General features: G+C 42.1%; 4 protein-coding genes and 1 long non-coding RNA gene across 9 annotated transcripts; 2 read left to right on the top strand and 3 right to left on the bottom strand.

The window, feature by feature from the left end:
- Positions 1-3,387: 3,387 nt before the first annotated feature.
- SSBP2 (single stranded DNA binding protein 2) lies at positions 3,388-126,376 on the bottom strand. Of its 4 annotated transcripts, none has more exons than XM_033086411.2 (17): positions 126,215-126,376; positions 95,470-95,542; positions 91,404-91,465; positions 89,713-89,797; positions 38,949-39,038; positions 27,168-27,227; positions 25,621-25,687; positions 25,382-25,452; positions 23,478-23,569; positions 19,431-19,479; positions 18,414-18,449; positions 16,570-16,624; positions 14,972-15,042; positions 14,177-14,255; positions 13,018-13,046; positions 10,741-10,839; positions 3,388-8,517 (listed from the first exon to the last, which is right to left on the bottom strand). In XM_033086411.2, exons 1-17 carry the CDS (start codon positions 126,271-126,273, stop codon positions 8,488-8,490), a joined length of 1,107 nt encoding a protein of 368 aa, XP_032942302.1. In that variant the 5' UTR covers positions 126,274-126,376; the 3' UTR covers positions 3,388-8,487. The 4 variants fall into 4 exon arrangements, with proteins under 4 accessions (XP_032942302.1, XP_032942303.1, XP_032942304.1 ...); XM_033086412.2 differs by having other exon boundaries at positions 23,478-23,545; positions 126,215-126,375; XM_033086413.2 differs by lacking the exon at positions 38,949-39,038.
- Positions 126,377-175,351: 48,975 nt separating this feature from the next.
- LOC117011167 lies at positions 175,352-179,631 on the bottom strand. Of its 2 annotated transcripts, XR_004420883.1 has the most exons (6): positions 179,582-179,631; positions 176,912-177,465; positions 176,634-176,793; positions 175,895-175,960; positions 175,654-175,772; positions 175,352-175,482 (listed from the first exon to the last, which is right to left on the bottom strand). It is a non-coding gene; the product is annotated as an uncharacterized LOC117011167 (long non-coding RNA). The 2 variants fall into 2 exon arrangements; XR_004420882.1 differs by having other exon boundaries at positions 176,634-177,465.
- A 1,310-nt stretch (positions 179,632-180,941) lies between these two features.
- ATG10 (autophagy related 10) lies at positions 180,942-241,088 on the top strand. The gene is made up of 8 exons (XM_033086464.1): positions 180,942-180,976; positions 182,892-183,017; positions 187,124-187,243; positions 218,038-218,164; positions 224,450-224,547; positions 238,442-238,539; positions 238,809-238,928; positions 239,287-241,088. The coding sequence occupies exons 2-8, from the start codon at positions 182,904-182,906 to the stop codon at positions 239,297-239,299; spliced, it is 690 nt and encodes a 229-aa protein (XP_032942355.1). The 5' UTR covers positions 180,942-180,976; positions 182,892-182,903; the 3' UTR covers positions 239,300-241,088.
- Positions 241,089-243,723: 2,635 nt separating this feature from the next.
- RPS23 (ribosomal protein S23) lies at positions 243,724-245,497 on the bottom strand. Its single transcript, XM_033086465.1, has 4 exons — positions 245,409-245,497; positions 244,986-245,145; positions 244,057-244,177; positions 243,724-243,919 (listed from the first exon to the last, which is right to left on the bottom strand). Exons 1-4 carry the CDS (start codon positions 245,410-245,412, stop codon positions 243,773-243,775), a joined length of 432 nt encoding a protein of 143 aa, XP_032942356.1. The 5' UTR covers positions 245,413-245,497; the 3' UTR covers positions 243,724-243,772.
- An 8,004-nt stretch (positions 245,498-253,501) lies between these two features.
- LOC117011184 (V-type proton ATPase subunit S1-like protein) lies at positions 253,502-266,266 on the top strand. The gene is made up of 7 exons (XM_033086496.1): positions 253,502-253,646; positions 257,845-257,885; positions 258,359-258,420; positions 260,012-260,220; positions 263,093-263,143; positions 263,990-264,233; positions 265,679-266,266. The coding sequence occupies exons 1-7, from the start codon at positions 253,561-253,563 to the stop codon at positions 265,979-265,981; spliced, it is 996 nt and encodes a 331-aa protein (XP_032942387.1). The 5' UTR covers positions 253,502-253,560; the 3' UTR covers positions 265,982-266,266.
- Positions 266,267-288,358: the final 22,092 nt, after the last annotated feature.

Consider the following 288,358-nt stretch of genomic DNA (forward strand, 5'->3'; position numbering starts at 1 on the left):
GGGCACGGGGCCTGCAGCCCTCCCAGCCGTCCCAGAGGCTGCCCTGGGGTTACACACCAGCTCTGGAGGGGTTTGCAGCCGGGGTGGGTGCTCATCCTAACACAACACGCACGCATGTCCCCGTATCCATGGTGCTGTGGGAGTTGTGCATCCCCACGCCTTGGCTACGGCATGGGCTGGCTCTTTGCAGGAGCTGTCGGTAATGAGGATGAAGCACACACTGAGGAGAAATACAGCGTTCTGAAACACACATTTGTGAGATCCCCAATAGTATCAATAGTAACGATTAAGGTCAGAGGCAGTATCAAGTTTTGCATGCACTTTCTACATTAGTATTTATATAGACAAGTTTCATTCTTGCTGGTTTGCAAAATTACTGAGGTTTCCTTTACTTCCAGAGACTGGAACATTGAACATTAAGTTTCATTAATGTTGTTGAAAGTAATTTCTTTGTCTAAAATACACCTACAAATAACTGGGATTATGGGACTGGGATTGCCCTGTTGTTCTCTGTAAAGGGCTGAAGTAACTGTAGAAATAGTTTTTGATCTTAGAAATACAGGGAATTTATCTACAAATCGGACTGTAAGCATGAGGAACACTTATTGCAAGTTCTCAAAGTCTTACATGAAAGGGTGAAGGTGCAAAGTCATTAAGACTGCCTTGATGCTAAAGATTAGCCTACTCATTTAATTAAACTATCAATAGAAACACAGAATTTAAAATAATCCAAATAAGAATCCCCTTCAACTTTCCAAGCTTCTTCACTTTTCCCATCACTGCCTTTCAGACTAGACAGGACTTGATATTCTGATGTCAGAAACCAGCAAAGAACACAGACATTTCCAGGTCTTTGTTGTATATCATAAAATATTGTAAAAAAGAATGCAGAGTCCCAGAATTCAGGTTATTTTTCTCTCTGGGTAACCAGACAGAGAGTTCAAATCTCCTTCAAACACCACCTCAGGTAAAGCCTGCGGTGGGTGGGGGTGAGAACACAGTGCAGAGGCAGTGCTGTGCCTCCTGTACGCCCTCAGAGATGGGCTTCTGTCTCGGCACTGCTGCAGCTTTTGGGGAATAAAAAAGACACCAGCTCCCACATCTCTGTAAGGCAGCAGCCTGCCCAGGTGCTGTGCCTGGGGCATCCCTTTGCCAGGGGACACTGCACAGGTGTGACACCTCTCAGGTGTGCGGGCACAGGCACCTGGGATGCCACAAAACCTGCAGCTGCCTGCTCAAATCCAACCCCAAGCTCTCAGAAAAGGATATGAACTGGGTTGAATTCTTTTATGTTACATTTAATATTCCTGCAAATGGCTTATAGATCTGCTGTTTGAAATAAATTCTGAAATCACTAAGCGTGCTTAACGGAGCTTCAACTCTATGTGGACAGCAAGTTCAGAGGACAGAACAAGAACTGTTGCAGTATATAATACACATGGCTGTACAGTCAAATGCCACCTCTTGCTTCAAAACAAGAATTTACAGTAGCAAGCAGTGGTGGCAGGATTTCTTACACAAAACCTACAGGAATTTACAGGATATGCATGGATCACCGAGGTTGTAACACCAGCAACAGACAACACAGAGTATCTTGTGCAATGTGAACAAAGTTGACAGTAGTTTACCAATGCTGTAAGTAATTCACATAAATATGCTAACCCACCAGCTAACAAATCTTCCTCCTCTTCCCACCAGAACCAGATGCGTGTACAGCAATCCATATAAAAGAAGTGGTTTGTTTTTGTGGTTTTAGCCAAACATGCAGAAAGGAGATGCACTCCAAGGGGATACTTAAAAAAAAAAAAAAAAATTCCTCAAAACTGGTGTCCAAGCACACACAGCAATTGGATTCACACTCCTCAAACAGCCATGACAGAGCCAAAGTTTATTGTATGGATGCTTTTTGTCCTGGAAAAATAGTAATATAAAAATTCACTTGATTTTTAACTAACAGAAAACTCCAGCTTTATCCACACCCCCTTTCCATGTCTCTAATTCCAGCCCTAATTCATTCCAGCCCTACTTTAGGAACTTGTGTTCTCTTCCTTATCCATTAATGTAAATGCAAATCAAATTAAAACTACAACATAATCAGAAGAAATAAAAGAGACTAGAAAAATGAAAATGAAAATAGCTTATGCCTGCTTTTGGATGTGATGTATTGACAACAATTTAATAACACCACTTTGTTTTCCCACTAAACCACTGGATGTGCTCATGCCTCTGTTACAGAGAGCTTTAGTAACTTTCTACCTCAATTAAATATATCTTGTATCTGGTATTTTATTTTCCTCCAATCTGCATGACAAGAATCATCTTTTCTTTTAAGCTATTTTCTATCATTGTTTGGAACCACCTTGTCTAATTTGTGAGTATGTGGGATGCTAACTTTCCTGATCTCAAGCAGTGAGGATGCTGCACTGCCACTCCTTATCTGCTGTTATACTCAGTTTCTTCTAATGAAATAAATTCTCTCCAGCAGGGCTCTAGATAGAGATGTGAACAACTTCCTGCATGTTTGTTGGGCAAAATGCTCTTATTTTTGTGAAAGATCTGGCACAGCACATTTAATGGGGAAGTCCAAGAGAGAAAGGTAAAACATGAAGATTAAAAGGATAGAAATAAAGCCTAAAACATCCAGTTCGTCCAGCTGACAATTTGACTTCTCAGGGATCAGAGCAATAATTCTTCCCATCAAAAGCAATTACTGATGATTTAGTATCTCTGTAATAGCCCAAACTCCTAGACTGTACAGTCCATTTCCTAGTTGACCCAGGCCACTGAGAACACATCACCTTTCAAAATCCCCACGTTTTGTGCTGTTTCCCTATGAAAACTGGTGCCAAAACTGCCAGAATTTTCTCTTAGCAAAATCCAGCCTGTTGTCTCAGCACTGTAAAATCTTGAAAGGATCCCCAGAACCTAACGGCAAGAAGAGTTGTGCAAGTTCTGAAGAGAACAGCGAGGTAGCGAACAAACACCTTGTTTCTGTGGATAACTGCCCCGTCCTGAGCCACCTGAGCCTGGGAACAAGCCTGCTCGAGCACTCGGTCCCTCTGCTGAGACCACAAACCCTGAATCACCCATAGGACACGCTGAAAGCACTGGCCAGGCAAAGCAAACCACTGTTTGTGAATTAGGGCTCCTGCAAGGTCACACAACTCAGGTGTCAGGCACTACAATTTTGGGGATGTGGAAGGAGCTTTCAGTGTGAAGTCCGGCTGTATTATTTATAGCAACTAGGCAGCAATTTCCCCAAAATCAAGGTCTTTCAGCAAATATTTACAATGCTGAATTAAAATAAAGACAAAAAAGGTGATTTTCTCTCTCCGTTTCCTTTTGCACACAAAACTGAAATAGTGGCTACAAAGTGACCATTTCAAATTATAACCGAAAACTGCATTTATTAAATTTGAAAACATGTACCCAAGAAAACCTTTATACATTTTTATGGCAAGTTTTCCTATTACATGAGAGGCTTTCTTACACATTTCAAGCTTAAATGAAGAACAGCAACCAAACAGAAGTTTGGACTGAAACTGCAAAGCTGTTGGCTGTGTTGAGGGAAACTATGGCTGCACAACTGAAAACAAGATGGCAGAACAAATTCACAGGAATAACTCATGTAATAGTGAACAAGGCTCTAATAAAGGAAGAAACAGAAGAAAGCCAAATCTGCTCTGCATATCAGATACATAAACATGCTCCTGCACTGGTAAAATCTGTAAAATAATGTTTGCTTAGGAAAGACTTAATTGGAGCTCTCGAGCATGGGTTTAGATTACTACAGTCCTAGTTTTTTAATTTCCTGAAGGATACTAGCTGTGTTCCTAGATCTGTTTAAAATTAACCATGTGCAGGCTCAATTTCAAATCAAGGTGAAGCTGTTGGCAGGATCAGAATTTTCATGTGCTGAGTAGATGATCCATTTATTTTTTTTCTAGATCTGGTACTGCAATTTGTTTCCAATATGTAGACAGTACATAGGAGTGCAGTCAAAGCAGTATTTTAAATTCTTTTTTTATCATTTCTCAGGTTTATCATTTCTTTGGTAATTTCAACAGACCCTCTGTATTTTGCTCTATGTAATCAGTTTTTAGCTCTGCCAAATACGGTTACACCACAGGTAAGTTATATATTTGACCCAGAGTAGGGTGAAATCCTACAAAAAATGACCTGATGTGAACAGTTTCATCAAAGTTTCAGCAGAACTGGCACAAGCAACAGTGTATAGAACTGTGCCAATAATATCTGAGAAGTAGAGAGAGCTGTGTACAGCAAAATTTAAACCTAGTTAACTTATTTCTGAATTTTTTCAGTTGTTTTGAATCACTAAATCATAAATTGGATCCTCAGTGTGAGATAACAGTGTTGAAATAGTTTACAGGGGTTTATTTGAAAGATGTGCTTTGTCAGGATTCCCATTCTTAAGGCCTGTGACAGCACCCACTGTTGTATCACCACTTATAGTGAGTTACAGGAAAATAAATTTACCTGTACTTTCTACATCATTGAGGTGTATTTTACATTCTCGAAATGCAAATGTGTAGGGTCAAATACTGAAGAATCCAGTCCATACTTCTCATGACAGCAACAGCAATGGATCAGAGCTGACTGGGAACAGGGGAAAACACTTAATAATTAACTGACACAGAAATAGAAACCTGTGCAACATGTATCAGTTGAAAAGTCATTCTGAATAAAGTGATCAACACTAAATATTGTAACGGCTGGGCCCTCATTAAATCTAATTCCAAATCATTTGCACATGCAGCATTGCACTAGCTAGCCACAGAACAGAGGAAAATTCAATTGGTTTTAGGCAGTTCAAGAAGCTGTCCTTTGATGCATCCTTAAGGAAGCAAGCTTCTGTTCACTTCTTCCCAAGTGGAATTATTTAAAATAAATGATTAGCCTATATATTTCTCACTGAGTTGGAAGGGAAAGGAATAGCTGAATGTCCTGGGATGTGAAATATTTAATCCTAAATTATGGGGAGCAGGCTGCAAGCCTGAAAGTTGTCACTGTCTCTGAACATGTGACACATTGGGTGGCCAGGGCTCTGCAACCAGAGGGCTTCCAAATAAAAAACAGAATTTCTGGGGAGTAGGAAGTGCAACTGCAGTTTTTCCTCATTCTCAGGTAGTTAAGAGAATAATTTAATCCCTTCGTGAAATATCCAGGTATTTTCTAAAGCACGCCAGGCCACATGCTCTGTGATTCAGACAGCTTCTTCCTCGCCTCAAACCCTGTTCTCAGACATGGCAATAAAATCTGGGTAGGTGGAGAAACATCTGATCTGGACACTCCTTTCCAGAGGTTTAAGCAGCAGGCAAGACCCTGGTTTCACTGTGAAGTTCACAAGTGAATCCAGTTTCAGCTGATTTCTACAAAGCTGGACTATTTGCAAGAGTTCTCACAGCCTACAGAGATCCCTTACTCTCCATTTCTGCTGCTCTAAGATTTAATCACTTCTGTTTTTAAAAAGGCTTACTTCAACTTCGCCTGAAAGACCCATTTACAGAATCACCTTTTATTTATTTCTATACTAAAGAGCAGGATCTATCCAGAAACTTAGTGTGAGAAGATTTGCACCATTTAAAAAAAATTCCCACAAGAGCTGGACAAGTTCTGATATTATCAACAGTGCTGTTGCATAAGGACAGAACCAAACAGCAGTTACATTGTTCCTGGCATCTGGAGCATAAAAAATGTAAGTGGGAGCAAAAACTGAATGCTTGGGAATAGTCTTTCCTCCCATATCGATACTCTAGATACCATGAAGATCTTACAAGGATTTCTAAGCAAAAGAAAGAAAAATGAACAAGGAAAAAGCCCTGTCCACGCTCAGAGAAAAACAACTCTACAGTGTAATTTTGAAGGTGAGTAATTAGCACATAAGATTGTGTTCTGACAGTTCAGCTGCAGAACCTCTCCAGGAGCCTGGCTGAGGCTGGGGTGAAGCCTTGGACAAAGCATCAGTGACATCAGCTGCTGCCTGGGTATGAGAAAGGCAGCACAGAGTGACTGAAGCATGTGCTGAGAGGACATTATGCTCTTAAATCAAAGTGAGGATAACATGTTTGAACAGTGATATCCAGTCTGTGCCAGCAGTTCCATGCACAGCTCCAATGCTCACACTTCCATCCTCCCAAGGTGCCTGACAGCTCGCTGACCTGGGAATGGGCTTTGGCCCTCGATGCACAGTTCCCATCTACCTTGGTCCATCAGCAGTGACATCATTGACTGAAACTGGGCCAGAAAGACTCCTCAGGTCCTGCAAGGCTACCACAGATAACAATACAGGTGGGAAACAAAGGCTGCAAGGACACCTGGACTCTGGGTGTGATGGGGACACACCAGTGGTGTTAGTGACAACAGCAAAGGGTCTGAGGAAATTACACCTGATTTTGTGTTTGTGACTCAAGCCAATAGCAGGGTCTTCCATGGAGACAGCAACAAAGTGCTTTCCAAAGAGAAGCAAATGAATGTGACCTTCATAATCAATAAGAATACAGTCTACAAAACCATATAATGACTATCTAGGTCACGTTTGCATCTAATCAAGCAGTTCCTACTAAAAAGTAATGCTACCAAAACCTTTGATACTCAACATAATTTTGATCCTCTGAGACTTTCATCTTTGAAAAGCCCTACCAGGAAAGTGAAGCGTAAAATATTTTTATTTCCATATATTATACACATATAATATATGGAAGTAAAAATGAGTTAGGAGATTGTAGTATTCCTTACACATCCCATTCAGCTACCACATATGAGTGATATTCCTTTATCATAAGTTCATGAAAGAAAATGCCCTTGCACATGGATAAACCCCATCCCAGAACGGCTCCTCCTCTGCAAGTGGCTCCTCTGGATTTAAGCTCCAGGAGAGGAATCTGCTGTTTGTCTGTGGCATGAATTTCTGCTGAGCCACTTTGTGCCTGCATTGCTGCTGATCATCAGCTTTTGTATCACTACAAACTGAAACCCTTTGTTTTCCTGGGGGAGCTGAAAATCATCAGGCACTAAGCAAAAGTACCATAATCTTGTTTCAGAGCTCTGCCTGAAGAGAAATGGGAATGCTTCCAGAACTGTTTCCTTTAGGTCTTTTTCTGCACTCTGTCCCCAGCTTTCATACCTAACTGTCTGTCCTCCTTATAAAAGGGCCCAGACCTTTGTTCCTCTTCTGTTCATGGCAAAAGGTAACACCCTCACAGCAAGGCTAGTAGTCATACAAAGTTTACTGTGGCATTTTGGCTCAAAAAAAAAAAAAAAAAAGAAAAAAAAAAAGGCTGCTGACTGGGAAGTTTTGTGGGAATTAATTCTGGCAGATATGGTAGAAAACACACACCCAAGCAGCAGGGTGACCTGATTTTGTAAATGTGCCTGGGAAATACTGTTTATAATTAGGAACACGGATTGCTCATATTTCTTTGAGAATCACTGAAAATGGGAAACGTAATTATAAGTTGTTAGAAAATGTTTTGGTGATAAGGAGTCTATTGTATTTCCACTAACTACCACCCCTACAGAAGACCATGCTAAATAGAAAACTCAATTCCAAGGGCAGGAGAAGCCCTGACACTTTATTGCTAGATTCTATAGCAATTGGAGCTCACTTACAGTAACCTTATAGTACTCTATATAAACTGAGAAGCTTGTATCAAATTCAGGCTTCCATTTAAAATAGATATTGCAGATATTAGGCTTCAATTAAAGAAGAAAAATAACCTTCAGTGCTTTTTTTTTTTTCTCTTAAAGGCAAAGTATCAAAAAAAATCCCCAAACTAGGTGGAAGTTATTAAATTTCTCCAAAAAATTAAGATGAGCTTTCTTCTATTTCTTGAGACAGTACAATTTGTGATTCACAGGGTAGCTGGTATCAAACACAAGGTAATGAAAGCTCGTATAAGCAATTTTATTCCTATCCATCATGGCAGACACTAACAAAATCAAAAGAATTTATCCTTTGAGTTCAACTTAAAAAATAACTTATAAAGCAGTGATATATGCAACATAAAACAGTTCAGGAGGGGAGAGGGAAAGCAAATTTTAATAATTAAAATGTAAACGTGAAAAAAAAAAAAAAGAAATGGAGTAAAAGTCCCTACTTCTGATTTCTATGCAAGATGTCATGTGATCCTATTTTACAGTGTCCTGGGGTCTGTGTGTGTGTGTTTGGTGTGTCACACACACACAGCCCACGCTGACCCACACATGTACACACACAGACAGGCGCTGGCAGCTCCACCTCGGGCACTTCTCGCACGCCACTCCTTACAGGTGTCTCAAGCATGTTTGGGACCCACTTTCTTGACAAAACAGGGGAGATGGTAGGGAAACAAAAACAAAACGGGTGGGTCTGATTGTGTCTGAGATCCTTTAGTTAAACTGTACACTGGGACGAATAATTTTCTTCTGCAGTAGCACTCTGGAGAGGGCCAACTCACTGTGGTCTTCATGGCGACACTTGTGAACGGGTCACACACTCATTGTCATGCTAGGGGAGTACTGGAAAAGAGGAATCCACATTTTAACAAACATTCACCCCCCACACCTGGCCTGCAGCACCGGGCTCAGGGCTCCTCGAGCTCCCTCCTGAATTTGTGCTGCAGCCTCTGCTGGGGCTGTAGCTCAGTTTGTGTCCCCAGAACTTCTGTTGTGCTTCTCTCAAGCAAAAATACAGCCACTGTTGATAAAGGCAAGTCCCCTGAGGGCTGCTTTGGTGTAACCTGGGTGCTGTGATGAACCAGTACCTCACTCAGGCTTTCCACACCCCTTCCTGCTGCTGGGGAATTTACCCAGTCTAAAATAGGCTGGCTGCATTCATGGGTAGCTGAACCACACAAGATTTGGAGGAGTTTTTGATTACTTTATGGGAAGAAAGGAACAAAGATATGTATGACTGTGATTAAATTAGGCTTTTGGTCTGCATTATTTTGCGTTAGCAATTTTAGGGGAATGAATCAATGACAAATGGTCATTCTCCTTTATGTGAACCAAATCCAATCAGCACATTGCATTATCACAGTGACACAAACTGAACTGCAGCCCTTACCCAAGCTACAGCTACCCTCAGGTTAGCAGTGCTTCATTAAAGTAATCAATGGCACACCACAGTGCACATCTATACACCTAATTTGCTTTTAAATTGAAAACTGTGGACTGCAAAAAGACTTAATTTGATCTAACATCCTCTAAGTAGAGGAAAATGTTCAAACGCAAGAAGATCAGCATTTTGAAAATTGACAGAAGAAAAAGGAAATAGAAATTTGCCTGTGCAAAAACCACACGTGCCCTAAATATCCTGTCAAGTCTTGAGTTCCAAGGTGGTCATTTCCAAGTGTCCAAGCATATAGGAAGTGTAATTTACATAGGTTTCCCCCTGTAAATTACACAGATCTGACTCAGTTCCAAGGCTTAAAGCAAATCACCTGCTCAAGTAATTTCCTGTACCTGAGCCAAGGCACCTGGGGAATCACTTTGGGAAAGGAATCAAAGCATGGTCTCAAGGTGTTTAGGATTTTCAGCTTGCTATTAAGCCCTGCATTGCTACCTACCCCTAACCAAAATTCCAGGTGAACTGAACAGCAAATCTCCCTGAGAAAGGACTCCATGATCACACCTATTCTGAGCAAAACATGGATCAGACAGCAAAGCAGCTCCCTAGGGTGACAGAGCCACCCATGCTCCAGAGACAGCAGTCCCTGGGAGCACACAGGAACACCCCTGGCATGTCACTCCTGCCTTGCAGGCACACATCTCTGCAAAACCTCGAGAAATCTGGGTCCCTGGCTCTTCCTGGCAGCACAGCACCACCCAGAACCCAGGAAGTGTCTGAGAACACGGATTTTGTGCAGAGCACCACTGATGTCCCCTTGTTCCCACGGCCCTGTTTCAGTGACCCTGCCTGCTCTCAGCAGAGTGTGCCAAGGAACAGGGACCACATTTCGTGGATGTTCTGTGCTTACTGCCATTTTGGCAGACCATAAACATTGCTCTTTTAGGTTGTGGATGACAGTTTTCTTCAACACTCCACACAACCTGAATGCATGCCCATCAACAGCTAACTGGCAGAGACTCCTCCTTTTCACTAGCTAAAAAAGAAACCCTCCCAAAACCCCACAAAATGTGATTCCCAGGAAATTTTCCATGGAACTCAACCATGCTGTGATCTAACAGAAGCTGTTTACTGAGCTGCAGGTCACCACTGGCACAGGTAATGAGGTCAAACTCCTATTTAGAGGCTTAAATGTGAGTTTAGAAACCCAGCTTCAGGCACATGAGTGTAACAATTGCTCTGTAAAACGTGTACACCACGTTTTGCTGTTCTGAGCATTCAGTATTTTTTTTTTTTAGAAAAGTATAATTTGCCCAGAATGAATGCTACTGGGAACCTCTGCCTTTTATGGGTGTAACAGCACACTGCATCTTTACAACATGAAATCTACTGGTGCTCTCGTCACACCCTTCAGTGTAAACCCTGCTCTTCCACTGACCTCCTGGTGCAGAGAGTTTCTGCAGTAAATCTGTGCCAGTTTCAGCTTTTTTTCACACCATTTTTTATTCAAATCAATCCTGTGCTTTCAGAAACTACTAAAAAACATGCAAGGCACAGTGCTGCACTGCAAGCACACTACAAAACTTGTAGATTTTTCTTTTTCTAAACAAAAGGCCAGAGATGCATACAGGTTCACCTTTGCAATCCAACAACCCAGGTAGTGAAATACTTACACTCTCACTCTGGAAGGGGTTTAGGAAGTTTCCACCCATCTCACTGTCATCTCTGGGAGTGCCAGGCTGGTTGCTCATGCTCATATTACTGGGAGAGTTCTGTTAAATAAGATTGCAAAACACAGATTCAGTGCTGAAGGTTTTCTGTTCATTTCCCAGCCTCACCAGGTGTGCCCAGGGCATGCTCCACACAGAACTTGGTGCACTCAGGTGCACTGGGCCTCTCAAGGATGAAAAATCAGCCCCAGCAGGGTTCTGCATGATTCAGTCACTAATTTTAGTCTGTTAAGTAATGTTCTCTTCCCTGAAGCAAGGATTATTTACCTGTGCCTCATTTTCAGGCTATAGGCAGCATCTGCTTCTGCTGAAGTCAAGAAAAGCTATAAAAGGCTGCAGCAGGGATATGAGGAAGTTCTGTCACCACATTAAATCATGTGGTTGAATGCAGCCAGGTCTGTGAGCCCTGACATATGTGAGTTATGAGTATGTACTTAAAGAGAGACAAAAGATGTACTTAAAGGCAGGATGGATCAGGTCTGCACAGACCTTTGCACAGGCTGCTCATCCTGGTCACAATTTACTGAAACACTAACAACCTAAAGCCTTCCAAAAATCGTGCACAGCGACCTCTGCAACTGGAGAAGGAGAATGGGTGAAACAAGGTGATTGCCACAGAAATTACCGTGCATCAGCAGCTCACACGTGGTTATTGCACACACTGCCATTACTCGTGTGCTCCTACAAAGCTGCTCTGCAGCACCCTGCCATTCCTGTGCCACTGGCAATCCTCTTTACATCACTGTTACACTGCCCACTCAGGACACTCATGATGGAAAAAGGGTAGTCATGGAGAGGGAGGAGTGAAACCATGGACCTCACAATGAAATCCTTACATCTATCACAGGTATTTCCTTGGCTTTTTTTTTTTAAAAACCCAGAAAAATTGAATGCAATATAAATACTAAACTAATTACATACATGACATGCAAGCAGAAATTCTTTACCAGCACCTGAAATGCAGCTCAGAGTTGGGTCACAAGCCCTGCCTTGGCCTTTCTGTGTTCTTCAGTCTAACTCACTACTTCCAGAACTGAGATCCTCAGGGCACTGGACAACACAGCCAGTGTTGTCACACCAAAGCCTAACGAGGTTACTGACACCAGTTATTCAAGTTTGCTCTCCAGTGATGCCAGAACTCCAGATCTTCAGGGACCCAGAGCTCAGAGAAGGTTGGACCCACTGCCTTGGCTCTGCCACTGCTGCTGTACCTTCAGCAGGCATTAATTCAGGGCCTGTGTTACACAGGAGGTCAGGCTACACAATCACATCACTCCCCATGGCCTTCATGTCCAGGAATATAAAGACCTTCTCACATCTATTTTATATTTTATTTTGTATTTTAAACCTGCCCCTTTGCTCGTTCCTGGAGGATTTCCCCCTATTTTACATTGTTCTGTACACTAAGCTCTTACTTTCTGCCATTGATGCAGCATGCCAGCCCCAAAGGGCCAAAATCCCAGAAAATTCCTATTTTAGTGACTCCCCCAGGCTGCTTTTGTGGCCACTTGGGGTCCAGCACTACAGCTCCAACTGGGATTTTCCAAAGCAAGAGCGCCCTGATGTCTGCACAAATTCCATGGGCATTGCACACAACTTAACATGCTAATTTCAATTCATTTACAGCCCTCATAAAAAAACTTCATGTTCTGCCATTCAGCCAATTTGGTCAAAATCTTCTCTAGAAAGTTATGAATTCTGTGAGCTGTACTGATTCTGCCAGGACTGGATCCATTTTCTATGGACAACTGTCTCACAGGCAAAATTAACAGTATTTTTCTTTTGGTTATATAAAAAACACATAGATCAAATGTAATTTCCATGATTATTCATGCAGGTTAACATATTATGAGACTTCCAGGTAAATTGTTTAGGAGCACAGTTTTCAGAGCTGCTGATACCTGTACCAGCACACACTGAACAGCTCTAAGTGGAATACTGGCTTTAATTATTCCATGGAAATGTTTTGGATTTTTTCCTTTAAAAAGTGCTGCAGTTTGCAGTAAAATACTGAAGAAAAACCACTGATTATTAGAACTGATTGTATTTATTTTAAGAGTATCAAAGACTACAACATGATCAATCAGATTATGAACTGCAGGTACTTATATGTAATATAGATATGATATAATAAAGGTGCATAACGAAAAGATGGAGACAAAAGAAAGGAGTTTAGAGTGAAACACTCTAAAAATTCCAAATATTTGATTAGATACTCACTTTGGAAATACTGTCCATGTCTCCTGAGCCTGAAATTAAAACAGACAATTGCTCAGTTACTTTTGAGCTGAAGCTAATCCAGTAATTTTTTTTCATAGAAAATACAAAGTGTAACATCAACATTTTAAAAAATAACCAACTTAGTAAAAGTTTGCAGCTGGTACAGAATAATCCAATCACTCAATCTGAGGCTCCATCAGCTTTGGCTGCACTACATGTACTGAGTATCTCTTAGAAGAAAACAGATGATCCTGATCCTGACCAGAATTATGGAAACCAAATACAATTAAACATAATGAGTGCAAGACTATTAAAAACCAATTGAGGGTTTTTTTCACATGTTGTAGCTCTCACCTCAGGTAAAGCAGAGCATAAAGGAAATGCAATTTTAGGATGGATGAACGAAGAAAATATTTTTTTTAGCAGCAAAAGTCACGTATTTTCAGGAAAGAAATTTTGGAAGAGTACTGAGTACAGAACTAGAAGAGGATCACAGCAAAACAGTCAGAAATGTGGGAGCTGTGGGAGAATACTGAAACAGCTATTTCACACAGCCAGGCAAATTAGGGCTGAGAAGGAATATGGTTTCTCTCTCTAAAAACGTCAGATACATGGATGTGATCAGAAGTTATTTTACCCAAAAGGATAAATTATGTGCTAGGTACATGTAAAATCCTCCTGTAGCTGTTGCAATTTAATTTTTCATTTTAGCTAAGGAGAAAATATTCTCAGGCTGTAGAAAGTGACAGGAAAAGGTGTGGTTGCCTCTCACACAGATTTTCATTGATTTGAATGCAATGTGCATCATTAGCAGTTAAACCAACTACCCATTTTAGGATTGTAACAGGTAGAGAAAGGCTGCAAAAAATCCCTAAAATTTCAGGGATTTGCTTTCCTGAAAAGAAAGCAATTCTCTTCAGGAGACAGATGCCTATGCTGAATTGTCATTGTTCACAATGAAGCTCACTGAGCTTCAGTGATTTTTTTTTTTCCATTTCCACAGCCTCTTCAAATCATTCCCTTCACCTTACTGATGTATACACAACTCTCCCCATACATTTTAACAAACTGTCTTCCACAGAACTCCAAGAAGGAGCCACAGAAAGCAGCACTGGCACTGAGAATCCACCAGGCTGGCAATATTTACAGTTGCTGTTACCTAATGATCCATTCATATGATGTGAGTCCATTCCACCCAGTCCACTCATGGGTCCGTCTGAGCCTGGCCCCAGTGGAAACTACAAAAGGAGCAGCCATTAAAAACTGTACAATTCTTTTTCACACAAGCTAATAAAGAGAAAATATTCCTCAGGAGAAGGGAAAAATAAAAAAGTAAGGACAAATCCTCAGCTCTGAATGCAAAGAGACTCTCAAGTCCCATTCAGACCTCTTGTGAGGACTGAAAACCAGCATTTTTTTGGGTCAATATCATGATTTTTGGAGACTGTTGTCTCTGTAGGCTGGAATCCAACACAGCAATAATTTATTATTTACTTCAATGCTTTTTGTTTGACTTTTCAGACTCCTGCTGGCAACTCAGCCCTATCCCCACTGAAGTTACAGGGAACTTTTATAACTCTCTTAAATCCATCAGTGATTAATTAACAGATTTCAAACCCCACCTGACCTACCCTAAGGTGGAAAGCTCCTCATCACCTCCACAAGCTGAGCAGTTGCTGTCCAATTACATAATTAACCTTAAATTTAGCTCTTCACACATTTAAAAGACATTACCATTACAGCCAAACAATCTGCAGTTTACTGCATAAACGACTTGGCAAATCTGCATTTATTTATTTCTAAGTTCTACTGGTGGTTTTTTTTCCCAGAGGCCCAAAACTGAAGAGCCACCCATAAAAATGGAAAGCTTAGCAATAATGATAGCTGCTGGAAACACAGTGTTTGGATAAACAAAAGGCTGCTCAAAGAAAGATGTAAGTAGATTCATATTTACATTAGGTCTGTTGGGCCCAGGTGGCACAGCGTTCATTAAAGTGTACATGTTGTCTCCAGAGTTGGTTGAATCTGTAATAAGAGATTATTTTAAGTGCTAAAATACATTTTTCAATAAAACTACTCACCTCATACATTTCCTGTCATTTTGTTCTTATTATTACTGTGCCTCAGTCCCATACACAGAGACAATACAATGGCAGATTTTATTCCCTTTCTACCTCCTTGCTGCCACACAACAGGGCTATGAAAAGAAATAATTGCCAAGGTCCCCAGGTGACTACCTCTGGGCTCTAGTTTTATGCATGACTGTTAAAAGGTTTATAAATCACCAAGAATCTGTAACTATTTAATTCCTAACACCCTGTTTCCTGGAGTTCTAAATTTCTTTGTTCATCTTCAATATTATCCATAGAACAGGAGTTTGCTTCTTATCAGTAATTCCTGTAATTTGTTTCCCATCTGTAATAAGTGATGAAAAGCTTCTCCTTACACAGACTGAGAGTTTCAGATTTTCACTGTCATCCCTGTCAAGTCCATATGATTTTGAATAGATCCATGTGGAATACTGATCCTTCCCTCCTGGGAGGCTTTAGCTGATGCATCTTCATGGCACAGCCTGGTGCAATGCTTGCAAAAAAACCCAAAAATGGCAAAAACCCACAGGAGGATGATCTGACAAAAGTCTGTATACACCCCTAAGGGGACAGTGTGATTTAAAAAAAAATATTGGCAATTTTGTAAAATCAGTATCTGCACAGAAAAGAAGAGCTCAGCACTCAGCACCCTCCACAAGCCCATTCCACACCCAAGGGTCTTCTGAGTACAACAGGAAGATAAATCCACTGTTTTGTCTACTAATTAATACCTCCAAGATGATTTTATAAGGATTAATCCAAGCAAACAATTCCATTATATACAGAGCCCTACGTATCAGGAGAACATTCAAAGATGCTGTCTGAGGAAAAGGGGGAACAGAAAAACTTTTAGCTTAAAGCAGGATTGGCCTATAATGTTATTTTTAATATTCAGTGAGGCAGGCAAGAAGTTCTTCACCCACTAGATTCTGCAACACACACACCTGGCTGTCCCCAAGCTCTGCTGGTTCATGTCAGAACACTCAGGGGATGGTTGGGCTGTGGAATCTTTGAGCTGTTGGCTTCACAGGTGAATAAACACCCTAACAAAACTCACAGGTGGCCAATTTCTAAGTGTTGTCATGCTTTGGAAAACAGAACCTAAAATACCTTTACCTTAGGTTGCCTTTTTTAATTTGTTCATTTTTAAGGGGTTTTGTTTGGTTTTCATTTTTATTTGTATTTATTTAAATCCCTCGAATTGCATTCAATGAAGTTATTATAGTTGTCATGGCAGTAAGTTTTTTTGGCCATGAGTACCATGGTAGGAAAATTCCCTACCCTCCTGTGCTTGACTTACACAAGCAGGGAAAAAAAAATCTGATATAGAAAATACAGATAATTTAAAATAATATAAAAGAATATAAAAATAATTCAGTTATCTGATTCTTTACTAAAAAAACAACTAGCGTACTTCCTAAAATCTGTAATAATTTTGTTATTTCCAAGTATATTTCAGTACCTGCAGGACTAGGCATGATGGGTGTTCCTGGTGGCCCTCCACCTCCTGGAGGACCCTGGGGAGAGTAAAAATTGTCAGTTAGCATGAATTAAAAGGTTAGAAAAAACCTAAAGCAGACACACACAAAAAAACCCCACATCAAGGATTTCGGTATTTCCATGTCACAAGTCTGAGCAAGACTAAAAATCACAAAATGCTCTGGTTGTTAAACAAGAGTTTAAGATTCCTGAAGATTTCTCCAGGAATTTTATTCTAATCACCCTAATCATTTTCTAAGAACAGAACCATAACATCTTACTTTCTACATTTGTTGAACCCCCTCAGGTAACATGAAAAACTACCAACTTCCACTTTGGTAAAAACGCCCACATCAATTAAAGTCAATAAATACTGAATTTCCATAACAAAACACACACAGACTCCTAGTAGTAATTATTATTTTCATTTCCATATGACTGTTACTGCCCTGTATCTCTTTTGTTATCATTTAAAGCAGCAGATACACTATTTCAGACAGGGATATATTGTCAGAGGCAGTGATTACAAGGGTCTGGTTGTTCTGACAGGATATCTTTCCATACACTTTTTACCTATAAACTGTTATCCATAAATTTATATCCACATTTTATCCACACCCATATGACTCCCTAGGCATCACAGGCTCTCCATACACATTTTATCCATATATCTGTGTACCAAGCTCACTCACTTCATCTTTTTAAGGGCTCTCAGCACATTTTTCAACATCACATAAAGACAGGTAGGAATAGCTAACTTATAATTTATGAGAAAAGTCACTTGTCTTGATTTGCTTTTGCATCTCATTTTATATTTTCTTTTACTCTAATTGTTTGTGTTTTTTCTTCTCTTAGAGAGTTTCTTAGTAGTGACTATTTTCACTCAGAGAATACAATTGTATTTATGTATAATGAGCATATACCTGTGAATTTATACATATTATATATATTTATATATTAGTAAATAATTTTATATATTAGTATATATTAATATAATATATATACATTATTCTTATTAAGTTCTTAAAGTGAATAACTCCAGATTACAAATCTTCTAACAAAAAACTTTTTTTAGGAGCTCTCCAGCCCAACCCTCATCCTCAATACTTGCTCTCTATGAAATCAAATATTCCCAAAATGTCTTTAAATTTTTCAACAATAGAATGTGGCAAACCCACAAAACCCCTCCAGAGTTCTGAGAAGTTCTGCTTGAAAGATCTGAATTGGAGACAGCAAATCTGGTTTGTTTCTGTTTGTTGTAGTTACAGGCAACAATCATAACCTTTTCCACAGCTAATTGTCCAAATAAAGGACAAAGTAAATTTATTTTAATGCTATAATCCTCCCTTATCACCCTGTGACACCAGCCCTGAGCATGTCATAAAAGCAGACCAAACAATCTGCCTTAGGAGAGCTCCTCAGCCATACAAATAACCTGAGTGCAACAGCAACAACAACAACGAGGAGTCTGAAATAATAAACAAGGTTAATCTCTAGTGACAGACACGTAATCCAGCACTACACATAAACACTTTTTTTCTGCAGAAGTTCAGAAACTCTCGCACAACTCTCTCAGTTGTTTCTCTGAGGAAGCCAAGGTGCTTTTTGTCCTTCATTTTTGTGGACAACACACTGTATTAGGAATATAAATGTTTTCTGAGGGCAGTGTGGAGCAGGCTGACAGGGATCCACATCTGCACCAGGGATGGCTGGGAAACCTTGGAGTAGGCCAGATGTGCAGCTCCCAGCCAGCACACAACATCTGGGCTGCTGTTCCTCTGCCTGAATGAGATGAGCTGTGCCATGAACACACACAAAGGCACTCACCACGTAGTTCCCAGGAGAGGCTGAGGAGTAAGGTATCTGTAACACCAACAGAAAAAAACAGTGATTTCCTCTGTGCTGGGATGGGCTCCAGGCAGCTGCAGGTCAGTGCTCATTAATTAGGGGAACTAAAGGTACAGCTAAAATCATGGGGGGAAACGCCTCTGCTGCCAAAACAAACACCTCCTTTCAGCAATTTTTAAAATATCGACTATAAAAATAACAAAGTATAAAAAATGGTAAGGTATAACGTTATTAAGGCGATGTAGTTTATAAGGTGTATGAGCTCAGGCAGGGCACACTTGCATTTCAGTCAGCGGGACTTCAGAGTCAGCCAAGCATGAACTGAATTTGTGTGTTCTTAGAGAAAACTTACTTTGATTGCAATCTTCACCATGAAAGGAAAAGAAGCTACCACATCTTTCACCTGGTAAGACACTGGTATTTATTTCCATTTTTTATTTAATGGAGAAATCCTGTGAATATTCTGTTTTCCTTCCCTGTCACTGCCTTTGCTGTTATTCTCTCCAAAGGAACACAGGCCAGTGCTGTTGTGGGAGCAGCAATTCTACTGACAAACCTCTCTACAGACAACCTGTCAGCCAAATGACTGTTACAAATAAATCTGTTGTTGACCTTGCCAACTGATTTCAGGGACTGAAAAGACTCTAACTATCAGTTTAAAAATATCCATTTTAATCCAGTACATGCAAAAGAAAATTGAAGAATTTCACTAACAGATTTAAAAATTCAAAAGTGAAAAAACCAGGAAGAACTCTTTAGCAGGGCAAGCCAGACCCACCTTATCCATCTGCAAGTGCCAAAAATGGACATTTCAGAACTAATGATATATGATCCCTGAATGGAAATGAAGATTTTCTGCCTTCTAGAGAAACACCAGACACTGCTGCTCATGCAGGATGCCAGGACAGCCTTTATGTTACAGCAGTGCTGGGCCTGGCATGAAGATACCTCCCTAAATACAGGAAGATGTCAAATATATTTGTAACATTTACTTACAGAATTGGCATTGGTTGGGTTTGGCCAAGGTCTACCACCCCCAGGACCCCTGAAACAGAAGAAGAATGGTGAGGCACAGAACCATCCCCATCCTCTGACCAGCTCTGATGAAAAAAATCTGAATAACCTGTTTCCAGAGGAAGGAAATGGCTTTTTTCAAACTAAAGTGTGTTTACAAGCCATAACTAAACCAAGTTAAAATGCAAGAGCAGAATTGTTGTTGTTGCACAGCTATTCAATCATTTGTTGAGCTGATTAATGTATTTACTACTCAGAAAATAAATTTAAGTCATAAAATAAATAAATGTTCAGCCATGGAACCAGTAATCTTGCTCACATAATTAAGCACATGCCTGAAGTACTGAGGATGCATTCATTTACTGTGGATCTAGAACACTGCAGTATAGTTAGGTTTCATTAGTAAAACTTGTGCAATTAGCTAATAAATGTTGTGAGAACACCCAATTTATAGAAGAACAAGCCATACAAAATATGTTGCCATGATCCTTGTAGGGTGATGAGGATGATGATGATGGTGATCATGACAGTAACATCCTCAGCCATGACAATAAATTTGATGTATTAAACCCAGAAAACCCTCAGAGGGTTTTTCCCACAACTTCTGCTGTTATTTTAAGTTTCCCACTCTCAGCTAAACCCAGAAAAATAGTTTGAGGGTGAGGCTTCATCTCTTAACAATCCAGAGGGGACTCAAATGTAAAATCAACATGTTTACAGTCACAATGTCTCAAGCCTGTAATTATTTCTAATTATTAACTTCTATTAATTTCCAACAGCACCAAGAGATCCTGCTTGTTTATAAACAAGAACTGAATCTCTTTATGAAGCCCTGACAGTGGAGAGGCAGAGCAGATGACAAAACTTCCACATTTGCAATGGCATTTTGGCCTCATTAGCTGAAGAAAAGCAACATTAACCACTGCAGCTCACCAGGCATGGAAGAAAGACTTAAACAGAGAGAAAGAATCACCCTTTATTAATGAGTTCTGAAAGTTTTTTGAGTATTGCAGAAATAAAAACTATTAAGTGCATACAACGCCTGAGGGATTTAATATTGAATCTTATTTTTTTTATTACACTGTTGATGAAACTATAAAGGAACTGTCTCAAAAGAAAAAAATAAACCGAAAATTTATTTGTTTCGACTGCCTGTATTGTTGCAATGCTGGAAATAAAGAATGTTGGTATGGTCCTTTGTGCTTCATTCAATGAAAGACTGAGCAAGGAAATGCTCCTCAGGTCAAATATTCTGCAGTTTCTCCTCTGCTGATGATCACATGGTGATCTTTTTTTTTTCCCTTGTTATTTTTTTTTTAATTTTTCATTGGTTTATTGCATCCTCTCTTTCAGAAAAATCTGGAATATTTGTAACAACACTTAAAAGTCTGTTTTCACCCCAAACCCTTGCAGTCATTTCTGTGACACGTACTAATTCAGAGACACAACTGGGTTAAGCCAGAGGAATATGGAAAGTCAGAAATTTACACTGAGACACGGGAACTCACCTTTCATCTAAAAAGCTGTTGGAATTTTCAGATTTATTGGACTGTTTTCAGTATAGACTTAGAAATCACTGCAGCAGATTCTGCTGGAAAGCCACATGGATTTTGTGGAGCCAAATGCTTATAAAACACACAGGAAACCCCCCAAATGGCTTTTTTTTTTTTTTTTTTTCTCCATTCCATGCAAGAAGCTCTTTTGTCTTTTATTAAATGTTTATTTTGGAAGCACCAAAAAGGCCATAAAACATAACCATGCAAGTACTGATTCCAAAACACTTCACAAAGTATCTGCTGCTATGACCAGCTTTTTTAGCTGCAATTCTTTTAGAGTTTGTCCTGTAAGTGTCAATCCTGGCTCGAAAAATCAAAAGTCTGAAATTTTAGTTTTCCAAGAGGTAAATATATTCCATCAGGAAATGAAACATCTAGACTCAAGTTTGTGAATTTAAGTTAAAAGACAAAATCACACCTTTTCCCTTTTTTTTTTCAAACATGAGGCATGACTGAGATATTCTTAGTGCTTGAGACAGCACTGCAGGTCACACAGGGTGTTAAAAATCACCAGTGAAATGAAACACTGCTCCCTGAAATCTGCCTTTTTGTTCCAGAAACTGGCAGAGACATGAGATCTTCCTAAAATTGGCTGTGTCGAGTTCCAAGTGAAACACTTGCAGCTAAAATGAAGTTATTCTGTGGAAGAGCATGGGCTGGGCATCAGCTGTGTCCAGCAGAAATCTGCAGGTGGTGTTGATGACAAAGCAAGGAATTACCCAGCATTTGTGGATTGTATGGACTGAGGTGCTGCCTTATGAGCTGCCGTTTCTGACCACAAAGAACACTTTCTCACCCAGAAAAATGGCAACATTTCACTTGGCAGATAGTCTGCTCCTAACCAAAGCAGCTTCCCTTCGCACCTTCCGAGGAGAAGCTGGATTTTAAACGGCAGCTGTTTCTGTGGAGCACACATTTCTGTACTTGGCACTGCCAAAAATCCAAGGAAAAGAAGAGCAGAACGCTGGAAATTGTCATGTAAAGAAAGCTCTCATGTATGAAGGGGCAGCCTGATGCAGGTGACCCACACTGGGATAAAGGGTCAGGGGGACAAATTTGGGTCCATCCTCTGCCAGGGCCCCCAGCCCTGATCTCAGCCCTCACTGCAATTTCAGAGACAGCAGGAAAAGCACAGCAGGAGAACACCCTCATCTCCTGAAAATACAATTCACAGAATCCAGACTCAGAGCAACCCTTTGACAATATGTGCTTACAAAAAGCAGCAATATCACTACTTCAATCCATCTCCTCTCTTTCTGGTAGGACAGGAAATCTTTTTGATAACCAGGAAACTCTTTTCTGATTTTTTCCTGTGCAAACTCTCATTTATGCAAATAAATAGTTTCAAAATATCTTATCTATCCTTCAATTTTACTTCTGCAAAACTAATTTCCTTTTTTTTTATAATTCAGCCTTCTGCTGAATTATAAGCACTCTACAGTGCTCATACTTGACTCACATGGAATTTCAAATGTCTAATTATTTTTCCACATCAATTTAATTGAAAAACATGCATGCTGACCATCCTAGAATTGTCTTCAATCCCCATATGTGATCTCTATGACAGAGCAACACATAACTTCAGATTTTAATTTATTTCCTTTAAGAATTCAATGTATGTCTGGAAATCTAAACCAATTAGAGGTATGGTAGATTTTTGAAATTACATTATCTATTTCTGTACCTCTTTGACTTCCTCAGGGTGATAACATTTTTGCTTGAAATGAAAATTATAATTTCTTATTTACATTTTCTATAAAAACTAGAGTAAAAATGGGTATCTATGATACAATGAGAAAAGCATATGGAAATCTTTACTGTTTTCTTAATGTCATATCTGAAGTATTTCTACACACTTAAAAGAGGGTTTGTTTTCAGGGATACAAGGTGAAACACGGCTAAATCCATGTCTGGAATAAATCTGAACTCATAGATTATACCCATTTTTACCATATGCTTTTCCAGACCCAGAAATACACAGAAACACTGACAAAAATACTCTCGTATCTGTAAAGCTCCTCTATCTGTTTAGACTGGAAATAAATGTAGTTAAGTAATAAGAACTGCAGTTTAGGAAGACTTTCACACCAATTGTGTGTTTCTTTTTCTCATAAATTGCTCTAGACAAAGGCTATGTTGCTACAATTAAGTACTGATTTATTTTGCAGAGATAAAACATTCCTCACAAGATATTTAGTAAGTAGAAATATAAATATGTCAGTATTTAAAATATATACAAGGATATATCAGTGATTATATTGACAAAATACTCCCAGTATTTTAATCTGATCTGTGAAAGAAACTGAGCATTTGCACAGACTTGTTAGGACAGCAGAGGACTGTGGGTTCACATCTTAAAATTGCCTTTACAGGTCATCAGAGCACGCTCTCCTTGCCTCATCTGTCCCAACTGCTCCTTCTGCAATGCAATAATGGCATTTTCTAGGTACAGTAGGATTTATGTTGTGCTTACATGTTCATCCCAGGCATCCCCGGGCCACCTAAAGCGTTCAGAGGGGGTCTCATGGCACCTCCATAGTTCTGCAACGACAACCAAGGGTCAGACTACCACAAAACAAAAAAACAAAACCAAAGAGGAGGGGGAAAGAAAGGACAGCCGGTTAATGACATCCCTGTGCAACTGCTGCCAGGACAGGCCATGCCATTCATGCTTTCAGGATTCCCTGACTGTTGACTAAAAAAATGGGAGCATTAACCCCAAGGAGAAACAATACAGACAACAGAAATTGGCCAAGAATGATAAACATGTTTTCAGGGGGGATTTTATTATTTACACATATTGAGCTCAAGTTAATGGCCAGCAAAGGTCAGGTTTTATAATGAATTTGACTGCTAAACCAAGGCAATTCAAAATCAGAACCCCCTACAAAGGATTCTGAGATATCAAATGGTATTATTTCTACCTAGATTTCATGATGTTTGTATAAAATTAAACCACATGATATAACTTCTCTAATGTACCATTACATTTCTATTTTCATTGTTCAATCCTAATAATTCAGAGAATCCCAAAACGGGACCTTAAGCCCATCCAGTGCCACTCCTGCCCTGGGCAGGGACACCTTCCACTATCTCAGGTCTGTGATAATCAAAATGAACAGCATTTATCATGGTCATCAATGTCCTAGCCATGCTAACAAATTAAATTCCCAACGCCCATACAATCTGAGTATCATGACCAAAGTTTGACTGCACTACTTACACAAAAAAAATAAATTACACCTATTTTTTTATTCAGTTGAATAGAAGCAGAACAATCTGTCTCACCTCACAATCTAACTTCCATCAGTAATTACTGCTAATCCTTTGCCCTAAATAACAGCACTGCCATTAGGGCCACCCATACAGATGTCCTTTCAGAGCAGGGATGCTCTCTGCAGAGCTTGGTGGCCCAGGTATTTGGGGATCCAATTATGGATCCAATTTGTGGTCTTAAATTTTGTGGACTTAAATTTTGTGTAGGTTAGGATGTTGAGCACAAGAAAAAAGAAGCTTGCAAAAACACTGGATCTTAAACGACAGCAAAAATGGAAAAATTATCCTCATAAAAAGTGGCATGAGGTTTGCCTGCTGTGTGACTAATGGTGCTGCATAAAGGATCAGCTCAATGTCATATGGCAGCACAGCAGAGCTTCTCCTTCCACCTCCAAAAATCGAAAATATATTTCAGGGCCATGTAAGTAAAATAGAATATGTATTTAATAATGTTTTGTTGGTAACTCAGCAGAGGTTGTGAAGAGCTGCACAACAGGTTTTCAGCAAGGAGACCCAAAATTGCACAGACAGTTGTGAACAGACTTGGAAGGCAAAGCCATTGAGAATGTAGTTGTTATTAAAATGAGAAGCCACCAGAGAGATTATCTGAAATGGGGAAGCAAAAATGCACAGTGTGGGCACAACCAGCACACTGTGGAACAAAACACTGGCAGCATGCCCCAAAATTTAGGTCAGCAGTGGATGAGAGAAGAACTTTAGAGAATTTGGAGAGGTATTTTTGGCGAAGTTAGAGGGTATTAATGTTTTCCTCCTAAACAGCATAATCAGTGAGGAGGAGGAGGAGGAAACACCTACTCCACTTCTGGTCTCCCTTGTGTCAGTCTTTGATTACAACATTCACTTTCCTAAAGAAAGCAAGTGGAGGGATTCCTCTTTTAATTCCAAATATTAATGAAAATGACAGATTTTCCATTTTGATTTTGTACAGCTGCAACTCATATTGATTTTTTTTTGTAAAACGGGAGCTTTGTTTTAAAAAGAGATCATGAAAACAAATCCTGGGTGTCTTCAAGCTACACAAAAGAGAATATAGACTAAGTATATGCCTGCCACTAAGGATAAGCCATCTGCAGAAAATACCTGTGGTCCTAATGGCACCATTCCCCTTGGAGGAGTCATCCTCTGCATTGGCCCACCCATGTTTGGATGACCTGCAAACACAATATAAAATACATTATATTCATACACAAAACACAGAAGTAATTTAATTTTACAGGATGCAAGCACCTTCATCTCTCTCTAACGAGCAGAAAAGGCTAAGGATCTGCAGGAAGGTGCCAGCTGGTGAGGACAGAGGTGTGGAGAGGTGCCACACTCACCCTGCTGCCGTGTGGGGTCCATCCCGCTGGGCAGGAGGGGCTGACTCCCCGGGACACCTCCGAGGGCCTGGGGCAGGGAAAACACAGCATGAAAACACACAATGCCTTCACATTCATGTTAAAAACACAACACACACGTTTCACTCCTAACTCCTCCATGTTTCCTCTGAGTCAAGAGTTAATGTGCTTTTAAATCCCCACATTAATCTGCCCTCTGGGTTTACTGAATTAGGATTAAAGCTCGTTTTTACAGGATTTTACCTGTAGCTGGGTCAAGTAGAAAAACACTTTTATGAATGGATCTTTGTAGCTGATCCATGAGGTGCTATTTAGCATTTCAAAGCACCATCACATTTTCTGTAAAAATGTATCCAGGATGGTTTGGGCTGGAAGGGACCTTTAAGCCCATCTCCTTCCAACCCCTCTGCCATGGGCAGGCACTCCTTCCACAATTCCAGTACTAAACAACCACCTAATCAAAATCTGGGGCTTAAAGCTGCACCACAATCGTTTATTGTTTCCACACCCTGTCCATCAGTGCTGCTATTTGTGAGCTTGGTGTAATGTGAATGCAGCAATTCTGTGATTATCTTCCACTCTGGACTGAGAATACAGGCAAAAACACTCCTGAAACCAAACCTGCAGGCTGGCAGTGCTTCCAGCCACCACATCCCACCTGCCAGGATTCACTGAGCTTGGGCACAGAGGGTGTGAAACCCAAACACTTGGCTCAGGGGCTCAGACACCTCTGCCTAAGATAGCATTGGGAAATGCAAAAATCGGGATTACACTGAATTACAGCATCACTTCATCAAGGTTAATTAAGCCCCCCTCTGCCCTGGTGAGAAAGCAGCCCTGGCACAGGTAACTTAACCTGATCCCAAACATTACCAGGTAGAGCAACACCTGGAGAAGTCTTGCCAAATTACATATCCAGCTCACTGAAATTTAGATTTCATACCTTCTGGTGATAATGTGTCAAAAGTAATGACAAATTTGTTGAAACTGTGCTACATAAATATAAAAAACAGGCAGAAATGAGGCTGGAGTATAGTGTGCCAATAGAAAGGCAGCGCTGGAAGCCAAAGCTGAACCAGTCTACCTAATCCATTTATCCTTTCCACTTCTCCCAATATTGTAAATGACCTAGTTTTCCTCTCAGAGCTCCAATGATGGATTTTTTTGGTCTGCTTGTCTTTAACTTTTCATCTACTGACAACTCTTTCTCCTCCTTTATCTGCACTATGGAGAACCTGAAAACACAAATGTTCTCAACTTCCAGAACCCTCTTCTCACAGATGGGCCAGAAAAGGTCCCTGCTGACGAACAGCAGCTCATTACTCATCCTTGTCTCCTGGCATTGCACATCCTTTGATGGAGAGGAGAGAAAATTGGGAATTCAGTGCTTTTAAAAGTCGTCAGAGTGTCTGTGGGGGCCAATATTTGCTGTGAAATAAATATAATTTGTATATCCAACAGAGATATACAGGATATGCAGGGACAGAACCCTCACCTGGGCCAGCAGAGCATCAGGGACCAAGCCTTACCTGGTTGGGTATTCTGAGAGGTGGCCTTGGACCTCCAGGGTACCGGGGGGACATGAAGGGCTGCAGGGAAAAAAAACAAACACTGCTGAATTATCCCACTGTAAATGCCACCCTGTGCCACTGCCACCCTCAGACCCAGCCAGCCTGAGCACTGCTCCACAGTTCAGAGCTTCTCCAATAAACTGTTTAACATTTTGTTTCAGTGCTTGCAAACGCAGATTATAAAAAACTTAATGCATTAATAGAGAGGAATAAACCACGATCAGACATCTGTACTTTGCAATGGAAAAGGGGGAAAGATGGGAGCCTTGCAATAGAAAACAAAAGTTTTCTTGGGAGAGTTCAGAGGAATTCACAAATACCTTTCATTCACTGTAAAAAGCAACACAAAACCCAACCTGCAGGGGCACAGATTCCCAGTTTATGATGCAAATATTTAGAATTCAGCTGTTTTCAGTCATCATGTCAGTTCAGGGCTGCCCTGCTGCCACCCCTCCCTGCTCACACTCTGGATCTCCTCTCTCACACCTCAATTTATACCCAAATCTGGCACACCATCCACGCCTTGTGAGGTTCTGGTGGCTCCTGGCTGCTCCTGAGCTACCTCAAAAATAAGGCCAGGCCCCCAGGTAATTGCCAGCCGCACAAAGTAGTGGCAGCAAAAACATTTAACTGTTCTGTTCATCCCACCCCAAAGTGTGGCAATAGCCTAGAAATCTAGGAAGATGAGTGGCAAATCCACGGGAAAAAGGCACAAATATCTGACTAAACAGAAGATGAAGAGGATGGCTTTGGCAAGCAGGAGTACCTACAGCTCCAGGAGAAAATGAAGAGATAAAAGTATGCTGTGACTGAGCACAGGGACAGAAAGACTGGTTTAGACCAGCAATAGCTAGCAGAGAAACTGCAATTATTTTACCAATAAGTACTACTGGAATTTTTCCTATGATCTTACTTCAATAAATTAATGAAACCTTTCACATCCTGGCATCAGATGAAAGCTGAAGTAATGTAACCTACATAAACACACACTCAAAGCAGTGCTAGAAAGCAATTTAATGTACAGAGGGTTTACAAACTGGAGAAGGGAGTTCAATAACAATTGTGAATAGATTAATAAGATACTTGAAGTGATGTGCTGTAGAAGAGGGAGGCTCCTTTGTGCACTGTGATGGTGAGAACCTCTGATAACAAAGAGAAAGGGCTGTGCATGTGGCCAGGCCCTAGTGAAACAGTAGAAGTGTCAGGAAATTAGAATTTCAGCCATTTCCACAAAGGTGAACTGACTGCAGCCACTCCAGTGAGGACCCTGGGTTTGACTTGTCTCCCCCAGCAAACTAAAATCAAGTTTATTTACAGCTGTGCAGCTCAAACAAAAGGGAAATCTGAACTGTCTCTCAATTCAGCCATGTCTTAAGAGCAGAACCAGCCTACTAATACTATGTAATAGTAATAAAAAATAGTAATAAAACCCCTGCTCCTTCCAAGCTGACGAGGCTTATATACTGTAAATATTAATGTATCTGTGTTCCCCTTACACCCAGGTGTAACTGCAATCCTGTGGTTTGGTTTACCACAAAAATTTACCAATTTAAATATTCTCATTTCTGTGTCAGTGATTGAACTTTTCCCTCTCCACTACCAATATATTGTTTGTCCTCAAAAAGGTTTCACCAAGATGCTTCAGGACAACAAAGAAATTCTGTCCAACATTTTAATGAATATATATTAAATACTCTCAGGTTTTCAGGACAGTGGGAGTAGTTTTAAAATCCTCACACACATTTTTGAGCACCAGATTCTGAAAGACACAAACTCAAGCAGTAGATATGTTCATTCACCCCTTTCCTGTCATTTCCATTTAGTCTTTGAACTAGTTTTACTTTAATTTTATAATTTTTTTTATTTCTTGAATTAGGAATTGCTGGAATGTTCATTGGGAAGGAACCACTGTGGGCTTCCATTTCTACAGCAGGCATCCCTCTCTGCTCAACTTTTTGGCAGCTGCTTCTTCCCCTTGTCCTGTAGCACAAACACCCCTGAACTTTCTGGGCTCAGAATACCTGTACTAAATTAAAACCAGTGCCCACAGACCCTGAACTGGCCACTCACACCTTCTTTCTGAAGGGGAAAATGAAATGTTTGCATGCTGAAGACTTGGACATTTCTGCCTGTTGCCTCAAAACTCGGCATTTTAAATGCATCCTAAATGGATGCTCACACTGCTCCTTATTTGTCTGGAGTTAAATTAAGCTGGAAAAATACTCAATAATGCAACAGGCAACTTTAACTGTGGGGCAGGAAGAAGACAGAGGGGCTAAAATCAACTTCTCCAATGGAGTTCAAGAACTGGCAGACACGATAAAGTGTTTGCAAAAACAGAAAAACATTTCAAAACAAGCAAACTAACATACCAAAAAACAACCCCCAAAAACTACAACCCCTCCCAAAACCCCAAATGAAAATCCCAAATAAAAAATCCCAACCAAAGAAAAAGAAATAGCAAAACTCCAGCAACCAACAACACAAAACTAACAAACAAACAAACAAAAAAACAAATCAAAGAACACATAAAAGATCCAACCCAGTTAAAAAAAAACACCCCATCAAACAAAACCAGGCCTCCTCTAAAATCTCTCAAAACTAAAACCAAAAAAATGAGACCAAACCAAACAAGCAGCCACAAAAAAATGAGAAAAACCCTAACCTCAAAACAAATCCCAACCAAACAACCAATCAAAACAAACCCAAAAAACTCCAAAAACTAATAAAACAAAATAACAGGCAAGGAAGCCAGATCTCAGCCACTGCTGAGATAAAGATGCCACCAACATCTGCTGTCAGCAATACACTGCAGTTCCTGTCCTCAGGTATAAATTTCACTAATTTGGCATCACAAAAAGTATCCTGAAGGCTGAGAAAGGAAGAGGAACCTTCTGCTAAACTGGGTGAAAAAGAAGCCAAAAAGGAAAAACCTTTTGTGTAGTCATTGCAGAATATTTGCATTTACTAGCTAACAGTGAAAGTTAAAAAAAAAAAGAGCCCAGAAATCTAAAAGGAGTAAAGTCATAGAATAGAGAATAATAGAGATGACACAAAATAAAATCAAGATGTGAAATGTTAAATTTAATAAGCTTCCTGCTCTTACAGCAACACTTTGTGCTGAATTGTTGAAAGTGCTTTAAAGAAAGGCAAGTTCAGGAACTGGAATGATGGTGGCAGAAGTCGTAGCACTTTTTTGCTTTCTCCCTGCTCAACAATAATCCAGTACAGGGAGAGCAAAGGGCATCTCATAACCTGAGTATTTAATGCTGGTCTGAGAGATGTGTGGGCTGTGCAACATCAAAATCTGGTAAAATCCTGGTTTTCCCAGTTCTCAGCACAAGAGAAAATAAGTTTTTCAGTGGGGAAGTCTTTGAGAGAGCAAAGTGGAAGGACAGCAGCCTCCCTTCCCACATTCTGGTGCTACAAAATGTGATTTTTACAGAAAGTGTGCACCAGGAAGCTGATGTTAATCAGGCACAGAGGCTGGATGTTTCTCTGACAGTCAAACAGTTCTTACTCTCTTTTCCAGTTGTTCAGGAGACTCTAAAATATGATGTCGGTTATTTTTCACTTCCACCTAATTGTGGTGAAATAAGGAGTTCAGAGGGTGGTGTTCTACCAAGCATTACATACTTCCATAAATCTGTTGTTTTTTAAAATTTACTTCCCTTCCAAAAGCTGGGAGTGTAATTTACTTCTTTCCACATACAGGTTTCTTGCACTGACACTTTTATCCTGTTTCTCCTCACACCTTTACATTTATCAATCACATTTTGTCTCACATGAATTTGCAAAATTTACAATAATCCACAGCCCAGAGGAGTAATCCCAAATATTTCAATTGTTACAGAGACGGGATTCACTGTAAATACATTGACCACAAATTAAAAATCACATGGTGAGACACAGCCTCACACTTGGTGCGGAGAAGGACCGAAATGGCAATAATTGATTTTTATAACTCAGCCACCTACAGCACAAACACAAACACCACTTACCCCAGCAGCTGAAAATGGAACCACAGACCTTATTTGTGCACACTACAAGTGATCTTAAATTAATTGTGCTGCTACTTGAGGTGCCAGCACTGGAAAACAGTTCAAGGTGCAAGAGACAAAGTCACATTTCCTCTGTAAATTCTGAAAATGACCCAATCTTTCCATCTATCCACTGAAAAGTTCTAAATGATCACAAGTGAAACAAACCAAAAATCTCTGTTGCTCTCTCTGTTTACAAATCAGTTGACAAGTTACACATTCTGTAAAATACAATTTTATCTTTACCTTTTCTGTTTTCAAACTCTACTCTGGGCTAAAAGGTTTGGCATCATTTACTGTTAGGGCTACTAGTGTCAGTATTAGTATCCAAATGATAAAAAATAAAGACTGCTGGTCATTTTTATTTCATTTTCCTATAAGAGCAAATAATATTTCAATATATCTCTTTAAGACTCCTGTGTTTTAGGAGGTGTTTTTACACATTTTAGAGGTGTTTTACACCTATATCTCCCATTCCCAAGCCAAAGGGGGTTTGCTCTCCTAGGAGGACCATAAGGAACCATTAAATATGTGTGAATTGAATTTATCCAAGCTACCCTGCAATTCATTTTTCACTTCATTGTTTTCCATTTTTCAGTTTCCACTATGATTTTTTTTGTGGCATCTCCCTCAGCAGTAACAAATCACCCAAGTTTCAGGACACTCTTCATTAACACATTTTAGTTTTAACCAGGACTAAACCCAAAATGTTTTTATTTCAAAGATGAAATTTGAGTTCTACACTGCACGTCTTGCAGTCTACCAGTGCAAACCAAACCAGTTGATTTTATCTATGTTATTTTACATAATAATGTGTTATTCTCAGCACTGAGACAGGATTTCTCCCTACATTGGCCTTTCCTGATGACCAAACCCATTTCCATGAGCAAATTCTTTTCTATATTTCAGGAAAAGATCCCTAAAAAATAATTCCTGGTTTTCTAAGAGCAGACTGACAACTTATTAATAGCAACAGTAAGAGGTCTGATTTAATTCAGAATATAGAGAATTTTTTTTTTCCTTAAATTGAAGAGCTCCTTCCACATCCAGAATTCCAAGTTACAGCAATACCAGCTTTTAGAATAAATTCAAAATTTTATCCCTGGTCAAGGAACACCATATGGTAGGACACTGCAACAGACACCTAGGTTGATGCAGAAAAATGAAAAATTTATTCCATGCTTAAAAGAAAGAAAGAAAGAAAGAAAGAAACAAGAACAACCAGAAAAGTCCCAACCAAAACCTTTGGCTCCCAGCTAAACATTTGTCTGAGATGCTGAAAGCCAGGTTTGCTTTTAGATGATGTGGAGGAATTGTAGGTATTACATCTGTGTCACTTTGTGGGGATGAAGTTCAAGATTTTGTAATTGGGAGAGAAAGTTCTGCCAAGTTCTGCACATGATACTTAAAGGAGTTTTGAAAGACATTCAAATTTTGTAAGAAGTATTACTTGTATGAATTTTAAACCAGGTAAATAGTTTTTACATTAATTTCATTAAAAGCAAATAGAAGGGAAGACAGAGTATTTCAAACATGACAAGCCAAAACATCCAAGATGTATCACCTTAAAATAAAAATTCCTGCATTTTCAGAATTTAGACATCCAGACAGATGACTGAAAGCATTCTCCCCAGATTGATAAACCAGATTATGAAACGCGGCTGATTCTTTGGAACAGCTGATTAACTCCTCAAACTGAGCAGTTTTAATTTGTTCCAGAAGTTACAAGTAATAAAAGCATTGCCACAACTGCAGGTTGGGATTATTGAGGCCAGCAGATCCTGCATAACTTTACTTTTTATGAGTTGACTTTATTGCTGGTATTTAGGGAAAGGCATCCAAAAAGGAGAAAAACACAAAGTACTTACAGATCTCTCTAGATGATAATACCCTCTCACACAGACCAACAAGTCAAAACAATTTTAACAAATGGAATATTTTGAAATGCAGTGTGATACTGCTGAGGACAAAAATGCACATATGCCAATTCTGCCAAGAATTATATGATATATAATTTCATGAATTTGAGTATTCCCAGCCTGCTCCACTGGGGTGGGTGCATTGACAAACCATGGAGATTCCAAAAATACAATTAGGTTCTTCCTACTAACAAGAATTATATAAACTCAGAGGGGAAAAAGATCCCTGGTAAAATCATAATTTCAAAGTTTCTCAGGGCTATCTTTGCTCTCAAGCTGCATGTGCAGCTCTTGTGACGTTTCATTCTTCCATCACCACGTTTTCACAGTCCAGAATGATTCTCAGGCTTCTGGCACTTCCCTGGATCTGCCCTGCTCAGACTCTTTAAAGATTCTTTAACTTTTCACTCTTCCCCTGCCATTGCCCCACTTGCTGCAGTGGAACTGAGGCAGGGTGTGAACATGTGCCAAATCCAGCTAATTCTGCTGTTCTGTTACAGTTTGTGACTATCTCGTTTTTACAGAACAGTTAATGCTGCACAAATGGGGAACACAGGAGGAGGATCAGCCCTGGTGATGGATCCTGGGACTGATAATGAGGTGTGGCTGCTGGGAGGGGGGAGATAAAATATGGAGAAACTCTGGAAAACCAGGAGACTGTGTGAGCGTTAAGGGGAGAGCTGAAAGAGTTCTAAGGGGTTTAAAAAGAAACAAAGTGTTTTTAGATGGACAGGTTCTGCACAGACCAGGCAGACCACAGCACATCCTCTGGCTCCAGCTGTGCCATTCCAAGCTGGAACTTGGATTCCTCATTCCCTGCACAAATTACAACCCCCAGTGGACAATTCACTCCAAAATGGTTTTAAAGAGTGCTGGGGAATTCCTCCCTTCTCATCTTCCTTCCTTTAACTGCTGTAACCAAATGCTGCATTAATTGTGTCTGGAATACAAACTCTATTTCTTAACAAAGTGTCATGCCATGCCTCTACTGTAAATAGGGTCAATATTAACTATGAACTAAAATAGCACATCACAAAAATATTTTGCAGGCTTACACTGCACCTTACAAATCCATTTTCTTTCCACGTGTAAGTAGTTCACCATTTCTGCTTCAAAATGCAGGAGATGCATGCTACTAATTTTTAATTTGCTGACTTTGCTTGTTCTCACTTAACTAAGTGATAAACTTTAATGTATATTTATTTACATGTGGTAGATATATATTTGTTATATATTCATATATAACCAATACAAATGTTCATGTGTGCACATATATTTCTAAATTTTCCTGCCTAGCATTACTATGGGAGATAAATATTTATATAGGCAGGGAAATGAGGTCCTTTTTGCTCACGTGCCTTACTGTAATAACATTCTCCTGAAGCATTAGGTCAGCTCTACCATGGCAAACAAGGCTAAAAATAATACTGGAGAATAATATGGATTGAGCTGAAACGAGCACGAGCAGCTGCCACTAGATGGCAAGGCAGGCTCACATTACTTTGCAGGGCTGGGTTTGGGCTGCTTTTTTTTTTTTCCCCCTTTATATAAGAGGAATATGTAACATTTGTATTTCAAACATGGTGTCGACACTTCTCTCCCATGCCATTCCAAGTTTATCTGGTGATCTGAAGCTGGTGAACGAAGCCAACCACTTGAAAAGCCCTTTAGAAAACACAGGCACCACGGAAATAATGTTTAGTGGTAAGTTGAAGAGATTTTAACAAATGTGCTGAAAAAAGTAATGTGCCTGAAAGAAAGGGTGCTTCACTTATGTGTGAAAAGGTACAGACAAGTGTTAGAATTTGACTTTTAACAGAATTACCAAATTAAACAAGTGAACTGTCAGTTGTAAAACAATCTGCTTGCCCTACAGCTCCCGGCAGGGTCTCTCAGGTGAGTGCCTCTAAAGCCAGCCACACTCCTCACACAGCCAAACCTTTGGACAGCCGTGCAGCCCAGCAGCTGGGGTTTAACTCAACACACATTTAAGTGTTTCTCCTAATTGCAGGGCAAGAGCAGCAGCCAGGGTCAGACTCTGGGCAGTGCTGGGTGTCACTGACTTGGAGAGCCGTGGCTGGGCTGAAACAAGAGGGGCTTCAGGGTCCCTTCCAAACCATTCTACACTGCTCTGTTTCAAACTCTGCATTTAGGAGTGCTAAAACAGGGAATTTAACAAAGAGGCAAGTAAGATCCTGTGAAATCAATAGTTTACATGCTGTTTAAAAACTTCAAACAACTCAATGAACAAATTCTCCCAAGCATCCCTCTTTTCTCATTTGCTTACTAACACCAAAATTGTCCACAAGAATCAAGTAGATGGTTTGCAAAAACATAATTGTAGTACCTCTCAAACTGTTCAGCTGCCTTCAAACATCAGTTAAGAGAGGGATGGAAATGGCCCTCAGTACCTGAAGAGCAGCAGTTGCACCTGCAAGACTGGATGTGGAAACCTGAAAATCTCTGAATTCTATGACCCGAACCTCTGTGATCACAAGTGGAAGGTTTAACTCACTGTGAGTGAGTTTGCAAGAGCCTTGTGTAAAGCTGTGGCTGCTGACATTATATACATGCACTAACATCAGACCCAAAGGTAATTATTTATTATGATCTTATTCAATCTTTCAGTTGCTCAGTTATTATGTCAGGGTCAGACACAGCTCCAGAACCAGTCATATCCATCACTGGCAATATGAAGAATGATGGGGATTAAAAACGTCAAAAAATGATACATAAAATGACCCATATTTATTTTATTATTTATTTTATTTATTTATTTTATTATTTATTTTATTATTTATTTTATTACGCTGCTGCTAATGAACCAAGAGCAGGCTCTGTTTCTGTTTCACAATGAGTTATTTCCAGAGTCCCACTGCTGCTCAGACTGAGAGAGGATGAGGACAAGAAGTTATGTGTCTATGAACTTGAAGTCACACACAAACACAAACACACCAGGAGGAAACTGAGGCACAAACTCCACACAAACACTGACTTTTCAAATTTTACTTTTGACACTGCAAATGATTTCTCTTAAAACCAAAAACCCCACAAACAAACAAAACCCCCAAAACTCATTTATTTGATGACAACAGCTGTGTACAACTCCACCAACTTCCCTGCACTGTGCCATTTTCCTGGGCAGTCAGGACTGCAGTGACCATCATCCCTCACCTGAACTGAGGTATTTAAGTACAATTACAGAGAGAGACAAGATAAATTCAGCTGCTTGTTTCAGAACCTCTACCTCTGTGTACCAGGCATCAAATGCCACAGGTTGCTAATTAACATCAGTGCTAATGGTCTACTTGCACGAGAAAACCTCATTTTACAAAGAGCAGTTTTACCACCTACTGTCTGAGAAACAACAATTCTCCTTTATTTCTCTACCTCCATGTGCTATACAAGGAGACTGCATTATTTCTTAAGAGTAAAATATATTTATTTTTTCCTATAAAAGATAAATATTTTTTATCATTATTAAATCATGTTAGAGGTCAGCAGTGCTAACCCACAACAAAGACTGTTGGTGTTTCTTCATTCCCAGCACATTTCCCCCCCTGGACTGTGACATTCCCCTGCTCTGCTAAGAACCCACTGCAGCAGCAATGACCCCACTTTGCTTATGGCCCTGAGTGCTCAGCGCCCACCCAAAACACAAGTGCAAAACCAAGAGGGAAGAAATTATTTTAAATCATCTGTGACCCCTGAGCTCTGCAAGCAGAGCTGGCAGGTGCTGGCTGTCAGCAGCTTCAGCTCAGCCCAACCCAAACAACTCTGAAAGCAACAACAGGCACCCTCACCATTCCAGGGTGACCTTCCAGAAAAATTTCGGGCTAAAGGAATTAAAATGCTATGAGGCCTCTGTGGAGCAAAGGCTCAGTGCACTAAATATAGACACAGGCACCTCTCTGCTGCTCTGCCCATGTGCTCTGACTCGAGCACAAACTGTTTGCTGCCACAATCTGGGAGTGAGGGGCAGGTCTCACTCCAAATTGCTGGGTGGAGAAGAGTGAGGGCTGCCAGCCCTCAGACCGAGACAGAAGAACCTGTTCTCTGTGGTTTGCTTTACTCTGGGATCACAGGAACTGCAGGAGGGGCTGCAGAAACAGCCTGTCCAGGTAAAGCTCTACCAGAACAGCAGCACCCCTGAAAGAACGAGGAGGTTTTCACCCTGGCTTTCCCTTCCTTGCCTGTGACTTCACCTGCGTTCCACAGCAGCAGATGATGCCCCTCCATTTTTCCAAGTGTCACACATGCAGGCTCTGTCTGCCAGCACATTTTCCTGTCCTGGGGCGAGCTGACCTTGGTGAGGCTGAGCTCTGAGCAAGGTTTCAGAGCCTGGCACCAAGTGCTGCCTGACAACACCCACTGCAGCAGCAGGGCTGTCTGCACTCACAGCCTCACTCACGCACCTCAGGCTCTCACTGGGCTGCAACCCTCTGCATTTTGGCTCGGCTCCCCTTGCTGGGATTGCTCCCAAACACATCACCACACCCACTACCACACCTGATTTCCAAACCTACGTGTATTCTTAAGCTCACAGCTACTAAAAGGATTAATAATGTCATGGAAAATGTTTCTTTTCACTCTCAGGCCTCGTAAAAAGAGCAGGATGATGCCGTGGCTTCAAGACAGACTCAAGCACCATACTAGCTTACAATGAGATTTTACCCACACTCAACATTCTATCAGGTTGTCTTTCTTACATCTTCAAAGATCTGGAGTGGCTAGAAGTCTATTCACGCTTCTAAAAACAAAACTCCCACATCCTCCTCCTGCAAAACCTTTAAAATAGTTTCTCTCTCCTCTGTACTTCACACACTTGTCCTATCTGTGCCCCTTCCTCATCCTAGTAGTCATCATAGACAATAACAAAAAATTCCTCTGACATCACAACTCCAGTGGGAGGCTAAAGTTAAAAAAAAAAAAAAAGGTGAAATATTGATATAATCTAAAAATTAAGACAAAAATCATGTACAAAAGACCCTACCTAACCAGCTGTTCAAAACTCTAAAAGCAGAAATAAATCAACTAATGAGTTCTGCCACCTCCCAACAATTTTGTGACCGGCAGCAGCCAGGTATTTTCCACTCCCCTTCCAAGTGTCTTTACCTTCATGTATTACAAATCAAGCCTCAATTTGCCAATGTGGAGAAAAACAACTGAGTTTTGGTGAGGAGGAGATGTAAGCCCAGCCTTGGGTCACAAACACCATGCTGGGCTTGCACTAAAATGTAATTTCTTCCACCATCATATCATTTAGCTCCACATAGGAAAAAACTGAACAGAAGCAGCACATGGTCCAGATCCCTGACTTCACTTTTTTAGGCACTGAGGTTGAGATCTTCAAGGTGCAGGGTGATGCTCAGTGGGACATTCTGCATTGCCCACATTCTGCTGAATTCCCACAAAAACTCAGGAATCTGGCCCTTGGCTTCAGCACAGAGCTGAACACAACCAACAACGTTCTGACTTTCACATTTCCACGGAATGTTATGTATTATCATAAGAAATTATTTTAATATTGAACTCAAGCATTTTCCATCTCTGCTAAAAACCTGGCACCATTTCTTGTTCTGTGCAGTACTATTTCATAAATTAAATACTCATCAGTCAGGTCCCTTCCTTCCCACCTGTCCACTTCTGTTTAAAAATAAAAATTGCACCACACAGTGAGACACAGTTCAGAACAGGACCTTTTCTACAGACTTGCAAACAGTATTACAGAGGATTTTCTATCCTAAAATTCCTGTAATCATAATTTTTTTTCTGAATACCTGAAAAAACCCCGGTGGTACTGGACCTACTGGCATGCCATCTCCTGGGGGAATGTTTCCTAGCACTGGGCTGGGAGCTGCTGCAGCACTCTGAAAAGAACAAAGGGAGAATAAACCTTTGTCATTGCATGGTAGGCATTAAACCCCCCCAAAAAAACCCCAAACCTGACCAAAGTGCAGAAAGTAATTCTCTGGATATGTCATTATGCCATTGTTTCATCTGAAGGTAAATTAAAATTGTTTAGCCTTTTGTCTGTACAAGCACCATGATCTGTTGAAATAACAAATGTATGTTGAGGGGAAGGGTGCCAGGAATTGCACATGCCAATTAGACAAATCCTGACTACATTTTAAAAATGTTGTATCTGAGTGTCTCTACATGCACCAATGTGAATGTAGCTTGCATACTTCTTGTCTTATGCATATGAACAGTCTCACACATGCACAAGGATATACACAGAGCATAAAGAAAGTAATTTATGCACTTTATCAGCAATTTCTAAGCACTTTAAAGATAATTTAGGCAGCCTGTAATATTTTTCCAGAACAACAACAAGCTTCAAAACAGGGCTCTGTTACAAACAGCACAGGAAGGGATGCTCATGATTCTGCTGGTAATGCTCAAGATTTTACCAACCCCAAAAATAACCACCATGACAAATTAGAAGAATTCAGGTTACGTTTTTGGAAGGGAAAAGAAAAAAGGGATTTCTAAGGAGTGAATCAGAGGATGAAATTAGTTACCTTTGCAAATCCTTCAGCTGGAATAAGCGAGTAAAGAATATTGCTCCTGGCAATTTACACACAGGAGATTGTCACAGAAAAAAGAAGCCAAACTGCTTCTGTTGTCATGTGTTGGAACCTCAATTACTTTTAATTTCTAGCATTCTTCCTTCCTGCAATGTGTTTCTGTAGGGCATGAGGCTGAATCACCTATAAATGCTCCAAATCTTGTGTGAAAGTACTGGAGCACACAGAATGCTACCAGAGCCACTGGCAGGTTACTAATGACCTGCCAAAGCCTGCCCTGCAAAACTCACAGACATTAAATTATCACTCCATTTATTGTGCACTCACACTTGATACCCTAAAGATGCAGATCTGGAAATTGTGTTTCCAGGTGTTTGGCACAATACCTAGGAAAGCAAAGAATAAAGCTGGAAAGATCTGAAAACTGGCACAAAAGGAGGGATGACCTTTTTCAACCAAGCAGAAAGGAAACATTCAGTTAATCACCACAGATTTCTTCCATGGCTTAAGCTGTGTTTTAGAATTAAAGTTCTGAACAACTAGAGGTAATATATTTAGCATCCAAGCTCAATGTTCTTTGGAAAAGTCCTGAATGTATCACTGAAATATATAGTCTGTAAAAGGTGCTGGCTTTCAAAACGAGTGTAAGGCTTTGACTCACTAAAAAATCTTTTAATAAAGGGTATTATTTATGCAAGGATCAGTGCTAAAACATTGTAGAATTGCTGCTGACAGGGAAAGCCAGCCAGGTGAGCTGGATGCAGCAAACACTTTGGAATCATGCAGGCAGAGGCCACCACAAAGCAGCCAGAGCAGCCTGGGAATCTGTGGCCAAAGAAGGTGGTGCTCCTCCAGCCACTGCCACTCATGTCAAATAATTATTTTGGTATCATCTCCTTTTTCAAAGGAAAACGGGAGTAAAAGCTGTTGGTTTGTTGTTTGGGATTTTTTAAAGGAGATATGAGCTCTTCTAGCATCAGTGTGCAACAAACCCACGCCAGGCACAGCCTGAGTGGAGCACGCTGGATGCACTTCTGCAGGTACGGGTTTTCTGGATGAAGGATGACAACAGCAGCACCACTGATGGAGAAAATCGATGAAGTTAAAAGCCTGAGCATCTCCAAATGCCCCAAAGAGCCTGAGCTGCAGTGGCTGACCAAGGAGGAGCAGCCCATTAAGGGGCACTGATGGGCTTTATTACAGCACCATCATCCCTCTCACTGGCCGTGGGATGTGTCCCGTGTCCCCTGCCAGCTCTTTGGGGTCACAGGGGAGGGAACAGCCCCTTGGGATGAAGAGTTCCCACAGGGATGCAGCACCTTGCTGCTGACACTTCATGCTCCTTCCCACCTTTAAAACTGTTTAAAAAAAAAAAAAAATTAAACAGCAAATTTAGTCAAAAAATAGATGGGGAAACAATGACTATTCCAAAACGGAGGGAGAAAAGGATTAAAGTTGTGATTGTTAGCCGTTTGCTGCCCTAAAAAGGCTTTGTAAGAAATACACCTAAAAATAACATTTTTACAATATCCTTGTAGAGGTGGGGTTTTCCCCTTAATCCTGCACCTCCCCTGGCATGGATACCAAAGGAACCCAGCCCTGCTCCCTGGTGAACCAGCAGGGACTGGCAGGGAGGGACTCGGTGTGCTGGTTTGGTTTTTAGGGGATTGTCAGTGTCTGATGGTCCTGCAGGCCCTGCCAGGACTCAGAGGGTGCAGTCAGCTGCAGTGCCATTCCAAAACTGTGGCACTGCTGCAGTTACACTCTCTCAGGTGTTACAGAAACCTCCATTTCTACCCTTCATTGTGCAATGCACTGGGTTTTATTTTTTCCTGTTTTCATGTTTGTTTGGGATTTTCTTCCCTGGTGGGCAATGAAGTCCCAAAGCCAGAAATAACGTATTTTCAGTGTTTTGAGTATATTACATTTTTTAGTTTGTGCTAAATAATGAATCTTTTAAGAACTTCTACCAGGTAGATCAATAAACAAACCTGCAACTGCTGCATGGAAATATTCTTATTTATTCTATCCTGCTGAATTATTCATTCTTTTTCCACAGTCCCATAGCAAACCATGGCCTCCTTTTGCATGCCTTACAAGATGTTCATCATTTATAGTTCCATTAGTTTGACATTTTAAATATTTGCAAATTGCTTTCCCTGCTTTTCATAAAAAGATGAAATCGGAAAATTTAGATGGTATAAACTCTTTGTACAGTAGCTTACCTCCTTAAAAATGGAAATCTGTATTTGCTTTTGTAGCTAAAATAATGAATTTATACTAATGAATTTATAATAATTTACAATTATTAATTAAAACTACGCACTTCAGTTAAATTTATTATGGTCATTCCTTCTCTACCCAAACTACCCTTGGCAATGCTAAAATAGATTATTATAGTAACTAATAAAACTAGCTATGGTTTTAGATGGATTTTATAATAAAGAAATCACAAAGTAAATAAAATGTAAAGCAAAATAATTTAGCTATTCCACTAATACAGTATCTGAAGTCTAAAAACCCAGAGATAAACCTGCAAAGCTCATTTTTTGATGCCATCCCAAGAACTGGCTGATGAGGGAAGCTTACAAAGAATTTCATTTGAAACCAAGGAATGCTACAAAGAAATGAGTTGACTTTATAAAAATCCTCACCTGGCTCTTTCTTTCACCGAGACATTCAATTTCAGGTATTTTGCTTACAGTAAGACTTCCTTATTTTTACCCAAAGTAAGCAGTTTACCACATGTTACTAAATTTGTCCACTCAAGGGAGAGTTCTGATTTTAAGAAGTCTCACTGATAGCAAATGATGTCATCTATTGGACCCTACAAAAAATAGTGCTGGGCATCCAATTCCCTCATCACTCCACCCTCCTCCCCAAATCTTCTCTTATCAGTTAAGAACACAATATTTTAATATTTTCATATATTCATACCAAATCATGCCATCTCCAGACAGAGATGCTGTGCCATGGATGGTACAGACACAATCAGCTGAACCAAGCAGAAAGGATCAGTTTCTTAGGATATTTTTATATAAACTGGTATTGGGTTAATCAAGCAAATTGAGCAGCGAATCTGGAACGTGAATAATCGTGCAGGAAAACCACAACCATGTTTGAAATGCTGGTGGGAGCAGCACAGTCAGAAGGAAAATCAAAAAATATCAAAAATTTAAAGAACTGCTGCGTTTTTTGTTTTTTTTTTTTTTTCCTCCTTTTCTGGGGACAAGGGATAAATATCCAGTACATTAACTCAAGAAATTATGGGAAGTAAGGAATTTAAATGTAGTTGTTGGTTGTGGGGGGTTTTTTGGTTTTTTTTGTTGGTTTTTTTTGTTGGTTTTTTTTGGGTTTTTTTGTTTTGGTTTTGTTTTTTGTGTTTTTTTTGCGTTTTTTTTTTTTTCCCCTGAAAAAACAAACTATGGATGATTACTATTTCCACTCATATTTACCACATGTTTAATTTCTGGTCATTCATAGCTTTGAAGTGGCAGACACACTGCAGCCAGTACCATTAAAAAAATACCAAATTTCCTTTTGTAAACACTTCAGCTTTTAACTCACCAAGTGTTTCTAGCACATCAGCTGGTTCCTGTAACAGACCTTCCCTATTTGCACCCATCACAAATTCAAGAAGTACTAAAGGAACAACACTGATTAACCACCAGCAACCTCCTCGTTTTCTCCAAGACGGAACATGAAACTACCCATCACTCTGAACAACAATAAATAAAAATTTAAACTCCCAACACTTTCAATAAGTCTCTGTGCCTTTAACAAAGCCTTTGAACACTTGGCTGTGCATCAAGAAGCCAAAACCCCCAGACTGAGCAGCCTTGGTTTACTCAACACAGATTGGAAGGTCATGCCCAAAAAAGGTGGATTCATCACACCGAAGGAGGCAGGTAATTTGAAAGATCTGGATCATGAGACCTAATTAAATCCTGGCATAGCTCCACTGATATATATTTGTCTAAACTGCTTAATTTCTGTTGTGTAACAGGAAGGAATTCACATGACAGCACAAGTCTGAGAAGTGCAATTGTGGAAGGTCATTCCTTACAACTGCTCAGTTTTCCTCTGTTCCCAGCTCCCTATGGACTCTGGTATTTTATTTCTCTTTATTCCATCTTATCTATCGGTAACAAAGAATAATAAAAATGATGATGCCATCAATGCAGATGAAAAAAAAAAAAAGAAAACCACATTTAATCCTTTTGTTGGAAACACAAAAAGCAGCAGATGTGGTCAGTTAGGGAAGAGCAGACCTGTTGATGATGATGATGATGATGAAGGCACCCTCTGAGACTTCACCCATCCTTCCTCCTCCAGAAATTACTCCCCAAACCCAGGTACCTCCCCATGTCTGAGGTGGGATCACAGTTTACATCCCAGTACCTCATCTGGGGATTTCATCCTGCTTAGCTGAGACAGAGAAATTGCATTACAGTGCTGAAAACTGGCTACTGGGCTGGAATATGAATTAATTTTGAGGAAAGCTTTGTTATCAGTGTATAAAAGGACTTCAAATTCCTGTTTAAAGACAGCTTTTCCATCCTGCTTCTCAGCTGCTGCCTTTTGGATTATTTAGAACATAACCTCCAGACAAGATTTTCTCAGAATTATAATTATAAAGAAAAGTTATTTAAAAGAAACCTTCATTATTGCCCGGAAGTTAATAAAAAAAGAACTATGAATAGGTATCAATGGACTGTTCACTGACAAAAAAGTGCAAGAGTGATTTGTGTTGTAGATAAGGAAATAAACCTATGATATTCTTTTGAACATCTGCCCATTCTTTGGGGTTAATTTTTTCCAAAACAGTCCTGTGCTGAAAACCAGAATACCCACCTTTCCCCAGCTGGAGAATCACAGAATGAGCCAGGTTGGAAAAGACCTTTGAGACCATCAAGTCCAAGCCATGACCTGACACCTCCTCACCCACCAAACCAAAGCACTGAGTGCCACATCCAGTCTTTTCCCAAACCCTTCCAGGGATGGGGACCCATCCCTCTTTCCGTGAAGGTCCTTGGGAGGATCAGTATTGATCACTGAGGAGGAGAGGGCACCCATCTGAGGTGAATTCCCAGCCAGGTGAGGCTGTGTGCAGGTGAGGGTCCAGCCCAGGACCCTCCTGAGCCACGGCAGCACCGCATTCCCAGCAGGAACCACCACGCTGCCGACAACAAAAGGCACTTGAGGACACAGAAAACGCTGCTGCTGTTGAAGCCTGGAGCCGAGTTGCAGTGATATTTCAACAAAATGACTTCTTTTCCAGAAGTGACACTTACACCCCTCCTCCAGACTCCCTGGAGACCGAGGCAGCTCGGCTCGGCAGCCGCAGAATCCTCCGCACGCTCCTCTCCTCCCTCTTCCCTTTGGGATCACAGCAGGGACCACTGCAGAGCACGGCTCTGACCCCAGGAACATCCTCACTTCAGCCCCCAAACGCTCTGCCTCCAGCTGGATTTTCAAATTCTGGATATTCCCCGTGCTCAAAGGGGGCTGCTCGCTGCTCATCCTTTCCTCCTTCTTCCCCAACAAGCTCTTCCATTTTTTTCCGTGCTCTACAGATAATTCATGGTTGGTACAATTGTGCTAATTGGACTAGTATGACAAGACTATCTCATACCCCGACTTCCCCTAGCAATTAAGTGGTTGGCACAGTGTCTTTTAATCATTTAATTAATCTAATTGTTAAACCCACTTTATTTTCCAAAGATTTTAAGATTGCCAGAGTATTGTATCCCAGTTCTCATGGCCTAGCACTCCACATGAGTCGAGTGCTTTTCCATTTTAGGAATATAGTGATTATTAAGATGAAAGTTTTTCTGTATCTCTCTGTCCCTTCCAAGTTATGAAACAAATGAACAAATATGCTGTGAGCTGAAAGACTAAAATTTGATTATGAAATGCAAAGTAGCCTGGTTTGGGGTTATCCTCAGGTCGCCTGGGAGTGATTCAGCAATGCTGGAAATATATGCACAACTTCAGAAAGGAAAATACACCAAAAACCCTTCAGTAGTTCCCTCACAATTCAGAATTGATTTTTGTCTCCATATGTAGCTGACTGGAAAAGTCATATGCACAAAGAGCTAAATTTTACTTCAGAGGGACCTGAACTGCAGCATTTACTTCATGATGAAAATGCTTTTCTGCTTCTCCAGAGCCTGAAAAATGGTTCATTTGGGTGCTCCTGCCTGGACTTTCATGTCATGAAACTCTTCTTTAACAGCCATTTACTAAGATACCAACATGGATACATCTCTGCTTTCCAAGTCTGTGCTCTGTAAGTTATTCCTCTGTCCTAAAATGTGAAAACATGTGATTTCACAACACTGTAATTCTGATAGCCCCTTTTCATAGACAAAACTTACTGAGACCTCCATTTGGGGGTTTTATCTGAACATTAGCTCCATTATCAATGGAATTAGTGGCACAAAACACATAATACAAGACACACTTCAGAGTCCCTGGGCTGAATTTCGTTTCTTTAAAACCAGTGGTATTTCTTGTGTGTGCAGGTGCTGATGAATAAATACTTAATTCCCTAACAAGTACGTGTTGATTTGAAGAAAATAGGATGAATTTAAAACTCATGGAAAGCTAGCCTCCAAAGTATCTCATTTTTCTCATGTTGCCTGAATATCTATCTTTGGATAAATGTAACTTGTTGAGCAGAGAGTTAACACCTCTAAGTGCTAAACCAGAATTAGGCACTGTGCTTATGGAGACCTCACATTTTCATGCTGGTGATTATTTGCTATAAAGGAGTTATAGGGAGTAGTCAAGGAGCGACAGAAGCCCCCCAGCCCACCCCAGGGGGTACCAGAATTCAAAGAATTATCCATCCATCCATCCATCCATCCATCCTCCACAGACAGCAGAGGCAGAGCAAGGCTCAGTCCTCCAAGGACCTGTTTTTTTGGATGTACTTCTGAACAAAACAAAACAAAACAAAATCCAAACCACTTTAATTCCCTTTCTTTCGGAATTTGATCCAAGAAAACCAAGCCTGTGAGTGCCTAGCACGCACCTCAGGGCTGGTGAGGGTTGGGGCAAGGAGAAACAGCCCTGCCAGGAAAAACCCTGGCTCCAAACTGCCTGGTCCCCAAGTCACACAGCAGAGCAGGTGAACCTACCTCAGGTGCCTCCTCCTCAGGGAACCAATTATTTTACACCCCGTGGTGTGAAAATCCATAGCAGTGATAATGAGGGTTTGAATCTTTCAGGGTTAACTACCTCCTACAGCTCTTAAGGACACATTTAAAATCCTTCTCTCCTGCTTATTTTATTGTTATTTGAGTTTTTAGAGGGTGCCCACACAGACACTGGAGGGATGGTGATCCATGCACGGCTATTCCACCTGGCTGGCCCATGGACCACTGGGTCACCCACACAGAAAGCAGCAACAGTGACAGTGTATTTTTAAATACATTATGTTATACAAGGAACAAGATTCAAAATTCAGCTGATGCAAGAATGATTGCTGAAACTTCTGCTTCACCATGTAATTCTTCACTGCACTTCATTAAAAAAAAAAAAAGAAAAAAAAGAAGATCAGCTAAACTCAGGAATATGGTATGAAAAATTGCCTTCATAAACAGTTTTATACATGCACAGATTGCATATAGAAACAGACTGGGTTTAAATGAGAATTATGTGTATATGTATCTTCACTAAAAATGCACATTTTGCAGTGAAGGAGCCATTATAAAGGAAGGCAGGTAAAAACCCCCTTGTTTATATAAATAAATCAGGTCACATTACACTGATCCAAAACAAAAGCAAGCCTGTTTTCCCAAGGTCTGTGAGGTCTGAGTCTGTGAGTGCAGACCTGTCAGGGTCACCTTCACCTCAGCACTGTGTCCAAGATGGCCTAAAACACCAGATTAATGTGAGCACTTAGTGGCTGCAATAATCCATATTTCACTATATATAAAAAACTGGCTTCCTCCTCAGCTAACACACAGAGGCTTACAGAAGGAAAAGCACAGACAGATCCAGTTTAGCTGAGTTATTTAAAAAAAATTATCTACAGGAGAGCAGCAGTCACCCATGTGCAGCCTGTACAGCCCCCGGCCCACAGTGTCCTCAGAATTAAGTTTAAGCCCAGGTTAAAAGACAGCAGGATGAGAACTATGTGATGTACAGGCTGGAAACAAGAGAAAATGAGAATTGAAGTAAATTTGAAGCATTCTCCCCATCCTAAACTACATTTTCCAGGAGGAGGAAAATGTGGCTTTTATTTGGATTGCTGTAAAGAGCAGCCAAGGCACAGAACTCTGAAGCTCCCCAATTCCACCACTTCCTCTTCTTCACTCCCAGTCCTAAGCCTTTCAATCCCCAAAACAACTCCAGCCTTTTCACTCTCTGGGGACTGCAGCCCATCACACAAAAATAAGCAGGTTTCTGCAGGCAGAAGGTCCCCGGGGAGGGATATTCATGCTTCCTACAAAAGCTGACAAAACTTTAAGTGCCAGGTAACAGTGGATAATTGTAGTTCTTCATTTAACTGCCTCATCCACCCTAACAGCCTGCACAGAGCAAGTGCTGATGAAAGGGACTGCAGATTCCTGGGATGGTGAAGTTTCTTTCCTGCAATTACCTCAGAGCTGCTCACCTGTGTACTTGACGTCCCTTGTGCCTCCAGCTTCATGAGAAATGAACAGAAAACACTGCAAGTACCACTCACTCCATGGAGGGAACTTTTTCTGTTTTCCAGAAATCACTCCTTGTGATTACCATTTGCATGGATATTTTACTGATCAAGATCATACACTGCTCGCACTTTCTATGCACTCAACTTGGTACCTCTTTAAAATGCCTGGACTATTTCATTCCTATCCAGGGCTATTTCATCTGCTGCATAATTAAAATGTTACCACTCCAGCCTGAAAATCCCAGAGAGAGGTGCCAAGTTTGTATAGAAGAAGGACAGTCAAGGGGTTATCTTTTCCCTTAGTGGCCTCAGTTTGGTGCTATTCCTGTGCAATTGCACACATAGCAAAATTCACATTTAGCACAGCTACTTCAGATGGGTGAAAGTCTAGCCAGAGCAGACTGCATGAAGCAACTTGGAATTTTCAGACTGAAAACCACCCTAAAACATGGTGTGTGAGAAGGTGACAAATATCTGAGTTATAACATATACAATATGAGCCTTGGAAATAATTTTTTACTTCTCAGGCTAAGGTAACACTATCACAAACTGTTAACAGCCACAGGAATGAACTTGTACAGGTTTTTCAATTATTTTTAAAATCCTTTATGGCCAGGACAGTGTGTACATTATTAACATGACAATTACAGAGGCACACCTGATAAAGTACTGGGAAAAAAAAAAAAGAAAACCAACCAACCAGTGTCATTACTTTTCTCAGTGTAACTCTTAAATCCTTCTCATCCCAAACAACCCTCAACTTTACTAGTGCCCATTCCTGTGGTGTTTCTCAAGCACTCAAATTTTGAGTGCACTGCTTATTTTGGAGCAGGAAATGAGGTTTTAAAATAAAATAAAAAGAGTTTTTGCTGCAATACAGTGCCAAGACAAAATTACAGGAGGCAAGGAAAGGCTGCTCAGTGTTTTCCAATTCAAGTTGTGCCATGGTTGGGATGTGAAGAGAGAGGTGTGTGGTACCCACCTGCAGGGAGACTCAGGGCATCCCCAAAACCCCAAACCCGGCCAGGCTGACCCAACAGGTCCCACCAATGCCTGGAGATGGGAGAAGGGTTTTGGGGTGACCTTTGACAGTCAGGATGGGGAGGATGGGGAAGGTAAATGCAAATGCTCCCGTTAGTGCAGTTCTGAGTCACCTCCATCCCCACAATTAAAGAAGAAAGGGCAGAAAGGTCAAAATCTGACTGCGAAGGGCATCTTAAAACTGCCCACGGCTCTCAGAATCCTTGTAACCAGCATTTCACTCCAGAGATGGGAACGTTCTGCACAGGCAACCCTCCCCCCATGCACTTTTAAGGCTGTTGCTTTTGGCTGAGGCTGCTGCTACAACAGGAAATAAAAATTATATTACTCAGGAAGGAAGCTAATGAGTTTCCCCTCCCCCCAACGCCATTAGACACTTCCTGAATAAAGGAGAAGCACATTAATATAAAGAACGGCCCTACGTGAGCAACCAGGGGCTGAGCAGCTCCGGGATTAGAGCTGAATCCCATCTCTGGAGGCACCAGGAATGAGCAGGTCAGCTGCCCCGCGGCGCCAGGCACTGCCTGTGCCTCGTCCATCCTGCGCTCAAACCACCCAAAATCAGACACCATTTCATCACTTCCTCTGGGAGAACGTGCCAGGAGATTAAACAGCTCCTTGTAAGGAGCGTTTTCCATGTGCTTTCACTCTGTTCGTTTTGCTTTATTGTTCGGAATTTAAGAGGCTGCTTCATAAAACCCCCAAATCTGGGCTTTTATTGTTCCGTTTGTTTTGGGAGTCCTTTAGACTCAGGGATTTCCCAATCTGGGAAATATCCAGAGGCCGAAAAATAAACAAAATACCCAATGCCAGATTAATGGAAGCTTAGTGACTCTGCTGTATCATCAACATTTAGCACTGTTTTAAAGATGGAGTAGCTTTCCCAGTGATCAGAATGTAAATATTTTTTGTGTTGATAATAACTCTTGTGTCAAAATCAAGTTTTCCATGCAGTATTAAGTACCTCAATTCATTCTTGGCATGTTGTTTTGTTGGGTTTTTTTTTAAATCAAGGTATAGTAAGTAATTTAAGGGGCAACTCTACAAAAATACAAGTGAGGACCATTGTATGTTAAAAAAAAAAAAATACAAAGGAGTGAAGTTTTGCACCTGTGTGAAATATTCACAGGAGCAAACCTTCCCAGCAAGGGATCACTAGACACACAAAATAAGTGAGTTTGGAGCAATTCAGCTCAAGATGGGTTTTTTTCACCACCCCAGCAGGACCAAGTGCTGCAGCACTTGGAAAATCAACTTTTTTGCTTTGGCTTATTCTGTTCTCACTCCCTTTCCTTTCCTGTCCAACAAATACCTCGTTTTCTCGCCTGCTTTAGGCTCCTCCCAATTCCTTGATCCACCAGTCTTTTTTACCTCTTTTTGATTTACTTGCTGAGACTTAATGGGAGCCTGGAAAAGCAAACCACATTTTTGAGTTTAACTGGCAAAAATGAATGGGGCATAAAAGTGTCCCCCTACCCTGCCTCTGCCACAAGCACAGTCCTCATCCAAAAATATAAAATTAATGAGAACAGAGGGATTTCCTGCCACAATTTCTCCAGCTTCTGTACTCTGTAACATCTTCTGTATCTGAACTATGAATTATTTTATGTGCCAAACAGAGTTTTAATTTCAGACGAGTCCTAAACATGTAGAAAACAAAATAATTAAAAGCATAACTGACATAATTTTACCTTTACACGCCCTCTTCCTAGTGTTACAACACATTTGTTGTTCCATTGTGCTTATATGATAAAACATGAGCACAATTTCATAATCACACCAAGGTTGCCTTTCCACTCAGATTTTTGTGCTCCAAGGAAATCAAGGTGTATCAAGAAACCACTGTGACACAGGGTGTGTGGAGCCTCGGGATTTAATTACAGGATCCTGTTTTTTAAAGAGAAACCACACAAAACCATGTTTAGAAGCAACAGGAATGTGTGATTTAACCTGAGTGGATTAAATTCCACTGTGTTAGGGATGCCCACATACAACACCTAAAAGGCAAAAAGATGGGGAGACAAAAAAAAAAAGAACCCAAAATATTTCTTTTAAATTTGTTTATCCATTTCAGAAGCACAGCTATTATTTCCAGCCAGAACTAGCAGCCTTTGGCCACGGTTCTGAACATGCCTACGGAGTGTTGTGAACAACAAAACAAGTTTAAATTATTGAAGAGGAATTCTCCAGGAAGCAGGAGGATGAGCTGGGCAGAGGCCAGCATCACCAGCCAGGTTTTGTCATGGGAACCCTACCTAAGCTGGAGACCTGCACAACTCTCGGACAAAAACAATACATCACTCACAGCAAAATAAAAAGTGCACATGTGCACAAAATCCTCCATGACTCTTCCTCCCCAAAACTAAATGTTAGTGAGGGGTTAAATTTCAGTTAGTGTTAATTCCACAGAAAAGCAGGATAACTCTGCAGGGAATTAACGCTAAATGAACCAAAACTGCCCCTAAAAATAAGAGATCGAGGTGGTTTTTATTTGTTTGCCACGTTCAGAATGTTACACACTCTACAGTGGAGCACAAATCTACCTGTTGGTGTTTTTTGCACACAGAGCCTGTCATTAATCACCTGCCAAACATGCAGCAGCTCCCAGCTTCTGCAGGCACAGCCCCTCTGCATCTGTGGCTCCTGATACCAGCACAGTGTCCTAAGAACAGCCCAAACTGTAAACTCACAGAACGTTTACCCACAATTTTGCTTATCAGTTGCAGCTAAGCAAGAACAAAATCTAACCTTCACACAACCCCCAAATTGTTGCCTTGCTACTCAACAACCAACCCTTCCTTCATTTAGCAGGCAATGAACATTAAATGAAGGCACTAAACCATTCAATTTCTCTGCTTTGGTTTGAATTATTTGGTGTTTTAGTTTTTACTGATAACATGTTGCAAACACTGCAAAAGGGATTAAAGATCACCCTGAGATAAAAACGGGTTTTTAAGTAGCACAGGAATTTTTAAACTTTGGCATTCCAGTGGCACAGCCCTTCATCTGGCCTGCAGGTGATGCTCTGAGCCTGCCAGCCCCAGCCCAAAACACAAACTCTGCATCCCTAGATACAGATAAAATGTAAGTATTCTAAAAGGTGAGGACAAAAACAAGAAAACTTTGTCCTAGGGCTTTTTTTTCTCTTGGAAAGAAACCAGTAATTTTTCTCACACCCTTACATTATCATTCATTTCACATGCCCTGTTGTGCTTTTTGTTCACAGAATTGCTCCAGTAAGCTTAAAAAAAAAAAAAAATTAAATTGGAACTGCTTCATATCCATTTGTAATTCAAGACAGTTTTTAATTTTTGGCCTATCATACTGACAATGTCACTTAATACCCATATGAAGAGCAAGTTTCCTTTCACCTGGAGATCCCCAAAGTGCTGGGCACAGAAATCTGTTTATCTTGATGGTATTCAACGTCTTTGAAATTAAGATACGAATATTCAAAGAATGCCTCCCACACCAAGCCTAAAGATAGAAATTTTTCATTCCCATTGTATACTCTGAACTCCAGAGCTGGCAGTTTCGGAGTTTGGAATTTCTGAGTGCACCATTTTTGCTTCAGAAGAGGGAAAACACTGAACAATGATTTCATCAGAGCTCAGGAAATATTTTAACCTGTATTTAAAATGAGGTTCATTTTGCACTCATGCTTTTCCTCAAGGAGAGACCCACCTGCTCTGCACCACTTTGACTCCTTTATAAGGCATAAGCACAGCATTTATATAGCACTAAATCACTGTTTCAGAGCCACATGATACAGCAAAAACCTTCTGAACTGAATTTCCAGGAGTAAGACATCTCAGTTCTGACAAACTGAGTCCAGTTGTGCTTCCATGCTGCAGTAAGACTCCAAACAATACCACTGAAACAGAAATTTTAATATTTACAGCTAATCCAGGCATTACACAAGGTAGTTTTGAAGCTAAATCTAGTATTTTGTGGGACTAGTACTTAACAGTAAAAACTTTTTCAGCTTCATAGAAATGGCTATGTAAAATTTAAATAATTAAATAAATAAGGAAGGGGGGGAAACAATTATCAAGGTAAAACTAAAGTCTTTACTGACATATATTTTCACAAAGACCAAGTGAAGTTCCCCTGAAAAGTCACTGTGTTATTTAATGGTTCCTAACAGTTTCCTACAATCTTGCACATCCATTACACATTTAAATAAATAACAGTTTCTTTGGTGTAGTAATAACAATGAGGAGTATCTTAATAGAAATCAGCAGTCTGTACTTGGGGGGGCAAAAAATCTCCAGACCAAGCAGGATATAACTTCTCTGGGGATTCAGGAGACCTTGTGTGTAAACTGTCAACTCCTTCCTCTTCCCTCAGCAGCAGGAAAAGAAACATTAAGGGTGGGACATCACTTGCTTCTCTTACAAAGAAGTGCCTGGGACTGCAGATACCACATAAAAAATACCTGGATCATGAACGTGAAATGATTAATTTTATTCAGCAGGCAGAAAAACAAAAGCCCTGTAATTACAGTATTGCTAGCTAACACTGGAGGAAGAGAGGTGGAGTAAATATAAAATAAGTACAGCTGGACTCTTTGTACTGCCTGGTAGCAAAGAGGGAAATAAACCCTAGGATAGAGTTATTTTTAAGAAATGGAGCAAGTTGAATTGTTAAAACCTTCCCAGAATTTAAGGGAAGAGAGTGCACTTACAGACATCTACAGTGCTTGCATCTGTCCCAGCTAAATCCTACTTAATGAGATTTATGTCAATTTCATTCAAAATTAAGTTATGCTGGAAGGAGAACTTCTTACTCCAAAATTATTTAATTTAAGACTTACAAGCAGGTACTGAGGTCAGACAAAACCGAGGTCAGGGAACATCTGATCCTTTTTGCTGCAGTGAGTGACTGAAATGAGGAGTTTTCAGAAAGGTCCAGGGAACAACTTGACATTGTCTTACAAGAAACTTTGGGCACCTCCAGATTTCTTTTTTTTTGTTCCAGAAACTTGGGAGTAGCCTCATTTGAGGGGATTAAAGGATAAACTTGAAGGATTATGATGAAAAGATAGAAAGACAAGGCAGGGTTTTGCCCACACTTGGCTCTGGTTGATCACCACAACCAGAGGAAGACACCATTTCTCTGCTTCTGGGAGAAGCAGCTGGAGTCACATTTAATTTTTACTGCTGCCACAGTAAAACAGCTTTTTGTGATGCCCAAATGGAATTATCAGTTATTTGTTTATTATCAGGTACTTCAGTCTGTGCATTGTGCATTAACTCATCTCAGTGAGCTCAATATTCAATTTACAGTAAACACACTTTTAAAGGAATTAAGCACTCCACATGACTCCTGCTAGTTTCAAAAGGTATTTCCAATTAAATACATCATAACACCTCAAAAAAAAAGAAAATAAGGTAAATTCTACATGAATAGCTGTCACCTGATGCAGAAGAATAAAACTGTGGCCAATATTAGTAAAATAAGCAGTCCTTAAAGAGTTTCCTTGGGTAATGGGCACAACCCAAGCAGAGTTTTGAAAAGAGATGGTTTTCCACCACACTTGGAACAGAAATACATCAAGTAGATATATTTGTTGGCCTCACAAAGACATTCCAGGGCTGGTCATGCAGCTCACAAGTCTGTGAAGCCAAGCTCAAACACAAAGTGAGGTTCTTTGTTTGATAAAGAATATTATTCATGTTGCTTCCTAAAGATTCTCTTATTTCAATTTATTTTTTGAATGAATCCACTCAAACTCGACTCACTTCAAACTTTGAAGATACCAAGATGACCTGGGCTCAAAACTTAAATAATTAAATACTAAACAATCAATTTTTAAGAAGAATCCTACTGAGTTAAGTTCCAATTCAATGGCATAATGAGTTCTGAGGATCTAAACACAGAGGAAAGAAAGCAGCTGGTAAACAAAAATATTTTTTCAGGAAAGTATTGTGAAGGTAGGAAGTTTATATAGGCTTGAATAGGAACAAAAGGGAACAAAATAATAAATTCTTCTCCAATTCCAAAGAGAAGAAGGAAAAAAGAACTCCTAGGAAATGTAAAATGCTAAGGAAAGGATAAACACGCCCATGATTATTAAATTATCAATAATGCCTTTTCTTCATAAATAAGCCTAATTTAGCGTTTGAAGATGTGTTTAAGTCTTTAACTGTCCAGGTATGAACGTGAAGTTATAAAAAGCAAGTCCTAAAAACAAAATTCTAAAACACTGTATTATTTTTAGATGATTTTTTAAAAATAAGTTTTTAATTATCACTTACTATTTGGGTTTTTCAGAGGCTGCAAAACTATTTGAGAGCACATGAATCCCTGATAAACAACTGAAGCCAGAGTCTCATCTGATGCTAAAATATTATCACATTCTGCCAAGGTGCTGTGCTAATGGCTGTATGGAAGAAGTACAAAAATCAATGAAAATCTATTAAATCTAAGAGGTGCTGGGTTTTTTTCCATCTGAAGAAGTAACATTAAAAGCATGTCTGCAATTCACACCTTCCATGATCAGATTAAAAAAAGAAAAGAAACTGAAATCTTACAACCCGTGACAACATCTGAAGAGCCTTCATAATGAGAAGGGATACACACACAAAAAATTGGATTTTACACAAGAAGAATTGCACAGTGACAGTCTGCAGAGTCATAGGTGGTGAACACCTTCTGCAGCTGCAGAAATTATGGATTTGTAACAAAACTAAAACAGGTGGAATCTTTCTCTGAAATATGGCAAATCAGTTCTCCATCTCTGAACTGATTTGAAAATTAGCATCCTCCTCTCATTGAACGAGGTCAGTTGCATAATTATATTTAATTTATTTTACAGATACATTAAAAAAAAGTTAGTGTCATTATATTATATAAGGGAACCTCATTAACAACAACAGGAATTTCACAACCACGGGGAGAAATAAATCAATGGAGTCAGGAGGATTTGGGAGAATTCATTGTGGTACCTTCTGTTTTTGCAATATATGTGTGTGCACAGGATATGGCAACAATTTACAGTAGATTAGCAAAGACTAAAAAATAATTAGAAGGTCGATGATAACAAATAAGTCTGGGTCATTAGGATTATTTGAAACTAAAAGCCAGGCTCACAGAGCTCTAAGGCACCCACAGCTCTCAAAGCACCTTGAACTCGACTGTTGCACTGGAAAGATTGATTAGAGGAGCACAGAACTGGAAAAAGAAAGATTATCCATTTGTTTCCATGCTGAACAGTGATCAATGTAAAACAATTGCCAATATTTAGCCAATTCCCTTTAGGATTGGGCCCTTCCAATCTATTTCTCTGCTGCAGACAGGTTACATGGAGGCCACAAGACAGACAATTTTCGGTATTCTAGCATTGTTTAATTAACCAAAACCAAAGACTGACCTATCCACTGCTGAATAAAACAGCTTCTGCCCATCATTTCTAGCCTAAAAAATACAAAAGAAAGTGTTGTCATGGAAACCAGTCTATCTATCCCAAAGGTATACTGCGTTTTTCTAGATCCAAATTATACCAGTATCCATACTTCCCTTATTAGCAGAGATAAAATCTTTGTCACATCACACTGAGCATGGCCTGCATTCAGCACAGCTAAAACCAGCCTAATTTTTAAAACAAATTACTAAGTAATGGTAAGAAGTGTATGTAAATTGTAGTTTGCTAATATGCAAAGTTATAAAATTTCAAGGTAAATATGAAAATGAATGGCAAATCAGACAAGAAGACAGAAAACATCAAGTAACTGAAAATCAAAAAACAAAAATTACAAAGTCTCAAAAAACTGAGTGTTGATGTCAGCTTTTCCCTGGTTTTCCACGACTTTCAAATGGACACATTACCCTGATTCATGTCTGGACCTCAGTGCTTATATTTATTTCATGTATTTGCTGCACCGAGGTCAAAATCTTTACAACCTGGAGAGTGTCCTGTGCAAACACTGCTGAAGTTTAACTCAAAATGGTGAAAATCTTGCTCAAATCCTGCGGATTTAAAGCAAAGTTGAAGCTTTTTCCTTGCACTTTAGGAGGCCCTGTGCAAAACTGTGATAGAAACTGCTTGGATCCAGCAAGTTTCCAGTCCAGGAAACCAGGCTGATGGAAAGGAGCACCAGCCTCACTACTGAGCAGATAAAATAGGAGCTGCTCGAGGGGTTTAACTACAGACTGTCTCAAGAACATCCCTGCAGCCACGTGTTTATAAAGCACCTGGTGAAAATGGGAAATGGGAGATGTCTGCTCCCAGCTGCAGCAGACACAACCTCCAGAACCATTCCTCTGAAGGACCAGGACTTTCAGCCTGCACCAAGCAGGAGGACAGCTGCAGAAAACTGCCAAACACTGAAAATAAAAAGAGAAGCAGGTCCCAGTTTCATCTCCTTCCAGTGACCACATTGACTCCAGGACACTGAAAAAAATACACTTGGACTTGGTCAACCTCTGCATGGCATGGCCCAGTGAGAAAAGCTTCATAAAACCAGCCAAAATCCAAGAGGATTTGGTACAACAGAACCTTCTTGCTGCTGGAGGAGCAGTGGTGATGGGACTGGGGAGCCACTGAAGACTCTGATGGTTGTGGAAAAATACTTATTAATCACTGTGAAATACATGGGCAGACAAGCCTAGAAATCAATATTTTTTTTTTTTTAATTTAGCAGATAATAAGAATATTTAAATGCAATTTATTCTGGTGAACCATGCCGTACCTGGAGCTGTTCACAAGGATTTGAATCTCTGCTGAAAATAACACAGAGAGGGAAATCGACCTGGTGTTCACAGCATCTCTGTTCCCATGGCCACACAGAACCTTTCCTGTCTCACCAAAATAAAGCTGCTAGGGAGTAAAACTGGGGGGAAAAATCCAGGCTCCCTCCTAGGGCACAAACATTTCACTCTGCTTGCCCATGAGAGTTTAGCAAGTCAGTGGTTTTGTTGCACTGACGGGTATTTTACTCAGAAATGAATAATCCAAAGGTGGTAACGAAGCTGCTGCTAACCAGGGGATTAATTTGGATCCTCACCTCAAATTTTAAATTCCTATACCTGGCTAGCAGTCCAAGCCTGTGATTATTTTAAGTGTATTTCTTTCAAAACCACACTGAAGTGCCCCTTGAGGCTGCTCATGGTTTTGGGAGACTACCTCTTCTAAGGCCAGAAAAAAACACAACTTATGGAAGGGGCTCGTAAGACACAGACACTCAGTACAATTTTTTTGTTGTTTTTTACAATAACTGTAATCACCAAAATGAATAACCATAATCGTGGCTTTCTGCTCCACAATCTTCTCCCCTCTCTACAGACTTTCAAGAAACCTTGAGTGTTGTTGTACATGCAGTAGCAGACTTCTGTTTAACTCTTTGGCTAAATAGCACTTTGGTTGCTCAGTGAGAGCATCAACAGAAATGTCATTATAAATAACTCAAACGATGAAAACCTAACACACTTCACTGTCAACAGCCAACTTTTGTGAGACTAATAAAAATTTTAAAGTGTAAGATACATCATGGCCAAAAAACACTGACTCCATCCAAGTCTTGCTTACAGTTCTTCAAAATCAGCAAAATAAAACTTCCATTTCTTTGTAATTTTGCAAGAATTTACTGTGATGGAGCAAACTGAAACTGGAGGTAATTTTACTTGGGAGTTCTACTGAGTTTTAAAAAGTCTGTAAAGTTCACTCATGGGAATTTCCACCCTGAGACTCTAAGACATACTGCAATTTACGCCATGTATTTGTTGTTGCTAATCATCCAAACTGGATGTTCTTTAAGTCATACTTAAACAAATGACATCTTTTTCTAACCCCCTGTCACAATCTTTCAACCATTTCTAATTGATGGCAACTAACACAACTAAAATAACCCACACTCTGAAGTTTTTTGAGTTATGGAAAACAAAGTTCCAACCTGGGCCGTCCCAGTTGTTATAAATCACTATAATCTTTGGTAAAATGAAAAGATAGATAACCTTGTGTTTGGGGCTTTTTTTTTCTGAATTTCAGCATGCACACTCTGAGGCACCATTAATCAAGTATGGAAAATTCATTTCTTTATTCACACAAAGAAGGCCTGAACACAATCAGTGTGTGGGACTCGCTACATGGATTGGAGCCTACAAATTGATGGTATTTAAGGTTTTGGAATAATGTGTGATTGGGGAATTCAAAAAACCCTGCCAAACCAAAACCAGTGTCACTCAACAATACCCAAAACTAAGCCCGAAATCCAGCATCTAAACTTCTTTTTGTCACATACTCTGTGATGGCTTTTTCCATACTGGTAAAGCAACAGCTGTTGCTGAGTATTTTTAAACACGGGAGCATTTCTTTGTGTGCTGCTGGATAAGACAGCCAAAATTTAAAGTGACAATAAATTAAAGCTCATTATTGCCATAGTAGTGGCAGTGTAATGTGTTTAAATAGTACTTAGAGATTGTGTCTTCTGAAGTCGACATTAATTACACCTGTGCTACCTACTACTGATTTATTTGAAAAATTACAGCCCTTGGTGAGGCTCAAGAAAGTCCTGAGTTGATCTCACCTGTAACCTCTGTATTTTTAAACAAAGGACACACAAATAGACAAAATATAATGAATATAATACAAACCATCACCCAGACTATGTGACAGGATGGCAACACACAACATTACAGCAACTCACTTTATAACTCTGTTTTCAGGGAATTGGGTTTATTTCTGTAATAAATGACTACTTAGGAGATTTATAACTCTGTTTGAAGGTAAGTATGGTAGGAGTAGTTCCCCTCAGGAAGGACTGCAAGATTACATCAATAAGCAGGTCCCTGCTGATTCCTTTAACCACTTAGGACTTGATGTTCTGATATCCAAGATGATTTCATATCAAACTCAGCAAATACCCTTTCTGGTGTGATCTCAGAGAGGTTTCAGCAGCCAGGCAGCAGAGCAGGGAGCACAGAGGCAGAAATGTCTGAGTCCTGCTCATACAAACTGCATTTGGATGCTTTGCCTCTGCTCCCTCTAAATTTTCATGGATTTGATTTGGAGGGAAAATCTCCAACAGTAGCTAAATGTAAGATTCTCACAAATACACACACTTCCAAGGACTGTAAAAAAATTCTACTACCCAAACTCAATAAAGCAGCCGTACTTTTCCAGGAGTACAAGAGAACATTTCATGGTTACAATCCTGCAGATCCATCACATACTGATATTTTCCCTGAAATGTGCTACCTAAGTAGATGAAACACAGTGACTTTTTCTATTTTTTTTTTTTAAAGCCATGAATCTTTAATGCAACCAAGATGTCCTAGTGCTTTTGTGACCCTTCACCAAATTTCAGATTTCTATAAATCACTGTCTGGAGTTGATGAAATGGTTGAGGTTTTTAATCACGACACTGTTTTACATCTCTCACATTCACAGTTGAACCTGAGAACCATAACTGTGTAGAACACAGGTGAGCAGCATCATAACTAAAGCAGAATGGTTTAGAGAGCTGGAGATTAAAACCAAGAGTGACTAATGCAAATATTTGCAGCAATCTCAATTAGGATTTGTCATTCTGACATAAACCATTACTGTATGAATGGTGTGGTTTTCATTCAATGCAGCTGTGATTTATGATGTGTACCTTTACATTTGTATTTTCATTTGTATATTAATTTTAAATTCACATATAATTGCATTTATACCTGTAACATGCTGTTCAACATGAGACTGTGCTTTATTCCCAGTAACACACTACACTGAAAACTTCAGTAACTGTCTGGGAATTCCTCAGAGGTACAACTTCACTGTACTATTTGTTCTCAGTGCCCAAGATGAGCTGTAAAAGTGTCCACTTCAAGAGTAGCACTTTCAACTCTTGCTACTGCCCAGGCAGAGCTTTTCTCAAGCATGTAAATTATGTAAAATCCCTCAAAATCAGGCAAGTTATCCCAGTTTGGTCATAGTGGGGCAGCAGGAGACAACAGGAGAAGATGCAGTAAACTAAAACTAATTCTTTCGAAGTTTTTTGTTTTGGAAAAAATAAATTATAACTACTTCCCTTTGCTTCCACAAATTCTGTGTGACTTGGAACCAAGTCTCCAGTTTCTTCAGTCAGCTTTGCTCTTATCCTCAATATCTGTCATTTCTGATCCCTCCAAAGCTTCCAGTGCTGACAGCATTACTGGCACTGAGAACAAATATCCCCATTTCTAGGAATTACCATGGGATCACCAAGTAATTTCGGTTGCAGGAGACTTCTGGAATTCCTCCACTTCAGCCTTCCCAAAGCTGGTTCAGCTGAGCAGGGACTTGACCAGACAAGCTCTGAGTACCCCAAAAAATGACACCACAACTTCTCTGGGCAGCCTGTGCCAGAGTTTTGTCAAAGCTGATGTAAAAAAGGTTTTCCTTATTTTTACCTGGAATTTCCTGTATTCTGCTCAAACCTTGTTTGGGTCAAATCACCCAGTAGAACAGATTTCTGAAATAATTTGCCCATTTAATTTCCACTATTCATACAAGCTGTCATTTTCTTTTTAGAGTAGGAAATGCATTGTTATATGAGAATCTTTAGACTCACTGAACACAGTGCATTTGAGAGGCAAGACTGTGATCAAGGACCTGGAGGGAGAGCTCCAGACTGCAAAGCCTAACAAACATGTTCATATATTTCAGGTTTTAACTAATAGAAGGTTTTGACTGCACCAATCCTATCCAAGGTGGAATTTAAAATCCCACTTCACTGAGAAGAAAGAAACAAAATAAAAACATCGGAATAAAATTCATAGCTACAAACTAAATAATTAGCAGATATGATTTCTTAGGATAACTTACTCTTGAACCAAAGCTTATTTTCTTTTACAAATCATAAAGAGATAAAGTTAATGGCTATTTTATGTGGTGGAAAAAGAATTTTGGAGCACGTAGAAGTTGTGTAAGTTAAAAATGATGCAGCAAATTGAAGTGCACACCAGAATCCCCCATGGTTCTGCTCCCAAAAAGCTTTAAAGCTCCATAATGACCCCTCTTGTCCCAAAGTTTTCCCCAACAACCACTGACAGTGCAGCTGATCTGACCTGAGACCTCACTGGCCATTCCAGCCTGCCAGCAGTAACTGGAATTTTCTTGTTATCCCCGTCAAAGTCTTGTTTACAGGTTGCTTTTGTGGTTTTGGGTTTGGAGGTTTTTTGTTTTGTTTTGAGACCATTAAATGAAAGGAACCGATTCAACGGCTCTGACATGAAAATATCTCATAAAGGAAGAGCTTTAAAACCTTATCTCACTGGATTTAAGGACTTTGATACTCAAGGATAGAGCTGTAAGATTTCGATACAAAAGATTTCTGAACTTAGGGATGTAAGGAGAAGTTTGGATGTGAGCCTGGCCAAGATTTTCTCTCTTCATTTTGTGCTAAAAACTACTCAGAGTCAAGAACTTGTAGGTGGACATTATAAACCAGATTAAAGCACAATATAAGCATGTGGACATACGGACAGATGTCAGAACCTGCAAATGTTACCATGTGAGTAGAACTAAAACTAAATTAATTAATTGTGGCATCCTCATTTTGTTGTAATTTTTAAATATTAGGCAAAACATTAACTTAAATTACAAATAAAATTCACATTAATAATCTTTTTTTCTGCCAACAGATATAAAAACATAGATTGTCAAGGCCTTACTATTCAGACTCTCCTAGTATATAAACCAAAGTATTTATTTTTTAGTGTTATTAAGAAAATAAACAACTCATGCTTTGAAATCCATCATTTACTGAGACAGCAGGACCCGGTCTGCTTCATGGCTGAGACTCTTAAAGGAGTAGGGTCTCAGCAATTTCAGAGGAAGAAAAACTTTTGCCTCTGTCAGAATTACATTCCCTTTTATTTGTGACGCCTTTCAGCTTGGGAAAACACATTTTCTCTACTCTGCTAATTTTAAAGTTATTTTCCAAGTAAAAGCTCAAAAAACTGTCACAACTCTTCCAACCCAGGCCTGTCAGTGACCTAAGGAGGTTGATCCCATGAGGACCTTCGTGGAACACTGGGAAACACAGAAACTTCATCAAGTGTTAACTGGGAAATGGATAGAACACCTACAAATAACAGAATATATATTTTAATGAATGTATGGTAGAATAAATATATAACAATAAAGAGTGATTATGAGACCATGAAAGCAAAGATAAATGTGAAATTTGAAGTGATTTTGGTAAAGCACAGGAAAACACCAATATCAGCCCAGAAATGATCTGTGAGATCCCAGCTGGGACACGGAAAACTGTGACCATTATGTAAAGCTAATTTAGACTGTAACAGAATTAAAGAAACACAGTAGCAAGAGGTTTGATCATTAATGGTGGTGGAGAGCTAATCAGGCTTATGTGGCCATTTATTAACCATAACTAATTTCACAATGGACATTCAAAAAGCTGGCAGAACCAATTGAAGATGGAGCATTTTCATATTTCATATTCATATTCATATTCTTTTGACTCTGACATCTTTTGAAGCAAAACTTTATAGATCAGTATAAAATTAACTAAAAATTAACAAATGCAACCCGCTTCATGGTTTTGGATGGGAGGGGTGGGGTTGTGACAACTGGTTTACCCAAATTTTAATATAAAATCATCAATTAAAATGAAAATATGTATCCATTAATAGAAAGTTTGTTCCAGCTTTTTTTTTTTTTCCACAAAAGTCTCCTTTCTATCTGCCACTCTCCTAAAAGTTGAAAAAAATGCTAAAGATACTCCTGCCTGTGTTCCCACACCACAGTATTTTGTAATACTCTTGTGCAACATGGTCAAAGGCTTTTGTGACCAAAATAATTCCAGATAAATTCCTAGCAAACAGAACTGTAAATATTGTTGAACTCCTTTTGATTTTAATCAGGCTACACTGTGTTACCCTGCCTGAAAACCTGCCCCAAAATATTAATGTTAAACTCTGGTTCCAGCAGCACAGAACAGGGGGGGAAAAAACAGAAAACAGAATAAGAAGGTAAAGTGTTTTTTAAAAATTTGACAAGAGCAAAGTTAGTACTCAACTTAGATTGTTTCCATCAATTTCTATATGTAATGCTACTAATGTATGCTCTTTAATTTTTAAGAAAATTTTTGAGAGATGGCAATATTAACTTTCCCCCTTTTACAGGACAGCAGGTTTGGGGAAAATATGTTAACAGGACAAGACAATGGAGCAGGCAGGGGATCCCAGAGCTCCCAGCCCCACATCCAACCCTTTTCATCCCATGATTTCTTCATGAAACCACTTGTTGAACTCATGACTGGGTGTAACTGCAGCATGCCTGTGTGTAGGACTGATTATTATTTTTAAGGTCCCCGATAACTCTTGCTTGGTTTTAAGGATCTAAGAAAAAACTCTTGAGGAAAAGTGGAAAGCAAGTGGGGGGGAATTAGGGAAAAGGGAAACATATTAATAAATAAACATGCTGACATCTGGTTTCATCCACAAGGTGAGGAGGTGGCATCACCTCACCCTGCCCACTTGTGGTGCAGGTTAGGGCAAGGCACTTGAGACAAAATGGCTTTTTCTAATGCCCACCTATAGAGGTGGAAAATTCCATTTGAGCAAGAGCCACTTAAGAACTGTCTGAAATCAAGAGAATATCCTTGAATTTCGACACACATCCATGATGCTGCTTTCTAAAGTAAACAAATACAGCTGATGTGATGCCAGTAAAGAATTGATTCTGTGTTAAACAGAAGTATCTTAAGGATCCTTAGGGAAGACTCCCACAGTGTTCAAGAGATAGTGATCCACAGGAACAAGAACCTGGCAAGGCAGGCAAGAGGCCAGGGAGCAGGGACCTGCTGGACACAGTAAAGGGACAGAAGGAAAAGCACAGGCAGTGGGAAAGGAGAGGTGAGGTGACCTGGGAACAGTCTGGACTGAGAGTGGGTTGTGCAGGAACTGGGGTGAGGAAGGACAAGGCAGAGCTGGAGCTGAACCTCTCAGGGGACACACAGAGTAACGGGAAAGGCTTCTACAGACTGAAGGTCAGAGCTGCCAAGCCACTCTCCAGAGCACTGGAAATGTCCTGGCAGTCAGGTGAAGTCCCAGTGACTGGAAAAAGGGAAGGAGGATGCTGGGAACTCTGCCCTGCCAGCCTCCAGTCCTGCCTGACCAACCCCATGCTCTTCTCTGATGGGGTGACTCCATCAGTGGAGGGCTGCAGATGGCATTTACCTGGCCATTTACCAAAGCCTTTGACACTGACCCCACAGCAATCTGCCGTCCACGCTGGACAGAGATGGATTTGGCTGTTATGTGGATTAGGAATTGGCTGGATGGGCACATCCACAGGGGAGTGGGAAACAAGTCAAAGTCCTGAGGGACGTCAGTGACCAGTGGAGTCCCTCAGGGGTCAGTGCTGGCAGCAGTGACATTCAACACCTGCACCAGGGACACAGACACAGCATCCAGGGCACCCCCAGATGGTGACACCGAGCTGGGGGTGCAGGGACAGCCCTGAGGGACACGGGGGCATCCAGAGGGACCCCAGATCTGGGCTGGCACCCAAAGCTGTGCTGGGACCCCAAAGCTGTGCTGGGCTGAGCCCCAGCCTGGGCAGCAGGGCAGGGGGTTCTGCCCCTCTGCCCCCCAGGTGAGACCCTGAGCCCCTGCAGAGCTGCCCCAGCCCTGGCCCAGCACAGCAGGAGCTGGAGCTGCTGGGGCCAGCCCAGAGGAGGCTCCAGGAGGAGCAGGGCATGGAGCAGCTCTGCTGCCAGGAAAGGCTGGCACAGCTGGCATTGCTCACCTGCACAGGAGAAGCTCTGGGCTGAGCTCAGGGTGGCCGTGCAGGGCCTGCAGGAAACCTGCAGAGAGACAATGGCCAGGGCTGCAGGGACAGCACACAGGGAATGGCTCCCAGTGCCAGGATTTTGGGCAGGAATTGTTCCCTGGCACAGGGTGCCCAGAGCAGCTGTGGCTGCCCCTGGATCCCTGGAATGTCCAAGGCCAGGCTGGACACTGGGGCTGGAGCAGCCTGGGGCAGTGGGAGGTGATGGGTGGGATTTCAATTCCCTTCCCACCCAAACCACTTGGTGTGTGATGCTGTGATTCTATTTTATGTAACAACAGAAAATAAACCCTAATGAAATAGTTACTTGTTTCTCAAAGATAGGACACAAAAGACAAAGTGATGCCTGCTTATGTTCTTCTCAAGAAAAAAAACCCAAACAAACAAACCCCAAAAACTAAGATTACTGTACAGTGGGTAAAGCAACAGCAAAAATTCCTGCTATAAAATGCTGGTGAACTACTGTACTCAAGCTCATACTGAATTACACTTTCCCATAAATTATCCAAACATCAATACTCAGAGATATTTTCTTTCTCCTCACTCTCACTGCATCACATCATGTTTATTCTCAAAGAGATTCAGTCTTGAAGACATTGCCTGCAGTTGCCTTAAATATTACTTTATACAAGGGGTTTTGTGCATTAATACTGCCTTAATGAAAAACCAAAAAAGTCTTTCACTGACTAGAAATCTCACAATTTCTTTTCCACTGAAAGCCATCTGCAAGTATTAAATAAAATGAGTATTTTAAGACGTAAAAATATCTGAAACTAAGGATGTTTTCACATGAAAACAAAATGATCAGACACTGGATAGTGAAGAAAAGCTTGGGCGCTGCTACACAGGAGTAATGGAATGACTGAAAATATTACTGTATTTTATCTTTTTTGTAAGATAGGTTTCAAGAGGCATCAGCTGTTGGAACAAGCAACTCATCAGTGCAGGGGTTAAACGAAAAAGTGTGTCACAGCAAAGCTATAAAATTTGTTTTCCTACATTAAAAATGAATCTCATGCTAAGGTTATTTAGTCGTGCCCTGGTTCAGAACGTTTCCACGCCTTCTGTGAGCTCAGGCTCTGCACTGAAGAGCTTCCCGTGGTGTGCACACAGGCAACCCTGAGCACACCCCATCCCTCCAACAGCAATAATTTAATGAGCTGAGCCACCACCAGCAACAGGCACTGCATGCACAGCTCCGAGAACATTAACCTCCTCCCTCACCATTCAAAATCCAATTACCCAACCAGCCTACAAGCATCACAATTACTCTTCATTTAAGGAGAAAAAAAAAATTCAGTATCATCTAATATTATAAATCTAGCCCATTGTGCAATTATTTCCCATAACAAATGTACCGTTTGAAATAATTGCTCAGAATCCTTTCTGGAAAGCAATCCCAAACCAAAGCTGGTTCTGTAGGGCCCAAAATACAATTTTATGGTAAGAGTATGAGCAAGGAATTGGAAGGAAGAAAACCTCTGGTGGCTGCAGTGACCATTACTGCACACAGAAGCCAGATGAGGCCCTAACAAACATTTCTCATGATGAGTTTATAAAATTTTCCATACCAATTCCAACCCTGTTTATTATGCAAGCCTTACACAAGCTTATTTTCCTGTGTTATCATAAATAATTTGAAACTGAGAAATATGGTGGTTTTTTATAACTAAGGAAAGAACTTTCTCAAATCCCAGTTTCAGAAATGCCTTTAACAAAAAGAAAGTGGGGGAAATAAAAATATCCCACAAATACAACATGAGAATGCTAAATACAAGAGGTTTGTGTCAGAAAAACTGGTTAGTTTGAGCCCTGGATTTATACATCGTGTGAACAGTTAGGCAGTGCTTTTTACAGATGGGGTATTTTGTCACAAGTTAAAACAATAATTTCCTGCATATATTCATTTATATAGCAATTATATTAATATATATTGTTTCTATGTAAGCAGGATTACACATTTCAGTGCTAGGAGTGCAAACCAAAGAGCAGTATGCCAACAATTAGAACACTTTCACTAGGCTCTGGAAATGCTGGAATTTTTCAAGGACAATTTAAAGAAGTGTGTAAGATGCTGAACCACACTTTATGATTTTCAACACCCATTTCCTAACAGAGATTGTTTAAAATTATTCCATCTGTGGATACAGGCCCTCAAATAGATGAAAATCTTTGATCATAGAGGGCTCACCGGCCTTACTGGAGCATCACAAGATCTAATAGCCAGCAGTTGCAGTTATATTGCTAAAACTGAGAATTATTCAGCACTTAAGTGCTGTTTCAAAGAAGTCAGGATTATTAAACACAGAACTCACCAAAAGAGGTTGTGGGCTTCTTACTGCGTGGCAGTTGTTCAGGTAAGACTTTTTTTAAAGTCATGCTCCTACACACTTTGAGAAAAAAAATATCTGCTGTGCCCAGAGCCTCGTTTTCTCTGCTTCTTTCCTTCTTTTGCCCTGGGAGAATGGAGGTGGTTTCTCTGCCCCAGAGTGCTTGGAACAGCTGTGACTCTGTGTGGTGGCACCAGTCAGGGCCAAATATCCACCCCATGAACGTGCTGTGGTCCAGATCCTCTCCCCTATGGTTACATCTGTTCTGGCAGGGCAGCACTTCGGGGGTGGGTACTGATTTTTCAGGAATAGTTTATTATCCAGGCTGGTTTGGATAAACTTAGGAAATTGGTTTAGTTCTCCTTTCCCTTCTTGTTTTCCTTTGAACACTCCTTGCTGAAATTTATGTTCCTTACTATTCAGCTCACAAAAATCACCTCACTTCAGAATTCCCTCTGTTTTTCTTTGACACTTCACTTGTAAAATGTCCCATCTTACCTGCCCTTGCTGTTCAGTGGAACACTGACCTTTAAGAAACTGCTGGTTTCTTCTCAGACCATGCCTCCTCCAGACCTTTTTAGCTTTTAACCTCAGTGTCTCTCTGATTAACTATCTGATTTTACTTCCTCTAAAGCTTAGTCTCCTCTGTGTTGCCTCTTGGTTCTCTATCTCCCCCTAGGATGTTGAATTTAATTACAGCGTAATTATTATTAAATTGGTGGCTCAGCCATTCCATCTGAAATTAACTTCAGTTAGGTATTTAATATTAAAGTGAGAATAATGTTGACTCTCCAACTAACTGTTATGGAGAAGTTCTTTAATGTGCTGAAAAACATACCTGAAGTTATGTGCTATTCACCCACTTAATTCCTGACTGAAATCCTCTATTACCGTAACAATTTAGACAAGATTGCACAGACTCTCCATCTCTCTCTGCTGGCACACCAGTATCCTTTCCTTGGCTCATGTCTGAATTATGCAGTTTATTTAGCTTCTTTCACTTGGGAATGAAAATCTGAGAGGCTTTAAATCTGCCAGCTGACAGTGGCTGTGTAAAGAAATAAGTGAAACTGGAATAAAATAAGCATTGCTTGAGCTATAGACTGCCACTCCTCACTTCTCACTCCCACACACAAATACACAGCACATCCAAAAAATGCCCCAAAACATCTATACTCTATTTAACCTTTGCCTGCAGGTGCTAATAAATTTCAGCCTGTCTTAAGACTTTTCTTTTTATTTGCAATGAGCTCCCCATGCCTATTATCACTTACCATTTGCAGTTTGATTAAAAAAAAAGACTCAGGCAAATCATAATTGATTATGGGGAACGTATAAAGAAAAAGAAGGAGGTAAATTTTTACTACAGATAATTTATGCTTTAAACAGAGACAGGAGATCTAAGAAAAGGACAGTTAAGCCCAGTTTACAGATAAGAACCTGAGGCAGAGGAATTATCTTCATACAGAATTCTGTCTCAGAGGTGGGCATTTTCCTCAGCCCTCTCCACTTGACTCCTATTTGGAGATAAAGGTGTAAAAATAACTACAAGGTTATCCTTTCCTTCTGCATTGTAAGGGAAGGAATAGAAGGAAACCACTGGAAGTCCTCCCTCTACCTCTGAACCAGCTGATGGAAAAGGAGTTCATCAAAATACACAAGACATGAAAACCACACTCAACAACTTCTGAGTGCTCTCTTTCATGGCTTTTAACATTTGCTGTTTTGCTATTTCAAGAACTTAGTGAAATTCTTATACCCAGACTACTTGAAAAGACCAGGAACAACATTCACTGTCTGTGTTTACTGTCTGAACTTATTCCCACATTCTTTGATTAAATAAACGTTGTGAGTGCAATCATACCTGTTCTTTATTCTGTATGCTGCCTGACAAATATAATTTCTACGACATATGAAACATGGTGATTCCGATACTTGAAAGTCTGATGGTTAATTATGAAAGAAATCAGTCACACACACCAAAGAGACTGACTCTGAAACTGGAAAATTCTGTGTCATTGGCAATGCCAGGAATAGCTTCCCAGAGGACTTTTAAAATTCCTGAACCATGTGGCTTTACCACTGCTTTTTTTTCTGTGCAGGACAATAATGAGAATTATATTAGAATAAATAGAAGTTTAGCATCAGAAAACTTCTGTTGCTACTCAGGTGGGTCTTTGGAGAGGAAAGAGACCGAAAGAAATGCCCACAGAGAAGGAAAATCTAAAAACGTCTCATCTAAAATACATTGATAATAAGATATTACCTGAGATTTAATCTTCCAGAGCTGAACCTGTGGGCAAGAATTTTCCTTCAGGCTGTATCATGGCTAACTGAAGAGGTTAAAGCTATGTTCAAACAATCGTATCTACTTTTTTAATCTTTATCATTACCATTACCATTATTATTATTATTAAAAAGTTTGGATTTCCTGCTATTACAGAATTCCCTACTTTACTCAGACAAGATCTTCCAAATCTGCATAGAAAGGGCAACAGCTCTTTTTTTTTTTTTTTTCAATGATGCTGAGTGGAAAATATTCTCTCCTTTGTTTATTCTATTTTTCCTGTACTGTACATGAGGATGAACATCCAGAGTATTAAAATAACTCAATCATTGTTTTAAAAAACAAACATGTGCACCCGAGGGGAATAATCCTTCCTGAATTTCTTCCTCAGATCTATCCAGACCCAATTCTGAGAACTCTTTTTCTCTTACAGATGAGAGAGGAAGAGATGCACACACTCTTGCTTCTTCATGCTTAAGGTTTTCTTTTTAATTTCTCTTTGATATTTCGAATTGCATGACGAGTTTCAACTATAAACTTTAAAAAATAGGCTTCTCTTTCCTAAGCAAGGGGGATTACTGTTCCTTCTGGGAAGGACAGAAAACAAACTAATAATGCTGAGGTTTTGTGGAACCTCTCCAAAGTCTGGGATGCACCGAAGCTGCACTTGAAGAGGGATGTTAAGGGTTGGTTGGAGGTTTGCACCCTTGGGAGAGAAGGGATCACCTCATTTCCTCTGCATGGAATAGGTATAAAAGTGGCAGAATTGGTACAAAAGTGTCAGGCAAAGACTTAAAGGGGGAAAAAAAAAAGGAGAAAACCAGTTTGTCCTTCTACAGTCAGTGCAATGGATTCATAACCAAAGAATGAACTGAGAGGAGACTGCTGAATGCAAATGCGAACAGTTCCAGGGGATAAAAAATCCTATTACATTTAGTAGTATCCTTTGTATTCTATAATGTTGTTAATGACACTAACTAGACTTTCTTGAGAAATCAGACTACTTGAGAGTATTAAGGAAAGTTTCTAAATCTTGAACAGAATATCAATGTACAGTCTTTGATACAGATATCAATGTACAATCTTTGTTCATAAGGTGCTATTCAAACTCCAAAAATCTCCCTTTGAGGAAATTTGGGTTTTCCTCCAAATTTACTACCTATGACACAATCACAAATATATTTGACTGAATATTCGGCACTAACAGAACTATGAATATCTGGAAAAATAAATTATCTTCTGCAAAAACTGAAAATGGTCTGTACTCCTTTGGTTTAAATATACAGAGAGCTTTCATTACTTACAATTATCTAGTGGTGTCAGTCTTGCTACTGATTTATTTGGTAACTGATAGGTATGAAATAAAGAGAGGAGAATGAACATTTTTTAAAAGACTGATGTGAGGGAAGGTTGAGGTGTCTGTATAGGGCTTGTCTGTACAGAGGGGCAGCAGCTGAGAGGCTGATGTGGAACAGATCCTACTTAGATGGGAAATTTTGGGAAAAGAGGTTGTCCAAGCTCTACAAGTCAAGACATCCTCGTGTCATGTTAAGACCAGATTTATTTTTTGTTCTGGCAAATATAATGAGGATTACATTGCACTGAACCAAACATATTCTTCTTAATGACTCTAAGCAGGACTGTTTCTGAAGAAATCCCTAATAGGTCTTCCCAAGACAAGACAAAAATAATTACAATGTCAGATAAATACCCTGAACATTTCAGCTACCAGAACATCCAGAAACATACAGAGAAACAGGACAAATCATGGAAAAAAAGAGAAAATACTGACAACCACACAGGCAGCAGACAAACCAAATTAACAGTGCACTTCCCCGACTTTTAATGTATAAAAAAAAATTTAAACAAACCAAATCCCCAATCTAGACACTAAAGTCAAGTTTAAGGATTAATCTGGACAATGGTAACCACTGAAGCCTGAGAATACTGAGAGAGCTTCTCTTTAACAGAAATGGAATGATGGCTTGAAAAATGTATGCAAGAAGGGCAAAAATAGTATTATGGCAGGTTATTAACTTTTTATTGGTAACTGGTAACAGAGTGTGATCTCTGAAGCACAGAATCAACAAAAAGTTGATTGGAAAGTGCAAGGAAAGTGAATACCAAGTTAGAGGCAGGATTTCTATAGAAGTGCTCTGGGTGCTACAGCAACCCTGAATTTTTGAGGGCCAGAGAAAAGCACAGTTCCATAATGAATGTGTTGGTCAAGCACAGAGACAGTAATTTCAGCTCTACAGAAAAACTGGAATTTAAAAAAAAATTCCATATATATATGGGGACTGGGAAATACCTGCAGATCTCAGAGCATTCCTAACTATGGTAAGAACAGGGGAAAGGAGATGCCAAGCTGACCAAGCAGTCAAAGAAGAAAATAGGAATCTTAATTATCCCATTTACCTCAAAAGGAAAGGTGCAAGAGAAAGGCTAGGATACTGATTTGGAGAAAGCAAATTTCTGAAGATGTGAATAGGTAGAATTATGAAGACAGGAGCTGTGTTTGTGTTTGGAACTGACCCAAAGAGTGAATATACCCAGAGGAAAAGGGGCAGAAAGATGAGAGAGGTTAAAAGATGAGGGAAGTCACTGTAGGAAACAACGCAGGAACATCTGGCAAGTCAGGGGGTGAACACACAGCCAAGCCATGAATAGCACTGAAGGAAGGACTGGCTGAATGAAGTCAAGACTGGATCAGACTTTTCATGTGAGTAAAACAGGTGAAATTTGAGTTGGAGAAGGTCCCTGTTGCCTGTGAAGGAGAGGTACCCCAAACACAGCCAGTGAGGGGTGAAAAGCTGTTAACAGTGATGTGGCTCAAGGGAAAGGAAATCAAAAGGAATATTTTGTGTGTGTGTATGTGTGTGCTCTTACAGAAAAGAAGGATTAAAAACCTTTAATTATAAATCAGGGGGGATAGCAATTAATAAGAGAAAGGTGAAGAACTATGCAAAGAATGCAAGAGAAGGAAGCTGAACAACTGGAACAAGCAGCAGGAGAGCTACAACCCCTTCCTGAACCTGTGACAAAACAAAACTGAGGAGGGAGAGGGGAGAAGGCAAACCAAAGGAGGGGAAAGGTCACACTGTGTGTCACTGAGCTCTGATTTTATTATTTGTAAGACATCAGTGAAATTACACGGAGAGAAGGATTGGGGGGGGTGGGGTGAGGGCCAAGAGTTCAGCAGGGATGCAAGAGAGCCAAGGGAGCTGCTGGGGGATGTGGAGATGCGGAGCTGCTCGGTGCAGAGATGGCAGAGCTGGAGAGAGAGGGAGGGAGGGGGAGAGAGAGAGGAGCTGGATCTGTGTCCAGAGGAAACGGGGCTGGCCGCAGGATTTCCGCAGGGATCCGGCGCTGCCGCAGCCCGCGGGAGGAAGCGGATGCTGGGAGCCTGCCAGGGACAGCAGTTGGTAGGGGGGGAAAAAGAGAGAGCACAGCACAGTTTACCCAAGAGCTCTGTTCAAATATGTGGTTAGAGCAGGACAAACCCGGGAGTCAGAGCAAACAGGGTGAGGACCTGCAGTGTTTGCTCCTGCAGAGCTGGGCTGGCTGGGGATTTCATGTCTTGCTGTCAGACAGCACGGGGGGGGAAAGCAAATGATGGATGTGCAAGCAGAAAACCACGATGTTAATTACCTTAAAATATCAATTATCTCCAGAAAATCTCCCCTTTGATCTGGGGAATCCCAGTTTCTCGGTGGTATAAACACGCAGAGCTGGAGGCTCATGAGCTATCCCTGCACATCTGAGCCACCTCGGTCTAGAAGTGGTTGTGATGCCACACTCAACAGCACAAGTTCTCAACACGAATTTTCCATCTTCAGTCTCGCATTCCAGCAGGTCAGCATTCAAGCAGTTCCTGTTCCCATCCACCACCCAGTTGCAGGTTTAAGTACCCTCCTCCTCCTTCATTCTCCATGAGGAGCAGCAATATAAATTCTGGAACATGGGACTGCTTTCAGCACCGCTGCTGTTGAAAGATATGGGTGGGCCTGACATTGTTTCACCAACTGAAAACTGAAATTAGGGACAGTTCTGCTGTGAGACATATGGATTACAATGCCTGCATTCATCAGATATATTTATGTATCTGTGTTTATATATCTTGCAGACGTAACTTCAGTTTCGCTGCAGTACAATCCAACAATAAATGTTATCTTTATGGGGGGGGGAAATTAAAAATTAAGAAAAGGTTCCCTAAAACTACTTCTAAAAATTACTCTTTCAATAATCAACTGGAAAATTCAACTTCAGGTGCAACAACATTGATTTGTTATAAGATTTTTTTTATTTCCAATAAAAAGTAGCAGATTTACAAATCAGGACCTGACAATTTAGGTCCATGTTTTTTCCCCAGTCCTCCTGAAATTCCCAGGAACTCTGCTATAATACAGGAAATCAGATTTTGCTGGAGAGCAATGAATTCACAAATTTTAATGTATTACACTTCATGCTGGGAGCAGTGTTTGAGGACCATGTACAGACAGAGTGCAACTTATTATGAAAAAAGGGGTTTTATACTAACCAGCAAACGAAAGCTTGGTTCCAGCACACCGGTACAAAAGTACCTCAGCACATGAATTACTCAACATAATTCAGCATTTCACTTTGCGTCAACAAAAATAAAAGTACTACAGTGACACAGTGTGTCCTGATTGCATACCTTCAGAAATAAAAGGGAAAGAAAACCCCACTGGAAAAACTGAAATACAGAAAAGAATGTCAGCTGCTTTAGGCAGCAGATTAAACTTTCTGGATGTAATAATGAACTCTTAATTCTGGGGGTGCTGATTAATTAAAACACTACCAACAAGACCACAGATACAAGCAATATTGGTTGGTTTTGACCAATACCTAGCACAGCAATTAAAATAAATGCCTTTTCCACACCTTGATACTGGATATGGAGCCCATTTCTAAATTTCTTCCATTCCATAACAAGTTTTGACTTCAGCAGCTGCTCCAGTACAAAAACCCCTTGCCAATATTAAACTGCAAACTGCTGAGCAACTGAAACAAAGAATATTGACAGCACTGCTTGGGTCCCCAAAGAGAACATTTAGAAACCAAGTAACTGGAAATGAGACTTGAACCAATTCTATGGTTCATCAAACATCTGCAATAATATTTGATTCTAGTGCAGTTACAAGGAGTGAATCAGAATGTCTGTCAGGCTGGGATTAAAAATTAAAGCAGAGGCCTTGGCTTGGTCAGGAATTCACGTTGATAAGCAAAAAAAAAAAAAAGGAGAAACATGTATTTTAAAAGCAAAACCACTGATCAGTGGAGGATCACCACCACAATGTGACAGTGGGTTGAAAAGGAGGAGAAATGTGTGTGTTTTGTCAAGGCTGATAGCCAGTTTGAAGCCTGACATTTCAGCATGCTTGAAAGCAATACTTGAGCCTTTTTTTTACTGTTTTTATAAAGATACAAGTGGTTTGTTACATCACTAAAGTGTATGATGGGATATCTGCCTGCACACAGCAAAGCTGACATAAAATAAAAGCATCAACTAACTTACCTTAAAGAGAAGTCAGGACTGAGCTCTCAAACAAAGGGACATAAAACACACATCTGGAATGGTGAGTTGTGCAAGAAAAACAGATAAAAGAAGAATCTCTGCCTTGGGGTATTTACCACAGGCAAATACAGAGAAGGGTGTTCAGAGTGGTCATCTTGTCGGTGTGAATGTTATCTAAGTTTAAATAAATCAAAATAATAAATTGTAAAATTATAATAATTTTACAATAGTGGTTTAAATAATGCTTTTCCTGATCTGTAAAGAAAGTAATGGAAGAACTTCATAGGAATGGGGGGAAGGTGCAACCAACTCCCATAACTTGTGCCCATTAGTTAAATCAGAATTACAGCTCAATTCTGGCAATTTTGCAAAACCAGTTAATTAACCAGTATGAAAATGCTTTTTTATGCAGCAGCCAAATGCCTGCCAGAGTCTGTGAGCCACAGCACCACCAGGAGCAGCAGATTCAAAAGATCCTTCTCTTCCACAAAAGGAAATACCCCCAAAAGAAAGAAGAACTCCAATTTCAGATCAAATGATCAGGAAAACTTGAGGAGGCTCTAGGACACACCTTCTGTGTCATGAAAAGAACTTGTAAGAAACTCTTGTATTTTTAATTCTTTACAAATAAATATATTTGGGGATTTCCAAGTTTAGTCTACTATAGTTTGGCTTCTGAAAATCAGGACAAACTAGCAATGGCACTTTAAAAACATTTTTAATGTCACTGTCCGTAAGTGTCATAATTGTCACTGTTTTTCTCTTTTGTACTGAATTTCACTCTGTTTCCTTACCAGCTCTATTAATTATAATAATTCACAGAGTCTAGAATACCAAGTATTTCTGCACTACTCCTACCCTCATGTAATGTAATTTCTGAATCAGCACCAGTGAGGGTTTGCTAAGCCTTTTTATTTCCGTGGAAATCACACTTTAAGATTAACAACTCCAACAGTATTTTGTGTTTTGGGGCATCTAAAGTTTCCCTCAGGACAACCAGAAGAACCAAATGTCACCACCATGATATCAAAAAACAAAAAAAACAAAAACAAAAAAAAATTAAATTAAATTAAATAAAGAGTAGCAACCCCAGAGTGAAATAAAGCACCAACCAATGGCACAAGAGTTAAAATGTGTTGTCCATGAGACAAAAATGGAGACATTCTGCAGCTCCAACAGCTCCATGGTTTGATAAAGTGCAACACAGAAATTACTACCAAAAAAAGACAATTCTAACTTTCAGAATTCTTCTCCTGTTTAGGCAATTGTGCAGAAGTGCTTACACCACCACAAACAATAACTCAGTTTCTTCTACCAGGCAATATCTTAACAACTGCAGCATTTAACAAAGCTGGAACATATTTTCCAAGGTGGCTTCTCGTCACTAATAAATCTAGTATGTAAATGAATGTTTATTTCTTGCAGTATTTCCTTTGACCTCAACCTGAAATTCTGAAAACTGTGAGCAATCTAATTTGGATTACTGTGTCTTACTGTAACCTTTCTAAACTAAGAAGTTCCTGACAAAACCAGGTTACACCACCACTTTTATGTGACTGATTTACAGAGTTTTGTTAATCCAGTATCAGGCCTGTATGAAAAATAAGAGAAAAGGCTCTTTGTTAAGAAAAGAGATTATTACTACAGATAAATACCCTAACTCAGCCTCTTGAACAGGCAGCTTGATTTATGGCAGCTGGAGCACCTCTGGAGTTCATCTCATGTCAGGAACAGCTGCTGCAGACTCCACATTTTTATGTCAAAAAAATAAAAGAAGAAAAGAAAAAAAAAGAACCACTGACAGGGTACTTATATTAACATGTACTGGTAGCTAAAATTTAGGCAGGCATAGCTGAGATTTAATTCATGATGTCAGAATCATCAGAACACAAATTACTACCTGTTTCAGCTCCTGTTCTCTTTAAATGTATTTTTAAGGCACAGAACAAACCCAGAGGTTTTACCACCTTTCAAACCTTACACTTTGTGTTAATAATGTTAACTGGACCATTTCCAGTTGACACTATTAACAAATCATCACTCATGCATTTGGGTGGTGGGAAAATTGAGAAGACAGCAGAAAATAAGCATGCCAAGGTGATAATTTTTTCTCTTATATATTTTTTTTAAGTCACAGGCCACTCAAAAGTGAATAATACACTGTTTGTTGAGGACTTTCTTGCCCACAAATGTAGACTAAACCAAAAAATTGTCACTGACAAATGCTGCAAAGACTGAGGTGGGGTCTAAGAGACTCTTCTGGAAGGATGTAAAGGTTCTGTACAACAAAATTTGTGTGTCTACACACATTTAGGCACAACACAGCTGAACACACGTGTTTAATAAAAAACCACCTCCATAAACCCCTAATTCTGTCACTAGGTAGCTTCAGAGATGCCTGAGTGCCACAGCAGCATTACAGATACATTTCATGGATGGATATCTTGGACAGACAACTCAGCTGCAACTGCTGAAGCTTAGGGGAAATGTAAAGCAACCAAAAATAGGCTTTTAAACAGAATCTTAAAACTACAGATTACCCTTTATAACCCATACTGCACAAAAACGGAAAGTTACAATTGTTTGTGTGTTTTAGCTGCAACAGAAAAAAGCAGATTTATTAATGATAAATGTTTGACAACTACACTTCACCCTAAGGTGTGAAATGGCATCTGGTAACAGGGTAGAACACTAAAAACCTATTAAAGCCCTCCTCTGCAATCAGCCTCTTGGATACCTGAGCTTTCAATACCATTTTTTCGTGCTAATTTGGAATTCAGGAAGCTGAATAGAAGTAATGTCAGCTTTACTGAGGAAATTTCTTTCTTTTGGTACCTAATTATTTTCCACCATTCACTCAGGTCATGTATTCTAAACAATCAGTCTAAAAGATATATATATATATACTTTTTTTAATAATGAAAGGTTAGCTCCTTGTGCAATTTAAGGAACATGATTTAGGGAACAGGAGCTTCAACAAAATCCTTCACACACTATAGTGCTGCAACAATAAATAACAATACCCATCTTGTTCCAGGAAGAAGAAATTCTGCACATTATCAGGATAAGACAGCAAGGATGTCAAGTAGCTACATTTTTTCCTATTAAGAGGAAATTCAGCACATGTTATCCATACAGCAATGGGGGGACAGCAGCTGGAGCTAGAAAAAAAAAGCAATTGGCAGTGGAAGTCACAAAAACACTCTGTGTACACAGAATAACACAAAACTTTGAAAATATGGGGAAAATAAACAAAAAACTATAAAGTAGATCATAAGATGGAGCAAAAAGCTTTCTGCAGGGATGTATATCTAAGGGTTGTCCAGCAGCCACACTTTAACAATTTTGTCCTTGTAAACAGAAAATTTGAGATTTTCTTCACAATAAACTGGAAAGGGGTGCCTTTGTCTCAAACACATAGAAAAAAAAAAATCCAGATGAAATAAATTAATAGTTTTGGTACAGAGAAGTAACTCAAAAATTGAACAGCAAACAGGAATGACCCTCTGTTTTCTGTGACTGCTACTGCAAACACCTGTGACTCTAATCAGAGTATTCACACATAAAATGCTACTCGACCATGAAATTGTTTGCCAGGCGAGGGCCAGAGTCCCTGATCCTGCTGTCGGACCTGTCCAGGCAGATCCCAACATCTGTGCAGAGCTGGGATCAAGCCAACGGGGTCGTGCTCCACTGGGACTCGCTGCCTGCTTTTACAAATCTCACTGAAATCCTACTCGTGTAAAACTGATTTATTAAGTGAAATGTTGCACTCAGCTTTATGCATCGGCACAACCTGTGCATTTTTCTGCCACTCTTTTAAAGCAGAAAATACATTAAAATTCACCTTAGGGGTTGAATTATTCCCTTAATTATCTATTACTTAAGAGCTCAGTACATTTCAGACTAAAATTTAGGTTTGCAATATGGAAATCAGAACTGAAAGCAGAATGGGAAAATGTTTTCCAGATCCGTTATGTCTCAGAAGATAATATTTATTATCTGCCTTACAGAGAACTTTGTCTTCCACTTCCTATGTCAGAGAAAACCAGACAGGTCATGCACCTCTTCTGGTGTGAATTATGCACAGAACTGCTTTCTTGGGTAAATGAGCCTCTGATGGGTTACAGACTGCTGCATCTGAATTTTGTTACAGGTATCCTCCCTAAGGTGCATAAATCCAGTCTGTGGATGTTGCTGTGACAGCAGTTTGGAGATGTACACTTAAGTTAAGGAGGGGTCACAATAAAACAGGCTACAAGGACAAAGTGCAGCGCAGACTTCCACCTTAAGTCAAGTCTAATATTTTTTATTCTCCTTGATTATGCCACAACCTCCATTTTCCTCCAGAGGGTAGAAAATGGAGTTGAAATGTGTTATTTTATCTATCTGTATGCACTGCTGGTTTACTATTTCCAGTGATTGTCATGTTTAGAATGCAGAGATCCCAAAATAAGAAAGAAGATTTCCAAGCTTTCCTCTAGAATCTGCAGAGCAGACACATCCTGAGCAGGCCCATGGACCCATGTAAACACGAGTGCCTGCAACACCCAGGCCTTAATTCTGCAGAAAATTCAGAAAGACCATTATCTGCTCCCTGTGACTCGTGTTATGTAATGTGCATCTCATCTTTAGTGTGGTGTTTGGATGTGACAGTTCTAGTCAGCCATGGAGATCCGTGTTCCCTCCAGAGGCCTCCCTGCCTTTCCTCCTCATTACTTCACTTTTCACCACCTCTCATAAAGCATTTGTTGTTCAGCTGTTCTTATTAAGGGCCGCACGTCTCCCGCAATTTGCGATCTTCAGGATTCATCTTTCATCGTATTAGAGAGCAGATGGAAGTTGTAAGTCCTTGGGTTTTCCAGAAATGTGCTAAGCAAGTCTGAAATGAGTCACTTAGACGTATTAACGGAGCAGTCGAGCTGATAACAAAATCTGTGTTTGGCATATTGTGCAGACATAAGACTCTCACTTTCACTTTTGCTTTTCGTGAGGCTAAAGAAGATTGCATTTAGGTGAAGTGCCTGCAGCCTAGGCAAACAGGAAAAGGAAAATGCTTCCCATCAGTGCAGCTGTGCTTAACCTGGTGCAGATAAAGGCATGGCCACGCACAGGAGGCAGCTCTGCTGCTGCCTTTTTCCCAACCTGGAAATGAAACTGGAGATAATCTCAGTAGGGAGTAGTATAAGAGTGGATCTTTATTTGAAAGCCTTCAGGGGCAGTTATGGGAAGGCGTCCACAAAGGCCCGCCCACGCAGGGGTGAGTGCATTTTACAGGTTTAGGAAATCGGTGTAATTGATAAAAAGCATTAATTAGGAGGACAAGTGATGGAATGCCATCCAGGTCAAGCCCCTTCCCTGGAGTCCTCCTCGTGGCACTAGCTGTGTTTTGTCCATGAAATTATCTCCAAGAGCTGTTCCCAACCTGAGCAGCCAGCAAGAACTAAGAGAGGAGAGGGGCCTTGTACCCCCCTGAGGCTTGGAGTTCTGGAATTTGTCTTTTTGTTTAGGGAAAGGCCATGGAAAATTACTGGGAAAATGATCCACTGATGCAATAGGCTGCAGAGCTACAAATGTATGTGTGAAGAATACAGAGAACAGAGAAAAAAAAAAAAAAGCCAAAAACCAAATGACATCAGTGCAGAGCCACAAAACATCCTCAGCCCAAGGAGAGCTGACCAGCTAAAGTGGGAGTGCTCAGAGCAAAGCCCTGACCCATAAAACATCAGGAGAGACCCTGGCATGGAAGGTGATCAGGAGGAAGAGCACGAGGGGGAGGAAGAGTGTGAGGAGGCAGCGGGCTCTGGCAAGGCTTAACCCAGCAGCTGCTCCCTATTGATCAAATGTTTGTGCTGCACTCTGTTGATGTAGGGCATTGTGTACAATCAGTGTTAAATATTAATGCCAGAATCTCTGATCCTAAATTCAGAGTTAGTCCATTTAACATTCCCAGTGTTACTAAGCTACAACTTGACCTCCTTTAGTGACGCTCTGGAGTGCTGTGAGAACATACTGTGTGCACTCTGCCATGAGTAAGGGTGATCTGTATGTCAACAGCAAAACAGTGACAAGCAAAATGTTTTTAAATACAGCTACTGAAACAAAAGTTTGGAAACAGGGCATTTCTCAATGATACTTAATCCTACAGTAGGCTGTGAAATAAACTCAAAATAAATAAATCTTCTACAACTTTTGAGGCAAAGTCTAAAATCCAGAAGGTTTACACTTCTGTATATGGAATTATTAGGTTTTGTAACAAACCACATGAAGTGTGTATATGCATAAGTGCTTTCATTTGCAAAAGAAATAATACCCTCTCTCAGCTGAAATCTTGATTTTAAGTTCACTCCAAATGCTAAAGTTTAAAATTTAAACTGCAATACAGCTTTCACTATGGTAGCATAAATAATCCATTAGAGCAAATGAAAAAATTAAAATTTGAATGAGCAGAGTTCATTCAATTGCAAGACATTTTACACAAGATAGATTTAACAACATTACTCTGAGAAATGGCTGAAGTTAACAGCTGTTCATCAGGACAACCACACAGGAAAAGAAATTGCAGTACCCTAGGACTTCCATTGAACTGGTCAGAAATTTCCTGTGGAGCCTTTTTGCAGGCAATGACACATGTCACAACTTCAGAGTAGAGGGAGCTCAGCTTTATTTTAATTGTAAACAAAGTCCTTAACTTCAGAATGCAGAGAAATCAATCCATGGAGACACTGATCATGAACTAACATATCTATTAATTTAACATTGTCTGTCAACATTAAAAAAAACCCAACAAACTTACAACCAGATTTTACCCACGGTTTTGAAAAAAAAAAACTAAGCTACTGTAGAAGGCTGTGAAGCAGCCTGAGCATTCCAGCCACTTCCCTTTGCCTTTCAGCCTCTGCCTCATCCTGTGAATTCCACATCTCCCTCTCCTCTCCACCAAATTTTGTCCCATTTCATAAATTTGGCATGGTTCTGCGTACAGTACATATAAATCTTTTTGGTGCTCCACTCTAAATAAATACAATTTTTCACACAGAATGCTCCCAAAACCTGCCCTCATTAAAGTGGCTGTTATCTCCCATTGTTTAAATGAAAATGAAGCTAAAATGGTTGTTAGAAGAGGAAAAAGAAAGAAATGTGTCCACTGCCTCCCTCTGGGAACCATGAAAGAGGAGCTAAATTACCTTTGGGGGAATGGTGGTTCCTTATCCTGTCTGAGGCCTCCACTGAGCTCAAACTAATTAACCATTTTACTTCTAAATTCCAAGGAAATTAAATATTCACTCAAAGAAGAGCAATTGGAATTTTGGAGAGGAAATGCTGCTTGTTCTCTCTGAAACAAGTGGCTGAGTTCTCACATTAAAAGAGAAGCAACGCACAAAATTACCTGGGAAATTACCTCTATAAAGAGAAAAATTATGTTGGCTGTAAGAAGCAACACATTTCTGTACCAGAGCCTGAAATTAACATTTGTGACACAGAGCAGTTCAAATCCAAGCATTATATTTTCGACTAATTTATGGGAAGGAATGATGAAGGAGGATGGTATGAGCACAAGAAGCGTATCTTCCCTCCTCGTGAAAATGTGAGAGTGAGAATTCAACCAGGAGATTTCTCAGCAGGAAATCAGAAATTAATCCTGATTTTCCTGCAAAAGGAATCTCTGCAATCTAAGGCAAGCACCAATTGTTCAGCCTCAAAATATTTCTGGTGAGCCAACAGAAAGTGTCATACTCTTGGAGATCCACTGCAATATTCTGATATCCACTTATAAACATGACAACAGCCAATGTTTTTTCCAGACTTTGGGAGCTGGAGCATGCCTTTAACTAATCCTTTCCACACAACTGCATTAATGAACAGCTACTGAGCAACAAAATTAAGGAGCTGGGAGACTGAAGCAGCTCAGCTTGCCTGTGTGAATTCTGTGTAAGACCCTGAGGTGGTGACCCATCCTGTCCTCCCCAAACCTCCCAGTGAGCACTGGCCCCCATGCAGACAAAAGAGTGTTCCTAACCAAGGACAGGAATCCTGAACATTTATCCAGTTTTTCACATTCACAGCATTTTTGGCTGCACACACGAGAAAGTCAAGGACACGCCACCTTGTTAGATTGCACCAAACAGCATTCTGCAAAAACATGGTTTGTTATTGTTGTGCAATCTTTAACCAGAGGGATTTACTTTATGTGTTCAGGTATGGAATTTCAAAGCAAGTGCAAATTGTTGGTTTTATTCTGGCTTCCATATCCAAGAACACATTTTACTGCACATATACCTGAACAGTAAGACATGATCTCCTCAGAATGAAAAGACAGTAAGGAAAGCCACTTCATTCAAAATTAAATATGAATACACCAAAGGAAAGAATACAATTTTAACAATGAATATATGAGAGGAAATGACTCTCACTTCCATATTACCTTCAAAAAGACTGCTATGGCTACTTAATAAATTTCTTCTGCTTTTAAGAAATAACCTGTTCTCTGCCTGGACACAGCAAACAAATCAATTGTCTGAAGAACATATCTGAGGGTGAAATCACTGTTTAGTGATGATCAGCAAACATGCAAAGGGCCTTCCAGAACCTGAGTAAGAAATTAACAGGTAACTCAGATATGCAGCATTGCCTCTGGTACAAAAGCCCTGGAGCAAAGCAGGACAACTTGTCATCTTCTGCTCTTCCATGGGAGGATGAGGATGATGGGGAGGCTTTTTTTTTTCAATTTCTGTTCTAAGCAGAAGGAGTTTAACATGCATTCTCCACAGAATGGAGCTGGACAGCTGGAAACCAGACCTAGAATTCCATTTTCAGCAATAAACCTGGAAGCAAAAGCTGGCCTAGCTAGGCTGCCTACAGAAGGTTCAGTAGCAAGAGATAGGTCAGGCAGTCAGTAACAAGTTCCTCCATCCCTGATGCACAAAAGGCAGAGAAGGAGGACAGCAGTTTAATGAAACCAGAAACAAAATGGTCCTTGTGGGAGAGCAGCCTCACAGGCTTTTCATGGTAATCTGTAGTCCAAAACAGACATTAAAACATTATAACTTCTCAAATACTAAGTATTGATAATGATTAATAAGGGGACTTGGGGCATTAAGAGTGTGCAAGTGCCTCCTAGTTCTGAAGGGAGATGGGTCCAGAGAAGAAAGCAGTAATTTCTCTCCCCCTAAAACACAGAAACAAACACAGAGACCCAACTGCTCTGAAGAGAGGTGTGCAGAGATTGATCATCCATCTCAAATGTCCAAATACTGCTCAGTAACTTCTGGGAAAATTTTATTTCTGTACTCACGACCTTGAAAAGGAATAATCTGGACAAAACTGATGACAGCATTGTCTTTGGTACACTGTACAAGCCTCTGTCACAGAGCTCAGCACTGAACTGTGCCAAGAGGGCAGAGGGGATGTGGGCCCAGCTCTTGAGGCTTTTCAGTCTCTGGGGCAAGGAGTGTCTCTGGTTTGTTACCCTGTGCATTACAGGGAATTCTTCTGGGAGGCACAAACACAAACCAGACACCTTTGCCCATACCAGAACTGATCTTCCAAAGAGCTGGGGAGAAGAACTAATCAAACCTTTCCTGGAAAGTAATCAAGATTTTAATATAGCTGTGAGACACAGTGAACCTCTTCTTTGCACCAGCACCATGGAAAAACTTCCAGTGCCAGGAGCGTAACAGGAGCACAGGAATTTCTGCACAGCAAAAATATCTTAAGTGCTATGTACAGAAATCGTATTAGAAGGGAGGATTTTCAGGTAGCAATCCTTCAGACTCAGAGATGAGGATGAATGGCCAGGCCTGAGGAAGAGTAGGATGGTCACTTGTGGCCATCAGAAGAAGTACTGCTACAAATCCAGTTTTTTTATTTCCCCTTTTGGACCCCAGTTTTCAGCTTGGAAAGAAGTGGAAAGAGATGCATGTTGGAACTTGCTTCTCTCAGCAGTTCCCAAATTGTGGAAAAACGAGCTCTTAACCAGAGAAGTGAAGAGATCTCCTCAGGATACTGTGAGGAAACACAAACCATTCGGCACTGAAGGCTGAATTTTGCTGCAGACCATCCATGAACATGATTTCTCACAAGACTTCAAAGCATGCTCAAGTTTTCCTCCAGGAAAAAGTAAAGTAACAGGTACCTGGAAAATAATCATGGGGATTTTTCTGCTTCAAATGAAGCTACTCCTACTGAAATGCCTGCAGTATGAACAGGCTGGGTGAGCTAGCAAGTTTTCTTCCCTGAGTCACCTGAAACAATCTCCAGTTCTACATCACATATCTCAAAACTTCCAGGCCAGCACCTATCTCCCTGATCCAGCACATGCACATTCATGGCATGCATCTTTTCAAGCCTAAAAAATGATAAAAATATGTTAGGAAAATGTACCTAATCCGTTCAGAACTTTGTTCACTCAGAAGAAAACATATCCAGTGGCAAATCTTGACAGAAAATAAACACACCATCCATTTTAAATATGGGGGAGCTGCAAATACTTAAACTCAGGAGGAACATGGAAAATCTTTATAAAGCCAGAATAGGGCTTTGCTTTTATATTTAGTGGATTTTTAGTAAGATGAGCACTGTATTGCTGCAAGCAACAACATACTGTCTGAGGAGGAGAAATCAAACAGCATTAATCTTACAGCTGCAGTTCAGGTAATGTAAAACTTGTAAGTAAACTTAGAGAAACTCGGTCTTTCTGTATATTCATTTTATGAGTCAACCTGTGTGTTCCTGCCTGACTCGCAGCTATGTCGAGTGAGGCAGCAATATTTCCAAATCATTAAATCATCTGCAAGTGCTTTCCTCCTCCATCAAGCATCCCTAAGCCTTTCTCTCTTCACAAAAGCAAAGACAAGATTATTTCCTCTCCAAACACAGCCCACTCAGCTACAGCTGCCATGTCTGCAGCAGCCAGACCACGCGCCCCTTCAGCAGGAAAGGTTTTTCTTAGGTCAAGTGGAACACATGCCTAATAAAAAATTCTGAATTGCTTGTATGAATTAATAAACAAGCCTTCTGTGCTGTTTTGTACGTATAATAACAGTTTTCAAATATGATAGCACAGCTACAAATGCTCTGCCACTTGACCTGCAGTGTGGCAGCAGTTTTGATTCACCACCCCCTCAGCCTCAGCAGGAGCCAGAACCCAGCAGCAGCTGCTGATGGTGGGGTTTTGCCCCCTCCACAGTCAATGGCAAGACACTGTGTGGATCAGGATTTCACTTAATATGTGTTCATCTTCTCTGCTGTGAGATCTGCTTGCAAAAACTACCATTTTCTTGTTCTTTGAGCTCACAAAGCTACCTTGAAATACCAGACACAAAAACCGTGATGAAGACTGTCCCAAGCAAAACCTGAGTGAGAACAAGGACCATCGTGAGTCTTGTGAGGGATTAAATGAATTCATCCCAACTGTGACAAAAAAACAATGCAAAGCTTTTACTGCCTCCCTAAATTACTGAGAATGGGTTTTACAAACATCAGGTGAATTAATGTCTAAAATAAATCAAATTGTTTCCAAAATAATTGTTGATGTGCAAATAGAACCATACCATGATTTTATCTTTTCTTCATCAAACGCAGTAAGTTAAATATACAATCACAGAAGTGTAGGACACGTAGAACTCACATTTTCTCACTTTAATTATGACAATGCATACCATAAATGAAGAAAGGACTGAGCAATAAGGCCATGTAATATTCCAAGGCCTGTAGAAATTAGAACTGCTAATGGAACATACTTAAGGATGTTTCTAACTCCTTTGATTCACCTACTCAGATTCTTAGTATACCTCTAAATTTAGACTCAACAGCAGACTTAGTGATCAGTTAAACTCTCCTGAGCTTAAAGGTCTGTGGATTCCTTTTAGACTCCAAATACGTTTTCACTGAAAATTTCCTCTTGCTGATAGTTTTGTTTCACAATTTTTGTTTCACAACAATATTTACATTTTTTGGATTTTTGGCTTTTGTTACATACACTTTATTTTGAGAACACAGTGTTCCTCACTGCAGTCAACTGTTGTGCTTTGAATCTCCCCAGATTTAAATCTCTAATGTCATTCCTCATGGTCTTACACTATCCCAGTAAAACAACTGCTCCTTCAGTGGGGAATTAAACCTTCCTCTAACAGCAAGGAACCAAAATACTAAGTAGCTAATACTAACAGCTAAGTGTTCTATTTCTCCAACAACTTTATATTTAAAACAGATTAGGACAAAATGACCACAGCTATTGTACTTACAGGAGATACTTAAAAAATAATTTGAGGAATGTGCCTTACTGAGTTGGCTGACCTTAACAACTCTGTGGGTACAAAATGTCCTTAAACTTCGTTCCTTTCTCTGATAATTACTTCTTTAATTATGTTTAGTGGTCGGCATAGCCTGGACATGACTGTGCAACTTTATCTGAGCTCCTTAACCAGTCACTCTCACAATTTACCCACCACTACAGGGTGTTAAAGTGACACTGGTGAAAGATGCTGGACATCTCTGACTGTGCTGATGGTGCATTCACAGTCTAAGGTGCTGTAGGATGCCAAGCCATCACCAGATTTTGACAAGAGAAAATGGAAAATTGTCACTTTGCTGGACCACTTCTGTAGTTCCTGATCTCTGTTTATAAGATACTGGGCATGGGGCAGTCTAATTTCAGTTTTATCCATAGAAATATTTTTTTGGCAGTAACTACACACTATTTGTGAGACAGACCTGGGAAAGACTCAAGGGAAGAGGTTTCACAGTTGTGTTGTGAGAACTGCTCTCACTCAAGACTCTCCCTGTTGTGTTTTGAACTAAGTCTCAAAGGCAGCAAAACTGTCATGAAAGTTCTGCCCTTTATTCCTCCTGTTGTCTTGGACCAGCTGATTTTGCATTTAACTTGTTCTGTGATGCCTGATTGTTTATTAGGATGAAAAAATCTTCAGGTTACTCCACGTTACAGAAATGTATGAACCACCCCAGTTTCAGCCAGAGTAGCCCTACAGAAGCCAGAGATAATTCCGTTTACAGAACAGCCTTTCCTTTAGCACTGACAGAGCACAGATATTTGGGCAGGTCACATCCATCTGTCCAGTGCCTTTGTGACCAGCCTCAGGTGTCCTTGGCATGGGGGACAGAAGGACATTCTTTATTCTGCATTAGCATCTGGGACAGCATCCTGATCTCTGAGACAACCTTCAGCAGCCACCCATATTGTGCTGGCAATTAAAGAATTAGGAAAACCTAATTCTAAGGTATCCCCAGAAAACTGAGAGTTACATATGACCAACACCTGTGTTTTTGAGCCACTGCAGTGCTGGAATACTTCTCTATCACATTTACACATGCAATTAATGAAGCCATGGTAAAGACACACAAAACTTACGTAGTCATGAAAGGCTTTTGCTTCACTCGAGTGTTCACATGTTTCTCGTCTTTCTGGAGCTGCACAGTAAAGGTCCCAGAACACACTGCAAGGGAAGAGGTTACAGGGGTGGTGAGAGGGAAACTGTGATGCTCACGTGCTTTTTATGGCATGCACACACCCCACATGCACGCTCCTGTACAGAAATGTCACTTTCTCTCCACAGCGTGGTCCACCTCCAAGGAAGAATTTAGATTTGTAAATCATCTGTGAGAAACCAAGCTCTGCCATCTGATCTCTGAGGCAAGCAGTGCTGTTCTCCTTTAATATCACTGGTCTAATACATACAAACACAGCGTGTATTACTGTGCATTTCATCTCATCCCTCTGGCAACTGCTCAAACGACTTCCACAAAGCATGGGAAGGAATGAATTCGTAATAACACAGAAAGGAAAGAAACTGGAGAGAAAACTGGGAATCCTTCCATGGTCAAGGTTCATGGAATCACAGAATGATTTGGATTGGAAGGATTTTAAAGCCCATCCAGTCTCCACCAACTTCCACTATCCCATCCAGCCTGCTTTGGATGCTCCCAGGGAGGCAGGGGCAGCCACAGCTGCTGTGGACAAATGTCCAGGCCTGTGCTTAAACCAAAGCTCCCCGAGGATCTGGTGCCTGGCCAAGCACAGAAAACGGATGGGCATGTTCTCAGGTCATGAAGAGTAAAAGGAGGGGTATTATGGCACATAATCCCCTTGGTCTTCCCCCACAAACTCCTTCAACTAGAGTTATATACCAATCAATTCCACCACAAAGTTTCTGGAATGAAACTGTGTGTATGTTATAATGGATTAATAATACATTTGATAATAAAATTTGTTGGAGTTTAATAGTGGGTTTTTTTACTGGCTTGGACTTAATCCTCTATAACTTAATCCAGCACCATAATAGGGATTTATGGACAATTTGAGTACTCTGCTGCCGACAATCAAAATTAAGGGCAATGCAGACATTAGAGATAAAGGAGGACATGCTCTTGTCAGGCTTCCATCACACAGCAGAAGCTGTGATAGAATGGTCCAAAAGGATACCCCGCTTCCCATGCAGTTTTGCAAATCACTTGGGTTCAAATGGGACTGTTTCAGAACCTGTGAATTCTTGTACTCCTGACAGCTGGGCATGTTCTCTGCACTTCTGCATTCCTTCAAACACAGGCTGGTTGGATGTATTAAAATAATTAATAAATACCATGGCTACACAGCAGTGCCTCTGAGCTCTCTTCTCCCCTGGGGAATTCTACACACACAGCTATGGACTGCACACTGAGCAAGTTCACACCTACAGAGTCTCTGTGTATTTACCATCCTTTTTTCTCAAGTATTTATGATATCTAGAATGATCCCTTAGCTGTAAAATGTGTTGGAAGGTGGTGAGGAAGGAAAGCCAGGCCACCTTCTTTCTTATCAATACACTATGCACTCTTTCTTTTTTTCTGTATCCAATATCCAGTACCTTTTTCTGTTATTTCCTTTTCTGTATCTACTTTTCCTGTATCTGATTTTCTGTTATTTCATTCCTTAACAAGAGAATGCTTCTTAATCCTGATCCTCTCATTCTTTTTACAGTGATCACCTGAATTTCTTGCCTTTAGCAGCTGGAACTGGCTGTCAATGTATTCTAAAAAAATCAGGAGAAGAAAATTGGTACTTACCACCACCAGGAATGCAAGAATCCTGGGGGCTCCCCCAGTGTGATGTTTTTTTCCCATCTTATCTAAAACAAAATAATAAAAAACAGAGGTGTACATTCTTGTGATCATTATGACTAAAAAGTATTATATAATTCAGATAGAAAAAGGATGAGGAAGAGAAGATTTCATGGTTACGTGACACTTTATGGTCATCAATTTGGATGTCCTACTTACGTTTTTACATTTATTGATGTAGGTGATATTTAAAATTAGCTTTTCTTATGCTAGGGAAGCATAGTTTAGAATTTTACTTAGAATTTTATTCTTTGGGGGTTTTTTAAAATTCTGAATATATTGTGTATTATTTTAAGGTCAAAACTGCATGATTAAAAGAGTGCTCATGAAGTACCCTTAAAAGCTGAAATCTTTCCCCGTTTGCACAGGACTGAAGCTGTGGATTCAGCAGGTGGCACTCTTCCCCCCGCAGCCAGGGCCAGCAGTGTTTTATAATCCTCAAGGAGGATTCAGTCACACAGGTGATGTGGCAACAGCAAGGCAGCACCACTGCCATAACCCAGCTGCCACCAGCCAGGGACAATGCACAGCTACTCTGGCCAGCTTCCCTGCGCTGGCAAGCTCTCCTCAACATCTGTACTACCTGGGACTTCCTTCCCACCAAGGAAAATGGGTTTGTTTGATGCTGTTTTCAGAGGGAATGCCGTTTAAGAACTCTCAGCTCCTGAATTCAAACTTCTGTTGTTGATCAGGGAACCCATCAGACGACACCAATCACAGCAACAGCATCTGTCTCTCTGCAAAATTTCCCCAATCACACAACCACCTTTTCAATGCCAGCCAGCAGCTTGTCCTTAACTCCAAAATTACATTGTCAGGGCTGTAATAAAGCCCACACAACACTGTTCAGAAGAATGTTTCGTGTTAGAACTTGGTGGATCTGAGGTGTGCACTGCGAACTCCTCCAGTTACAATGACACACAGCATCATTTCCTGTCCAACTCTGTTAACAAAGGAGTTGTCAAAAGCATATTATTATTTAGAGACAGAAGCAATAGCAGACAAGAAGAGGGTTATTTTAATTAAGTGCTTAAACAGGCTTAATATGAAATAATTTTAAATAGATAAATCCATATACATATATGTAAAGGTACATAAAAGCTTAATTTTAAAGGTAGATATAGTGTTCATACTGCCAGGGGCCTTCCTAAAGCTGTCATTTTTTAAAGAGACTTTAGATTCTCAACTCACACTTGAATTACACATCCAATTCTTAGGAAATTTAAGCACATACAAGTTTTGTCAATAGCAGAACATGTAGCCCATACACCTAAAAATGTTGTTTGGACTTACAGCCCATATAGAAAATCTCAAACACAAAGAAACGTAATGCAATTTTGATATATAATATGAACACAACTATTCAAAAACAATTTTGCTCTTTTAAATTGTTTATAAAAGATAACCTTGAGCCACTATCACTTGAGTTGGTGAAGCTGGCAGAATGAAAACCAACATCCCTCACACAGTAGTTAATACACAAAACCAGTTGTTTTAACAGTAGTTAACACACAAAAAAAACCCATATTTTACAAAGTTCCTGCTTAAGTGCTGGCAGAAAAAAATGATGAACATTTGAAAGCCAAAGCCACTACAAAGGTATTACAAACTCTTCAAACACACTTCTCTGAGGCACAGCTGTTCCTCATATGCCCTGAGAATGTCTTGGGAAGACTTGTATTAATAATCAGGAACACGCAGTACCTCTGAGAAGGTTCAAAATGGCATAATGAAGAGATGCATTGCACAACCAGGATGAAAAAGGGGTTCCTGAAGCAGAAATATCGCTCACTTAGGAGTAAAAATTATGTCTGTGAAGAACATCCACATTATGTCTAAGCAAGTGATTGTTTTCTTCAAAGCAGGGCCTGGTGAGGAGAGTACCCAGTTCAGGTCTTTTGTGGGTCCTGGGACATATGTCATCCTGAGAGACTGACTGGGAGAAGGAGACTGAAGGGAGTGTGGAAATCTGGCACTCTTTTCAGGGGTTTTTGTTTTGTTTTTTCAAAATAGCCATACTCATGTCTAACACAGCAGATGTGGTCTGCCTGATCAGTGAGACTCACCAAGAGCTATTATTTACAGAGGAAAAAGATCTTCGTTGTCAAGTGTCCTGGTTAAGCATGTAGCCAGGAGTGATTAACTGGGAAATGCCCACCAACCTGGTGGAATTGTCCAAGGCTGGCATCTGACTTCCAGGATAGAAAATATGTGGGGTAAGGACCAACTCTTCAAGTTGAAACTCCTCAAAGTCAAAGTAGACACAAAGCATGACAAAACCACAGGGATGCTCAGGACAACCATCCCTTAGTTATAGAATATCAGTGGATTTATGGATATCCAGCTTCTATTTTCCTTTAATTTGGTTCCATTCCTCAGAGCCACAGTCCCTGGCAGATCTGTGAGAGAGGGCTCTTAACCCAGCAGACACCACTGGCTGCTGCACAGCTCAGATAATCTATGTGTGCTCTTCTTCTAAGCCCCAACATCCAGCTTTGGAGTTATTCTGAACTGTTTAACTTCAAAATGAAACCCACCCAAACTGAGCGAGCATCCAGCCCAGCAGTCACAGAACCATTCACAAGAACTGTCAGCACATTTATCCTCCTGCACTGCTGATTAGTGAGGGAATAAACTCACAGCTCTCATCTCATCTCTATGCTCTACTAATTGATCCCTAACCCATGCTGACCATCTCTTGATGAGTACAAGTCTGAATTTTGAAGACTTGATACATTCTTGTGATTCACTGTTTAGACCAGGGAGCTTCTCTGTAACTCAAGACTGAATTAGTTTTAAAACCTGAATTTGAAGACACTGCATTTAATGTTTTCAGGAAATCCAGATGTCATACCAGCTATGCTTATGCCAACTGTTCATTTTGCAAACACATCCTAAAAACAAAGTGAGCAAAATTTACCTTGTGCAATGCATTATTTACCAATGACAGCTGTTTTGGAAGAGCCAAGACGATACTCTGCATTATTTTATCTCTTATTTTTCCCATGCTTTACCACTGAACTAAAACAATTTGTCAAAAACATGCTTTACTCTAAACATAAACTGATCCTACTACAATTCTACCCTTTTTCCTTATCTCTGCTTTGTCAGTTTTGTGTAAACATCACAAACAACCCTCTGGATTTTCATTTTCTCCTCTTCCATCTCCAAAATGTCATCACCAGCATAATAATTTTATTAGTTTTTGGAGGAGGATCAGTTAAAGCAGCAAATTTTCCTAGGACAATATCATGCCTATTTTTTACCAACTTCTGCTCACTATTCCTATTATTAGTATTATGCTGTTGTTATTATTAGTTATTGTTATTATTTCATATGTTCTTGTCAAAGATTGAAAACAATAAACCCAGGAGACTTCAATGTGTTCAGCATACATTTGTATCCTAGGGCAAAAATAAAATGCTGAGGAGACATAATTTACTTAAACCTTCAAAGGATGCATGTAAAGTCTTTGAAAAGACTCTTAAAAAAACCCCAAAACTACTGTGTAAAGGTAAAAAATCCATTAGCAGTTGAAAGTGTTTAAAAAAGCAGGACCTAAGTGGTTGTGGCCATCATTGATTCAACAGATGAAAAGAAGTGAAGTGGTTAAAAGCATGGTGAGAGCACAGAGAGATCAGCAGTGCTTCAGAGGAGAACTGATAGTGTATGACAGTGGGATGTAAAATACATTTAGAAGAGCCCATCATTCACAATTGGAGATATCAACAGTAAGTTAAAAGGTCATCAAAACAGAGTACCATTGAAGTGTTCTCCAACATGCCCACTTATTACAGAAAATAGATTAATCTTTCCCAGTGAATGGGGATAGCAAACCACATGAAAAATAGTTACACAAAATCATGTAAAATGACATGGCAAGCTGGGTTCCAGAGGATAAGGAACAGCCGATTGAGGCAAACTGATATACAAAGTTCTCACCGCTTTTATTCTAGACCAAATTATATTTATTTCCCCTGCAGGCCCTCAGAAGTCATGTAAAAAAACTCACCTCTGATAAAAATGTCTGGGCTGATTTCTGTGCTCCTACATGGAGTAGATATTCATATACATACAGTGCTAATCTGAAAAATAAACAGAAAGGACAGTATTTAGTGTTGTGCATTTATTTGTTCCTCTTCTACAGAAATAAAGGGTTATCACAAGTTTGAGGTACGCCCCACTGCCTTCCACAAACCACAATGTACTGAACGTGCCAAATCTATTACCTCTACCAGAATTTTTCAACTAGACACGGTCAATCTAACCAGAGGTGTTTAAATAGCCATTAATTAAAACATTATTAGGCCCCCAAATTACTTAATGTCAACATTTTTAATATTTGGATAAGTGCCCAGTGAGCTAACAAGTGACCCAGCGCTGCTCTGAGCGAGTGTGCTTACTGTAAATACAATATATTCATACACCATCACTGATTGCTTTTCCAGGTCAACTTTTTCAGCATGTGGAATGTGCCAAGCTGTTAGCACACTTGAAAAATAGCCCTGTGGTTTTTCCAAAGAACATGGAAACTTCAGGCTGCACCAGGAGAAGCGATGGCAGCCCCGATGTACTGCACGGCCGAACAACCACAGCTCTGCAGCAGTGGGAAAACGGATCCTGAGACTCATCCAGACCTGGGCTCCGTGGCAGCAGAGCTACAAACGGCTGCCACAGCTCCAGCTGACTCCCCAGAGCCTCCAGGCTTTCTAGGAGGGAAGGAGGAGAAGGAGGAGAAGGAGGAGAAGGAGGAGAAGGAGGAGAAGGAGGAGAAGGAGGAGAAGGAGGAGAAGGAGGAGAAGGAGGAGAAGGAGGAGAAGGAGGAGAAGGAGAAGAAGGAGAAGAAGGAGAAGAAGATCTTTTGTATGTGCTACCTGCGCTGTTTCAAAGAAGTAAAATTTTACTGCACCTAGTGATACACAGCTTATCATTCTTATTTGAAACATTCTTGAAACAACCTGTAAATAACCACACAAAGAGAGGGAGAGGATCTGTCTCCCTGTTCAAAACCCCATGCCCTGTTCTGTGTGATCACTGTCACCATGGCTCTGATGGAGCAGTAATTATTGCAGTGACCTATCAAGTATGAAATTTTAAAATCTCAGAGATGCCTTCCCCAAAAATAATTTTCACTAGTTGTTTGTACGTGCAATATATACACATCTTACTTTACTCTCTGTCCAGCTTCAAAAGTAAAGATGTGCTGTTTTTCTCAAATTAAATATATATAATTCAAACATGTGACTAGTTTTAGTTTCAACTTTTTGGGTACTGTGGGGAGAGAGGATCTTCTAAGAGTTAACTTAATCCTTCCCAGTCCAACTGCCATGCAAATTTTAAGCAATACATGTTGCAGGCTAAATCTAAGACAGATGTAAAGGACAGAGAAGAAATGCTTTTCTGCCACAGCCAATACATCCCGAATACCCAGTAATGTTTTAAAGCACCTCATTTGTCTTATGAGAGTCCCTTTTTTGTTCTTATCCAAACATGAAGCCTGCAGCCCAGATAAAAGGGTTTGTGTGATCACATCCTTCCTGCCCCGTGAAGGAAAGCCAAGCTCAAACCCTGGGGGGTGACAGCATCCCCTCGGGTCTGCCATGGACTGAAAACTTCGGCAGATGGGGCACCTTGATGCCCACACTGACAGCACAAGAATTCAATGCCCAGAGAGGTTTTTTGCCTCCCCTCAGGACTCTGGGGTGCTCCAGAGTGCTCCAGGACAGCTCAACATCCAAAATCCCTGCCAGTCCCCACACGAGATATTTCAACACTGCAACAAAAAGACAACCCAAAACTTTTGACCCAGGCACAGAGAATGTGCTAATTAAGCATGATGCTGTTAACATCTCCAGCTCTGTGAAAATGATGTTACCTCTTGGGCTAAACAAACCATCAGTGCTACGAAATGGTGTTTAACGAGCGTGTGGAGGGTAAAGGTGGCGGATTTCAGTAAAAGAATAGCCAGGCTTTAGGCTGGCTTTAGGTTGATCCAGCTGTGGTTGATCCACGCTGCCAAGGGCTGTGCCAGGACAGCTGGGACAGCTTCCCACAGCAGATGTGGGACAGGAGCACAGCACAGAATAACCCCATCGGGGTCACTGGGTCTGCACGGCTGCCCCAGCCCCTGCTATTGTGCTGCCAGGAAGTCTTTACAGAACATAACAATGTTATGGCTTCATTCGGAAATAAATGCATTCGCCGCAGAGATCAAAAGAGAGATACTAATGTTTCACTGTGTCTCAGCCCAAGGATCAATGGGGAACTGATGCTCGGGGGAATGATGCCCCAAAAGGTGCAACACTGTGTAACAAGGAGCAACACCAAATATACAAACTGTAACAGGAGAGGAAACGAATAAGGCAAAAACCAGGCTACAGTGCAAGTGTGTAAAATGAACAAATTAATAAACAATTTCACATCCCGGCACAAGACTAAGGAAGTATTAGTGAGGTGGTCTTCAACACCAAAAGACTTGGGTTGGAAGTGACATTTTTAAAAGACAGTTTTTACTCATTAAACTGGTGTGAGAAACCGTGCAGAAGCAGCGCGCAGACATATGCTGAATTTTCACATTTGCATACTTGTTGACATCCCATGAGTAATGTGAGGAAAAAATATTTCCAATCAATTTATGACAATGCTGCAGTAATTTCTGTTAAAGACATGACACAGGCCAGAGCTCCCCCCTCCCTGCCAAGACAATTAGAGCACACATTCATCTGCACCCTGATGATACATTCACTCCATTAACAAACAAAAAAGGTTACTGTCTGACTCATGTTGCTAACCTGGTGCACTTTGCCTGAAGTTCCTGCTCTAATTGGACAAGGCATTCCTACATCCCACAAGCAGCTACTGAATTCCACAGAAAATAACCATTTAAGTGGCTCAAGTCAAGCATTTATCAGAGTACTACCAGGAAATAAACAGAAATGCCTCTAACTGTGCCGTGGAAATGACATTCCTACGTTTAAGATGGGGAGATGCAATTAGCTTAATGAGAGCTTACAACTCAAGCCTTGCAGCAGCATTCCCATTGACGAAAACATGGTGAACTCACCAACTCCAAACCAAAAGACTGAGATGAACATCACACAAGTGCTCCCACCACTTCCTCCGTCACCAGGAGCCTTTATGCCGCTGACATCTGATGTTGGATGTAAAATAATCAAGTATCTATAACGGGAATGTTCCAGATCTGAGCATCACCAAGATACATTTATAGCATTTTTAAATACTTAAGACATAATTTTTTGAAAACTCTTCCTGTATGGAGAGTTTAGCATATGGCACAGCATCCATTTAACTTTTGGTGGGTTCAAAACAGTAATTAAAGAACTAGAAAATCAATATCCATACATAATTGCAAGTCTGAGTGAGGCAGCTGAGCAAGAATGAAAAGCAACTTCATAGAGGAGATCTTAAATGTTACTCTCCATGTTTCAGGAGACCTCATGTCTTCCCAAATTACTACTCTGAACTATACAGAGAAGTTGCTTTTCTGTTGTTTTATAGACTTCAGTTCAAATCCATGCTTCATTTAAAATCCTAGGAATCTCGCTCATCTCACATCCAAATTACAAATGCCATTCCCTAAAACAACAGTAAGTAGCACTGAATCTTAACATGTTTTAAGCAGGGTTTTTCTGAAAAAAATGTCTTGAATCCATCGATCCAGTACTTGAAAACCTGCTCCAAAGCTCCTGGAGGCAAGCTGGTTTTACCAAGTTTCAACCAACACCAGTACACAATCCTTTGAAGGAGGATTATTTAATAGGCCAAACCACAATTTCTGGCCTATTTGGTCATACTGACAGCAATTTTTCACCCCTGTCTCTCCCCCTGTTATTAGTATATTTATATGGAAATATAATTTGTTCCCAAGTATTTATTTTTAATATATATTTGATATATGTGTGTGTGTGTGCGTATATATATATTTACACATATATATGTAAAATATGTATGTACACATACATATATATGTATGTACACACACATGTAGATGTAAAATCTTTTCCTACTCATCTCACCTGAGATTTAGGTGACTCAGTCTGTATCAACTACCTGTCCAAGAAAGGACTGGACAAGAGACCAGCTAAGCCATGGTTCTGGATCAAATTCAAGCACTCCCTGAGAAGGCCATGAAACTTTTTCCCTGTGCTTGGGCACCCACATACTTGCACCTCACTTATTTTTTTCTGTGTGTGTGTTCTAATTTCACACTCTTTCGCTACTTAAACTCCTGCAGACTTCAAGCACTGGCACAGCCATTTACAACCTCGTGTTAAGTTGAGCACCAGTGTAACTAAACACTGAAGAGGTATCTGGTATGCACTGATCTTTCGGGAAAGATCAGAGATGTGTGCCGTGCTGGTGTCTGCAGTCTCCCCCACAACCACTTAATTGCTTGGTTTTACATATTTTTATCTGCTAAGGACGCCTTGGTTTGTGCTGTCACACTGCAGCATTCCCCACGTTGCTTTTATCTGACTCTGGTTGAATTTCATACTCGTTTTTCGTCTCAGGTCTCAGCTTGTAAAAATTACTACAGATCCAAACAACTGCAGAATCAAAACGCTCCTCTGAAGGCTCCATCTTGAATGGGGCAATTTCCATTGATTTCCAAATACTTCATCAAAAGGCAAATTTTCTTGATGATCTCCAGAATTTAAAATAATTTTTATGCTTACGTTTGGCACATATATTCCTCAAGATTTCCAGTAGTTTCACAGGCTTCCTAGTCCATGGTTAGGGAAAAAAGCAACAGATTTTATGAAAATACATGGATTTTTAAAGGTAATCTCTAAGTAGTGTCTTGGGCTTAACCCACATGAACTACACTACTTACCATAATTATAAAGTATTCCAAATGGCAGCTAAAAAATAGTTACCTGACAAAACACATTTTAAAGTGCAAGCTGAGACTTTGGTAAAAATACCTGGGGTTCCAGCTCTTCCTGATAGTAAAGGTGACAACCTGCCTTCCCTGCTGCTTTCAATGGGACAGTAATGGGTTTTTACATGGTATTTTGTCCCTGGTATATAATTTGCTGTATTTAATGAGTTTAATGCCATGCCCTGGCAGTAAGTAAAGGCAGCAGCATAGAGCTGGCAGGGAAAACCATCAGAGAGCAAAGCAGAGACACAGTCCTGACCAAAATACAAACTTTAAAGCTTTAAAATCACAGAATTACTGATTGGCATGTGACATCTTAAAATATTGCAGCTGTTCCTGAAGCAGCTGCTTGCTCTGAGTAGGAAAAGAACTGTCTGCAGCATCCCCTGGAGAAGGCTGAGGAGCAGGAGGGAGCAGGAATGCACAGAGCAGTTCCCCAAGGATGAGTTGGATCAGCAGCAGTGGACATGCAGTGCTCACCAGCCTCACACCAATCAAGCAGCACCTAATTTGATTTTCATTTATAGAAAAGAATCAGTGTTTCTGAGTATCCAGCTCCTACAAGGACCCATGGTTTTGCTAGCTGCTTTCCCAGCTCTTGTCAGAGAGGGAAAATTTAGTGTCCTGTCCAAAGAATCCCTGCACAGTTAGGGCTGGACTGTTGGTCTCCCTCATAAGTGTCATCAATAATGTTGGGCAAAAGAGTTTATTCCTCTTTTAGAGAAGATCCTGGTTAGACACAGATGTTAAATACGGACTGTGCCCCAACTCACGGCCTGCTCCAGTTATGTGTCCACACTTTGTAAAGGGCAAATTCTGCACTAAGAGCTTGGTAGGATGCCCTGAAGAGACACCTCATGAATTTTACAGGAATCATATGGGATGGTGACATACAAGATGAAATTCCATGAGTATCTACCTGAAAGGTAATGGTGGGAAGTAATTTGTATGACTTACTATGAAGCAGTAAAATTTTCTTCTGGAGAGAGTTAAGTTCTGAAAGGATCAGAGTGAAGCTATCAGACCTGAGAAGTCAAGGAAATTCAGGGAACTGGTGGACAGAGTTTATTCAGAAAAACAGACAACCTGGAGAAGAGATGTGCAAGACAAGCACCAGGGCTTTGGGCTAAATTTAAAAAAAAAATGATGGCAAATATCAATGGAAGACAAATAGGAACTAAGAGGTTACTCTGCGTCCAAAAATTCACCAGTGATCTAAGAAAACACTGTAACAACAGTGAAGAAAGCAAAGTCATGCAACAATATCAACACCATTCAAGTATTTGGATCAGCAGATGACAAACGAGCCTCTGCCTGAACCATTAAGCTTCTTGCCAAAACTGGGAGCTGTGATGCCACTCCTGGGAGCAAACCACCACCTGTGGCTTTGAGACTCGAGCTGGGTGGCAACTTCTGCTTAGGGGACTCAGGTGGAAGAATTCAAGGCATTGCCCTACACAGCAAAAACAGAACAGCAGCCACCCCAGATCTCTCCCCAGATCACTGCAGCTTGCACCTACAGGACAGCGGCACACAGCCTGCTCTGCCAGACCACACCTGCCTGCAGAGCTCCCACACATCTGGCTGAGCTCTCACATCTGGATGAGAGCTCTCACATCTGGCTGAGCTCTCACCTGCAGAGCTCTCACACATCTGGATGAGAACTCAGACATCTGGCTGAGAGCTCTCACCTGCAGAGCTCTCACACATCTGGCTGAGAGCTCTCACACGTCTGGCTGAGAGCTCTCACATCTGGCTGAGCTCTCACATCTGGATGAGAGCTCTCACATCTGGATGAGCTCTCACCTGCAGAGCTCTCACACATCTGGATGAGAACTCAGACATCTGGCTGAGAGCTCTCACCTGCAGAGCTCTCACACATCTGGCTGAGAGCTCTCACACGTCTGGCTGAGAGCTCTCACACCTGGCTGAGCTCTCACACATCTGGATGAGAGCTCTCACACATCTGGATGAGCTCTCACCTGCAGAGTTCTCACACATCTGGCTGAGCGCTCTCACACATCTGGCTGAGCGCTCTCACACATCTGGATGAGAGCTCTCACACATCTGGATGAGCTCTCACACATCTGGCTGAGAGTTCTCACACATCTGGCTGAGCTCTCACACATCTGGCTGAGTTCTCACCTGCAGAGCTCTCTCACATCTGGTGAATCTCTCCTCTGCAGAGCTCTCACATCTCGTTGAACTCTCACCTGCTGAGCTCTCACACATCTGGCTGAGCTCTCACACATCTGGTTGAGCTCTCCCCTGCAGAGCTCTCACACATCCAGCCACGCTGCCCCAAGGATTTTCACCCTTGCCCACCCCTGGCTGACAGAGGGAGCTGAAGGAATCTCGTGCTGCTCCCCCAGCCTGGACCATGCCCAGAAGGATCAGCCACAACCCTAATTTCTCAACGTTTCCACTCAGCAACATCTCCAGATAAACTGGAGCACTCAACCTGAGCTACACCTCACACATGATCACTTTGCTGAGCCTCCAGTCCTCTCAGACTGCCCAGGGGATGGTCTAATACCTGAAGATGTGTAATTTACATCTTTACAGATAATTTGCTTAGACCCTGAATGGGAAGTTACCAGAAACACCTTCCTTTCAAAATGCAGGTCATAAAAAAACCATTGTGATTTTCCATATCCTCCCACAATTTTCTTACAGAAAGAATACTTTCCAAACAAAGAATCCCAGCACCAGGAGGAAGATATTTGAAAATCAGACTCACAAAGAGTTTATCCACATAAAAAAAACACCAAAACTTGAAAAAACCTCAGCAATAATAAAAACTTGCAGTACTGAATTTCTACTACCAAATGTTTGACTGTCAGTCTAGAAAATTTGAATTGTAGCTCTCCAAAGTGCTACCACTGTTTAGCGTAAAACAAAATTTAAAGGGCATAAGCATCCAAAAGACTCCAGTTCTACCATGTGCAGGACCCAACTCAGACTGGTATATAAATGCATTTCTGTACAGGATACATTCAGTTATAAAAAGGATTGTCTTACATTTGGTTTACAGGGGAAAATAGAAAAATCCCTATTTTCTTAAGTATGTATTAAGGCATGGGCATGGACAGGTTTTAGGACGTCAGGAGTTGGCACTGAAAAGTAAAAATAAACATAGAAATAAATAGATAAAGTTTAAAAAAAAGGGGTGAGGAATAAAAATTAGAGAAAAAAATGGGGAAATAAAGGAAAATTAAATCCAGATGAGCTCTTCACTACCAGACAATTTAAGGTTCCAGAAGTTCATGCTTTAGTGAAATGATGTGCCCCAGCATTGCAGCCCTATTAATGCACCTGATTGAGCCAATACCTGACCACAGCCACAGCACAATTCCAAGAACCAAGACCCCTGGGGATCACCATCCCTGGCCCTCCAGGCACAGCAAAGAAGTACTTAAAACTCTCAGCTTGTGATCAAAACGAAAAAGATAGTGAAGATGTCTTAATGGAGTCAAAAGTTTACAGATTAAAAATACTGGTGAGTTCTTTGCAAGAATTTCAGGCGGTTTTGCTAAGGAGAGTTTCAGAAAATATTTTCCAATATATCATGAGTGATAAAGCATTTCATTTAAAAATCCTCTGTGATAATAGTGTAAAAAAATAATCTTCAAAATGAACTAAAAAATGTTTTATTAAATATAAACACCAGTTTGCTCATTTGTGCAAACTCCTGCTTGAGCAGTTTCTCATTTCTTCTCAGTGACATTTTAAAGAATTCTGAGTGAACTCCTCGAGAACACAGAAAAGTTCATTAGAAAAATACTTACATAACTTCCATGTGTTTTTCACTTCTCAGTTAAATATTAATAGAATATTAAGATTCAGTAAATATTTGTATTTAGGATGCTGTTTGCACACTACCTGAAATTTACTTGAGCTATTTATGTGGTATTAAAGAGATTCTGATCTTGAGCCACGCAAGTGCTCACACAGAATACCGGATCCATGGAATGGTTTGGGTTGGAAGAGAGCTTAAAACTCCTCCTGTATTGTGGCAGGGACATATTCCCAGGTTGCTCCAAGCTGTCCAACCCGACCTTGGGCATTGCCAAGCACACAGCAATAATTACACTGCTATTCCATGCTTCATTCATTGCCTTTATCCTCCTTTCCTCCTTTTCCCAGTTTCTTAGCAGTAAAAGAGAAACTAATCTTGAATTACTCTGGAAAACTCTCAAAAGCAGATTTCGGTGTAAGAAGTTAGCACATGGGAATTACAAATAGCAGAGAACAGGGATTAGCTTTGCAGATCCTTATCTTCGACAAGACTCTTACCTGCAGGAGGAAGGGGAAAAGAGACTTTCTTTTAAGGGCTGCTTTTACTGCAGCCTGCCAGCATTTTCCCTGCAGCGTTGTGGTGAAGTTTTGGTACTGCCAGGGCTGGGAGAGGGGAGGGAGATGTTCCAAGACTACACCCAAGATTCTGCACAGAAGCTTATTAACAACCATTTACTCTTTCTACCAACTGTGCACTTTTTATCAGTGCACACAAATAAATCATTTTATACCTCCCTGTTTCACCTTTTATACACAGAAAGGCAGAAGATATAATTTTTCAGGCACGACCACTTCAGTTTTACAATGCATAATGCTCAAATCATTATGAAAGTATGTTTATGCCACATAAAGCTTTTATGAAGAAAAATTATTAATCAAGCTGTAATATCTTTTCAAAAAGAAATATTAGTGCAGGATTCTGAGCAACTGCAAAAACTGAGTGAAGAAGAAGGTATTCAACTTGCAATGAACAGCATTAAAGTGAAAAGGAAACCAACACTTGTGATTTACTAAGGAATTCTCCTGTTTCTGCATTAGCTGTTCACTTGGTATTGAACAGAGTAAAAAAACCCGCAGGAATTTCAGTTCTTAGCTCAGTGGTGGATACCCTTCAGTCCTGTCTCACATCTACTGGAGACAGACTGAAACAGAGAAAATAAGATTATACCTGAAATCAACAAAACCAGCCAGCTACCATCAAAGGCAAAAGGACAAGGAAAGGCACACCACAAAGACCCACGACTGAAAAAAGCTTCACAATATATCTGTCATACTAACTCTGTATAATGTATAATGTATCTGCAAAAGTTTCTCTCTTCAACAGCAAAGGGAAAAGTAGAAACAAATCTCACAAGAAATTCTATATATATACAGAAATCTGCATTAAATGCAACATTTTTATTTGCATCAGCAGATGGCTGCATTAAAATAAAAAATAAAGAAGATGTAACTGCCTGTTTAAACACAGAAATTATTTTTTGTTAGGAATACCGTTTCTTACTCTCAATGTGACTCAAACTGCGACTTGAATCTAAATCTTCTACTCAAGTTAAAATACTCTGCTTTATATTCCAAATTACTGATGCTTGACTTGTTCCTGTGTCTATTTAGAAAACATACATTAGTTTTCTAAAATATCCTTTTATTAGTATATTACAAGAAGACAGCTTGTCAGCACAGCACCAGGCATCCACAGCTCTAGATTTCAATTCCACCTCAAAAAGCTATTCCCTCCTCAGCAGGGAGTTTTACTAGAAGGCTGGAGTCAAGTCCTGGAATTATATTTAGTACTACCTATAAAGTATTTATAAATCTGCATTGAGTAAATCAAATGTTTAAAATATACTTTAACAAAGGGTCATTTGTTATGGATTTTAGGCAGCAGTTAGACAAAACACTGTCTTTAACACCTTCTACTGTGTGCTTATTGCCATACATAATAGACACTCTTCATGCCTGTAACCTGTTTAATAAGAGGCATTAATTATTTATTAGCCCTCTATAAACAATTTATAAATGTACTCTTACTATAAAGCATGACTGGACTGGCCTTTACTCCCACAACGAAGGCGTCTGCAGAATTTTAACTGCTGCATTAAGAAGCAAACCCCACTTATAAAGAACTTAACAGCAATACACGTTTTGGGATATAAAAATACAGCCAAACAGCACAGATTGTCATTTATCTCAGAAATCAGTATTATGCAGGGGATTTCCCAGAGATTTATGTGAAATGGTTATGATAGCACTGTTAACAAAACTGAAGTGTTCAGGGGAAACAGAGGAAGTTTTTTCATACCTTTGTCATGCCTCTGTTGGAGAAGTTTAATTTTTCACCTTGGGTAGGCTGGAGTGTCTCACAAATACTCTTTTTAACAAGATCACCCCAGGCATGGCTGCCTAGGGTGCCTTACTTGCCCAGGAGAGAGTGGAAGTTTTAGGAAAACTGTGAGTTTTGCCACTCTAGTTTTCAACAGCTTTGGAAATAATGTTGTACGTTAACCGAGGGTCAGTCTTCTCTTTCAGACCAGCTGACGTTCTCTGTATTTTTAGTACTAAAATCAGTTAAGAGTTTTAGCATGTACAAGGCATTTTGTGGCTCCTTCTGGCACTGCGCTGGTTTGATTTTTTCCATAAATGTCAATTCTTCTTGCGTGAGAACTGCATTAAATTTAAAGCAAATACTTACACCATAAGAAAAAGCAAGGAAAGTTCTTTAGTGGCAAGACACAGGGAACAACACTTCCCTCTAAGTTTTCAAGTCTGCTGTTTGCACCTCTCCTCTCTGGGATTTTTCTCCAGCTCGGTGAGTAATCAACCACAGCTTTGTAACACTGCTAAAACTTGTGGCATTTTTCTGATTAAACTCAGAGTTTTCCTTGTGGAATTTTCCTTATGGGACACGTCTTATCTGAGCAGCACAAGATCTGAGCAAACTGGTGGAACATCAGCCCCAAGAATATCGTGGAGCTACACGTGTTGCCTGTGTTGCTCATCTCTGAGAGCATGTTCAGGAAAACCAACTGCAAGCAAGCAGTAAGACCACATGCAAAAAAAAATCCTAATCAGGAATAAAACAGCACAGACTGTTCAGCTCCTTGCTCCCAGTGGTCTGGATTCATTCAGGAAAGGAACACTGCACCAGGGAAATATAAAATACAAAAACCACAAAGGCTCACACTGTAAGATTAACTCATGCAGTTCAAAACTACTCATCTATTTAAAGTCAATGAGAAATACAAATCACAGTCAAGGTTGCTCTTTGTGCATGTGAAAAATGCTTGTCCTTTACAATAAAATGTCCTCTTCAGATCTAAATTATGCCTTCTGTGTATCATCTCACTTAACATGAATGCACAGACAGGAAAACAAACCCAACAAGTTCTTGCCCATATGAAGCCCATGGGAAAGATGACAAGTGAATAACTGTGTAATTTGAATGAAATAGAAAAGAAGCCTTGAGCTCCCAAATGAAGACAAGACTAATTGCTGCTTTTTAAGATGTGTAAGGAAAAAGTAAGCAGAGCTAACACAGAACATTCAGGTAAAAGAAAACACTAGGAAAGACACAGAATAACCACAGGATGACATACACTATGTGGATGTAAGATCCTTGGCAAGACAGCCCTGAGCTGGATGGGGAGAGGCACCAGGTGGGAATTCGAGGAGCTGAGCTGGCAGTGAGAGCAGCAGGAAAGGACACAGCTGTAGTGACAACACTGGGGTGCAGGAACTTCAGCATGCCCTACATGCAGCCTCTGGTGTCCTAGCAAGGAAATGGAAGTTCCAACACAGCAGAGAATTTCCTGGTGTTTCCATGCATGTGATGCAGCCTTTCCACTGCAGGGTCAACAGCACAAGCCCACACAGGATGTGCAGTCACTAAAAAGTGACTTAAGCACCCTCCAGGGTGATGAACACCCTTCCAGGGTTCTCATGCAGCCATCCAATCCTTTGAAGATCGAGTCCCTGGAGATGCACAGCTTTGAAGGTGTACTCAGACTACAACGCAACAATCCTAGGTGGGGGGAAACAAATGCATGTATGGGATTAACAGTGGAACCAGCAAATCTGAGATAAAGATCTGTAAAGTCCAAGGGGAACCTCAAGAGAACCCTGTCAAGATCAGCACAGTTTAAAAGTGTTCATTATTTCACAATGTGTTCCTTTCTCTCTGCTTCTGACCTAAAAAATGTCCTTGTTTTTCAGGAGGTGGCCACTCTGTGGCTCCTCACTGCTCCCTCTCTCCAGGAGAGCACCTTCCTGTGACGGAAACCTAAACCCAGGGACACTCTGCTTCTTGTGCCCCGGAGGAAATGGCAAAAAACCCCAAAATTAAATGCCCTTGAAAAGGGAAAAGAGGTGGATAAACCTCAAACTGTAATCAACCATGAGACTGCATGGAGATGCACTTGGAAATGTCAATCTCTGTGGTGTCTGTCAGACTCTCTTCATCCCTAGAAATGTGGGACTGCAGGGAAAAGGGAACAGCCTGTGGAAAAAAGGGAGTATCTGTACACAGCTTTGCTACTGTGAAAGTTACAGAAATCTGAGTCCCATTCAGCCTACCTTTATAAATTATTTCTATTGGGAATTCCTTCAATTTCCCCAATCCTCCCTGAAGGTGCAACAGCCACAGAGATGTAATTTTTAATCAAATACATTTTCCAAAGGTAGCTTGTTATGGGCTTTAACCACCAGAACAAATCAAAGCCCTGTGAGAGCTCTGGGACTGATGGTGAGCAAAGTGAAGAGTGCTCACCATTTATTGGGCCTTGCACCCACACCTCCTGACAATCCAAAAAACACCAAAACCAAGCCTTTTACCAACCAGATCTGTTATGGCCAAGAAGGGAAGGCAGAGGACACAGAGACTCCCCACTGCTCCCCTCTGCACACAGACAGCAGAGAATCCAGGTGGTTATCACACCTTTTTGGCTCCGGGGGTTTTAGGAGGGGTGCAGTGTCCTCCACAGGACACAGGAACGTGTCCAGGTGGGTTGGGAATGTCTCCAGAGAGAAGCCAGACCCCGCTCCAGCTCCCTTCCAGACCTGTGGGGATATCGGGGACAAGCTGATCACCCGTGCTGGCCACAAACTTTCCTCAGGAAACCCAGCCTTGCCCTTCCTGTCCTCACCTCTCAATGCCACACTTAAAAATCTCAGTCCAAAGAGTCACTGCCTCCTCATTTCCCTGGAAGGCCACTCACTGAAACAAAGGAAACTTTTCTCAGTACCTTTCACTGTTTTAGTAATCTCACCCATTCCCTTCAATAAACACGTCCCATTGCTTGCCTGTTTGCAAAATACTCACGTGGAATTAATGAAGGCAACATTTGCTGCTTGTTTATGAGTTTGGTGATACTTCCAAGTGATGATCTCATTAAACCATCCAAATATTAGAGTTTGGGGCAGGTTTTTTGGAAGGAAAACACAAGGAGTAACAATGAAATAATTATAAGAATGCAGGAGTAAAGTTTATCAAGAGGCTGCAATTTTTCATCATTTGCCTCAGACCTGCATGTGCTTTCCTGCTTTTTTCATTCAAAAGCCCACAGAAGTATTTAATTTAAAACAGTAGAAGAAAAATACTGTTCTCATTTCAAGATATGGCAGCTGTTGCCACAACAAATGTTGATAAAGTATGTGATGTTTGAATTCACAAAGTTACCAATCTCTGTTTTACAGACTTCATACACCTGCACTATTCATTTTTGGAGGGACCAAATGCCTGCATAGGGTATAAAATGTGGATTTGACCATGGCATGGAGAGATCCTGATGTGGCATCACCCTCCTCCAAACAAAGTAACACATGCACCCCAAAAAAACCCCAAAAACGCTCAAAACCAACAACAAAAAAACCCTCAAACCAACACTCCCTCCAAAAAAAAAAAAAAAAACCCACCAAAAAACCAAACAAAAAAAACCAAACCAAAAAAACCCCAAAACCAAAAAACAGCCAACAAAGAAAAAAACACAAACAAAAAACAACAACAACCCACAAAACCCAACCAAACTAAACCCAAACCACAACCCAAAAAATATCACATTCTCGAACTCCCAGATCAGTGCTTGTGACTCCAATCTGGAGCTGAAGCATTCAGTACACAGTCCCCTAAACTAGGAATTTGTTCCCCGATGCTTCTATTCCACGTATTTGTGTGTTAATTTTAAAAACAGCTTTCCAGAGCAGCTCCTGAGGCCGGTGCTCTTCCCTTTCTCATGCAACCTGTGACCTTTGCGGGTGAGAGGGGGAACATCAGCCCCCCGAGGTGCTTTTCACACTTCCCTCAAGGTGAACAATGGGCGGGTGCAAACTTTACAACAGCAGCAGCAAATTTCGAAACCAGTAACCTGGAGATGGAAGATTATCAGGAGACACTCGATAACGAGTGACAAAGCACTAGGGAGTTCCCCAAATTCCACCTGGCCCCTGGGAGGGTGATTGTCTCCCATTCATCCCACCTGGGCTGAAGGGTTTGGCTGATGCCCGCGTTCTACATAAATACATATTTATCTGTTAAAATCTCGGCTGTTTTCAGCGCCCAAGTTGCTCTGGAGGAGGGCACAGCTTCATTCCTGCTCCAGTTATTTCTATCCCCAGGGCTGCCATGAAAACAACAAACGGAATCACATGGATGATGATCCTGTCAGGTCTCATCAGCAAGGAGAGAGCCGGCCTGGTCAGTCTCAGAAAAAGAGATTTAAAATATAAGCTTGAAACAAGACTACCAAACTTTTATACACCAAGTCACTCACTACACCTTTCCTGGAACAAATCCCTTTCCTGCAAGGATTTAACACAACTTTTCATGTTCATGAAGGACCACTGGAAAAAACAGTTGGCAAAAATAATAAATCAGCAGCTCATTTTATTTAGGATCCCTGTGACTTGCATGGCAGTTTAAAATAAGTTGCACAGGAAATTCACTCAGCAAAATATATTTTAAAAAATATTTTAAAAAACTTTATTTGGACTGGATTTGCAAAAATAAAGAAATTTCCAACCAAGATGCCAACAGCGTGATTATATCAGCCTGCTACAAAACAATTAAAGGTAATGAAATTTTGAATTCTCACTAAGTGTTAAGAAGCTTAAGATTAGTATTTGGTTAATCCTCCAGTCCCACGGAGAAGCCCTCAATGCACCAGACAGCATTCCGGAGGTGGCAGTGCTGCCCCAGCTCCTCGGCAGCATCACCCATCACGGAGCAGGAGACTGACAGCTCCAAGCGAAGGCAGCTCGCCTAAAACACCTTTTACTGTGTACATGCACTCCAAGGTGTGCCAAAGGGCTGAGGTGATAGCTAAGGCTACAACATGAATCTGTCTTTAAAATCAGAACTGATGTACCTACGGTGAACTGCATCCTCTAGCAGAGATTTGCTGCTGAGGAGGGACTGGTGACTGCCCCCTCTCAGGGAGAGCACAGCAGGAAGGACTAAACTTTTTTTTAAATTTTTTTTGGTAATATATTAAAATTTTTTAAAGCCTTTGAGCACACACCCCCCAAAATAACCCCACCACCCACAGCACTATTTTAGGTGCCAACTTTAAGGCTTCGCTCAGCTCTGCCAATGGCTACTGGAAGGTTCAGAGTCCCAAAAGGAATTGCTGGGTGGTGAGGAGCTGCTGCAGGCTTGCCAGGGCAGAGTGTGCCCAGCTGGTCCCAGTTAATGGGATACAGCTCCAGCTCCTGCCACAGAGCAGACTGGAACCAGAGCGCCCAGACAAAGCCTCTGCAAAGAAGGCAGAGTCATGCATGGGATGTACTGTCCAACATAAACAGACAACTTGGAGGGGATGCAGAGAAAAGGCACCATGGTTCACTTATATTCAACCACTTATATTCCACAGCAAATGCCATTTAATTCTCATTTTAAACTGAGTGTGATTCCCACCGCCTGCCCCTCTCACCCCCACCTCTCAGGACACACAGGGACAATGCTGGAGCAGTTGCTGGAATCACTGCATTTCACTGAGGCAAACCTACAGCTTTTCATCTTGAGTCTGAAACTTTGTTGGGAAAAGGGAAAATAACTGATGACAGTAAGATCTGTGAAATTATGGTTAAACAGGCTGAAGTGGATCTTAAAGGCAAAAGGTCAGTATGAGTGATTTTTAGTGTTTTTTTCAAAACAGAGTTAATTTGGGTTTCACGGGTAAGGTAATTCAGAAATTTGAAAATGCTGCAAGATGTACCATCAAGTACAATATCTGGAATACTGAAGAACTCTATCAGACCACAGACCACACAACCAATGGAACAGTAATATTAGTCATAAGAGTGAGGATTCTCTTGTTGCTTGGGGGGAGGAAAAAAAAAAAAAAAAAGAGGATATTTCCAAAGAAATTATATTTTCAATGCAATTTCCCATTGTATGATTCTTCACTTCTTAGTTTATTTACTTCTTTGTGTTTTTAAGCAGAAACCAATTACATCTACTTTTTATAAAAACACCACCTCTTAAAATAAAAAGGAAGCTTCAGTGAGAACACAGCTATGGCAGCACCCAGAGAGAATGGAGTAATGAAGCTGATGCAAATACTTCAGACCAAGACTCAAACTTCCCCCCAACTCTGAAGTGTTCAGTTTCCTGGGAGTCAGTGTGGGCAATTTGGCAGGCATGCTCATGAATATATTAACTGACAAGAACCATCCTCCCCCTCCAGTTAATATATATCAGGAGGAAAACATGTAGAGAGGCTCAAATAGCTAAATATCTCAGGCTAAAAATATCAAGAACTCCCTCAGCTGGAAGTTGTTAGCAAGAGCTCTGATAAAAATAAGGAACCAGGACAGCATAAATTCTTTCCTTTCCCTGCAGAAAATAAACTACATTTGGGAGAAAGTATTCAAAACATAATAAAAGAGGTGACTCACCCCTTTCAACATGCAGCACACGGTGCATGGCAGGAGGGGAGTGGGGACAGGGATGCAAACCCAGTGCAGGAGTCCTGCTGGGAAATAAGAAATTCCCAGCTCCAGATCAGCTCCTGGAAGGGTCACCCACAACAGCTCTGTCACACACACATACCCTGCCCTGAGGGACCCTCTGTCTCCTGCAGGGCCCCAGAGGCAGTAAATGACAACCCTGAGTAAACGGCTGGAGCCTTCTCCTGAGGTTGGTGAGATGCTCCTCCAGAAGGCTCCTCACACCCAGAGCAGGAACTGCAGGAATATGGACATCGTAAATTCACCTCTCAGCCAACAGTATTTCCAGACATGGCAGGCATTCTTTATTTCTTACATATTTCTCAAACTTACCTTGACTCAGACCAATGAGAAAACCCAGAACTAGCAGAGCCAGCTTGGCTTTGGTTTGCAAGCAGACACATGCACGTCACCCAGTTCTTTCATTTTTGGGCAGGCAGGGTATCCAAAAGCAAGCCCAAACCACTTCCATTTAACAGCCTTCCACACTCACAAAACAAGGAGCTGAGCAGGATAGGCTTGTCTGAGCTGCAGAGTAAACACAGCACACATGGGGTCTTAGGACTACTAACCAGAAAATAATTGACAATGGCATCTATTTCTTCATTCTGGATGGAGCATCCTGCACAAAGAGCAATGATCTGGCTAGGGCACATCACAAGTCTCACCACTTCATAATCACATAATTGGCATTGGTACAGAGACACTCAAAAGGTTTTGGATCTTTCAGAGTCATCTCCAGTGCCTCCTTCCCTGCCAGTATCCCATGGCAAGGTAGGATGCTTCTGCACACCAACATCTCCCTTTCTTGTAGAAATAAAAACTCATGAGAGAAGGAGAATACTGGTGCAAGTCTATATCTGAACATCACTTGAATTCCCAAGAGACTGATAAAATTTACTGAATTTTACAAACTGCGTGAGGTAAGTAAGAAAATATAACTCTGCCACTAGGAAATACTCAGATCCCAGCCACCTTGGAAAGAAATATTATTGGACTCTAGAATACAAATGCAGAACAGTAGGAGCAGGCTGGAAAATGACTGTTCAATGAAATTCAATTTTTGAATGTAAAGGGAAAACACCTTGACTCTGATGTGAGGACACTGAGGAGTGTCACAGCGTAACTCATGGATTGTATCCCATCCCTGTAAGAACTCTTTCTAACAGTTTGTAACAGTAATTTTTCAATTTCAGGCGTTGGATGAAGACACGCAGAGGTTCTGGGAAGCTTCCTGCATTGAAGAGTGGGTTGAGGGAAGTCAGGAAGGTTTGTACCAGCAGCACATCTGAGTACCCAGTCACACTGTGTGTTAGCTTAGAACACACACAATTTTTATCTATTGCCATTACAGCCATAAGGCTGTGGGGTAGAGAGGGTTTAAACACACTTTGATCCTTGGCTTCTGTATTGTTTCAAACAGTGGTACAGCTGTCCTGTCCTCCTCAAATGCTCATGTTCAGCTAAAATACCTGCCAGCTGGCTTAAGAGCACCAGCTCTCCACCCATCTGAGATCCCTCCACCACTTCCAGAACAGAACCCTTCATCATGGTTTTCATGCCCCACAAACGAAAAAGTGGGGAAACAAGAAGGAATAAACTTTTGGAGCACCAAAGTTTCTTCAGGTCACTTGGCCTATTCAAAGGCAAGAAAAAACGATTTTCTTTTTTGGATAAACTTGTGTCAGTTGCTGGGGGTGCTGTCCAGGGAGAAACATGGACGAAAGCTTGATGAGGGAATTAAGGTTAGCATTAGGGGAGCAGTGCATTCCCAGGCAGAGAGAAGTTACACATATGGATGCTTTTGCTGTTTTCAGAGGCTTTCATCCACACTGCTCTAAACAAATACTTTGCTTAAGAAGCTGGGTTGTTGGGTAGTCCCTTTGTTGGTCCTGAAGAGAAGTAAATACAGGTGTTGAATATTGATCCTACAGACAAGTAAATACAGGTGCTGAACATAAAATCAGCCTTGGTGAGGTACCTGCAGTCATTACACAACCAACAGGCAGGACACAGTAAATGCTGAGTTTCCATACCAGGCAACATGACAGGGTGTAAGGCTGACACTGAACCAGCTCAAAAGTCGACCAAGACTGCAGTTTCCCTATTAACTCTGAAAATGCCCCTTGTAATTTAATGCCATATTTGAATCAAACCTGTTTAGTCTTTTCTCCCCACCAATCTGCTTCTGTGATTCAACACGTGCAAGTGACGTTCATTTGCCTATTCTAAAGAGGAAGATATCAACCCTTGATACATACATATTATTATATACATTCATACCTACACCTATAAACACAAACACAAAAACTGGTGCTGGGAGAATGCAACAGCAGTCTCTCTTCTTTCAGCTATGTTAACTCTTTAAATATGGACTGGGAAATGGGAACTGTGGGCTTGTTAAAAATTGCCTGTCACAGAAGTGGACTGAAGTCCAGCTGAAATCCACAACTGAATCACAAAGGCAGGAAGAACATGAAAACATTTCCATTTTGAGGCTGCAGAATACACAACCACTTCTTTGCCAAGTTGCACTGTTGGTCCCTTTAATCTCGTTTCTTGGTTCCTTTCACAACACCCTCGGAATGCCTCAGAATAAGGTGTCAGGAAGCCCGAGGCACATCTGACGCTGCCATGGGTTAGGTTTCCCTACACTTCCCTCAATTAGTTTTTCACTTGTGCCCTGAATTACCGAGGATTTCCAATGTTTGTGCTGAGCATTAAGTGCCTGCGCTCACTTCAGCCCACAACCATTTGCAGAAGGCAAAGCTCTCTGTAAAAACACACCACACCAGAGAGCCCCTCTAATTATGCCTTGCCCATTGAATGTGTACACTGTGCAAAGAGAAATTAAACAGAAACTAATACCAAAATACTTCCACAAGCTCCATGTGTTTCCCTGTGGCTGCAGTGATCATCCCCAGCGCTGCTCTCTCAGGGAGCCCCTGTGCACGACCTGCTCTCTGAAATATGGAACAGGTACTCCCACAAGCTGCTGCAGGCATGACCCTGCATTTTCAAATGTATTTATCTGGCTCACATTCCAAGTACTATTGAAACTGCAAAGTCCTTTTCTGACTTCCTGAAATATTTCGTAAGAGCTTTACTAGATAGTGATACGAGTGAAAAACTGCTCGATCCACTTACATTGTTTTACAGGAAAAACACTTCCAGTTTTATGACAAAAAAACATTCTGTCTATTATGTGGGTTTTTTTTTTTTTTTCCCCTAACTGAGTAATCCCACCCAGAACTGGAGACTGACACAGGGCAACTTCTATTTTTATTTTTTTTTCCTAGTTTGGAATTATTTACCACACACAGGTCTGTTTGGAGAGTATGGGTAACATTTTATAAACATCTTTTTTCAATTACTAGATGTAATAGGAATACGTCTGCATCCAGTTCTCCAGTCTGCTTTTGTTTCTAATCATCTGTTTAGGGTAATCTGTGAAATAATTCGAAATAGTTTTTTTCACTTCTATGTTCCCCAACTACAGTTGGACAAATTATTTAAATCTTACACCTTTGAAGCATAAGATAATTTTATCTGGGGTCAGGAGTTGTTTGCTTATTTGGGTTTTGCTGAATTATAATACCTCATATTGTTTGTAAAAATATTCTGAAGTATATATAACCAGGTTTGTGGATGCACACGTCTACACATAATGGTCCTGTAAAAGTAAACATCTTTCCCTCACAAAGAATTAGGAGTACATGCAGCAAAATTAGAAGTGCCATTGGATTAGAGGAGCTGCATCAGAAGTCAGGAACACCAACAGTGTTTTACCTTTCAGATCTGCTGTCAATCCCATTACCATCACCAGAGGCACATTTCCAAACTTCCAACACTGCCCTTCATCTCCTGATCAGAAGATCTCCTTCATCTTTTCCACCTCTGTATTTTGTTAACCAACTGTTTTGTGTGCAAGCTCCGTGTGTTTATTTGTTGATCGTGTACTTCCACTCCAACCCAAAAAAATCAACTTACATTTGTATTATTTTACAATGTGCATAGAAACACACGGGGAAAACAAAATTCCTCAGGCTGGAATACATGCCTTTTAGTTTTTTAAACATCACCTTCACATACATGTATCCCCTCCAAATTCACATTTCAAGGAATATTAAACAATAAACAATTAAAGGAGCCAAACAGTTCAAGAGACACACAATAGGAGTCATAACCTTCACTTCCAGGGCAGCTTCAGATTTGGCAAGGCAGCTTCATTATTCCTGACAGACCTGATGAAATTTCAGTAACTCACCCACACTCCAACCCCTCAAAAAGCAGCTGCACCTCCCCATCAGCACCTCAGCCCACAGCAGCCATCCGAGGCTGGCCTCACTCTTGGAGAGGTAGCTGGGAGAAGAACATAAACACCTTGTCTAGCATGGAGGAATCAGGCGGGGCTTTGGCTCCCAAATCCTGCTGCTGCTGCAGGGATCTGGTAAAGCACCACATCTGCTGAAGAGCATCAGGTGGCAGCCTCACCTTGATCCTCACAAATCCTCCTGTATTTATCACACACCCTGCCAGCCACATGATCCACTCTGTGCCAACACTGCCCAGAACAACATTATTTATTAAGGAATTACACTTCCATTTCTGCACTCCAGTATCTCACTCAGAACACACAACCCCTCCCAAGAAAGGAACACAGGATACTTCAGTTTGCCACTGATGTTGCTGGAATTTTTCCCTAATCTCTAAAACAGGTTTTCAACACTTTTTTATAAGCATTAAGGTGTTTATCACAGAAAGCATAGACAGTATTTTACTTTCTTCTACTATCTGTAAAAATGCTTAATTCCAGCAGTGGAACATTCTTATTAACTGTCCAAACTCATTACATCAATATAAAAATGAACCTGCTAGTAACAAGACATTATCAATAGCAATAAAAAAATAAAATTGCATGCATTGGAATTTACATGTACTGGTAATGCCTTAGTAATGATTAATTATTGCTTCTGTATTTTCAAAACACTGGATTTCACCTATGAGAATTAGAGGGGTTTGGTTTGGTTTAAAGGTGAAATCTCTCCCAAGACTTGGAGGCATTGGAAATGAAATGGAAATAATGTAATGCACAGGACATTGTGTGATCAGTTAGTTCTTAAATTTCTTCTTCATGATGGAAATTTCTTTCAAAGACAGTATTTTATTTAGGAATAGGAGAAAGAAGAAAAGAAACAGTCAAGCCTAAGTAGGGAGTTAGGAATTCATTGGCAATGTAGACCTGATCAAGAGTTTGGGGTTAACATCAAGGGCTGTACCTGAACCAGACCCACATAAACTCCAAAGAACACCAAGACATAAACCCAAAGGTAGATTTAAAGCCTAACAAGGATGGGATAAAGCAGCCCACAAATTCAACGCATGGAGGAGCTGAACAACCCTCACCATCTACAACCTCAGCTGAAAAACTGTACCTGCCATCAGAAATGTGATTGCTGAAATCTGAATTTCCTCAAACTGGAATTTTCAATCGATATTTGCACAGGAAAGAAGGCAGGGCAAAAAAAGTGTGGTATCACAGTGTTCTTTCAGCTGGTGATTCTTTCAGGTGGTTCCAGCTTAAAAACAGACCCCCAAAAACACTGGCATTCCTGCCCAAAGAAACACTGAGAGAACTCTGGAAGGCCTAGGGAAAAAAAGTGGGCAAAATAAATTATATTAATTTGAATTTTTGTTCTTTTATCACAAACTAGGCTGGTTTTCCTAGAGAGGAGATATGGATGTCAAAGCTGTGTGCAGCTGGGGCTGGGAAGAGCCAAAGGTTTCCCCATGAGAGGCTCAGGTCAGTCTGGGCACAGGGAATGGAGGGGCAAAGGGAGAGGAAAGGAAAAGGCAAGAGGCCAACATTATCTGTCAAGGAACAAGTGATGTCAGCTCAGTTTGGCTCACCTGGGAGAGCGGGAAGTGGGCAAGGAGGAACAGGTGGAAAAGTCAGAATATTGACTTTCGACTCTTAGCTTATCACATTATGTCTGCATCAGCAAACATCCTCATGAAGTGAAAAATCAGGGTACAGTCACATAAAATGAATGATGGAAGAGTCACTAACAGCATGTTTCTAGAGAAGAGAGAATGTTTCAGCACAGCTCTTCCTACCCTAAGCCAACTCCACTAAAAGACTTTCATTAATGAGTGGTATGTAGAAATACAAAAGTGTACACGACAAATCAGGAGAGATTACAAGCCCTTCTGGGGACAGGAAAAGAATGAGGAAAGTTAATAACAGAAAATTCAATACAGGCAAATGTGGAGTACCACGCTCAGGACTAAGAAATCAAACACACAAATATGAAATGGGGAATAATTGGCAAGGCAGCTGTGTTACAAAAAGAACCTGGAGGGCGTGTGACTGCAAAAACGGATTATTTAAAAACAAAATAAAACAAAACCCCCCAAACAAACAAACAACTCCCCCAACAATAACAAGAGTAAACATGCAAGTGTTCCAGGGAGTATTAACAACATTGTTTTATCTATATTATGTCAAATGAAAGGTAATTATTTCATTCTGCTCTGGGTACATTACTAACAATACGGAGAAACAAAACAAACAGTCCAGAGGCAAGAACAACAGAAGGTGTGAAAGGGAAAAAAGAAATGTCCCACCACAAAAATGTGCAGTTTATTTTTATATGTGATGGAAAGTGAAAAGCTAGCACTCTATGGTCTTGGTGACTGCCATACTTCAGTTTCTTAGAAAGGGACATTTTATGTTCCCACCTGTTCCTTTCCTGGAACTGGAAGTGAGAAATACCTCAAAGACCAGAGCAGCATGGACAGAGGTCATCAAGACTTCTGGATGACCAGAAGGATGAGGATGATTTTCCCTCAGGAGCTGAAACAACACCTGCCCACTGCCTGAACAACCTGGTGTTAGGGGCCAGTGGCTCAACTGAGCAGAAAAAACCCCTCAGCTGTGACTCAGCCTGGACCAGCACTCCTTCCTGGAATGTTTGTGCACCAAAAAAAGCAGGAAACAAGTGGTCCTAACCCAAATCAACATCACTGGAAGGCTCTGTAGACGCAGCTCCTGAGCACTGATGGAGAAAACATGTCACGTGGTTTTGCCCAAAGGAGCCTTAGCAGAGAATTCTCTAAAATAAGGTGTGTTGAGCCATTGCTCATGACGTGCAGAGCACCACAGGAGGCTGTGCAGGGCAGTGACCCTCCCGTGAAGTGGCTCTGCTCAGTCACAGAACCAAACCACAAAACCACGAATTTGTGAGCCTCCCTCCCTAAGCACAGCAGCCTGGAGAGGCCCTGCTGCAGGTGAGTGTGCAGCTCTCCACCCTGGGTAATTTCAAGTGCATTTTCTCCAGTTTGAAGTGTATCCACAAGAGAGACAGCACTTTCACAAAAATACTACAAGTTCCTTTGGCATTTCATCCTGTGGAAAGAGAGACAGTGGAAGCTCTCTATATGCATTTCTGCTCTATGTGATACTCCAAAACAGAAAAAGAAGAAAAAAAAAAAAATTCAGGGCTATGTAGCTCAAACTGGGCACCCAATAACCAATAAACATTTTTGTCTTTTGCTTTTCTGCATCTTAGTGCCACTTCCAAACTGGCTGTCGGTCAGGAGTGGCTTGATGCCTATTTTTAGAGGTGAAGCTCAGACACTGTGGAGCTGGGCACCAAAGAAACAACACAATCTTCCTGTAGGAACAGCAGTATTATGAAACACCAAGGCAGCCATAAGGCACAAACCGCAAGACAGCAAAATAGCAAATTATCAAATAGCTGCTCATTACCAAAACAATGCTCTTCCCTGCACAATAAAAACCCCAGAGCTTTTTTGCTTTTTTTTCCAGAGGGAAAAAAAAAAAAAAATCAGTGAACATGCAAATGAGGGCAAAGTGAGAAATACTCTCAGTGTATAGCTGCATTTTCCAAGTTAAGAGAACATTTTTGGGAATGCAAGTACAGCACCCAGACACTGCAGAGACACACTGTTCCAGCTGCTTCTGAATGGCAAACGCTCCCCTTCCCTCCCGGGGCTCTGACATCCCTGAGACACAGCTCCAGGACTGTCACACACCCCTGGGCCAGCTGCCATCTCCTAGGTGTGGGTCGGTTTTACCTTGGAGACAGCAAATTTCACGCCCATGCTCTCTCAAGTCCTTCCTGGCAGCAAAGGAATGGTCATTTCCCAGCACCTGGAGGGACAGAATGTTCCTCCTAACTCAACAAAAGCCTCCCACTTCCTGACCTGCCTCCTGGCTGTGCTGGCTCAGGTCTGTGTCCCTGCTCCAGATGCTGCAGCCTCCCCCCAGATCCCTGATCCCGGTGCCAGGGATCCCAGCTCTCTTAGGGAGCTGTCTCCCCTCTCCAGACCGGACATTTCCATCCCTGTGTCCTGGCACCTCACAGCTGCAGGCTCCAGCTGCTCACATCTCCACTTCCCTTCCCACCCAGCCCCAATTTTCCTCCCCTCTGATCCCAGGATCTGCTGCCTCCCAGCGAAGATGAAATATTCAGCGATTACAGTCACTAAACCCTAAGCATATGCAAATGCATCTTTTTGAAATGGCTTGTATCCTGGCTAAATTCAGATGCTTTGTCATGCAAATGGAGAAAGACACATCTCTGGAATCAAATCCCCCATCCTTTTCTTTTTCAAGCACATTTCAAGTGTTGCAAAGGAGAGGGGGATATCCTTGGTCTTCCATGGTAAAAGTTGAGAAAACTTTTAAAACACTGGAAAACACATATTGTCTTTGCCCAATTTTCAAAACGGGCCACATTTCAACCGAGGTTTTACACACCAAAAAAAGTTAAATAAATCAGCACAAGGCTTAAATATTGCATTGTAACTTTTGCACCCAAACAGTGGAAGCTTGGCAAAGTTGCTAAAACCTTGGCTGCTTTAATAGTTCTGACAATATCATGTGCCTGGAATCTAAGCAGAATTAATTTCTTCTGTTTAACCTGAACAGCAGCACATACATTACCTGGAACATTTTCCTGTGCTCCCAAGACACCTGTGCAGGGTGAGGGAGCCCCTGAAGCACACGGCCAATAACAAACATTGAGAAATATCTACTATTTCCAGAGCCCTCCCTTCTGCAGTTTATTAAATGCCTGATGTTCACAGCCTTGCTGAGCAACACAGCTGTGACTTTTACAAGTCAGACCTGATGGGTAAATGTCAAACCCAAACTTTCTTAAACTAAGAGATTTATCTTCAGAAGGAGGGGGTGGAGGGAAATTGATGTATTTTCTACCACCAGGAACTTAAGGAACTAGCTGGCCATTTCCCAGGGATGAGTAGCAAATTCATCACTGAAGCCAGTTAATTTTTATCTGCATTTTATTGTTATGTAGCTGATAAACATTGCAGCGGAAAAAGGTGACTAAACTATGTAAACTCATGCAATGCAATTTTTTCAAATCTGAGGGAAAAAAAAAAAAAAACCATGAAGAAAGAAACCCAAAGAACTCCACTCTTACAATGAAACTGTGCATACCAACAGCCAACCTCTCAAAACAGACACGAAGAGAAACAATATTTTGATAAGGCATCCTTTTATAACAAATTAAGGTGCAGTCTCTAGCTATCCAGTTAGTTTTTAACCAAAGTCTGGGTCTCTGCCAAGCCCCAAGAATGCTAAGGGCTTCTTGGGAACAGGACTGCTTTGGAAGACCACTAGAATATGAAGAAAACTGAACTCAAAACAAACATTCCCACCAGAGTTTAGTTTTTTGTTTTGTTTTTTCACTTTTTTCCTTTTATATGTTGTTTAGAACTGCTTTTCTACATTTATATTTTCAACACCAAGTATTATTTATATATATAGAAGTTGTTTTTGCAAATGGGATTTGTGTGGTCTAGTCCTTTTTTACTCTCAAGATTAAAAGTTTGCAGTTTCACCATTTGGTGAAGGGCTGGCAGGTCCAAGCTCCCAATCTCAAATAGTCCTATTTTAAGGGGAAAAAAAAAATTTGTTCACAGTTGCTGTGAAGCGATAACAATAGAGGATGTGAGGATACTTTTTATTCCTTTTTCCTTTGACAATGTAGTCGGGTCTGAAGGCACAGCACCAGTGCGGAGCTACTGTTTAACACAACTTTTCCATACCTGAGCAACTGGACGGACGCAGCCCAAAATTAAAGCACAGCTGTTCCACAGACAGAGGAAGGGGCACAAAGATTTTTGTCCTTCACCTTCCTCACGCCCCACAGGCATGGCACCTCCAGGGTTTTACTCAGCTGTGCTGCACCTCTCTGGCACAAAACTCGGTGTTGTTGCCCCCAAACTCACCTAGCCACACTTCACCCGTGCTGTGAAGGCGATTTACCCCAGAGGTCAAGCAGAAGGGACAAAGAGAGGGGCCATAAAACAAATGCCATCTTGGAACTGAGAATTTGCCAAGGGCTATTACAAATGGCTGGCCAAAACTTGTCCGTTTTTATAGTAATTACATAACCTCAAAGGACACAAATGCTGAATGCAGCACGCAGCGAGACACCGTGCTGGGAGGCACACTTGGCACTGGGCTGCTCTGTAAAATGTATCACAACAAATATCACCAGCAGCAGCTGAACAACACACATCTTTTCCACACTTGGTAAATAAGCTTTTCACACCCTGCTCCTCTCACTGGCACACATCCTCACGGGGAGCAGGTCCACGTAATCAGGACATTAAAAACTGAGGGAGTGCAATTTAAATAAAAAAAATTAAAAATTTGCTCAATTACAACAAGTGTGTTTTGGAGACTGGCTACATATTTTAGGCACTTAAAATCTTGAGGAGAAACGCCAGTGTTCAGTTGAATATTCTGTTCTAAAAACTTTGATGTTAAACATAATTATAATCCCACTCTTCTTGATTAAGTAAGTACTCATTGTATCAGTCAAACATATGTATTTTTCCCTGTGGTTCCCAAATTAACACAGTCTCATGCAGAAGTCAGAGCTGTGTTTTTGCAGAGATATTTAATTCGACAGCCACTTCTTTTTGAGAGGAGCAAAAACTCATGGGTTACACCTTGGGACAAGCATTGCATGGCTGTAAAGCAATGTCCTAAGAGGAAAAAAAATGCAATCACAGTTTTTTGGAAGTCAGAAAGAAAGCATAATAAAATGGCAAGGACGTGATCTGATAAGAAAGAAGAAATTTTAGCAGATGGAATTCCAAAAAATCTGCAATGTGGACTATAAATAATGGTATTTCACATCATGGAGCGAGACTTAAAGTTTCTTTTAATTTTTTTTTCCCCTTCACTGAGAGAAGGAGAAGGGTGTTTCCAACCCCCAGCTGAGCTCACTTTTAACTAGATGCGACAGAGAACTTTCTGACCTGTCAGGTCCACGATCTAAAAACAAACCGCTCCGGTGTTTTGCATAAAACAATCCACACGTGGGGAGCCCGCATTTCCAGCTGTTAGCTGTGTATTTAAATCGAACAGCACCATCTAGCAGGTCCTCACAACTTTACTTAGGAGGGCAGTTGCTGCCTGGCAATAAGTCAGTTTGGCAGGCTCGCCCTCAAAATTATTAAGCGTTTTCAGACCAAACGAGATATTATGTGCTTTACAGCACAGAGAGGAAAAATCGCAATGAAAGAACACGACTGAAAAATGTTTAAAGTCTCAGCCCCACGACCAGAGAGTTGTGTGAGTGGCTTGCACTGGGTAGCTTTTGCAAAGCAGAATTAAAACGACACGATCCTCATCTGATCCGAGGCACAGCAGCCCCTATGGATTTGTTTTCAGTCCCACTGTGAGATCCCACTGTGCCCTTCAGCGATTTACCGAGGCTATTGACAAACACCAGCAACCGCGTAGCACGAGGAAATGCTTTAATTCCCTAATTTTTTTTTTTTTTTGCTAAGAGAAATAAACAGCGCTTCCACTAGCCGGTTAGGCAATTATTGTTTGAAATTACCCCTCCGCTGGAACTAAGGAGCGCCACTAGTTGATCAGATTTCAGAGCCCAAGTTGTGTCTCCCGCTCCATCTCAGCAATTAGCGCTTCCCGGCAGGGCTGCCTCCGTCTCCCTCCACTTCCCCGTGGCAAAGTTAGGTGTGAAATTGTCAAACGCCTCAAATTCCCCCTCTCCTGTAGAAACAGAGATGCCTGGCCTGCTGCTGTAGCAGGAAGCGTGCATGCCAGCCTCTGGAATTAGGAAGTCTTTAAAAAAAAAAAAAAAAAACGAAAAACCCAAACAAAACCAAAAATGAAGAGAACATTTAAAAAAAAAAAGCACAAACCCAAATAACGCCATCAAACCCAAAATTCCTAAACTCACACACGCACAAAAAAAAAAAAAAAAAAAAAAAAAGAGAAACATTCAGCAAACAAACAAAAAAAAAAAACTTTTAGGTGAAGGTTCAAGACAAGCTGCCTGAAGGGAAACTCCTCGGCCGTGCCCGGAGCGCAGATCGGTGCTGAACCCGCTCTGGAGCGATGCGATTTTTGGGACATAGAGGTGCGAACCTGCTCCCTGCACGGAGCTCTGACCCCCTCAGCAGCTTCACCCCGGCATTCCCACCTCCCTTACACTTCGTCCTCCTCCTCCTCTCCTTCCTCCTCCTCCTCCTCCTCGCACGGGCTTTTCCTCCCCTCCGCCCCCGCCGTGCCAAACCCCGCAGCCGCTACAGGACAACTTGAGGAGAACGCCGTCCATTCCCCAAAAAAAACTGCGCTTTTTCCCCTCAGCGTGCGGACACCCCCAGCCCTCCCCGTCGCTCGCGCAATTAGAAATAATGATAATTTAAAAAAAAAAAAAAATCGTAAGGAGCAGCACGAGTTCGGGCAGGCAGCGGCTCCCCTTTGTGCGGCGGGAGCCCCCCGAGAGCAAACAATGGGGGGCCGCGGCAGTAAAAAAAAAAATAAAAGTTGCGAGGACGCGGCCCCGGCGCCCCTTGGCCCGGGCTCTTTGTTAGCGGAGGGGTCCCGGCACCTTGCGGGGACAGCGTCCCGAGCGGACACACACACCGCCTTGGCACCCCTCATCCCGGCTCGGGGAGAGCCCCCGCCGCAAAGTTTGTGAGGGGGGCCGTGAGGGGAGCGAGGGCGGTGGGGGGGGGGGGGGGGGCGGCCGTGAGGGAAGGGGAGTGGGGGGGGGGGGGGGGGTGCGGTGAGGCGGCCACTCACTTCTCGCGGGCCTGGCTGTCGGACGGGACGCTGCTGTTGCTCTTGCCTTTGCCGTACATGCCTGCGGAGAAGCTCCCGACTGTCACGCACCTGTCAACCCATCACCGCCTCCCCGGGACCGGCCCCGTCGCCAGGGTGACGGGCGCCACACGCGCCCGCCATTGGCCGGGCCCTCCCCTCAGCGCCGTGATGGACGGGGCGCGCATCCGGCCGCGCGCGGCCCCGCCCCCCCACCCCCCTCCGCCGCCCGCGCGCCCTCCCCCCCCCCCCCCGCGCGCGCCGCTCCCGCCCTGCCCGCCCTCCCCGCGCGAGGGGGAATTAGAAACGGTTCGAGAAGGATTTTAAACAACCGGCTGTTCCCGGCGCCCGCCGCGCCCCCCGCCGCCGCGCCGCCGAGCGGGGAGCGCGCCGGAGAGACGCAAACTGCGGACCGGACTGCGCGCCCGGCATGGCCCGGATCGGCCCGAGCGCGGCCGGGGGTGGGCGCTCTGTGTGTGTGGCCCCCCCATCCCGCATTCCCAAAATGAACCAAAAAGGGTCTGGGCATATCGCCTCTAGGGGAAGGGAGTCCCTAGAGACCGTGGAGAGTGAGAGCTGCATGGAGGTGGGGAGGGAACATTTTCTGAACCGTCTTAGAGTACCTCAAAAAAATTTTTTTTTTTTAAAAAAAATTATATTTTAAAAAAAGCACCCACGATCTGAACAAAATTCAAGGAATTGCTTTGATATTTTAAATTTTTAATTTTTTTTTAAAGTTACTACCGGCTCCGCAGAGAGAGGGAGAGCAGCCACTGGGGCCATTTGTTACTTGATTTCTCCTCTTTTTTAAGTACCCGAAGCTCTGGAATTTTTCCGCTCTTCCTCCTCAACAGCAGTCCCAAATTTTGTAGATATTGATGCCTGCCTATGTTTAAGCTGCGCCTAACCGTGTAAACCCACTCCCGTGTGCGACCCGTGGGAAGGGGCTTCCAATATTTGGAGTTTTGAAGTGTCAAATCCCAAACCCTCTTTTTTTTTTGGTCAAACCCACCCAACATCTGCCTCCCCACCGTGTTGGCAGCCAAATGCCAGGAACAACCACGAAAAAAACCAAAATCCGAGCAAGGGAAGTTGTGCCAGACGTAGACCACCAGCATCTGTTTATCATTGTTGGGGAAAAAAAACATCCTCTGGATCCTGCCGGAGCGAGAGGAATGGTTGGTGAGGTGAAGCTGGGGAGGGGGGGATTAGGAGAGTATTAATGAGCGGCTGGAACAAATTAGCCAGGGAGTAGCGGAGACAACAGGAAGGATCCGAGGTGCTTGTGGCAGTTCCCTGCCCGGCGTGGGATATTGGAACCCGCCGCAATAATCCATTGGGACACGGCGACAAAAAGCCATTTCGCGCCAAAGTTGGTCGTGTTGGGCTTTCACCCCATTATATGAGTTTTTAAAAAATTTTAAAAAATTTTTATTAACAGCGTGAGAGTGTGGTTGGAGTGGATGTGGGGAAGGAAGTAAATCAGGCTGACATCATTCACCCTGGTTTGGGAGTGGAGCTCCTGCTCCCAAGTTACACCCAGGAAACCAGAGGAAGCGGGTTATGGCGTGAGGAGAAAGTGGGAAAGGAGAAAAAGAGGGAGGAAGGAGCGAGTGGAAGGGAAGGAGAAGCCGGAAATAAAGGAGGAAATGAAGGATGCCAAAACGAGGGAGCCAAGTGAAAGCACAATGCGGAGTGAATTTGGGCGGTGAGAGACCAGGCGGAGAACCTGAGAAGTTACAGTGGGGTGAACCCAAGGGAGGCGTCTTGGGGCACAGGAATCCTCACCTCGGGGCTGAGGTGGCGACCAAACAGGGCTGAGGTGGCCACCAAACGGGGCTGGTGGCCACCAAACGGGGCTGGTGACCACCCAACAGGGCTGGTGGCCACCCAACAGGGCTGGTGGCCACCCAACGGGGCTGGTGACCACCGAACGGGGCTGGTGGTGACCAAACGGGGCTGGTGGCCACCCAACGAGGCTGGTGGTGACCCAACGGGGCTGGTGGCCACCCAACGGGGCTGGTGGCCACCAAACGGGGCTGGTGGCGACCCAACAGGGCTGGTGACCACCCAACAGGGCTGGTGACCACCCAACAGAGCTGGTAGCGACCCAACAGGGCTGGTGGCGACCCAACAGGGCTGGTGACCACCCAACGGGACTGGTGGCCACCCAATGGGGCTGGTGGCCACCCAACGGGGCTGGTGGCCACCATGGGCAGCGGGACATGGCCCAGAGATGGGCAGGGAGGCAGAGAACAAAGGAGGGTGAGGTTGGAAAGGAGAAGGTGGCTGAGGAAAGGAAAGGAGAAGAGTGAACATGGACATCCACGGAGGTAGCTGAGAATTTTGGATCTCCCAGAGCGGAACCCCCATGGGAATGCTGGCTCGGCCTCGGGGCAGGGCCGGGATCACGATGAGTAACTCCTGAGCAAGGCTGCCCTGTTATCAGCAAGGCTCTCACACCGCGCTGGTAACAGTGGCGAAATCCTTCCCGGCCGACAAAACTCTCGTTTTGTTCGCCTCCATGGTTTTGGTTGATTTGTTTGTGGTTTGAGGGTGGGGGATCCTTGGAGAATATCCGTGTCAGAGTTGCGAGGGGAGAATTGTCCCTCCTCCAAAGGACAACGCTGAGGTGTTCCCTAAAAAATGTGATGCTGCGATAGCCGCAATGCCCTTTGGATACGCATCCCAGGACGGGACTTGTGCGGCTGAACGTGCTTTGTTCCCGTTTCCCGTGTGGTTTATTTGCATCCCCGTGGTTTATTTTGGCCAGATGGGTTGGCAGATCGAATTGTGGTTTGGGGCAGGGCGGGGTGGGTCCGGGACACGAGCAGGACGGTGAATGCAGAAATGCAGAATGTTAGCACTCATTCTCCTCTCAGGTCTGCCTCCCAGGCCACCATTAGCATTCAGGTGATGACTTGGTGATTTTGCCTAGAGATCCTTCGGTGGGGAAGCGCAGGAGTGGTGCTAACCCTTAAATTTATGGTGCGTGCAGAAAGCGGGGCAGAGAGAGGAGCGGGGGTCATTCCCTGCCTCGGGAAAAAAAAAAAAAAACACTGTCCCGGGGGTGTCACACAAAAGTGGGGACAAAAAGTCAGCTCGGCCAGCAGGGAGAAGAAGGCGAAAAGCCACCCCAGCGGTGCTCCCAGGTGCGGAGTGCCAGGAATTCCTGCCCTGGCTCCAGAGTCATTCCCAGCACAAACATTCCCAGCAGGAGCACCCCACGCTGTAATTAATGGGATTCGAGACAAAACTCGAGTTTCCGATATCAGGGATGAAGAAGATCCAGCCTTTGTTGCAGAAAAGGGGGGGATGAGAGGTGGCAGTACTTTAAAGCTTCTCGGTCCGACACTGGAAAGGAATTCACAATGTATTTTTAGAGTGTTATAAAAATCTCTTACATAATGCTGATTAATTCTTCGGTTTTAGGGAAGAGCACTGGGCTTTGTGTAGAAGAGTGTTGACCAGCTAAACCACTGAAAAGGGCTGGTTTGGGCTGGATTTTTTTTTTTCCCCTTTAACTTTTTCTTGGATACAGAAAGCAGCAATTATTCAATTATTACAGGATTTTGCTTTTGTTTGGGCGTGTATGAATATTATTCTGGAAACTGTGTCTTATTCTTGGAAGTCTTTATCATTTTAAAACATATGTTATGTTATATCACCCTGTCTGAGATGCAGGATAGCTCCAAACTGGGTGGGTTGTTTGGTTTGTTTTTTTTTCCCCCCCTCTCTCCTGCTGCAGCTAGTTATGGATTAATGTTAAGGATATCTGCAGTGAAACATTGCTTGTGTGGCTGTGCAAGACTGACTCAAACAATGTCACAGGATCACAGTTTCACTGACACGGTAATAAGTACAATTACTTTGCATTTCTGCCCGTTCTGTCGATCCTCAAAAAACCATTGATTAATCTAACTGGCAGGTCCTTCACAAAGGGCTATTCAGGAAATTAACTCAGTAAATGCTACTCCCTTATTTTAATTCCAGTTATCTATACTTATTGCTGGGAAGATTTTTTGGGCAAGATATCATGGGAGAGAGACGCTTTTGTTTAGTCTTTTTCCACAGATATACGTGACCGAGGCAGCTTTGAAGCCTTTTCTGAGGAATCCTCCGTCCTTCTGTAGAATGTTTAATCTTCCTGTGGAGTGTCTAACTATGAGACTGGTTCTGCAGACTTTTCATTCTCGTGCCATACAGATGAGCAGGGGTTGCTCAGGTGATTGAACCAGTCCTGGATCGTTACTGGAGAACTCAGAGAGCAGGAATGCTTAGGTTAAAAAAAAAAAAAAATCTTTATTTGCCCCTCTTCTCCACCAAGGAGGGGTGAAAAAGTAATTCTAGCTCAAGGGTTAGGGAGGGATAATCCTTGTGGGTCCCTTCCAGCTTGAGATACTCTGTGATTCTGGGTTTCAGACTTACCAACAACCCAATAACCCCTCGCACTTTCTGCCTCCAGAAATTCCCTGCTGTCTGTGCAGAAGGAACCAGGACGATTCTGCAGCCTCCTGTCACACAGTTCACCCATGAGGAGGGCAGAAACAGCTCAGATACCATCAGCTTGGAGGCAAAACCTGCTAGGAACAAACCTTTATTGCTCTCACTGCGCTGTACCTGCACACACGGGCAGTTCAGAATGGGGAAATTATCTGTACAGGGCACCCAGGTCTGAACCTTGCAATGGAAAAAAAAAAAAAAAAAAAAAAGAGCCCACGCTTGTGTGTACTGGTTTCCTCCACCACGACTTCTTTTTCTGGTGTTTTATGTGGTTTCAGCCCTCCCTGGTGCTGTTTCCACTGTCACAGCCTCTCTCTCTCTCACAGACTCTCATGTGAGTGCCTTTGGTGTTGGCTAGGGGTTGAGCTCGTGCTGCCTCTCACGAAGAAAAGCTCAAAACCAACCTTCCTCTTCTCCCCATCACATATTTTTACTTCTAGAATTCGGAGCTGATAATTCCTTTGGTGGTAATTGTATTTAAATTACGCCTTACGAGATCTCCCTGATTTCATTGCTGGTTGTTTCAAGCCATTCGTTGGAAATTATGTTTTAGCAGGCAGCCCAGACTGTGGGGGGATAAAAAAAGTATGAGAAAAGGTGCGTTGCCTTAGTTATGAATCATGTGAAGGATAGCAGAAAGTCACCATTGCTGGCTCAGTGATGTGTCACATCAGGGATGTGCCTCCTTGTGCGGCAACAAGGAGAGGAAAAACAGCACAAAAACTGGGGATACAGGTGGATGTGAGGCTAAATGGGACCTGGCATGAAGCTCCACGTGGGCAAATCCACCTCTGTGGATCCAGGATCTATGGGTGCAGGGATTTGTGACAAAGGACTTTGCTGCTGTAGTGCCTGGGCTGCCACTTTCAGCAGTTAGTGCTGTGCTTAAAAAAAAAAAAAAAGAAGAAAAAAAAAAAAAAAAAGCCCAGCCAGAAATCACATTAGCAGCATCAAAATTGCTTTTATTTTCAGGGTCAGTACCCTCAGCAATATGTTGCAGGAAAAGGTTGATCCCAGTATGGAGTTGCTGATAATTCCCGAGTTGGTTTGACATATGCAGGCTGCTGTCGACTTCAACAGGCTTATTCAACACATTTGTTTCTTCTGGGTTTAGGATTAGCCAAAATGCAATTTTGTGAGGCTGCACAGGCTAGGTTGCCTGCAGTGGGCTGCACAAGAATGGCAGCAGAAAGTCTTCCCCTTCAGCCTGGAGTTAACCATGGTTAGGGCAAACAACCTCCTCAGAGCGATTCTCACATTTTACATTTTTACATTTATTAAAGCCTGCTCATAAAAAAGAGACTCCAAAGCAAGCAGTGGTGCTCAGAGTGGAGATCTGGGAGAATAAATGGCCAAAGCTGTCGCACTGTGACAAACCTTTGCAGAGTTTTGTAAAACAAACACGCGTGATGCTCTATTCTCTGGGTATGTCTTTGCATTAGAAGTTCATACCTGACTCAGAAGATGAATAAAATGGTTCTTTCTCTCTCTGTCTCTCTCTCTCCACATATTTACTGAGCACATAGTGGTGAATTAAGTGTCATCCCTGTGCTGTTCCACATCAGCCATGCTCTACCAGCACATCCAGCCTCCCTGCCTCTGCCAGGGTGTGTGACCCACAGAGGATGGAAATCATCCCAGCTGCTTTGGGGGCTCGGTATTCCAAGGAGCTGACCCCTCTGGATCTCTAGAATCTCAGAAAAAATAAAACCTGTGGGCTTGCTCTGCTTTTCAGCACGTACAAAATGTGCCTGTGCTGGTTTTCCACACCAAGATTTGAGCTTCTTCTGCTTTTGGGCTTTTTGTGCTCAGCTGAGGAATATATTGAAAACTGAGAAAATTTCACTGTATGGACCTGTGGCCCAGGGAGGGGGTGGTGAGGATAAAAAGCACTGGCACATGTCAAATCAAAGTGGTACCAGGTCTGACTGATTGTTTAACAGCTGGCCCAGAGCAGTGCTAAAAGTAAGAAAGGAAATCACAGCATTATTCATTAATTTATTCCTATGTATGTTTTGTTTCTCTCAACACACACACACGTGATATTGTTCATATATATTGTTCATCTGGTAAGGAAGAAATAAAAAAAAAAAAAAAAAGAAATTGATACCAGTCTGCATATGTGTTCAAAAGCTTAGCAAATTCTCTGAGCCCTGCTGGGGATCAGATTTCATGAAACTGCAATAAAAAAATCCCTTTTTTTACCTTGTCTTTGTGTGTTCTGAGGTGGGTTTGTAAGGTTTGAATTACAGGGTAATAACCAAGAAGTCTCCTTTTCATGAGCCTGCAGCTGGGAAATGGACAGTTTAACATTAATGGAAAGAACAAACTCTTCTCCTTTCTCTCTCCTTTCTTCTCTGCACTTCTGCTTTTTGCTGAGGTCCCTGTCCTGAAACTGCCTTTGTGGAAGTCCAGGATGAGCTGCAAACCAGGAGCAGAGCCCAGTTTTTCAATTTTCTGCTTAATGGCTGCAGTGAGAGTCAAATGACACCAACCTGTGAACATTCAGGACAGGAAAAATCCACTTCATTGATGTATCTGAAATTATTTATTTAACTGAGAAACCAATGTCACATTAACCTGCAGACTTCCCTTCTGAAATACTTGTTAAGTGCCCTGATATCAGCATGCCATGGGAGGTACTGGGAATATGGAAATTATCCCTCCTGGCTTCTCAGAGAAGAAAAATCCTAAATATTTGTTGAGAGTTACTTTGGCACAAATGAGTGAATAGAAGAAACCAGCACCAGCAGTCTGTATTGTGGTGTGCATCCACTCCAGGTCCACCCTGGCTTCACTTCCAGACAAGTTCAGTGAGAAATTGAAGAGAAATTGAAGTTAAATACCAAGGGTAAGCACATTCGATATTTTTTCTTTTTTTTTTTTCTTTTTTTAAAATTTTTTTCCCTTTTTTTTTTCTTTTTTTCCCCCCTTTTTTTCTTTTTTTTCTTTTTTCTTTCTTTTTTTTTTACATTAAAGGACTTATTCATACCATTTCTCATTTTAAGCCAAGTCCTGTGAATTTGGTGTGATGGGTAAGAGAGGACAACCCCAAATGTGTCTCCATGGTCTAAAGTAAACATAAATTTCTCCCTTTTTGGGATTTCTGGCACAAAGGAACCCTTGGCACCCAAACGGTGAAGAAGAAGAACCTGGGCTGAACTGAGAACTTCCAAAGGTTTCTTGCTACTCCATTCCTGGGTATAAATTATATATTTGGGGGGAAAAAAACCCAATAAAACCTTTGCTGATGACTTCTCTGCTGGTTTCTGAGCTAACCCTGGTTCTGTATTTTAGAGAGCTGAACACAAGGAGCTCCTCTGACCTCCTGTTTGGTCCCTGGGAGACCTGATCACAGTGTCAGGGCTGTCCTGGGGGCTGCAGCCTGCCCAGGTGGGCTCTGTGTCCAGGGAAATGTGGGGCTGAGAGGAGAGCCCAGCCCTGGCCACAAACCCTGGGCGAGGGAACAAGGATGCCTTGGGGCTGTGGAACAAGCAGAGCCTTCTCCCATCTGCTCTCTCCTCTGGAGTTCTTGCTGCCTGGCACGGTGTTTTCCTAGGATGGCTGAGTAAGGAGGAGCCTGAAATTGTGTTTTTTAAAATACCTTTCCTTTATGGCCAGAATTTATAGCCCAGCTCCATGGTGCTTGCCTGACCTGTGGGACCCTTTTCCCCCTGGTGATTTAAAAGTGGCCTTGAGAGGCAGAGATGTTTTAATTCCTTCCATTCCCTTCCATGCTCTGATTCCTTTTTCCCCCCTTCCATTTTCTCCTTTCTCTTATTTTTTTTTTTAAAAAAAAAACCCCACAAAACCCAAAATATTCTTCCAGCAGCACAAGATACACCTGACCAGTGCATCCCAAGGTATGGATTTTAGTGAGGGAGGAAGATGTGCATTTTTTATGTGGCTGTGGCCAGGAGTTCAGGGCAGGCAGGCAGGTCTGGGAGGGCATCATGACCCATTCCAGACACCCAGCAGCAAGCAGGGATGTGGAAGGGTGAGGGAGAGGAGGGTTTTTTAATCTCCCCCCTTGGCCTCAGGGGTTTTGGTCCAGAAAGAGGCAGGAATTATATAGAATTCCCAGAATGCAGCCGGTGCACCCCTAACTGCATTGGCCATAATAGGATTTTTTACTGTGCCAGGAATGAAATATCAGGCTCTCATTGTTATCTTGCCTCGTGCAGCTGTAAAGAATTTATTTGTGAGTTTTACAATATCCAGAGGTGGTTCCTTTGTACCCTTTTTCAACGAAGTTGAAATGCCAGAAGTTCTTGAGTTTGTTATTGCTCTTGTAGCAATTCTGAGCCTGGCATCTCTGCCTGATCATGAACCTCCTCTCAAAGACACCACCCTGGTTTCCCTGCCCCTTGTAAAGCCATTTTTCTGCCCCAATACCCAGGATTTTCCAGCTTCTTGGCATGTGTATTTGTGGTTTTGGAGACCTGCATTATTTTATGTATCCTTGGCAGGAGTCTGGATCATACTTTGGATTTTAAGCATCCAGTATATTGAAATTTCTCATAAGTCTAAAAGAGTCACACCTTAAAATGGGAAAAAATTGTTATTTGAGACTGTGGGGACAAAAATGTTTTACTAGGAGAAATTGCCTGGAATTCCAAGGAATCAGGGAAGCAGTTCATCTCCATCTGCCAGCTCATGTTCCATGTGCCAGCTTGCTCCCAGGTCTTCCTTCTTTACCATTCCTTAAAGAGTTTGGCCCTGATTTCTTGCTGACTCGAGGGGAATCAGGAGTGATGTGGCTTCCCAAGCACTCCACTCTTCCATCATCAATCAGTGGCTGCTCCTGAGGGCTGTTCTGGGTTTGACACTGAGGGTTGAGCACATTTAATCCTGACAAACACAGCCCTTGTGCTAAGAAACACCCTCAGTATTAAAGATAACTTGCATATTGATGGAAATGGCAAATTAATCCAGCAGAGAAATACACAATAATAAGGAGATTCCATTTGTGTTGTATTTCTCTTTTTACCTGCATGCTGGTTCTTTAAAATAAATTTTTTTTTCAATGAGTTTGATGAATCCCCTTTCACCTCTATAGGTGGTTGTCATGTCTGGGGAATGCTAAGTTCAGCTGTAGCTGTGTTGTCTGCTCAGGATTGAGCTTCCAATTGAAACCAGGAAGGTCTGGAATGGTGTAGGACTAGGAATTGCTGCTCAGGAGTAAGGAAACCTCAATTTTTTTGGAAGGCCATGAGGGAAACAATGAAGAAAACCTCTCTTTTAAACCCTTCCAGTGAACCTACCTCATATATACCTACAGATTTCCCACAGCCACCACCCATCCCTCTCCTCATTTGAGAAGTGCTTGGACAGATGGATGTCAGAACAGTAGGGGACTAATAAACTGTTTCAAGGTTCCCAGATTAGGTTCTGCTTGGAAATTAAAAATAGATTTATAGATGCTAGCATCCGATCTGAATGTTGTCCCTGATTTCCATGGTTCCAGCGGTATCTGGCTCCTAGCACAAACACAAATGTCATAATTTGTTTTCCATCCTCTCTGATGTCAATGTAAACAATCTTTTGGATGGCTCTGGGTATTTCTCTGCATGAGGATGAAGCCTAGCTCTGCAGTATTGTGTGATTTCACGAGGAACAGAAGGGGAATCTGACCAGCCTGGTGGTGTTGTCCAGGCTATCTGAAACACACAGAGTGCCTTGCACAGGGAGAAGAACTCTAGAATTAAAGATTTGTGCTGTATTCCTTGTTCCAGTTGTCACTGGAACAAAACCACGTCAAGACTTGTGTTGAAATGGCCAAAAAGCAAATCCCAAAGCAAAAGGTGTAGGAATGGCCAAGGTTTCACATAATTCACTCTCTCCTAAAGCTATTAACATGTTCTATGATGGTAATATGTTTTTTTAAAAGGTTTAAGAGGAAAGCCAGTTTGTACAGGACCATGCAAAAACTCAGGGAAGGCAAGACTCACCCCATTCCTTCCTATTTGTTTCTATTTCTTTCCCATCTATTCCTATTCCCTTTAAAAATAACCTGGTGCATCTTTCCTGGAACACACAGATATATATACACATGTCTATATATATATATATAGATGTATATATACATATGTAGTCTTGGTTCTTGCAATTTGAATTTCAATCCCATCAACTGCATTTCCCAAGGAATTCTTGCATTCAGACCCAAATTGCCAAAATAATTTGTTTATTGCTTGCAAACAATCGTTATCTGTTCACAGAGGGCTGGAAGCCCCCTTTTTAAATAGACAGATTGGAAATATTTTAGGGCTTATTTTTCAGAAAGAGTCCAGGCAGGCAAGTGAATGTGAATGAGTACAGCCTGCTTTTCCAAGAGTGGGAAATTCCCACTTGGAGTGGGAATTCAGGGGTCAGTGCAGCCTGGAACGAGAGATGCTGGAGCCCACCACAGGCACCGTGGTGCTCCCACCCTTTCCTGCAGACCTGGCTCTTAATTTGGGATCCCAGCCACTCCTTGCTGGGCTTGCAGCGCTGTTTACCACGGAGGGTTCTGCAAAAACTACTGCTGAAATTGCTCTGTGGTCAGTTGTGCTTCTGGAAATTAATTTCCAGGCTGCTGTGAGGAGGTTTGTGGCAGACTGTCTCTCCTCACTGCCAGAAGTTGCCCAGGACCTTTTCATGCACGAGCAGCAGGGGTTTTAAAATATGCACTTGCTTAGGCACATTATTATTCTAAACATCTCGAAGTTATGTTCTCCCTCCTTGTCACCATAGAAATGATTATACAATTACGTTCCCGTTTCTCTGCTGCCTGCGTGGCTGGGGAGGGACACGGTGGCTCTCCAAGGCACTGAGGAATTGCTGCATGGGGAGGCAGAGACCTTCCCCTCTCCTCCCAGGACGTGGCAAGGGAAGGAGCAGCTGCCATCCAGGCTGCTCCCTCCTGCCTCACCCCTTCTCTCAGGTGGCTCCTACCTCACTCCGTGGCACACTTTGTATTCAAACCTCTTTTAAATTTTAAATCTGCAAAAATTTAATTTTTTATTTCTGCCCCACTCTTCTCTTTGGCACTTCTTTCTTATAGAAATAATCCTTCATGGGTGTTGAATTCAGCACCCAAGATCCCAACAATTCCTGAGTTCCCTTCTCTGAGCAGTACATTCCTCAAGGACTCTCCCTAATTCTCAAATTCCAGACTCTGCTAAGGCTGGCTTGCTCCCCCACGTCCAGAAAAAGTGACACTGAAGCATTACATAAAATATTCTGCTGTGGTTTGACATCTTGTTCTGGAGGCAGCATCCTGGAAAAAAGTATTGACAAACAGAGGTAATTTTAGAGAGGGAGCAAAGCAGAGTGTCCAGATGCCGATGTGAGAGGATTAATGTTTTTATATATATACAGTAAAAATAGCTTGGTTAAAAGGCGACCATGGGGGTTTGGCAAGGTCCCAGCATTTAGAGGCCATGAGAACACAAACACAAATGGCTTTCACCAGTCAATTCAGGGGATATTGCAGCTGACTCCAGGAGGAGCTTCCTGAGGGAAAGGCAGATCCTTGGGGCTTACACAGAATAGCTGACTGCAGAGAAAATGGCATAACTAGGCAAACTGTGTGGAAATCAATAATATACATAAGTCATTGAAATAAAGGGAAAACTCCTCGCAGCGAACGTCCAACAATGTTCTCAAAGGAAATGGTGAATAGCTCATCCATCAGAACATTTACATCTCATTTGGAGAAAAACTGGGATTTTTTCCACATGGATTCCCCCAGCCTCTGCCAATTCCTTGAAAGCTCCTGGGAGCCTCAGTGGGGTTTGGTTACACCTCAGCAGAACCAGCCCTTACCCACCCCACTGGAGAAATATTTCTCCTGGCCATCTGCCACCAGAAACCAGACCTCAGCGTTCATCTCCATCCTTTTCTGGGCATCCCTGGTGCTCTGCCTCTGCTTTCCCCCTGGTTCTGGTGCCTCCTGCCCCACCAAACCCCGTCCCTGCCCACTTCTCCACCCTGCAGCTGGAGCTGTGAGCATCCTGCAGGCTCTGGCTCTGCAGGGCTGGCTCTGTTTGGACTCATCTCACCTGCTCAGGGCAAGCAGCCCTTTCAAGCTGCCAATTTGTTTACCTCTTGTCCAACAGTTAAGTGCTGGAAGCTTCGAATCTAAAACTCCCCAGCTTTCCTAGGACCTTTCACGTCAACTTTCAAAGGCAGCCTTTTATTGCTGGGTTATAAAACCCTTTACAGAAGGAAAACTTCAAGTCTGAATAACGAAGTGAAGTGTTTAAAGCTCCTTTTTTGGATGGTGACCCTATTATTAAGGCAGGATGGGAACCAGTTTGCAGCCTGTCTTCTACACGGAGCATCCACAAAGCCAGAGTCCAAAGTGAAGTCATTTTTTGGATTAGGCACTGGCCACAGAGGGCTTAGAAATGCCACTTGTAATTAAAAACATTGTGCCTGGATCCTTCTGTCCTTATTGAGGTGAAGTGGCCACTGGAAGCAATACAAGTTCAGGCTGAAGAACAGCAGCAGGCTCTTGTGCTCGAAGATATTTAACAGTTTATGGATGCTGGGGAAGCTTTGTACATTCTGAACATCCCAACAGTAAAATGGAAGCAATTTCCTCCTGCTTTGATAGTGATTGTAACAACAGCTAGTGCTCTGTGAGGCCAAGCAGAGCCACCTCTCCTTGTCCCCTGCTCTCTCCATGTGACATTTCTGCCAGCCCCTCAGCCTGCAAAAACCTGTGAGCTGCTGCCCCAGCTCTCTTTTGTTTTTTCAGCTTCATCTCTTAGTATTTCTACTAATGCCTTGTCTACTTTGTGGATCATAGACTTTTATCCAGCCGTCTGGAAGGGCTTAGCACAACACAGCCCTGATCCTGCCCGAGCAATCCAACACCAGCACTAATTGCACAGCCACTTTAATTCTTCAAAGTGTTGTGCAAACCGCCTGGGCTCCATCCATGGTGGATTTTTTGGGCACCACTGGTGCCAGGCTCCCCTCCTGGAGCTGGGAGAGCCTCAGAGGTGTTGGTGTCCCTGCCACAAAAATCTCTGCATCACTGAGCTCTTTGCAATCACATCTTTGCAGGGAGATTCCCCACTTTGCCATGAGTCTTCCATGCCCAAGCTGAGATTCCTTCCTGGTAAGGGCTCCTGAACGTGCTGGATTTGGCACAAAGTTGTTTTGTGCACTCAGCAGACCACGAAGAGGAGGAGAAGCGCCAGCACCTCGTTAACCCTTGCATCCCCTCCTTTTACCACGCTCATTATATCGTTTACCAACCCACAGGGACATCACAGGCACTGTCAGGAAAGACTCGAGGGTCGAGTGTGGCATCCCAGAGAGAGCAGCAGCAGGGAATTCATCTGCTGGGATGCAATTCCTGCACCACCATGCCAACCTGTGATGCATCCCAGTTGAACAGCAGCCTTTAACTTTTATCTTCTTTTCTTTTCCCCCCCTAAAAAACATCTGTAAAGCTCCTCACTGAGTTTTCCAAGCAGGAATGAAGCCGTGGGTGAGAAGCTGGTGCTGGTTCCAGGGGTGGCCAGCGAGCAGCACAGGTGATTTTCAGAGGAGCCTGGAAATAATGCAGCCTGCAGCAGGGCTGGGAGGGCTGTGAACAGCCCTGATGTGGCACAGTTTAATTCTGGCTCAGCCCGTGAATCAGCAGGATCTGGAGAGCTGTAAATCCCGGTGGTTCTTGCTCCCTGCCTGCTGACGGTGCAGCACGGTGCTGGGGACGTGTTGAGCCAGGAGAAGCTCTGGATTGCTGCCCTCAGAGCCAAAAAACTCCTTGGCAAGGTAAAATCTGATGTGACATGACGTGCAGGGCGAGTCTGGGTGTGTGGCAGTGGCCAGCAGTGTGACAACACAGGTGCCAGGCTCCCCTGAGGGTGCTGCAAGGTGCCCACCTCTTGGTTTTGCTCTGTGTGCCTCATTGCAGCACGGGTTTTTAATCAGCTTCACCTGGATGTGAAGGCTTCTCTGCTGCTTTTTGGAGTGCAGGATGGAGAGAAGGAAAGCACTAAAAGCAGGGATTAACTGAGTCCCTGCTGTCTCCAGAGAGGAAGGGCAGAAATCACAAAGGGAATCTGTGCGTTATTAGCCAGCTTGGTTAACAAAAAAACTAATGTGATTGGCACATTTAACAGGTTAAAGATGTCTTAAAACATTTTTCTGGTGAAATCTGCAAGCCATGGGTATCTCTGCACTGAGCCAAGGGGCTGTGAAGGACTTGTCTCATGTGCACAGAAAATGGGAAAAGGGAAATAATGGGGGGAAAGCCCTGAATGTGCCGATAATTCTTTGTGGAAGCACTTAGGCTTGCAAACAGGCAGGCACACTCTTGGCTCAAGGCTGTTTTGTGCTGGATGGAGCTGGGAGAGCAGGCTTGGAATGCAGCAGCTGTCAGAGGACAGGGAGAGGAGAGCACAAAGTCAAGGACACGGCCAGGTGCGGAGCCGAGCAGGAGATGCTGCAACAAACACGGGGGAGGGCAGGAAGGAGGATCTCGTGTTCCATGGGGTGCTTGGAAGGAGGAGGTGGCTCCAAGGCACATGTCCATGCTTCCCCAAGGCTGATCCCAACAGCACCTGGCCAAGAGGGATCACAGCAGATACAGTAATTTCACGATCATAAGCTGCACCATTTTCACTAAAATTTTGGTCCAAACCCAAAGTGCGGCTTATAATCAGGTGCGGCTTATATATGGACAAAGAACAAAAAGTTGCTGTTTTAGTTTGGAGGACAGGTGTCTGCTGAGAAAGGCAGGAACTTCTCTTTGAAATGGAGAATGTAAACCCCCTCCCTCCAAATTATTATAATTTTGAAATCAAGGGGCTCTCAGGCAAAGATATGGGAATTAGGAATAACAGTTCTTTACCAGGGAAATTAAAATAGAAATACAGCACTACAAAGAACAAACCCCAAACCCTGACACAGTCAGAGTACAGCCTGACACCCGTCAGGCAGGGTGTTGGCAGCAGTCCCATCCCATGGTGGCTGCATCCTCCTGCAGTGACAGATGTGGCTCAGTTGGAGCAGTGCTCCTGTACAAGGTGCAGTTTCCCTCCGGAGCTCCAGTGGGGATGTGGAGAAATCCGGTTTTCCTCTGGAGTCCAGTGGAGAAAGGGGCTCCCTTAGTGTCCCAAAACCTCTGTTTTTATCTTGGTAAGAAATGTTGGGCTCTTCCCCCTGGTTGGAGCAACTCCCAATGGGATGCAGTAATTTTATCAGTGCCACAGTGGGACTCAATGGCCATGAGCAGAAAATGACTGGCTGGAGGGAGGATGGGTTGTGAAAAGATAAAGAACACTGCCCTGCCTGGTTTCAATGGATGGCCCATTAGCAGAATATCTGCCACAGAGATCAGGATCACTGCCCCACCCTCAACAGATGGTGATAGAACAGATACCTTTGATCACACTCTGTATTGTAACCTGTGGCTTATAATCAGGTGCGGCTTATAATTGTGAAATTAATTCCTGGTGGGGCAGGAGGAGCGAGCAGGGCTGAAATTGCATGGAAAGGAGTTCTCAGCATCATCCAGGGAATGGTGATGGAGACAGGCTTCCCTGCACCATGGCAGGGAGGAGAACAGAATAAATCATGGGCTGTCTCCTGCTGCAGACACTGCCCCAACATCTCTAGAGCATGATGGAAATCTGTCCCTAATGATCACTGACCTTCAAACAGGAGGGGGAAGAAAGCCAGACCCAACTTGACAATATCTTCTCTGGAAAAAAAAACCAAACCAAAACAAAAAAACCCCACCACCCAAACAAACCCTGACCAAAACCCTGGATTCTCGTGAAAGATCACATGTGCCACAAGAGGATAAATTTGGAGCATTCTCAGATTCAGGGTGAATATTTTTATATAAACAGACTAAACAGTATAGGAAAAATACAGTGCTGTGCACAACAGCAGTGCTCAGTGAGCTAAAAATCCAGACTGGGCCAGATCTTAGTGATAATTCCCAGTGCAACCTATTCCTGAGCCTGAAGTCTCCTGAGAGACACCTTACATAACAGGAAATTGTGGATAATCACAGAAAACACATCAAAGCCAGTTCAGATATTCCTAACACAACATGTACTGAATGTTTTTTGGGGGGTTGTGGGGGTTGTGGGGCTGGCAATAAATGTGCAGATCAGCACGGAGGGTTGTAAATTTTAATTTTTCAGTGGGGTTGGTTGGAGCATTTCCTGCAGGAGCAGGGGCTGAGAGGTTTTCCAGGGCGTGGAGTCCTGACCGGGCTGTGTGTTCCATCCTGCCCGTGTGATCTCCACGGGAGAGCACAGGGAGGGAGCAGGCACCGAGGATCAGAGCCAGTCAGGGAACATTAACTGCATACATGCATAATTATTACCACAGTGACCTGATGGAAATTTTGCAGGGATTTCAGAGAGCTGCGTGCGAGGAGCAGAACCTTCCCTGAGCCCTTTTTTTTTTGTGCTGAGATGGAAACAGGGGTGGTAAATAATGCCATGGAGAGGTGTTAATTCACCACAGCCCCTGGAGCTGCACAGGGGGTGACTGAGAGCCTTGGAAATGGTAGAGGGCAGCATCAAATTGGGTGTTGTGCCCATCCATTCCTTGCAGGAATAATGCACAGGGAAGGAAAAGCCAGAGTGGTTCTGGTTGTCCCCATCCACCACCTCTCCAGGTGTGCTGATTTCCTGTGCTGTGGATAATGCAAAGGTGGAAAAATTCAGATTTTCCAATTTTCCTTTTTTTTTTTTTAATTTTTAAAATTTTTTCGGATTTTTTGTTTTTTTTTGTTTTTTTTTTTTGGTTTTTTTTTTTTTTTTTATTTTTTTTTTTTTTGGTTTTTTTTTTTTTTTTTTGGAGGGGGTGGCTTTTTATTTTTATTTTCTCCAGACAGCACACTGCTGTTGAACACAGTCTGTGCTCACTTAGCCAGAGCTGGGGACTGCTGTGGGCTGTGGAATTTCAAAACACGCTGAGAATTAATGACACAGAATCCACCGTTCCATGGTTTTATACCAGCCTGTCTCAGTCTAAGGTCAAACTGGAAAAGTTTCCTGACAAGAGCTGTAGGTCTCACTCTGTTCCTCGCTGCTGACTGAGCTGGGTAGATACATAAGTAGAATATAACCCAAAAAAAAAAAAATTAAAAAAAAAAAAAAATTCCTCTAACAGAGGGAAAAGGGGAGGGGGGAGAAACCCACAAATTTAGGTTAAAAACAAAAGTTATGGAAACGCAAGTGCCTCTAAGTTTTGCAATAATCCTCCAGTACTTTTTGCATCCCAAAAGGCTCCAGATGTGACCAGCCACTGCGAAGTGGCGAGTTGTTTATCAGCATCCTGCTCCAAAGACGGGCACCTGTAATTTCACTGCGCTTTGCATCAGCAGAATTTAAAAAAAAAAAAACAAAAAAAACCCCCAAAAACCAAAAAACCAAACAAGCAACAACAACAAAAAAAACCCCAAAACAAAATAAAAAACCAACCAACCAAAAAAAAAAAAAGACAAAAAACACCAAAAAACCCCAAAGCCAGGGGGGAAAAATATTAAAAAAAGAGCTGTGTCAAGGCAGGTTTCTGCATTTTTAAGGCATAAATAGGGAGATTGCAAAGCCCTGCCTGTCACCCTCAAGGTGAGCTGGGTGTTGAGGGTGGCTCTGCCCATAAAAAGAGTGGAAATTAATAAAAGCCAGCTACTCCTAGCACTGCTGCTGAACACTCAGATTTTTTTTCATCTTTTCCAGTACCCACCACCCACAGGTTTGCTGGGTACCTGAGTGTTTGAAAACTGCCTGATTTTGGTCGTGCTCCCTCCCTGATCCCTGCTCAGCTTCTTTTTGTTTTGGGGAGCAGAACTTCCTCTCGATTACTTCTTGCTAAAATGAGTGCCACCTCCTTCTCGATTTTTACAGGTGGTGGATTCAGTTGTTGATGGAAGCTGCCAGATAAAGTTCCTGCACTCGAGGGGCAGATCTGTATTTTCAGAAAGTCACCTCCGTGTTTGTGTGAAGCACCTGCCAATTAATATGCTTAAAAATATCGCTGGAGTTATGTAAGATATTTAAAAATCCTTCTGCTTCTTGACTCTGCGGCACTTCACCTATGACTAAAAGTCATCAAGCTCCAATGTGCTTTAAAATAAACTCAGAACCCAAGCAGCCCTAATTTAATAGAAGCAAGAAGCCATTAACTCCTTCCTCTTGTGCAGGGCTGTTCAAACCTCTCTGTGTGGAACACAGCCTGATATTGGAGTAAAGATTTGGGATTTGTGTGCCTTGTCTGGGACTCCCCAGCTGTGGTGCCTTAATACATGACATTTAAAAAAAAAAATGTAAAAAATCATGTATCATTCTCCATTAATGATATATAAAAACCAGGATACCTAACATTTCTTTGGAATTGGGATGATGAGGGCTGGGTAAACTCCAAGCTCAACACACCAAACCAACTGCCCAGGGCCATTCTAATTCCCCCATCCTTTACATTTCTAATTTTTTTTAAAGAAAATATTATATGGAAATTAACCTCCAAGGGCAAGTTGTGGCAATTTTTTCTTTTCCTGGTGCAGATTTGAAGGTGGGAGGAGAATGATTTTGGGTGTGAGGAGCTACAAACACATCCAAGCCACAATGAGCAACAGGGCTGAGTGAACGTGCTGCTCGTGGTACTTTTAAACACATTTAAACACAGTGAGATTTGTGCAATATAAATATTAAATCCTTCATAGCACTGTTTGAAGTGTTGGAACTCATAAAGGTTTTCTGGATTAAAATTATAGGAGATACTGAAAGGGGTTTGTGGTGTTTTCTTTTTCAGGAGCCGATTCGGACTGCTGACATTAATGAGATTTTTTTTTTCCCTTTGTGAGCCCTGGATGAGGCTTTAAGGGCAAGACTTATAAATAAATAAACAAACAGATAGATAAACCCTCTCCTTTCCCATTTGCTGCCCATGTGGAGATTTTTTAGCACTGGAGCTGCTGCAGCTCACCAGGTACCAAGAGCTGCTCCTCCCTGCAGCCTCACAGCTCCAGCAAACCCCAAATATATTTAGACTGATGACTCGATTCCCTCACCACAAAGATATGCGAGCAGGAATTGTTGTCTGTCTTGTAAAAACAGTGCTGCACTTGTGCATGCATGCGTGGGGCTGCTCGAGGTTTTACAAGGTGCGCAGGAACGCTTATCAGGGCCAGGAGGGACCCAAAAAAACCCCAAAAAAACCCCAAAAACCCTCCCTGCGTGAGCTCTCCCAGGCACAGGACTCCCACCCAGAGGTGAACACCCCCTCCAGTGCAGGGGGAAGATTTAGGAGCCGGCTCTGCCTGGGTTTGCATCATTAAAACCCTAATGAGGCTGTAAATCAGGGCAAGGGTACGGCCGGGGTCGCCAGGGGTGGGTGGGTTTAAATGGCTGGAGGATTTCTCTGTTTTAGGTGGAAATACAGTCCAGACGAGCTGCAAGAGGAAAAGGTTTCACGTGCTCACCGAGATCTGAAGGGGAGTAACAACAGCTATCAATTTTGAGCCAGTTTTGCTTCCTTCTGGAAAGAGATTACGGCGAAAATGTGCGCTGTCCCAAACCACAGTGGCCAACAACAAATACATCAAAACTACTCAAAAAAGTTTGAATTCTTTTTCCCTGGCGTATCCTTGATGGGATAGTAATTAGAACTACTTTTGTGCACTTCAGTTTGCAATTTCCTTCAAACCATTACCAAAACCTGGTGCATTCCCCAAGATGCACCAACACGACGACATTTTCCATTTCTTCCCTTTCCAACATTTCAAACGTTACATAATGTGGAATGATCTGGAAATGCCTGTATTGGCTGAGAGCTTTGGGTTGAATGTGCTTTAATTAATGCAAATTAGGAAATTCGATGCAGGAGGGCATGGTTTGGGTGCTGAAAAAGGGAGCCCATCCTGTGCAGACCACTGGTTTCCAGTGGAAATCTCCAACCAGCACAGCCTCTCCTCTGAGCTGCAGCCAACTTGTTTTTCTGTTCCTTAAACAGTCCTGCAGCACTTGCCAGGAAATGCAAGAAAATAAAATGACTCACTGAAACAGTAGTTGTTTCCATTGGAAATTATTGAAACAAACGGCAATGTTATCATATATTAACTTTAATATTAACGTTCTGCGGCGCAATTGTTTCATCACAACAAGGAGCATTTTGTATTAAAAAATAAGATTAATGTGAGCTGATGCAAGTTGCCTGATGCAGCAGTGCTGACACAAGACATGGAATGACAATCTGTGGACCATGGAAAAAAAAACCCTGCTGAGCCAACCCCGCATCCTCAACCTGCACAGCAGCAAATCTGTGATTCCATTCTGAGGCTTTTTGCTTTAATTCCATATCCCACCACAGTTAATTGTGTTGTAGACAGGCAGGCAGCTTTATTAATATTTTCTCCAAAATGTGAGGTGGCTCTAAAAGACAAAAATCTAGGAAAGATTTCCAGGGTGCAGGAGGGAATTTTTGCATGAAGGATTGCACTGGGCAGGCTAAAAATGACATTATTACGATTTTTCCTCTGCCACCATCCGAATTTCTCAGTTTTCTTTGGAGAGGAATGGTCAGATCTGGGGATCTGAGTGATTCCACTGGAAATATTGAATTTCTGGAATTTCTGGGAGCGATGGTGGTGCCCTCTGAGCAGTTGCTGTTTAACCAGGAGCTGGTAGCTCCTAACTAAACATAAACCCAGGTGTGCACAGCCACCCTTCCTGACGTCATGGCTGAGTAACAAAACATACATAAAAACCAGCAAGGCTTGTTGTTTTGGGGCTCTGGTGAGAACAATTTGCGTCCCACAGCCTGAAATATACGTGGAATTCTTGAATTATTTGCTCAAATTGTGCAGCTTCTGTAAACAATCCCAACAGTAAACCTATTAGCTGAAATATTCACGCAAAGTAAACAAAAGGAGCACAAACGTAGCCAAGTCAAATTCAAGTTTCTGTCTCAGTAAACACTTGTGGGAGAGTTTTTGGAAGCCCATTTCCAGCTCTTCCTCGGTTTTTCAGAACTTCCAAACGCTTTTGTGGAGAACAAATTCTGGCCTTTACAAAATTAATAACAGTATGTAAAAGTATGTAAAAACATTTAAAAGTACATCTGCTCCCAAACGACAGCAGAAGAACTTTTATAAAAATAAAAGGATGCAGAGAAACAACGTCAAGCACAAGTGCTGGACCCAAATTTTCATTTTTCAACCCCAGCCCCTTTTTGGCTGCTTTTTCCCCCAGGGATGCCACAGCAGATGGAGGTGCAGAAATATTCCTGAGCTGGTTTGTGCCTGGAGACAAATTCCATGTCCACTCAGGCAGTGGGAGCCTAAATTTCACCTTGCTCCTGCGCTGGGCACGTCAGAAATTTGAATTTTTGCGTAATTTTTGGGTGGAATGTCAGGAAGGTGTTTTCCACCACCAGCCTCCCGTTTTACAGGGATTTTTGGGACACCAGGGAGTGATGGATGGGAGGGCACACAAAGAGCCCGTCACCTCCTGGTGCCAAAAATCTGGATTTTCCCCACCTCCAATGGCAGGTTGCCTCCTAGTGCCACGCTCAGGGAATGACTGAGAGGCCAGGAAACACCAACTCCAGGGCAGGCATCCCACCCTGGGTCCCACACCCTGGCTCATTTCATCCCACCTCTGTGATGGGTTGTAATTTTCACACAGAGAGTGAAATCACCTTTAAAAAAAATCCTAAAAAAGTGGTTTTATCCATCGTAAAAAAAATGTTATTTCTGGTTTCCTTCATTAAAAAAATGTTATTTCTGGTTTGCTTCATTAGCCAAAAACCCGTTTTATGAAGTTTGGATGGGGGACAATCTGTAAAAGTTTTTTTTGTTACTTCAAAATCTAGTTTAGCTCAGTCAACCGTTTGTTTTATTTTTTGGTGCAACGAACCATTACTGTCTGCATCATGTATGGGATGAGAAAGGAAAGAAAACATTTGTCCAAGCTCCTTCTCCTCCTGAGGATGTTTTTTGGGAACCACAGCTCCTCCCTCCTCGTCCCAGAGATGAGATCCATCATCTTCCCCTCGCTCTCTTGGCAGAAATAAATCCATTTTTCCTTCACTTTCCCAGCCTCCCAAACCTTCCAGTGGGAGCAGGGGAGGGAATTTCACACCTCACACGATTGCAAAGGCATTGGGGGCACGCTCTCCTCGCTCTGCTCCCAGCCCTGGGAATTTTGGGGAAGGAGTGGAATTTATGGGACACCAAAAATACAGAAATGGAATTATTTTATGCAATTTATTTCCAGCAGACACTCGAGGGAACAGCAGAGGATGCCCAGGGTTTGCAGCAGGGGATGTGTTGGACAGACACATGATATTTAAATTTATTACATTAAGTTATTTACACACTTATTTAAGTTGGCTAATTGGCAATTTTGTATTACTGAAAGCAAACAAAGCAAAAGCATAACATGTAATTGAGTATTTTTCTTAAGCTATTATCTAAAAAAAAAAAAAAAATCCATAATAATACTGATTTTTACAATCTTTTGCAGGTAAAACACAAGATGTGAGACCCAAACCTACCCCAGTCTCAGTTTTCAGCTAAGATTAAGCTCTTTTAAAAAACTGTAATAAAATTATCTGGAGGAAGAAGTTTGCCTTGCTCCTGCAGGATTCATTACTTCCCCAATAAATGCAACATGGCATTTCAACATGTTTGTATTGTGACTTTGCTAGCTTTTGTTATGTATTTGAAATGTAATAATATTCAATAATAGTTCATGGCAGAGTTTTATTTTTTTAAAATGTGTAACAGTGACAACATTCAGACATATTACAGACTTCATTTGAATGAGAAAAAGTTTATGATTCACTTGCCTTACAGAAATTGTATTTTACTGTCATTATCAAAATTACATTATTTAAGTACTGCACGAATTTCATACCAAATTATCTTTTCACAGGAAAAAAAAAAATCACTGCGGTAAATTACAGTGTATTAAAATTGTGAGCACCATTCTCATATTGCATTACAAACATTTTTTTTTTGGTGCATTGTTTCTTCGCTGTAGCTTTGCTCTTTCACCAGATACAACCCAACATCAGAACTGGGCTGAATGGGGAGGAATAAACAGGAGATGCTGGGATTTGTTCTGATAAATGTTAATGTTGATTATCTGTGCTCCATTATGCTTATATTTCCATGGATTTTTGGCTAATTTTCCAGGTCCTGGATATTGTTGGGGTTATATATATATATATATTTTTTTTTTTTTTTTTTTTTTTTTTTTTTTTTTATATTTTGGGTGTATCAGTGTTTTTTGCTATGCATGGATTAGCTTATTGTGTTAGGGCTGGAATGGCTGAGAGGGTGAAACCAAGGAAATGCAGTAAAAATCTGCTGTTTGTGGAGCTGTAACCAGTTCCCAGCAGAAATTTCTCTGCCCACTCTGCTCAGCCCCAGAGCCAGGGAAGGGAATTGGTTTGTGTGCTTGAACTCAGGGGTGGCTCTTACTGCTCCAGGCTGGTTATTAATGAGGAAAGCAAGGCTAATGGCAAGAGGAGGTGATGACAGCCCAGCATTTAATCTGTGGAACCAATGCAACATCAGATAAAAACAGTGCTCATGTCACACTGGCTGTGAAACCTGCAGGTTTTCAAACACACCTGAATGCAACCAAACTTTTTTTAGTGTATCACAAAAGGGAGTGGTCGGAAAAAATAGAATATGGTCACCCAATGGTTAATGTGAGATCTGATTTCAGTGGGTGTAATTAATGAGTAATTAATTAATTAATTGAGAGGTGACTCAACAGCCCAGCTGAACAAGCCACCCTCCTCACATGGGACAATTTCAGCCCCATTCTCTTTTTGGGTTCTGTGCTGGGCTCTGGGGGACAAGCCCTTAAATGCTGATAATTTCTCTGATTTGTTTTGCTGGGAAGGCTGCACCATCAGTCAGAGAAAGAGCAGGAATAACCATGGAAAAGATGCTGTGGAAAAAAATTCCATTGCAGGGGTGGTGTCTGGGACAGGGCACTGAAACTCTGAACCCAGGAGAGCAGCACGAGGAGGGTGATGAACACACTGAATTTGGGGGGTTTCCACAGAGGGAACAAGCAGGTGATGTCAGGGATGGCAACATATTTTGGATTATTCCACATGTACTTTGTGGTGCCCACGCACTCTTCCATTTATTTGGTATTATTTCATTACCACAAACGCTATAAATGAAATAAATTCGATATATAGTGTTACTGTGCTGCCCCAAAATCCTCTCCACCCCTTGGCCAGTGCTGTAAAACCACAGATAAAAACAGAACTCTTGTCCCAACATCATGGGAAATATGCCTTGATTCAAAATAAAACCAGAACTTCAATACCATTCTATAGAAAATACAATTTTTTAGCATGCATAATAAAAGGATGTGACTTCTGGTAATTTAGCACACATCCCAATCCAAACATCCAGAAAGGCCAAATGATACTCAATAAATTATTGTTGAGGAAGGGGTATCACGTTATCTGTCTTGTCCACAGCAAATTATAAAGCCATTCCAAACCACAAATGTTGAGTTCTTAATCAAAGAAAACTACTCCCAATAATTTTGCTGCAGGTTTTTATGCAGCTGTGAAGACGTACGTCAGCGGCAAGGACGATAAAAATGTTGTTGGAAGATCAAATGTTATTTAAAAATTCATATTTTTACCCCTCTTTATGCCTCGGAATTGTGCTGGCAGGTCTTTTCATTTTCCTCCAGCACGGCCATAGGCTCAGCCCTGCGGTCTTTGCAGCCAGAAATAAAAACAGAGGAATGTGGGGTGGTTTTGTTTTGGTTTTTTTTTGGTTTTTTTTAACCTGAATGATGACATCACGGGTATCACAGCATCCTCTGAATGAGGTGACAGCGAGATCCTCTCCTTCATCCCAGCCAAGGCAAGGCTGGCTTGGGGAAGGGGTTGGGACTGGGAAAAAAAGGAGATAACGAGCTCGGGTAGGGATAATGGGGTGATCTGAAGAGGTGGGAAACGCAGGTTGAATATCATTAAAATCTTCCTGACAGTGAGCTGCATTGTGCTGGGCGATAATCTCGGTTTCACTGCCAGGGGAAAGGGTCCAGAGCCCCTCGGAGAGGAGATTTCCTCACCTCCAGAGGGGTCTGGGGCAGTGAATCCCTCTGGATCCGCACGATTCCCAAAGGTTTCCCCAAAATTGCAGTGATGCTCCAGCTCCCTGCAGCACAGAGCATCCCCTGCCTGCCTGGTGCAAACCCAAAAAAAGCCGTGAGAGCCACCTGGGCAGCCAGGAAATCCCAGCAGGGAGGAGCAGGCACAGGGGATGAGGCCAGGCTGGATTTTCTGGGATGGTGGAGGTGGGATCAGAAATCCCTGAATTCTGTTTTGGGGCAAAAGTCGGGGGAGCTGCAGGCAAAGAAGTGCCAGGGACAGCATCACATACTTGAAACAAGTGAAGAAATAATTTTTTTGGTGTATTTATTTGTTTGTTGGATTTTTTAAGTTTTTTATTTTTATTTTTTTATTTTTTTCCTCCATTAATCTTGTGCATACCCTTGGTAAATAAACCAAACCACACAGGAGCTGGCAGCTCCTGCTCTCTCCTGACACACAAAACTTGCAGGGTTATGAACTTTCAGCTGGCTCCAGGAAGGCAGCAAAGACTAAATATTGATGGGAAATGCCTCTGCACAAATAATCTCACTCACGTCTTGCTTGGGAGGCACCAGTGATTAAACGCATTTTAATGCCAAAACTCGGTAAAGCCCACAAATGCCAAATATCAGAAACCACATTTTCCCAACAGCAATCATGCTTTTGTCCCTGTGTGAATCCCCTGCACCTGGGTATTTTTTCCAGCCCTCCAGCCTATCCAAATGTTTTTTACTGTGCCACACTGGCAGATGCTGGTGTGAAAGTTTCTGTCTCCCAGTAAAGTTTCTGTAGCTCACTGGTTCAGTAACTGGTGGGAAGACGCTCATCCATTTTTATTAATTTTATTTTCATTTTTATTACAATATTTATTCATTATACCATCACCATTTTCATTGATTACTCCAAGCACCACAGTCAATGAGATGTGGAGATCTGCAGCCCCCATCTGAGGCTGATAAAACCAGATCAAATAAAGTTCCTGTGGTTTTTTTCAGCCAAATTTATTAAAACTTTAAGATCTGTGTGGGGAAAAAATAACTGCACACATCCTCAGTTTTTAACTTACTGGTCTGTTGGAGAGGGTTTATCCAGTCACTACAGCACTTTGTGTATTAGAATAATAATATTATTATATTAGTTTAATCAAAAGCAGAATGATGCAATGAAAGGAGTTCCATGGCTAATTTTTGGTGTTTTAACTCTTCTGCATCCCTGTGCCCACCTCTTCTTACAGCACCCTGATGGTTTTGGAGTTCTGGATTTCCAAGCTCCAGCACAAAGTCTGTCCTCACCCTGTGTGCTTCCTCAGGCTGTAATTTTGAGTTTACTAATCGAATTTCAACGGGATTTCCAGAGTTTTTTCTAATTATCAACAAAATTTTGAATTATCGCCCTGCCCTTGACCTTGACCTCCACTTGCTGTCACCTTCAGAGGAGAGAAACCTTTTGTATTCCATTAACTAATCCATTCCTAAAAACTGCTGTACAGTATTGGACTGGAGGAGAACCCCCAGTGTGAAATCCCATTTGATAATCTGTTTCTACTTCGATAATGTGACACCTGTGCTCTCCAAACACATTCTCAGTAAGCTGATTAGGAATTTCATGTTTCCCCTACCTTGCACACAAGAGCTCTGTGGCACAGTGGCACAAACCCACCAAAACCAAGTTCTCCCTTGATTTCTTTATTCATGTTACAAAGCCTTTGAAATGCCTAGTTGTATTTAAATTTTTTTTTGTTTTGTCCTGGCTTACTCTTTTTTTTTTAATTTTTTTTTTTTTTTTTTTTTTGGTAGTTTGACCTACTTTCCAACTTCCTGTGCTCTCTTCTTGTGTTTTAAGCCTGATTTAGCTACACTCACTTCTAGCCTGCTTCTGCATCGGCAAGAGTTTATGGTTCAGCTTTTAATATAATATTTTCAGGGAGCTGTCAAACCTATTGGATATGTCAGACCTGCTCCCCAGAAAAATATTTCCATTTCTCTGTATTTGTTGAACAATGGCTTCTCGATCACCATTTGTTTTGTTTTGCTTCCAACTTCAAGCTGGTTTTTCTCCTGTTTTTCCTGGTTTGCTACCTCACCTCTGGAGCAGTCAGATTTCTGCATTTTCCCAAATTCCAGTGTTTTCACACAGTTCTATCTGAGTTTACTTCAGCAGTGCACAAAATCTGTGATTTTTTTTCCTGTTGCTTTCACCCACCAGCTTGTAACCCACCCTTGGGACAACCCTTGTATCATCCTGGAATTTCAGAAAACACTCTCTGCTGCCCTCCCCACCCTTCCAGGGAAAGTTATACCCTCACAAATTAATATTCCACTCATGCAAATCACTTGAACAAGTGCCTGCTATGCTTATTAACTTGCAGTTTTGATCGTGCACCATGACTTTCAGCCGTTCCTGTTAATTCCCCCCTCTTCTTGCTGCACAAAATTGTAAAGATATTTGAGTAGGTGGCTTCATCCTCCTGCTTGTCCCCCCACTAAATACAAATATAATAATTTTGGATGCTTACAAACACCCCCCAGATACTCCACTTGGAGCAAAACTTCCCCAGTGCCACTGTTCTGTCCTGCCAAACTGCTGCCAGGCATGTGAAAAATACTGAATTCTGGTATTGCCTTTTTTTTTTCCCACATCTTTGAGGATGGACGTTGCTTTTTCCTTTTTTTTTTACTTTTTTTCCTGGTGTTTGCAAAAGGAAATAATCACAAAGACTCCTAAAAAAATAATGTGATGTTAGCAGAAGTCATCAAGAACTCCACTGAAAAAAAAAAGTCTGAGCCAGGGGCTAAATTGTAAGGTGGTTTTCTAAATGCTTTTTAAAATAAAGCCCAGTTTTGATGAAGTTATGCAAAATGTGAAATTTTCTGCTATTTAATAATATTAAAATTCCCTGGGTTATAGTCAAGCTCCGGAGATACTTAGAGGAGCTATTAGGGAAAATTTGGCGGGATTTAGGAGAGTCTTTCAGCATCTTGTGAAAGCACATTTTCTACCAGATGTTTGTAAAGAAAGGAAAAAAAAAGCATATTTTGATGCCATTGAATCATCAGCTGCATGAGAATCTTTGTCTTCTGAAAGCCCCTTAAGCACTTTCTCTGGATCAAATATTAAGAGAAATTTTCATTAATTAATACCATTTTTTTTTCAGTAGATGACAGAGTTTGGGTTTGGAACTTCCTCAGGAAATTTTCTGACTGTTCAGAAGACAGGTTCTTATTTTCTGTTGTTTTTCAGTTTTTCCAGACCATCACTAAGTGGAGAGTGGTGGAGTTTCTCATATCAGCAGAACACGTTGTTTGTAACACAGAACTCTTCCTGTCACAAAAACCACGTGAAACAAAATATCAAAATAACCTATTTTAATGACAGCAATAATTACCAACATTCAATAAAAGCAGAAGCACATCACATTCCTGTGGAGGAATCTGCTCTCTCTCTCTTTGCTCAGGCTTGGTTGAAGCACGATTTCCAAACTCTCTGGGATGATCACATCCCAGATTTCTGCTGCAGTTTTCCAAGACTTCCCACTTTGTCTCGAAACCATTACCTGGCACTGTGGGGGTGGGTGGCTGAGGGGGTCCTGGGGGTCTCTCCTGAGCAGCTCAAGCAGCTCTCCATCCTTCCAGATGTTCCTGGACACACCAAGGGCATGGAACAGCTATGCCAGCAGTGAGGGATGGAGATGAGCAGGGATGGATGGAGGGATTGATGATGGATGGATGGATGGATGATGGATGGATGGATGATGGATGGATGGATGGATGATGGATGGATGGATGGATGGATGATGAATGGATGATGGATGGATGGATGATGGATGGATGGATGGATGATGAATGGATGATGGATGGATGGATGGATGGATGGATGGATGGATGGATGGATGGATGGATGGATGGATGGATGGATGATGAATGGATGATGGATGGATGGATGATGGATGATGGATGGATGATGGATAGATGGATGGATGATGAATGGATGATGGATGGATGGATGGATGGATGATGGATGGATGGATGATGGACGGATGATGGATGGATGGATGATGGATGGATGATGGATGGATGATGGATGGATGGATGATGGATGGATGGATGGATGATGGATGGATGGATGGATGATGAATGGATGATGGATGGATGGATGGATGGATGATGGATGGATGGATGATGGACGGATGATGGATGGATGGATGATGGATGGATGATGGATGGATGATGGATGGATGATGGATGGATGGATGGATGATGGATGGATGGATGATGGATGGATGATGGATGGATGGATGATGGATGGATGATGGATGGATGGATGGATGGATGGATGGATGGATGATGGATGGATGATGGATGGATGGATGATGGATGGATGATGGATGAATTATGGATGGATGATGGATGGATGGATGGATGGATGGATGATGGATGGATGGATGGATGGATGGATGGATGGATGGATGGATGGATGATGAATGGATGGATGGATGATGGATGGATGGATGATGGATGGATGATGGATGATGGATGGATGGATGGATGGATGGATGGATGGATGATGGATGATGGATAGATGGATGGATGGATGATGGATGGATGGATGGATGGATGATGAATGGATGATGGATGGATGGATGGATGGATGGATGATGGATGGATGGATGATGGACGGATGATGGATGGATGGATGATGGATGGATGATGGATGGATGATGGATGGATGATGGATGGATGGATGGATGATGGATGGATGGATGATGGATGGATGATGGATGGATGGATGATGGATGGATGATGGATGGATGGATGGATGGATGGATGGATGGATGGATGATGGATGGATGATGGATGGATGGATGATGGATGGATGATGGATGGATGGATGGATGGATGGATGGATGGATGGATGGATGATGAATGGATGGATGGATGATGGATGGATGGATGATGGATGGATGATGGATGATGGATGGATGGATGGATGGATGGATGGATGGATGATGGATGATGGATAGATGGATGGATGGATGATGGATGGATGGATGGATGATGGATGGATGGATGGATGGATGGATGGATGATGGATCAATGATAGATGGATGGATGGATGGATGGATGGATGGATGGATGGATGGATGGATGGATGATGGATGGATGATGGATGGATGATGGATGATGGATGATGGATGGATGGATGGATGGATGATGGATGGATGGATGATGGATGGATGATGGATGGATGGATGATGGATGATGGATGATGGATGGATGGATGGATGGATGATGGATGGATGGATGATGGATGGATGATGGATCGATGATAGATGGATGGATGATGGATGGATGATGGATGAATTATGGATGGATGATGGATGGATGGATGGATGGATGGATGATGGATGGATGGATGGATGGATGATGGATGGATGATGGATGGATGGATGATGGATGGAGGATGGATGGATGATGGATGGATGATGGATGGATGGATGATGGATGGATGGATGGATGGATGGATGGATGGATGGATGGATGATGGATGGATGGATGGATGATGGATGGATGATGGATGGATGGATGATGCATGGATGGATGATGGATGGATGGATGGATGATGGATGGATGGATGATGGATGGATGGATGGATGATGGATGGATGGATGGATGATGGATGGATGGATGGATGGATGGATGGATGATGGATGGATGGATGGATGATGGATGGATGGATGGATGATGGATGGATGGATGGATGATGGATGGATGATGGATGGATGGATGATGCATGGATGGATGATGGATGGATGGATGGATGATGGATGGATGGATGATGGATGGATGGATGGATGATGGATGGATGGATGGATGATGGATGGATGGATGGATGGATGGATGGATGATGGATGGATGGATGGATGATGGATGGATGATGGATGGATGGATGATGGATGGATGGATGGATGATGGATGGATGGATGATGGATGGATGGATGGATGGATGGATGGATGGATGATGCATGGATGGATGATGGATGGATGGATGGATGATGGATGGATGGATGATGGATGGATGGATGGATGGATGGATGGATGATGGATGGATGGATGGATGATGGATGGATGATGGATGGATGGATGGATGGATGGATGATGGATGGATGGATGGATGATGGATGGATGGATGATGGATGGATGGATGGATGATGGATGGATGATGGATGGATGGATGGATGAATGGATGGATGATGGATGATGGATGGATGATGGATGATGGATGGATGGATGGATGATGGATGGATGGATGGATGGATGATGGAGGGATGGATGATGGATGGATGATGGATGATGGATGGATGGATGGATGATGGATGGATGGATGGATGGATGATGGAGGGATGGATGATGGATGGATGGATGATGGATGGATGGATGGATGATGGATGGATGATGGATGGATGGATAATGGATGGATGGATGGATGGATGGATGGATGGATGATGGATGGATGGATGGATGGATGGATGATGGATGGATGGATGATGGATGGATGGATGGATGGATGGATGGATGGATGGATGGATGGAAGGATGGATGGATGGATGATGGATGGATGATGGATGATGTATCCAGCGATGGATGGATGCTCCCAGTGCTGGAGGAGGGCTCAGGGATATGTGAATTGCCTCGGTTCATTCACTCAGCTCAGTTACTCGGCCCCTTTCCATCCCTGGGGACAGCTCCAGGGAGAGGCAGAGTGGAGCAGCCCATGCCCAGCTGTGACTCTTGTGCCTGAGCTGGGCATTAATTAAAGTCCAAAAACCACAGGACTGAGGCCAGGAGATGAGAATCCTCCCAGGGTGTGTTGGCTCCAGCTGGGGCACAGGGAATTGCCTCCCAGTGGGGCTGGGTTTGGGTTTTTTCTGATAACCCAGAGTTGGTTTTTTTTGCGTGTTTGTGTGTACATGGTTTTTGCCTTCCCTGTGGAACTGTCTTCATCTCAACCCACGAGTTCTCTTTGTTTCACCCACCCATTTCTCTCCCCAGCCCCACAGAACAGATGTCCCCGAGGGGCTTGGCTGCTGGCTGGGGTGACACCATGACACACAGACACAGGTCTCACTTCTGAGCTGGTGGAAACCCAGAAACTGCAGCAAATTCACAGCCCAACTCAGCTCACAGCCACTTGTCCACATCTTTTCCACAGGTCCTGGCTTGGCTGTTCCAAAACAGCAGAATGATCCCTCCCAGCCAGCAAAGTGAGAGCCAGTTTCATAGGACAAGGGGGCTGCTGCATGAGTGAATGTTTTAGTGCAGGTACAGTGGGTTAAACCTCAGAAATCCAACAAATGAGCAACAACAAATGCAGCCACAGATGTAATTAAAAAAGCACCTCCAAAGTGCCTCCACTGTGGGCATTCCCCAGCTGAAGAGAAGCTGCCCCGCAGTTTGGAGCGACTCATTAATTTGCAAATTCTCCTCAGCACAAAGCAAACAGAGGTGTATCATTCAGGGATGTGATCTCCTGGTCTCTCTGGTGTTTAATCTGCTTCGGTAGCTGCTGGAATCAGATGTTTCCAATAAAAGTTCAAGGAGCCCTCAGTAAAGACGTGCAGTGATCTGCCCAGTATCTGTCCGTATCTGACTTGTTTGTTCTAAGATTGAGGGGAGATTTGGAACCTAAGGTTCTATATCTCCCTCTCTACATGTTTGCTTTAGTTTATCTGCTCTGATTTCGAATGTTCTTGCCGCTCATAAAAAAAACCTCTGCTTTCTTTTGTAGCTTGGAAACTGCTTGACCTCAGTTATCTGCTGTGGCAATGTGTTCTCTCATCTGAAGTCATGCGGTTTGATAAAATGTTTTCTTTCATTGGTGGCGAGTTTGTAAATACTGATGTTCCACTCTCCTTTTGTACGAAACAGTGGGAGCAGAAGCTGTCAATATTTTTTTTTTTATTCTGCAACAAACCGTGAAATCAGCATTGGCATGGCAAGTCAGGGCAGAGTGATCCTCATGCAGACACGCTGCCCAAAATGCCCTGCCAATGCATCAGCAAGATCAAGAATTTTTCGGAAACAGGACCTTCAAAGTATAGATTTTTAGTTAGAATTAATTTTTAGAGGCTCAGGGGGAACTAAAACTCCTCTGGGATAAAGTTCTGAAAAGGGTCCTACACTTAGAAGTGGATGATTTCTTCTCATGACCTTCATCAATTTTGGAAATGTTGCAGAGATCCTTGGAGTTTCTGACCCAAAACTCTTCCATATCTGAACTCCATGCCATTTCTCCAAGTTCCATGTTATTTGTGCACGAGAAAACTTTGGACATGAGGTGACAAATGCTTGAAGCTGCTTGTGTGGGAAGAAGGAGAAGATGGCTGAAAAAAGACAAGGAGCTGATTCTCGTGAGCTGCAACCCGAAGCAAGTCTCCAGACAGCAAGATCAAGCTTGTTAATTCTCCTCAGGTGGTAGAAAAACTTGGAAAGATAAACATAATTCAGTCTTTTATAGGTTGCAGTAGCAAGGGTTTGGCTCAGAAAAACCCTAAACAAAATATGCACATGGGTGTTTCATCATAACTACAGAATTTAGGAGGGAATCTGATTTAGGGGGATGGTGGATCTGAAATAGGAAATCTGAATTAGGGCAATCTGTTTGATGAACCTGGGTTAGAAGCATTAACTCTGGGCACCACCTCACTGAACTCCTTGGGAATTCTGAGCCCATCCTTCAGCATCTGGATTTCAAGTTCTTCAGAAAGAGAAGAGTTAAAGCTGATATGTGTGTGTGTGTGTCTAATCAAAGTGCTATCTTTTTTAGACAGCAAGAAACCAGGCATTAATTAGCAGGAAGCAGTGGAGTTGGGCAGAGAGCCGTGCGGAGAATGCAGCTGAAGGAGCAGAGTGGACCAACCTGGAAAAAGCAGGAGGCTGAGCAGAGCCCACAGACTGGAACAGAGAACCATCCTGCACAGGGAATTCTGCAAGGAATGGGTCAGGCCAGCTAGCCAGGAGGCAGCAGGGTTTAGTGGACAGCTCTGCTTTTAATGAGCCCCTCGCCAGCCACACTTGCAGGATGTCAGTAGTGCTCGCACTGCGTTTATTTTATTTATGAATAGATGGGGATATCCCAAAGGCACCAAAGTGCCCGCGCAGCACCTGCACATGTCACGACATGGTGGAACATGTGACAGCACTTCCTGAGGAGGGGATGGATATCGGGATATTGCAGCTCCTGACAGAGGGGGCCCTGCTGGTGACAACCCCAAACGTGGGCTGAGGGGCAGCCTTGCCTGTAGTGGGAAAAACAAGAGTGGCTCGTGTTGTTTCTCCTCCCAGAAAAATGAAACGCTGCCCGACTTCCCAAAACACGGGCGCTCCCAGGGAGGTCCTTCCATCCCGGCAAGGAGACAAGCAGCTGTGTCAGTGGGAATTCTGGGAGCCAGGCATTCCTCGGGACAGAAACATGTACCCAGGGAGGCATTTTTGGGATCGGTGCGTCCGAGGAGGGCCAGCACAGCCTGCCGGCCCACCGGGACCGGACCCAGAACCCGCGGGGACGCTCGGAGCCCGGGCAGGACTGGCAGCAGAACCATGCCCGAGGAGTGGGACACGGATCCCGCTCTGGGGACAGCGCATCCCGGTGCTGTCCTGCATCCCCCGAGCATCGCTCCCGCTCCCACTTCGCCTTGGCCGGGCACCGCCATCAGCCGGAGTGGGAGGAAGAAACATTAACTCCAGCAGCTGTTTCTTGACCCCGGCTGTCAGCCCTGCCCCAGAACGGGGCGCGCTTGGGTTCTGCTCTTGTTTATTTTTTATTACTTGTAAAAAAAATTAAAAAAAAAAAAATTAAAAAATAATTAAAAAATAATAATAAAAAAAATTTAAAATAAAAAAAAATTAATAAAAAATGCAGACAGGCAGAGCCCAAGCCCAGGCACACCCGCCAAGTCCCGGGGCTCGGCCGGGCGCACCCCTGCCCGCCCGCAGCGCGCTCCCGCCGCCCGGCGCGCCCCCGCGGTCCCGCACCGGCGCTGCCGCCGCGGAGCCGGCGCTGGGCGCCCGCAGCAGCTCCGGCAATTCCCCAGCATGGGCGGCTTGAAACTGCTGGGGCTGAATAGCATTTGCTGTTCCGTCCTGCCGCCGCCTCCCGCCGCCGCCCGGCGCCTGGCGCGGCTCGCTCCCGCTCGGGTTGTGCTGACACAGGCGCTGCGGCTCCGCCGGCGCTGCCCCCCGCTCCCCCAGACCCGCACGGCTCCCCCGGGACCCCCTCCCCGCCGGGGGGATACCCGCGGAGGAGCTGCTCTGCTGGTGGTTGTTGTTGTTTGGGGGGTTGGTTACACTTTTTTATTTTTTTTAAATTTATTTTGGGGGTGGTTTTTTTTTTGGGAGGAGGAGAGGTGGCCAAAATGCGTGTGCTGGTGGCCCCCGGGGGTGGGCAGGGCAGGTGGGCAGGCCGGGGGTGCACCTCGAGTTCCTTCCACACCATCCCGAGGGATTGCGAGGTTTCGGGGGGAATCTCCCGAGTGGTTTCCCGTGTGCCCTCGGAAGGAGCAGGGAAAATCCAGCGGGACCTTCCATCCGCGGGGTCACGGGCCAGGGAGGAACGGGAGGAAGGCAGAGCCTGGGGAGCGCAGGCGATGCTCGGGAATTCCGCAGGAATCCCTCCCAGCCCAGCCGAGCATCCCTCCGCGCCCTTCCCCGTCCTCTGCCGCCGGGAGAAGCGGCTCTGGGGGGATGGATGGTGGAGGGAACGTGCCTGTGAGGGTGTGAGGAAGAGGAGGAGAGCGCTGAAGGCTCCAGGGATGACCAGCATGACCAGCCCCACTTGCTGTGGGCAGCAGGAATCTCATCCTGACCAGCTCGGGGAAGGGGATAGTAGTTATATATGTCATGTACTAACCACAGAAAAAAAATAAAAATCTTGAGCACACGTGTTTTAGGTTGATTGAAGGATATTTGTCTTAAACTAGCAGGGAATATTCTTTCCCTTTTGGTGGAGTGGGAGTACCTGTGACTCCTCAGGTCCATGCAAACCTCCTTATCCTGAGGTGATCAGACATATTTTGAGTTCCTCTATGCTTAATTTGATTGCAGCTGGTGAGTAACTTGTGTTTTGGGGTTTTTCTTAATAAAAGTCATGACTATAGCAGTGGAAGCTCACTGACGTGTCTTGGAATGTCGAGCTGCCTGAGCACAAAGCAGGAATCTCTCACTGCCCTTTCAAGACTAATCTTATAAACTTTCTGGAAAATACTGTGCTAGTCCCTAAGTTGTGTTTCTGTTTTTCTCTCTTTCTTTCCCACTCCCCTTTTTGTTGTCTTTGTATTTAGTACAATTGTGTTTGGGGAGAAATTAGTTGAAATCCCTGCGATAATTTGCTGAACATTTGCCAGCTGTGGATGCAGGTGAGACATCAGCAACCATGCTGGAGGACAACTTTCCAGACAGACAACCAAGTAATATTATATATAAATACATATTGCATGTAAAATATATTCTGTGTGGCTCTAACATCAAATATTACACGTGTAAGTATGTCCTGCAGGATTTTTTCATGCCAGTTTAATAACAAGGCAGGTGTAGAGAACGTGTTGCACTGAGACTAAAGACAAATCTGGTGCAGCAGGAGTGCTTTCCTAAATCTAGTCACAACTATAATCCATATAATTCCATGCCTTACACAAAGATTACTGTTGTTTTAACTGCATATTCTTAATCCAGATGCAGCATTTGCCAATTCATGAAGAGGGTGGTGTCTGGGCAAATTTGTAATAAATTATTTGTGAATAGATCATAGTCTGTAAGAATGGGGCTGCTTTGTAGGACCCTTCTACAGGAGCTGGTGGTGAAGTCCCAGAGATCTCATGGGTACAGGATTACTTTTCTAAAAATATTATGCCAGTACAAATAAACAGAAAGAATAATAAAGGAGGAGAGGAGGAATAAGTTGGGAAAGCAAACTCTTTAATGGCGAGTGCAGACGAAATTCACGTTTTTCTGAAGTTTCCATGGTAAGTTTTTTGTTCTTCCCCAGTGCAGTTTGATAACCATCTCCGTGATATTCTGTGCAGGAGCAATTTCACGTTGGTGCTGATGCCAGTTTTAACCCAAGAATGCCTTTCCTGCAGTTGGAATCTGGTCTGTGGTGTTCCTGTCGTGTTTTTACATGCTGAGCAGCAGAGTGCTAAGGAAGGCATGGAGCAGAGAGGGTGTGCTGGTTTTATGGTTAGCTGAAACAGAGATTTAGGTTTGAAAATGGAGGTGTAAAAACTAGATTAATGAGATTTGGATAAGCAGTTAAACAGTCCCTAATGGATTAAACTACAATAAATACTCAATGCATACTTCTTTTTCTGAAAAAAAGTCACATTTTGTTGTCCAATCATTAGAGAAATTTCTTGGGCTAGAAGGAAAAATTGCTGAATATTTTTTTACCCCCCTAATTTATGGTTATTATCTTTTGAATTGTTTTGGGTTTGGGCAGCTGTTTATTTACTGGTGCAGTGGCCACCAATCTTCTTGTCATGAGTCATGACACAGAATTTCAGTTTTTTTGGAAAAAAATCTCAAATCTTCCCTTCTTGTGGCAGAATTTACAATATTAGGAAATTACTTAAATAATAATGGGCCAAACACCCATTTAGCACGTGGCTTAATTCTTCAGTATGTGCAATAAGAACACATGTGTGTGTGAAATGTGGATTTAGCATTTCAGTGGCTCTCCAAAATGTGAATATGGCCAGCAGAGGAACTCAGTGGTAAACTGAAATTTGTATTTATATCTCACTAGTGATGCAGACCTGAGCTGACAGAATTTATGTAAGGGTAACTTTTTCAGTAGAAAGTGCCCCAAAATTAAGATCTTTTTGCCTGCTCATGAGAAACATTGAATCTGTAGTCACAGGGTTGAGTCTGATAAGAGAAGAATAGGGATCTTGGCTAAACAAACAAGTTTATTTTTGTGGTTTTTCTTACAAAAGAGCTCCAACACTTTCTGATGTCCAGATGCTGTTTTGTGTGTCCTTCATGTTTCCTGTTTTGGGGGGAAATGGTTGCTGTGTCTCACTCCTAAACCTTGATACCAGTACGATACCAGTACTTTTGGATGTAATGTCACCCACCAGGCTTGCGTTAATCTTTGAAAAGATTCTAAAAATGTGCCTTTGTAAACTGGAATAATGGGAGCCTGGGAGCCAGTGTTGGAGCAGCAGGTTGCTTGGCTGTACAGTTGTATTCCCTCTGAAGAAATTAACTGAGCAGGGTGTAATGAGCACTGCCTGGTTCCTGGGAGCTGAGGGGGAAGGAGTGAAACCAGAGCAGAGCTCGTGCTGCTGTTTTCTAAAAAACAGGGTGGGAGAGGAATTTTGGAATTTTGGAGCAAGAAAATACTCGGGTAACCTTTGCTTTTTGTCTGAAGAGAGAAATAAAGAAGAGGAAGAAATAATAAAAAAAAGCATATATAATTTAAGAAATTTTTATCTTATTTTTTAAGGGAGGACAAAACAATTCCCAAAGTGACACTGGAAATCCATGGGAGGGAATCCCACTCTGGCTGAGTGGGAAGCTTTCTTTGACACCCTTAAAAGCAATTTTTCCAGCCAGGGTTTAAGTAAGACCAGCAACAACAGATTGAGTAAAAGAGAATTTAAAAATACACGGCTGCTCATTAAAATAGTTTAATCTAATCTGTGCCCTCAAAAAGGTGGGCAAGCACAATACAGATGAACCACTAATTACCACACTGGAATGCTGATGTGTAAAATAAACAAATTAAAGCTAAATTCTCTGTTCTGACACTTTTTTTTTTCTTTTAGACTTTGCAAATGTAATAGTATTGAACACATTGTTTTATGTGTAGAAAATACTGACAGTGTTGCTAATACAAAAGGTGCTTTTTAGAGGACCCCTTTTCTAGAGGGAAGGTCACCTGAAATCCTTGAACATTTCTGTTTTATGGCAACAAAGAAATAATTAACATAATTTTAATCCCTTAACATTTCCCCTAAAATTCCAAAGAGCACTTCTCCCTAACAGGAGAACCAAAATCAGAGTGAAGATTCCAGAGAAAAAGTTCAGTCAAAATAAAACCAAAAGGAATTTTCAGCCTGTTCTCAAAGCAATGCATTTCAGGATTTTTTTTCTTTTTTTTTTTTTTAATGTCCTTGAAAACACATCTGTGGAGTGGTAAGGAATGCAACATTTTTTGGGAGTTATTTTATTGCATATGAACAAACAAAAAACCCGACCAAACCAAAAAACCTCCAAAACCATAAAACAAACAAACCCAAAAAGCTAAAAAGAAACCCAAAGAACCCCACAAAATGAACAAGCAAACAAACAAAAACCAAACAACAACCAGAAAAGAAGACCAGAAGAGAGAAAATGCTTAAATCCAATGTTTATCTCAACCCCCAAATTCTTTCCTTATCTGGAAAGTAGCTATTGCAACCTTTTAATGCAAGATCAGCACAAATAAAAAGACAGAGAGATAATGCAAAGGTTATGAGGCTGGTTTTGCTTTGTGGAAGGACAAATGCAGTGAATTTTTTTTTTTTATTTGATTGAAAACTGCAGCTTGTTTTAACTTTCCAAGCATGTTTTAATTGGATTGCAAGTATTACAATGACTCCTCATCGATAAAGTTCTAAATAAATAATGAATTTCACCTGTAACTGAAACTGATTGATACTAAAAGTGATTTTAGCATGGAGTAGTACCTTTGTGTGACTGGAATGACTCAAAGTCCAAACAAAATTGCGACACTGGAATGGAGAAACCACTGGGAGATAAAATATTCTCGCTAGCATCGAAAATGCAAGTGGTGAACAATGCAGGTATTCCCCCATGAAATAAAACTCAGGGAAATGAGTATAAATAAAAACCCCAAACAAGCTCTGATTCGTACAAACTTGTCCTGCACACACCTTCAAGAAATATTGTGATCAAAAGGATCGTCTGCAGTTTCCATACGATACCATCACTTTGTGGCTGGCAGTTCATGCTATAGCTCATGGATACAAACTTTGAAGAATATTAACAATATCCCATCTAATGGCCCTGTGTTTTTTTGCACTCCCTGCCTCGGCATGTCTGCTCAGGGAGAGACTCTTCTTATTCCTACCAGCCTTGTCTCAGTGAGAGGGTTTGTGATGTTTGTGCTGACAGAAGATATAACCTGGCGCTGAAGTGCTGAGTAAACAAACAACAAACAAAATAAAAAAGAGCACAGAATGGACAAGAATGAGGCATTTCTTCACACTGCCAAGTTTTTCTTGCTCATCCATCCCAGGCAGCAGGTTGGGATTGGAGTAAGGCACATGTAGGATAGAAAAGTCCTGGTTTTGGGGCTCCTTTTGGACATGGATTTCTCAGAGTAAAATCCGCACGAGCCAGAACACCCCAGTGTTTCCACTACTTCTTTATAAAGCTGCAGCTCTAACAATGTCTAAAACCCTGGGCAAGGTCTGACCAGCTGTAACTGCTGATGCTGTGGACTTGCATTTAGAAAATTGCACACAAATAGCACGGGACAAAGGGACCCACGCTTGCAGGATGGATACACGCTCCAGAGGCAAGGCCAAGTGCCAGCAGAGTCATGAAGTTTATGTTAAGCATTGCACTGTAACCACATGCCCTGGAATGAATTACTGAGCTTCTTAAATGGTCATGCTAATGTTTTTACTTATGAGTTCTTACCTGTAGAGGTATGGTCTCATAATTACGGTAATTACAAGGCTTATGAGTCTCATCACTCAAATCACCTTGCTCCCTCAAGACATTCTCAAAATTGCTATCTGTCTGATTCCCACACACTGAAAAGGCAATTCTGGAGTAAAGTTTCCACAATGAAAAAATAACTCGAATAGTCAGAGGGAAGAAATACTCAGCTCTGCTATTCAAACCCCTTCTCACTTGCAGTTTTCCTTTCCAAACTTGCTGAACCTCTTGTGAGCAGGGACAGGGGTTGGTGAGGAGCACAACAGCTGTGGGGTGCTGCAGAGTGAGAACTGCAGCCCCGAGTTCATTAACTGGTGCCTGAGTTAATGCCCGACAAGAGATGGGAAGGAAGAAATATTCCTCTGTAGTGCCACTGCTGGTGTTCCCAACAGCACCAGCAGCAATAGTCAGAGCTGCACTGGCAGTGTGCTCAGGATTAAGGTTGCTGAGTATTTCTTGGCTTTGGTTTTTTCCCTTTAAAGTTGTAGAATCATGGAATCACAGGTTGGTTTGGGTTGGAAAGGATCTTAAGGCTCATCGTTCCCACTCCTGCCCCAGTGTCCAGCCTGGAACTGAACATTCCAGGGATCCAGGGGCAGCCACAGCTTCTCTGGGAATTCCATCCCAGCTCTGCCCACCCTCCCAGGGAACAATTCCTGCCCAATATCCCATCCAGCCCTGCCCTCTGGCATTGGGAAGCCATTCCGTGTGTCCTGTCCCTCCAAGTCCTTGCCCAAATTCCCTCTCCAGCTCCCTTTTAGGTGCTGATATTAATTTGTTATGCCACTGGTTACTGGTTGCCACTTGGATGCTGAGTGATTTCCTGTAACTTTTTTGGATGCAGCCATCCAGCCAGGTCCTTATCCATCCAAGAGTCCCTCCTTCAAACCTGTCTCCCCAATTCAGTGCCAAAGTCTGGCTCTACACAGAGCTAAGTAGCTCTGCTATGAAGAGAGAAATTATTTAGAATGCAAAAGAAATCTTGTATCCTACAGGGAATAGCTGTATGCTTAATTTTGAAAGTTCAGAATTGCCTTATGGCTAAATATGTGCATGTGTGAAATCTGGAATTTGTGGAGATGGTGGCTGTTAGCCCCCAAATACATAAGAGAAAAACAGGAGAAAATGTGAAAAATGAACGTTTAGAAATGCACCCTCTTTCACAGTATAGTAAAGAGTAATGAAAAAATTATTGTCTTTTGCAAGAATATTAGGTATATTTAGTGTCAAAATTAAATTATTAAAGATATATGAATTCTGCTTTCAGATCCTAATTACTGCCTCTTTGGAAGTAACGTGGAGGGGCATCCAGTGAAGAGAGAGAATGCTATAAATAGAAACCCCAACAAGAGGGCTGCTGCTGGAATGTTCAGGATACTGTGGAATCCAAACGAGCAGACCAAGCCCAGGAAATGAAATGTAGGGTAACACGAGTTCCACACTCTGAGTGTTGCATCTCACCTGTGCCTGACTTCACATCGTGTACAGAACAGCTACAGCTGATGTGATTTGAGGCAATGTGAGGTTTGTAAATGCCACCCCTTTATCCTTTTTGGATTGAGCTGGAGGCACTCTGTTTCCTGTCCTCTGAAAAGGAATACTGGCTGCAGAAGTAACATGGGCTCCTCAGGAACAACCAAATTAATCTGAGGGGAATGTGGGTCAGTTTGGATCGTTCATCTCCAACAAATTCAAACATGGTGAATCTTCAGGTGCTTTTAGATAGACTCAGAATTACAACAAACTTATATTATCTCCAGTAAACCTTCATATGATAATACAACCAGTAACAACAGAACAGTAGGGAGACCTAAATCTAGACTTATTAATGTTGTATTTACTGATATGGTGAATATGGTCACAGGCTTGAGCCCTTAAAACACCATTTCACAGCTTCCCATTCCCAGCCACACTGCCATATTTCTTTCAGGCCACCAACATTGTGGCACCTGGGGACACAGTTTAGTGGTGAGCATGTGGTGCTGGGTGAAAGGTTGCACTTGATGCTCTTAGAGGCTTGTCCAACCTAAAAGGTTAACACAAAAAAAAAGATAAATTAAAGAAACGAACGTTTCTTGCTGGGAACACACTCCCTAGGCTCAATTAAAAATGCTTCTTTCTACTTACCTAATATCATGTCTCAAAATCCTTCAGTTCCAGTGGTCTGATTATCTCATCATCCTGCCTTCCCTTCCCTTTCACCCTGAACAATACTGTACATTTTCATAATAATTATACTTTGATTTTCTATACACCCATGCTCTCACTTGAGCGTCTGAAAGGGCCTTAAGTACTATTGAACTGATCTTCAAAACACCTCTTCCATTACCCTCCTCATCCTCATTCCGCAGGTGGGTGGAAACAGCAGCAAGGAGCCAGTGACCTGCCAAAGGCAACAGAGAGAGCAGGGGCAGGGATGGGAGAAGGTGAGAGCTGAAAACAGGCGACACCAGCCTCGCCACCAGCCCCCAGCAATTCCCCAGCTGGTAAAACAGCACAGAGCAGCTGTTCCTCAGCTTCTGGAAACCCACGATGAGCTGTCATCTCCCAAGGTGCTTTTAGCCTCCTCGGTGTGTAAACATTTCCCTAAAAAAGGCAAGGTGGTTTGCCAGACAGACAACATTTGCAGGTGTTGTTGCAAACAAACACGGAGGTGTGTTTTTACACCAAGGAAATGATATCCGTAAAGCCACGTTGTTTGGCTGTGAGCAGGTGAGGGGACAGAAGAAGTTGGCAGGATTTGGGATGGAAGGGATTACAGTAATTTCACGATTATAAGCCGCACCATTTTGACTAAAATTTTGGTCCGAACCCAAAGTGCGGCTTATAATCAGGTGTGGTTTATATATGGACAAAGAATGAAAAGTTGCTGTTTTAGTTTGGAGGACAGGTGTCTGCTGAGAAAGGCAGGAGCTTCTCTTTGAAATGGAGAATGTAAACCCCCTCCCTCCAAATTATTATAATTTGGAAATCAAGGGGCTCTCAGGCAAAGAGATGGGAATTAGGAATAACAGTTCTTTACTAGGGAAATTAAAATAGAAATACAGCACTACAAAGAACAAACCCCAAACCCTGACACAGTCAGAGTACAACCTGACACCCGTCAGGCAGGGTGTTGGCAGCAGTCCCATCCCATGGTGGCTGCATCCTCCTGCAGTGACAGATGTGGCTCAGCTGGAGCAGTGCTCCTGTACAAGGTGCAGTTTCCCTCCGGAGCTCCAGTGGGGATGTGGAGAAATCCGGTTTTCCTCTGGAGTCCAGTGGAGAAAGGGGCTCCCTTAGTGTCCCAAACCCTCTGTTTTTATCTTGGTAAGAAATGTTGGGCTCTTCCCCCTGGCTGGAGCAACTCCCAATGGGATGCAGTAATTTTATCAGTCCCACAGTGGGACTCAATGGCCATGAGCAGAAAATGACTGGCTGGAGGAAGGATGGGTTGTGAAAAGATAAAGAACAATGCCCTGCCTGGTTTCAATGGATGGCCCATTAGCAGAATACCTCCCACAGAGATCAGGATCACTGCCCCACCCTAAACAGATGGTGATAGAACAGATACCTTTGATCACACTCTGGATTGTAATGTGCGGCTTATAATCAGGTGTGGCTTATGTATGGACAAAGAACAAAAAGTTGCTGGCACCCAGAAGTGCGGCTTATACTCCGTGCGGCTTATAATCGTGAAATTATGTAAGCAGAAAGTGACCTGGATTTGGGTCAAGTGTCGGGACGGCAGGCAAAAGAAGCTGGGAAAAGCAGCTGGGTGGGTCTCCTTTGAATTGGTGCTCGGGGGCACATTCCACTATTCTTACATGCAGGATAAGCACCTCTCTGGCCTCTACAAATCACCAACAGCTGTGTACAGCCATCCACCGCTTAATTTTACATCTTATTTTGGCTTTGCTCCTCGAATTCAGCCGCTGTGAAAATCCCTGGGAAGAGAAATCTCTTCAGCGCGGTTTAGCCTGAGCGCTGCTCAGGACTGACCCGGGTTTGTCATTCCTCAGGTGTTGCAGCCCCACCAACCAGCCCGGATAATGCAGAATGATTGCTGGGCTGAATGAATTCTGACACAGCCTCCCAGAGTTTGGCCCGTGGATCCCATTGTTATGTTAAGGAGCTGCCAGCGCCGCGCACAGATCAGGGGAGCCAGGCTGATGAGCTACTGAAGCTAAAGTGTGCTATTTCACAGTGTTATTAAATAAATCATTCAAATTTCGCTGGCAGATTGCTCCGAGACTCTTCTCTGCCTGATTTCCTCCGGCTCCTGCTGCACTATTTACCTGGTGGAAGTGCTGGGGATGCGGGTTGGAAGTGGTTTGGATAACCTCTACCCCCTGCCCTGCCTGAAATCTTCCCGTGTGGTGTAACTGTGCTGTAGGTAAATACTTCAGTGAGCCCTTGTGCCAGGGAAAATTTGGTCAAGTGGGTCACTGCATTTGGGAATCATGGACTGAAAATAAGAAATTTTGAGGTAATTATTAGGCGGGGACCAAAAGTGCTGAAACTGCAAGTGCTGAAATTTTTCTGGATTGGAGTGTTGGACCCCAACAAATCCTTTTTTTGCACACACTTCTGCAGTTTTAGGATCAGGAAAGTATTCCAGCAACATTCAAAGGATCATCTTGCTGGATATTGATACATGCAGTGATTATGCTGCAGGATTCAAACTTTATCTGGATAAATGTACAGCTGTTATGGGGAAAAATAACCATCAAACTTAAACAAAACTGGATTTGATAATACCTCTGTTTTAACTGCTGATACGACTTTTGGAAGTTGTGGTAAATTCCTGGACTCTAATTCAAAAGAAGGACAAAAAGTCCTTGGCCTTGACTAAATAATGATAAACAAAAGCGTGGGTGCTATAAATAAACTTATGTATTTTAAAAAAGTGAAATCTAGGGTAAAGGTGATATTTTAGCACATGCTAACCTCTTCATTTTTGGTGATGTGAAGAAAATTCTTATCATTAACAAATGAGAGAAAGAGGTATCTTAAAAATGTGTAGTTGGAGGGCATGATCTTATGTTGGTGAGGACATTAAAACACAGGGATTTTCTCCAGTGCCACAACTGTTGTATTAGGAGGGGCAGAGAGAAGTAAAATATCTTGTCCTGAGAGCTCCCCCAGATCCTCCCAGACCATCACAAATCCATGACAAACCCCAACAGCCTCCCCAGACCTCCCTAAAAACCCCATAATCCCTCCAAAGCCCCCACCACACCCCCTAGAGTGTCCCATACCTGTAACACCCCAGAGCAACCCCATCCCCTTGTGCCCCTCTAGTCCCTCTCAGACCCCCATAAATCCATGAAAACCCCCTACAGCAACCCCAAAAACTCCACAGCCCCCAGACCTCCCCAAACCCATGAACCCCACCCCCTACAGTGACCCCAAAAATTCCACAGCTCCCCAGATCTCCCCAAACCCACTAAATCCCCCCTACAGCGACACCAAAAACTCCACAGCCCCCCAGACCTCCCCAAACTCATTAAAACACCTTAGAGTGACCCCAAAAACTCCACAGCCCTCTAGACATCCCCAAACCCATTAAATTCCCCCTACAGCAATTCCAAAAACTCCACAGCTCCCAAAAACTCCCCAAACCCATTAAAACACCTTAGAGTGACCCCAAAAACTCCATAACACTCCAGACCTCCCCAAACCCATTAAATCCCCCCTACAGCAACCCCAAAAACTCCACAGCCCTCTAGACCTCCCCAAACCCATTAAATCCCCCCTACAGCAACCCCAAAAACTCCACAGCCCCCCAGACCTCCCCAAACCCATTAAATCCCTCCTACAGCAACCCCAAAAACCCCACAGCCCCCCAGACCTCCCCAAACTCATTAAATGCCCCCTACAGCAACCCCAAAAACTCCACAGCTCCCCAGGCCTCCCCAAACCCATTAAATCCCCCCTACAGCAACCCCAAAAACTCCACAGCTCCCAAAAACTCCCCAACCCCTTTAAATCCCCCCTACAGCAACCCCAAAAGCTCCATAACACCCCAGACCTCCCCAAACCCATTAAATCCCCCCTACAGCAACCCCAAAAACTCCACAACACCCCAGACCTCCCCAAACTCATTAAAACACCTTAGAGTGACTCCAAAAACCCCACAACACCCCAGACCTCCCCAAAACCATGAACTCCACCCCCTACAGTGACCCTAAAAACACTACAGCTCCTCAGACCTCCAAAAACCCATTAATTCCCCCCTACAGCAATCCCAAAAACTCCACAGCTCCCAAAAACTCCCCAAACCCTTTAAATCCCCCCTACAGCAACCCCAAAATCTCCACAGCCCTCTAGACATCCCCAAACCCATGAAATCCCCCCTACACCAACCCCAAAAGCTCCATAACACCCCAGACCTCCCCAAACCCATTAAATTCCTCCTACAGCAATCCCCAAAACTCCACAGCTCCCAAAAACTCCCCAACCCCTTTAAATCCCCCCCTACAGCAACCCCAAAAGCTCCATAACACCCCAGACCTCTCCACACCCATTAAAACACCTTACAGTGACCCCAAAAACTCCACAGCCCTCTAGACCTCCCCAAACCCATTAAATCCCCCCTACAGCATACCCAAAAACTCCACAGCTCCCCAGACCTCCCCAAACTCATTAAAACACTTTAGAGTGACCCCAAAAACTCCACAGCCCCCCAGACCTCCCCAAACCCATTAAAACACCTTAGAGTGACCCCAAAAACTCCACAGCCCCCCAGACCTCCCCAAACCCATGAACCCCACCCCCTACAGCGACCCCAAAAACTCCATAACACCCCAGACCTCCCAAACTCATTAAATCCCCCCTACAGCAATCCCAAAAACTCTACAGCTCCCAAAAACTCCCCAAACCCATTAATTCCCCCCTACAGCAATCCCAAAAACTCCACAGCTCCCAAAAACTCCCCAACCCCTTTAAATCCCCCTTACAGCAACCCCAAAAGCTCCATAACACCCCAGATCTCTCCACACCCATGAAAACACCTTACAGTGACCCCAAAAACTCCACAGCCCTCTAGACATCCCCAAACCCATTAAATCCCCCCTACAGCAATCCCAAAAGCTTCACAGCCCCCCAGACCTCCCCAAAACCATTAAAACACTTTAGAGTGACCCCCAAAACTCCACAACACCCCAGACCTCCCCAAAACCGTGAACTCCACCCCCTACAGTGACCCTAAAAACTCCACAGCCCCCCAGATCTCCCCAAACCCATTAATTCCCCCCTACAGCAATCCCAAAAACTCCACAGCTCCCAAAAACTCCCCAAACCCTTTAAATCCCCCTTACAGCAACCCAAAAACTCCACAGCCCCCCACACCTCCCCAAAACCATTAAATCCCCCCTACAGTGACCCCAAAAACTCCACAGCCCCCCAGATCTCCCCAAACCCATTAAAACACCTTACAGTGACCCCAAAAACTCCACAGCCCCCCAGACCTCCCCAAACCCATTAAATCTCCCCCTACAGCAACCCCAAAAGCTCCATAACACCCCAAACCTCCCCAAACCCTTTAAATCCCCCCTACAGCAACCCCAAAAACTCCACAGCCCCCCAGACCTCCCCAAACACATTAAAACACTTTAGAGTGACCCCCAAAACTCCACAGCCCCCCAGACCTCCCCAAACCCATGAAACCCCCAAACAGCTGCCCCAAACTCTCCTTAACACCCAAACCCATTAATTCCCCTACAGCCCCCTCAGACACCCCCAAAGCTCCCCCCAAGCCCCTTGTCCCCCTCCCCAGACCCCCCAAACCCACGATAATTCCCCCCATTTCCACCCAGCTGCCATCAGGAGGCGTTCCCACAGCTCTGGCGTGTCTCCAGCGTGCCAAAAGCTCCACTGCTAGGTGTGTAGCTGGCATTTCCTCCTGGGATCTGAGCAGCCAGAGGAGGATTTCATGGTCTTTAGTAAGAGAAATTAGCTGTTACTAAAATAACAGGGAGTGATAACACCCCATGGCAACAACTTACTGGGAAGGGCCCCAGTTGGGCTATGAGCTTAAGCTCTAGGGCTTGTCACGTTGGTGTCACAGGCAAGGGGGAAAATAGGGGAGAAATTAAAATGAAACCAAACCTAAATCTTGGAATGGTGCTCCTCAGAAATCCTGGGGTCGAACTTATAGATCCCATACATCCCTGGTGTGCAGGGTGTTGTGTGCAGTCAGTGCTGGGACATCAAATGTGAAGTCCAACCTGTTGGGACACAACATGTATTGCATATATAAATACTAAAAAAAAATTATACAGAAATACTTTTTAAATTGTGTTACTTCTTGCTTGGCTTCTGTTGTTGAACTACTTTATTTTATCTTCACCTGTGAGGAATTTCTCTCTCAATCTTCATCTGGATCAGCCTCCTTAGGCAGAAGAATTCTTTAGACCTGTACCAGAGGAGTAATTTACTCTGGAGCTCAGCAATAGGCTTCATTTATGTTATTTGCATAAAATTAATCCTAGTTCTGATCCACCAACAAAAATATTTCACGCACTGCACTTTGTACTTGTTTCGGACTTTTTAGCAAACTTGACACTGGTATTTTAGTTTGGTGGTTTAATAAAACAAGAAAGACAAATTTGCCTATTTATTAGAATTAAGAATTATTTATTTAATTAATTAAAAATCATTCTTTCTGCATCAAGCAGTCCTTCTGACTAGCTGCAACACCCTCCAAATTAAATTTACCTCCCAGGAGCAACACTTTTGAGACTTTCAACTGTTGCTACCTTTTGCATGATTGGCATCAGTATTTTCTAGATAGCCTGTGCCAAGTTGGGGTTGATATATATTGGGCTAATAAGAGAAGAAAAAAAATTAAAAAAGCAAGAAAGGAATGTGAATAACAGTAACTGGAAGAGAATACAAAACAAACGAAAAAAAATAATCAGAACTCTGAAAGATTTATTCAACTTTTATGTAAAATGGAAAAGGGAAAATTGCTAAAAACAGAAGGTGGAAACAAACCTTGTGACTGTACTTCCTTCAGTGCTGATTGGAAACTCTTGCCACTGGAGTGGAATAAAAACCTTAATGAAAAATGGATGCTGTTTGTGTACCTCTCAGTTTATTCCCTTTTGAACTTTCAGCACAGTCACAGGGCCCAAGAGCTCAACAGGTGAAGGCACAGAGTTGTCAGTACGAGTTGACAAAATTCATCTCCATTCACCAGCCCAGCAGTGACCACAGTCTTCAACAGGTCACTTTATTCTTCCTTTTCTGCCAGCAAGAGGAAAAATAACACTTCTTGTGTACCTCACAAAAGAAGAGTGGTATTACAGTGATTACTGGAAAATAGGGTTTGTTAACAATTTTGAAGGAGTAACTGTCTACTTACCAAGTTCTATCAATGGACAGAATTTTGGCTACTGAGTCTCCTGAACAAACACAGCAGAAAAATGCAGAATATCTTATTTTTAGTTCTTATTACATATTAGCACAGAAAAAGAAAGAAACTTTGTGTTATAGCACAAATTGAATGGTTTGAGCATGCTGTCCAGCAGCCTCACAAAACATTCCCAGAAGCATTTTGCTTTTGCTACACCATTATTTCTGATTTGACCCACCTGGCAATATTATTTTTTTTTACAAAACTTTGCAACACAGGTACTGCCAAGCACAAATTATCATCCCTTTTTGTCCTAGCAACATCACTCAGTGTCAGAAATTAAGAGTAATCAAAGAACAAAGTGTAAGAAGTAGCATTAGAATTGCTGTGAGGAATTACTTTGTCAGGAGATGAAGCACACAGAGGAAGATTCACGGAATGAAGGGTACATGGTGTTAATTCTGTCAGTCTGGGAGCTGTAGTGTCACCTTTTCTCCTTTGGAGAGTGGAGTGCTGCATGAACTGCTCGACTGATCAAGGGGTTTGGGCTGGAGCTGCGTTTCCTGGGACAAAAGAGCAGGATGAAGAGATGAAAAAGACATTTCAGAGGTCAGCCAGTCTGGCTGATAAAGGATTATTCTCCACAATCTCTATTTAGTTTAGTTCTAAAATTCCCAATCAACAAAGTTCCTACAACAACTGCAATTTACTCTGAAACGTTTTTCTTTTTGATAGGTGATAAAAATTTGGTAATTGCATCAATGATTTTGGCCATTCATCATCAATGATAATATATGAAAACTATATATATTCTAAATGCATGATGGTATATTTAGAGGAAAATTAAAAGGTCTGATGACCTTCTAATGCATAAAAGTGTATAAACATCTAAGCAGTGGCACAAGGAACAGGGCTATTAATGCTCTGGCATGACAGAGATGAGATGGAAACCCGAGGCATTTTTTCAGGCAAAAGGAGGAAGAGAGAGGAGAGAACCCCCCCACTTTGGGACTTCTTGTCCAGCAATTTCAGAGCCTCAGCAGATGCATTTCCCTTGGTAAAGAGGCACACACTGCAATCCACTGCAGTGCCCTGGCAACGGGACTGGAGATGACCAAGCTGATACCAGGTGCTGCAGGAACAGAATTTCACTCTGCTCAGCCTTATTTTTTCAGCCATGGCAACTCCTCTGCCAACTTCTACAGAAAATCAGGGCCCTCTCAGCCACTTTTTGCATGAGCCATGTCTCAAACCCCATGATTCTTCCCTAAGATAATCCAGAGAGACAGTAACAAAGCTAAAATTAGAAATCAGGAGCTGTAGCTTCCAAGGAAATGCACATTACGTGACGTTTTTTCATTACCACACGCATTTACTGTTAGCAAAAAATGGCCTAGAGAGAACACTCCACAGTGCAAAAAGCCTCCCCCAAAACTCAGGGGTGGGTGACAACACGATGTTGTAATCACCAAATTAAAAAAAAAAAAAAAGAAAAAAAAAACAGTAAAGAATGATATAAATAATTAATTAATTTTGATTATTAAATAATGGCTATAGCATCACAGCCTGTAGCTATAATGGCATCACCCAAACTTATGCAGCTGATTTTAAAAATTATGTGTGCAGTGAAAGTAGCAATCTATGAAGGCACCATAATCTGTTCAATGCACATAATACAATTAATAATTCTCCAGTATAACTTAATGAAGTAAAACTTTGCTTATGTTGTAAACTGCAAATTTAGATGGAACATTTCATTGATCACACATGGTGAAAAATCATCTTTACATATGAACTCTGGTATTTATTTGAAAGATTTGGCTGCTAACAGGGATGTTAAGAACAAAGAGAAACACTTTACCTCAGGAATATTTCAGAAAGAAATAAAATGAAAAAAAGCTTTGCCTTCCTGAGCTCTCCACACCCAGCAAATTACAAGGAAATTAGGGAGTGCACAGTTGGGAAAATGTCACATCACAAAACACCATTTGCATACAGAAGCTCTCCCTGAGTAGTGTGGTCTCCAGACTGGTGGAGTAGCTGTGGTTTACTATAAAAACAACAACCCTAGAACTATTTAAAACAGCAGTTTACAGCTAAAACAAAGATTTTACGTCCATTCTGTTGCAGTGCATTCTGCACACACTACCTTGGACTGCCTAGACAAGACTTTACCACTGAAAAATGTATGGTTTAACAGACTCTTTAATTCAAAAATAATTCCCGCAGCGTTTGCGTGGCAGAACAGCTTTGATGCCCCTCCCAAATTCTCAGACCTACAGGGAATTACAGAAACAGCTGGAATACACCTCCTGGAAATGGCTTAGGAAGGACAGTGCACAGGTGACCCCCTGGCCATGTTAACCCCACACCTCAAAAAGTAATATTGTAAATTTATTTGGGAGAGGAAGGTGGCTAGGCCAGCTGCTGCCTGGTGGAAGAGCAGCCTGGGCTAAGCCTCACGGAGGGCAGGATGATGGCTGGATGCAAGGAGGGCTCCTCCAGGACCCTCATCCTCCTCATTTCCTTCATTCCTCTCATTCCCTTTATCCCCTCATATGCCTTACAGCCCTCATCCCTTACACTCCCTGCATCCCGCCGTTCCCTCTCATTCCCTCATCCCCCAATTTCTCCCTCCTTCATTCCATCATGCCTTCATCCTTCTCATCCCTCCATTACCTCATCTCTCATCCCGTCATTTCTTCATTTCCTCATCTCTCTCATCCCCTTATCCCTCTCATCCTCCCACTTCCTCACTCCCTCATCCTTTGACTCCTTCATTCCCTCATGATCTCATCCCTCCAACTCCTTCTTTCCTTCATAGCCTCACTCCTTCATTCCCTCATGATTTCATTCCTCATCACTCCTTCATCCCCCCACTCCTTCATCCCCCCACTCCTTCATTCCCTCATCCCTCTCATTCCTTCATCTCATCATTGCTCTCATCCATCCCCTCATGCCTTCATTTCCTCATGATTTCATTTCTCATCCCTTCACTCCTTCACCCCTCGCCCCCATTCCCTGATCCCCATTCCCTCACTCCTCCATTCCCTCACTCCCCCATTTCCTCCCCTCCATTTTCCCTCTCACTTCTCTGTTCCCTCACTACTCCATTCCCTCACTCCTCCATTCCCCCCATTCCATCTTTCCCCCATTCCCTCACTCCTCCATTCCCCCATTCCCCCACCCCTCCATTCCCTCACCCCCATTCCCTCACTCCTCCATTCCCTCACTCCTCCATTACCTCACCTCCATTCCCTCACTCCCCCATTCCCTCATCCTCATTCCCTCACTCCTCCATTCCCTCACTCCCCCATTCCCTCACTCCTCCATTCCCTCATCCCCATTCCCTCACCCCTCCATTCCCTCACTCCTCCATTCCCTCACCTCCACTCCTTCACTCCTCCATTCCCTCACTCCCCCATTCCCTCATCCCCATTCCCTCACCCCCCATTCCCTCACTCCCCCATACTCTCACTCCTCCATTCCCTCATCCATTCCCTTCACTCCTCCATTCCCTCACCCCTCCACTCCCTCACCCCCATTCCGTCACTCCTCCATTCCCCCACTCCTCCATTCCCTCACTCCCCCATTCCCTCACCCCCATTCCCTCACTCCTCCATTCCCTCACTCCTCCATTCCCCCACTCCTCCATTCCCTCACTCCTCCATTCCCCCTCACCCTTTCCCTCATCCTCCATTCCCTCATTCCCTCACTCCTCCATTCCCTCACTCCTCCATTCCATCATTTCTCCATTCCCCCACTCCTCCATTCCCTCACTCCCCCATTCCCTCACTCCCCCATTCCCACTCACCCTTTCCCTCATCCTCCATTCCCTCACTCCCCCATTCCCTCTCACTCCACCATTCCCTCACTCCTCTCACCCCTCACCCCTCACTCTCCCCTTCCCGCGCTCCCGCCCCGCGCGCACGCGCACCCGGCCCTCGCCCCCCCCCCGCGGGGCTGCGCATGCGCGGCGGGGCGGGCGCGCTCCCGGAGCGGCGGGAGGAGGAGGAGGAGGAGGAGGAAAAGCAGGAAAAAGAGGAGGAAAAGGAAAAGGAGGAGGAGCACACGGTACGTGAGGGGCGGCGAGCGGGGCTGATCCCTCCCGCTCCCCCCGACCCTGTCTGCCGGGGCCGGGAAGACCGAGGAGAGGAGGAAAAGTAAAAATCAGTGCGGGGCTCCATCAGCCGGGCAGGCCCGTGAGGGGCTCGGGGCTCTTCCACAGAGTCTGGATAAGGGAAGGCTGAGAGGGGGTCTCATCCATCCACATAAACACCTCAAAGGGGTGTGAGAGCACGGGGCCGGGCTCTGCTCAGGGCTGCAGTGCCATACAATGAAGGGCAGGCAGTTCCAGCCCAGCAGGAGGAAGAACTCGTGTCCATGGAGGGGCAGAGCCCTGGAACAGCTGCCCAGGGAGGGCCTGGAGTGTCCCTGTGTGGAGCCAGCCCAGCCCAGCTGGACACGTTCCTGTGCCTCTGCTCCAGGGGATGGAGCAGAGCATCTCCAGAGCTCCCTTCCAGCCACAGATATCCTGGATTTCGTGATTTTTTGGTTTGTGAAGCACACAACTCTGCTGTAGCACTGTGAGGGAGCTGTGCACTCCTCACGTTTTCCAGTGAAGGAGGTTTGCATCCGTATGTCAGGGCACTTAGGGAATGAATTGCAGATACACCTGCACTGTCTGCTTCCTGCTTTTCCCCTTCCCTGGCATCCAAGAGGCACAGAGCAGAGCCTTGGGGTGGCTGCTGTTGGCAGTAATATGTTTCAGGTGATAGTAAATAAATTTTGTTGTGTGCAGATAGGGTGATGTTGTGACTCAGGGTCAGAAAACTGGAAAATAATGAGCACTGCGTGAGGTGCTGTGTCACCTGCATTTCTTGTTAAGGAGAGGTGTGATCTGGTTGTAATAGTTACAGGTTGTTGTGATAGCCGCTGACAGGACGAGGGGGATGGCTTTAGACTTAAAGAGTGGGTTTAGAGTAGATAATAGGGAGAAATAATTCCCTGGCAGGGTGGGCAGAGCAGCTGTGGCTGCTGCTGTATCCCTGGCAGTGACAAGGCCAGGGAGGTGTCCCTGCCTGTGGAACAAGATGAGTTTTATGGTTCCTTCCATCCAAACCGTTCTCTGATTCAGTGATTTGTTTGTGGTGCTGCCTGATGTCCACGGGCACATTAAACCAGCTCTGTTTATGACACATCCTCATTGAAATGAGCAGGGGGAGAGGGGAGACAAAGAGAAATGACCAAATTCTCTGAGAAAAAAAAATTATCCTTAAAACCCTGTTGAGAAAACCCTTTGAGGATCAGGGAGGGTTTTGAAGCCATATTTTTGGGCCATAGAGAGCTGCACTACACTATTAAAGAAATGTTAAAGTGCAGCTCCAGGCTGCCCAGTACAGAGAAGACACCACTCTAGTGGAACCAGTCCAGCAAAGAGCCCCAAAGATGATTAAGGGTGTTTGGTGTATGAGGAAAGGCTGAGAGAGCTGGGATGAGTCAGCCTGGAGAAGAGAAAGGTCAGTGTGGTCTTCTAAATGTCCAGGGAGGGAGGAAATAAAGATGGAGCCAAACTTTCTTCAGTCAAGACAACCCAAGAGGCAGCAAGCACAAACTGATAGGTAAATGTTTCCAGTTCAAACAGAAGAAAAAACATTCCCTGCTGTGGTAATTGAGCACTGAAGCAGGTTCACTAGAGAGGCTGTGGCATCTCCATCCTTGGGGATAATCAAAACCCAAGTGGAGATAATCCCAACAACCTGCTGCAGCTGACACTGCTGTGAGCAGGAGGAATGGACCAAAGGTTCTCTTCCAGCCTCAGCTGTACTGCAGATCCATGATTCCCTGGTGGAATTCAAGAAAAGTCTGTTTTATTTAAACAATGGGTTTTTTTTCCCACTATGCTTTGTTATTTTACTTTACTGTAAATCAGTGAGATTTCTTGGTTTTCCTTTTGTGTGCCAGCACTAACCTTCAGTTTGCTCTGCAGGTGTCCTGTGGCATGGCAGGTGAAGAAGGCTTCTTTCTGGAGGAGAAAAGATTCAAGCAGGACTGTGAAGAATTTGTTAAACACTCACAGCAGATAGGAGATGGCTGGGAGTGGAGAACTAGCAAGGTAAAACAACCAGAGTGTTGACTTTTAGAGACTCTTGGTGGACTTTTTGAGCTGTTAATATTCACTACAAGCTGGAACATCCTTTAGCAACTCAGGAAACAAACTTTTTACACAGCTGGTCCAAGACCATAGGTTGACCTGAGGGTTTAGGCCAATGTTCTGAATCCTGGCCAATCTGTCAAACCCTTTTTTCAGCTGTGGGCAGGACCAGGCAGTGAATGTGGTGGTGTCGCTGTGAAATTCAATCCCTCCTGCTCTGGGAAGCTGCCTGTGGTTTTATATCCCAGGCTCACTTTTAACCCTTTAGGCTGAAAGAGCACATTAGCCTTTTTTCTAGATCCTTGGCTTAATATTTTCACTACTATACCTGTCAGTTGCATACAGCAACCAGAAATATCTGCCATTATTAGTGATCAATTCTCATTATTTGCTGCTTCTTCATAAATTTCAAGCCTCTACAATAATAACTACATATTGTTTCTAGGTCATTAATCAAAATTTTAAATAGTACAGGGCTAAGACTAGTCCCAAAGGACCCCATTAGGATCACTTCTTTTGTGGTGATTTCCCCATTTTTTAAGTTACACTTGAGATCTGTGAATTAATAAATTTTCATCCTGTAGCACGTGTAAAGATTAGTGTGGGATTTAAAAAAATAAATAAATTTATACTTCCACTTGTGGAATCCACAGATATCTTAGGGAATTCTGAGCATGTGTTGTTCCAACTTGTATGTTTATCAACCACACATGTCTTCTGGAATTGCACTGACAAATTCTGTTTTCTTTAAGATAAATGCTGTTGCTATACATATTTTTTCATCTACTGAATTCCTTATGACTTTTCTTATTTTGCTCGGTATTACAAACTAATACAGTGTAAGTATACAAATTAGCCAGTATATGTAAATATATATTGATACAGTATATAAATATGTATTGTTACAGTATATGAAGAGATATTGATACATGCTAACTTTCTCTTGCACGTAGGTTTTCATGTTTACTTTTTTAATGTATTCTTTCTATTGTGCTCTAGTTGTTTTTTTTTTTTTTTTAAGAGTTTAATGGCTGTAGTTGTTTCCCATGCTTTCATGGATTTTTTACAGAAAAGTCATGCTTTTTCCAGCGTGTGTCACAATTTTTACATGTGTAGTTGTACATTAATATTTGTAACCCTTTCATCACAGACAATGAGAATTTCAGTAAGAGGGAGGACCTTGGACTTAAACTTGTTCTGTTCAGGAGTTTTTTAAAAGAGTGCAAATATTAGCCAAGTGTTACAATGCACCCTTTCTTGCAGAAAACCATTTGAAACTTTAGATTTCAGTCCAAGACTATATTTGTGAGGATTTATTCAACAAAGAAAGATGCTCTGAGCCTCTACTGGGAATTTAATACGTGGGTCAACATCTGAACTTTCTGTGAAATAAGAAGCTTTGCTGGAAATAGCAGAATGAGATCGATTTTTTGTTCTCATAAAAAAAAAAAAAATTCTTGGAGGGTTGTTTTCTTTTTTTAATGGGCCAAGTTGGCGACTGTGTGATTTCAGTGTGTGATAAAAACCTGGCCATAGAGACCATCCATGTATAGTGTGGAGTGAGAAGAAAGCTTTTCCTCAACAAGATGTCTCATTGTCTTTTTGCCTTTTTTTTTTTTTTTAAATTTTTTTTTAAACCAGTATATGTGTTGTGGGTAGTTTGGGGCACTCTTAATTTTTGCTGATGTAATGCACTTGGATCCCATTCCTCATTCCTGCCTCACGTGAATAGACCCATTGATAGCAGTGAGACCACACAAGTGAACCAGAACTGTGTTCCTGTGTTCCCGTGTTTTCTGTGGAGATTAAATTTAGATGATGAAATACTCATTGTTCTCACCGAGCTGGCTCTCGGTGCATAAGCTCACATGGCCCAAGCAGAACCCTGTATTTATAGCTGTAAGTGAAATGTTCCAAATGATGTTATTTTTATAATGTGTTTTCTTGGTTTGGGTTTTTTTCCCTACCGGAAGAAAGCTGTAAAAAAGCCTGGAGCACCTCTTCTGCAGGAGCTGGTGGAGCTGAGCTTGGGTGCTGCTGTAGGGATGGATGGTTAAATCTTGCTGAGATGTCACTGAAGCAAACGAGGCCCTGTTTGCCCTCTGCTCTGTGTTTGCTTCACATTTAGTGAGGTTAATCCAGGTAATCATACCAAGAGCTGCATTAGTTCCATTTGATTTTGGTGCAGCTGCAATAGGAAGGGACTCCCTTTGCATGTTGGTGGGATCAAGGTTCTGGCTGCAGCTTTGATTTGTAGGGGTGAAGAAGTGTTCAGAGCACAAAACAGTGCAGCAGGAGGGGTGCTCCTCCTCCCTGACTGTTCTGACACACTGCTACTATGTCCATCCATCCATCCATCCATCCATCCATCCATCCATCCATCCATCCATCCATCCATCCATCCATCCATCCATCCATCATTTCTTCGTGGCACTCTCAGACTGCCAAGGCTGTGAAGTTTGCACTCTGTTGGGAGGAAGAACCGGTTCAGGGAGGCAGAGGCTCACAACCCTCGCTGTGCTGTGGGGCATTTCACTTCTGTGGGTGGCTGCTCTTGGTGGGACAAATCCCAGTGCAGGTATCTTTCCTCCTGCTGGCACTCTTGGGAATTTCATGAGGAGATGCTTGAGAGGGACGAGGAGAGGGTGTTGAGAGTGAAAGAAGTGGATTTTCTGTCACCCATTTAGGCTTAGTTTTCCTTTCACCATTCTCTGTGCTCTCCCTGCACAGCTTGTACTTGGCTCTGCAGCCAGGACGTGCAGGGAAGTTTGGTGTGTTCGTGCTCTTAATGAGATTTATTGAGAAAATAAGGCATGCAGGAGGAGAAGTGAGCAATGTAATTGCCTATAGTGTTATCCATGCTTAAAAGTCAATGGGAAAAATACATGTAGAGAGCGTTATCCTTTTTTTTTTTAATGCATGAAACTTGATCAGAACAAAGTAAACAAGTAGCTCGTAGTGGACTTTGGAGATATAATCTGCAATGTCTTAGGAAAGAGAGAAGTAGTGTGTCAGTATGAAACCTGTGATGGTTTAAAGGTCAAAATAAATGGCATAAACTGTGTCAGCAATGACAAATTAACCAAAGAGTTGAATCATAGTTAAATTTGCAGTCTTGTCAAGTAATTTAATGCTATGTTAATGAATTTTGTAGCGAGACTGTTTTGAATGGAATCCTTTTTCTTCAGATGTTGTGCATATGCTCTCTGTTTGTCTAAAATAAAATGTAATGAAACAGCTAATAAACCCCCAATTTATTTGTTTCCTTTGAGAAATAAAGCCTTGAGATACAACTACTGTTCTTTGTACCCTGAACATGCTTTCTCCCTTTCGGGGTGTACCTGTTATTAAACATTTTTTTCTCTTCTTGCTCCTAATTAGGAAAAATAAAATGTGCAGGTAGACAGACCAGTAAAGCAGGAAAACTCCTAAACCTTTCTTCTGCCACTCTGGGATTGTGCAAGGGCACTTCACAACTGTGGGCCGTGAGGCTTGGGAAGCAGAAAGATAAAATGAGAGAGAGAAGGCACAGCTTCGTCTGTTTTCTCTTACATTTGACCTCAGAGGTGATCAAGAGAAGGAAACAAGTTGTGACTCTGCATACATAAATTCTGAAGTGTTTTTGTTTTGTTCTGTTTTCAGAACTTTGTGAAGTTAGTGGGTGAAACAGAGCAAAGCCAAACCAGCCTCGCAAGAGCTGGGGAGTTAATCCTGGCATGAATGCATTGAAATAGGTCAAAATCGTTAATAACTGCTCATCTCTTCATCACCTTGGTGCACTGCCTTCCTGTTCTTTGGCACTTACCCTGATCCCCAGGGTGCAGTTGTCTCATTCCACTAATAGCTGTATTAAACTTTATTTTTGCTGTTCAGGTCTTTGACTTCCTTCAACACCAAGGACTGGTGTAAACTATCTGTGAGGAGGTGCTGAGGAGCACTGCAGTCATGGGTGCCTATAAAAAGACTTGGAGCCTGTGCCTAAATACCATGCTCTGTTTATTTTCTAGAACAGTGAAGGCATTTGCCATTTTGGTTACAGAAAATTTCTCTTTTCTTTTCTTTTCCAGGACCTTGGTGATGGTTATCTTACTAAGACACACTTCCAAGTAAGAAACAGACACATCCCACCAGACCTCAAGGAGAAAAACAATGATAGCACTGGACAAATGTTATTTGCACATGTAGAAGTAAGTACAGATTTTTGAACTTACGTGTTTATAAAATAAGTAATAAAATTACAAAACACTGTGCTAGTAAGTCCTTTCAGCAAGACTTCAGATCTGAATTTACCAGTGGCTTTTAATTAGTTGCCCTACAGTTATAGGGAAACTAATTAATACATCTCATTGAGGTGTACAGCTGTATTGGTGATGAAAATTAGGAAGAAATGGAAAAGATTCCAGCCTCCTTTATGTAGGTGTTCTCCTAATAGGATAATATTTCTTAGCATTTTAATTCATTAACATTAAGGAAACTTTTTTGTGTGTGTGTGTTTGGAAAAAGATTAATCATCAGGATTTATTTATCTTAGGAGTAAATGTTAGTTAAAAGAATAAAGGAAACTTTGAGGATAATATTAATTTGAAGTGATATTTATTGAATAAGACTTTATACTCAGTGGCTACTTTTCTACTGTGGAACTGATTTATAGACTGAGCAATTTTTTGAAACTGGTGGAGGGCAATGAGATGTTCCTGAAGGAGAATAAATGTCTTTCTTCCAGAAAATTATAACTGTTCATTAAACTCTGGTTGGACTGATCTGAATAATTATTTGCTTGCTTGAGTCTGCATTAGACCTCCAGATTATTGACTAATCAGGATGTAAATGACAGGGATTCCCTCCCTTGTTATGTTGTTGCCATAAATAAGAAAATAAATCTTGGATTATGATAGACTGAAAGCAATGTATTCTGTGTGCTACAAGCTGTTGGATAGGTGGATGTGGTACACTTTGCAGTTACCTTTTTCTGCAGTTCCTTTCCTTTTTTTCATCAGCACACTGATTGCTTTTCTTTTCCCCACTGAGCCTCTGGTACATTTAAGACATTTCTGGTCTGAAATGAGTATTCTTTTGGCCTGGTTTCTGAAGGAAATGGCACTTAAAACAATTGTGCTATTAGTCTGTGATACAGTAATTTCTTCTGATTTTTGAGCTCACTCACAGGTTTCAACTGCATTTTAAAGAAGGATAGATATCCAAGTCGTTTAACAAATAGCTGAGGCATTTTTCAAGATTTTCTTTAAATTGTATTCTAGTATTTTGTAAAAAGAAGGTGGATATCAATGCTTCAGGGGTTGTTATTTAATTGTCATTAGCAACAGTGTTTGTATACTTCAGTCCTGACTTGTATCAACAGATTACTGTTTATATTGAAAATTGCTTTTGATGATTGTGACCTTTTTTTTTTTTTTTTTTGGAATAATGAATCAAGTCTTCGTTACAGAGTGCATTTTAAAAGAACATCTGTAAAAAGCTATTGGATCCTTCTTCTGGAAAGAAGGTGTTATTTATAGAAAACATCCTAAAACAAAAAAGACTTAAGAGTCTCTAACACACTGAGGTGTTAAATACACCAAAATATTATAATAAATAATACACTGAAATAAGATTTCCAGGCCAAGCTTTGTGATTTATCAAGATACTGAAGTGAGCAGTCCTTGAGATGTTTTGAAAGATTTCTTTGTTTTGAACCACAGTAATGTGCAGGTTGGAAGGACCCTCTTTGAGATGGAGCCTTTGTACCTGTCATGTAGGAGCAGTAAAGCAAGAGAAAGGTCTCAGAAAATTATGGAGGTTATAAGACCATGAGAAAAAGAATTAATTTCTTCTCCAAAATATTCAGTGCCTAATAGAGATGATGTCAAATTTACATTCTTCATTGAGCTGAAGGGGAACCAGACTGTTAAAGTTATTTAATCTATCAAATAGGAAAATTAAATTTGCTATGGATATGTAGAGTAAATTTGTGTGTTTAACACAAGAAAGATGAAAATGGTGACTGTAGAGAGGTTACATTTTCTTAGACACAGTAGTTCCTGTGTAAGATGCATGTTATTTTTCACAGATATTGAGTGCTAGAGACCAATTTCACTCTAATAACAATCTGTTATTTAAATAGGTGTTTGGTTTAGGTTTTTTTTTAAGTTTTAATATATGTTGTACTCATAAATCACATGGTGTTATGGAATGACTGCAATCTGTTTGAGTAAGTTATTGAAATACATTCTGATGAAAAGCAAAAGTTGGTAGAAATTGGAAAGGTTTCTTCTGGATATGTGCATTCAATGATTACCTTTTTTTTTTTTTTTAGAAAACTAATAATTTTTATTTTTATGTATTTGGGGCTTAAGGACGGTCTAAATAAGAAATTAAATTTATTTTGTAAAAAACAGCCATTGACTGATAGTTGCATATTTCACAATTTTCAGTTCCAGAATTACTCTTATGATCTTGATTTTTCTATATTGTATCCCTTTATTTGTATCTTATTGGAATATTTCCATTTGTTTAATCTGATTTCCTCCAAGGTGTGCATGTGCATGTAATAATATAATTAACCAGGAACTGTAAGAAAGGAAAAATACTGAAATTAAGATCTGAGTAATCAACATTCATTGTTAGGAGCAGTCGGTGTTGACAAAAATAAAACAGCCTGTGCTGTGGAATATGCCAGGGAATAAGAGGCCAGAAGATTTTTCCTCCCCTCATCCTGGAAATCGAGTTCAAAGGTTAGAAATAGAACATTAGTTTTGGCAGACAAGGTGAAAAATTGGAGGAGAATCAGAAGGCAGATTTTTGAAGTTGGGTGAAGCTGTGGGAAAGTTACCCATAGTGAGGATTTGGCTCCTGTGTAAGAGATTGAACCCAAGACACATCAGGGAGGAGGTGATGTAGAATAAATCATAAATCTATCCTGATGTAGTTAGGATGTTAAAGCTGCAAAGAGGCAAAATTATTTTTGTTCTACTCATTTGTAGTCTGCAAAGAGGCGCTGAAACCTAATGGTATGATAAAGAAAATACACAAATAGCCTGAAGTAACTTTATTTAAATAGAAAATCAGTTATCAGTTATCACAGTATTAAAAATGTGCTCATCTTACAGGGTCTACTGGAAACCTGACCAATTTACTTGGAGTTTGTTTCACCTCATTGATTAGCACGGATAGTTAATGTTTCCAGCTTTCCATCTCATTGACTGGGGTCTAAATATCAGGAGCCTTCCTGCTGAAGGAGTGATGAATAACTTTGTCTTCTGATCTTTTCCACAGAGCAGTCTGCATTGTGTGCTGGTTCCTTTTATACAAGTTGTGTTTTCATCTGAAAACCAAGAATAAAATTCTATGTGGGTTTCTTTCTGCTTATTTTAGATATCTGCAATATAGAGCTTGTCACTTAAATCTTTGTTTCAGCCCGAGGAGGTAAAAAAGCATTTTTGGGTATAAATCAGTTGACCTATTTTAGGTGTCTCCTCTAAGAGAGGATGAGTCTAAAAGTGTGTGTTTTTCCTCAGGGGTGATCAAGGTTAAGCTGCATGGCTGTAGATGCCTGCATGTTGTCATGTGAGCCCCACACAACAAAAGGTGGCTCTGGGCTCCCTAAAGCACTGGGAATTTGTGCTGGGGACTTCACTGGGGCCGAGATTTCACTTTGATGGTGAAGCTCATACTTAGTTGAGGATTGTTTTTTGTGAAGTAGCAACTTATAGGCAGTTTAAGGAAATCTGTCTTTTTATACTTGGCAGTGTCTCAGTTGTCAAGCTGTTTGTCTTAATGAGGTGCCTGGGGATCCTTGTCTTAGGCAGACCCTATTTTTCCATTTTTCCATCCTCCTAGAAAAGGATTCATGCTGGTCTTCTGGTACACCATCCCCTGTTTTTTGTGGTTTTAGTTTAACCAAGATGTTTATTTCAGCGTGCTGGTTGGTAAACAGAAAGGATTAATGACATTGTGACTGATGATAAACTTCAGGCCAAGTTGGTGGAGGACGCTTTTCTGACCAGTGAGATCAGATTCAGTCCCTTGGATATGATCTGAAGAGTCATAAACCTTTTAGACTCTCTTCCAAAAGAATAAAAATAGCTTGAAATGCAAAGCAAGGGACAGATAGGAACGCAGGGGCGCCATTTGAAAATTTTTACGTTGCCATTTTGTTCTGGTTAAATTTTTATTGAATCAGTTGTTGTCTTTCTGAGCTGTTCTGACTTTATGCCAGCTGAGTGTCATCTGTACTTTTCCACAGACAGCATAAATCTTGTGTAACCACCATAAAGCGTTCTGGCTAATTCAACAACGATCTTCAGTATGTATTCTTTCTTGATCCAAATCAAATCTGTCCTCCCAAGACATCTGTCAGGGTCTTTATCAGCGAACATGGGGCTGTGTCTTCTTTTCTAGCAAGGACAGAACAGTTACATACATTACTGCATAAATTGTTGATAAGGTGAAAAATACTGTGCAAGATCCAAAGTGAAGGTAGTTCTCCTGCCTCAAAGAGCTTGTACTCTAAACGAGTAAAATGGGAAAATCTGGATTCACTTTATGCATTCTTTTTGTTTGTTATTCAAATAGCCCAAGGGAAGCAATAACTTGGAGTAATAATTCTCAGTGTGTGGTTTGTCTCAGCTCCTCTGGGTATTGCAGAAGAAGTGAGTCAGCATGGAACTGTTCCTGGAGCTGGAGCCACTGCCACTTTATAAAGGAGTGGGCAGGTTGGGAGCGCTGAAGGTCTGTTCATACCTGAAACTGCCTTTGGAAAACGAGCGCTGAGCCCCAGCAAACACGCTGATGAAGTTATTAATTTTCTGTACTTTGGGCTCCACCTTTGCTGGCAGCTGTTCGTGAGTGTTGGTGAGGATCTGCCTGATGGGGGATGTGGGAATGAGCCTGACATCTTTCTTAAACATCATCATTCCATACTGTGCTGTTCAGCTGTGTAGCAAATAGAAAACTGCAGTTTTTAGCAATTATTAATCATTTTTTCTCCAAACAAATCCAGTATTTTTGCCATTAGGAATAGCTCCTTTTTTGTTTTTTTCTGTGCAAAAATAAATAAGATGAACGCAGTGTAAACATTTGCATAACCACAGTATTTGTTGGATGGTTAAGTGAAAACCCAGCAAACAGTGTTCAAGGAGAAAAATGTAAATACATTTAATAGAATCCAGCATTCACTGCAGGAAATAAAGGAAGTACCTTAGTAAAGAGGGGGAAAATCAAGTATTGCATACCTAAAACATCACTTTGTGGTAAATGTGCCGAGCTCAAGAGCAGTGAAGTTGCTGGTGTACCAGCAGCATTTTCAAATGCCACATCACAGAAATGAAACCCAAACGGAGACCTGTAAAAAATAAATCAAGAAACCACTTATGCTGAAGAGTTCTAAAGCATATTGCAAAATTCTGTGAAGATCCTCGTGATTTTGCTTAAAAATCTATTAATCTGAAAGTTGGAATTAGCCTTTATTAAACCACAGGAAAATATTCCAGTGTGGATTTTATTAACTGTTGTCTGCATGGAAAGGCTTGGCAAAATAACGGCATTGTTTAGAATTATCACGGCTGGAAGGAACTTTGTTGTAGACATCACACCCCTTCCTCAAGCCCTCAGAAAAAGAAGAATGCTTCACACAGGAGCCACCTGAGCCCCATTCCTGCTCTGGGGCTCCTTCTGTGACGGGATGCCTGAATCTTCAAGGAGGAAGATTAAATGCTTCTGCTCCTGTAAAGTCTCCCACACGCAGACCTTTGTGCATTTTTCTGCATGCCACATTGGGATCCTGGCAAATCTCGTTAGCAGTAGTTACATTTAGTTTCCAACAGCTTTGGTGACATGCTGTTGGCTTGACTGTCGTTAAGGGTGGTGGGACCCTGATCTGAATTCTCTATCTTGCACACATTCTTTGATTGCTGTTCTGTTTCACCCACTAGTAACTTTCCACAAATCTTAGGAAATATATCAAAAACAAGTATATGAACTAATTACAATGCTTTTGGGAGAGCTGAAGGAGCACTTTGTATGACCTCCAAAAGTGATTAATTTTCTGTTTAGATGTTAGCGTGGAGTGATTTCAGCTTTTTATCTGCCATCTTGGAATTCAGAGCTGTCACTTAATATTAGCCAATAAATGCTACATCAGACACAGGAAAAGATGCTCTAATTCAGGTTTGGTAACTGAATGTGACAGTTTAGTTGGAGTTGCCCTGGTTGAAGGCATGATGTCATTCCAGCAGAATGTCTTTCTTCTGCAGTAAATAAACCTTCATTTCCTGTGGAACATGCACTGAGGCTGTGGAAGTGAAGGTGATTTTCCCAGAATCTGAATTTTGAGAGAATAGTAACGCCAGTGATAAAAAGCTATTTGTAAACTCACCCTTTTTTCCTGATGTTTTAGATACTAAAAAGGGGTTCTGGTTGTTTTGTTGCCATTTGGTACAAAATAATGTCTGTAAAGGTGTTTTGAAACATCTGTACACTGCTTTTAGAGCATCTAGATGAGATCAAAACCAAAGTATTTACACTCTTTTAATTCTTCAAGTTAAAATTTAATTAAATAGTTCTAGTGTGCTTTAATGTCATAAATGTACGTTCTGTTGGGGTATTGTTTGTACAGTAAGTTGTTTTTATGTAAAAGTAGTTTTTAAAAATTGTGCCAAAGTGGATGTGAACTGTGGTTGTCTTCACACAGTAAATTGTATTAATTTACCTTAGAATTGTGTGTAATTGGATATACAGCAGCAATATATGTAGGCTACACAGTCACTAACCTACATCAACTGTGTGCTTCCCTCTCAACTTGTTGGGTTAATATGATTTTTTACAAGTCTTGGTGACTCTTCCATCAAATGTTCTGATGCTTGGCACGCCGTGATAGCTGGGCAAAACATCAAGCTTCTGCAGTTTTATCAATGGAAAGGCTTGTGAGAAATTAAAATCAGTTTTTCTGTTTCTAATTTAAAAAATATTACTGCGGTGTTCCTAATAGGAGAGACAGTTTTGAAAAAAAGATGTTTTTCCTTTGTTGTGTTGTTCACCCCCTCTCTCTCCCTCTTTTTTTCTCCTCCAAAAAGTTCAAAATGAGCTGCCATGAGTGGAGGAGGTTCTGAACTGATGGCTGTATCAGCAGTGTTGGCACATTTGGCCACACTTTGTCTTCCTCCTATTTAATATATTGAAACTGATGAATATTGTAGCACAGTACCACCATGACATTTCCTGACGAGCACTGTGTGCCTGGGGATAATGGGAATGAGGAGTTTGGGGGGATCTAAATGCCCCAACTTCTATGCATTTTGATATCAAGACATACTTCAGGATGCAGTAGAAGACAATTCACATTGGTCATGGCTGTTCAGAGCTGTTGAATCCCTGAGATGCACACGTTGCAGAAGGATTTTTCTGCAGGCACATTGAGATGTGATGTTACATATCAGAGAAAGATTAATGTTAACTTTCCTGCCTTCCTGAAATCAAATCTCCAGTATGTTTGTAACAACCTGACCCTGCCGGGTGTAGATAAATTTTGTAGATGAATACACATTTTCAAATACTTAATGACAATTCACAAATGAGAGACATGACACTGTAGTGTTTGTCAATATGTTTAACCACAATAGGAACAAAATCACAATCTGGTCAATTGTCAGCATTTTACTTTTAACGGTGAACCTCAAAACACTTCATGTTTCCAGCCTTGCATACATGCCTGCTTTTGTTCCTCTTAAATTAAATTGTGCTGGTTCAATGTTACGCTCTAATTTTCTGGGGATGATGATGCTCATCTGTATTGGAACAATGCTTTTATTTTGGCCAAGTGCCTGTGTTTTTAGCAGTGTCATATGATTATCTTTCAGTGTGTTTGGATTTGCTTGCCTGCAGCACACAGGTCGTGTTGGCTCAGAGTGAATATTGCAGATTTAGGGCCTCAGAGTGGCTGCCTGAGAACCAGGCTAAATGGCCAAACTTCCATATGTTGCTGCTTTGTGGAAAATTCATGGTTATTGTCCTTTCAGCTGTGAGGTCCAACTGTGAGTTTTGTTTCCTTCCCAGCACCATCTCACTCTTATTGTCTCTGAACTCTCAAGATACATGGAAAAATGCTTTTCTTCCCTTTGTTACCAAGAATGGTTGTGAATTTCTGCTCAGGAGAAAGATGTAGTCTCATAGTTTCTTTCCCCCCCATATGATAAGGTTTTCTTTAGCATAAATATTTTTGTTAGCCTTATTAATTAAGAAGCAGCCACTGCTGGGTTTGTGTTAATATTGTAAAAAAAGCAGTTTAGTTTTTTTCTGGAGGTCAGAACGTGGTGTTTCTCAAGAACATTATAGACTTACATTGTGTAATCAGAGTGTGATTTTGAGGTCAGGTCCTTTCTAGATATAACTGAAGAGTGTTGGAGTTCACTGAAACTTAGGAACTTGTGGTGCAGGAAAATGCGTTCTAGAGTTACAAATTATTTTTCATGAGTCATAAAAATATCTTACTTTTCCCCATATGGATCAACACACACAGAGGAGACACTGCTTTTTTACCTTGTAGGAGTCAAGACTTAATATATATACATTAAAAACATGCCTATATATAAAGTGTGTATATAACATAAGACTTTTTTTGTACTGCAGTGGATCTCAACATGATGCTGCCAATGCAGAGGGTTCAAATTTGGTACTAATGTGATTATGAATGCTCCAATTTCAAAATTTCTGTTCTAGTATGCAGCAGAAACTAATTTGATTTCTGTCAACTTACGTGACACAGGTGTTTCCAGAATGAGCAAGACAATAGATCTTTAATACAGAGTGGGGCTTTTTTCACTTGAGTTAGGTTTGTTAATGTTGTGTAATCTTTCTGCCCTGGTTTGCCAGGGACGAGTTCAGGCAGCACTTGGACATGCCCACTGATTTTTTAACTCACTTCTACTGAGTAAAAGATACTGAGAGCACATCCTGAGCATAGGGGACATAACGCAAAATACAAATGGATGTAACTGGGAGTATTTCACTTAATGGGTGGCTTCCTCATGATGATCTGTGGTGGCAGCAATGAAAATGAGTTGAGTTGGCTCAAACATCTCTTACCACCATCTTGTTCTGAATTCTGAGGAGGATGTAATGTTGTACACTAAATAAGATTTAAGTTTGCTGTTTGAAGAGGAAAACAACTAAGTGTAAGAACTCATTGTGATCATGAGATAGACATTTTTCTGGGATAAGTGATCAGTGAAATTGTGGAAAGGCAGACGTGTCCAGTATGGCAGAGAGAAAGCTGAGAGACAAAAGACTCGTGCTTTAGGTCATACTTTACAACATAAGCTTTGTGTCCAACTAGTGATTTTTGTAATATGATCATTAATGTTTCCATCTGTATTTTGTGTTTTTCCCTATTTGACAGCTTGCCAATAAAATGTATTTCCCAGACAGCTGAACCCAGCTCGCACACTGACAGGGCACAGGAAAAAACCCCCCACCTTCAAAGGAAAGCACATAAAGAAGCTCAGAAATCACCCGAAAGCGTTAACGGCTCTGTTGGCTGCTACACGATGGGATGCAGGAATTGCAATAATGTTCTCTTCCATCTGGTGCCTGCAAACTTGCTGTTTTCGGAGGCATTCACTGCTGTAGCAAACTGTTCACTTATTCATTCTTGTGTAGTTGCCCGTTATTCTTTGGAAAAGACTTGGGTTGAAAGCGGCTCGGCTCTTTGTTGCAGAAGTGCTCAGTGTCAAACACGTTACAAGGAGATGTCAGTCCAAATGCAAATACCACCAACTCTCAAAGCCTCCCCGCATGTTGTGTATATTTGGAATGTGCTGTGAAGGTGTAGTCCCAGGAGCGAGGATCTTGACTGACAATACTCAAAGGAAAATCATGCAATATCCGTGCCAAAACGTCTATCTCAGGCTGAAATTTCAATTTCCGCTTTAAATTTCCTGGCTGGTGTTAGCTAGCGTTGCAGCCTTGGTTTTCCTTCTTTTCTTAGGATCTGGGTGGTTATTTTCTTTGTTGCATCTGGACTGGTTAATTTTCAGGAGGGTGAGATAGCAACTGAGTGGAAGGCATCACTCTGAGAGGGATGAATGGTTTAAGGAGCTAAAGCAAAGTGAAGACACATTTCTTACTGCCAAACCATGAGATAAAGGAGTTCATATATAATTTCTGAGCACAAACCATTTAAAAATACCCAACTTTTGGTCATCCCTGAACATCTGAAGTCACTACATTCCTTCAGCAGTTGTCTTTGGTGATGTGTGTGTAGCAAGACAGGTTAGCCATCACCTATCCTAGAATTTAAATTAGTTTCTTCAGCCCTGCTGTATTGAGCAGGTAGATTAACTTATTAATAGTTTTCCTGAAATTCCCAGCATTCTGCCCCATTTTGGTTGAATGTTACGTGATGAGGTACATTTATGTAAATCTTGTGTTGATTTCAGAAATTGTGAGCATTATTGGGGTGTGTTGAGATGATCTTGGAAACATTAATCTCAGTATATTTAATTTTTCAGGTGCTGTACGATGCTCTCTTTTTCAGCTTATTTTTCTGGAAGGATTTGGTGCTGCCTGTACTGATGTGGCCGTGGTAGTTGTGTGGGACCTGGCACTGCTGTATTTCCACGTGCTGAAATACCAGCCACAGCTCTTGAGGTCCTCAGGGCTTTTAGGATGGAAGCTTAGCTCTCATAGGCAGGTATGTGGGAGCCAGTGGTTGTGCCTGTTTTTGACTCAATTCCTTTGGAAATGCTCTGGAGATCACTTAAGATTCTGTTTGTCACCACAGTGTACTCTGGAGGTTGTTTGCCAGCTTTTTGTGCTTTTGAGTATGTCTAAATAAAGATCTTATCTGCTTGAGTTCAGGCAGCAGCAGTGCAGATGTGGGTAGATGGTCATGGTGACCTTCAAAACCAGTTATTTCTTCACCAACTAATTTGGAATTTCAGCCCTGAGTGTGATTTAATGAATCTGAATTAAGTGTCTACTTTAAGCAAACTGAATTCCAGCTTCATTAGTCCTTCAGTTAGTGCTTGTGAAACTTTTGTTTTCCTTTCTATATACCCAGCAAAATCCATACTTTTGGGGTATTGGTAGGGAATACAGATATTTTTGAAAGAGAGCTGTGTCAGAAGAATTAAATGTTGTTATCTGGGCCATACAATTTCCATCAGTTGTGGAAGCTGAGGCAGGTGTGTGAGCTGGAGCTTGGCAGCAGGGGCTCCTGTGCCTCTCCTCAGCAGAAGATGTTGGGAAAATCAGGCCACATGGGCACTTAAAGACAGCAGTGCCAGTCCAAATGAGAATCTCTGATTTTTAAAGTGTTGTCCAAGATTTAGAAGCTAAGATGAAGTTAAGGGTCTTGAGTAGTTGCACAGGTTTGCAAGAATGAGCACTAGAAAAAGCTTCCATATGAAATACATGAAATCCTGAAATCCTGAAACCAAGTAGGATGCATGGAATATATTTAAACATCTTCTTTGCAGGATTCTTTCAGTAGAGTTCACAGCATGTGTTCTAATACATATTTAACGTATGTTTAATTAGTCCAGAGTTTAAGATGCTGAGGGGTAGTTAAAAATGGAAGAGAATTTTGAATCAAAATTTTGATCTCGTGGTCTGGTATAAGCTAGAAATATTTAGCACTCAGAGAAAAAATTATTACTACTGCTATTATTACTACTGTCCATTTAAGTACAAATGTAAATGGCACACTGTCTCATGGGTTTGTAATTTTAAAAATATTTCTGATTGCTGCTCGGTGTTAGATGCTTAAATTCCATGTTCCCTAGGACTGTTTAGAGGGATAGAAACACATTTGCTGTTTAACATTAGATGTAGTTTTGTGTAAACCACAACTACACAAATTTTAGTTCTGAGAAAAGTGTTAAACGTTGGAAAGATGAGACTGCAAAAGGCATTCTGCACCATGGTTATCAAGGTATAGCACTTTCCTTTGGATTGAGTTAGAAAACCTGTTTTGATCTGTTCTTCTGTGATGTGTGCTTCAGTCTCTGCCCTTGCCCCTTCTCAGAAATTCTTCTTTCTGTGGAGTGATGCTAACCACATTTGAGCAAAGTGAAGGTTTTTTAAAGATAATTAATCTCCAGCAAGTTTTATGGAGGTAAGTGGCTGAGTGGAGGACAGGCCATGGAAGTTCTCTGCCTGAGGTAACTCACTCTGTGCCAGAGAATCCACATGACAAAAGCCTTTGTAAATGTCCCAGCTGGGGCAAGAACCCTCTCCTTCCTTGGCCTAACACTTGATGCACATCTGAAGCACAGAAAAATCAGCCAGACGAAACATTTCAAGCTAATTCCAGGTAATTCTGGGCTTACAGTATTTAGCAAGCAACCTGATTTCAAAATATTTTGTCATCTGAATTTGAGGCAATACAAAGAAATAAATATGAATTGATTAAAGAAGTCTTCTTGCATAAAAAAAAAGAGATACTGCTTTTTTGGTATTGATATTCCCCCCACTTCCTCAAGTGCCTTTTGTGTTGGGAAGACAGAGAGTGCATTTGATGGAATGTGAGTAAAGGCACCCTTGTATTCCTGGCACAATATGCAAAATACATGGATATTAAAACATTGCATTCTTTTGGGGAAGCCCAATTTAACTGTAGCTGACACAACACATGTCCCTGTGAATGGCAGATTTGAATGCCAGTGAGAATACCTTGGCCAGGTAATTTTTTCTCCACTGTTAACCAGATTTGTGGTGTTGGACTTTATTTCTTCCTGCACCAGGTTTTTTACCTCATCTACCAACTCTACTGATTTTCTTTGTCTCTGCATGGAAAGAGCTGCCACAGTAGGGTCTCATTATAGAATTTTATTTGAAATCCATCTCTAGAAATACCTCTAAAAATAACTATACTTTAATGCCCTTTTTCAAAAAAGTCTTTCTGAAAACTGCTGAGATAATAGTGTGACAGAAATCTTGGTAAAAAAGAAGAAATAGAAAAATAACATGAGTGGGATGGTTGGTGGTGTTTGTCAGTTAATGTACTTCATTACCTTCAAATGTAATCCCTGTCCTTAATTTTCTGGAAGGTATTCTCACACTATTTCAATTAGCTGTCACTTTCAGATTTTGTCCATTGGTATTTTAAAGTGTTTCTGAGGATTCACTTTTCCCTGTTGTTTCTCAGAGGCAGTTGTGGATCACAGACCTTGTTGCCATGTGTAAACAGCTGTAGCAGGTGTTCCATCATCTCTTTTTTCAGTCAGGTCTGGGAATCTTGCTGTGATGAGCTGTTCCCTTACATGTGTGAAGCCCTTCCTAAAGGACAGCCCTCCTCAGAGATGTAAATAATATGTAATTAAAAAGCATAGTCAGTTTCCTTTAGTGATTAAAGAGCATTTAATGGCCATGCATGAGTAACACAACAAAGTGCTTAAGCAAATCAAATAAAAATCAAGTGCTTCAAAGTTTTTAAAATAATAATTAATAAGAACTGAACACTTGACACTTTGAGCTGAACTTACTAATAATTTGTAGTCATAGAGGGAGGGAGTGAATGGATGACTAGAAGGAAGTGTGAAGAGTAGGAGGGAAGTGAGCTGATGCAATACTTTTGTAAGGAAGAGGATGAGCCCATTCTAGTACTTTACAGCCTTTTTTTTGTAGCTTCGTAATGCCAGAAATGAGACTGCAAACAGTTTAATTTTCAGCAGCAGGAGAGCAGAAGGGTGGGTTTTCCATGCTTTTTCTTTTTTCTCCTTTTTCCCTGTCCATTTTTTGAATGGTATTTTACTTTAATTTTCCCCTACCAGCATGAAATAACCTAAATATTAAAACATTTCTTTTCTCTGTAGAGTAGACACAGACATATTCAGTTGGTCCTGAAGTAAAATATTTGTCCTTAAATGATAAGAAAAATACAGAAAGCTTCTTCAACACTTCTCTAAAAAATAGGTTAGGGAAAAATACTTGTTGTGAGACTATAAGTCAGTTTGAGAGGATCTATAATTTCTTAGTTTAAAAGAGCAGCTGAAGCAAGTTTTGAGTATGTCACTAACTGGATTTGAAGTCAAATTTTTGAAATTTGAAGTCAGAATTATTTTTCCCCACTAGTCTATTGCAAGTGGCTTGTTGATAAATATGGCATTGTTAAATTTAATTACTATTCTGGTGATTATTTCTAAAAATGGTAAGAGTCTTTCGTATTTAACAGCTGATGGATTTCTCTCAGCAGTTGTGTTTCTTAATGACCAAAACCTGAAGCTCCTTCAGACTTGGTTTCAGCATGTAGTAAGAACTACAGAACAGCTGGCCTGAGAAAACAGGCGTGAAAGGGTAAATCATTAATTGATTCTGTTTAAAATAAATATGGACAACTTGAGTGTTTATGTTTCTTAATTTCCAAAGGGCAAATTTTAATTTCTGGAAGAGGTTTAATGCTTTTGGCTGAATCATGCTTCACCTTTCTTCAGTAAATGTGTAGGATAGTCTGAGAAGCAGCCATTGTACCAAGATCATTAGGAAAAAAACCCTAACATTTGGGAATGGCACAAAAGTATAGCTTAGGCTTTTTAGATTCAAGAAATTTCAAAAAGAGAAGCTGCTTTATATATGGAAAATAGGTCTGAAACAATGCTGGGACAAATACCAGATGGTTATTTAACCCTGCATATAGCGATATTAAAGAAAGAGAAACAAGCCCAGGGAAAAGATTGCAGACAAAATCATATTTTATTCTGTTCACCAGGTAAATGGATATAAATTCCTTTTTCCAGTAAAGATTATTTCAAACAAGGCAGCATGGCTGGTGAGGATGGGTCTGATGAGTAACTACTGTAGATAGCAGATGCTTCAATCAAGGGGGAGACAATTTTTGAGAGGAGATCATGAAGAAGAAAGTATGAGGTAACTTTTACCCTAGAGTTTCTGTCAAGTACCAGAAATCTGTTAGGTTTTGCAGGTTTTTTTTTCTATTTCAAAAGGCAAAAAGCTATATATTTATTAGTCATCAGTGGTATTCTTTTGAAGAAATTGAAGAAATTTTGAAGAAACTTTTGGAAGAAATTCTTAAAGAAGATTTAAGTAAAGGTTGGATATGGAAATAGGATGGAATGCCAGATGATGTTACAGAAGGTAGTGGATGTATTGAACCATTATCTATGGTCTGGCAAAATAACTGAGTGACTAGACAAAGACAATTCACTTCTTCTAATCCATGTAGAGTTCAGTAAAACTTTTTATCAATGGCCCAAAAGAAAGCAAAACTGTGATTAACACCACAGAAATTTTGAGATAATGAGACTTGCTGATGGCAGAATATCTGTAGGCGTTGTCAATAGAGCAGAAGGTAAGAAATTCCTTTGGAGAGATCCAGAGGGGTTCAAGGACTGGCACAGCAGAACCAGGATGAAATTTAGTGCTGCAAAATATAAAGGTCATGTACTTGGGGAGCACAGGTAAGGTAATGCTGCTCCAAAAGCTTGTGGCTCATTAGTTGGAAGTGACTGAGGAGGAGCAATAAATGGATGTTGTAGTTGATCATAGGATTACTGTGAAGTGCTCATGGGCATGAATGAAATAAAGACAGGTTTACGTTCCGTCTGGCTGTTGCTCTCTGATGGAATTGGTATTAAACAAGGATGTTGAGGACTTATCTATCATGTTGTGTGTTTAATTACAGCTGCTCCCACTGAAACAAAAAATAAAGAGAATTAAAACGGAATGGATTTTTAATGTTGATTGGAAAAATCAGATGGGGAAAAGAGAGAAGACCAGAAAAACTTGTGTAGTGTTACAAAGCCTGAAAGAAAATATGATTTATCTCTGTTAATGCATTGGGCAAAAAAGGTTTGGAATGGCAAGGAATGAAAAAAAGCTCCTTTAACTAAACTATCATGTTGGCATGAGAATTTACAGTTACAAATTGAACGTGGATAAACATGCACTAGAACTAGAGAAGTGAGATGCTGAAACAGCTTTCCAAAAGGAGCAATAGTATCCTGAAGTCAGTTTACAGATAAAACTATAGAAGAACTAGGAAAAGCCATTCTATGATATTTGGTACCTGATCTTCATCACCAAGAGGTCCCTTAGCCTCCTGTTTCACAGAACATTGCTCTGTGAAATCAGAAAAAAATCTGTGGCTGTGGTGGAAGATGCACATTTCCAGTTAGTGTTATTACCTGCCTTTGTTTATATGTAGAATCAGATTCTTACAGGCCGCTTGGAAAGCAAGGAAATCAAAGCAGAGGTTGAACAAGAATGAATATTTTCCCTGTGTGAAACAGGATCCTCATCTTTACATAGCTCTGTGAGAGGGATTTTCACTTTTGCCCTAGATAAGGGGTCCTGGTAGCCTGGGATCTGATTTTGAGAGTGTGTGATCCTCAAAATCCCTCAGATTATATTCTTTTAAAAAGCTGTCTCCCAGGTTCTGTTTTCATGTGGAGTTCAGCTAGGAGTTTCTTCTTTTATGTCCTGATGGATTAAAGAAGGAGAATGCTGCAAGGTTAGTCATTTATTTCACCTTTATAGCCAAGCTTTGTCTTGCAGCAGAGAAACACTCCAGTCTTTAAAAATGCCCTTTTTAATCACACACAATTTTGTATTATCCATAGCTTTAGATTTTTACGTTTTTCTTGGTAACCTTCTTTCCAGTTTTTCTATTATAACAAAGTGATATAGATACAGATGGTATTTTCCTTATATTTATTTATATTACACATTTATTTTTATATACACACACATATACATACATACATATATACTATATACATATATACATATATATATGTATGTGTGTGTATATATATATATGTATATATATTTTTTTATATATATTTATATATAAAATATATATTGTATTTTCCTTTCCTGCCTGGAATTTGTTTTCATTTGTCAGTCGTTTGGTGTTGAAAAGGAGCAGAAGTGACAGCCAGTCTTCTCCAAGGAGCATGTGTAACAGGAAAGCAGCAGGGATGTAGAACTTGAGATAAGTTTGCTCTTGCAGGATGCTGCCAACTGGAGGGGTCCATGAGCACCTGGAGTCTCTCAGGTGGTAGGAAAACACCCTGGCAGCATCTCTACAGAGTGCCTTAGTTGAGGTTTATACTGAAAAAAAAAAGAAGCTAACCCTGATGACAGAATTATAATTTTTCGTGATAAAATCTAATATTAATATGCTCTTTTTAGGTTAATTTTGTCTGAGTGACTCAGAGAGTTCCCAGTTGTGATGGGCAGTCAATAGCAATGATATGAACACTGTCATGTTTCCTCATGGAAATGACAGGGCTCAGAGCAGACAGAGTAATTGTTTGCTTTTCTGCACAGGTACAGATGTGACTGCAATGCTTTTATTCAAAGGAATGAGTTCATGGGGCTAAAAAAGTTGTGTGAAGTATCAGAGACAAAGAGTTATGTGGAGGGAAATGTAAATATAAAATAGAATGGGCATTAAGTAAGTCATGCTAAACACTGGCAACTCAACAAATTCTAACCTTATACCTTAAAACCAAATTAAAATCTGTAATACCATTTTGCACTTCCCAACATGGCATATGCTTTTCCTTGAGGCTTATCTCCACAACTAAGAATTCCATATCCCTATTTTTTTTTCTACTTTAGGTTATTCTATCTAGCATCTGATTTTTCCCTTTACCCATTCCGAATTTGGCTTGGTTCTGTGTTTATTACTTAATATCTGCAGTATCAACAATTCCTTTAATGCCTGTGTGGTTAAGAGATAAACCAAAAAAAAAAAAATCAGTTATTTTGAGAGGACGTAATATTAAAGGGATTCAAGACACAGAAGTTCTGTTGAACTGTGGCAAAATGGAGCAAAGCAAATACATCATAGCTGGTCAGTCAGTTTTGGAAAGCTGATTCCAGCCCTGTGTCACAAACTCATCATCCTTCATAATTTGAAGAGAATATATGTATTTTTAGGTATTGTTATAAAATTAATGTTTCTTTTTTCTTTCCTGTGTTCATCTTTTCTCCAAAGACTTATATAAAAAAATTGATATTTTCTTCTGCAGAGGAAAATGTGGGAGAAGAATATGTTCAGATATGTTTTAAGTATGCTTTTGGCACTTATTTCTGTGATTAATGCCTTTTTGAATAGAAGACAAAATTTTCAAAAGTGTTAACCCTCCTGGTGTTTATATTTTCAAGTTAAAGATACAAACACATCTTGCATTTACTGTTGCTTTTCTGGCGTCTTGGGTTTACAGTGGAAGTTACTTACTAGCATGGTAATATTATTAATGCTACAGACACAGTTGTAGCGTTTTCCTGGGTTATATCTGCTAAAAGTCTTGCATCACCTGAAGAAATGAATAAATTTTGGTGTTTGCAGCATTGGGTATTATTGCATTCTGTTCCCCAAGGCTCCTGAAAATTGAATTCTTGCTGATGTGAGGGTATCCATCCTTTGGAAATAAGTCTAATAGCTCACAGAACTGTTTGGCAGTGACTTTGTTTTTAAGCAGGTGTTTAGCACAGAGAGTTGTTATACTTCAAAAAGTCATTTGTTGGATTGTTTCAAAGCATGGTTTTTACACTTGGTAAAGCTGTGAAGGTGCCGGGGTGTGTTCCAAGGTTGTCTGAGACATGATAATATGGTATGGGTTTACCATTTTCAATTGTAAAATTAAACCATTTAAATTGTAAAATTAAACAGTTACTAAAAGGACTTTTAAAATACATAGGTGTTTTAACACTGAATGATTACAGCCTGGTAATATTTGATCTTAATTTTGCAATGCTTGAATTTGGAAACAAAGCTATTCAAAATATGAAAATACGTGTTGAGTACTTTATTGCCATCACTTTTTTAAAGGTTGCTGATGTTCATAAACAGCACCAGTTTTGAAGTTATTTTAATAAAATAGTGAGCTGTGAAGTTACTAATTAGGGTGGGGGGGTTGTTTTGGGTTTTTTTTTTTTTTTTAGGTTTGAAAATACTCAGCATTTTGGCAATAGGGATCAGGGTAACTAAATTATACTCTCTGTTCTGTTGTGAATTTGAGATGTACCTTTGATCAAAGCTTTTCACTTTGTTTTCACAGAGTAGCTCTTGCTTGTAGTGGGGAGAAGCAAACAACAAAATAACTTTGTAAAACTAATCTTGATACAGAACATTCTATGAGGTCTGTATTGTCACTTTGCTTTGGAATGCATTTCTTAAAATATTCAATGGAACCATTAAGGCAAGAACTTTACCTTGAATTAATCCTTTACTGCATTGCAATGTTAACTTTCAATTATTCCTTTATTCTTATAAATTATTCAATTATTCAATTATTATTATATTTTGTTTAAAAAAAAGTCTCTTTAGGACTTTGCCTTTCCTGTTGTATCTTGGTCTTCTTGGGTTTATTGCTGAAAATTTCTTCCAACTTTTTTTGAGGGTGGAGTTTAGGATAAGCAAACATGGTGCAGCTGGAAAAAAAGTCATAGCACTAAAAACTGTTTTTGAGGGTAAAAAGACCTCAGGACAGAGCTGTTTGATATTTATGTTACAGATGGTCTTGTAAGTTAGAAGAAACTTTATGTCACATCAGAACTTGTATAATCAGTATTTAGTGTAGGGTCTGCATTCCTCTTCCATCCTAAAATTGGTTGATAATAAAGACAAGAAAAGTAGGGTCAAATTTCTGTCTAGCTTAATTTTACATGTTTTAATGTACTTATGTGAAATAAAAGCATTTTCTTTGACTATGAAGTGGCTTTATTTTTTCTCTTTTTTCAGAGTTATGATTGCAGTTTTAATGAACATTCACTTTTTTTGGCTTAGTGTGCTGTTTGGGTACTACAGTACAGGTGAAGGCATCAAGAGAATTTCTGAGTAGAAAATCCATTTCCTACAAACTCAGGTTTTTTTCAGGAATTTAGTTTTCTAATTAAACAAATGACGTAGTTCATCTAGGATCAGATTAATCCTGCTGAAAATGTGACAAGGTTTTACACTTTTCTGAAAGTTTGGGGTTTTTTTTAGCAAGTTTAATAATCTGCTGCATTGCCCAGCAGAACTGTATTTTTAAAATCTTTTCTTACTAATGCCCTAAAGCACACTACTACCAGGATTATCAAACTGAATGTCCAGCCAGTTCAGGTTTATATGGCACGCTTTAATTCGGAAATTCTGACATTTTCTATTTTAATATTTACCATCTCGGACCAGAACGTTTTTGTCCTGTGAAGAGTGCTCGTATTTAACTTTTATATTGATTAAAGAACAAGACAAATGTTAACACACCGGGTTTTGTCACGGGCTGGGAGCGGCAGCTCTTGGAGGAGTCTCGGCGTTCCTGGCTCTCTGCTCTGGGTGTAAATCAGGGCTGAGGCAGTGAGGTCTGTGCAGTGTGTGGGATCCCTGGTGGCAGCAGGGAATGAGGGGCATTCATCTTGTGATTTGTTGGCCCTGTCAGTGCTGGTGTGGCAGGGGGAGAGCAGAGCTGGGAGCAGCTCCTGGGCAGTCTCGGCGTGGCAAACTCCATTTCCTGCCACGGTTTCCATCTCCTGCTCTATCGACTGGGCTGCCCAGCTTTGTGTCATCAGCAGGATTTGTCAACAGTCTCCTGATTTTGTGCTCAGGTTGTGGAGGAATATTGTAACTAAGATTACTTTGCAGTCCAGCTGTGGAGGAATGCTTTGTTAGTCGACTGTCTCCTGGTCAATAATTCTCTTTTTAGCTTTTCACATTATTCTCTCTCCTTTTCCACTTTCTTCTGTATCACATTCTGAACATAATCCCCATCTTCTCCTCTTTAAAGAACTGCTTGCCATTTGGCCTGGTATCAAATATTTTACTGCATCCAGCCAGATTGAATCTCCTGCATTTCCTTGTCCACTAATTCAGTTATGTTATCAGGGGAAGATATCAGGTTCCTTTGGCTTGCTCCCTCTTTGACAAACCAATGTTAAGTTTTAATCCAGTTTCTGCATAGCTCTCTATGATTAATTATTCTTTCCTTCAAAAATGATTCTAATCCTTTTTGCCATTTGTAAGTACCACTTGAATTTTGGCAGTTCTTACTTTCTCCTTTAAACTTAGGGTTCAAGAAATGGAGTTTTTATTTGCTTGCCATACCTCTTTTGTTCTCTCTAGGGGTTTTCTTTTCATACTCTTGGTATGAATTTGTGAGGTGATTATTCACTCAGATCTGCAGTTTTATATTTTGTTTTCAGTAGTTCAGGGGGTAAATTTTAGAAAGTTTTTGCATCTCCCATCTAAATAAATTTAATTATCTTCCAAATTCCAGTCCACATTTAAATTTTTCTGCTTTAATGATCTCCCTTATTTCTCAAATACTGAAATAAATCTAAACATAGATTTAGAAAGTTGATCATGGGCAGTTTCTGAACAGATGCTGGGCTCAGGAGGACCCATGAAATTCCTGCTCTGTGCTTCTGTGGTCACCTGGACATTTCAGGCCAGAACACATTTCCTTGTTCAAGATCTTGTTACAAAATCCTTACTGCCACTTCTTGAACTTGTAAAACTCTTGTCTGATCCTAGAAAGCAGAGCATGCTCTTGATTTTCCACTCAAGACATTAAAATTTCAATAATCTCTGGCAGTCTGATGGCAGATGAGATTCCCACCTGACTTGGTGTCTTGCAGTTGGTTGTTTTTGAGAGGTTGAGCAAGACTCAACAGTCAAATACACTTAATATCATGTCTGTACCTATCTTTATGTATTTTTACTTGTATGTAATTGTAATCTTTGAGTCAGATTTATTTTATGTAGGCAGCTATCCTATAATCATCTTAGAACTTTGTTAACAATGTTTTTGTTTGTTAATTCAGGAAGTGTAGGTGAAGAAGTAATACCAATATTGCATCCAAAAATACTAGAAACATAATTTCCAGGGTTTGGTGGGGGTTTTTTGTATTTTTTGTGGATTTTTTTGGGTGGCTTTTTTTTTTTTTTTTTTGGTGTGTTTTTTTTTTGTTTTCTGTTAATTTATATCTTGCTGTTTCCTCATCTGTGCTTTCAATCTCTGTTTGGGTAACAGGCAAATCATTTGCAACACTTTTCCTGGTTTAAAACCCTGTAAATCCTGTAAACATGAGTGACCATGGTGTCTTTTTATAGAGAGAAGTCAGTTTTGTGTGGATGCCTAATCAACATTTGGACTCCATGGTCTTGGAGGTCCTTGCCAGCCTAAAAGATTCCCTGAATCTACAAAATCCAAAGTCCTCTGGGACTAAAATTATATTCTAAAATTATATCTAAAATTATTCCTTCAGGGATTGCAGTTGAGTTGCACAAACATATAAACTGAAGTTAAGAAAAAAGTCAATTAACTTGTCTTTGATTCTGGTGCAGCTCTACCATTTGTAGCCTCTGCCTTATGAATGAAGGCATCATATGGGATGTTAAAATATATTAGCATATTTTTAGTTGCTTTTCCTTCCCCAGATTCCCTTGTTTTGCACTTGGCTGAAGTTTAATATTTAGGGAAGCATGGTCTTGGTCCTCCAGATTGATTCCTTTACATAACAGAGACAGTTTAAGTAGTAAAAATCTTGCTGTAGGACCTTTTTGGGGTACAAGCAGCAGCATGCAGTACAGTAAAAAGGTTCTTTCAGCAAATGTTTAGGAAAATACTTTCCAAGAGATCTGCAGATGATTAGAATTACTGAGTGCTCTCCTCTCTGGCTTCCTGTTTTGGAATGGAATGCCTTCAGGACACTTGGAATATCTCAGTTTTGAGAAGCAAGAGCAATTTAACCAAGTACTGTACTCCATTGTGTTAGCTATGATTTCTGTTAGTTGCAAGTAGGGATAAATATATGGAACAACCCCTGAGATACCTTAATCAAATTGAAGGGATAAATTATAGAGGGCTTTTGAGGGAAATGAGGGCAGATAAAATGTCCCAGCAGTCAGGGCCACATTCTGGCTCTTTCTCTGCACGTGTGTACAATTAGTGGCTCTTTCCTTGCTTCTTGTTTCCCATCCTGTGGGATAATGGGTTTGAACATTTTTTGAAACTACTTGCTAATTGCTTAAAGTATTTTATGTAGGTTATTTATATTTAAGGGGAAAATTTGGTATAGTTATTGAATAGTTGCATACAATTTATTGAGGTCCCTCCATCTAGTTCTGAGCAATTCAACTGCAAGAATTAATTCCTTGAAATGAGATTAATTTATTTTAAAAATCAGCCATTATGCTGATTTTTCAGATGTGTAATATTTTTGTAGGAATCCATGAGCTTGGCCAAGTGTACATCTGTACCATTCTTGGTGTTTTTAACCCTTCTGCCACAGTGGTGTTTTCTGGTCATTGTGTTTAGGGTGTTGTTGACCCCAAGTTTTCCAGCACAGCAGTGGGAATATTTGGGTGTTCTTGATTCTGCACCGGGCTTTCTTGTCAAATAAAACATAGTTTGAATGGAGACTGTTAGAAGAGTCATTCCAGACAAAAACATTGTCAATAATTCATGCAGATTTTCTACTTGGCTTTAAAGAATTGTAAATCAAATTCCAAGTGGTTAAGTTTGCATCAAGACTTATAATGTACCTCATCTCTGGAAATTGAAAATACCATGTAACACTCCATGGCAGTTTTCATTTGAGATTAGACTAATAAAGGAAGTAATTCAGTCCTTCTCTCCAGCCACTGTGAGTGTCTCCAATACACATTTGGTGTGTTTGTGATCAGTGACATTTGATAACTTTGTATTTGTTCCTATTTAGAATATTCTTACAGAGTATTTTGTTTGAAAATGAACTTAAGGGCTTTTGACCTGCCCTAGTCTGAGTTCAGAGCTTTGCATTTCCTTTGTGATAGTGATTACAGAGTTGAAGGTAAGTGCATCTGTATTGTATCATTTGTGAATACAATAAGCAGCTTTTCAGAGTGGGCAAAAGCAGAACTTACTTAGCTGGGTAGGGTCTGCCTCTATTCCATTTAAAACTTTAGTTATTGGGTATTTCCAAATGCAATCAGTGGATCCTAATGTGCTATCAGTTTTTTGTCTGAGTGTAGGAACAAATTCAGTTTTTCTTATGGAGATTTTAGGAGTAACTTCACAATTATTTTGAGTAATTTCATAATCATTTCTAGTGATAGCTGAAATTTTTGAATTCAGGCTATTTTAAATGTATAATAGATCATTACAATTTAGTGTCATCTTCCTGTTTTCTTAATAAGGGAACAGCACATGTGCTTTAGCCCTAAACAAGGAGCATTAGATCTCACGTCCAAATAAGCCAGTTGTAATTAAGCCACATTGTTTATGATTATTGTTTCTAATGCTTGTGCTTATCTAATACAGTCTATGGCCAGGCTTAGGTTAGCATCTCAGGTAACTTTCAAGATGTATCATTTTGTCAGATATTAACTTAATCAGATGCCATTTCCTTTTTGAAGTGGGCAGCATCCAGCTCTTCTATTTCTTGCAGTAAGTCACTGTCCCAATGTCACAGCTGTTCCCTTGGAGTGTCCTGGGAGGGCACCAGTGCTGCCACTTCTAATTGCAGCCCGTTAATTTCAAAATTCTTGTTTTTACAGTGCCAGATTTTGTGATAATTTGAGCATTTCTGTCTGTAACTTTTTCACCAGAATTACTGTTAAACACTGTCTGTCAGTCTTGGCATCATTTTCATACAGTTTCCCATCTGAGAAATTAATGAGGATTTGAGTTTGTCTTCTAAAAAGTAAAGGTTTGTAGGCATTTGCTGTCAGTCTCCCTGTTGAATTAAGCGTGGCCAAAACTGGGTTGCTGCTGTGATTCACAAAGCAGAAATAATAATCCTTGTTCTAAAAAAATAAAGCTGACCTAAAATACAGCTGAACTGCTTCTGTTGTCTTTTAGTGTAGAATTTTCTTTTCCTTTTTTTTTTGCCTGTTGTAAAGCACAGAGCCCAGTCCTGGAAGCACTTCAGTTCTAAAGAAGCAATAATCTTGTGGAATAGTACTTAACCTCAAAGTAGTAGCTTACTCCAATTTGTGCAAATGGAAGATAATGACACAAATGATGGGAAAAGTCTTCAAAAGGAGGCTCAGGGTTGTGGCTCTGCACAGGAGGGGACACAGGGAGGGGATCTGGGATCTGCTCCAGGAACAGGGATAGGAGAGGGAACAGCTCAGGGTGGGCACAGCAGGAATTTCCCCATGGAAAGGGGGCTCAGGGATTGGAACTGCCCAGGGAGGGTTGGATCCCCATCCCTGGAGGTGTCACCTGGAGGTGGCACTGAGAGCTCTGGGCTGGGGACAAAGTGGGCATCAAGCACAGCTGGGACTCAAGGCTGGGAGGGATTTTCCAGCTAAATGATTCTGGGATTCTGTGATTTTTACTGAAAGGCAGGTGGCAAAAATGAGTGGGTACCATCATCTCCAACATACTGCCACGGAAAGAAAACTGGTGTAAATTCCTCAGTCTGAGGAATGATGTTGACATACAACATTGGTGGGGGGCACTGAAGATGGTTGCTCTGATGCTCTGTAAGATCTGTGCCCATAGCTTCAGGAGGACCTTCCTTTCAGCAATTACAGGTAGTTGGGGTTGGTCCATCTTCCCCCAGCAGATGAGCTGTGTCCCTCTGTCTCCTTGGATTTCTTTCCTCATTTCCTGTCATTCCTACCAGAAGAGGTTTCCTAACACACCATGCCTCTGCTCCAGCCCTGTGCAGACAGCATTGTACTCCCTTCATTAAAACAAGAGAAAATGTTTCTTCTGTGGGAGGAGAAAAGCCACCAAATTCTGCATTTTACATGTGACAACTCAGGAAGAATGAGGAGTGATTTTGTAGCAATTCCCCACCTTTATGTGAAGGCAAAATTCACAACTGTTCTGTTTTCACGGTCTGTTGCTTCTTTTGCTTGAAAAGGCTTTGCTTTCACTTGTGATAGTGGTTTTGAAGCAATCAAAAGACAAATCTAATTTCCAGCTGTTAGAAATGATTGTTCATGCATGAGGAACTACTGCAGTTTTATGTGCCATGTCTTTTTGGGATGTAAGTCTTGGTTTTGGTGTTTTGGTATGCTGTGAATAACAGAAGGCTTGGACAGGGGGGCAAACTTTTTTTGGGATATAGTTATTTTGAAAATGACTGGATGCTTTCATAGGGGTGCTGAGTTTAGTCAGAAGATTTCCCTTTGGAAAATGACATTTTTCAGGGATCCACTACCTGTTTATCCACTGGTGGTATAGTGTTTTTTCAGGGCAGCTGTGTCTTGCAAAAGAAAGCTCCTTGCACACAGTATTTCAGGCATCACCAAATGATTTAAGAGACTCTTTCTTTCTCTGTTATTGAGTATTTAACCAAGTTCTTCACTTGGATGGCAAAATTATAAGAAGTCCAAGACAGTGGGAAGGATTTTGTAGCTGCACACAGAAAATAAATCCATAAGATAACTTTGTTATGCTTCAGACCCTTTCTGTTGTGCCTGTGTTTTCCTCATCTATCACTAGTGATGTCACACTAGAAAGCACCTGGAGGTGGTTGGATTCCCCGTGTGCTCTTCACATGAGAGAACAGTTTATCAGCGTACATAGAAATGGTGGCAACATTCATACTGCACTGAAATTCTTCAGGGAGATGTCTGCATTTTTACAGGCTCTGGTAGAGCTTTTTTTGTAAGTTTGAGCACTGTGTGAATATTTAGTGGTGATGAAAAGCAGTGACAATCACTGAAAGCACTCAGTTCCCCCTCCCCAGGCAGGGTCACCTCTCTGGCCGCTGTGACCCCACAATATGTGCTCAGTGATGGTGGCAAAAGTCTGGAGGTCTCAGGGCTGTGCCAGGCTGTGGGATGAGATCCTGCACAGGAGGGACCCAAACCTGCAGGAAGATGTCCTGCAGAGACTGAACCTGCAGGGGCTGCAGCAAGAACATGGGTCTGAATGCTTGGGAGGAGAACAGAGATAGGATCTCACCACACGGCCACGCCCTGCTCATCAACCTCTGCTTTAATTCTCCCTGATGAACACTGTCCCACCGTTCAGTTTCCATCCCCAAATCTCCCTGTTTGCCTGGGGAAAGTGCTGAAAGAGCTCCTCTGGAATGTTCCTGTGTTTCAGTGGTGGCTCTGCACCTCAGAAGAGAGAGGAAGAGAGATGCATTTTCTACTTCAGAGGCTAAAATGAAATTAGATGTAAATGCATTGTGAGCAATGAAGGCAAATTTGCTCATTAATCTGGGTTGCATCTCCTTTTTCCCCTCCTCACATTGAAAGCAGCAGTACTGTGTCACCTTTTCCCACTCCTGCCTTGTTCCTGGAGGACAATCTCCTTTCTTTTTAGAGAAAACTTTCAGGCTTCCCAAAGTGCTGCATTCTATTTTCTTCATGTTTAGTGAGGGCATTTAGTCACTTCAGAGATTCCCAATTAAAAGCTTTCAACAATTTCTAAGATTTTCAATTAAAGGTTACTTGGATAAAGGCATGAGTAAGCAGAATATTTATTTGTACCACTTCTCTTACCTTTTCCCCCCAAAAAGGGCCTGCTTCTTATTTCAAAGAGAATTTAGATTGAGCAAGAAAGTTTGTTTCAGTGGGCCTGTGCAGGTGAGGTGGAGATAAGGAAATGTTTGGTGTCAGCAGGGAAACCTTGATTTTCCTTTTTCCTTTTCCTTTTTCCTTTTCCTTTTTCCTTTTCCTTTTTCCTTTTTCATTTTCCTTTTTCATTTTCCTTTTTCCTTTTTCCTTTTTCCTTTTTCATTTTCCTTTTTCCTTTTTCCTTTTCTTCCTCCTTGGTCTGCCTCCAAAGGAACCTTAACCCACCCCTCCCTGCTGCTCTCCTGCCACTAAACTACCCAAAACCACAATTAACTCTCTCCTGCTGTCAAATTAACTTGTTACCACAGGTTTTTAACTTGCCTTCCTCATCAGGAGGAATAGGAGTAGTACAAATATGTTATTTTGCCTTCAGAATGGCACCTGGCAGTGTTTCTTACCTGTTGATTTAAATTATTTACCATTTTAAAAGGAACAAATCAACTTAATTTGTTTTGGGGATACTTAAAGGTTGAGGACAATTTTATATCAATTAAAATCAGTGCTAATTCATTTATGATGGAACTAATGTAATTAATTAGGTAGTTGCTGCTTATCTTCTTTCTAATACATACATTGCTTTTAAACATCTGCTCAATAGACCATTATGATAGCACAGGAGTGATTTTACCTGAGAGCAATAGAGGAGCAGATGCTTCCTGATGACAGCTTCCCAATTTGTTTAGGTAACAGCCAGTCAGTCCTGGAGTCACAGTTTCAACTTGAAGCATGGCAGGCATGCAAGGAAATTTGAAAATCAGAAACGAAAAATTTGAGGGTCGAGTTTCTTCGTATAATTTTTAATGACTGCAGTTTGGTTAAAATGCCTTTTTTGGTTAGTGTTGTATATGACATTTTTTAAGGCTGATGTTTGTGTTTTTTATTTTGTTTTGTGGTGTCTGCACACATGTGAATGTTTTGCAGCAAAAACATTTTGCATTTACAAAACCATCCACATTTAAATTTGATTTCAGTGTTGTCTAGTACAGTGAGTAAAATTCAGCATTAGCTCCAAAAGAGTCAGAACAACCGTAGAGATAGGAAAAGGAAAGAAGGAGTTAAAATGGGCTATCATGACATATATAAAAATAAAGTGTGAGTTTTGCTTTTTTAAAAATAAGTTACACCTATGTTTTGTATTTATGGCTTTATCAGTAGCTGGTTAAGGAGTAAAAATGAAGTCTTGTGGGCTGATATAAAACTGTCTGAGGCTCCTTGGTTCTAGTGAGCCATTTGTAGATTTTTAGATGTTTCGAAGATCACCTGAAATGACTGTACTCGTTTTATTCATCTCATCAGCAAAGTTCATCTCATCAGCTACAGAGATACCATCAAAACTTGTAGGCTACAAAATGTACTTTCCCTGCAGAAATACTGTGGGCTGTGCTTGCAGAGACTGTAAAGAGCACGATTGCACATCAATGATGTGTCTTTTTAAATCAGAAAACGTGAAATTGCTGTTTACTGAGAGGAAAGGGGATTAGAGTAGCCCTGAGAAGGATTCAGCTATTTGCCTTTGTGTGCAGGTCTGAAATAGTCACAAATTAGTCATTTTACCATTATACACAAAAATGCAGTGTATGCAGACAGTCTTTTTTTCTGGAACTGTGGTATTTAGCGGAGGAACAGGTAGTCTTGCCGTTTCCAGAAGTGTCTTTTAGGGCAGGGTAAGCTGGTGACTAAGCAGGAGGCAAGGCCGTGGTATCTGATGAAACATTAATGCCTGAGAAGCACCATGTAGGCTCAGTTCTGAGCACAGACTCTTTCTCTTCCCCTACACACATGAAAACCAGTCTGTAGCTGGCTTTGGTTTTTTGTTTTCTTTCCCCACAGGCTGCTGATGGTCTCTCTTCTTACTGAAGCATTAATCAATTCTAAAGAAGGTTCTGCATTATATAGAGAAGAAATTTTTCTTGCTTTTTTTTTTTAACCTGTATTTTACATATAACCACTGAGTATAACTTGTGTGAGGAGGAAAAGAGCTCCCCATTCTTGGTCTGTCACTCATGTCTGTGGGCATATCATACCTGTATTTATGTGGCCTGTGACATCAGGAGCAGCAATCATCACTGTCCTTCTGGCAGGTTAACCTCAGGATCTCTTCACCTGCAGTTTTTAAAACTAAGTTAACCCAGAGAGCACTTTTTCAAACATTCCCATTCAGTGCTTTAAGCACTTGTTTCCCTATAAGCAAAAATCGACCATTTTCCTGCAGACATCTAATATTTACCATGGATCTGTGATTTTCTCTCTTCATGTCCAAAAATGTATGGGCAGTTCCTTGGTCTGCAGCTTGCCAAGGTCTGGGTTTCATTTGTGGACTTCTGTCCCTCTGCCTCAGCAGCATTTGGGTGTCTAATACAATAAATTTGAGGAAAGTCATGGTGTCATTAATTTATCAGCTTTTCTATTTCTTCATATATTGATTCATCTATTGCTAACTTGACTAAGGATGTGAGATAAAAAATGCAAAATAGCTTCAAATTTCTGGTGTGTTGTATGAGTATGGTGTTCAGAGGATGCTGGTTCTTCTTTTCTGCTTATTCTTTTTCTGTTTTGCTTGGACAGACACCATAAGCCAATATTCAGGGTTGCTTGGCAATAGCCAAGTTGTGAAATGCACGCCCAACCTGTGGGGCATTATGGTTGCTAAGTTCATGCATGCAAATTTGGGGGTTTGAGCACTGAACAAGTCCACACCCAGAGTGTCTTCTTGGAAAGTGTGTTCTTATGTTTAATCTTAATGGTGTTGTTAATTTAATGGTTCCATTTTCAGAGACATTGAGTTATGACAGCTTTTAGAAAAGTCCAAACAACTGGGTGCTTAGCACTGTTGGAATATTAATTTGAAGTGTTGTGAAATTTGTGCTGCAGCTGGGGTATATCTCAATGCAATTAGTTTCATCTATTTTGATTTGTTTCAAACCTACCATAAACTTTAGTACTTTACACCTGGAATATACACTAACAGGGAAAAAAAACCCTCTCAGTTTTATTATTGTATTTTATGGCATTATTATAATTACATTATATGATATATTTTATATTATTAGCAAAAGCAACTCCTGGCAAGAAGCCTTTAAAGAAAGTAGATCAGAGGATTTTTGGTGGATACATTTGATTTGTCTTTTGGCAAGCAAAACCGGATTATTTAAGGATACACTTCTAAAATGGTCTATACTAAATGTAATGAGGAGAGGTACAGCTGTAGTCCCCTTATTGTGCCAGTTACTGTGCCATGAAGATTTTAGAGAGAGCCTTAGGAAGGTCTCAGTTCTGGAAAAGCTTGCAAATAGTTCACAGTTTGTGGAAGGAAGTGTGCAAGATGTCTTTGTGGGTTTCGGACCTCTCTGATTTTCTTGGTAGCGCTGAAGAATTCCCTTGGGAGTTTGCATGAGCAGTGAAAGGGGTGGCTGCCATAATTTTGGTTCTGCACGTTTATTGGATTAATGCCAGTTTCCCTGGGTACAGATGCAGATGTTGACGTGTTGCTGTGGTCACTGTGTGTCGTTTCAGGAGCCCCTGGATGACTCTCAGGCCGCTGGGGTTTGCAGCACGGAAGAAGTGGTTCGCTATGAGTACCACGTCCTGTATTCCAGCAGCTACCAAGTGCCCGTGCTGTATTTCAGAGCATGCTTTTTGGGTAAGGCCAGCAGGGACTCAAAGTGTTGGGTGCAGCAGATGTTGAAAATTTTGTGTCAAGTTGGGGAAGAGGTGTAATAACAGACAAACAGATGAGGCTGCTCACCAGTGAATTTTTCAGTGCTCTGGACTCAGAGCTCCAGGAGCGTGGAGATGATATCATCTCAGCCCGAGGAAGGCTGATCTTTGGCTCCTGGCATCTTGCCTGAGGTTGACTGAAACTGCTGGTCATTTTTCTTGTTCCTTTCTTTAACTTAGTGCTGCAGGTTTAAACTGAGCTGGGCAATGAGTGGACAGCAACCACAGTTTGAGCCACCAAGGCTGGGGTCTAAATGTGTCTTTTAAAATAATATGCTGTTTTCTGTTTAAATTTGCTGCTTAAGGGAAAATCAAGTAATACCGATATGATATTGACTTTTTTTTTGGTGTTGAAGCTGGCTCTTGAAACAGTCTGATCCTGGTGTGTACATCTTGTTACCCACTGCTCCGTGGCTGTAGCCGCTGTGATTTCAGCCCCCATCCTGTCAGGGGAGGCAGGAGGAACACTCATCCTTCCACAGAGGCCAGTGTTACTGCCAGTGATTTAATCTGCAGGCAGGCAAGGAGGGATCACACTGCAGCACTGGCTGTGCTCTGTTCCTGGCTGCCCCAAGCCTGTGTGCCTGTGCTCCAGTGGCACCTGGCTTGTGCCTGCAGTGCTGTGGCCAGCAGGACCAGCTTGTGGTGCCTGGGGACAACGTTTAGTGGTGAGCATGGCTGTGTTGGGTTAAGGCTTGGATCATTTCAGAGCTCCTTTCCAACCTCAATGATTCTATGATCAGCATCTTTTTTGTTTTGAGTAATATCTTAACTTTATCTAGATAAAGATGTCTGAATGTTGCCAGTGATATCTTTTCCTTTTTAATTAAAAAGTAGCTTAAGCTGCTTTGAATGTGTTTGGTAGATTTAATCACTCTCTGCCTTATATTGTTTAATGGTTTCTAATTTTGCAGTGTTAGCGTTTCAAAAAGCACTTCAGATTCAAAACTGAAGAACAAAATTCTCGTAGGCTCCCTGTTGGAAAGATTTTAGTCTGAGGTGCAGTTTCAGGAATGGATAATTTGGGGTAAATTTTCAGAGTGGGACGTGGGGAACTGGGGACATTGCTCTGCCTTTACCACCACCAAAACTAATTTGCACACATCCTGTTGCAGATTCATTTCCAGCATTATTAGAGGCATTTACAAACATGCAGTGTTCTGCCTTTGAACTTGCTGTGCAGACAGTAAGATAAAGGTAGTTTTGCTGTGAGAGACGGGTTAGCCTATTTGTGGTCCTGAAAAATGTCATCTTCTTGATTTTCACTGAATTTATAGTGCAGTGTCTCTACAGAAGAGGACAGAGATGCTGCAGGTAGAGGAAGTAGGACAGTATCTCCACTGTACTGTACTTCCATATAATTAGTATTCACCATAAGCAGTTAATCACCAGAGAAGAGCTCACAGAGACAAAACAAGTTGTTTAGCTTGTCAGCACCAGGGAATCGGAGGTGTTGAAACATGACTCCTTATAGCTGGAAGTGGATATTACAGGAGCCAGTGGATGATCTAATGCACAATCATGGTATTATGTGCCAACAGCTCCCCTTGCAGTACAGAACTGTAATTGCTCCTGCAAGTACAATTATCTTTTAAAACACTTCTTGGGAACCTTTCACAATGGAAAACAAGGGCTTTTTTTGGATGCTTCCGAAGGTCACCTGGGTTCTCTTCAGCATTTTACATTCTCTTTTAAAATTATAACAATATCTGACTCTTGAAGGGAGCAGGATACAAAATGCTGGCAGTAAGTGTGATTCCTACAGTGTTGCCAGCTGGTATTCTATGATTTTAATTATGGGCAGCTTACTTTTGAAAATGAGGGATTCTGTCTTCCCTGCACATGGCTGGCCTGCCTGTGCTGTGCTGTCTGAAGGTCCCAGAGTGGGATTTTTGGACATGTACAGCTGGCACGTGCTCACAATCACGTGAGATACCTGAGCAGACTATCCTTTGTCCTGTCCCAAACTTGCTGTGTGGAAAACTCTGGGAAATGCCTTGAGTTTTTACTTTTACTTAGTGCATGTGATGGGCTCCTCAAATTGTTTGTCAGACAATCAGCAATACTCACTGCATTCCTCACCTGCACTAATCAGGGAACGATCTCCCCAAGACTTACCTCAATTTCCCAGTCTAAATTCCTACCATTATTTGTGGACTCAGTAACAGAAGGAGCTCCTCACAAGTCTCCTGGTTCCCCTGGGATCCTGTCCATACTGATCCTTGTGCTAATTAGAGCTGGCTGCGGGAGGTGGAGGTGAACAATAATCCTTCCAGTGGTTCCACAGCCCTGCCCTGTCTTGCCTTCCCCAGCACAGGGCCCAGAGCTGGAATTCAGAGCTCTGCTTCCTCCCTGGCAGTGCCTGCAATGCCCATCACACCTGGGAAACAATAATTCTTCTGTTCAACCTAGCTGAGGGCTTTTGCAGCATTCACTTCCTCCCTTTGTATAACAGCAGCTGATGCCAGCCTGTCCAAATCTGCACTCCAGCAGGCACTTTACAAACTTCCCTGGAATGATGAAATCCTGCCTTTCTCCTGCTGAGTCCAGCTTCCATTTGCCTGGTCTCTCAGTCCTCCTAGGAAAAAGGAACTCACAGAAGGAACTCATTGCTGGGGGGATTTTCCTGTGATCTCCAGCTTGGTTGGCATCCTCAGGAGCTTGTGCCAGTGAAGACATCCAGTTTTCACTCATCTCTGCTAGAAGTTGTTTTCAGGCATTACAGATCACTTCTCCTTGTCCTTGCTGCTGTCTAAATTGGATGGAATATCTTATTTTCTTGAACTCATCTTTAGACCTTTTTTTTTTTGTTGTTTGTGAGGTAAAGTTTGCTACGTAAGGTGAGGTTTGAAATTTTGATTGCAACAGAACTAAAACAATTTGAGAGACATCTAAACTTTTTTTGTAGTCTCAGGGGACGGATTTTCAGGGAAGATCTTGTTCTGTGCAAGGACAAATACTTCATTTGAAAATAGTGATTAAAGATGATGAGACTGTCTGGAAAGGTGTTTGGGAACACTATAGGGTACAAGAAGATATTTTTAGGCAGTGAGTGTATACATAAGAAACACTTTTCACTGCCTCATGATACTTTCCACGTGGCATATATGCCTAATTTCAGACCTGCTGAAGTCACAGTCAAGTGTCAGGAGCTCTGGGCAGAGGCGAGTTTCTCCAAAATCAGCCCTGTGCCTGACATACCATCCAGAAACAGAGCCCTTCTTTCTTTCCCTGGCTTCTGAGACTACCAAATAGGTAGTTGAAGAAATGCATGAACCCCTGCTGATATCTGATGTCAGCAATTAGCCCTCTTGGAGACAGATGGTATAGGCAATTATCCTTCCCCTTCAATGCTGGCATCAGCCAGATGGGCTGAGCTAGGTCCAGTAAGCTTTCTTTAATCAGCAGAGCATTTTCCTCTTTTCCTAGTCTTTAAGATGTCAAGGAGCTTCGTTTTTTTTCCCCCTGAACCATCTCCATCTGAAGCCAGCCATTCAGAACCCTCTTGCCATACATTAGAAAACCCACAGTGAGGTATCAGCAGCACAGGTGAGCACAGGCACCATTCAGGGATCACCCTGTTTTGTAGAGGAAATAATGGCTTTCCTCACACTTCTCCTTTTCCCTGCAAAGGCAGAGGAAAGCTGGCTAAACACTGAAAAGAAAGAGCAGGACTAATGGGAGTCAACAAGGATTCCTCTGGAGAAGAGAAAAGGAATGGGGTTTTCAGGCTGACCTGCTCAAAATATTCTCTCAGCTCAGTGACAGCTAAATCCCTGCCAACAAAAACCATGCTAATCAGTGGTTAGAGAGAGGGAGCTTCTGAGATAGGGCAACTTCCTGCAGCCCTGAAGGCATGACTTTCTGTATTCACAACCACACTGGGCCTGACTGAAGTGCTTTCCAGAATACAGATTTACTTCCTGAGCTCAAAAACACGTAACCACCATGTCCTTTCTCAGAAACACAGCTGCTCTAAAGACCATATCCTGTAAGAACTGGTTTTATTGTGGCTTTGGACATAACTGAAATGGAATAATTTCTATGATCATATATTCTCTTAGGCGATGGGAATGGTTTTTTTTTTCTCTTTTGGCAATGGTTTCTTAAGATTGTTTTTTTTTAAAGCACATCAGAATGATGTCTCAAAAGAATTTGTGCACTGTTGCACCCAAAGTGTCAAATAACCTTTAACTGAAAATCTTAGAAACTGTTGAGAGCTTTTAATCTAAAATCTCTGAAGTTCCTACAAGCCCCCACTAAACATGGAGAAAATAGAATACAGCCTGAGAAGCCTGAGAAATTTCTCTGAAAATAAATATGGAATTTTGTTTGCCTAAAGAATTTCTGCTCTTTGCAGAAATTAAGGTCCAGCTGAGAACTGCAGCTCCTGTGTGGTCTGGCAGCCTCACCTTGCTGCTGTGAGGGGGCACTCAGTATTCTGCCTTTTAACTATTTCTTATTTGTGGTGACACGATTGAGTTAACCCCAGCTGGGCCCTCAAGAAGCTTTTCTCAGAAAAGTTTGTTGCAGTCTAGACAGTATAAATGATAAAACTATCCCAGCTGGATTTGAGATAAGCCTTGGGACACACAGCAAGCTAAAATAAAAGCATGGATGGGTGATTCTGAAGCCCTCACCTTCCTCTCCTGCCCCTTCTCATGGCTTGGTGCTGCTGTTTCCTTCTTGTTCTGGCTGAACTTCCCTATTCTGCTCTATCCCAGGGTAAAAAAAAGAGGCATGAAGGCAAGAGGCTGCTTGGCTCAGCAGGTGCCACAGTGGGCCCTTGTTGCCAGCAGCAACAATTACTGACTGCTCTGTCAAACCAGCTGGATGTTTGAGGTCTCAGTGGGTTGCAAGAATGTTTAACAGGGCTGCTAAACATGTGAGAGTGCTGGAAAAAGGGGGTAAGAGTGCCCAAAGAATACAGATCTGTGTTTAGGGCTGGTCTGGGAGCTCGTGAACAGAAAGAATTCACGCTGTGGTAAAGACAAAACTTATTTGTGACTATGACATGGTTAATATTTCAGTACCTTCTGATCATTTTAAACGTGGGACTAACAGAGTCAGAGTAATCCATTCCATGTGTATGTGAATCTGCTCAGTGTCATTATAAAAATTCTCAGAGAAAGGTGCACAGAGCACAGTCTAGAGTGGCAAATCAGATGTTGCACTAGAACATACGTTATTGTAGGTATTACACTTGGACTTTCTCTGTTGAGAACAAAATTGCAGGTATGCAAAGCATTTCATATCACCTGCACACAGGTGATACGAGTGTAAATACATCCTTATAAAACAAATTTATGCTGTTGTAGGAAATTTCTTTCTGAATGTTAGACTGTTTCTAGCACAGCTCTTTTATCTGTCATCACAAGACAGTGGATGTGATGGTCTAACCTTCATGAGGATAACATGGAAAAGCTGATTAATATGCTGTTACCCCCTCAGATATTTCATTTGCCTAATGATTCTGCTGTATTGTGCTTATATAAGTTCAGAACTTCATGCTTTTTTATAAATATGTGCAGAAGAAACAGAGGCTGTAGGCAGCTGGTTTGAACTTGTGTCTAAACATGGCATTCAAATGTTAATTGTGTGAATAAATCTTTTTCGTTTTACAGACATACAAATGTCAGTAGAATGAATCTGATTATCAGAGGATGATGGTTTCTGACACCTGATAAATGCCAAGATGAAGCTACTTATTGAAAGTCTATCGAAATACTCTGTTTGCCATAAACAAATGTTCATTAAAAATAGGCATGCTTATTTTCTAACTGGTTGACACCAATATCTTGGCATAATTCTAGCATCACAGCTAAAAACCTGATGTAACAATGGTATATAAAGCTCAGGAGAACATTGTGGACACACCAAAATGCAGTAAACTCTTACCTGCATAATTTTGTTCCTTAGATTTTCTCCACCCTCTCACTATGAGCTGTGTTTGTTTACAGTTGGTGACTCTTCATGATGCTGTTTACCAAAACTTTGTTTTACAAAACTAGTTACACTTCACACCTTGCAATCAGCACAGTGAGTTGTTACTCTCAGGTGGCAGAGAAGAAAACTGAACAGGGAATTTTAGTTCTGTGTGCACCTTCATTAAGGATTTGAACCATTATCAGTTTTAATTTTCCTGTTCTGTATTGAAGATACACCATGCTTAAGAGCTTTGTCTGAAGGAGGTTGTTTCTTCCCCCAGATGGAAGGCCTTTAACTCTGGAAGAAATATGGGGAAGTGTTCATGCATCCTACCAGGCTCGTCTGCAGGAGGGGCCCTGGGACACTATCACACAGCAGGTGAGAATCCTCTGCTCCTTCCTGAAATTGGGCAATGCAATATATGCCTGGATCCTCAGTGGCCTTATTTCTGTCTTGGACAGAAGGAGATAAAAATTAAAATAGTAAAAAAATATATATGTCTATATCATGTTGTGCTGAGCCATTTACCAGCAATAGTTTCAGTCCTGGATTTTGAAGGATATATGAGTATTCACCATTTGAGGCTTGCTTTTACAGTCTCTCACATTTAAAATACTTTTCCAAAGCCAGTCCTCAAATATTCAGGCAGTTTCTGAGTAATTGTGAATTTGGGTAAATACAAAAGCAGACTTATGTAAATAAAACATATCAGTGTAACATTTCACGGATTGTCTGGTAATCAAATTACCCACAAAGACTGTGTGTAATTTTCAGTTTTAAATAGACTTGCAACCTTCAGGGTTGAACAAGGGAAAATTGGTTTCCTATCCAAAAACAAAGTTGGTGCTGTCTAGTAGTGCCACATGGCTCAGAGCTGAGTGGTTGCTCTGGTGTCTTCCCTTTGCTGCAGGTCTCACACGAAAATCTGACAAAGAAATAAGATTCTGCAGGTGTGAATTTTTTTCCCATCAGACTAAGATACCAACATTCCCTTTCAGTCCTTTTCCTTTTCCCCCCCTTTCCCTTTCCCTTTCCCTTTTCCCTTTCTCTTTTCCCTTTTCCTTTTCTCTTTTCCCTTTTCCCTTTTCCCTTTCCCCTTTCTCTTTTCCCTTTTCCCTTTTCCTTTTCCCTTTTCCTTTCATTTTCCCTTTCCCTTTTCCCTTTCCCTTTCCCTTTCCCTTTCCCTTTCCCTTTCCCTTTCCCTTTCCCTTTTCTCTTTTCCCTTTCTCTTTTCCCTTTCCTTTTCCCTTTTCCCTTTCCCCTTTTCCCTTTTCCTTTCATTTTCCCTTTTTCTTTTCCTTTTCCCTTTTCCCTTTCCCTTTCCCTTTTCCTTTCATTTTCCCTTTCTCTTTTCCCTTTCCCTTTTCTCTTTCCCTTTTCCCTTTTCCTTTTCCCTTTTCCCTTTTCCTTTCATTTTCCCTTTTTCTTTTCCTTTTCCCTTTTCCCTTTCCCTTTCCCTTTTCCCCTTCCCTCTTTCCCTCTTTCCCTTTTCCCTTTTCCCTTTTCCCCTTTCTCTTTTCCCTTTCCCCTTCCTTTTTCCCTTTCCCTTTTCCCTCTCCCTTTTCCCTTCCCTGATTTTTTGATTTTAGCTGTTTCCAGGCACTCGGGTCTCTCTCCACAGCAGCATGACAAGGATGTAACATCCACCAGGTCCTACAGGTGCTCCCCTAATTCAAATAACACAGTTTAATTACAGGATACCTGTTTGTAGATGGTGCTCAGCCACGAAACACGAGCAGCATTCTTGTTTTTGCAGACTATTATTTATCTTACAGCAGCTTCCTGAGAACCTTCCAAGCCATGGGTGTTCTGGTGATAGCTGTGCGTGTCTGAATTCCAGTTGTGAGCTGGCAGGTTCTTACAATACACACTTTTCACATGAAGCCTTAATTACCTGGCTTGTCTGTGAATGAAGATGAGGAAATTGGGTTTTAATAACATAATTTAATAATGCGGCACTAGTGGGAATGAAGCGTAAACGGGATGTTTGGAATGTGTGAAATCAGAGTTGCGGAAGTGAAAAGGAAAACCAGGTCGCTCCCACACGGGGATTATTTTTGCTTCTTAAGGGACAGTAAAGTAAAAACTGTCCTGCATCTAATAACTGGAGGTGTGTAGGGGATACATACACACAAGTTCCTGCAGAAACAGGAATTTTGGGTGGCAAAACGTGTGGAGTGATGAATGTGATTCTGGGACACTCTCCAGAGGTGGTGCAGCCAACTGTGAGTGCAGTGACAAACACAGGAAGAACATTTTGGAGAAATTAGCAGAGTTAACAGCTGCAAAATGTGACTTTCTGTTAAATAAGAAGATTATGGAAGATAATGAAAACTAGCCTGCAAGCCTCAGATCAAAGCAAGAATCAGGTCTACAAGAAAAAAATCTGTTTTTCTCCATCAAATGAATCAGGGTTCTGAACTGAAATACGGAGTTTTGTCTTGCCTTGCTGCTTTTCTGCTGACCCATTTTGTTATGTGGGTTAGGCTTTGCCTGCAGGGACACAGATCCTATAATGCAAGTCACTGGGCAAACTCATCAAATCAGGCTTGAGCACTCAGTACACATGAGCAGCAGAGTAAAAAGGTTTAGGATTTTAATCCAAAAGAGATACAAATTTTAGATGGTACAAGCACTCCACCACTGGGAAGAAAAATTCAGTTTGCCAAGGGTCCATGCATGTTACTTACCTTTTAACTAGGGCTGATCTGCACTGTGATTGCCAGACCAGGAAAAGAAAGGCTTACTGACTTTTTGGGACTTTTTCCCCATTTATTTCATGAAATGAGGGTGCCAGGCCTGTGCACATTTCTGATACAACTATGTTTTGGTGTATACTCTCTGTGGTACAATACATCTATAATAAAATACATCTCAGAAACTGAGACAAGCTGCAGAGAGTGGGGATATTTGGCATTTGCAAATTTTAGGTAAAATTTGTACCTTTATAGTTACTTTTGGTTATGGTGGAAAGTTATGCTCATTTCCAGAGAAAGCATCTTGAAATATTTTTCCTGACTAGATTACTTCAAAAAGCAGAAGTCAACTAGTTACCTTCTCATAAATAAATTAACATGATAAGGTTGCATAGTATTTTATAATGATAATTGATAAATGGTGATGATTTAATTGCACTTCCTCTAGTAATAATCTTAAAATGCTCAAATGAGGTTCCTGTGATTGGCTTTCTTGTGAGTTAAATCTCCCTGGGGTCTTCAGTCATCCCTTCTCTACATCCGGCGATAACTTGCTTTAGCTGTTTTAAATAATACAAATCAATTAGAGCACACAGCTGTTTAACAAAACTTCCAAATGTTGCTACAGGTCTCTGTGGGTATTTCCTGATGACTTATAATGACATCAATTTAGCACACCTGGTAAGAACTGTGTGAGCTGGAAGTGGCTTAATTCTGCAATGACAGGAAAATTAAGGAGTATTTATGGATTACTGTTGCCTTCCAGAAATGTTGCCAACTGTGATTTTCAGCTTCTTTTTAGGAGGATTCAGAATTACAGATACTGCTGCCCTATCTCCTGAATTGTGTACTTGTAACTTGGTGGGTGCTTTTTAGTGTTATTTATTTATGTTAGTAATTTAAATACCATATAAACATGCATTTTAATATGATGTATAATATTTATATTAGTTATTTATAAAATACATAGTGGTACTGCCTAAACAGCTCAAACTTCTTGGGCCTTCTGTGTGTAATAAATGTAAGAAATAGCAGGTGTAATGTCCCAGTTAGGAAGGCTGCAGCCCAAAAGTGTCATGGTCAAATGCTTAAAGGTGAGGGAAAATTGAGAGAATAAACCTCACAAGAACAGGAAAAAAGTTTAAGGAAAAAAAAAAAAGACCAGAGTAGAGAACAGAAATGAGACAAATGGGGAGAAAACATCCCAAATATGAAGGTGAACATATTTTGTCACATGGTAGTGTGTGGTGTAAGAGCCAGGAATTAAGAAAAAAAAAGATAACTAATACTGATTTAATCTGCAGAGGCTGTATTTTATAATTTATCATTTATCATTTTATTTGGCTGTATTTTATCATTTTGGAAGCCTCTGTGAAGATGAGTTGGGGATGTGAAGCAGCAGAGAGTGACTCTGGTTACAGCCAGAACTTCAGGCAGTGTGGATCCTCTCTGTGGAGTTGGAAATGCAGGACTGCAAGGCTTTTTTTGTTAGGGTGGGTGTGGGATGGGCGTTGTGAGGGTGTGAATTTTCACCCTGCTGTGGCTGAGGGCTCCACACCTCTTTTGAATGATCATCAAGATCCAGGACACTGCTGTAGCTGTCACATCCAGCTGTTTTCAGCAGTGTGTGGAATGATGCTGGATTGATGGACACAGTCACCTATTAGGAGGTGAACTGAGACCCACTGATTTCTCAGGCACCCTCTGAAATTTAATAATAGTGGAATAAGGGATTGAAAAGAAAATTGGTAAAGACACTACCGATTCTTCATAATTTTTTTGCCCTGATGGGGCAAGGTGTAGACAAAGCAGAAGTACTTCAACAGGGGGAGAGACAACACTCTGACAAATGTGTTTCTAAGACCACAAAGAAGCTGAGTATTAATGTAATTAATTCTATGAACACACGTGCTCAAGTCCATTTTTGATTCTTGTTACTTCTGCTGATCCATGCCTTCCATTAATTTCTTTTCTGTATGGAAGCAAACTAGCAAGAGAATTTTGTAAGCTGATGAATGAAGCTGATCACAGTCAGTAGCATCACCAACAATTTTGTTTTTAACAGAGTGATGTTGTCATAAAGCCTGACCTTCCCCTGAGGAAACAAAGTCATAAAGACAATCAAGTATTGTGCTAAGGCTTAATCAATGCTTAGGGATGATGGAATGTAAAACCAAACATCCAAGGGTAGAAATCGAATTGCATTATTGCAGGAGGCTCAAGGGGTGAAAAACTGCCCCACAGAAAAAGAACAGAAGTTGGTGACTTGAAGATCCTGCAGAAGTAGTCTTAAAAATTAATCTGTGAGTCAGGATTCCAAAGGACTCTGGAATTTGTGGAGCACATGTGTCCATACATGATTCCTCTCCTTTCTAACCAGTGCTGTTCACGTGCAATTATTTCTGCTACCCAAGTGCTCCCAGCCATGGTGTGTGGGAGTTCATGAGTGACACCTTGGTTCTGGATTTCCCAGCAATAAATGAGTGTTTTCCTGGTTTAGCCATTTACTGTCACTGCAGATAAAGCAACTCAGACCATTCTGGTACTGACTGTATCCTGTGTTCCTGAATAGTGAATGATCAGGAGTTTTGCATCTGGTTTTCCTCAACCACTCATTCCTCAGTTTCATCTAAACAAGGTGTTTTTCTTCTGTCATTTGATACTTAGCAGGTAGTTTTAATATGTTCTTTCTGTCATATCAAAAGTATTCAACCAAACCTAAGTTACGGAATTCACAGCACAGAACTGCACTTATTTCTGAGTTAATCCAGAGTCTTTTTCCACCAGGAGTCAGGAATCTGGAGGACATATTCTTTATAGTACCTCAATAATCCTGTCCATTACATCACTTAATTTATAGCAGTGTTAACAGCAAAATCAATAAACATTATTTCTAAAATGTCAGGGATGTTAATAGTGTGATTTAGAAAAGGAGAAAGAGTCAAAACTCTGAACAGAACACATTGATGTAGTGTTGTAGAGGCACATCTTGCTGAAAATGTGATAGGGAGGATTTAAATCATTACGGCTCAGTCATTTTGAAAAATGTGGTAAGGTAGCTATTCTTAGACATACAAATCTTTCTTGCCATATTGTGGGATTTTGCTGAGTGGGGGAGGCTGTATACAGTATTTCTTAACAGAAGGTTGCTAGGATCGCTCCTAACGAATTTCAGTTGCATCAACAGTTGCTATGGATCCCCTGCTAATATTTTTGGAAAATTATTAGTACAACTTCCTGAGAAAAGGGAATCTTACCAGTACAGACTGGAAAGCTGTTTGACAGGGGAACGATACAAGGATGGCAAAGCTGGGTGGGTATTTACTTCCCACTAAAATCTTCTACAATGTGTTGAACTCCTGGGGTTTAAACCGAGCTGTAGTATTGTACAAGCTACCAAGGAGGTTTTATTTTAAAACTAGGCACTGATTAATTATGTTCAGCTGCCCTACACTTTAGCCTTGCTTTTCTCCATAAGATTTCATGGACAATAATCATCCAACTAATTTCACAGAGGGGGAAAAGACCAAATAATGAACAAATACTAAATCCAGAGCAAATAGAGAAGCTTAGTGGATAAGCAGCTGACAGATGTGCAGCTGATGGCATCTGCCTCTTGTGCAAGGCCTTTGATGCTGTCTGACATGACAGTGGTTGACCCCTGGGTGGGTGAGGGATGGGGCTGAGTGGTCACACTCAGGAACTTGTGGTCAGTGAGTTGATGTCCGGGTGGAGAGGAGGAGTGCTGGGACCATGGGGACCTGATGGAGCTCAGCAGGGCCTCGATCAGGGCAACAGGCTGGGGCTGAGCAGCTGGAGCAGCTCTGGAGCACAGCTGGGACCCCAAAGCTGTGCTGGGTGCTGGGACCCTGTCCTGGTTTGGAGGACAGGTGTCTGCTGAGAAAGGCAGGAGCTTCTCTTTGAAATGGAGAATGTAAACCCCTTCCCTCCAAATTATTATAATTTTGAAATCAAGGGGCTCTCAGGCAAAGATACGGGAATTAGGAATAACAGTTCTTTACTAGGGAAATTAAAATAGAAATACAGCACTACAAAGAACAAACCCCAAACCCTGACACAGTCAGAGTACAACCTGACACCCGTCAGGCAGGGTGTTGGCAGCAGTCCCATCCCATGGTGGCTGCATCCTCCTGCAGTGACAGATGTGGCTCAGTTGGAGCAGTGCTCCTGTACAAGGTGCAGTTTCCCTCCGGAGCTCCAGTGGTGATGTGGAGAAATCCGGTTTTCCTCTGGAGTCCAGTGGAGAAAGGGGCTCCCTTAGTGTGCCAAACCCTCTGTTTTTATCTTGGTAAGAAATGTTGGGCTCTTCCCCCTGGCTGGAGCAACTCCCAATGGGATGCAGTAATTTTATCAGTCCCACAGTGGGACTCAATGGCCATGAGCAGAAAATGACTGGCTGGAGGAAGGATGGGTTGTGAAAAGATAAAGAACAATGCCCTGCCTGGTTTCAATGGATGGCCCATTAGCAGAATATCTCCCATGGGGATCAGGATCACTGCCCCACCCTCAACAGATGGTGACAGAATAGATACCTTTTATCACACTTTGTATTGTAACCCAAGACAGACCCCAAAGCTTTGCTGGAACCCCAAATTTGTGCTGGGCTGAGCCCCAGCCTGGGCAGCAGGGCAGGGGGTTCTGCCCCTCTGCCCCCCAGGTGAGACCCTGAGCCCCTGCAGAGCTGCCCCAGCCCTGGCCCAGCACAGCAGGAGCTGGAGCTGCTGGGGCCAGCCCAGAGGAGGCTCCAGGAGGAGCAGGGCATGGAGCAGCTCTGCTGCCAGGAAAGGCTGGCACAGCTGGCATTGCTCACCTGCACAGGAGAAGCTTTGGGCTGAGCTCAGGGTGGCCTTGCAGGGCCTGCAGGAAACCTGGAGAGAGACAATGGCCAGGGCTGCAGGGACAGCACACAGGGAATGGCTCCCAGTGCCAGGGTGGGATTTGGGGAAGGAATTGTTCCCTGGCACAGGTGCCCAGAGCAGCTGTGGCTGCCCCTGGATCCCTGGCAGTGCCCAAGGCCAGGCTGGACACTGGGGACAGTGGAAGGTGTCCCTGCCATGGCAGGGACAGGATGGATGGACTTTAGTCTCTTCCCACTCCAGCCATGCTGTGATTCTGTAGTAATTTACATGCAGAGATAAAAGCAGTATGAAGTTCCCTGCCAGTTTCTTGGGCATAATTCAGGACAGACTTTCAAGTCCTATTACTATTGTTACTTGAGTTAATCTGAATTGAAGACTCAGTAATATTTTCCATGCAGATTCATAATTAATCAAACAAATTACAGTGTAATAGTATTGGTTCTCTTGATTATTTTCTACTTATGGGGAAAAATCAGTTTCAGTGCTATGCATTGCTTTTACAGATAATTTATCTAGCAGTGGTTCTTCTTCCAGAGAGCTTTCCAAGCAGAGAAATGTGGAGCAAGTTGTAAGAGCACGTTCCCTGCCTGGTCTGGCATTTCTCCTTGTAAGCTGAGGTGGGTTCTGCTCTGTCTTCCCCCCACCATGACCTCTGGCTCTTCACTCCAGGAATGAATCTGCCTACTGAGCATTCCCCCCTTATGGATAAATCCTAAATTACACAACAGCATTGACTGCACAGTGTGAAAGAACTGAGGATCATGTATGGCACACTCAGATCCATTTGAAAGGCCACCGGAGTGGCCACAAGGCATTGCAAACTGTATTTTTTTCTTACTTTATTAATTTTAAAAAGCGTTTTAAGTGGTGCTGAAATGGGGGTTAGGTATCTGTGCTAACAGGGAGCAGTTTGTGCCGAAGCACCTGCACTCTGGAGTGGCGGCAGCAGATAGTGTCAGCAGTTCAAAAGCATTTAGACAAATTCATGAGGCCACTTGTCCATAAATGGATGCAAAATTACCTGGCAGGAGTGTGTCCTCCAGTGTGCCCGTGGTGCAGACCTGCTGGAGCAGTGCAGGGGGAGTGAAGCACTTGTGCTCTCCCAGATGCTGCTGGGGGAGGCAGGAGCCACTGCTGGGGCATCCTCTGGAATCCCTGGGATTATGGGATGAACCCTTTCAGGCCACTTTTGTCAAATGCCAGCTTTTTTTTTTTTTTTTTAAATATAATTTTTTTAATCAGGGTAGAAAATCTGTCTCCAGTGTCTTTTCCATACTTCCACAGCTTGTTGGATCGTTCAGTTTTGCACCTTAGATGGATCTTGTAACTTAAGAACAGATTTTAAATAGTAATTAATTAAGACTATATGCTACATAACTAAAATGGTGACAACTGAATTAATCTACTTTTGGCAAGCATGGAAGGAGAATCATCTGTTTATTTTCTTAGGGAAATGGCTGAGATGCCATTTCTTGACAATGTAACTATGGACCTGCCAATTTTTAAGTATAAAGTTTTCTTCAGAAATCCTAAATGCATAAGTTACATGCTTGTGAGGGCTTTAAAGCTTTAAAAGAAGCTTGTTAAGCTTTAGAAACATGCCTGAGTGTCACCTACTGCTTTGATTCCTCCTGTTCTTAAAATTAATAATTCAAACTTTATTATATATATATAAAATACGTGATTACAGATCAGCAGTGTTGGCTACTCTTGATTACTATTTTGCTTGTCCTGCATTACCTCTCCTTCCTTTCAGGGATCTTGTGTTAGCTATTTAATACCTGTAATAAAACAACAAAGTTACAAAATGTGAAAAATAATCACCACCTCTTCAAAACCGTAAATACTCTGGAATCAGGCAGAATTGGGGAATAAAATATGAATTACAGAGCAGTTTGGAAGGCACCTTCATTGGGATCCTTGATGGGTGTGAAACAGCAGATGCAGAGTGGTAGGCGTGGTTCATCTCGGAGGAATTCTGGCTGTGTTAAGTGTCCTTGCATTTCTGCGTTGTAGGATCTGCCAAAGCATCTCTGCTTTCCTCGGGAGAACGTAGCCATTTAATTGCCTTTTCAGCTTGGACTCGGTGTTTGATGAAAGAAGGACGGGATCCAGCTGAATTGGCTGCTGGGAGCAGTGGAAGTGTTAGTGGAAAATCGTGGCTGAAGTTGGTTGTGGGTTTTGGGAGCACACAGGGAATGGGGACATTAAATCATGGGGGCAGCTGCCACTGCTGGCCTGCTAAGAGCTGCAGCCTAGTCACCACAGAAATCTGATTTTTGGGGCTGGTTTGCACTTCTTTGTCTCATCAGGGTTCCCTTCATGCTCTCCCTTGCTCGCTGCCAATGCAGATCTGCTCTGATTGCCTGAGGAAAGCAGGAGAGCAGTGGCAGTGGTGGTTTTTTCCTCAGCAGGCAGGGGAGGTTGTTCCACCTTCAGCCTCTGCATTTGGTGGGGATTCTGTGTTTTGTTTTTGCAAAGCTGGGCAATCTTGCCTCGGTTATGCCAGCAGGATGTGAATTGCAGTCGGTGACCATAAATGCGTTTTCTGTCCCAGGTCACAGAATCCCAGACTGGTTTGGGTTGGATGGACCTGACAGATCATCCAAGCCCCAATGTCCAGGCTGGCCTTGGACACTGCCAGGGATCCAGAGGCAGCCAAAGTGCCAGGACCTCACCACCCTCACAGGGAGCAATTCCTTCCCAAAATCCAGCATAAGTCAGTAGGATGGAGAAGCCCTGTAGAATCACTGTGCTATCAACAGCTTTATTATTGTGATTTACACCTTCTGTCGGGATTATAAAAGCTCCCTGTGCCATTACAGTTCCTTAACGTTGTACTTGCAACAGAGTGATTCCACAGTAATGGAGTTTCCATTGTGGTAATTGCATTATTAGAGGAAAATCCCTTCGACCTCAAGTTCCACACGTTTGAAATTGTGTGTGTGTGCAGTGGCTGTTCTGGCTGTGGGACTCAGGGTCAGTCTGAAGAGAGGAATTTTCCTGACTCCTTTCTGAGTGTCTAGAGTTGGATTACATTAACAAGTAAGTTATTATTGATCTATGTGAAAATAAGGAATGAAAAAGAAGATAGGCCATGAATTCAAGAACATGAATTACTTGTGGTATAAACTTGAGTGAAGAATTTTTACTTAAACTCATCCGTTTGCTTCAGTAAATGTGGTCAGAAATTGGGAGGAAGGGAAAAACTTGTATCCTCTTTATTAATTGCATCACTGTTTCCTTTTCCTAAATGGAGGAGATTATGGGGGGCATATTTTAATAATTCTGACCTGGTGGCTGAGGTTTTGAACACTGCTGGGAAAATGTCTGGAATCAATTGGCACTAGCTGTGGTATCTGCTGGTAGGATTCTGCATGAAATTTTTGACACCCCTGTGTGAATTTATTTTTGCAAAGCAGCATCATGCAAACCAGGTCGGGGAAGAGGCAGTTTCAGGCACAAGTCCCCTGCACTATCATCAATGGAGAGACCATAAATGTTGTGATGGATGCTTGAAGGCAGTTTAATGTAGCACTGGAGAAAATAGAAGCCATTACCCCTGGAAGAGCTGGAGTTATGACAGAGAAAATAAATGGTGCTGTTACAAGAGATGTACTGACAACAAAATTCCTGCTGGCTGGGGAGGAGAGCAGCAGAGCACAGTACAGAAACCTACAGACAATTATCTGTTATCTGAAGTAATGTTTATTTTTGGTTTAAATCCGACATGGAGACTGCTTGATAAAATGACTTAATCCAATCTGATGGAAGTTTAGTCTTAATTATACTTGTCCTTGGGAACTGCCCAGCCTTTGCCACTGCTCAGATCAGTGCTGTGACATTTCCCTGCTCAGCACCTGTACCTGCACAGACAATAACAGAGAGCTGTGCTGCCAAACCCAGCCTGGGCTGGCGTTCCTGAACAAAATGGGAACAGCTTCCCACTGCCAGAGGGCAGGGCTGGATGGGATTTTGGGCAGGAATTGTTCCCTGGCAGGGTGGGCAGGGCTGGCACAGGGTGCCCAGAGCAGCTCTGGCTGCCCCTGGATCCCTGGCAGTGCCCAAGGCCAGGCTGGACAGGGCTGGGAACAGCGTGGGACAGTGGGAGGTGTCCCTGCCATGGAAGGGGTGGGATGAGATAAGCTTTAAGATCCCTCCCAAGCCATTCCAGTACTCTGTGAATAATTTTCAATCTATCCCATAGAACAATTAATGTCTTTGATCCATGTCCTGGCTTCTGGTTGTGAACTGAAGTCAGTGACCATAAATACAGAACCTATCCCAGGTCACAGAATCCCAGACAAGTTTGGGTTGGGAGTGACCTGAAAATTCTCTCCCAGGTTTTTTTTAATGGGAGGAATTGAGGCAACAGCTACATCAGCAGGCACAGAACATCCTCACACATCACCTAGGAGGGAGATCTTTGTACAAAAAACAAATGAAGCAACATTCCAAGCCTCCAAATTCAGCAGAGCTGGTGCCTGCCTGTGGAAGTATTTCCTCCCCATCCCAGCTGGGTCAGACTCAGAGGGATATGCAGATGTGTGATGGATTCCAGCATGTGGTGCTGAACAGGCACTGCTGTAAATCAGCCCCATAGCTGGATAGATCCAAAATCATAGGCAGATCCAAGAAAGTAATGGTGTTGGTTTCAAATAAACTGTGTGTCAGAGTATTACTGCCCAGAAGAGTTGTGGGCAACCTGCAAATGGGTTCTTGCAGTACAACGCCAGCAAATACTTGTGGGAATTGACTTGAAACTCTCACACTGCCCTGGTGCATGGCTGGCTGGAAAAAGATTAATTGTAAACAAGAAGTGGGATGATTCTTACATGTTGTTTGCACTGTTTTGGGTTTTTTTCCTCATGAAGTCCCAGTAGGATTTTGTATTTTTGGTGTAACTGGCAGCCTAGATGAAGGGTAGAATTGCTGCCCTAATGTTTTGCTCAGGGTACATTTCAGTGCATTGTTCTGCCAGGTGAGTGCAGCAGGCAGTGAACTAATGCTAATGAGGCTGATGCAGCACAAACTTTCATTCATTTTCACCCTTCTGGCAGTGTTTGAGAAGGACTTGGGGCTCATCCCACCACAGACACCCCACCTTGTCTCAGGGCAGGCTGGGGGCCTGTAGCCCATCACCAATTCCAAAATAATCCAGGGCTTTGGTAAATGCTGCATTTTTATTGGCAGCATCCAGGTGGTTCCTGCTCAGAGCTGCTGTGTTTAACCTTGAGTGAACACCAGAGCCTCACAGGATGCCACTGTGCACAGGATTTGGGATGCAGCATTTTCCTGAATCACAGCTGGTGCTCTCAGGGTGTTTTCCCTGATGCTCCACAAGCCACCTCAAACTTTTCCCTTTTTAAAGGCTGCTCCTTCATGGCTCTTGGCTCAGGATTTCTTTTGGCACTCTGGTACTTCTGTGGTTTTCCTGTCAGTGTGTGACACGTCCCTGTCTTTTGAGTAGCCATTCCTGTATTTGGGAATGTTTTCAGAGTCACTCTGTTGTCATGTTGTAAGAAGAGGAACGACTACAAGAAGATATAGAATGTAAAGGTAATAAACTATTCCAAAACATCAAGTCTGGCCTCACTGGTGGTTTGCTGAAGCAAGGAGTGCAGGGCAAAAATCAGATATTGGGGGTCAGGATGGTTGGGAATAACCTCTGGCTGAATATTCAGCTTTGGGAATTATCTTTATGCCTTGTTCAGAGAGTTGAGTCACTTAAACCCAGGTTACTTCTCTCTTCTTTCTGGGAGTTTGTGCTCCCTCTAACTCTCATCTCCTTAAATATTTTATAAATATTTTATGCAATTTCCTTTTTTTTTTTTTTTTTTTTTCCTTTACATAATTGTTTTGTAAACATTAGCTTAGATATTTTTTTGCTGTCTTTAAGGTATGCCATTGACATTGACATGATTGAATGTATTTTCTGGAATCTGGATTTTCTAAATCCACAGCATTTTCTGGAATTATTTGGAAAGTTCATTTGAGCAGATAATGAAAAGGGGGTTTTAATTCAAAATACTACTCTTTCTCAAAGAAAAACTGCATCCATTCACTTTTGACAACAGCAGATGGTAGCATTCTTATGCAAGTTATCCGTTTGCAGTGTGAAACAAAGCTTTCTGAACACCCTTTTTTTGTATATTCCGAAGCTTCTGGGAGTTTTTCAAAGTTCTTTTAGCCATAAAGGGATTGATCCTTGTGAGAACGTTTTCAGCATCAGAACCAAGTGGAAGTTAAGGCCACCTTGAGAGCACTTCCCTCTCCAGATGGACCCACGTGTATTTCCCAGCACCAGCCTGAAAAGATTCCAGGGCTCAGGGGCGTTTTTCTTGTGGGGAATGGGTTTAATGTGTTATATTTGATCAGACTTTTACACAGTAGCTTTGCCTCTCCAGAGCCACTTAATGCTGATAGAATAACTTGAGTTACTTTTGCAAACCATTGCATTTTAACTGAAATAGGGGCATAGCCTGGTTGCTGATCTTTCCTTTTCAATATATATTATTGATGGGTAATGTATACAGTACATTTTAATTTGCCATGACTGTGATGGGAAGAACAACATGAGCCAAGACTCTGAAGTGAGGAAAGTTGCATCAGGGGCTGATTGCACCTTGCCTTGTCTTTCCTGTGATGAGTTTCCTGTTTTTCCCTTCCGTGACAGCAAATTCTGTTCCCTCTTAGGAGCACCCCATCCTCGGGCAGCCTTTCTTTGTCCTGCACCCCTGTCGAACCAATGAATTCATCTCTGCTGTGCTGAGCAGCTCACAGGAGCACCACAGGTGAGGAGCACTGCTGGGCCCTGCAGGGCTCTGTGCAAAAAAAAAAATAAAAATGCAGGTAAAGTCTGCAGTGTGGAAATGGGCAAATGGTCCAAGCAGAATAAGATTTATGTATAGTCACTTCAGGCCTGAAAATTGAAATGTGTTTGATAGGAGAAATGAGGGAATAGCCTCTCTGAAGTTGTTTTGTGACTGTTGAGTCTGTCTGCAACTCAGAAAAAGCTGGGATGATGTATTTATGGTGCTTTTTTGGTGCTTTCCCCCCCTAGACACACAAATTACATCACACTGTGGCTCAGTACCGTGGGCCCAGTTGTGGGCTTGAATCTGCCTTTGAGTTATGCAAAACTGGCACCTGAGCAGAGCACAGATGCTGATTGGGCTGAAAGGTAAGAGAAAAGGAAATCCTCCTTTCCTCTCCCGTCCTCCTGTTCCAAAGATCAGAGGGATAAATGGCAGAACCTCCTCCTTTGAAGCCCTTGGTTCAGTTAATGTAGGGCTCACCCTTCAGTGCTTTGCTTACCTGCCTGCCTCGTTTCCTCACTTGCTTTGCAATGAAAATTTGTGGAGAGAGGAGCTCCAGCCCATTGCTGACACCCTTAGTTATTCCAGAGGGTCCTGGGGGCTCTCTCAGATGTGGAGAAATGTTTTAAGTTGGTTCCTCCAGCACAGGGTTGGGGTTTTGGCATAACTGCTGCACGGATTTTAATGTAACTCCATTTTTTGTATTTTCTGTTGCCTCTCCAGAGCCCTGAGCTGAAGGACTGGGAGTGGCTGGGCTGTGATAAAGCTGCTGCAGGCTTAGGGGTGAAGCTGGAGGATCCTTCCTGGCTGGTCAGCCATGCCAGAGTGGAAATGGTTGCTCGTGGCTCCTTCTCTGGCCAGGATTCACCACAGGGGACAGTGAGAATTGGCTGCAGCTGTGGGAACAGCTCCCCAGCACCACCCACACCTGACCTGCCTTGAAGTCACTCACCTCCTGTGCCTGTGCCCTCGGTGAGGCTGCACACGGATGCACAAGCCAGAGCTGAGCTGCTGGATCTACTGCACTTCACCCTAAAAACCTGCACCATCTGTGGGGCAGAAAATGCAATATAAACACAGAGGAATGCCCATGGGATGTGGTGTGAGCTTGTGGCAGCCAGGGTGTGAAGGTTGTGAATTTGATCCCCACATGGGATCACCACTTGTTAATGGGTTAACTGCACCACTTAATTTGGGCTTGTCTTCATTTTCTTCTGCCTTCACTCAGAGTCAGGATTGAAAACACAAAGGAGATTAATTTCTCATTGGGACTTGGTTGTTTATTAAATCTCATCTAAAGCACACAGAGTGCTGCAACACTTTCAGCTAAAAGTGAGCAAAATGGAGCTGAGTCCAGCTGGTTACAATGTCTTCTAAAGCTAAACAGTGCAATAGAGAATTAACACCTATATTATTTATACTTTTGACCCAATAACCAAACTCTTGTGACTCACAGTGCAGCACTGAGTGTACAACCAAAAACTACTGCCTGAAATCATGAAGAGGAAGACAGAAACAACATCCAAAATCTTCCATCTTGTCCCATACCTATTACTGTACTATAAAAACCCCAAATTCCAACATCTCCCCGGGAATATCCCACACCCATCACCCCTCAGGGGTGGGGACTGTCACAAACAGAGCCCTCAGAGCCTGCCTGGAGTGGGCACGTCCAGCTCTGAGCTCAGGGGCCTGGAGCAGACAGATGTGTGGCCACATCTGTCTCTGCTGAGCTCTGCTGCCTGCCAGGGATGCTCTCCGTGCCCACAGGGAGCTGCTGCTGCTCCCAATTAGCGTTTCTCGTTGTAGCTGTGGTTGTTTGCTCCCTACCCTGCTCTGCCTCTCCTGACAGCTGCTGGTTTTTGGGGGATTGCCTGGTGGTGCTGCCACTGAGAACCAGATTAGGAGGAACTTCCCTGCCACCCATCCTGGCTTCTCTCCCACTCCTATTTTTATTTGCAGGGTAAAGCAGAGTCTGAAAGGCAGATTTTACTTTGTACCTTCAGCAACTGCCACTTGCAGAGTCTAGTGTGTGCCACGTCAGAGCCGGGAGGGTGAAATGCATCCAAATTCTGTTTTTCCAGGTCATATTTTTAACTTCCATTACTTGTCATTGGTGGACATGGGGTGGAGGGTGCAGTCCTTCAAATTCCAGTGGTGTGGGATTCGCTTGCCAGCCATTTGGAATTAATAATGAAAGCATGGTTTATTTTGTTCTGTGTCATAACGACCTGGAAAACCGTTTTTTCGTGTAAGATTTACAAAGTATGGCCTGCAGCTAGACTGATTTCGTTAACACTTTTGGTAACACATGCTTGATAATTGCATCCCATTTTTACGTTTAAGTGAGACTCAGGCAGGAGGAAGAACCAACAAAAAGAGGTAACAGCAGGTTTAAGAGCTGTTAAATGTTCATCCCTGCTCGCTGATCTTCATTTGTGATATGCTGGGACAGAAGAATAGAAGCGCTCACCCTTCAAAATGTGGAATTTATATGTAGAGGAAAATAAATATTTTTTATTTTACATGGGAAAAGTCTTAATTTACCATCAAGAGGATTATTTGTCCAGAGCATTACACATTTTACTGGGCTCAAACAATGAGGTGACAGTGCAGTGTCTCCTCAGTTATCAATGTTTCCCTGGAATTTGCCTGGAAAACCAAAATTCAGCTCAGTTAGTGCAAATACATGGAGGTTGGATAGAGAAACAAAAAATAAATATTTGGGACCAAGGAGATAAATAAGCTTGTTTGGGCATCTCCTTTTTAATGGCTGGGTTGGGAGGTAGGCACCCAATTTCCTGTTTCCATTTATGCTTTAGTGATTTAGGATACCTTAACTGAATTTTTATGTACTAATTTTTATTTTTTTAAAATCAAGTGAACTGTGGAACTGTTTTGTAATTATGTTTTATATTGCAATGCATTATTTACTGAAATTATTGAAGTTCCTCAGACCTGAGCTTGGGTTTTGTCTGCATGCATTGCCTGAACTCTTGCACCCCACCAAGGAGAACATTTCCAGTTTAGATCTGTAAATTTGCTCAGTTGTTATCTTTGCTAATCTGGGAAGACAAATCAAGGGAGGTTCTTTACTTCTGGAACTTCTTCTGAGAGAACCTGCCCTGGGTTGCCAGAATCATGAAGAGGAATTAATTTTGTATGTCCACCCAAGCCAAAAAATGTGTTTTCCTGCAGAATGCAGTTGGTAGCCACACTCATAATCCCTCATTTGTGTCAGCATGACCAGGTAAGAATTTAACCCCCTGCCAGGAGATTTGAGGTTGCCTGCGTTTGGTTGCTAACAGTGACATTCCAGGCAGGAAATGTGGAGCTACTTAATTGCAGCTAAATACAGTCAAGTAATCAGTATCAATTCTTGCTGCGGCTCCCTGAATTCCAGCGAAACTTTGTCAGTAACTTCCCCCTCCTCTTTGCTGTGATGATGGTTTAACGAGTCTGTTTGGACATCTGTATTTATATTGCACACATATAAATTCAGTTCCAGCACAAAGGAAGGACGATTGCTCTTCCCTCTGAATGGTGAAGTTACAACAATTTCCTCAGAAATACTCTCTGCTAGAGAACAGCGTGTGTATGGGTATTTATACCTATTTTTAGTAACACGTGGGCTTTTAAAAGTGTTTCAAGGAATTTAGTGAATTTTTTAGCAATAAATTCTTACCTCTTAGAATTTAAAAAAATAAAAAATGCCTGAAGCTTAGAGAGCTGCAAAAGTCACCCTGCCCTGAGTGCTCAGGATTAGGAAGGTGTCACACAGGTTGTTATCTCTTGGATTTCATTAAAATCTTAAAAAACCCTGCACGGGGAGCAAGGTTTGAATTCCCCACTTGAGAGCTGGCTGCAGCTGTCACCTCCCCGAAGAGAGATTCACCCCAGGGCGAGAGGGGATTTCACTGCTGTGTTGGAACAGAGAAAGGATTTACAGAGCACCCTCTTGACACCTCGAGTGTGTCACAAAACAACTCTTCTCTTGTCGCAGCTTTATTATTCAGCCAGCTACTGCTGGTGTCAGATGGTTGGCCAACTGCTTTAATAAGTGTAAATATTCATTAGTGGTGGTGATAAGGTGGAAAACATGGCCTGCTGTGGATTCCCCTCTGTATTGGAGGAGTTGGGGTTACAGAATATGTTTATTTGGCTTCAAACCGCTCTAGTGATGGAGTGGTGGTGCCCCATTTGGTGATGTTTGGCACTGGCACAACCAGAGAATCACAGGATGGCTGCGGTGGGAAGGGATTACAGCCCATCCATCCTGTCCCTGCCACGGAAGGGACCATCCCGCTGTCCCCAGTGTCCAGCCCGGCCTTGGACACTCCAGGGATCCAGGGACAGCCCGGATCCCTCCCGGATTTCCCCGTTCCCTTTGTCAGAACCCACGTACGTTCCCGCTCCAGCATTTCCGCTCCTCCCCGCTCCTGTCGCGACATCTGGTGGCGACACAGCGCCACGACAGCGCCCGCTGAACCTTCCTGCTCTGGAAATTCGGGATTTGGAATTCCCAATCCCTGCCATTCCACCTCCCCCAGCAGTTTGACTACACACCCCTCAGGAGAGAGTCTCACCATGTTAGATTCCCTCTCCATTTTAATATAAATTTTGACATGAATTTCTTTATAAACAGAGCCTTTCCCTCACCACACAGACCAACTGCAGTGTTAACAAGGGAATTATTCACTCTGACTTCAACCAGGTAAATATTCTGAGGTTTTACTGCATTAAGAAACCCCTGAACTATGTGTTTTTTATCTGGCCAAGCAGGTAAAAATTCAGAGACACCCAAGTCAGTGCACAGCGCCAGCGTACTACAACAGGTGTCTCAAAATTGGGCAGACTTGCCCCAAAACAACCACGGTTAATTTGTGCCCAGCACAAGTGAAACTCTGTGGGTGGGTGGATGGTTCCATCTCCTGCTGAGTTTGTGCTGTACACAAACAGCATTCCCAGTGCTTCCAGTGTTTGTGATGTGAGGAAGGCTCTTTTCCACCATTATGCATTAAAGTCCATGAGGGGATGCTTTGATTCCTGATTAATCCCACATCAGGGTTTGAGATTTTTCTCTGGCCAGATCCAGGCAGAAATTTCATTCCAGCTCCTCCGAGATTTTTGTGACCTCCCCTTGAATAACCAGCACAGAACTCCTTTAAAACCAAAGATTTTATTGGTGTTGCCAGACCTCTGCGAGCATTTACGACCTGGGTCTCTCCTTCTTGCCCTTGTAGAGGGCCAGCAGGGACACGTTGGCCACCTTGACCACCTTGAAGCGCACGCCAGGGATGTCCCCCACGGCGTGGCCCTTGCGCCCAAACCCGGCCACCAGCACCTCGTCGTTCTCCTGCGACACGGAGGGGACAGGGACAGGCTGTGAGCACCAAACCCAAACCTACACCCACCCCCTGGGCGGGTCTAAGCACCGTCAATCTGCTTTTCACGCCTTTTCCTCGCCAGGTTTGAGGCTTTTTTGGGGATTACCTCGATGAAGTTCAGGCAGCCGTCGTTGGGGACGAAAGCTGTGATTTTCTTGCCGTTCTTAATGAGCTGGACCCTGACGCATTTCCTGATGGCAGAGTTGGGCTGCTTGGCTTCCACCCCCCTGCAAGGGAAAACAACCAGCAAGGCAATCAATTAACACGAAATTAACTTTTTTACCTCGCATTGTATCGGTATTTCAACACTTGTGAGCTTCTTAGAAGTACTGAATCAATAATTAATATAACTATATTAATCTAGATTTGTGCATTAATCAATCAAATACCACTTCCTGAGCCAAACAAAATTATTGACAAATAATTGAATTTGACAAAATTATTGACCTCTGGATCAGTTCAGTTACATTCCCCAAAAAAAAAGAAAAAAACACAAAATCTAACAGTGCCACAAAATCAGAGCCTTGGCAGCACCCCAATGGAATTTATAAATTATTAAAGAGAAGGGAAAAAGGCAGAAGTAGGTAGGATCTGTGACACATGACAATTTCCTATTTGCGCCCAAAATCCTGATTATCTCCTATGTAAAAAAAAAATAAATCTTGCTTTCCCCCTTATTTTTAAGTAAAACTGCCTATTTTTTACTTTTTACAGGTATTTTGTCCAATTCTTGTCAAAAATACGTTTTCCCTAATGTTTGAAAAAAAAAAACAAAAAAACCCCAAAAAACCCATGTCTCTTATTTTTGTGTAATTTGTCCCACCACCCCCACTTTTTTCAAACTTATTTTTGCCCAAGATCTTTATTTTTCCCCGCATTTTTGGAAAAAATCCTATAGGTTGATGTGTTTTTTTTTTTTTTCCCAATTCTTGGGGGAGGGGAAAAAAACCATCCAGAACCCTTTTTCCCCCCATCCTTCGCAGGATGCATCCCAGGGGCTTCGGGACTCCCAGCCCAGGCGGGAGGAGCACCCACACTTTCTCCAGGACGATGCCCTTGGCGTGGGAAGCTCCCCCGAAGGGGTTGGCCTTCAGCGCCGTGCCCAGATGCGCCTTCTTGTACTGCTTATCGTGCCATTTCTGGTCCCGGCGGTGGCTGCGCAGCTTCCGAGCGGTGCGGAGGCCTCGGCACTTCCCTGCAGGACGAGACGTGAGGGGGGAAAGCAGCGGTGAGGAGAGGAAGGAGCCGTGAGGGGGAGGCGGCGTGAGGCCGCGGCGGGCATGCGGCGGGTAATGGCGGACGCGGCCTCACGGCCTGCAGCGCTGCCCGCACCGCGCCCAGCCGGCTGCGGGTGGGCGGGAAGCGCCTGTGGAGAGCCGCGGGCACCGCCGGGGATCCCGCAGCCCCCCAGCCCTAGCCCCGGCCCCACTCGCGGCCCCGGCGCGGCGCGCTGCTCACCCATCTTCTCCGCGCGGCTGCCGAGCGAGAAAAGAGGGAGGAGAGTCCGCGCCCGCCGCCTATAGCCGCGCACGGCAGGACCCCGCGGGCTGCCCGCGCCGCGCCTGATCCATCACCGACCGGCACCGCCGCGGGCAGCCCGGCGAGAGATGCAGGAAGGTGCAGCCAGGACCCCTCCCCACTTCAGGCCGCGGGTTCGAGTCCCGGCGGAGTCAGGTTGGTTCGGGCCTCACGGAAAAGTGGGAAAAAAAAATTTGGAACCACAGCTAGATACAGAAAACCTGATTTATTTCCGCACCGCGTGCGTGGGGGTACATCTCTTCCTGCCACCCGCACCGAGGCGCTCACTTTTGTAGACTATTCATAAGTTGTTACAGGAGTGTGTTTTTACATTCCAAAAAGTTTACGCCTGTTTCTAGAAAAGCCTTCTACACGTACAGATGAATGCGTCAGGAAAATGAATCCACAAACAGCACAGGTTTATGTCCAAAAAGGAGACAGAGGAGTCCTTTTTGATTTATTCCAATAAAGGGAGAGGCCATGGGACATCCCCTGGGATCCCTCAGATTTTTGGAGCACTCATCTCCCTTTTTATCCCAATTTTCCTCTCTCCTTCCCCATTGCTGAGGTACTTGAGGTACCTGAGGTTCCCCTCCAATGTACAACCCTCCCTTTTAATTTTTATTTCTTATTGAACGCATGGTTTTCCTCCATTGCTGCTTTAATCTCTCAATATCCAATTTAATTTATCAGCAAACCTGCAGTTTATAAAGGCAAATATCATTTTTTCCATTCATCAATCCTTCCCATTGCTTCTTTTATCTCTCAATGCTAAATTTTATCTTACAGCAGACCCACAGGTTCTTTATAAAGACAAATCCAACATTCCCCTCAAAAGGAACTCCTGGTTGTTAATAATGTGAAGATCTGATTAAAGGCCACCTGATTATTATTACTGGCAGGTAAAACTGCAGATTTTGGTGTTTTTATTTGTGTGGGCCCTTGTTTCCACAGAGGCATCCCCAGAACTGAGCACTTGCTATAAGTACAATTATATTATTGCAAGTATTTAAATGAATGCTATATGGAAAACTTTGCTGTATGGATATACTTTCTTTTACTTCTGCTATTAACAAAACTTAAAAATAGTGTGATAAATATATATTTTCCTTGGACTATAACATGGTGATGTAAAAATCTTGTTTATGTAAGAATGGTAAAAAAAAAAAAAAAAATCAGGAAATTATTCATATTCTTGGATTATCAGACACCAGAAGCCCAGGGAAGTAATTTATTGAAAAAGATGTTGATTTACAGGTTGGGGAGGGATGGTTGTGAATAATGCAGAAGGTCTGTGAATATGCAACAGGTTGATGCATTTTAAAAAATATTTTCTGAGTTAGGGCGTGCTCTTGGCTGAAGGCCAAGCACCTGGTCCTGAAACCTTTTGCTTTCTTATTGTCTTTTATTAAACCTTTTAAAATTTACCAGGAAAGTGAATCTGGATTTCTGCACAGAGCAAAGTCCTGTGACAGAAACAAGCTTGTATTCCTCATTTTTGAGAGCTGCTGCAGTCCACGCTGCCAAACTGCATCCATCCAAACCATGAACGTTCCCTTCCCTTTTGGGAATGACTCTGAAGAGGCAGTAATTAGACATAAACACATCTTTTTTAACACAGCCTGTGCTCGTGGCTTAAGTGGAAAAATACACATTCAGTCTTTATGGGATAACTAATAAAATATTCTAAAATATTATAAATATCCAGCCTCCCCCTGCAAAAGAAAGCCCAAGCAATCCCAAACAAATCCATACACCCCATCAACACTTTGAGGAGCAAACATTGCTGTCATAAAAGAAAGCTTGTGAAGATGCAGTCCCAGTGTTGGTATGCATTCATCATTTGGTAATTTCAAAACCATTTTGCCTTTGTGAAAATGCTGCAGCTTTGCTTTACAAGGTTAGGAATATTGGGAATACTTAAAAAGCTGGCTAGGAAGGCAATTGGTGAATGTAACATAAATATACCATTACAAACTGGCATTTATTGGACAAATATTCCATATTAATATTAAAAAATATTAAATATTAAGAGGTCAAGATCTAGAAAGAGATCATGAAGCTGCTATGGGGTTTGCTCTTTCTTTTTAAACTACGTCAGGACCTGGGGACACTTCTGTTAAGACAGATTTTTTTTTGTTTCACCACAGTATTCAAAAATCAGTGTTGTTTTTGTTTGTTTGTTTGTTTTGGTTTTGTTTTTTGATTTTTTTTTTTAAATCTGTCATGCTTTAACCCCAGATTAAACACCACACAGCCTCTTCCTCACTCCTCTCCTGGAGGGGAGCTGCACCAAAAATGGGCTCAGATAAGAGCAGTTTAATAACTGAAATAAATTCAGCAATAGTAGTTAAAAACACACATCTGATTTAATGAGACAACAAATAAAATAAAGTTAATTGAGGCTAATGAGTGAGAGGTTTACACAGGTGGCCTCAAGGCTTGTCCCTGGAAGGAATCCCATGGCAGGGGGCTGGAACAAGGTGATCAGCAGTGTCCAGCCCAAATAATTCTGTGATTCTGGGACCTGCAGGGAGTCTGAAACTCCTTCCTTTTTCACAACTGCCCTCCTGGGCACAGCCCTCAGAATCTGCTCTCTTTGGAGAGTGCTGCCAGATAAGCGCTTCTAAAATTAAATGTCTCGGTTGGCCAAGCAGACAAATCCACCCAAAATCCCACCACTTATCCTGAAACTCCCGGTATAATCTGATCCCTGATGCCTGGCGTCCCGTGGTGCTGCACAGGCAGGGACAGCTGGGTGCTGACACACAGTGGGATTTTTGTGGGGTTTTTTTTGGGGTGGTTTTTCCCTTCCTGAGCCTTCCCTGAAGGTGGAGGAAAGCCTGGAGTGTGCGTGGGGATTTCTCAGGGATGGGATCCTTTGGAGACCCAAAAAGGTAATCCTGGAATCCCAGACTGTTCTGGGTTGGATGGCAGCCTAAAATCCATCCTGCTGCATCCCCTGCTATAGCAGGGACACCTTCCACTATCCCAGATTGCTCCAAGCCTCTGGATTTGGGCATTCCAGGGATCCAGGGGCAACCACAACTGCCTGCCCACCCTCCCAGAAAAGCAGAAAAGAGTTACAGAAGGATTAATTTCCAGTGTCCTATCCCAGAAGGGCTTTTTGGCCTGGTTAGTTTCCCAGAGGAGGGGACTGTGTTGGAACTGAGACAAGATTTTTTTTGTGTATTTTAATACAAAATAAATTTTGTGTTTTCTGTCCGTGCTTCCTTGGCATTGTTAATGCACTGTGAACCAGAGCAACAAAGATATTCTAGATTAAAGAGGCGATGAGTACCTGTAAAGTGGCTGAAAACTCACAGTTTGGTTAATTTTGCAAGTTTTGTGGTGACCTGATATGGCACTGGGGGGGTGACTGCAAACAGCTGGAAATGATTTGTGCTGTGAGTGCCCGAGGAGACAGCCACAGGGATAAATCACCCATCTCTGTGGCATGCAAACCCAGCCTGTGCACGATTCCTGCAGCACAGCTGGCATCCCAGGGTCTCCAGGAGTGTCCTTCTGGTCACTCTGTGTGCCAGGGGGTGGCTGGACACTGGTGACACACTGAGGGGTGGGCACTGTGTCTAACCTCTCCCTCTCTGACTCCTTCACAGCCCTGCTGAACTGTGAGCCTCTGCACTGACTGGAGCTGAAAATAATTACCTTTCATGTGAGGTAGGTTAAAAAAAAATAATTAAAAGTACAATAAAAGCTGCAGTGTGTCCTTCCTGGGGGAAGCAGACAGTGGCACTTGCTGCCTGATCATCAGTTCTGCTTCAGGAATCACCACAAACTCATCTCCAAATGGAGGGGAAAAGATGATAAACAGCAGTTTAACCCTTCCATGTGGAATACTGGGCACTTCCAGCCCATCTTGGAGACTGCAAAGAACAGGACAACAGGGACCAAACAGCCTCAGGGTGGGCACAGCAGGAATTTCCCCATGGAAAGGGGGCTCAGGGATTGGAACTGCCCAGGAAGGGTTGGATCCCCATCCCTGGAGGTGTCCCAGAAATTCCTGAGTGCTCTGGGCTGGGGACAATGTGGGGATTGGGAAAAACTGGGACCTGATGGGGCTGGGAGGGATTTTTCAACCTCAGTGATCCTGGGATTCTGTTGACTTCCCATTTGCCCCACAGGTGGTTGATTTGAAGGCTTTGTGGCCACAGAAAGTTCAAGGATGAAGCTTTTTCTGGTTGATTTCAACATGAACCAGGCAAAAGTACAACAGCAATTCGTAAAAGGAGTCACAAGATGCCCTTGACAGGATTGCTGCATGCAAGTCTCCACTCAGAATTTCTCTCAAATCCCAGTAGTTCAGAGCTGCTGATTTTGTCATCATTCTTCACCAGAATGAGCATCTAATTTCTTTTCAGGTACCAAGTATATTTGTGTATGCTTTATCCTCATAAAAAAGCAACATTTTAAACAAATATTGAATTGTTGTTGTTTTCAGCAAGAGTGCAGGGGTGAAGAAAGACTTTTATTGTTGCTCTTGACTTCACCAATATTCAGTTAATTTCTGATTAGTGATTTACTATCAGTACCCCCAGCATTGTTATATAGGGAGAAAGTCAGGATATTTTCACTGATTTATTCTGTTTTAACCTACACTGGCAGTTTGGTGTTAGAAATCCTCTCTCCATTTATTTAGGAGCCAAGAGTGTTGAGGCATTGAACAGTGGCATTAGTGCCCTCACAGTGTTTAGAAAAAAAGTGTGTGGTGCTTCTGTCCCTTCCCATGGCTGCTTAAATTTTTAAATTTAGCCATTTTTCCATTCTGGTGTGATTTCTCTAACTTTAGCATCATGCATTGCTGCTGGTGCTTCTCAGAAAATTTGGGGGTTGTCTTCAAGTGGTTTTTGCTTAATCCCACGTTCCCTCATCTCATTTTTCAATCTGGGATTGTCACATAAGTATCTTTACTCCTCCTTAAATTGGATGGAAGCCGCTCAACTGAGGACAAGCTGCTGGGGGATTTCTCAGATGAGCAGATACCCTCTGCACCCCCGAAGGAGAAATGAATTAGGATGGCAAATCCTGTTTAATGACTGCAGTGCTGAAGCCCCAATCCTTCTCTAATATCTGGAATGCAACAGGCAGGAGCTGATAATCAGCAAAGGGAAGCTTCACTGGTGGTGCCATCAGGACAGGACTGGGTGTCTGATGCCTGCAGATGGGTGTGTGCCTGATTTTTAAGGATTTTGGAACTTTGGAGTAAAGGGCAACCCCCTGTAATCACAGTGATGTGTGAGGGCTTTGGTGTCTCAATCTGAAACTCAGACTATGATTCTGTGGGCATTTCACAGCTCTGGCCTGGCCTGGAGCTTCCCAGTGCCAGAGGGCAGGGCTGGGTGGGATTTGGGGCAGGAATTGTTCCCTGTAGGGTGGGCAGGGCTGGGTGGGATTTGGGGCAGGAATTGTTCCCTGTAGGGTGGGCAGGGCTGGGTGGGATTTGGGGCAGGAATTGTTCCCTGTAGGGTGGGCAGGGCTGGGTGGGATTTGGGGCAGGAATTGTTCCCTGTAGGGTGGGCAGGGCTGGGTGGGATTTGGGGCAGGAATTGTTCCCTGGCACAGGGTGGGCAGGGCTGGGTGGGATTTGGGGCAGGAATTGTTCCCGGGCACAGGGTGGGCAGGGCTGGGTGGGATTTGGGGCAGGAATTGTTCCCTGTAGGGTGGGCAGGGCTGGGTGGGATTTGGGGCAGGAATTGTTCCCTGGAGGGTGGGCAGGGCTGGGTGGATTTGGGGCAGGAATTGTTCCCTGGCTCAGGGTGGGCAGGGCTGGGTGGGATTTTGGGCAGGAATTGTTCCCTGTAGGGTGGGCAGGGCTGGGTGGGATTTGGGGCAGGAATTGTTCCCTGGCTCAGGTGCCCAGATTTGCTGTGGCTGCCCCTGGATCCCTGGCAGTGCCCAAAGCCAGGCTGGACACTGGGGACAGTGGAAGGAGTTTTAAGATCCCTCCTAACCCAAACTGCTCAGTAATTTTAGAATTCAAAGCCCCAAAAGATTTGATCCAGAAAGCTGCATTAGTGCTGAAACAAAGGAAACTGCTTTCAAATGCTAGGCTCCAAAATTTGCAATGTCTTGCTTCCACATCAGTTGAGATATTTAACACACATATGTTTATCTCATCTATGGAAAATACAGATGACATAAGATGTTATAAGACTCCAGAATACATTAAATTCTTTTTGTGGCCAGAGGGAGAAATTCCAGAATTGCTTTTAAACGTTATTCTCACCTGCCTTTAAGGTTGGGGTTAAGTACAGTGAGAAGTGACCCTCGGTGTGATTTTAGAGCCCATCTGATCCTATTCCTTTCTCCCCCTTGGCAAGCAGCTCTCAGCCGGGCACAATTTCCTCAGACCAAGGGATCATTGCCATGGGAAATGTCTGGGAGGTGTGGGGGACACAGGAAGGGAGTGTTGGTGGGGATGGGGCTGGGATGGAGCTGGGATGGAGCAGGGATGGAGCTGGGATGGGGCAGGGATTGAACAGGGATGGATCAGGGATGGATCAAAGGTGGAGCAGGGATGTATCAGGGATGGATGTGGGATGGAACAGGGATGGATTGGGGATTGATCAGAGATGGAGCAGGGATGGGAATGGAGATGGAGCTGGGATGGTCAGGGATGGATCAGGGCTGAAGCTGGGATGGAATAAGGATGGAACACGGATGGATGAGGGATGCAGCAGCAATGGATCAGGGATGGGAGCAGGGATGGATCAGAGGTGGGGCAGGGCTGGAACAGAGATGGAGCTGGGATGTATCAGGGGTGGAGCTGGTATGGATCAGGTGTGGAACTGGGATGGATCAGAGGTGGAGCAGGGATGTATCAGGGATGGATGTGGGATGGAACAGGGATGTATCGGGGTGGATCAGGGATGGAGCAGGGATGGGAGCTGGGGTGGAGCAGGGATGGAGCAGGGATGGAGCTGGGATGGAGCTGGGGATGGTGCTGGGATGGATCAGGAGTGGAACTGGGATGGATCAGGGATGGGAACAGGGATGCGATCAGTGGTGGAACAGGGATTGAACAGGGATGGATCAGGGCGGGAGCTGGGATGGGAACAGGGATGGAGCAGGGATGGGAATAGGGATGGAACAGGGACAGATCAGGGATACAGCAGGGATGGATTAGAGGTGGAGCAGGGATGGTTCAGGGATGCAGCAGGGATGGGATCAGGGATGTATCGGGTGGATCAGGGATGGAACAGGGATTGATCAGAGATGGAACAGGGATGGGAACAGGGATGGAACAGGGATGTATCAGGAATGGTTCAGAGAGGGATCAGGGATGGAGCTGGGATGGAACAGGGATGGATCAGGGATGGGGCTGGGATGGGGCAGGGGTGGATCAGGGATGGAACAGGGACGAGAGCTGGGATGGAACAAGGATGGATCAGGGATGTATCAGGGGTGGAACAGGGATGGAGCAGGGATTGAACAGGGATGAAACAGGGATGGATCAGAGATACAACAGGGATGAAATAGGGATACAGCAGGGATGGATCAGAGGTGGAGTGGGGATGGAATAGGGATGGATCAGGAATGGAGCAGGGATGTATCAGGAATGGAACAAGGATTGAACAGGGATGGATCAGGGCTGGAGCTGGGATGGAATAAGGATGGAACACGGATGGATCAGGGATGGAACAGGGATGGTTCAGGGTTGTGCAGCAGGGATGGAACACGGATGGATCAGAGATGGAACAGGGATGTATCAGGGTTGTATCAGAGGTGGATCAGGGATACAGCAGGGATGTATCAGGGATGGACGGGGTGGATCAGGATGTATCAGGGATGCAGCAGGGATGTATCAGGGATGTATCAGGGATGGACGGGGTGGATCAGGGATGGATCAGGGGTGTATCAGGGATGTATCAGGGATGGACGGGGTGGATCAGGGATGTATCAGGGTTGTATCAGGGATGGATGGGGTGGATCAGGATGTATCAGGGATGTATCAGGGATGGACGGGGTGGATCAGGATGCAGCAGCCCCGCCCGCAGCCGCCGCCCCGCTCCGTCCCGCCCCCGCAGCTCGGCGCTGATGCTCCGGCCGTGCCGGGGCTCCTCGCCTCCCCATGGACCGCAAGGCTGCCCTGCGGCTCCTGCTGCTGCTCGCCTGCGCCGGGCTCGGCCGCTCCGAGGAGAAAAGCCCCGGGAACAGGTCGGTACCGGGAGCGGAGCGGGGTGAGCGCAGGATTCAAACACTCACATGCCAGGACGCCTCTGTGCTTTCCTTTCCAGGTTTGAAAACACCCCGGGCTAGTGCAGAAATTAATTATTTTGAGGCAGGCGGTGCGTTAGGGCTGTGACTTTGATGCAGTTTTGTGCACGTTGTTTAAAATCGGGTGTTTTCTGTTTTAAAATCCACCCTCTGTTTTCATTGCGTTTTAATGACTCCCACACCGACTTTCCCTGGTCCCTGGGAAAAGGGAGTTAAAAATAGTGTAGAAACAAGGGTGTGAAAACTACTCCAGGAAACACAGGCACGAAAATACTCTGCTTGCCGTTGAATATTTGAAGCGTGAATTCAATATTGCTAGTGAGTATTAAACTTAGAAAATTGCTGGGGATTTGGGTTTATTATTAGTGGTGCTGTTTCACCCTCTAATGAAACACAAACAGAGCCCAGATCGTAGCAGGGGGAAGAGGGGACTTTGTAGAGCCAGGCATTAGGAAAGTGAAAACAACCAGAGCTGTGTGAGTTGAATGATGCCCAGAGTCTCCAAAAACACACAGAGCAAACATGCTGATGAAGGTCGCAGCTGTCAGCAAAATCTGTGCATTTGAGGCAAGAAGGACATGTGGTGATTTGCTTAAGCTTGTATTAAGTGATCTGGTAGCCAGTTACTGATAAATACTACAATATGTTTTCATTAAATAGCTTACTTGCTGCTCTCCTCTGCCAGTTCTCAGATTTTTTACTGCTCTTCTTAGTATAATTCCATTTTTTTCCCCTCCCAATCAGACCAAAATCTGACAGAGAGCAAGCAGTGCAGCATTAGCATTACCTGAGCTTTATTGCAATAATTATTAACAGATGAAGTCATGATCTTGGTGCCAGTGAATCACTGGAGAATTTTGCCTCACTGGGTGTGGGATTGTGCCTGCACAGTGCTAATTTTCTGTGAGCTCAGTTTCTCTTTTTGAATTAAAATTGGAAGCTTGAGTATCACCTTGTTCTGATCCAGACCTTGTTGAACATCCATTAAATTAAAAACCAACCCCAGCAATCACTGCTTTGTAAAATATTTGTGGAAATCTGTCTCCCTGTGTCAAGTCACACATTAAAAAACCAGAAGAGCTGTGGGGTTTGTAGATATTTCTTATTGATAGAACTTACATAGAGGCATTTAAAAGCCAGTGATGTTTTTCATCAGGATGTTTCCTAGAAGGAACCAGCTCTTTCCCTGAATCTGGTCTCTCCAAACTTACACATTTATAGCATTAATATCATCACTGAAATTCCTTATGTTGGGTGTCCCTAGGACTACAAGCAGTGCATTGCCCCCAGGTGCTTCTCACCTTCCAAAATTTCAATTTCAGAACATGTTATTTTCCAGTTGGACATCTCATGAATTAAACCAGCTCAGCAGCCAGTGAGGAATTCTGCAGCTGGAGATGATCGTTCTTGGGGAGATGAGACTCAAGCAGTGGAGATACAGAAATACAGAAATGTTTGTGTAGATGTGGAGTGCATTTCCCCATCTGGAGCAGTTTTCAGAGCAGGGATATGAGGAACACAAGTGTGGACATGGCAGGAAAAGTGCTGTGGCCTCCACACTCTGCCCCTGCTGAGTGCCAGGATTATTCCTGTGGGTATTTGGGTGGAGGAAATGCTTTTCACATGGAAGTCCTCAAGAGCTGGAATATTTACCAACTTTTGCAGACAAACAAGCCAGACTCAGTTATCTTATGTAGATGGATAATGTCATCTGATAAGAGGAAATTTACACGTCTTTATACTTATAATCCTATTTAATTGGGTTTTACATAGAGATTAGTCATTCCAGTGCTTTGTATTAGGGCTAATCCAATTTCATGTGGGTCCCTAACATGCTTGGTGTGGCAAATTCAACATACAACATGCCTGGGTGCATCTGGGAGAGCTGTTTACCAAGAGGTGAGGGAAAATCAGGCTCATCCAAACACACACCACTTCAAATGAATTTGAAATTTCAGGCTAAGAGAGGCTGATAAAAGGTTCTCTAACTCAATGTGCTAGAAATTATTTGCTGTGGAGAATTCTAGTGCTGCCTATTTTCTCTTACACATGTAATTACCATTTTTATGATCAAAAGGGAATACATGATTTTTTTTGGCATGTAGCTGTTTTCTCTTTATTCACTTTTGTTTCCACGGGACAACAGGGTGCTGTGGATTCCCCAGCTCTCCATTTTTGGGTGGAAAAGCTGCTGTTTTGGCAGCAGGGTGGCCATCCAGCCACAATTTCTGTCGTGGATCACACCCTGGTGACACCTCAGGGTGCCAGAGCAGGTGGCAGAGCTGGCAACATCAACACCCACTGTGCCACAGGGTGGTGGATTTCCCTTCCTGATGCCTTCTGCAGGGGGCAGAGCACTGCTAATTAACACAGTAATTAGCAGGAGGGCCTGGGTGTGTTTGTGGGGGCTCCCAGGTCACTTTTTGCTCTGCATTCCTCATGAAAACATGAATATTTCACCAGCTGTGCACATTCATCTCTGTTGAGCCTCTTCGTGCTGAAAGCAGAGATCTGACATCTCTTCCAGAGTGGCTGGTGGAGGAGCCAGGATCTGTTTTTCTTAATGGGCAATCAGAAAAACAGAATTAACCTTTCCTCTTCCATAAGACAGCATGGAAACCTGTCAGGGAATGGGATGAATTGCAGAATTTTACACCATCTTTCAGCCCCACAATGTTTCAGGGTTATCCAAGCTGGCTATGAGTGCTTAATTATGCATATATCAGATAGTGTTTAATTATGCATGTGGAGAAGAGCTCAAAGTACAACTAAGCATAACTAGATATATGTATATAGCTGCAACTAAGTGTAACTAAAGTCAGAGTAACTAAATAATGTACATTCCTGTCTTTTTGGCGTGCCCTGGTTTTTTAGCTGTCATCCTGAAGAAAAATGGCCCCCCCAAATTTTGCCTTTTTCAGCCTGAGGGCACAGTCTGCCATGAAAATAGATTGGATGAGGTTAAAAAAAAAGCTGCATCAAATTTTGAGACCTGTATTCCTAACTGTGAAACAGAGAGGGTTTTGTTTCAGCAAGAAAACAAGATGGTAAGGAATGGGGCAGAAGAAGAGGATGGAAGTGTATTTCCATGTGAGGCAGGTCTGGAGGGCACCAGGATGTGCAGGGTCTGTGGGTTAGTGCTCAGGGAGAGTGGGAATTCTGGTGGAAGTCTTGGGAAGGAGGCAGAGGCCATCAGAGGAGCAAATCAATCCACTAGAAGGGGAGGCAGGTCCCAAGGAAGCTGCTGCAATGTGCCTTGTGCTGTTGGAACCCAAAAACCAGGATTTTTGAGCTTTCTGTGCTTTCTGGCACTGATTCCCTGCTTGGAGAAGCTTCCAAATTTGAGTGATGGAGTTAAAATCATGGATGTGTAGTTAGAATAGAAGTGTGTTATTTCACATGGTGAAGGGTTTGGAATTTTGGGTTTTTATAATACAGTAATAGCTATGGGACCAGATGGAGGAATTTGAGTGGTGTCTTTTTCTATCTTCTTCCTTTTTCTTCATGATTTCAGGCAGGAGTTTTTAGTTGTGCACTCAGTGCTGCACTGTGGGTCACAGGGGTTTGGTTATTGGGTCAAAAGTATAAATAATATAAATAATATAAATAATATAGGTGTTAATTCTCTATTGCACTGTTTAGCTTTAAAAGATCTTGCAACCACCTGGATTCAGCTGCATTTTGCTCACTTTTAGCTGAAAATGCTGCAGAACTCTCTGTACTTTAGATAAGATTTAATAAACAACCAAGCCCCAACACAAGAAAATTCTTCTCCTTCATGTTTTTAATCTGAGTGAAGGCAGAAGAAAATGAAGACAAGGCACTAATTAAATGGTGCAGTTGCCACATTTACATTTTGTCACTGTGGTAAGGACATGAAAGTGCCTGTCAGGGCTGGCCCAGCTGAGTGAGCTCTGAAAATGTGACATTTTTAGCCAGGCCACAGCAGCTTTGGGATAATTTGGGATAATTTGGGATAACAGCCCTGTTCCTGTGGCCCTCACCAGCCAAGTCCTGAGTTACCTTTGGAAAGTTTTGTTTTTTGGAGTGAAGCAGCAACAGGAGCTTTCCCCACCAAACTTGCTGCAGACTTTGAATTCAGATGCTGCACAATAAATATTTTTCTCCTCTCTCCTAGTTCACATGAATTTTCAGATCAAAATTCTCTCCAGACAAATGGTAAGGCTTTTGGTGTGCTCAGTCCCTGGTGCTGGTTCTGTGAGTGTGGCTGTAGATTTCATTCCCAGATCTTGCTTCTCCTGGCATTGGACACTCTTCTGTCACACATTATTTTAAAGAATAACCCTCTTTAAAAATCCCCTTTAAAGGATTTAGCTCTTAAGATAATAATTTACTATCCATCCTAGATGGATCCTGGATGTGGAAGGAAAAAGCCTTCACCTTTTTTTTTAACCAAATGAAAACATAGTTAAATGTATTTTCTGCAATTCAAATATTTTCCAAGGCACAATCAGAATTCTGACACAGACATTTTGTGCAGAGATAATTATCATTTGCACAAGAACGTGCAGGATTTTATGAATGTGTGTTTTTATGAATGTGTGTTTTTATGAATGTATGTTTTTACAAATGTGTTTATAAGTGGATGTTTGCAATATGCTAGCAATGAAATAACACTCCTCCTTCTGCAGGTCAGCGTTACCATGGTCATGTGAAGCCAAAGTTTAATGTCAATCAGGTGTCAATTGCACAGGTAATGTCTGGGGGACTGGGTCTGTGAAATTCTTCAGCTTAGATTTACCTTACTTTAAATTTGTTTCACTTTGTTTACAAGAAAAAGCCAACAAAACCATCTAAAACTGTTGTGATACAGCCCTGCCTCACTGCTTGTACAAATATTCTCTGCTTTTCTGAGGGCTGAGGTGACACCTCAGGTGCTGCTGCTGGTGCTGGCTGGCCATGGGTTTGGCCACAGGATATTTCTGGAAGGACAGAATCCTCATATTCATATTCTGTACAGTGGGATTTGACTGCTGTGACCAGTTTTGTTCTCGTATCAGCTGGTGCTGAAGGAAGAGCTGAAGCAAAACTTCAGATTTTTTAGTGGGATTTTTTTTTTTTCCCCTGAGGCCAGGCTGTAGGTCTTGTCAAAAACTGACATAAAAGTGTTCTTTACCAGAAGCAACTTACCAAAAGTGAGGCACTCCAATGTTGGTAATAAGTTGAATAAATCTCTTTCATATGGACTTCTGAGGAGACAGCCTTGTCATTTTTGTAAATACACTCATGGCCACCCAGCACATTTCCTGACCATGATCTTGCCTTCCTTTCAGCTTGTTGCTGTCAGGGCTTGCTAATTTTAATCCCAAGACATCCTTGTGCCAGATGTGAGGTCCAGTATCAAATGGGATCTTTCAGGGTCTGAGCTGAGGGTTATGGTCTGCTAATCTAAGCAGCACACACAAAAATCTCTCTTTAAGCCAAGACAAAACCTTGGGGCTTAACTGGTGTCCCTTCTGGACCCTGAGTCCTTCCCAGTGGGCTGAAGCAATTTTTAGAGGTCTAAGAGACTCCTGGAGAGTCTTCAGCTGAGGCTGGATGCTATGTGAAGTGTGGCTGTGGTGGTGAGAAAAAATTAGGATTTTAGCTAAAAGATACATTCACTAGAATTAATTGAACCAGATAGATAAATAGGCCTTGCTGGAAATAATTAAGAGTTAGTAGTTAGTTAAAAGAACCTGGACTTTGGACAGTTATCCTGAATTTAAATGGCTAATTGCTTGTCATCTCTATGTTTGCTCAGCTGGGTTTGCAATAAGAAAAGGAGAAACTGAAAAGTGGATCTAAAGAAACACAAGCAATTGTGAATCTTTTACATCTCAAAAAGTCATGAAGGGAGGAAATTGGAGTTGTCCCAGAGATAATTTGTGTTTGAAAGTTCTATGGGAGTGTTTGAAAGTTCAGGGTGAGGAAGACTCACCTTACTTCCTCTTTTCATGACCCCTCCCCATAAAAAAAGACCACAGACCCAACTGAGAAAACAAACTAGGGATGCTTAATAGCCAATCAAGCTAATTACCATAGGGGAATGGGAGGTCTGGTGTTATGAATATGTAATCATTTAAAACTTTTGTAAATAAATAGACTCTGGAATTGCTTGTGACTTTGCAGTGTATTTTAGGGGGTTGTCCCACACTGAACGAAGCATTCACTTCCTAAATTTAAATTGTTAGAGAGGATTTTGGATATCTATATTAGATAAACACACGTGTTGGTATTACTAATTTATAATTTATTTATTTATTGATTATTGATTATTAATTATTTGTTATTTACTAAATCAGTGGGAAGGGGCAGCCTGGCGGCCGTTCCCCCACGGCCCCTCCAGCCCCCTGAACGTCACCATCAACGGCACCCCCTGCATCCTGTTCTGGGCCAAGAGGATCTGGATCAGGCTGCAGAACCACACCCAGCTGGACCTGACAGAGAGGACATTTGGAGCCCACGCCACCGTGGATGTCGGGGACTCGAACTGCAGCGAGGACAGCGCCGTGTAAGGGGAAATTCTGCCCTGCTGCTGGGGCCACAAATAACCAGATAATCACTGTGGATGCCTTGGGGTTGTGCCTTTAAATTCTTCAGATCCTGAGCTGGTTTAGTGTATAACTCTAAATTCCATACAGAGTGTTAGTTACTGTCTGCACATTTTGGTCACACAAAACATTTCCTCTGTGCCTGTGGTCCAAGCACACCCTGCACCCTCAAAAATATAAATAAAAGTGAGTTGGGGGGGAGCAAACTGGGGGTAAATTACTTCATTACCTGAAGCTGTAATTGGACAATTAACCCCTGATATGGAAATAATCAAACTTATAATTGTGTGAAAAAACTCATGACCATCTTGGATGTAGCCTCTGGGAGGTATTGACTGTAACTATGGAAGTTGGAGAGGGGATTCTGTGCTGAATATGGGGCTTAGGTGCTGCCTGTGAATAATTATCCATTAGTGCCTTTTTGGGGCTGCCTAAAATCAAAATCCAGAGTTAAGAGAATAAGAGGAATTATATTTATTGAAGGGCCCTCAGGTACATTTAGCCCATCCAGGGTTACACCCAAACTGGACCATGGGTCACAGGTTTGCACACCTTGATAAATTTGGTCCATTTATATATCAGGGGTAAATCTCCCAATTTCAGCTTCAGGTAATGAAGATGTTTACTCCCAGTTTGCTGCCCCCAACTCACTTTTGTTCCCATCTCTGGGGGCAGTGAGGTGTCCTTGATTCCAGCCTGGAGAGGAATTGTTGTGTCTGCCCAAACTGGGAAAGCAGCAGCCAGCACTGAATATGGAGTTTGGAGTCATACACTAAAGAACTGCAGGGTTCTAAATGCATTAAAAATATAACCCTGAAATCCTAAGGCATCACCAGCAGTGCTGCACAAGGGTGCAGGTCTGTTTTTGGGTGGTCACCCCAAATCCCAGCCTGTGACCCTTGTGACCCCACCCTGTCATTAATTTCTTCAGTATCAGCAGCATTCAGCAATTTTGCTCAGTGTTTCTCGCCCTGAGTGAGAGGCATTCAGCAAATTTTTCCTTTTTATGTTTCTCACACTGAGTGGGAGCCAAACACGACCCCCACTGCACCCAAAATCCTCCAGAGCCTTGGCTGTTCTGGGAAGGCAGGTGGTATTTTTTAATTTCCTTTGCCACATGCCTGATTGCTTCCCATGCAGTGTCTCATGGCTCACACCAGATTCCATTCTGGGAGGCCTAAAAATGAGGAGGTAGATTCCTAAACATCAGCACTGATTCTACCCCATAAAGGAAGTTTAAATCTGTAGTGACACACACAGCAATAAAAGTGACATGACCAAACCCAGCAATTTAATTTAGCTCCTTGTTTTGGTTTAGTTTAGGTTTGTTAATTGTGATATATTTAATTTGTTAATTGTAATATATGTGATTTTTGTTGTGAGATAGGATTAGGAGTAAAAATAAGATAAGTTTAAAATTTAAAAGGGTAAAAAGAAGAATTTTATTAATAATACAGAGAAAATAAGAAATTTAGAATAAGATTTTTAGACTTTTAAAAAAAAAATTTGAGGTATTTTAAAATAATCATATATATAGGTATTGTAGTAGTTTTTTATTTAAATAATTTTTTTTAGTTTATTTCAGGGAGAGGAACACTCCTATGCAGCATTTCCCTGTACATCTAAATATATCTTCACTGAAAAGGAGGTGTTATCTCTTTCTGATTGTACAGCACAAGGTGCACAGACATTTTTGGTTAGGTTACCAGAAAGCTAAAATTGAAATTGAAAAAGAACCCAGCATCACAATATTCAACCAGGCAGTTTGAATATTACATCATCAGCATGTGAAAAAATCCAGCACTCTTTAGAAAGGCAGTGGTAGAGAATGGAATAAACTTATGTTAAAAATCAAAAAGTAATTTTTGTTGTTGGTTTTGTTTCTTTCTTTCTTTCTTTGGTTTTTGTTTTTATTTTCTCAACTATTCTTCAGCTTTAATTTTGGAGGCCTTTCAGAACCTGCATGCTTTCACTGTGTGTTGTTTTTATCTTCCTTGAACAATTAGAATCCCCATGCTGGTTTTAGGAGGCACAATATTACTTTTAAGTGAGAAGTATATATTCAGCTTAATCATGCACTGCATTAATTGTCCTGGTAGTGTCTTTCACTTTATTTTCACTTTATTTTCACTTTATTTTCACTTTATTTTCACTTTATTTTCACTTTATTTTCACTTTATTTTCACTTTATTTTCACTTTATTTTCACTTTATTTTCACTTTATTTTCACTTTATTTTCACTTTATTTTCACTTTATTTTCACTTTATTTTCACTTTATTTTCACTTTATTTTCACTTTATTTTCACTTTATTTATTTTCACTTTATTTATTTTCACTTTGTCCAGGTGCCCAAGGGTGCTGCAGGTGAGCACTGCCTCACAGCCAGGGCATCTGTGGGGCTGTAAAGAAGGAATGTGGAAATCTCAACACTTACCTTGTTTCCTTCCATGCTCTGATATTTAAAATGATGAGGACAAGGTGTCCATTTACATTTTTTGGTGACAGCAGAGGTGATGCTTGACTGAGACGTCATGGCTTGACATCCCCTGAGCCTAATTATCAGCTAAAGTGGGATTGAGCTTTGTGGAAGTTAAATGTGAATTTCTGCTCTTTCTGGATAGTCTGGCCATCATTCCAATTGACAGGTGAATGAATATATTTCGCTGGAGGAAGATTTAATCCTTTCAGTTTTTTTTTCCCACTGACTTTAAGGGTAGACTGAGCAAAAAAATCCGTGTATAATTGAGTGTAATCTTTTTGTGCTGCTTTTTTCTCTGAAGGTTTCTGATTTTTTTTTCCCCTAGCCTGATGTAACTTGCTTTTTGACCTAGGCTTTCCCTGAAGTTTGGTGACATTGGCAATCTAAAGGGACTTGTTATCAGGTAAGTTCACACAATAAAAACCTTACCAGGTAATAACATGTTAACATACATTGTTATGGAGCTGCTTGGGAATGGAGGAGAATTTATTTAAGCAAAAATAATGTGAGAGAAGCTTGTACAACTGAAACACCTCCATTCAGCAAGTCTGTCTGTCCCCTGCCTTGATTCATTGAGGAATTTTTTTCTTCTGCATTGGCTTTTCTACTCGTGGAAAATTTTGGGTCATCTCTTTTGTGTGGGATCTTCCCATGTCTGAGATTTTAGCTAAACCTTGCTAATCCACTCCAGACTGGGCATCAGGCTGTGACCTAATTTATGTTTGGTGGTAGAACAGAGCAGCATTTCTTGGTGAGTGACTTTGGATACACAGGGTGGGCGTGCACCGCCAGTGTTGCATTAAAAATTTCCCCAGAAACTGGGCAAAATCCCCTCATATTCTTCTTGCTTTGTGGGAGAAGCCAAACTCCTTCAGCTGCCACAGTGAACAACCTCAAACCATGGAATCCCAGGGTGTTTGGGGTTGGCAGGGATGCCTGGAGGTGTTCTGGTCCAGGCAGGGATGTCTGGAGATGCTCTGGTCCATCTCCCTGCCCAGACAGGGACACAGGAAGGTGGCCAGCTGTGCTGGGATGGCTCCAGGCAGGGACACTCTCTGGGTAGCTGTTCCAGGGCTCTGCCACCCTCTGTGGAAAGCCATCCCTCCCTTTCCATGCTCCCTGGAAGGAGCAGGAGCTCACTCTGATATAAACTGAACGGAACGTTCCGCCGCGCCAGCGAGCCTCACCGATTTCAGTGCATGCATTTAACAACTCCTTTCCTCACTCCTCTCTCTTCCAACATTCCCAGGCTCCTGCTAACCACCAGCTACTACCAGCTGTCTGTGCAGAGCTGGTTCAGCTTGCAGAGGCTGCAGCTGCTGTACAACCACTCGGTGCAGGCGACGTTCACGGCCCCGGGGATCCGCGCGCCCGCCACCTCCTCCTTCCACTGCCAGCACCTCAGCAGCCTGCACAGACACGATGCTCTGCTGGTGCCCAGCTCTGAAAACGACCTCTCCCACCTCTGGGAGGTCACCTTCATCGACTTCCAGGTGATGCTGTGGATTTCAGCTGTGGATGGGTTCGGTTTGGCTCTTCCGTGCTGAATTTTTCGTCATCCGTGCTCAGTTTACACTTACCTGTGATGCTTTTGGGGCTACCTAAAAACAGAGGCCAGACAGCATTAAGATATTAAAAATCAATTATCTTTATTGAAGCTCCCAAGGGCTACACCCAAACTGGACCATGGGTCACAGGTTTTCACACTTTTATAAATTTGGGGCGTTTGCAGATTGGGGTTAATCTCCCAATTACAGCCTCAGGTAATGAAATAATTTCCCCCAAATGCTTTCCCCCCAACTCACTTTTGTTTCCATCTCTGGGGCAGTGAGGTGTCCTTGATTCCAGCCTGCAGAGGAATTCCCAAAATGGGAAAGCAGCAGCCAGCACTGAATATGGAGTTTGGAGTTATACACTAAAGAACTGCAGAGTTATAAATGCATTAGAAATATAACAGCCAAAATCCTATTCTGTGGAGCACAAAGTAGAAGCTAAGACTTTTCCTGCCCTAATTAATGGCTGTTTTTTGTAGTCTTTCTGCCTGTGTTCCCTCTAGTGGCGAGTGAATCTAATTTCCTGTCCTTACCGTTCTGAGCTGAGCTCTCACCAGTGACAGCTCCACACACCCAGGCACGGGGTTCATCTCACTTCACTTTTGATACCCAGGAATTCAACCCTGTGCCCTGATTATTGTCACCCCAGCCTGCCTCTAAATCCATTGGATAATTCCCCTGACCCATCTTAAGTCCTTATTTTAGGATGAGATTAATAATCTTCTGAAAGTGCCAATTCTTCTGCGTTTGGCAGGACTAGTGTCTTGCATTTAGATTCTTGAATCAGAGGAGCTGTAAAAGGAATGGAAAAACCTGATCCCCTTTTGTCACAGTGAGAAAAGTGTTTGTGGACAGATTTAGTGGGGCAGACAGTCAATTCCCTGTGTGCCAGAGTGCCAAAATCCATATTGGAATGAAGCCAGGAGTAAAACTTGGTGTTTTCTATAGCTGGGTGCAGCTTGCTGTAGTTTAGGTTTGCTGCCACACAGCCCCCATGTGGAACTGGTGACAAAAATCCTGCCCTGGGGCAGGCTCCTGAGAATATTTCCTGGTTTGCCATGAGGAAATTCCTGCAGTCTGAAGCAGAGACTCTGGAGATGCACAGGTAACAGGAGAGGTTTCAGGATTGCAATTAAAAATTGCTGGGCCACCGAGAGTGAGCGTGGAAGGTTCTGTTTGAAACTCAGCCTCAAATCCTTTGGGCTGCAGAGTGGAGGGGATTAGAATAGCTGGCAGTTTCAGGAGACTGACCTGGATAATCTCTGGGCATTAGCTAGACACAAATTTGCAGCGTGCAGGTGTTAAATCAGAAATTCCTGCTGCCATCAGGAGCAAGTTGAACACCAGTACTTTGTTTAACCTGATCCCTCCTGTTCTCTCTGCAGATCCAGGGTTTTAACGTCCAGGAAGGACATTTTGCCTACGCCAGAGACTGTGCATCCTTCTTCTCCCCAGCAATCCTGATGGGGTTGGTGATGTCCCTGGTGCTGCTGCTGGTCCTGGCCTATGCCCTGCACATGCTCATCCACCTGAAATCCCTGGACAGGCACTACGAGTGCAAAGCTTCCCCTGCCTATTTTGCACAGATGAAGGACAGTGACATGGGGGATGAGAAGGAGCCACTGAGGAGCAGTGGAAGTGAGTCCTATGAACTCAGGAACCAGCAGTTTGGTAAAATCTATATTTAGCAGCACCTATTTATCTCAGTGGAACGAGGTGTTTTCTCCTGCTGGCACTGTTGTAACATAGTCTGTGCAGGTTTTTTTACCAGGTGATGAAAGGAAAAGTAGGAAACAGATTGTTTAGCCAGTTATAATCATCTCAATGATGCCTTGGGAAAGAAGGTGAGAAAAAAAATTTCTCCATTGTGAGTAAGATGTTCATGTTGTGGGGCAGAATCCTGTAGCAAAAAAAATCAAAATGCATAGCTCTGCATCCAAGTCTTGAAGAGAGAATCTGTAATGGACACTTTGAAATTAAATAAAGGTTTTAAAAAAACCCAAAAAAACCAAACTCTGCTTATTCTTTCAGAAGGCAAGATTTTCCCTCATTTTACATTTGCTCTGTGTCCTGACAAAACAGCATCAGCTTCCTCCTCAGAATGGGTTTTTCTCATATTTCCCAAGCCACAACCCCTCCTTTTTGCCCCCATAAACTCCTTTTGCTGCTCTAGAATCCTCAGGGTGTGTTTTTATCCATGTGGAACAGTGGCTGCAGGACATCCTGGTGCTTTTCCTTCGGGTTTACCCTGAGATCTGGTGGGAAAACACCAGACATCTGCTGACAAAGGCTTACCCTCAGCTCCCAGCTCAGCCCTGTGCCAGGAGAGGGATTATCAGCATTATATCCTGTAATTCCAGGTTAGTTTCTTCCCTACCAAATCCCATCAGAATCTCTCAGGGCTTCTACCTGAATGGAGATGGAAAAGAATTATATGGACAATGAGCTGGAAGCTGCCAGCAGTGAAAAGTGTGCTGTGATATGATTTTCATTGCCATCCCACTCATCTTTTCTTGTGTTAGAGACAAATTTGGGAGCTCAAATCAGCCATAATTTGGCTGAGATTTCTAGCAAATGAGAACACAGCAATGTTCTTAGCACTGTTGTTCTTTCATGTTATCAATAATGGAGACCCCAGCATGGCAGAAAATCAATCAGAACCAGATTTGTGAGCAAAAGCCTTTTAAAATTTTAGATTACAGAGTAATTCAGTTGTTTGTAGCCTCTGCAGTGGTCTTTAAACTCTTTGAGAGATGTCCACATTTATTTATTAGTACAGGTGACCAGATGTGGTGACTAAGAGATTAATTTGTCTAGAAAAGCATTCCAGAGGAAAAAAAAAAAATATTTTTGACACACAACCAAGTATAATAGACAGGAGATGTTCCTCGTGCTCTGGAGAGCTGGGCTGTCCTGCCTGGGGCTGAGGAAATAAAAACCTGTCTCTCCAATTTTCTGTGGAAATCCTCACCTGTCTGAGCTATGCTTCCCAAACAAAAAAACCACCAAAACTAAACCAAAACAAACCAAAAAAACCCCCAAAACCCAACAAAACAAAAAAACCCACCCCAAAAAACCCAAGAAAAAAATAATTTCTTCCAGTTCATAATTTTTTTCTAAACCATGGCATGACTGGGATGTGCTGGGGAGAGGAGTACAAATTGAAATTATCTCTGCTGTGACTTTCTGTGTTGCAGGAAGGTAATTTTCCTCTGCCAGGTAGCTCCTGTGTCATCACAACTCTACTGAAATGACAGAAGGATTTAGAAAGGATAAATGCACTAATTGAATTAGACAGGAAATAAATTGTTCATCACAGGGCTGGAAGGGTGAGCCATACATTTGTAAAGAGTTAATGATGCATTGGTGGAAAATGCACCAGAGGGAAAAAAAAAATCATCTTAATTGCAGTTTCTCTCTCTTGGTGCCATGTATAAAAGCGAGAACCCATGGCTGAAAAACACAAAAATGTGTATTCTTATATTCCCAGTAAGCTGTGAGCCAAACAATCCTTATCAAATGCACATTTTGGAACAGGAAAATTAAATTTAAAATGATTTGTGTGCTGCAGAAATAACATGCAGTGGCACTAACAGACTGATTTATAAAATACAAGCAAATTTTTTTCCACAAGCATAATTTCATTTCTGCATGAGAGCACCTCAGGCTTCCCCACGTGTGTGTGTTCACTCAAACAAAAACCTTTACAAAAACCAAAAATATTTTCAAAAATGTTTCACATTCAGGGCCCCATCCACTCCCACTCAGAGCTAAAAGGAAGATTCTCATTTCCTTTAGCTCAAACAGGATAAATTTCACAGACTCTCATAATGCTGAATTGAGCAAATTAATTCATTTGTTCCTCATACATTTCATCTGCAGTAGTTAAAATGTTTATAATTGCCCCTCACCCCAATATTTCACAATTTTACATCAGCATGAAACTAAATTTTCAGGCAGCACGTTAAGCACTGTTGTTTGAACTGAAATGATTTAGTTTTGGATTGGTATTAATTAAAAATGCAGAAGGAATGATCAATGTCACAGTAAAGGCAGGGAGACAAACCTGTGGCTGGCAAGCAACACTGAGTTCCAGGCAGCCAGAAAAACCAGATTTATTTCTTTCCTTCAGATTTTTTAAATGGTTCTGATTCTTACCACAGCAGCTTTGGTATTTCTCTTTTTCTTTTAAACCAAGGGTTTCCCAAAATCTGGGTGCAACCTCTCATTTCAGAAACTTTTCCTAGGAGCTCATTTTCTGTTCTTCACCTTTATTAAACACCTCCTGAGGGGTTCTCCATCTCCAGTAAACCTTTTTTTTCACTGGTGTGTGATGGGTTTGAAATCTGATTTAATGGTTTCTGGGTCAGCCCTTAATTTTTTTTCTGTAACAATACAGCAAATCAAGCCAAAATTTGATTTTATAGGGCAAAACCTGTATGAAATCAGAAGAAATCTTGTAAATATATATATTTTCACCTTTTTTCCTTCGAGCTGATGACTTGTCATAAATCAGAAATTGTTTCTCCCGAGCCAGAAGTGTAAATTTACTCACAACTCACATTATGTTTGAAGCCTAACAAAGAGTTTCAGTTCCTGCACATTTTGCAGCTACCTCTGGGTGAGTTTTTTGGTTCTGGTACATCAGCTTGGCTGCCTAAATGCCTGAATTATTTATTATTATTACTTATTATTATTCATTATTTATAATTTATTATTATTATTATTATTATTATTATTATTATTATTATTATTATTATTATTATTATTATCTGGTTATTGCAAATAATTTCCTGGCCTGTTTGTGGTAAGGGCTGCTGCTTGGGAATAGGATGGAATATTCACTTGGGGTAGAAGCTGGAACAACAATTTTTGTTTGGCCCTTACCCCACTGAGCTGCCTCTCAAGTTTCCTGGAGCCAGTGTACAGCTTTTCTGCCATTTCTGTGTCTGCACTGGAAATAATTCACTATCAGTCTCCTCTTATTAAAAAAAAAATCAAAACATCCTAAACCTAAAAAAAAAACCCACAAAAACCAAAAAAACCCAAACCAAATAAAAAAAAAAACCCAAACAAACAAACAAACAAACAAATGAAACAAAAGAAAACAAAACAACAAAAAAAAACCCCAAAACCAAAACAAACCCAAACCAAAAATGAAATAAACAACAAAAAAAACAACATAAAGAAAAACAAAAAACCAAAAACAAACCCCCCGAAACAACCCCCAAAAAAGACCACAAAAATCCCCTAAAAACAAAAAAACCCCACAAAACAAAAAAAACCACCTCCCCTTCCCAAACAAAAAAACCCAAAAAAAACCCCCCAAAAAACCAAAAAAACAAAACCCCAAAAAAACCCCTAAACCACACACACACAAAAAAAATCTGAGTTTTCCAGCTCTGGTCACAATTTCCCATTTCTCTTCAAGCTAAACCTGGTTCTTTCCAGTGAAAAGGAATTTGCAGCAGTTTGTCTTATCAACAATGAGCAGGTTTTTCACTCCCAGCTGCAGTTTTCTGTCACAAAACATCAATCAGGGCTCTTCAAGAGACTGAAAATCTCTGTTCCAGTTGTACCCAGAACTGCACAGATGTGAAGCCTGAGAGAAAGGGAAAGTTCTACCTTCACCTCCTGAAAAACCCCACACTCAACCACTCTGCAAGCACAGCCTGGAGTGTGGGATGTGACAAATCCTGCCCCTAACCAGCAAAATGGGTTTGGTGGAAATCCTTAAACCTGTTCCCAAGTAAGCATATCCTCTTATTAATTTATTAATTATTATTAATGTTGTTTCTTTTCAGATTTGTTTCAGCTGGCTCGAGGTGACTTGGCTCCTTGTACAACACAGGAAAGAATCTTAAATCCCTTTTTTTATTATATATTTTGTACATTTTGATTCCTTTTTTCCCTCTGGTGCCACCTGGGAATTTTTAAGGGTTGAAAAGGTTTGCATAAATACGGTTACAGTAAAACTCATGATCTGAAAAATTGGGATTGTTACCCCCAGGATATGCAGCCCCTGGAATTTTGCAAAATTCTGCAGGGAAAACCAAAAAGGTGCAGAATTACACATATAATCATGCTGTGGTGTTGGGGAGATTAATGGGTCACCAGCAGAGGGAAAATGATAGTGTAAACCCCTCCAAAGGCAGATTCTTCATGTCATTAACGTGATCAGGAAATCTTAATTTCTCCTGAAAATCTGCTTAGTGAATTACATAAATCCCTGGCAGCAATTTGTGTGGAAGTAGCTGCAGCATCATTCTCCAGTAGTGCCTGAATATGTTTGGTTCTGTTCTTCTGGCTAGGAAGACATTTCAAGGCCATCTTTAATATTTTCTTTTTGTTCTGTAGATTTTATGGGGAGCTCTCACTTTGTGTGCAAAATTTGCAGGATCCAGGCTTGACTCTGGGACCTCACTAATTTTTCTTTTATCCTTCCAGACTCTGAAGTGAATAAATGGTTGCAATTATTAGAGTTGGGTTGGGGTTTGTTTAAAAAACCTGAGTAATGTCTGAATTATTCTGAATTAGTAAAATTAGTAAAATCTCATTGCTTCCAGGACACACTGGGAGGAATGGCTGGGAATTGTGAAGGAGATGAGGGTAATAATTGAAAGATGAATTATGGAGAATGAAACCCCCCATAAGCAGAACATACCCAGCCTTATGGAGAAGCTTTTCCTGGTTGTGATTGACTCCTTGGTCTGCTGAATCAGGTCCCCAGCTGATCTGCAAACCATTTTAGATACTGGTGAGACCCTTCCCTCTGCTGGTTTGCCTGTGCCCTTGTGTTAAACCAGGTGTGGCAGTGATCCTGATCCCTGTGGGATATCTCCTGTTAATGGCCAGCTGTTAAACCAGCTGGGGCAGTGTTCTTTATCTCTCCACAGCCCATCCTCCCTCCAGGAGATCTCTCCTGTCCATGGCCACTGAGTCCCAGGGCATGGCTGATAAAATTCCATCATCCCATGGGGAGATGCTCCAGCCAGGGGAGGAGCCAAGCATTTCCTACCCTGATCAAATCTGAGATTTGGAACATCAGAGCAGCCTTTCCCACTGGATCCCAGAGGAAAACCAGACCCTTCCACATCATCCCTGGAGCTTTGGAGGAAACTGCACCTTGTACAGGAGCACTGCTCCAGCTGAGCCACATCTGTCACTGCAGGAGGATGCAGCCACCATGGGATGGGACTGCTGCCAACACCCTGCCTGACGGGTGTCAGGCTGTACTCTGACTGTGCCAGGGTTTGGGGTTTGTTCTTTGTAGTGCTGTATTTCTATTTTAATTTCCCTAGAAAAGAACTGATATTCCTAATTCCCATATCTTTGCCTGAGAGCCCCTTGATTTCAAAGTTCTAAAATTTGGAGGGGGGAGGTTTACATTCTCCATTTCAAAGAGAAGCTCCTGCCTTTCTCAGCAGACACCTGTCCTCCAAACCAGGACACCTTTTCACACTGCTGCTCTCTGACCCTCTCAGACTGCTCACCAGTTACACACCAGTATCTGCTTTGGGCACCATCTCACAGGATGGGAATTCTCTTCCCTCTTCCACCTGCTCTCCTTGATGCCTTGAGAGGCTCCCTGGAGCAGAGGCTGGCACTGCTAAAGGAATAAAGCAGGGATTTATTAAAAGCCCTTCCAAGGATTCACCTTGGGCAGTGCCAGAGCCCAGAACTCCACCCAAGCTGGATCCCAGTCAGGATTTTCACACTTTTATCAGTTTGGGTTCACTGTCCAATCCCAGCGCCAGCTCTGCAGTCCCACCCTCCCAGATTCTCTCCTCCATTCCCTGTTTGCACTTTTTGGGGCTGGAGCTGCAGCGTGTCCTTGGTTCTGGGGCTGGAAAAGGATTGGGAGAGAGCCTGGAACACTTTGTGTGGAGTTCAGAGTCACCAATGCAGTGCAGAATGTGGAAAATGTGAAAGCTCAGTCTCATAATCTGAAGGTCATGAGCTGGATCCTCATATGGGGCACCACTGTGTTGTGTTTTATTTTTGTTCCAGAGTTGGGATTAAATGTGAGACAGTATTTTTTGTTTGGACTCAGATGTTTATTAATTCTTATTTATATTACAGCCTCACCAACTGTGAATTCTACAACACTTCAAGCTAACACACTAAAAATGGAGCTGTATTTCCTTCTCTACGGGGCCTTTTAAGGGCAAACTGCTCAATTAAGAAATTACTCCTAAATTATTTTTAGTTTTAGCCCAATTTGTGACCCACAATGCAGAGTTTTCTAATTAGACATGATCACTTAGGCCTGTGAAGAAGAAGGTGAAGAAGAAGGATTAAAACCTCCATTATATATATATATATATATATTTACCTGCCTAGATATATATATATCTATATCTATTTATATATATTAGTATATTCTAAAATTTTAAACTCTATGTGATATTACACACTTCTATTTAAACTACACACCCATAACCTCAGTTTTATCATTGAATTTTGCAAACTTCTCCACAGCCTCAGGTCAGATGCAGTGTTCTCCTGGGGGTCAGTGCCTGCCAGCACAGAAAACCTAAAATTCTCAGTGGCCAGGGCTCCAACAGCTAAAACTGCAGGGATCATCCTTGCTGTGCTCCCAACCTCTTTTGATCCCTGAGTGGTTTTTTTCCTTGACAAGCCTGAGTGGTGCTGCTGCCTCCCCTCCCACAGATTTATTCCTTGGGGTCTGTGCTTCCCCTCCTGGCTCCTGGTGGCTGTCAGATGTGATTTCCCCTGGTCCTGCACAGCAGAGGAGCAGCCACCAGCCCCAGGCACTTTTCCCTCCTCCAGGAGAGGGTCAGGCTGGCTGGGATGAGCCCTGCCAGTCTGGGGAAGGAAATATATTCAATAAGAGAGTGCAGATGCTGGGGGAGGAGGCAGCTCTGCTACAGTCCCAGACTGATCCCAGTTAAAGGCATGGGAAATTTTTCTTCCTCCTCACATCCTGAAAACCTCGTGGCAGAGGGCTGGAGGAGGGATTCAAGGAGGCTGGGTTGGGGCAGAAAGGGTCTGGAGACTGCCTGGGGAGGGCCAACCACACCAGGAGAGCTTTAAATACACCAAAAAAATATTTACCACAGAAATCTGAACAGGAGGAGGAAAGATGAGAGCACAAATGATTTTATTCAAAGATGGAGCCAAACAAGTGGTATTTTCTCAGATTAATCTAAGGAGATGGGGCCACCTTGTGAGGCTGTGTCTCTCAGATAAGTCAGCTGAATTTCCTTGTGCCATCCACATGAGTGGTTCAGGATGGCAAAAGGAAGTCCTGGGGTGCAGAGGGATGGGGATGCTCTGCCCGGCCTCACCTGCAGAAATTGGGATCATCCAGGTGTAGGATTTGGGATCCTCCAGCTGCAGGAATTGGGATCCTCCAGGTGCAGGGACTGGGATCCTCCAGCTGCAGGAATTGGGATCATCCAGCTGCAGGATTTGGAATCCTCCAGCTGCAGGAATTGGGATCATCCAGCTGCAGGAACTGGGATCATCCAGATGCAGGATTTGGGATCCTCCAGCTGCAGGGACTGGAATAATCCAGCTACAGGGACTGGGATTCTCCAGCTGCAGGGATTGGGATCCTCCAGCTGCTGGGATTGGGATCATCCAGGCGCAGGAATTTGGATTCTCCAGATGCGGGATCTGGGATCCTCCAGCTGCAGAATTTGGGATCCTCCAGATGCAGGGATTGGGATCCTCCAGCTGCTGGGATTAGTATCCTCCAGTTGCAGGATTTGGGATGCTCCAGCTTCAGGGACTGGGATCTTCAGATGCAGGATTTGGGATCCTCCATCTGCAGGATTTGGGATCCTCCAGGTGCAGGAATTTAGATTCTCCAGCTGCAGGGACTGGGATTCTCCAGCTGCAGGAATTGTAATCATCCAGCTGCAGGGATTGGAATCCTCCAGCTGCAGGGACTGGGATCCTCCAGCTGCAGGATTTGGAATCCTCCAGGTGCAGGATTTGGGATCCTCCAGCTGCTGGGACTGGAATAATCCAGATGCAGGGATTGGGATCCTCCAGCTGCAGGGACTGGGATCCTCCAGATGCAGGGATTGGGATCCTCCAGCTGCAGGGACTGGGATCCTCCAGCTGCAGGAATTGGGATCCTCCATCTGCTGGGATTAGTATCCTCCAGTTGCAGGATTTGGAATGCTCCAACTGCAGGGACTGGAATCATCCAGCTGCAGGATTTGGGATCCTCCAGTTGCAGGATTTGGGATCCTCCAGCTGCTGGGATTAGTATCCTCCAGTTTCAGGATTTGGGATGCTCCAGCTGCAGGGACAGGAATCATCCAGCTGCAGGAATTGGGATCATCCAGCTGCAGAAATTGGGATCCTCCCCCTGCCCTGGGGCTCAGCTGCTGGTGCAGCAGGAGAGGGGACCCGTGGCTCTGCAGGATTTGGGATGCAGCAGCACCTGCCAGGGTCCTTCTGCTGCTCCTGGCCCCGTTTCTCTGTGCAGTGACCTCCTGGTTGTGCTTGGGCAGCTGGAGGGCACGGCTCCCCCAGAGGAAGGAGATTCTGCTCCTGAGCTGTGCTTCCACAGCTGCAAGTGTCTGAACTGGATGCTGTGCCAGATTCCAGGAGGCTCCATGGGGAAAACTCTCCAAAAAGCTGCCCAAATCACAGACTCACAGGATCCCCGAGGCTGGAAAAGCTGTCCCATCAATTCCCAGCTGTGCCCCATCCCCACCTTGTCCCCTGCCCAGAGCTCTGAGTGCCACCTCCAGGAATTCTTTGGACACCTCCAGGGATGGGAATTCCACTTCTGGAAGACACGCCCTCTGTCACCTCTGCCAGGTGTCCTCCAGGGACAGGAGGAGGAAGGCAGAACAGAATTGTTGTCTCTTTAAATGAAGGGATGGGACCGCAGATGTGCCAGAGAGGATTTATTGCTCCAATTCACATCAGCCTCAAGGCGTGACATCCACAAGTTTCTTTGCTGCAGGGCAAAATGCAACATTTTAATCCAACAGAGAGTTGCTGCAAAGTTAATTTTGCTTTTTTAACCTATCACTTTTTACTTAATTCTGCTGCACTGTGTATACTTTTATCCAATGAGTTGTTATTACATGTACACACATATGCTTCTATTATAAAATTTTAATTTTTAGCTTACCTTATACAGCACCACAATATAAAACTCCTCACCATCTTATCTAACACACTTACTTAAGGCATATTCTACTTACAACTATACAAATATAAATTTATAATTTTTCTGCTTAATGTCTGTATAAATCTATTTTTGCAGCTTCCAAGGCTGCAAACCAAACCCTTCAGTGTCTGTGTCTAAATTACATCCCACTGTGACTTTTTCCAGGACTCCAGGGAATACTGAGCAGGGAAAATTTCCCTGGCTGAGAATTAAGGGGTGCACTAATTGCAGCATCCCATGTCAAAATGTCATTTTTATTTCTTTATTGTTGTGAAACGCTGCAATTCCACGCAGGATTTATGGAAAATTGAGTGCACAGAAGCACAGAAATTAGCTTTGTCCACATCAGGAAACCAAAAACTCTGGCACACTGCAGAGTTTCTGCCAGGTAACTTTTAAGTTTTCGACTGGTACAGACAGAAACTGGAACAAAAAAAAAACAAAAAACAAAAAAACCCACCAAAACAAAACAAAAAAAAAACAAAACAAAAAAAAATCCCAAAAAACCCCAAAAAAACCCCAAAAACAAAAACAAAAAAAGGAAAAAACCCTAAATGATTAAAGAATTAAAACACTGCAGCATCAGTGCTGGAAGAGCAGCATCACTGAAAAGCAGCAGCTTCATCTGCTGTTCCTCCTCTTTCTGCCTCCCTCCTGGGTACAAATCAGTGTTCATGAAATTTCTCAAGAGGTCATTAATTAACACCTCACTGCCCAGATGATTTTGGTGCTTGCTGATCTCAGGGTGAACTCAGACACCAAAAAACTGATTTTTCTGGTTAATTAATGGACTTTTCTTGAATCTAAATTAGCCAGTTTTAGGTGTCCAGGGGCAAACTTGTTTAAAACCAAAGCAACTGCATTTCTGCAGTCCTCTGAGTGAAAGAGGTTTAGCTTGAGCATGTTTAATTTTTAATTATATTATTTTTTATATTTATTGATTTTTACTTAGGTAACTTTACATTTATCTAAATAAATCTGGTTTAAATAATGATTTGCCAGGGCTGTGCAGCAACACTCTTAGTTTTAGAGGTGAGCAGGTTCAGCTGAAGATGTGGAGATGCGAGGTCAAATTTGGTGTCAAGGCCATTTCCAATTAATTCAAATTCCTCCCTGCCACAAGCTGCAGAGGTTTTTTAATTTTTTACTGTGGATTCAGGAAGAACTTTGCTCTCCTTTGATTATGAATAATTCAATAAAGAGCTTAGGTTCAGGCAAATTTTAAAATCCCAAAAAGAATAATTAAGTTTTTTTCAGATGGGAACATTGAAAGTTTGTCAAGCAGTACTTTGGTAACAAAATGGCATTTAAAAGAAATTAAAGATTTCCTAAATCATGAAGACATTTGTGGTACTGCATTCAACAATTTAACATGCAAAATAGTTACTTTCTATTTCTATTTCTATTTCTATTTCTATTTCTATTTCTATTTCTATTTCTATTTCTATTTCTATTTCTGTTTTTATTTTTATTTTTATTTTTATTTTTATTTTTATTTTTATTTTTATTTTTATTTTTATTTTTATTTTTATTTGGGTTTTTTTGGGGTTTTTTTGTTTTTTTTTTTTTTTTGTTTTTTTTTTTTTTTTGTTTAAGAAGACTGCTACTTTGTGCCCTTTTGCCTTGCAGAATTTGTTTCACAGCCTCCCCAGTTTTGGATGACTGATGTGCAGGAACTTAGAGAATTATGATGAAATAATGTCCCATATTACCAGTCAGGCAAAACCATACTGACTTTGAGCAAGTCCTGAATAAATTAAAAATTTAGACATGGATAATGGGAGAAAAAATAAAACCAGAAAATACATAATGGGAGTAAGGTAGAAAAATAAAACCAGAAAATACAAATACCCTGTCAAGGTCAGACCATTATCATGGTGTAATTAAGAACCACTTGTCAAATGATAATTGTCATTAATTAATTAATGTTTTTCATTAATTTCAGCCTCTCAGTGCCAATTCTAGTGGATGAATCATCAGATTTTTAATGGAATGGAATGGGATGGGATGGGATGGGATGGGATGGGATGGGATGGGATGGGATAGAATAGAATCATTAGAATAGAATAGAATAGAATAGAAAAATAGAATAGAATAGAAAAATAAAATAGAATAGAATAGAATAGAATAGAATAGAATAGAGTAGAATAGAATAGAATAGAATAGAAAAATAGAATAGAATAGAATAGAATAGAATAGAATAGAATAGAATAGAATAGAAAAATAGAACAGAATAGAATAGAATAGAATAGAATAAATAGAATAGAATAGAATAGAATAGAATAGAATAGAATAGAATAGAATAGAATAGAATAGAATAATAAAATAGAATAGAATAAGAATTTAGTAGAATAGAATATCCTAAGGGGAAAGGACCCAGAGATCCCCCAGTCCAGCCCCTGACCCTGCACAGACACCCCAAAATCCCACCTCTGGCAGCCTGGGCAGTGCCCCACGACCCTTTTTGTGGGAAGAAACTCCCCCCAAAATCGAGCCTGACCCTCCCTGGCCACAGGGAGCAGAGTCTGGAGCTGCCCCTCGGGAGGATGCTGCACACCACCACGAGGTTTGCACCTTTGGTAGCTGTGCCAGGGCTGTCATTCAGCCTGAGAGCCATCCCTCCTGCCCAGGCTTTACCCACTGGAGTATTTTTAGAGATCAATCACTCTCCCTCGCTTTGATGTGCTAAGCATCCCCTGGCTCTGGTGGTGAGGAGGGTCTGGTGTGCTCCTGCCTGCTCAGCTCACTCTGACTGCACATTTTTATTGAAATCTTTGGTGGCAAGGTGCAAATCACTGTGGGTGTCCTGGGATATTTTACTTTCTTATTTTATGTTTACATATATCGATGTACACAAACAGCAGGATGGGAATGCTGGAGCAGCTGTCTCCAAGCTTTTATCCCATCACATTCATCACTCTCATTTTACAGAACCCAACAAGGGAGATGGAACAGCTTCAGCTGCTAAAAACAGCAGATGAAATTCTCTTTTTTACAAACTCTTTTAACAGCTTTCCAGCCAATAACACAATGTTAAAAGTTGAAAAGTGTTTGCTTAGGCCAATTAAGACTTCACATACATCTTGCTTTGCACAATGCTTGTAATACTTTAAAGCAATTCACAAAGCTTCATTATTAACCTCACACATTTCTATTATCTTGCTTGACATATTTTCCTGAGTCCTGTCTCTGCACAGCCCCATTGTTTCTTGTCCTTGCACCTTCAGCATTCCTGCATTTCTCCATCCTGAGATTTGCTTCCACACAGCTTTCTGAGTGTTTTATACCTTTTCTATTTCCCCCCCAGTCCTGGCACTCTGGGGTGCAGCTGTTCCATCTCCCATGCTTGGTTCTGTGAAAGGAGAGGATGAGGTGGAGAACTTGAACAGAGAAAATTCTGGAGGTTTAAACTCAAGCTGCTGCCCCATGCAGAGCTCCCATCCCTGCAAAGGGAAAGTTCTTGCATGGGAAGGGTTGAGATCTGCTTGGATGAACCCTCCCTTCATCAAGAAATGCAGGGAAATCAGAGGTTAATGAGGATTTGAAAAGAGTATGAAATAATTTTAAGTCCTTTTCATTTTCCTTTTTTCCTTTTTTTCCTTTTTCCTTTTCCTTTTTTTCCTTTTTCCTCTTTTCCTTTTTTGCTTTTCCTCTTTTCCGTTTTTCCTTTTCCCCTTTTCCTTTCCCCCTTTTTATTTTCCTTCTCTCTTTTTCCTTTTCCTTTTCTCCTTTTCCTTTTTTCATTTTCCTTTTTTCCTTTCCCTTTTCCTTTTTTCCTTCCCCTTCTCCTTTTTTCCTTTTTTCCTTTTTTCCTTTTTTTCCTTTTTCTTCTCTCCTTTTCCTTTCTCTTTTCCTTCTCTCTTTTTATTTTTCCTTTTTTTCTTCCCCTTTTCATCTTTTCCTTTTTTCCTCCTTTCCTCTTTTCCTTCTCTCCTTTTCATTTTCCTTTTTCCTTTTCCTTATATCCTTTTCCTTTTTTCCTTTTCCTTCCCCTTTTCCTTTTCTCCTTTTCCTTTTTCTTTTTTCCTTTTCCTTTTTCTTTTTCCTTTTTTCTTCCCCTTTTCCTTTTCCTTCCCCTTTTCCACATCATAAATTTCAAAGGGGCAGATGTAATTTCACAGAAACGTAAACTCAGCTCTTAAATCCCTATATTTTGCACCAATTTCAAAATCTGGTTCCACCTTTGTGTCAATGAGTTGCACCAGCAGATTCAAAGCCTGAGGGCTCTATGAGAGGAGAATATTTGGCAGAAATATACATAATTCAACATGCAAACAATATTTTTCACTTCATTCTCTAATACCCTGAATGCTTCACCTGGTTTCAATCACAGGTGTGGTTTTCTTTCTTGTTTTTGTCTGTGTTATTTGTGCAGTTGATGAGGAAAACATTTTTTCTTTTTTTTTCCCCCCAATGACAGCATTGCATTGATAAAAACATAAATATTTCCCAGTTCTAGGTTCTAGTGCAATATTGACAGAAATATTTGCTTTATTTTGTGTTCTGTTAGAGGGGAAGAAATGTTATATGCATATAGGGATGTAAAAAAATTGATTTTGTTGAAATTAGGATTTTTCTGAGACTAAGAATTCTGAATTGTTTAGTCAACAAAACCAACAAACTCAAGCAAACAGCCCCACAACAAAAAAAAAAAAAAAAAAAAAAGAACACCCCCAAAAATCCAACCCAAAACCAAAAAAATCAACCAAGGAAAGGAGAAAGGGTTCTAGGCAAAGCCTGCATGAAAATCACTTTTGATGAAGGATAAGGGCTGACAAGTGAACCAGGTCAAGCAGCACACATTGTCTCTTCTGAGCCATGCTTTTAGCTCTATTTAAAGCTCACTTTTTGATTTATTTTAATTTTTAAAAATTTTTTAAATTATTTTTAAATTTTTATTTATTTATTTTTAATTAAGAATGTCTGCTGACCATTGGAAAAGTGGTCATTTGCTTTGGAAAAAAAAAACCAAAAAACCAACAAAACACAAGGTCGCCTTCATTTGCTCACAGCTACCAAAAAAAAATCACTTTTTGAGATATGTAATTACAGATGTATGCTCTGATTGTGTATCTTATATTAAAAGAAGCAAAAAGGTGGGGAAATTAATTATGATTTTACACATGTGCTGGTGTGAAGGAGTGATCGGGTGCTGACCCTTTTCTTCCACTGGTGATTTTATGAAACTCAGGGAAACTCAAGCAACTTCAAGAAAATCCAGGAAAATTCAGGGAAATTCAGGAAAAGTCAGAGGAATTCAGGGAACTTCAGGGAAAATCAAGGAAATGCATGGAAATTCAGGGAAATTCAGGGAAACTCAAGGAAATTCAGGGAAACTCAGGGAAATGCAAGGAAATGCAGGAATATTCAGAGGAATTCAGGGAAATTCAGGAAAATTCAGGGAAAGTCAGAGGAATTCAGGGAACTTCATGGAAATTAATGGAAATTCAGGGAAACTCAAGGAAATTCAGGGAAATTCAGGAAAATGAAATGCAAGGAAATGCATGGAAATTTAGGGAAATTCAGGGGAAGTTCAGGGAAATCCAGGGAAACTCAGGGAAATGCAAGGAAATTTTTGGGAAATTCAGAGGAATTCAGGGAATTTCAGGGAACTTCAGGGAAATGCAAGGAAATGCAAGGAAATGCATGGAAATTTAGGGAAACTCAGGGAAATTCAGGGAAATCCAGGGAAACTCAGGGAAATTCCGGAAAATTCAGGAAAATAAAGGAAATTCTTGGGAAATTCAGGGAAATTTGGGGAAACTCATGGAAATTCAGTGAAAACAAGTGTTAGTTCCCCCAAACCTGGCAAGTGCAACTCCCTGCCCACTGCAGTCCCTGTCTGGCTGCGCGGGCAAACGAAAACGTCTCAGCTCAGAAAGCTGTAAACCATTCTTGCTGGCTTAATCTTGGCAGGGGCATGGCTGAGGGGGTTTGGGATTTTACAATGAGACCTTCATCTCAGGCTGGTTGGAAGCTGTTGGGGGGAGGCAGGGGAGAGGAAATTGTGGTTCCAAGTTCACCTGCGAGCGCGACCCCGGCGCTGTCTGCATCCGGGTTCTAATTAGACAATATTCCTGGTCTAGACTTGCAGTCGTGATTGAAACCAGACCTGAAGGAAAGCTGGGTTGGCCTTTATTAACTTGCAGTTATTAACTTCATGAGGTACAAAGGGATCATTGAGCTGGAGCTATTTTTGGGGCTTGGAGCTGTAAATGCTTTCCGAAGCGAGCTGTACGTGGGACAGTGTGGCAAACCTGTCTGTTTCCTCACTGAGCCTTTCACTGAGAGCCCAGCTTCCAACAGAAATAATTTTGGCCACCTAGGGCTGGCCACTAGAAGGTTTTTTTCCTCCAGACACTGAAGCCCAGCATGGTTTGGGCTTGGTGGCCCACCACAAGCCCAAGGATTGCTCACAGCGCTGGCACAGCATCCTCCTCTTCTCCTTTACCCCCAGATGGTGATTCTGGCTGGTCCCAAGATCCAGAGCTTGGGAATCTGAGCTGAAATGGATCCACCATTTGTGGTATTACCCATCAGCAGATGCACTCCACGACCCTCTGCAGAAAGCTCTGAAGTCACAGCTGAGTGCATCTGCAGAAATGGGGAGAGGTTCATTTATTCTGCTTTGCTGTAAGATTTTTTTTTTCATTTTCTTTTCCTGCAGAAGAAGATTTCTTCTCACCTGGAGGGAGAAATCATCTCCTCATGTCTCTTTCTTCACCTTTGTTTTTTTATTTGGCTCCTGCTCACAAGAGGAAATGTGTATTTCAAGGAGCAAGCAATGGATTATAAATGTGGTAACTGCACCACTTAATCAGTGGCTTCTCTTCATTTTCTTCTGCCTTCACTCAGAGTCACAACTAAAACACGAAGGAGATGAATTTTCTCATGTTGTTTATTGGTTGTTTGTTAAATCTTATCTAAAGTACAGAGTTCTGCAACACTTCCAGCTAAAAGTGAGCACAGTAGAGCTGAATCCAGCTGGTTACAATTTTAACACTTAAATTATTTACATTTTTGACCCAATAACCAAACCCCTGTGACCCACATTGCAGCACTGAGTGTACAACCAGAAACTACTACCTGAAATAATGGAGGAAGAAGATAAAAAGAGACAACATGCAAAAACATTCATCTTGTCCCATGCCTATTAATTTATTAGAAAAACCCCAAATTCCAAACCCTTCACCATGTGAAATCACACACTTCTATTTAACTACACACCCCTGATTTTAACTCCATCACTCAAATTTGGGAACTTCTCCCAGGCCCCAAGTCAAAAGCAGTGTTCTCCTGTGTCAGAAAGCACAGAAATCTAAAAATCCCAGGTTTGTGGGATCCAACACTGACTATCTCTTTTTGTACCAAATTTAGAACTCCAAGGGTTTCCCTGTTCCCTGGACACACAGAGAGGTTCGTGGTCCCCTTTGGATCTTCAGTCTCCTTCTCATCCCACAGGACCAGGGCTGCAGAATTCCATGAGGAATGAGGAGAGGCTCACAATTGATATCAGCAATTTGGTTTTATTCTGAAAGAGTGATCAGGCACTGGAATAAGTTGCCCAGGTGGAAGGTGTCCAGGGGTGGCACTTGGGGACAAGTTTTAGGGATGGTTGTGGTGGTGCTTTGATACATTCTCATTTTTTCCCCCCTAATTAATTCCTTGCAGATCTCAAAAACACCCAAAAGTGTGAAGAATTTAAATTATCTAGAACTTGAATTATTTCAATTTCCTGATCAAGCAGGTGTGAAACAGGAGTTGTTTTCTTTTGCAAAGAGGAATAGATAGGGAAGAAATAAAAAATGATGACTTATTAAATTGTTCACCACACAAATTAGATTCTCCATGGACAATACCTGCAGAGGGATTTTGGTGATGAGGAGAAGATGCCTGGGTGAAATCAGCACAGGGAGGGGGCTCTTGGTTCTTCTGGGTGGCAGAGGGAAAAGATCTCCCCTGTCCTGGGGACTTCCCTGCTGCTGAGCATTTTACCTGGTCCTTCACTGTTAAGATCTGACAATTAAAACTTTTTAGAGAGATGACTCTGCCCCAATTAAGCTGCAAACGAGACCATTTGTTGAGCTCAATAATATGGATTATTATTTAACAGGAAATATGAAGCTGAGAGGGAGATAAGAGCAAGGTTGGGGGTGGGATGGAACAGAAAGAAAAATACAGAGAAATAGACAAAGTAGGAAAAACATCACCACTGTGTAGATTCTGATGGAGTCCTGCTGATCCTTTTTCTCTATTATTTTGGTGGCTGCAGATCACTGAGTGGTGGAGGGAAGAATAGAGGGAACAGAACCTCTGCTGGGTTTGGGGACAGCAGATCAGCCTCATCCCTCACCTGGGAACCCAATTTGCAGCCCCAGAGCACCTGGGAGCTGCTGTGAGCATCACAAGCACAACACCTGATGGAGCCTTTGGCACCCACAGCCCTGGCTTGGCCAGCACTGGGTCCAGGGTTTGAGTCATTAATTAGAGTCCAGTCATTAATCACAGTCCAGGCTCTCACATTCACTTTCTCACAGGTTGCCTCAGTTATTTTTTTTCCCCCATAGTCATGGTTCCAGCATTCCAGCTTGCTGCTTGTCCCCTGAGAAATCTCTAAATTCAGGGCACTTCTGATTCCTTGGGAGGCTCCCTGGAGCAGAGGCTGGCAGAGCTAAAGGAATAAAGCAGGAATTTAATAAAACCCTTCCAAGGATTCACCCTGGGCAGTGCACGAGCCCAGAACTCCACCCAAGCTGGATCCCAGTCAGGACTTTCACACTTTTATCAGTTCTGTTCCATCCCCACACTGGGTTCATTGTCCATTGGGTGCAGTCCCACCCTCCCAGATTCTCTCCTCCATTCCCTGTTTGCACTTTTTGGGGCTGGAGCTGCAGAGTGTCCTTGGTTCTGGGGCTGGAAAAGGATTGGGAGAGAGCCTGGAACACTTTGTGTGGAGTTCAAAACCCGGACAAACATCACCCACCTGGGCTCAGACACCTGGTCCTGCTCTCTGCTGCAGACAGGGGAGGTGATGCACCCAAAAAACTTGCAGGCTGTGGAGCTGGTGATCCAGCCCTCCCCCTGCAGCAGCAGCAGAGCAGCAAGGAATTGATGATGAAAGCTGAAAGTGTGACAATAATGGAGCTTGGTTGTCACGTATGGAACAAGAGACAAACACAGGCTAATGAGAAACAGAGTGGCCCGAGAGGAAGGGAGAAACAATGCCTGTACTATGGGGGGAAACATGAGAAAGGCAAATAAACTGCCAGCTGCAGGAGTTTATTGCAAGAAAAAAAAAAAAAAAAAAAACAAAAAACCCCAAACCAAACCATTTCACTAACAATGACAGAAAAAGACTGTAAGTGTGTGCCAAGTGGAGAGTGACAGTGACATCTCCTTGGACAATTTGGTTTTCACTGCTTCCCAGTGGAAAGCTGGAGCAGCAAAGCCAGGAGCTGCTGAAAGTTTGCATGGCTTAGTGGGGTTTAAAAGTAGAATTTACTAGGTAAGTTCAACTCTGTAGGAGAACAACTCCACACCTGGCCAAGGAAGGGGTGTGTGGGCATGGCTGAGTGATGGGGGCTTCAAAACCTCTTCTCTAGCACAAACCATTCCTTCCACCCTCAGCAGGGAGCTGGGGTTAGGGGACAGTCAGGAATTGTCAGCTGCAGGTGAAGTTTGCAGAATTTTGGAGCTGCTTGTGTCCCAGCAGGAGAGGGAAGGGCACAGGACAGTGATCAGAGTAATTTCAGGTGCCTGGCAGGTGAGGAGATGGATGAAATGAACACTCAGAGCCAGTTTGTGATGGTCAGGGTGTGCTCTGAGGACAAAAATCCCCCTTGGTGTGCACTTTACCCACCTGGGCCCTTTCTCCAGCCCTGAACATTTCGCACTGCCAAGGGTAACAACAAAAAGGAGTTTTACCATGTCTTTATAAATGCCAGTTTCATTGCATTCCTGCTTTTCCTTCACCTGAAAGGTGTCTCCTGGGCTGGGTTCTTCCTTGTGACAGAGGCAAGGTTCTGTGTGTGCCTGCCCTGTGTTCTCTCAGAGCTGCAGCTTTTCACCCTTGTCAGATCCATTCCTCAAGCATCTTTCTTTTTCCAGGAGCTGTTTCTGTGAGGTGTCCTTGAAAACTCTGAAGTCACAGCTCTGTGTAGAACTGAGGGAAGGTTTATTATTTTTCCTTTCTTTTTTTTTTTCTTTTTTTAAATTTTTTTTTCTTTATTTCCCCATCCACGGCAGAAAATTTCTTTATACCTGGAGGGAGAAATCATCTCCCCATGTTGCTTTCTTCACCTGGTCATTGCCTTTTAATTTAACAGCTCTCAGAGTGGGAGCAGCCACAGTGGCAGAGAGGCCACAGACAGCCCAGAGCCACATTTGCAAAGCATCCATAGGGAAAAGGGTAAGGAAGGGTCCTAGCTGGGAAAAATTCTGGAGCTGGGAATGGAAAAGTCTCGTCCCCTGCTGCTCGAACACAATGGGGGAAGGGAAATGGGGCTTTGTGCATTCGCTGCAGGAAAATGGGAGAGCACCAGGCAAGTATCTGATTCCCTCATCAGTCGCCTCTCCTAATGCAAACAGCATGCCTGTCCCCGAATTTTGGCTCGCTGCTCCAGCTGCAGAGGGTGACAGTGCTGGGGGATCACCCCAGAGACTGAAATTAGTTTTTTTTTAACACTCTCTCCCCATTTCTGCCCTTCCTCAGGGACTTCTGGCTTTCCCTTCTCCCTGTCACAGCACTGACCTGGCTCTTCACCCCCAACCCAGGGTGGTGTCTGCAAAATTTTTTTGGGATTAGAGCACTTGCAAAATGGTGTTTTTATTGTAACACCCTCCTCTTTTCCCCAGGGAGCTGCTGAAACACCAACACAGCCAACAGAAAAAAAAATAAAATAAAATAAAAAAAAAAAAAATCACAATTTAAACCTACAATTTAAACTGAGCTGAGCAGCTCTGCTGCCTGTTAATAGCTGCAAAAAAAAAAAAAAAACAAACAAAAAAAACCCCAAAAACCCTGCTGACAGCACACACGTGTTTATTAGGGATGGAAATGATACCTGGGAGGTTTATCTCTGCAGGGACAGCAGGATGTCTCCAGAAACGCCAAAACCACCCCAAAAATGACAGCGGTGGAGCAGCAGAGGGCATCCACAGCCTGCGTTTGGAGCCTGCAAGGAGGGGAGCGCTGTCTCAGCAGGACAATTCTGCCTCAACCAGGGCAAGGAAACCCTGAAACCCCACCAGAGAAACATCCCATGCTGCAGCACCCTCCCAAAAATTAATTCCAAACGAGGTGCTGGCAGAGGGGCAGTGTGATAAAGGGGGCAGGTCAGCTCTGCTAGGCCAGCCTAAACCTTAAACCAGGGTTTTGCTCTGGATTAAACAAAGCCATGTGCTGCTTGCAGTGTGGTTTTGGAGCCTGTGCCCCCGTGGAACAATAGCTCAGAGCTGGGAAAATGGGGAGCAGCCTGTGAACAATGAGCAGAACAGCGAGAGGGAGCTGGGCTGTTTCAATTCCCATCCAAAATCCCTTTTTTTTTTTGGCGGAGAATGGGGAATCTTGCGAGGCTTGCTGGTGCATTGTCACCGTTCGGCATCCTGGAAATTGGATTCAGATTTTTTGGGAAGGTTCTCCGGAGCGAGGCTGGATGGTGCCAGCCTTCCCTCACGCTGTGGCCTTTTGCTGTTTCCTTTTAAAGGGTTTTTGCCACAAATGGAGGTTTCTGAGATGGATGCAGAAATGTGAGGCGTTTACAGAGCTGCACGTCCAGCTCTGATTCTGGGGAAAACAGAGAGCAGTGGATCATCCCTGTGAGAACTTCTCCCTGCATTTTTCATCCTCTAAATCAGGATAAAACCATGTCAGCATCCCCTGTTCCCTGAGGGTGAATAGCTCCTCAGCCTCAGGGCAGGTTTTTGTCAGGAATACAGAGATGAAGAACCTTGGCTTGCAGTGAAATTGCTCTTCAAGAGGTGAAAGTGGTGACCATGACCCTTTTTTGGGACAGATTCACCCTGCTCCTACAGACTTGAGGCAGTTTCTTTGCCTTTTTTTTCTCACAGAGCAGAGAGGAGGATTGCTAATATTGAAAGTGCAAAAATATACATTTTTTTTTAGAGATGCTTGCATTTCCTCTGAGTCTGAACCCCCCAGAAATTGATAATTTAACTACAAGGGTGATGCCCAGCAAGGAAAAGCAAACCAAGAACAAAACCACGAAATAAATGGTGCCTGAAATGGGAATTAAATGTCTTCACAGTTCAAAGCAGCTCTCAGAGGCACAGGCACTGCCCTTAACATTTCCTGTCCCAGGATCTCATTTGTCACCAGCTCCACTTCCAGCCTGGCTGCTTTCTCAGGAGCTGTGGGAACCTTGGAGTGGTTATGTGGAGCAGGGGTTAGGCAGGAAAATTTAAAATAATTCAGAATTTATTTAAAAGAATAAAGTGGGTGTTTATTAAAGCCTTCAGTAGATGCACATTGAGCTGTCAGAAACCTCCCAGAGGCTGCACCCAAGATGGTCACAAATTTTTTCACACAATTATAAGTTGGATAATTTACATTTCAGAGGTTCATCCTCCAATTACAGCTTCAGGTAATGAAGTAATTCACCCCTAATTTTCCCCCCCAACTCACTTTGGTTTGTACTTTTTGAGGCTGTTGGGTGTCCTTAGATTTCACAGGAATTGTTTTGCTTGACTAAAATATGAAGACTGTAACTCTCTACATGCAGCTTAAGCACTAATGAATGATCTGAAAAATATAAAAGCTAAAAATTTTGGGCACCACCACCTCAGGACCACACCAGACAAGACCTCGAGTCCTGGCAAGTGTTTTGCTGGGGGTGAGCACAGAAAATTTAAAATTTTCAGGGTACCAACACAGGCTTTTTCCCAA

This window comes from Catharus ustulatus, assembly GCF_009819885.2.
Source record: "Catharus ustulatus isolate bCatUst1 chromosome Z unlocalized genomic scaffold, bCatUst1.pri.v2 scaffold_26_arrow_ctg1, whole genome shotgun sequence".
Lineage (NCBI taxonomy): Eukaryota > Metazoa > Chordata > Aves > Passeriformes > Turdidae > Catharus > Catharus ustulatus.

Excerpts from the sequence above, each read along its gene's own strand:
- SSBP2 (XM_033086411.2), bottom strand. The coding sequence starts at position 126,273 with ATGTACGGCAAAGGCAAGAGCAACAGCAGCGTCCCGTCCGACAGCCAG. Across the intron at positions 18,450-19,430 it reads ACCCAACCAATGCCAATTCT|ATACCTTACTCCTCAGCCTC; the intron begins GTAAGTAAATGT and ends TTGGTGTTACAG. Across the intron at positions 14,256-14,971 it reads CTGGGCCCAACAGACCTAAT|TTTCCACTGGGGCCAGGCTC; the intron begins GTAAATATGAAT and ends CTCCTTTTGTAG.
- ATG10 (XM_033086464.1), top strand. The coding sequence starts at position 182,904 with ATGGCAGGTGAAGAAGGCTTCTTTCTGGAGGAGAAAAGATTCAAGCAG. Across the intron at positions 187,244-218,037 it reads TGTTATTTGCACATGTAGAA|GAGCCCCTGGATGACTCTCA; the intron begins GTAAGTACAGAT and ends GTGTCGTTTCAG. Across the intron at positions 224,548-238,441 it reads GGGACACTATCACACAGCAG|GAGCACCCCATCCTCGGGCA; the intron begins GTGAGAATCCTC and ends GTTCCCTCTTAG.
- RPS23 (XM_033086465.1), bottom strand. Across the intron at positions 244,178-244,985 it reads GGCATCGTCCTGGAGAAAGT|GGGGGTGGAAGCCAAGCAGC; the intron begins GTGGGTGCTCCT and ends TTTCCCTTGCAG. Across the intron at positions 243,920-244,056 it reads GCTGCCTGAACTTCATCGAG|GAGAACGACGAGGTGCTGGT; the intron begins GTAATCCCCAAA and ends TCCGTGTCGCAG.
- LOC117011184 (XM_033086496.1), top strand. The coding sequence starts at position 253,561 with ATGGACCGCAAGGCTGCCCTGCGGCTCCTGCTGCTGCTCGCCTGCGCC. Across the intron at positions 257,886-258,358 it reads AAATTCTCTCCAGACAAATG|GTCAGCGTTACCATGGTCAT; the intron begins GTAAGGCTTTTG and ends CTCCTTCTGCAG. Across the intron at positions 263,144-263,989 it reads CTAAAGGGACTTGTTATCAG|GCTCCTGCTAACCACCAGCT; the intron begins GTAAGTTCACAC and ends CAACATTCCCAG.